The sequence below is a fragment of the Rattus norvegicus genome, chromosome 11 (genome assembly GCF_036323735.1).
Source record: "Rattus norvegicus strain BN/NHsdMcwi chromosome 11, GRCr8, whole genome shotgun sequence".
NCBI lineage: Eukaryota > Metazoa > Chordata > Mammalia > Rodentia > Muridae > Rattus > Rattus norvegicus.
This window is the reverse complement of record NC_086029.1, coordinates 66,373,996-66,662,353: the sequence shown is the minus strand read 5'-3', so window position 1 is coordinate 66,662,353 and position 288,358 is coordinate 66,373,996. Positions and strand designations below refer to the sequence as shown.

Here is a 288,358-nt window from a genome sequence, read left to right as displayed (position 1 = left end):
CCTTTATAGAAGCAGAGGAAGGGGAAATGGGATAGGGGCTTTCTGGAGAGGAAACTGGGAAAGGGGATAACATTTAAAATCTAAATAAAGAAATAATCAATAAAAATACTCTTAGCTAGGGTTTCATTGCTGCGAAGACACAAAATGAACAAGGCAACTTTTTAAAAGGACAACATTTAACTGGGGCTGGCTTACAGGTTCAGAGGTTCAGTCCATTATCATCAAGGCAGGAGCATGGCGGTATTTAGGCAAGCGTTGTGCTAGAGAATGAGCTAAGAGTTCTACATCTTGATCCACAACCAACAAGGAAAAGACTGTGTTCCACAGTGAGCAGTGCTTGAGTTTGTATGAGACTTCAAAACCCCATTTCCACAGTGACATACTTCCTCTACCAAGGCCACTCCTCTTCTAGTAGGGCCACACCTCCTAGTAGTGTGACTAAGCATTCAAACATATGAATCTGTTGGGCCATACCCATTGAAAGCACAACAGCAATCATATCTAATGTCAAACATTTTTAGAAAGTCCCATTTGTTATATCATTTAATCCTTACACCAAATTATGAGTGGTATGTCCATTTTACAGTTAGGAAATTGAGCTCGAGAGTGATTGAGAATATTTTTACAGGTTATATAAGGGACAAGATAAATTAAGAATATGAAAGCAAGGCTTAATTCAGAATTTCATTCTTTTTATAGTAAACTTCACATTATTTTATGAAATTATATATATACATATATAATTTATATGTATGTGAATGATCTTTAGAAAGCATAAGTAATCCAACAACAACGGGGCAGTATTGGTAAAACAGCTGGTACTGTGGCAGGTAAATGAATGTCAGTATGAATGGAGAAGAATTCTGTTTACAAGATTGAAGTTAGTAAATGTTTATCCAGACTTGAAGGCTTTCTTCTATATATCTATGTATCTATGTATCTATGTATCTATCTATTTATCTATCCATCTATCTCCATCCCCATCCCCATCTCCATCTCTATCTCTCTCTCAGTGGCATTTATTTTCTTTTACTGTAGCCTTTCATTATTTCCTTTAGGGTGAAACTCACAATTTCCCTTTGGGAAGTCGAGAACTGTTGTGTTTGTTTCCAGTACAGATGGTTGAAGCTTGAACTCTGTGACATAATAGTGATCCCTGTGTTGGGAAGCTCCTGTGTCTGTCAAAATAGGTTAGACACTGAATCTTCAGCAAGCTGCTAAATTGTCACACTGATACTTTTTTCTTAGTTATTTTCCTACTCTTTGAAGGATGAAGGAGAGAAGCCTCGACATTCCGTAAAATTTACAAAACTGTTTCAGTATTTTGGAAATAGAGCTGCTTTTTTATTTCTGCTCAGAGGCTTTCATTTTTTAAAGCCAATAAATATGTTAAATGCAGGAAATCCGAACTCTAAACCACTAGAGGATTGAAGCAGGGTGAGGCAGTCAGAGATAAGCATTTCCTTGGATTGGGGATAAAAGCCAAGATAATGGCCATCAGTCTGTCATTCAGAAACTCTGTTCCTTTACAATTTATCTATTATTCAGCTCACAAGAAAATCGTTATGCACCAGCTTCTATTCAGAGAGATTTCGTCTAAGACACTCCCCATTCAAGTAGCTCTGCCAAAGGGGACAGCGCTTGCTCTCTCCCTGGTCGGGCAGAGCTGTGTTGCTCTTGTGATGTCTTTAGTGTGTTAGAGTCTCAGAAGAAAGCAATGAAACTCATTAAGAACAAGGAACACTAACAAATCTGTCTTGGGGGGGAACAATCTAATTTTGTTTCCAATGTAGCTCCTGACTTTTTGGAGTTAATACAGGGTTCAAATGCTTCCAAATCTCTATCTCTTAAAGTAGTACTGTGCATGCATTCTTTAATTTATATATGAGTGGAAAATAAAAATTCGTGCATAATACATTCCAAAAATCCCTTTAGGGAAAAAATAATATTTGCAAATGATTGCCAGAGAGGAGAACAAAACAGTCTCCTTTTGTTTCCATTTAATCTTCGATGGTTAAATATAAATTGACAAGAAAAGATGGTACTAAAACTGTTAATTATCAAATGTCAGGTGCCAATCAAATGATGATGTGTCTTAACTCTGAGTGGTGTGAAGAACAATAAGTTCTTTGCAAGGATTCACATGATGGTGTCGTCTGTGTTACTTTTATTCTTCTGTGTTGTTCCTGGGACACTCAACCATCTCCCATATGCTACAACCTGTCCTTGTAATACAGGCTTGTTCTTTTTGGTGTCTTTATTGAGTTACACCTCCCTCTGTGTTCTGTGCGCCTGTGTTTTAATCTAGATTACTGAGTGAATAAAGCATTCTTTGGGATTCAAACACACCTTCAAGTCAGGGAAAGGAGGGTCATAGGGCAGGTGTTATATTCTTGTATCCCCTTTCAACACCTTGCCCAGGGAATGGCACCCAATCAGTGTTTGCTGAAAGGAAATAAAACACTAAACAGGGATGACACTGTGTAGGGAAAGCTGGCGATCACCATTGTGTTTAATGCCCAAATCCCCAGCAAGAAAAAAAATTGCTTTGGGGTGCATCCAATTTCTGTTTGGGAAACTACAGATGGACTCACAGACAACTTAGTCACAGAATGTAACTGAAAAGAGATTTTTTTTTGCTTGTTTTCCATTAGGGTGAAAGGAAAAACCACTGAGAATCTTCTGACAGAGCTTGATCAGGAAGATTTCAGAACAATAAAATTCTGATAGTGACTTCCTGTGATTCTTGAGTCCTCTTAGACCTGCAGTACCTTCAAAAATACATAAAAAATAATAAATAAATAAATAAATAAATAAATAAATAAATAAATAAATAAAAGAAGAAAGACTCTGTGGTTGCTAATCTATATAAAAGTCTGCAACATAGCAAAAGCAGTTATTATCTTGTTATATTAAGTTGAACCCTCCCTCACCAGGTGATAAAAGGTGATAAGATCTCTACACTGAGTTCATTTTACTCCGATGTATTCAAACTAATCTCCCCCATGGTTCCAGGAACAAAGAACTCTACTATGGGGAAAACAGGGGTCCTGCTTTTTATTCCCTAACTGGAGGGATCTTGCTGGTCAAAGTGTATTAATGTAATATTCTGCCCTTGTACTCAAAGCCACAGAATCTTAAATCCCTTGGGGTGCTGGCCAATGATCTATTAAAAAGCAAATGGTCTTTCTAGCTTTAGACTCTCCCACTTGGACAGAGTAACCACAGAGAAAGCATCAGCAAAAGGTGGGATGTAAGGACTGTCTATTTTAGAACCAGGCTTACACTTGATTTTCAATAAAGGTCTTTGAGGAGTTTTAATACTTTTAACTGTGAATATACACTTATGAAGCTATGTCAGTTGGCATTATGTTAAATTAGCGATATTTAAAGTACTTTCAAAAGACCAGAAACAAGTTAATTTGCTAAACCATCCTCAAAACTTTTCCCCTAATAGTGAGTATTCACTAGTAGATGAAAAGAATATAATTACAATCATTGTGAATGGCTATGAGAGACAATATTAACTCTTTTGCTTGCAAATTTTGTAATGATACAATTTCATTATGTATTCCTTTGTAGTATTTTTGCAATCCTCTCATATTTCACTATTAGCCAACCTGGCTCCTTACATTAGATGCACTGAAACACATATTAACATTTTCATTTTAGCAAGTCTTATGACATAGCAAAACCTATCACCACAGAGACAAAGCCCACAGAACAATGATTTCTGTGGTGAGGATGAGCTTGCAGGGACTGTTGACCTCAGAGCAAAACCTGTAATGTGACGGCATTCTGCATTTCAAAGTTAATGCTGTGCCTTTAAATTACTCTTAGTTGTGTGCTAAATTCAAGATGAAGAACAAATAAAGAGGATGGAAAGACAGAAAACGAAGGATTCAGGGAGAGGGAGAGAAAGCAGTGGGGGAGGGGATTTTGTTATATTCCTTATCTAGTGAATGACACTTTCAGAAAGGTAGCTTTGCAGAGATTTGTACAAGATTATCCTGTCTGAAGGAGAGTATTTATTTATGGGAGAATAGAAAAGGAGGCCAAACTACTGCAAGTAGCTACAAATAAAATTTGACTAAAATGTGCTTTCATAAGGAAAGGAAGCAAGCAGAATGGATAGACTGTATTAAAAAGAGCAGGGCTGTAAAAGAGAATCTAGTGACAAAATTTAAAATAATACTTTAGACAACTGAGTAAAAATGATTTCTCAGTTTTCATCAGATCAGTTTGATCAGATTGCTGGATAGACTAAAATACTAACATTAGTATGAATCTTCAGTATAGAAAAATGATAATGCCCTTATTTGCAATATGTGTACCAGCAACATGGTGCCTAGCAACCAGAAAGATGAAATCTAAAAAAGTAAAAATATTAAAAAAATAGAAAAGAAAGAAAGAGGATGGAAAGAAAAGAAAGAGGATAGAAAGAAAAGAAAGAGGAGGAAGAGGAAGGAAGGAAGAAAGGAAGAAAGAAAGGGAGGGAGGGAAGGAGGGATGGAGAGAGAGAATGAGAGAGAAAAGAAAAGAAAGGAAAGAAAGGATGGAAAGGAGGGAGGGAGGGAGAGAGAAAAGAAAGGAAAGAAAGGATGGAAGAAAGATAGAAAGAAGGAAAGGAAGGAAAGAAGGAAGGAAGGAAGGAAGGAAGGAAGGAAGGAAGGAAGGAAGGAAGCCTCAAGTTTTAGCCACAAAAGCCCAGGTATCTCCCTCCTGACAGTAATGAGCAATGGGTGTTATATTGGCTTGTGGAACAAATACAGCAGAGAGTTAAGAGAGTTAAATATTTGGCTTCCATACATGAGTTTCTACATTACAGCATTTCTTCTTCTGTTCTTTAATATCCATGATACAACAGGGGTGGGGGCCACTGAATGAAGACCTTTTCATTCTGGTGAAGAGAGTGAATTCTTTTTCTTGTGTGAAAAATCAACATTCCAATTGGGTTGGTTAATGAACAGGTCAAGGGACCACCCCTAAGTAGGCAAGTCCACCTTAAGCTGTGCTAAGTAGGTAGAAAGAAAATATTTTCCTTTGCAGAAATCACACTTCCTAGCCCCAGGTCTCTTCCTACAAACTGCCATGAAGTTCTGTTAGGTATACCAACCTGTAGGAGTTCTGAGTCAGCAAAGCATCACTTGTGCTTTTACTTTCTTCTGTGTCTTCTGGATGCTGGCCAGAGCCTAACTGTCTCTGGTGTTTGTGACTTCATTTCTCCAAAGCTCCTCTCCCTGTGTAACTACTTGTCCACCAACTAGCTTAATTCAAATTCTATGGCTCTTCCCCCTGCTTCTCTTTTCCATTCTCCTTCTCTGGGCAGCTGCTAAGATTTACAGCTTGCCTACCCTGAGGTTTTTCTTTAAACTTTAATGAAATCGTCCTCCAGCTTCCATTTGAATCCATTCTTAACCATTTTATTAAGATTAAGAACTCCAAAACAGAGGACCCTAGGTTCCATACTATATCACTCATAGTAGAATGATTTGTCACTATTCAAGATTATGTGCTGAGCCCTGCAAAAACACTGGTGACATAAGAATTCATGATCCTTGAGAAATTTTCAGTGACAAGATAGATATTAACAGGGTGTTGCTATGAGATTTCAAACACCTGCTCGAACCAAAAGGATCAGAAATGGCTTCCTGAAAGAAATGAGTGCACATTGAGCCCGAAGGTGGAATAAGGAAGGAAAAGTGAGTATGAGATTGATGCTGGCATGGCCGACCAGATATAGTCAACAGCAAAGCACCGAAGTCCAAAGTACTGGTTATCTAAGAGCAAGTGGTTTCACAGGTAATTATGGTGTCTTAGTTAAGGTTTCATTGCTGTGAGCAGACACTACTACCAAGGCAAGTCTCATAAGGACAACATTTAGTTGAAGCTAGTTTACAGATTAGAGGTTCAGAGGTCCATTATCATTGACGCAGGAGCATGACAGCATCCAGGCAGGCATGGTACAGGCAGAGCTGAGAATTCTATATCTTCATCTGAAGATTACTGGCAGAATATTGGCTTCCAGGTAGCTAGGGTGAGGGTCATAAGCCCATGCCCACAGTAACACTCATGTTCCAACAAGGCCATACCTTCTAATAGTGCCACTCCCCAGGTGAAGCACATACAAAGCATCACAGATGGGTAGGTGCATAGGTCAGAAAGTTTAATTATTGAAGGACTATGTCAGAAAATCAAACACTATATAAGGCACTGGAATATATCACACAATGTAATATTGTCTGTGAAACTCAACTATTCCTGCAAAAGTGAATCCATCACTTAAGCCAGTGGTCAGTATGAATTCCAAGAACAGGTAGTACTGTTTACTTGTCACAGGTTCTGTGTGTTCACTGAAGAATATATATTATGGAAGTCAGACAACAGCTCCTTTTTGTGTTTCTAGCTCATTCAAGAGGTATCAGGTCTTCCAAGGTCTGTTTTCCACAAAGTCTCATGGACAGCATCAGCAAGTGCTTCACGGATTTGAGGCAATTCACTCAATTCCTTGCTCTCAGCATGGGTGGAGTTGGCATTGATATTTCTATCCTGTCTCTCTAGACTTGAATCTCTCTCTGCTTGGATTACAAAGATATCGGGGTGCTCACTATCATCGACCACCACCTCAACAAGGTCCTATGTCATATTGGTCAGATTTGGGTGCATCACACATGCAAGGCTTTGAAAAGTTTAGGGAAGGAGCCATTAGCTATCGTGGGTAAAATTTTAAAAATTAGATTGTACTGGGCAGAAAAATCAGGTGAAAAATATGAGCTCTACCTGCTCTGTCTCAGCAGAAGAAAAAAAAATGAGGTAAAAGATGAGATGTTGTTGGGGATTTAGCTCAGCGGTAGAGCACTTGCCTAGCAAGCGCAAGGCCCTGGGTTCGGTCCCTAGCTCCGAAAAAAAGAAAAAAAAAAAAAAAAGATGAGATGTTGACCTAAAATAATAACAAAGACAATGCAGGAAGATATTAAAAAATATTGAAGAGTCACAATCCAGGAAAATGAAAGACAGAATTAGGAGTGGCTACAAATCCCAGGCGAATGACTACTTAAATGTTCATTTTATTAACTGTGAAGGAGCATAAAAGGAGTTTCCATTCATGTTTTTTACAGTATGTTGAGGGTGAAACAAAGGCTCACTCAGATTTCTGGGTAATGTATTAAAGATTTATTTAACCTTATTTTTTAACTGTGTGTGTGTGTGTGTGTGTGTGTGTCTTTGTGTACCTGAGAGTATGCATATGTATCATATGCATGCCTATGCCTATAAAGACCAAAAAGAGGACATCAGGTTCCCCAGAACTGGAGTTACAGGCAGTTGGCAGCTGCCTTACCGTGTTGGAAGAGCAACAAGTGCTCTTAATCATGGCGACATCTCTCCAGAAATGCAATTATGTATTTTAATGAATACATAAACCTCAAAATGCAATAGAAAAGGTCTGTAAACCATCAATCAAAAAAAAAATTACAGGTGAGAGTAAAGAGATAGCTCAGGGGCTAAGAGCACTTGCTGCTCTTACCGGGGACCTGGATTAGGTTTCCAGTACCCATAGTCAGGTGACTCACAGCTGCCTGTAACTCCAGGTACAGGAGATCTGATGCTTTATCTGCCCTTAAGGGGAAACTGAAAGCATGTGGTGCTTATATATTCTCTCGGATACACACAGGTAGCCAATGTAGTCACACATGCAACATGGGGAAAAGGAGGGAGAATAAAAGCAAATAAATGTTTTATTGAATGAACATCAAATTCAAAGCATTCAATTTCAAGAAGAATTGAGTCTTATACTCTGTATACCAGATTTAATTTTTTTTATGCATAAATGTGAGTTGCCTTTTTCCTCAGAAGGGACAGATACAGATTTATGCTCATCTTACTAAGATGACAGAATAAAATAATTGATTTTCTTCATAAGAAAGGGAATGTATGAAGACATAACAGAACAGATTTACAGAACAGATTAGAGGAAAGTAAGGGGAGCAGCTATCACAGGACTAGATATGGCTTAATTTCCTTTTTAAAAAAATCTAACATGGTTGTCCTTCTTCTTGTTATTGGATATTTTATTTACATTTCAGATGTTATTTCTTTTCCAGGTTTCCCCTCCAGAAATGTGCTATCTCCCCATGATTCTATGAGGGTTCTCCTCCTTACATTCAAGACGCCCTATGTCTGTCCCACCCTGACATTCCCCTACACTGGGGCATTGAACCTTTAAAGGACCAAGGGCCTCTCCTCCCCCTGATGCCCCAGAAGGCCACCATCTGCTACATATGTAACTGGAGCCATAGGTTCTTCCCTATGTACTCTTGGGATGAGGGTGTACTCCCTAGAAGTTCTGAGAGCTCTGGTTGGTTCATATTGTTGTTCTTATGGGGTTGCAAAACCCTTCAACTCGTTCAGTCCTTTCTCTAACTCCTCCACGGGAGACCCCATTCTCAGTTCAATGACTGACTGCTAGCATCGGCTCTGTATTTGTCAGGCTCTGACAGAGCCTCTTAGGAGATAGTTATATCAGGCTCCTGTCAGCCTGCAATTGTTGTCATCCACAATAATGTCTGGGTTTGGTGACTGTATATGGGATATATCCCGAGGTAGGGCAGTCTCTAGATGGCCTGTCCTTCAGTCTCTGATCCAAAATTTGTCACTGTATTTCCTCCTGTGAGTATTTTTGTCCCCGCTTCTAAAAAGGACTGAAGCATCCGTACATACTTTGGTCTTCCTTCTTCTTGAGCTTCATGTGGTTTATGAATTGTACCTTGGGTATTCCAATTATCAGTGAGTGTATGCCATGTGTGTTCTTTGTGATTGCGTTACCTGACTCAGGATATGTTCGAGTTCCATCCATTTGCCTAAGAATTGCATGACGTCATGGTTTTTAATAACTGAGTAGTATTCCATTGTGTAAATGTACCACATTATCTGTATTCATTCCTCTGTGGAAAGACGGCTGAGTTCTTTCCAGTTTCTGGCTATTATAAAAAAGGCTGCTATGAACACAGTGGAGCATGTGTCCTTGATATATATTCGAGCAGCTTTTGTACATATGTCCAGGAGTGGTATAGCTGGGTCCTCGGGTAGTACTAGGTCGAATTTTCTGTGGAACCACCAGACTGATTTCCAGAGTGGTTGTAGCAGCTTGCAATCCCACCAACAATGGAGGAGTGTTCCTCTTTCTCACATCCTTACCAACATCTGCTGTCACCTGAGTTTTTGATCTTAGCCATTTTTACTGGTGTGAGGTGGAATCTCAGGGTTGTTTTGATTTGAATTTTCTGATGACTGAGGATGTTGAACATTTTTAGGTGCTTCTCAGCCATTTGATATTCCACAGTTGAAACTTCTTTGTTTCGCTGTGTACAGTATTTTTAATAGGGTTATTTGATTCTCTGGACTCTAATTTCTTGAGTTCTTTGTATATATTGGATATTGCCCTCTATCAGATGTAGGATTGGTTAAGATATTTTTCCAATCTTTTGGTTGTAATTTTGTCCTAATGACAGTGACCTTTGCCTTACAGAAGCTTTGCAGTTTTATGAGGTCCCATTTGTTGATTCTTGACCTTAGAGCATGAACCATTGGTGTTCTCTTCAGGAAAGTTTCCCCAGTATTCATATGTTCAAGACTCTTCCCCAGTTTTTCTTCTATTAGTTTCAGTGTATCTGGTTTTATGTGCAGGTCCTTGATCCACTTGCACTTGTGCTTTGTACAATGAGATAAGAATAAATCAATTTGCATTCTTCTACATGCTGACTTCCAGTTGAACCAGCACCATTTGTTGAAAATACTGTCCCTTTTCCAGTGGATGGTTGCAGCTCATTTGTCAAAGATCAAATGATCATAAGTATGTGGGTTCATTTCTGGGTCATCAATTCTATTCCACTGATCTACCTGCCTGTGTTTGTGCCAATACCATAACGTTTTTATCACTATTTCTCTGTAATACAGCTAGAGGTTAGGGATGGTGACTCTTCCAGAGTTCTTTTATTGTTGAGAATAGTTTTCACTATCCTGTTTTTTTTCATTCCAAATGAATTTGCAAACATTCAACTTTATTAATTCCCTATGTTTTTCTTTCTTACAGGATGTTACAAATGTTCTTTTTCAGTTTAATGGTCCCTTGTCCATAGCGAATAAAGGAAATATGTGAAAAACAGAGAGAGAAAAATAGGAGTAGATGAAATGGTAGATGAACCCCAATGCTTCCTTTTATTTACTGTTGATTAATACAACATGGTTAGGTATCTAGATTGTCGGACTATAAACATAATGGAAATTGTCATCATTGGATAAAACCTCAGAGGTAGAAAAATAAAAATACACAAGAGTAGAGAAAATGTACTGTGACATTTTCATGAGAATGGAAAATGGGCCCCATGAGTGCTAGCAAAAACAAAATCTTTAATGGCAGGGTCTGCTACCCATTACTTTTTAAGCAAACATTTGTACTCAGAAGCATGGGAATGTAGCACTGATGTGTATTTGTCTTTGTCCTCACAGCACGATAAGAATCACAACTCTTGGCTTTGTCCAGCACAGCAAGGATCTTACAGCAAAGGTGCAGTGGAAAAAAGAATAGTTCTGTCCTGCAAGGATAAGCTCAAAAGCTACACGATAATGTTAAAATAAATAAAATAAGTAAGGACATGATGGAAAATCGATAACAGTGTTTCTATACATTTACAACAAAGTATCTGAAGAAAATCAAGAAAACAATGCTACTTGAAATATTATCTAGGAGATGAGTGCTCAGGAAAAAACTCAAGCAAGTTGAAATAGCTTTATGCTGGAAATCATAAAACATAGAAATAGAAAATTAAGAATATATAAATAAGATACTACCCATTGACAGATTAGAAGAATCGATATCAAATGTCGATAACATCCAAAATAATTACAGATTTAATGCAATCCCCACCAAGACAATACTCATTGAAGTAGAGAAAAAGTCTTAAAATATATGTGGAACCACAAGGTTTAAAACAGCAAGCACAAACATTACAGAAAAACACATACTGTCAATGTAGTTTTGAACAAAAAGAACAAGGTTGAGGCCTTGGACTAACATTAAAATGTATTCTAGAGCTAAGGTTTTAACACAATGGTCTTTGCACAAAGGAGGACATTGAGATCAATAGAAGAAAACAAAAAGAGTGAAGACAACTGCATGCTTACTACCAATCATGCTTCACCAGAGAGACACTAAGTGTTCACACTGAGATGAGAAAATTCCTTTCAAAATGGTGTTAGGAAAATTGCAGGATTAAAATGTGCTTTTTTTACTCCATGTATAGAAATAAACTTAAAATGACAAACTTAAAACCTCAAATTGAAAAGCTACTGGATAAATGGGAGGAAAGAATTTTTGATGTTGGCACAGACAACGATTTCTTATATAAAAGGCCTCAAAGTATTAAGCAACAAAAGGAAAATTAGATAGAAATGGTTAATTACACCAAAGTAAAGCTATCTATAACAGCAAATAAAATAATCAAGAGCTACAAACTGAAGGGAAAGAATGGAAGAAAGTGCAAGTTGATAGGATTTAAGATTCAAAAGGACATCAAAGAACTCAAAAACAGCAATAATAGCAAAATGTGTCTTTAAGTATTGATTTGGAAAGGTAAATATTTTCCAAGAGGACATAAACAAACTTCCAACAGGAATATGTAAAATTTCATCAGCATCATGCATTTCCTGAGAAATTCAAATAAAATCAATGACACTGATTTACACTTAATAGGATACCTATTACAAAAAATAAATAAAACGTAAGTTGTTCCTTCTTTTAAATTGAGTACAATTTACTTCAAAATTTATTTTCCAAAAGGCCTGAGGTAACCAGGAAGAAACTGAATGTTTGACAAATATGTGGTAGTTTGACTATTAAAATCTCTGTTGATGGATAATAATGAAATGCTTCTTGGCAAGCAAAATGAAAAGCTATAAGAATAACATTTGCTGAAAGATAAGTTTTGGAAAGGATGTGAAGAGGAGAGTACTGCCTAGATTTTGGTGGAAATGTAAAAATGATATATCTACTACTTCACAAGGTGGAAATTGGGATGGGAAAGGACCAGAAGTTAAGAGAACATACTGCTCTTTTGGAGGTACCTCCTGTGTTGTGGTTTGCCCTGGAGTTATCTGTATTTTGATGCTAATTCTACTGCCCCAAGGACAGCTGCCTAGTCACATACTCAGGAATCAGGTGACTTCAGCAGAACCTTCTCCCCATAGAATTTGTAAAATACCTGTGAGGGCAGGAACAGGATAGAGGAAGGCCTGTCATTGGAGGAGAAGGAAGGATGGGCGAGAGAAGTTTGAAGGAAGAGGTGGAGATTGGAATGGAAAGGAGGAGAGAGGAGGCAGGAGAGAAGCGGTAGCAGGAAAATGGAAGCTGATGTTAAGATTCTGCTCGTCCCCAGCTCCGAAAAAATGAAAAGAAAAAAAAAAAAGATTCTGCTCTGTGTATTGGGAGATTACAACTTACGAATTGGGCCAAAGATTGTTGTGTTATGTGTTCTTTTATATAATGGTTTGAGGTAGGAAAGTGTGCAGGAGACACTGGGCCGCCCAGGAGTTGGGATGTGTTTCTGCCAAGATATCTAGCAGATATCTTGAGGCACTGTGGTGTGGACCTAGCGGGATAAAAGACACCAATACTTTTTTATTTTTTATATTTTTACAACAACACTCCTGTTACTAGCATCCATGTTGGATGGCTCACAATCACCTGTAACTTCTGCTCCAGGAGATCTGATACCCCTAATTTCTTCAGGATCTAGTCTTCACATGCACATACATACATATACATATATACGTACATGCATATAATTTAAAATAATAAAACTAAATCTCAAATAAGTGAAATTGTTCAAAAAAGTAAAAGTAGAAGTATTATGTGATATAGGAATCTCATTCTTCTGTACATAGTGAAAGAAGATATACTACAAAGAAAGAGATATCTTCAGTCCCATAGTTAATGCAACATTATTTATATATGCCAAGACATGGAGTTCTTTGCAAGTATTAGAACAAATTAGTGGATACTGTGAATTTGAGATATGTGTGTACATGCTATATTTTATCCTTAAACCAAAGGAGCTCAATCACTAGCACAAATGACTGTGCGTAGCATATGGCAGCATAAGGCACAAAAAAAAAAAAAAAAAAAGAAGAAAGAAAGAAAAGAAAAAAAACAGATGCTACAAGATCTTATTTACATATAGGATCTGAATTCTTGTATAGAGCAGACCTATAGCTTCCAGGGACAAGGATGAAAAGACAAAGACAAAATGATTAAATTCTACAGGTTTCTTTTCATCTAAGAGAATAAATTCTGACACCTGTTCTTTAGCATGGTCACTAAAGTGAAAAGCAATGTTATGTGTGCTTGAAAACTGTAAAGTAAATTAATATGAAATGTTTCACCAGAAAGAGAAATTACAGTGTTTTGAGTGAATTAGTATGTTAATCAGTATTATTTTCTCATATTTACATACCTCAAATTATCACATTACTTACTATAAATTTCATTATCAAATTTATTCCAAAAGTAGCTTAAGACAGATAAAATAATAAACTTGCTCAATCCTACTAAAAGTAGTGAAATAAAAATATTGTTTTTGTACTGCAACCTAATGAGGAAAGTCTAATTTAAACTGCCAAGTTATATACAGTATATTTAAGCCCTATAAATGCTACACACACACACATGCGCGCATGCGCGCGCACACACACACACACACACACACACACAGAGAGAGAGAGAGAGAGAGAGAGAGAGAGAGAGAGAGAGAGACAGGCAGACAGACACAGAGAGAGAGAGAGACAGAGACAGAGAGAGAGAGACAGACAGACAGACAGGCAGGCAGACAGACACACGGAGAGATAGACAAAGAGAGGCAGAGAGAGAGACAGAGAGAGAGACACACACAGAGAGAAGAAAAGCTTAGAGAATGGCTGAAGTATGATTTAAGTTGAATGACTAAAGACCATCTGAGAGGCTAGAGACATGAACTTAGGATCTGTAGAAAGATTTGAGAGAAAGAAGGGTAAAGAATTTATGTTGGAAAAAAAGAAAGAAGCGTGGAGCATCAATGAGGGGCAAGAACACTAAAACAACATAGAACCACCTGGTAAAAGTTACAAAGAGCACACTCAGTTACCAGGGACTCAAGTGGACAGGGAACTGCGAAAGTGATGACTAAATGGTGCAAAGCTGCAGTTCAACACAACCAGTAATATCTAGAAACCTGCTTTCTGGCTTTACAATCATAGCACACAGCAATGTCTTGTATACTTGATATTATTATGCAGTATGAAATGCTTCACACAAAAGAAACTAGGGTTTTAAGTGACAGAAAAGCATGAGCAACATGGACATTTTTCATCCATTCAAAGTACGATGCAAATCCAATTAGATGACATGATATAAGAAGTAGGGAGCATAATTAGATGATGCTGACACAAGTGTGACCTTTTGACTAGAAAATACATGTTTCCAATGGCAACAGTGACATTCTTAAGTATAACTCAGTGGAAGAACACTTGTCTAACAGGCATGAGGTCCTGGCCTCCAGCCTCAACACTGTATAAAGAAAATATTAACAGACAAATACTATGAAGAGCAGATGAGAATATCTAAGAGTCATTGTGGAAAACAGGGTAAAGAAATAATGACAGAAATCAGACAGGTGATGGTAGAGGTGGGGTGAAGCCAAACAGAATGGGAACATCCTGGGATGTAGCATTGTACAATGTGTTAAGGATATATCAACACTGATGACAATAACATGTGCAATGATGGTATGTTATTCCCCTATTTCACTTCTGTTCTCCTGTTCACGCCTTTAGACATTTCCCAATTTCTTCCTCCCATTTGGTGTTGTCATGTAGCAATACCAGACAACAGATCAGTCTGAACTGATATATGGTTCTTTGAGCTTTACATCCTCAAATGGGTGTCACGCAATTTTCTGTAAGTGGTCTTGAAGTCTTAATCTAGGAGAGATTATAAAGTAACTAACTCAAATCCATTGAGAACTTTTGTATCAGTCTTATACAATACCATCTTGTAAGTTGTCCAGTGAAAGGGTATTCATCTTGCCCTTTGTTGGTTGAGAGCCCTTACTCTGAAGTTAGCCTTTCTTCCCAAATCCTCCACCTCAGTAGTGACAAGTTGCCGCATGGATGGGCTGAGCAATCTGTCAGGTTATGAAAATGCCCAGAGATAAAATATGGAGGAAAGCAGACAGAAATAGAAGAAACAGAATGTAGTGCTTTGTGCAAAGAGCTGTCAAGCAGAATTCTGGCTATTGTACCAGGTAGACTAAGGCATGATTTAAAAGGATGGGATGGGGGATTTATAGATGGGAAACTGGGAAAGGGGATAATATTTGAAATGTAAATAAATAAATAAATCCAATAAAAAGAGGTATTAAATAAAATGGTTGTGAAATATCAGCTTCTCTTTAGCTTCTGTTGTGAGCATCTATCCTGTCACTCCCTCTGCATAACAAGTGCATAATAATGAGCCTCCATGGGTTTCCTTCAAGAGGAACTTAGCAGTTCCCTTGAATACTGTTCCCTAAACATTTCCCCACAAAATGGAAGTTGTACATCAGAAAGAGTCCTTACTCAAATATATTTTGGATATCTTGTCTTAGATATGTTACATTAAATATTCTAATTTTTCTCATTCTTTCACATGGGAATATCTATAATAAATATATATGTGAGAATATACATTATATTGTATTATATTATATTATATTATGAGAATATAGTATCTTGTACTTTTTAAATGTACCAAAATCATGGTTACTAAGACATAATTGACTCCTGTTAAAAAAGTGTAGAGCACACCCTTGAGGACATACTCACGGGAGCAGGAATCTGATTAAGAGATCATCCTCCGGAGATTTTCAGGCAAATAGATAGAACTAGAAAATATCATCCTGAGTGAGGTAACTCAGACTCAAAAGGGCATCCTTGGTATATATTCACTAACTCACTAAGTGGATGTTAGCCAAAGGAAACCCAAGATACAGTCCATAGAAATCATAAAAGTCAACAAGCTTAAGGGCCCAAGTGAGAACACCTCAGTTCCATTTGGGAGAGAGAAGAAAGCAATAACAAGGTGAGAGGGAGGGAAGGAACTGGGAAGGAAAGGGGACTGTACAGGGGGAAAGGGGGACATGATCTGGTATTGGGTGGGGGGAAAGAACTTAAGTCCTCAGGACCAGCAGAGAGAATGGAAACAGGTGACCTCAGGAGGAAGGAGATTGGGAGGGTGCTCTAGAATATATTAGAGACCTGGGAAGTGAGAGATCCTCAGGACTCAAAGAAAGGTACCTTAAATGAAATGCCCTACAGTGGGATCTGGTAGAGCCAACCTCCAGCAGAAAGACAGAGCAACAAGTGAGGGATGTAGTTATTATCCCACGGTCAAAAAACTCTGACCCATAATTCTTCCTGTCTGAAAGAAGTGCAGGGGTGGAAATGGAGAAGAGCCTGAAGAAAAGAAGATCCAGAGATAGGCCCAAAGTGGGATCCAGCTCAAGGGGAGGCCCCAAGACTAGACACTATTAATAAGGCTGTGGAGCACTCACAAAAAGGGACCTATTATGACTGCCCCCCAAAAGACCCAACAAGCAGCAAAAAAAATGAATGCAGATATTTTCACCCAATCAATAAAGAGAAGTGCTGAATCCTGTGGTTGAATTAGGGAAAAGCTGGAAGAAGTTGAGAAGGAGGGTGACCCTGTACAAGAACCAGCAGTCTCAATTAACCTGGATGCCTAAGATCTCTCAGACACTGGATCCCCAACCAGGCAGCATACAACAGCTGATATGAGGACCCCAACACATATACAGCAGAGGAATGCTGAGTCTTGGTTCAGTGAGAGCGTATACATACACCTAACTCACAAAAGACTGAAGGACAGAGGGAGTTTAGAGGTCTGGTGGGGTGGGTGGGGTGGGGACATCCTCGTGGAGACAGGTGGGTGGGGAGGAGGTATGGGATGTCGATCTAACAGTCAGAGGGTGGACCAGGAAGGGAATAAATTCTAAAGAAAGAAAGAAAGAAAGAAAGAAAGAAAGAAAGAAAGAAAGAAAGGAAGAAAGAAAGGAAGGAAGGAAGAGAGAGAAAGGGAGAGAGAGAGAAAGAAAGAAAGAAAGAAAGAAAGAAAGAAAGAAAGAAGGAAGGAAGGAAAGAAGGAAGGAAGGAAGGAAGGAAAGGAAGGAAGGAAGAAAGAAAGAAAGAAAGAAAGAAAGAAAGAAAGAAAGAAAGAAAGAAAGAAAGGAAGGAAGAAAGAAGGAATAAGAGATCATCCTTCCAGTAACTTAAGGAAATTCTCAGACATTTTCTAAAAATCATTGGGTTTAATAGAATTATCCTCTGAAAAATAGTGCTTGAGCTATGTGACACATTTTAGAAGACATTTTTCCTGTTTTTTTACGGTAGATTTAACATGGGGTGCAAGAGAAGTACAGAAGCTTTATATTGGTGGTCTGCCATTTCTTCCCCCCATCTTGTCTTGAACACTTAGGTTTTAACTTAAAGTCTTGGGTAAAGGCTCTCAAATTTTGACCTTGCCAGAATATCTTGAAATGTGTGGGAATCAAACGGGCTTTACCTGTAGGAATCCAATTTTCTTTAGAGCAATTCTTACATAAATTTAATAAGCTTGAAAATGATATAAAATAGAAAGGGAGAGAAAACTGTAAGAGACAGCAAGGCTCTGGCAGAGCCTTAACGAGGACTTTAAAATGTGATTCAGCTTGGTAAATTGAAAATTAATATAATGAAGAGAAAATAGAGCAAGATGCTAAGTTTCAAATGTCAGGAGAACCTTAGAGTTCAACCAAATTAAAGAGAAATGTGGGCGTACATCAGAACATATGAAGAGTTTATAACATGGCAGCATATTCTCTTCTTAGGTTACTTTGACCAATGTACAAGGCACAATGAAATAAGAAACTTTTCTTTAGCTGGGACTCCAGTTTAATAGCCATATCAGCTTTTATTTGTGCAAGAATATAGAACCACAGAGAATGGTCTTGTGTCTCAAGACTGTTTCCATCAGAATACATGGTTGGCCCAGAGGATGGATCATTTCTTATGAGATATAGTCAAAATAAGCAATGAGTCCTTAGCAAATTAGATTCTAGCAATAAGGAGAGAGAAGGATACAGTAAATGGTGTTCTGTGTGACTTGCTTATTTGTGGGCAAGAAGGGACTGGAGAGCCCTAAAAGAGACTATTACTGCTGGAAGTCATTGGGGAGGAGGGACTAAGCTATGTGTTCAACATTATCATTGTATACCTTCATCTATTTATCCTAGGCTTGTGAAGAACTGCAATCTTTCAGCATAGATGCTGCCTTCTTTGGCGAAGCTTCCCTAACCATTTCAGCAGAGATAACCATGGTTAATATTGACTAGAAGGTTCTTCTGCTCAGTTGGTGCACTTTACAATTTGTAAACTCAATATACTTTAAAAGTGAAGGCACATTTAAAGAATGGGTAAGCTTGAAGGCATCTCCATAGGCTTATATGTGGGAGGTTTGTACCAGAGTGCTACAGTGGGGAGGTGGCAGCATCACTAATGAGTGGTATTACAAGATAGTTAAACCATGAAAACTCTACCCCTGCTAGTGGATTGGCCTTGCTTGAGAGATTGTGCCAAGTCTTAGAAGAACTCCCAAACGAATGGGTTCTTTTGAGAGAATGTGAACTCTCACCCTAGCTGAACCATCTTCCGCCTACTTTAACAACCCTACATGTAGTTGTGCCAATCTGTTCCTATTTGCCCTGAAGCCCCCGCCAAAGCCAAGCAAATATCGGTGCCCCTACGAGGTAAAGAAACTGTTCTTTATGAGTTCTACAATTCCTGATGTTTTGTTATAGGAACACAAAGTAGACTAAGACCCTGACCTTGTTGTGGTTTATATCACTAAGAATCAATATAGAGTAAATTTTCTAGAATTTTACAAATAGCAAGTAGTTGAGGAAAAGAATTAATGAATGAGTAGTTCAATGATCAGCATTATTAATGAGTACTACTTGAACATTAGTTTTTAAACAGAATCCGAAGAGACAAATAAAAGTACAAACTTTGGTTTTCATTTAGTCACTGGAAATAATTCTTCATTTCACTTGAAAGATCATAAAACAATTGGACGCAGTGTGTAGTTTAAAATAAAATATCTGTTTTCTCCATAGTTTCTTAATGATTTTGCTTTAGTTTACTACCTTAATTAAAATAATATAATTTGTCTAAAGTAAAAATAATTTATCAGTACTTTATAAATTTATTACTTTGAGTTTCTGTTGTGAAATGTGATGTTTCTTCTACTAGCCTATGGTCCGAATGATAAAACAAGCTCTGAACAGTGATCCTAGTAGGAGGAAGCATTTGCAGTTAAATATGTAAACTCTATAGATACTGTCTTGGTTTTTGAGTGTGTATAAAAATCTATTAGTATATTTTATTATATAGTATCTTCCTATGAATTTTATTTTGTTATTTTTGGATAGGGTTTCACTCTACCACCCATGAGAGTACTGAATTCCTGGTTTCAAGCAACCTTTTAATTCAGCCTCCCAGATAGAGGGAGCTTATAGATCTACATTCAAGTCTCATTGTTACCTGTGAGAAACAATATCTGACATTCAGAGATATGTGAGAATTAAGTATGAAAATTCATGAGAAAACCTGTTTCTGACATTTTCTTTTGTTTCGTTTGTTTGGATTTCTGTTTCTTCCTAATTGGAGGATTTTCTTTTATTATTTATTTATTTTTACATTCCAGATTTTATTCCCCTCCCAGTCCATCCCCTGACATATATGTATGTCCTATACCTCCTCCCAACCCCACACTCCCCCTCACCCCATTTCCACAAGGATGTTCCCACACCACCAGACTTCTAAACTTCCTGGGGCCTCAAGTCTCTTGAAAATTAGGTGCATATTCTCTGAGATTAAATCCAGACCCTGGAGTCCTCTATTGTATATGTGTTGGAGTCATTATCTCAGCTGGTGTATGCGGCCTGATTGGTGATCCGGTGTCTAAGAAGTCTCAGGGGTCCAGGTTAATTAAGACTACTGGTCCTCCCACAGGGTCACTCTCCTCTTTAGCTTCCACCAGCTTTTCCCTAATTCAACCAGAGGGCTCAGCAGCTTCTGTTCATTGGTTGGATGCACATATCTGCATCTGACTCTTTCAAGCTGCTTGTTTGGGTCATTGGAGAGCAGTCATGGTAGGTCCCTTTTTGTGAACCATAGCTCCATGGTGACAGGTCTTGGAGTATCCCCTTGAGCTGGAACCCATTTTGGGCCTGTCACTAGACCTTTTTTTCCTCAGGCTCTTCTCAATTTCCATCCCTACATTCCTTTCAGACAGTAACAATTATGTGTCAGAGCTCTGGTTGTGGAATAGCAACCCCATCCCTCACTTGATGCCCTGACTCCTGCTGGAGTTGGATTCAATTAGTTTTCTCTCCCCACTGTAGGGCCTCTCATCTAGGGTCCCCTGCCTTTGATTGCTGAAAGTCTCTCACTTCAAAGGTCCCTGGTACATTCTAGAGGGTCTTCCCAACCTACTTCCTCCCCAGGTCTCCTGTTTCCATTCTTTCTGCTGGCCCTCATGGCTTCAGTACTTTTTCCCCACCCAATACCAGATCATGTTTCCTTCTTTCCTCACCCTCATCCCCTTTCCCTCTTCTGTCCCTCCCACACCACTTGTGATTGCTTTTTTCTCCCTTCCAAGTGGAACTGAGGGTCTTCACTTAGGCCTTTCAGTTTGTTGATCTGTTTGAGTTCTGTGACCTGATCTTGGGTATCCTGTACTTTTTTTTTTGGCTAATATCCACTTAGTGATGAGAACATGCCACGCATGTCCTTTTGGGTGTCAGTCACCTCACTCAGGATGACATTTCTAGCTCCATCCTTTGCCTGCCAAACTCAGGGTGTCCTCGTTCTTCATAGATGGGTAGTATTCTATTGTGTAAATGAACCACATCTTCTGTATCCGTTCATCTGTCCTGGGACATCTGGGTTGTTTCTAGCTTCTGGCTATCACAAATAAGGCTACTATGACATCATGGAACATGTGCCCCTGTGGCATGGTGGGGCATCTTGGAGGTATATTCCCAAGAGTGGTATTTCTGGATCTTTAGGTAGGTCTATTTCCATTTTTCTGAGGAATGTCCAAATTGATTTCCAGAGTGGTTGAACCAGTTTGCCATCCTACCAGCAATGAAGGAGTATCCCTCATTCTCCACATCCTCGCCAACATGTGCTGTCACCTGAGGTTTTGATCTTAGTTATTCTGACTGGCATACAATGGAATCTCAGGGTCGTTTTGATTTCCATTTCTCTGATCACTAAGGACTTTGAACATTTCTTTAGGTGCTTCTCAGCCTTTCGAGATTCCTCTATTGTGAATTCTCAGTTTAATTCGATATGCCATTTTTTGATTGGATTATTTGGTTTTTTGCTTGTAAGCTTCTTGAGTTCTTAATATATTTTGGATATTAGCGCTCTATCAGATTTGGGGTTAGTGATGATTCTTTCCCAATCTTTAGGAGGCTGATTTGTCTTATTGACTATGTCCTTTGCCTTAAAGAAATTTTTGTTTCATGAGGTTCCATTTATCAATTCTTGATATTAGAGCATGAGCCATTGGAGTTCTGTTTAGGAAATTTCTGCCTATGCCAAAGAGTTCAAGGCTCTTTTCCACTTTCTCTTCCATTAGATTCAGTGTGTCTGCTTTTACGTTGAGGTGCTTGATCCACTTGAGCTTGGTGCATGGTGGCAAATATGGGTCTATTTTCATGCTTCTTTTTTTCAATGTATATTTTTGGTTTCTTTGTCAATAATCAAGTGTGCATAAGTGTGTGCTTTTATTTCTGGGTCTTCAATTCTATTCCATTGATCAATTTATCTGTCTCCATAACAATACAATGCAATTTTTATCACTATTGCTCTGTAGTAGAGCTTGAGGTCAGGAATGGTGATTGCCCCAGACGTTCTTTTATTGTTAAGAATTATTTTTGCTACCTAGGAAGCGCAAGGCCCTGGGTTCGGTCCCCAGCTCCGAAAAAAAAGAACCAAAAAAAAAAAAAGAATTATTTTTGCTATTCTGGGATTATTTTTCCTCTCCAGATGAATTTGAGAATTGCTCTTCCATGTCTTTGAATATTATGTTGGAACATTGATGGGGATTGCATTGAATCTGTACATTGCAATTGGTAGGGTGGCCATTTTTGCTATGTTCATTCTGCCAGTTCATGAGCATTGAGGATCTCTCTATTTTCTGAGATCTTCTTCGATTTCTTTCTTGAGACACTTGAAGTTCTTATCATAAAGGTCTTTCACTTGTTTGTTTAGAGTTATTCAAGACATTTTTTATTATCTGTGACTATTGTGAAGGGAATTGTTTCCCTAATCCCTTTGTCAACCTGTTTATCATTTATATAAAGGAAGGCTACTGATTGGTTTGAGTTAATTTTATATCCAGCCATTTTGCTGAAGTTGTTTATCAGCTGGAGAAGTTTTCTGGTAGAATTTTTGGGGTCGCTTATGTATACTATCATATCATCTGCAAATAGCAATGCCTTTAATTCTTCTTCGCCAATCTGTATCCCCTTGATCTCTCTTTGCTATTTTATTGTTCGAGCTAGCACTTCTAGTACTATATTGAATAGATATGGGCAGAGTGGGCATCCTTGTCTTGTCCCAGATTTTAGTGTGATTGCTTCAAGTATCCATTTAATTTGATATTGGCTGTTGATTTGCAGTAAATTGCTTTTATTACGTTTAGGTTGGGCCTTGAATTCTTGATCTCTCAAAAATTTTAACATGAATGGGTGTTGTATTTTGTCAAATACTTTTTCTGCATCTAAGAGGATTATCATGTGATTCTTTCTTTGAGTTTGTTTATATGGTGTATTATGTTAAGGGATTTTGATATATTGAACCAACCTTGCATCCCTAGCATGAAGCCTACTTAATCATGGTGAATGACGGTTTTTATATGTTCTTGGATTTGGTTTGCAAGAATCTTATTGAGTATTTTTGCATCAATATTCATAAGCAAGATTGGTCTGAAGTTCTCTTTTTTGGTAGGGTCCAAGGGTCCTTGGTAGGGTCAATTATCAGAGTAATTGTGGCTTCATAGATTGAATTAGGTAGTGTTCCTTCTGTTTCTATTTTATGGAATACTTTGAGGAATATTGTTTATATGGTGTATTATGTTTATATGGTGCATCAGGTCTTTCCTGAAGGTCTGGGAGAATTCTGAACTAAATCCATCTATCTGGCCCTGGACTTTTTTTTCCCTTTTTTGGTTGGGAGGTTTTTAATGACTTCTATTTTTTTATGGGATATGTGTCTGTTTAGAAAGTTTACCTGCTCTTGATTTATCTTTGGTATGTGGTATCTGTCTAGAAAAGGTCTATTTCCTTTAGACTTTTCAGTTTTGTTCAGTATGGGCTTTTGTAGTAGAATCTGATGATTTTTTTTAAATTTTCTCTGTTTCTCTTATGTCTCCCATTTCATTTCTAAGTGTGTAAATTTGAATACTGTCTCTGCTCCCTTTAGTTAGTTTGACTAGGGGTTTATCTATCTTGTTGATTCTCTCAAAGAATCAGCTTTTGGTTTTGCTGATTCTTTTTATTGTTCTCTTTGTTTCTATTTGGTTGACTATTTTCTTCCTTCGACTCCTCTTGTGTGAGTTTGCTTCTTGTTGTTAGAGCTCTCAGGTGTGCTGTTAAGTTGCTAGTGTAGGATCTCTCCATGTCCTTTCCAGTGTACTTAGAGTTATGAATTTCCCTCTTAGCACTGCTTGCATTGTCTCCCATAGGTTTGGATATGATGTGTCAATATTTTCATTAAATTCTAGGAAGTCTTTAATTTCTTTCTTTATTTCTTCTGTGACCAAATTATCATTGAGTAGAGAGTTGTTCAGTTTCCACCTGTATGTGGTTTTCTGTTTCTTTTGCTGTTATTGAAGTCAGCTTTAGACCATAGTGGTCTGATAGGGTGCATGGGATTATCTCAATCTTCTTGTATCAGTTAAGAGTTGTTTTGTGACCTATGATATGGTCATTTTTGGAGAAGGTACCTTGAGGTGCTGAAAAGAAGGTGTATTCTTTTGTTTTAGGATGAAATGTTCTGTAGAGATCTGTTAAATCCATTTGGTTCATAACCTGTATTAGTTTCACTGTGTCTCTGTTTAGTTTCAGTTTCAATGACCTGTCCATTGGTAAGAGTGGGGTGATGAAGTCTCCCATTATTATTGTGTGGAGTTCAGTGTGTGTTTTGAGCTTTACTATGAAAGTAGGTGCCCCTGCATTTGGGGCATTGATGTTCAGAATTGAGACTTTCTCTTGGTGGATTTTCCCTTGGATAAATAAGAAGTGTCCATTCTCATTACACTTGATAACTTTTGGTTGAAAGTCTATTTTATGAGATATGAGGATGGCAACTCCAGCTTGTTTCTTGGGACCATTTTATTGGTAGATCTTTTTCTATTCTTTTACTCTGAGATAGTATCTGTTTTTTAATAAGGTGTGTTTCTTGTATTCAACAAAGTGCTGGATCTTGTTTGTGAATCTAATCTGTTGGTTTATGTCTTTTTATAGGTGAGTTGAGTCCATTAATATTGAGAGATATTAAAGACAGATGACTGTTGATTTCTGTTATATTTGCTTCTGTAGGTAGCTTTACGTACTTGTGGTTTTCTCCTTTTGGCTTTGTTGTGAAATGTTTAATATCTTGTCTTTTCTTTGGCAGAGGTATCTTACTGGTATTGGAGTTTTCCTTCTAGGATTCTCTGTAGGGCTAGATTGGTAGATAGATACAGTTTGAATTTGGTTTTGTTCTGCAATATTTTGGGCAAGCATATGTGTTTTTTAGAATCTACATGACCTCTGACCAGGTTCTTCTGCGTCCATAGTCTCTGTTAAGAAGTCTGGTCTAATTCTGATAGGCCGCCTTTGTATGTCACTTGGCCCTTTTCCTTTGCAGCTTTTAATATTCTTTCTATTTCTGTGGGTTTAGTGTTTTGACTATTATATGATGAGAATATTTTCTTTTCTGGTCCTATTTATTTGGTGGTCTGTAGGATTCTTGTGCCATTATGGCCATCTTTTTCTTTAGGTTGGGGAATTTTTTCTATGATTTTGTTCCCAGGTCCTTTGAGCTGGGAATCCTCATTCTCTTCTATTCCAATTATTCTTTGATTTGTTCTTTTCATTATGTCCTGAATTTCCTGGATGTTTTGAGTTAGGAATTTTTATGTTTTGAATTTTCTTTGACTATTGTATTAATCTCTTCTACCTTATCTTCTACACCTGAGACTCTTCCTTCTATCTCTTTTATTCTGTTGGTGATACTTACATCTGTAACTCCTGACCTCTTTCCTAAGTTTTTCATTCCCTGGTGCCTCCATTTTTGTTTTCTTTATTCTTCCACTTTATGCAATTCCACCTCTTTGATTGTGTTTTCTTCTATTTCTTCAAGGGATTTATTTTTTTCTCTTTAAAGGTTTTACCTGTTTACCTGTGTTTTCCTGTATTTCTTTTATTGGATTGTTTATAACCACATTAAAGAACTCTATTATCTTCATGAGATAGGATTTTAGGTCAGCTTCCTGACTTTCCTGTTGGTATAGTCAGGGCTTGCTGTGGTGGGAGAACTGGGTTCTGATGATACCCACATATATTGGCTTCTGTTGCTTATGGTCTTGCATTTGCCTATTGCCATATGGTTACCTCTAGTGTTGGCTGGTCTGGGTGACTCTCTGCCTCTTTTTTCCCTGGGTTACAACAGGTCTCCTGGTAGGCCTGTGGCCCTGGCTCTAGCAGACCTCCTGTGGGGCCTTCCAACTGGAGGGTTTCAGAGGGGCAAAGAAGCTGCTGATTTGTTGCCTTAGCTGTACTAAATCTCCTCAGAGGCCTTCAGACTGTTGGGACTTCAGGGGAGCAGTCACACTGTTGTCATGTGAGAAGCTGTTCCCTGGAGAGAAGACTGGGGCAGGGGAGAAAAGGACTGTGGTTTCTGTTTCCTTGTGTGCAGCCACACTCCAGGGAGGTTTTCAGTCTTTTGGGTCGGTTGCCCTGCATGGCTCAGAGCCCCTGGGAGGTCTTCAGACTGCAGTGTCAATTGCCCAGTTGCCCTATATACAGAGGAACTCCTGGGATGCCTTCAAGCTGTGGTGTCCTGGGTGCAGTGGATCTCCTGGCATGTCTCCAGTTGTGGTGTCAGATGCCCTGGGTGCAATAGTACTCCTGGGATGCCTCAGGATGTGTTATGAAATGTTTTGAGAATAGTGGTTCTTCTGGTATACTTCAGGATATGATGTCAAATGTTCTGAATGCAGGGGTTCCTCTGGTATGTCTGCAGATATAGCCTCTTCCAGGGAGCAGACTACCTAGCAGTCTGTCCCAGCAGAAAGGACCAGGCAGAAAAGTATTTGGAGGATTTTTTAAACATGCATCCTCAGATAGACTTGAACACTTGGTCCTCCTGCCTCTTGCAGACTACAATTACTCTTTCTAATTTTTAAGTGCTGTTTTATGATATTAAATTTAAATCAAATTTAATTCTCCTGCCAATTCTTAATCTTTGTAGTATTTAAGAAAACTTGTCATAATGCTACAAATGAGCCAGTTGGGGTTTTTTGTTTTGCCGGGGATAGAAAGTAGGCTTTAAGTACTGGTATTTGACATTTGCATCCTTCCATATCTGGCAGCAGTGCGTGTGTTGGTGGAAGCAGCAAGTGTTGTCCTGTAGACTTAGACACTTTATGAAGACTTCACAAAGCTCTGCCAGTGTTACAGTTCTTACGTATGTACAAGCAACTGGGACCGTTGGTTCTGCCAGTATTGCAGTTCTTGTGTAGATGTACAAAGTTGGGTTTCCTCAGCTGCCCCTGGAAGCAGGTGGTATTGTAGCTTGCTGCTAGGCCTTAGTATCCAGATTCTCTAGCTGTTGACCCTAAACAGTGTTATAGCTCCTGGGCCTGGACCCACAGAAATTTTGCCTCTATAAATTGACAAATCTCCGGCATGCTTCCAACCACAGGAGCCTCCAGCTTTCCTTCTCTGGTTCTTTATATCCTTCTATGCTTCTTCAGACTCAACTGTCTTCTCAAAACTATCACTTCCCCACTTCCCCCTGTTTCTCCTAAGCCTCAAGCAGTACAGCTACCTGTTGTTGCTATGGCTACCGTCACAGCTGCTACAGGTTTGGAGTCAGAAACCACTACATTTTCATTGCTGCTGCTGCTGCTGCTGCTTCCGCTTCCTCTTCTGCGTCTGCTAATGCTTCTAATGCCATGTATCACCAGTCCTTCGCTCTGTTCTTTCTTCATCTGTCTATACAGCCAGTCACTCTGCTACTTCTGTGCCTCCAGCTATATGCTGCTCAATTCTGCCTCCTCACTTGCTGTCCCACCATTTCTGCTGCTCAGTGTGGCGGGTGCTATTCCACCCTCTCAGCTGCTATGTCTGTCCTTTTACCACGTCAACACTCTACTAAAAGAAGGCAAGACAACACTTCAACCTTTATTGAATCTAATTCGAAAACTAGAAGAAGTAGCACTTAGCCAAAATGTCTTCTCTTTATTGACCAAGCTGGCCAGTCTACTTATGCAGCCAGAGAGAAGCATTTGTGACAGTCAAAATAAAGGTTTCATATAAATGAAGGCTTGTGCTTCCTTCTTTCACAGAACTACTAACAGGCAAAGAACTCCTCCCACTACACCACCAGGAGAAGGTCGCCCCTTCTGGCCTAATAGGAAGTGTATGGTGATTTGAATAAAGAAGCATATCACTTCATGTAGATTTTAGGAGTTTCCTCTCTGCTTCCATATATGGATGGAAATAGGATCTCATAGATTCCTGCTTCGCCCCCCTGCTTCTATGCCCCCTTCATCATTATGGAGTTTCCTTCCCTCTTGAGTTAGAATTCAAAGTAACTGCCATAGTATTTTTATCAAAGCAGTACAAATGTAATTAGCATAACTGTCCTCTGAGAAACTCCACCCAGTAGTTGACTAAAAAATGATGCAGAGACCCACAGCCAAACATTCGATGGAGCTCTGGGACTCTATTTGAAGAGTTGGGGGAAGGATTAAAGGCCTTGTAGGGGATAGGAATTCCACAGAAAGAGCAACAGAGTCAACTAACCTGGACCTTTGTGGGCTCTCAGAGATTGAGCCACCAACCAAAGAGCATACGCGAGCTGGACAGAGGACACCAGCACATATATATGTAGCAGATGTGCAGCAGTCTTCATTCCCCTAACAACTAGAGGAGGGGCTGTCCCTAAAGCTATTGCCTGTCTGGAATTCCTTCACCTAACTGGGATTCATTGTCTTAGTGAGAGAAGAAGCACCTAACCCTGCAAAGATTTGATGTCCCAGGGTAGACATACCCAGGAGAGCCCCCTACTCTCTCAGAAGAGAAAAGGAGGGAAAATGGGGGAGTTATCATGGGAGGTGGAGACTGGAAGCGGGTAACAATCGGGATGTAAAACGAATAAATGAATGAATGAATGAATGAATGAGTTTAAAACAAATTCCATATTGTGAAAAAATTAATATAAAAATATTGGCAAGTTTCACCATAGTTTGCTAAAGCAAAATGTCCATTATAAATTGAAATAAATCCAGCTGGACATTAGCCTTTTGAAGCTGATACAATTAACTGCAATTGTTGTAAAATTTTTCCTAAGGTATCCACAGGGTTGGGGCTCAAACATGTCTGATGTTGCCATAAGCATAGTGTGACTATTTATGTGATGGGAATTTTGCTTGAGGCAGTCTGAGCATCAAAGAAGAGGCCAACAGATGCCAATTAATGAATTGTTAAATTCATCAGTATCTGCTTATTTCCTAGAAAATGATAATCAGGTTACAATAGCTAACTCATAATGAACATTAATGGTAATTTTTAACATATTTACAAAATATTCAACTGTGTTTAACATCTGTACAGTTCCTAAAGGAGAGATGGGTTCCCTTACAATAGTTTTCTGGTATTGAACCACCTTCAAACAGTATCCTTTTCTTTGCATTCCCAGTCTCTATTTCTATAACTAGCTCGTTTCCCTGGACTCTTCTTGAAGCATCTTGGGGGGGTGGGCGAGTGGGCGGAATCAGCTTTTCAAAGCACTAAAGCACTGGACGATCTTGACACCTGGCTCAGTAAACAGTCAGAAACCATCTAATTAAGGTCTGTTCTTCTATGAGGCAGAAGGTTTAATGTAGGTAAATGACACCAGAGTCACCAATTGCCCAAACAACTGTCAATATGCACTTTGTTCTGAGTGAATGTATACAGCTGAGACCTTGACAAAGTTCTTGGTACAGAAGCCTCTGGCTTCTTCCTTCCTTGTTCTACTAGCAGGTAATATACGTGAGAAATGTATCCCTTTGACATTTGAAATGTAAGCTTCAACTCAAAGCAATCACCTCTTTCACGAATATAAAAATAGAATTTCAGATTGTCTATTTGTTGTGCTTGTTTTTCATTACATTGACGATAATCCTTTTTTACTCTTTTGAGGGGCCCATGTATCCCAGGCTACCCTTGAACTCACTGTGTAACTTTGAATTTTTAAATCTCCAGCCTCTATCTCCCAAGGGCCTAAGATTATAGGCTTACACTGCCATACTTGGCTTTCCATGATGATGAAAATTCATCCCCTACAAAGCTTCATGCATTGTAGACAAGAACTCCCCCAACTGAGCTAGCAGTCCCAACTTCATTTTATCCATAATATTACAATGTTCTTGTAAGATGAAAATACAATGCTATAAAAATTTGTCTTGGAAACTCAGGTTTTCTGCATGTAAATTAAGAATATCAGAATTCAAATCTGAGGCAGGCTTATAATATTATTCTTGTTCTGGCTGGGGTGCTGAAAACTATAACTAGGCAAGTTTCCAAGTTATTTAAACTTCAACTGTAACAGAGAAACTAAAAGTATTTTTCCTAAGAGGGACATAATGGATGACCAAGTACTAGAAGCATCAGGGCAAGTTCCTGGAGCACTGATTCCACTGAATGATTCCTACTGGTGTTGTCTCTTCCTCCAGAACAATCAAGAACTTATATAAACTTACATAAACTTAGATGTAGTTTGTCACCATATAGGTATGCCAAGAACACAAATGCATGGCCTCCAGCATCTAATAATGTGTTTTTTTCTGATATATCATTTGAAGTAATTATCTCCGGTGGTTATTGCTTCCCTATAAGGCCATGATGAACCTAATCATAGTCTCTGGGAAAAGAAAGAAATCTAATTTATTCTTGAGTGTTTGTTTTCTACAAACACATCTTAAATCATTGTTCCTATTACAGCTGTTCACTTTGTGCATTGTCTTCTATTTCAGTATTTTCCTTTGACCCATAAAACAAAGCCTTTTACATAATGCTGTGGAGATCATGCCTATAAATTCCCAAGGATGTCTTGACTAATGTATTGATAAAATATTCCTCTTGAAGTTGCAAAGTGCTGTTTTTTCTTTTCTGTTGCCCTCTTCCTATGATTTTATTTTATGTGTTATTTAAAGAGCCTTGATTACACTAACAATTAAAAGAGAAGTAAAATTTAACATGTTGGTGAATAAAGCTCTTCGAACTACATATGAAATTATTTTTGACAAATCTATTGTTTTCTCCCTAAGAAGATACTCCAGATAGGGGTCATATTCTGTCATTCATGTAATAAGCAACTGGGATTTTTTTTTCAAGATTTAAAATAATAGCATTAACACATGCTAAAGTCTGTTAAAAAGAATTCTGGAATCACTTTAATTTTTTCTGTGAGCTTTAAAAATAGATTTAAAGACATTTATTACAATGTATCTGATTATACATTCAATCCATACAACATACTTTTCAAAACAACTCCATTGTTTTGTAGCTAACCTTGTTGATGTCATGCATATCACAGGGGGAATATTGTTTTGTCTCCCCATATGAACACTTTTCTTACAACCTTCAACAGCTATTCATACCGAGGAGGTAAAATACCTTGCAAATAAGCAGTTCAGTAGAAGGTTGTATGTCATTCACTCCACAAGCCACTCTCTTTGAAAAGTTTCATTTAAACGACTCCACTGTTTATGTGTGGGCGTCCTTTTCTACTTTACAGTACCCGTAGGAACCTTCTGAAAGGTACTAACATTCAAGTGAAACTGAGTTAAGGACACTGGTAAGTACAATATAAATAGAATGTATTAGAAAGGTTTTCACTTGAGCATAACCATAGTTTCCATGCAGAACATTTTCTTATGAATATATCTCCCTATGATATGTGGAACAGCAAGTCTTCATCTTCTCCCATCAAAGTGAACTTGTGCCATATTTTTATAGAATTTTGCAGTAAACATGTGTTTAAAGGACCCTTGTTTCCTGTGCTTTTATCAAGTTCACTCTTTATTTGAAGTCTACCTAAATGGTATGTTTTGAATATTTGACGCAATAGTAAAATGGTGGGAGGTAAAGACAGGGAATTGGTTGCATTATACACTTTTTCATGTATGTTAGCTTCAGAGAATTTATGCGTAGCAGAGAGCATCTCCAGATCCATATGGACTTCATTTAGGTAAAGTGCAAGGACTAGCAGATTCGTTTCTTGGATCTCTATGTTTTACACGTTAAAAACCTGGACTAACACTTATGATGCCATCCCAAGCTAAGGGAACAATGAAAGGGATAGGTACAATTAACTAACAAAAATAAATAAAAAATACTGCGATTTTCTTAAACCTCTAAAGTTACTAACAAAATAATTCTTTAACATAGTAAAATAATAAAAAAAATTTATTCTGTCAAATTCCCTTGTTGTTCAGGGATTTAGAGTTACTTTGATTGTTGATATTGTATTTTGAGAGCTTGCCTAAGCAAAAATCACATTGTCCAATTGTAATTGACTATTGCCAAGAGAATAATGCGGATTTTTTTCAGTTTTACTTTTAATGAGGCTTTCTATTTTTACAGCATAATCATTCAAAGAGCAAGACTAAACAACTAGACTCTTAAGCTATAGTTAATACAGTTAGTCTGCCTTCTCTGAAATACAACATAAAAACGAATTATGGCTGTGTTTTTGGTGGGAGGGGCATTTATTCATTTGATCAACATAGAATTAATAAGACCTGCCAAAGATCAAAATCTACCAATAAATAATAAATTTGTCATTTTGCCTCTCAGTATGGATCTTGTAAGATGAGGTGTCAGATTAGATTGGCTAACTGAAAGTAGATAGATCACTTCTGAAACATTTCTCATATGTACCCAGAAGAGACTGCACATACACAGAGAAGCACATACATACATACATACATACATACATACATACATACATACTCACACAGAGTAGGCTAGCAGTTTTCTTTATTTTTCTCTATAGAAAATCTGTATTTTCTCTACAGAAAATCCATGTTTTTAAAAAAATTGTTGACCTTTAATTATTAAAAGCCTATGTTAGAACATCATCAACTGCAGAACATCAAAGCAATTTATTAAACCATTGAAGATCAAAGTTAATTATGTTGGCACACTCATTTTATTTTGCTGTACCTTCTTTCATTGTTAAAGTCATGACCTCCCATGATGGATCAGTTGATTTTCCTAATACTGAAACAATTTTTGATCTAATAAAAAAAAACTATTGCTTTAAGTTGGAAATAATTATAAAACTAAAACAGCATAATTGTAATAAAATATTCTGTGAGTTATTTAGGAAGCTGAAATTTGCTTTCTTAACATGAAAATTGCCTTTCAATTCAGAAACTAACATAAATTAAAAAATATTTAATTTTTACATGCTACAGTAAAATAGTATTGGATGGATGAACTCCAACACTCAAAGAGAACAATAAGTAAACAACCATCTCTGGCCTTTAAGTGAGTATTTAACTAGAGGTATAGGGTGAAATCCCCAGCTTTCACACTGCCTGAAGCCTAGGCTCAAGGAACTAACCCAAAATTCCAATTAAAAGAAAATTATTGGTGTAAACTCCATGGTTGAGAAACAGAACAGATAAACATGTCCAGTGATGCCAACCTTACCCAGTTCATCTACAGGATGCTGATGTGCTCATGTCCTATGTAACATAGTCAGGTTCAGCCTACATCCTTCAAGATAGTCCATAATTGTTCATTTGCTAACCAAATTAGTGTGTGTTTCCTGCAAGATAACTTGCTTCAAGATATAGCTTTTCTGTCATACATGATGGCTTTCATTATGAGGGTGAGCTATCTTTGAAGCAAGGATTTGCTGTTTCTGAAACTCCAGAACTGTGGGTTTAGGACAAGGATCCTGTGTACCTTCTTCAGTCAAGAGGAATAGGGTAGCAGAGATTATAATGCCTGTAAAGAATCAAACAGTATTCCGGCACAAAGTGAAGGCAGAGTCATCAGGCTTCCATCCCATGTTTAGCTACATTGTGGGACCGAGAAAAGTGCGGTGAACTTCGTTGTTTGTGTTGCTTCTGTTGTGCTTGTTTTGAAAAATAAAACAGCTTTGAAGTGCCTGTTGCAGTTCCTACACAGCATGAAGTGCTTACCAGACTCTGTTCAGTCTTCCTCTGTAAGCTACAAACATCACCTTGGCTCATTTACTGTTCCTCTGCTCACTGATCTCAGGACGTCCTAGAGAAAGCAAAAGTGACTATTGAAGGCTTTCAAGTAGGCTTTTCCATTTGCCATCAAGAACATTTCTGACTCTATCCTTCCAGGAAGCATTGTTCTGGATCATCTATATTTCATAGAGTTTTAAACTTCCTTTAGTTTTCTCAAATGCTTTCCGAAGGGCTCTGAAACATCCTGCTGCAAATGCCAGACTTCTCTTCTGTGAAGTAGAATCTCTTCCTATGTGCTTGCAATTAAGGCCAGTTGACATTCTTGTTCTTCATGATTTCCTTTTCTTTTTTTTTATTGGATAGTTTATGTATTTACAATTCAAATGTTATCTCCTTTCCCAGTTCCCCCTCTCCTCTACCCCCTCCCCTGCTTCTATGAGGATGGTCCCCCTCCCACCTCACCACCCTGGCATTCCCCTATATGGGGAAAAGAGCCTTCACAGGACCGAGGCCTTCTCCTATTGATGCCAGACAATCTGAGATATCAGTAGGCACTAGGCATGTCAAACAATACATAAAACCATTTATTTGTGGAAAAGTATCTACCAAAAGAGTAAATTGAATATGAAAAACACCTTTTTTAACCAAAATTATCACATTCTACATGATATGTATAAGTGAAATATATAAGGGAAAGGCAGAGATTGACACAGAACCTAGTATAGATCACTAGAAAAATAATTGTGTAGAACATCATCAAGCCACAGTTCAGAAAGCTTTGTACTCTGCATTGAACCACCAATAAATAACTTCCTTGGATAGTTTTTCTTTATAACCATGATTGTCACTTATAACACTATCAAATACATTCTCTCTGTACATCCTATGGGGAATATGAGCTGCAAAAAGCTCCCATAACAGGCATCTATCCCCAGCTTTTGCTCAAGAAAAAAAGTTCTGTTAGGACATTTCCAAAGTCACCGAAAACAGCATGGAGGCTAGTGCAAATGCCCATGAAGAGCTGCCTTGCAGTAGGAAGTCATGTGACGTCTCAAATAGTGAAAATTTACTTAAAGCAGCTGTGACCAACCAAGTCAATGGAGGGCACCTCTAATTGTCCTTTCCTTCATCATAATGGCAGCCTTTCGTCATTTGTCTTGTAGAATTAGACACTCTTTTAGTATAACGTATTGACATATCAGGGGGCAGGGGAAATGGAAGAATAGAATTTCTTTACCTTTCTCTCACTGAAGATCATAAATATACCTTCTGACATTAAACTTGCACGTTAAACAAGATGCCCAACGACAGTGGACTCTAGTCACCAAGAAACTCGCATCACACACGCCTGTGGTGTGAAAACTGACTTTCACTTTGTTAGGAACTCTTTCTTCCAGTCCTCTGCAACATGACTTCTTCGCCTTTTAACATTGCTTAATCCTGATGATGGCAATGCTAAGCAATGCAGTTTTTTTTCTTTTTCACTTTTTTGTTCTTTAACTTTTTTTTATTTAAGACAAGTTTTCACTGAGCCATCCAGAAAGGCCTCAAGCCCATGATCTTCATCTCGAGTCCTTACATATGTGCACCAATACATCTAGAATTTCGGGATGTGTTGTTGGTACCTTTGCTTTCTTTTCTTTTGTTTTCCTGATAAATGTAAATAAATAATAAAAATGTCTTCCAGTATTGAGGGCATTGCACATTTCTTTTCCACTAGTGAATTTCCTCTAGGACAATGAGCACACTCGATGGGGGAAGGGACTCACCATTCCTCTCATAAAAGAAAAAACACACAGCAACTTTATAAACTCTACTTGGTTTTCCGTGTTATATTAAATGAAATAATGTGTATGTTGAGGTCTAGCCTCATAGACTTGTCTTCCAATTTCTTACTTGAGGGATTTGTGGTGGTCATGTCGAAAGGTATGCTCATTTAAACACGGTCTATTTTTCACTCCGCATTATTGTAGTCATTATGCTTGATGAAGTTCGGCTCCAGTTGAGGCCCAGGTGGAGAACTGTTCTTGTCAACTGTGTACTTCCTTGTAAACCAGGATCTACTTGCACATCCATTGCTTGATTTACAGAGACTGTTGAAGAAGGTAGCTTCATTCATTTTTCTGAAAGTCTAAGTTTAAAAAAAAAAAAACAAAAAACTAAGATCAGAATGATTTCTCTAATGGCACGTCTTCATACTACCTCACAGAGATCATTATTTCACGGTTTCTCTTCCTGGAATCTTCTTCAGCATAGTCTGCCTTCCCAAATCAGTGTTTTTAATTATTCATGATAAGTGTTTCAAAGGAGGATTAATGTACCAGCACTAAAAGTCAATTCCCTGGCTCCCCACGGAAACTGTTCTTCGTATATTGGGCTTAGGCTTTACAGACTATGAAGTGTCTGTAGTTTACTATAGTTGGCTTCTCAACTTTTTGTGGTATTTTCATTATTATGTTACATAATGAGGATGTGATCTTAATGCTGTCTCTAAGTGCACTCCTCTTTGCTATTCGATTGGCTTCTTGGAAGTCACTCTGAGGAACACTCAACTCAAGAAATTACTGCTTTGTGACTCAAACATTCCTTTTGTACAAGGAATTCATCCTTTTTAGGCCCAAATTAAAGTTTTGTATTCATCATATTAGAAACAAAATGCACAGTATATTTGCTGTGACACAGGAAAGAGTGGTCTTAATTTCATTCAATACTTTCTTCACAGAATTTCTCCAAAAATGCTAAAATATAATTAATTCGCTAAGCATCAAAATTATATCACCTCCCTTCCTGTCTCAATATTTTAATTCTTTTATAGTTCTGAAACAAAACCTAAGATCTCCTTGAACCAAAGACAAAGATAAAAGTGGACATCTGATAATTTTAGGTATTAATTTAAATTAGCTCCCCACTCCGGGTACCAAATTTCATTCCCTCTAAATACTAAGGTAGGAACATTCATCCTCCAAACTTGATTGTGTAGAATAATTATCACATTCTTTCTGCAGTCATATAAATATTGACTTGTTTGCACTAGTCCACTATGTTGCACAGGGTTTAGGTGTAATTGAAAAATCTGGAGGATTGATTAAACTGGAATATTCCTAGTAGATATTCACATAGCTATTAGATGGTATAGGTTTTCTGTCTTTAACTCCGTCTGACACTGTCAACTAGAATGGCTCATATAATGTGTAGCCAGGTAGCATGACTATTTCACACCATAATACCTATTTCCCAAGAGATTTATCCAAATGTATTTACAACTGTGAGGAAACAAATTTCTCTGGGATCTAAAAGACTATACAATCCATTCACTGATAAGTGGCTATTAGCCCAAAAACTTGGAATACCCAAGATATTCACAAACCATATGAAGCTCAAGAAGAAGGAAGATCAAAATGTGTATTCTTCCATCCTTCCTAGAAGGGGGAACAAAATACTCACTCACAAAAGGTAGAGGGTAGTAAGGACTTGGGAGAAGGAGAGGAAGGAGAGGGCAAAAAGGTGGGCAAGGATCGGGTATGGGAGGAGACTGGGATGATATACAGAGGGTCAGGAATTTGAACAAGGTATTTATCAATGGCAAATCAGGAACTGGAGATAGCTACCAGCAAGTCCCAGATGCCAGAAAAGCAAGAGACTCCCAGAATCCAAAGGGATAAGATTAGCTGAAATGCCCAACAAAGGAGATACCATATTCAGAAGTTAGGCAAGGCCCCTGGTTGAGGGATAGAACCGCCCACTCATCTCCAAATTCTTAACCCAGAAGGGCTCCCCTCTAAAGGAAATACAGAGACAAAGTGTGGAGCAGAGACTGAAGGAAAGGCCATCCAGAGACTGCCCCACCTGGGGATTCATCCCATATACAAACATCAAACCCAGACACTATTGCTGATACAAAAAGTGCTTGCTGACAGGAGCATGTTATAGGTGTCTTCTCAGAGACTCTGCCAGAGCCTGACAAATACAGAATTGGAGGCTCACAACCAACCATTGGAGTGAGCACAGGGACCCTCGGGGAGGACTTAGAGAAAGGACTGAAGAAGCTGAAGGGGTTTGCAACCCCATAGGAAGAACAATATTAACCAACCAGGTCCCCCAGAGCTCCCGGGACTAAACCATCAACCAAAGAGTAAACATGGACAGACCCTTGGCTCTAGCCACATATGTAGCAGAGGATGACATTGTCTGGCATCAATAGGAGGAGAAGCCCTGGATCCTGTGAAGGCTCAATTTTCCCAGTATAGGGGAATGCCAAGGTGTTGAGGTGAGAGTGGGTGGGTGAAAGGGGGGGCATCCTTATAGAAGCAGGGGGAAGGGGGATGGGAGAGGTGGTTTCCAGAGGGGAAACTGAGAAAGGAAATAACATTTGAAATGCAAATACATAAAATATTCAATAAAAATAAATTTAGAAAGACTATACAAAGAATTTTGGTTCTGATACCCAATAAACGCCTAAGACAAATACTTTTTAACCTAAGCTTGCTGTAACCCTAAATTTAATTTTTCTCTTTCCCACATGTCATATCATTCTATTAGATACTAGAGAAAGGAACAAACACATGGATTGCCATCCAAGCTTACAGATTAATTCAGTACATGAAGGGGTTTCAAAATAGGACTTAAGGACAGAGAAGAAAAGCTAATGAGCTACCTATTTCTGCTAATGGCTTGGTAAGTCATGGTGTTTCTAATTACAGATAGACAGCTTAGATAAAAAGAGAACGTAGTAGGTTTTTTTTTACTTTAAATGAAAATATGTCTTCAGAATTTTGATACAGTTAGAGGAAAAATGGACAAATGAAATAAAATTCAATCACCTAGTCTTGAAAACCTAGAGTAATGTAGTTGTCATTTACTGACATTAAGAGCTGAGAGTATGATGTTCAAATTTGATATATAATAAAAAATACAAAGAATGATAAATTTGCTGTACAATATTGTTGGTCTACCTTTAAGTATGAAGGAGGGATGTTGCTGAAGCATTTAGATATAAACCTGTTCTTGACTTATTAGGGCATTATAACCTGATAAAACCTTTACAAGTTGAAAAAGTTAAACTAAAATGCCGACAATATATCCAACTTACCCATCCAACTAAACCATCTAACTGCGATTTCTACTGCATACATCAAAGCAATGTAAAGTGTGCCTGCATGCGCATGTGTACACACACACACACAATTGTAAAACTGTAAAATTGAAACTTCGCAAACTACATAAATAACTCTGGATATAGAAAAAATATTGACATTCAAGATCCACTTAGAGAGGCATTTTATATTAAGGTGGTATAAGTACTGTGACAACATACATGAGCATGCATTTCTAACAAAGATGTTCTTATATATCTGCTCCTTCAATGCATTAGACATAACTCTGCATTACCAATGTGGCTGAAAATGAATGTAGATGAATTTTTCAGCAAAAACACAAATGTAGGGATTATACCTTTTGTCTTAGAATCTCCAAATGGTTATGTGGGGAGAAGTCATTCCCCAGGCCACGAAAACACATAACACTGTAGAAAGACTAAGGCAGAGGGAAATGGAGGCCTCTAGAAAATAGCCTTCGTCAACGTCCTAGCTATCTGATATGCTGATTTGATTGATACGATGGCACTTAGCTCGATCTCAGCTTCCCCATTACTACTGTCATTGTCTTTATCTGATAACCTTGCCAAACAAAGTAGAGACCACTGGGTTACATTTCTGTACTATTAGACATCAAAGCATAAAATGTTGATTACTTCTTTGTTTGAAGCAATTAAAATTTGAAATGATTTATTCAGTATAAGGAAAGTTAAATCATACCTCCATTTTGTAAGACATGGGTTACTGCTTTAAGAAGTCCAAACATTTAAATCTAAGAAACAGAACAGGAAGTTTAATGGATCTCAAAGGAAGTGTTAGTGAAATTCAATGGATCTGGAAAAAGATGTTAGCTAAAACAAATGGCTAACCAAAACATTTTTTAAAAAAAGAGAAAGAACTCAAAATGAAAATTTAAAAAAATGGTATTTGGAGGCAAAAAAAGGGAGATTGTCATTATGCAGTAGTGTGAGGTTTAGCAACATTGTCATCTGCAATGAAGTGAAAAAGGCAGAGTGTACTTAAGAAGCAGGATCAGTTAGCTAGAGATATTTGCAGGTAGAGTCTTTTAGGGATGGGCTTCTGGCTTTGCACAACCTATGAACAAAATGAGATGAATGACAATAATTTAGCCATCCCATATCCTTGAAATCCACCAGTAAGGTGATAACTAGGAGCTGAAGCTTTGAGGAGGCCATGTGATAATGCTCATAGAAGTTCCACCAATGGGATTAGCACCCTTCAAAAGAGATGCATGAGAAACTCTTCCCCACATCTACTACATAAAGAAGGAGAAAGAAGCAAGCCATCTTGCTAAGGAGATAAAATAATGATAATAAAATAAATCAACTATTCTGGGCTTCCTCTATTCAAAATAAAACCATGTCCCTAATTTCCAGAAAGCAAATAATGCTAACAATAAAAAAAATGTTTCTAGAAAACAGTGAATTCCAAGACATTATCAGGTCAACATTGTCCAAAGTGAAAGCAGTTAACATAAAATGCCTTAGAAGCATATAAAGTACAAATCATGAAAACAGTTCACTAATATTGGAGGTAGACATTGAAGATTATTGCTCTCCATTAAATAAACGGACTGTTAAAAATACCTGGTCACTCCTAGCAGTCATACAGGGAGTACATGACAAAGCCGAGCTTATTCTAACAAGATTCATCAATCAATGAGACCTTTCCCAATTGTACAATCCCCTAATAAAAACTAGAAGAAACCCAAAAGGCTTTTAAATGAGTTGTATTTGGAGAAATACTGCTAGCTTGGAGTAGAAGTAGAAAAGATAATAGAAAAGTAAAGGATGGTCATGGACTTTGAAATTGTTATGGGCTAGGAAAGGCTGAAAAACTATTCAATTATAAGTAAGAGACCTTTATAACGGAGCAGAAAGGATGACTGTGATGGAGAAATCGGGAAATCACATGGTAGAAGCGTGAGAATGAACAGATCCTAGCAGTAAAGTTCGGTCTTAAGCAAGAGCTGGCAGCTTGTTTCCATATGCATTTCCTAAGTGCCTAAGGAAACCTATCCTGGTGTCCTATTACTCATTATCTTTTGGAATGGGTGGATCAAGGCAGTTATCCCATATCCAACCCCTGTCTACTCAATGCATTGAGAGGAATGTGTCACCGACTGCACAGTGTGTCACATTAGTTGAAGTTTTACTTGAAGAGATGAACTCTAGGTACTTAGTCTAAGGATCCTGAGTTGAAAACTGGCAACTGGCAAACAATAGGAATTTGTTCATCACTGTTTTACAGGCTCCAGAAGAAAACGTTTTTTTGCCCAGTGAGATCCACTTTCTGGCTCATAGATGCCGGCTTGCTTCTTTTTCTTCTTTATGTGGTAGATGAGGTGAAGAGTTTGTCACGCAGTCATTCAAACCCCCAAAGCTTATATATGTATCTCCCTCATTCTCACATTAAATGAAAAATGGCTTTACAGGATCAATTGTTGCAGTTAAGGGGAGTGACCTATTTTTGAAGCCAACCTGTGTTAATTAATGCTGGATGTGTACACTTAATTCACCACTTATTCATCATTCATTATCCATTCTTTTTACCACTCTTCTCTAAGTAAAGTATCCTGTAGTGTTCAAGTTGATAAACCACGGAGAGGTTTTTTTCCCCATTTTTTTTATTATTGATTCAGGTCTCAGATAGGCCAGGCAGGTCTTGAACATGGCATGTAACAGGCACTGACCTTCTGGAATCTCCTATCCACCACCTTGAGTGTTTGAATTATAAATGTTGCTGCAATACTCAGTTTTATGGGGTGCTAAGGGTTGAACCTAAGGCCTTGTGAATCTTAGGCATACTTAGAAATGACTTGTTGTCAGATAGGTCCTCAAAGACATCAACTAAAACCTTTAGACATTATCAGTACCAATTTTGCAACAATGTAAGTGAGTCATGTTGGAAATGATGCCTCTGGCTACTACATGCCTCAAATGATTGCTCCTCTTGCTGCTATATGACTGCAACATTAGGAAAACTTAATTTAAAGCCAACCACCTGAAAAACCATGAAAGGAAATAAATTACTTAGTCCATCTTGTTGTTCAAAGGTGGCTAGATAGATCCAAGCTTGCCTATACTTATAAGTTAATGCTGAATTACCAAATTAATAATGTTTTAGTGAAAAAAAAAAGAAATCTAATATCCCATGCTAGTGATATTTACTCATTTGGGGAAGTAGAGAGGAATGTCATTCATAAAAAAAAGAGGCAGTTGCTAGAGAGATATAAAAACTAGTGGATATAAGACCTGGAAGCCCAGAAAAAAAAGTGTTTTAAGGTGGCTACTCACTAGTGTCACTGCTAGTGGGAAAAGAGACTTGAGTATGAAATTCACAATTAAAATTCCACTACTTTGCTATGATGGTTTAGGAAAACATAAGGTGCTTTGAAATTCTGAACATGGTAAGGCTAGTTGGACAATGCAACCTGAATACAAAGGGAAGAAAGAGAGGAAGGCTTAAAATTAGAGGGAAAGAGAGAGAAGGCTGCAGAAAATGGTTATGAGAGAAGTGAAAGTGGCTATGTCAAAATACATTGTATGGACTTCTTAAAAGGAATGAAAATGTTTGAAAATACCATTTGGTTTTTATTACGGTTGCTCTGTAGTACAGCTTGAGGTCAGGGATGGTGATTTCCCCAGAAGTTCTTTTATTGTTAAGAAGGGTTTTCGCTATCCCAGGCTTTTTTGTTATTCCAGACATATATGACAATTGCTCTTTGTATCTCTGTGAAGAATTGAGTTGAAATTTTGATGGGGATTGTATTGAATCTATACATAGCTTTCAGCAAGATGGCCACTTTTACTATATTAATCCTGCCAAACTATAAGCAGGGAAGATCTTTCCATCTTTTGAGATCTTCAAATTCTTTCTTCAGAGACTTGAAGTTCTTGTCATATAGATCTTTCACTTGCTTGGTTAGAGTCACCCCAAGGTATTTTATATTATTTGTGATTATTGTGAAGGGTGCCATTTGAGCATGTAGAGAAAGAGGAACATTCCTCCATTTCTCATGGCATTGCAAGCTGGGACAACCACTCTGGAAATCAGTATGGCAGTTCCTCAGGAAATTGGATATAGTATTACCTATGGACCCAGCTTATCATTCCAGGGTATATACCCAAAAGATGCTCCAACATATAACAAGGCACATGTCCCACTATTTCATAGCAGCCTTATTTATAATAGTCAAAAGCTGGAAAGAACCCAGATGTCCTTCAACAGAGGAATGGATACAGAAAATGTGGTATATTTGCACAATGAAGTACTACTCAGCTATTAAAAACAATGAAAGTCACAGGCAAATGGATGAAACTAGAAAATATCATGCTGAGTGAGATAACCCAGGACCAAAGGAACACGCTTGATATATATTCACTGATAAGTAGATATTAGTCCAAAAGCTCAGAATACCCATGATACAACCCACAAACCATATAGAGCTTAAAAAGAAGGAAGATCAGAGTGTGGATTCTTCATTTCTACATAGAACAGGGAACAAAATAATCACAGAAGGTAGTGAAATGGAGGACCCTGGGAGTGAGAGAGGAGGTTGAGGGAAAGAGGAGAGGCAGGATCGAGTATTGGAAAGGATAGGAGAGATGTACAGAGAATCAGGAAATTGAATAGAAACATGTAGCAGTAGGGGATGGGGAGCTGTAGGTAGCCATGAGAAAGTCCCAGATGTCAAGGAAGCAAGAGGCTCCCAGGACCCAAATGGGATGATTTTAGCTGATGCACCCAACAAAGGGGAGATACAACCTCTAGAGACCACCCCTAGTATATACACACATTCTCAGTTGAGGAAAGGAGACACCTATACAACTCATGAACACTTACACATGAACATTTTTAATAAGAGACAGGATGGTCTAGGAGTGATGCATACACTTCTAACCATTACATCTCAAAATTTTTAACTCCGAAATGTCCCTGTTCAAAGAAAAGACAGGGACAAACAATGGAACAGAGACTGAAGGAATGGCCATCCAGAGACCTACCACAACCACCTAAGAATCCATCCCATCTATAGACATGAAGAAGCACTTCTTGACAGGATCCTGGCATGGCAATTCCCTGAGAGGTCCTACCAGCACCTAACCAGTACAGATGTAGATACTCAAGCCAACCATTGGACTGAGCCCAGAGACTCCAATGGAAGAGCTAGGGGAAGGACTGAAGGAGCTGAAGGGGATTGCAGTCCCATAATGAAAACAAAATCAGTTAACTGTACCAGTCATAGCTCACAGGGAACAAACCACCAACCAAAGAGTATACATGGTAGGAGCCAGATATGTAGCAGGGGATGTCCTTATCTCACATCAATGGAAAGGGAGGTACTTGGTTCTGTGGAGGCTTTATGTCCAAGTGTAGGGGGATGATAGAGCAGTGAATCTGGAGAGAGTTAATGGGCAGAGAAGCAACCTCATAGAGGCAAAGGGAAGGGGAAAGAGGAGAGATGGGATGGAGGGGGGAGTTTGTGGAGAGATAACAGGAAGGGGGTATCATTTGAAATGTAAATAAATAAAATGATTAATAAAAAGAAAGAAAGAAAAAGAATAAAAGAACATGTTTTAAAATGCTGGGTATAAGATTTCTATTATTGGGATAGGGGGCCTATGTCCAGGAAACTGGGAAAAAATATCCAATAAAAGAAAAAAAAGATTTCTGTCACTAAGAAAGAGTCTAAAGGATTTTTATTGCATATAATCAAGAAGAAAACAAGAAGACAGTCATGGAAATAGCTCTAGGTATCCCTCAAAAATATACTGACCCAAGAAAGATAAAATTTTCAATCAGATGAGTGTAACTGAAAAAAAAAACTGAAATAAGTTCATGCATAACTCAAAGGACAAGCACCATATCTTCTTTCTTATATGATTTTATTAGCATCAAAAATTTTGTGTTCAATAGCTAGTACATGTAGAAGTCAAGAAAGTAGAAGTGGACTGTTAGATAGTATGATGCATTGTGGAGAAGATGGTAGAATATAGGTGAACTGAAAGTGGAGAAGGGAACAAGGTGAAAAGAGGAGCTCAATCAAATAGTAGAGTGGCAGGGAAGTGGCCAGAAAAAATCTTAAACAAATTAAGTATTCATGAAGATGTTACTTACTTGGGAGCTATGATCCTGGAATACAAGTAAAAACTATAGTAAGAATGTATAATTAAATATATGTGATAATATCGATATCAGATAATATTGAGAGCTAAAAGTTTAAAGGGGAGGTGGAGGTATAGAAATGAATGAAAAAATAGATAGGGAGTGGGTTGACCAAACCTAAGACTATATTAAGAAGCCTTAGGAAGTCTCACTAGTTTGTAAGCTAATAAAAAATAATTTTACAAAAGGAATTTGAACAGAATTACCACGTATTAATGAACAAAACTGCTCTTAGAAGAAATGGATTATTAATGGAAAATCTCTCATTGTCAGGCTCAGGTTATATCTAAGAGTTATTGGTAAAAAGCAACCCCAGAGGCACCTAAATAAAAAATGGGCTATTATTGCTCTTACTTTCCCACTGTAACTAGATGGTAAGAGACCCTTGCTGAAGATACCACAAACTCTTTGCCAGGCTCAGAGAGATCAATCTTAAATGGATCATAAAATCATCTCTGCTACACGTAGGTGCTATGCAGGCTTCTGGGTGAGGAACTGTATTAATGACCTTTGCAGTATTCTGCTCATTATGCAAAAATATCCTCTGTCAGGAACAATATGCTCACTGGTACAACAGTGGTAAGACTGTTTATAAGATGATCCAAGATACAATTCACAGACTATATGAAGCTCAAGAAGAAGGAAGACCAAAATGTGTATGTATCAGTTCTTCTTAGAAGGGGGAATAAAATACTCATGAGAGGAAATACAGGGTCAATGAGTAGAGCAGAAACTGAAGGAAAGGCCACCCAGAGACTGACCCACCTAGGGATCCATCCCATGTGCAGCCACCAAACCCAGCCCCTAATGCTGATGCCAAGAAGTGCTTGCTGACAGGAGCCTGTTATAGTGGTCTCCTGAGAGTCTCTGCCAGATACAGATTAAGATGCTTACAGCTAACCATCAGACTGAGCACGGGTACCCCAATGGAAGAGTTAGAGAAAAGACTGAACATAGGAAGAACAACAGTGTCAACCAACCAAACACCCCAGAGCTCCCAGGGACTAAACTACCAACCAAAGAGTGCACATGAGGGGACCTGTGGCTCCAGCTGCATATATCAGAGGATGGCAGTGTCTAGCATCAGTAGAAGGAGAATCCCTGGGTTCTCTGAAGGTTTTTTCCCCATTGCAGGGAAATGTCAGAGTATTGAGGTGGGAGTGGGTGGGTGGGAGGAGGAACATCCTCATAGGAGCAGGGAGAGGGGGAATAGGAGAAAGGGACCAGGAAAGAGGATAACATTTGAAATGTAAATACATAACTATCCAATAAGAAAAAAAAAAGACCAGCTGCTCTTTCCCTGGATTTGAAGTGTGTTCTACAGGAACTGGCTTTGTCCTATAAACATAGTCAAAAATCATGAATACATAGTCCCTGGAGGTAAACTATTAATATTGACCAGTTAAATGGTCACATTACTAAACCACATTCAAAATATTTATGTTTATATTCATTGATATTTGCTGCCCTCAGCCTTGGTAAGTGAAGCTTCTTACCGAAATGGATACTGGTTAATGCAGATATGAACTTCTCTTCAAAGTACTAAGAATAATCAACTGTGAGTGTTCAGCCATAGACAGGACATCTGTGTCAACATTTCTGCAGGGCTAAGGGAACATCCTGGAAAAAGAGGTAGAAAAAAATGTAAAAACCAGTATGAGAAGGGGTGTTAAGAAATGTTGTTCTCTGAACATGTTATGTCTGTTGCACACATAAAATCATAGTACCTGTTGTTACCTACAAAAAAATCTGAATAACGTCATGGCAACTAAAAGTTCCAACATGTGGTGAGGATGCTGAATAAGGGGAACGCTTATCCATTTCTGGTGAAGATGCAAACTTGTATCGCCACTATGAAAATCATGGTGAGAGTTCCTCAGGAAGATGATAATTGATCTACCTCAAGATCCAGCTATATCCCTCTTGGGCATATACCCAAAGGATACTTTTTCCTACCACAAAAATACCTGTTCATCTATGCCTATTGCTGCTCTATTTATAATAGCCAACATTTGGAAAGAGTCTACATGTCTGTTGGGGAATAAATGGATAGAGAATGTGGTACATTTATGCAATGGAATATTACTCATCCATTAGAAAAATGAAATCATGAAATACTTAGGTAAATGGATAGAGCTATGAAAAAAGTCACTGGCTGAAGTAACCCAGAATGAGAAACGCAAACATGGAATATATTCACTTATGTATGTGTTCACTGTTAACTCAAAAAAAGCTACAATTTGTATAACCACAGAAGTTATGTATAGAGTAAGGGAACTGAGGGAGGGGATGGAAATAGAATAATTATGAATGGACACAGCAGGGTAGGAATGGGAAGATTAAATGGGGATAGGGGGAGGAAGAAGAGACAAGGAGTAGATTACTAGGAAGGAAAACTAAAACTAAGGGCCATTTGTGGGGTTATATGGAAACCCAATAGAGTGGAGGCTTCCTGAAATACATGCATATATGAAGGGGATCTAAATGAAGTTGCACAATTATGGAGAGATGAAGCCCCAGTGAGACATCTCCTTCTTGTCACAAAATGAAGCTTCAGGTGCTGGTATGGACTGCATAAAATGTAGGTATTAGCCAAAGAGGTCCAATGGGAACCCTCATACAACCTAGGCTATTGTCAAGGTTATTTCCTGGTGGATCTCCCCGAACTGATGGTAATACCCTATTATTGAAGTCAACACTGACACAACTCACTGAAATAGAGAAGTTGAACTAATGCCTACCTGGAACCTTCACCCTATCGCCTAGTGTTCCTGATCCTGGAAGTTTCTTTATATAATACCAAAGGACAAAGGCAAACATCAACCCAGCTATAAACCCACCTTTACCCTACAATGATAATCTGCATACAAGATACACTAATTCAATTATGACACAAAATTTGTGGGAGTAACCAAGCAATATTTGATTAGATTTAAAGCCCATTCCATCACATGGAGCACATCTCTAACAATACTCGGATATCCAAGAACCTGAGACAAGAAAGGCCAGGGAGTAAGCTGAAAAATGAATCCTAATGTTCTGTTAAAGGAATGTGGCAATAAAATGACTATTAATGACATCCTTCCATACCCATAGATCAATGCTTTTCTTGGCCGTCATCAGGGAAGCTTCCTCCTGCAGCTTATGGTAACAAATATAGAGAGCCACAACCAAACATTGTACAGCAAATGAGAGGCCTTAGAACACTCAGTTCCTAAATGGTATGTCCCCATCAACTCTCTCCCAGGCTTTGGGAACATTGAAGAAGAGGAAATGGAAAGACGGTAAAATCTAGAGGGAATGGAGGATGCCGTGAAAAAACCATCTAAAAACACACAGCAAAACTGATGTCCACATAAAGCCAGAGACTCGGGCAGTATGGGTCTATGCTAAATGAGATCCCAGCACTGAGAACAAATAGACACAAACTTCCATCCCTAACCTAGATGCTATGTCCAATGTATAACCATTCAAAATTACAAAATTAGTTTTCACCAAGGAAGTCTCACTGGGGACACAAATTACTCTTAGAGCAGTGGCGTCTTTGGAGGTTCTTTTGTCTCAAAATGTTATATCAGAGCATCTTTTGTTGATTTTGCAAGTCTTTTGTGCATATATTAAAGCTTCCAGTTTTGTGTTTTTATGGGATTCCCGTGTGTATGAACATATGGGTCTCTGATTTATGTATTTCTTAACTTTTTTTTAGCTCCTTATCTTCTGCTGCTTGTTTGTTTTTGTCCTACTGAAATTTGTTTGTTTTATTTTAGTTTAGTTTATTAATATTATTATTAGTTGCCTGCATGTTTATAAAGAGAGACAAAGAAGGTGTGGAATCAGATTGGAAGATCTCAGAGGAGTTGTGGGAGAAGAAACCATAATCAGGATATTTTGTATGGAAAAAATTTTTTTCAATTAACAAAAAATAGAAGACAGAGGTCTAGTGTGAATTTGGGAGAGGATTACTTGATTCCCATCTTAACGAGGGAGCTATTTGTAGTTGATTTCTGCTGTGAGAGAGAGGAGCACTGTTGAGTGTGATTCCTAGTAGCTTCCTCCTGTTCTGATAAATGAACAGTGTAAACTTAGACTGAGTAGATTAAAAATAAATAAATGGGTAGATACTTATCTAGGAATACATGAGCATCCACTCAGGAAATTCACAAGTTCAAAATATCCCAAGAAAATAGCATACTATGAAATATACATACCCTTCCAGTATGAAACAGTGCCCTGAGCAAACCTTGGGCTCTGGCACGCACCCCCTCCAACAACACCCAGATGAAGCCCAACTCCCCGGTGCTTTAACAAATTCAGGATCAGAGGTGAGGAGAGGCCCCAGCATCTGCCCCAACACCTGGAGTAATGAGGTGCACAGGTGCCAGGGATGCAGAAACCCCTGCCCAGCCAATGGCAAGGGTCCCTTCTGGCCTGAACCAGTCCCCTGAGCAGACCTTGGGTGCTGTCTCGCAACCATTTCTAAAACACCCAGAGGAAGACTGACTCTCAAGTGCTCTGATATACCCAGGATCATAGGAGAAGCCACAATATCTGCCCCAATTCCTACCCCAACACACGGAGTAACTGGGTCCACCAGGATCCAGGGACAAAGGGACCCATGCCCCGCCAGGGACACGGGTCCTTTCCAGTCTGCACCAGTGCCCCGAGCAGACCTTGGGTGCTGACTCTGTACCCACTCCTACAACACCCATAGGGAGATGGACTCCCAGGTCCTCTGAAACACAGAGGATTACAGAGGAGGCTCAACTCTCAGGAGATCAGACACAAACAGGATCTCAGGAGCACAGGATCACAGAACCATAGAACCACAGAGAGAGCTGGACTCTGAAGAATCTGACGCAACCAGAATCAGAGGCGAGACAAGATGCAATCAGAGACAGAAAGGGAAGATAGCATTAGAGATAGCTAGATGTTGAGAGGAAAGCACAAGAACATAAACAACAGAAAGTAAGGCTACTTGAAATCATCAGAACCCAGTTCTCCCAAAGCAGCAAGTCCTGGATACTCTATCACATTGGAAAAGCAAGATTTAAACTTAAAATCACATCTTATGATGATGATAGAGAACTTTAGGAAGGATATAAATAAACCCCTTAAAGAAATATGGGAAAACAGAGGTAAACATGTAGAAGGGCACGGAGAGGAAACACAAAAATCCATAAAAGAATTACAGGAAAACCCAAGCAAATATGTGAAGGAATTGCAAAAAAAAAAAAAAAAAAAAAATCCAGGATCTAAAAATGGAAATAGAAACAATAAAGAAATCACGCTCTGCTCCCAGACCCCGTGGGAAAGAGACCTCACCGCCTGGTCAGGTGGGCACTCCTGAGGCTGCAGAGCAGAAGAGACCACCAACACTGCCCACCCCTGCCCACATCCCTGGCCCAAGAGGAAACTGTATAAGGCCTCTGGGCTCCCGTGGGGGAGGGCCCAGGAGCGGCAGGACCCCTGCCTGAGACACCGCCAGAACCTGAAGGAAACAGACCGGATAAACAGTTCTCTGCACCCAAATCCTGTGGGAGGGAGAGCTAAACCTTCAGAGAGGCAGACAAGCCTGGGAAACCAGAAGAGACTGCTCTCTGCACACACATCTCGGACACCAGAGGAAAACACCAAAGGCCATCTGGAACCCTGGTGCACTGAAGCTCCCAGAAGGGGCGGCACAGATCTTCCTGGTTGCTGCCGCCACAGAGAGCCCAAGGGAAGCACCCCGCGAGCGAACTTGAGCCTCGGGACCACAGGTAAGACCAACTTGTATGCTGCAAGTGACCTGCCTGGTGAACTCAAGACACAGGCCCACAGGAACAGCTAAAGACATGTACAGAGGAAAAACTACACGCACGAAAGCAGAACACTCTGTCCCCATAACTGGCTGAAAGAAAACAGTAAAACAGGTCTACAGCACTCCTGACACACAGGCTTAGAGGACAGTCTAGCCACTGTCAGAAATAGCAAAACAAAGTAACACTAGAGATAATCTGATGGCAAGAGGCAAGCACAGGAACCCAAGCAACAGAAACCAAGACTACATGGCATCATCGGAGCCCAATTCTCCCACCAAAACAAACATGGAATGTCCAAACACACCAGAAGAGCAAGATCTAGTTTCAAAATCATATTTGATCATGATGCTGGAGGACTTCAAGAAAGACGTGAAGAACTCCCTTAGAGAAACACAGGAAAACATTAATAAACAAGTAGAAGCCTACAGAGAGGAATCGCAAAAATGCCTGAAAGAATTCCAAGAAAACATAAGTAAATAAGTAGAAGCCCATAGGGAGGCGACACAAAAATCCCTGAAAGAATATCAGGAAATCATAAATAAACAAGTAGAAGCCCATAGAGAGGAGTCATAAAAATCCCTGAAAGAATTCCAGGAAAACACAATCAAACAGTTGAAGGAATTAAAAATGGAAATAGAAGCAATCAAGAAAGAACACATGGAAACAACCCTGGATATAGAAAACCAAAAGAAGAGACAAGGAGCTGTAGATACAAGCTTCACCAACAGAATACAAGAGATGGAAGAGAGAATCTCAGGAGCAGAAGATTCAATAGAAATCATTGACTCAACTGTCAAAGATAATGTAAAGCGGAAAAAGCTACTGGTCCAAAACATACAGGAAATCCAGGACTCAATGAGAAGATCAAACGTAAGGATAATAGGTATAGAAGAGAGTGAAGATTCCCAGCTCAAAGGACCAGTAAATATCTTCAACAAAATCATAGAAGAAAACTTCCCTAACCTAAAAAAAGAGATACCCATAGGCATACAAGAAGCCTACAGAACTCCAAATAGATTGGACCAGAAAAGAAACACCTCCCGTCACATAATTGTCAAAACACCAAACGCACAAAATAAAGAAAGAATATTAAAAGCAGTAAGGGAAAAAGGTCAAGTAACATATAAAGGCAGACCTATCAGAATCACACCAGACTTCTCACCAGAAACTATGAAGGCCAGAAGATCCTGGACTGATGTCATACAGACCCTAAGAGAACACAACTGCCATCCCAGGTTACTGTATCGTGCAAAACTCTCAATTAACATAGATGGAGAAACCAAGATATTCCATGACAAAACCAAATTTACACAATATCTTTCTACAAATCCAGCCCTACAAAGGATAATAAATGGTAAAGCCCAACATAAGGAGGCAAGCTATACCCTAGAAGAAGCAAGAAACTAATCGTCTTGGCAACAAAACAAAGAGAATGAAAGCACACAAACATAACCTCACATCCAAATATGAATATAACGGGAAGCAATAATCACTATTCCTTAATATCTCTCAACATCAATGGCCTCAACTCCCCAATAAAAAGACATAGATTAACAAACTGGATACGCAACGAGGACCCTGCATTCTGCTGCCTACAGGAAACACACCTCAGAGACAAAGACAGACATTACCTCAGAGTGAAAGGCTGGAAAACAATTTTCCAAGCAAATGGTCAGAAGAAGCAAGCTGGAGTAGCCATTCTAATATCAAATAAAATCAATTTTCAACTAAAAGTCATCAAAAAAGATAAGGAAGGACACTTCATATTCATCAAAGGAAAAATCCACCAAGATGAACTCTCAATCCTAAATACCTATGCCCCAAATACAAGGGCACCTACATATGTAAAAGAAACCTTACTAAAGCTCAAAACACACATTGCACCTCACACAATAATAGTGGGAGATTTCAACACCCCACTCTCATCAATGGACAGATAATGGGAACAGAAATTAAACAGAGATGTAGACAGACTAAGAGAAGTCATGAGCCAAATGGATTTAACGGATATGTATAGAACATTCTATACTAAAGCAAAAGGATATACCTTCTTCTCAGCTCCTCATGGTACTTTCTCCAAAATTGACCATATAATTGGTCAAAAAACGGGCCTCAACAGGTACAGACAGATAGAAATAATCCCATGCGTGCTATGGGACCAACACGGCCTAAAACTGGTCTTCAATAAAAATCAAGGAAGAATGCCCACATATACTTGGAAATTGAACAATGCTCTACTCAATGATAACCTGGTCAGGGAAGAAATAAAGAAAGAAATGAAAAACTTTTTAGAATTTAATGAAAATGAAGGTACAACATACCCAAACTTATGGGACACAATGAAAGCTGTGCTAAGAGGCAAACTCATAGCGATGAGTGCCTGCAGAAAGAAACAGGAAAGAGCATATGTCAGCAGCTTGACAGCACACCTAAAAGCTCTAGAACAAAAAGAAGCAAATACACCCAGGAGGAGTAGAAGACAGGAAATAATCAAACTCAGTGCTGAAATCAACCAAGTAGAAACAAAAAGGACCATAGAAAGAATCAACAGAACCAAAAGTTGGTTCTTTGAGAAAATCAACAAGATAGATAAACCCTTAGCCAAACTAACTAGAGGACACAGAGAGTGCGTCCAAATTAACAAAATCAGAAATGAAAAGGGAGACATAACAACAGATTCAGAGGAAATTCAAAAAATCATCAGATCTTACTATAAAAACCTATATTCAACAAAACTTGAAAATCTTCAGGAAATGGACAATTTCCTAGACAGATACCAGGTACCGAAGTTAAATCAGGCACAGATAAACCAGTTAAACAACCCCATAACTCCTAAGGAAATAGAAGCAGTCATTAAAGGTCTCCCAACCAAAAAGAGCCCAGGTCCAGACGGGTTTAGTGCAGAATTCTATCAAACCTTCATAGAAGACCTCATACCAATATTATCCAAACTATTCCACAAAATTGAAACAGATGGATCACTACCGAATACCTTCTACGAAGCCACAATTACTCTTATACCTAAACCACACAAAGACACAACAAAGAAAGAGAACTTCAGACCAATTTCCCTTATGAATATCGACGCAAAAATACTCAACAAAATTCTGGCAAACCGAATCCAAGAGCACATCAAAACAATCATCCACCATGACCAAGTAGGCTTCATCCCAGGCATGCAGGGATGGTTTAATATACGGAAAACCATCAACGTGATCCATTATATAAACAAAGTGAAAGAACAAAACCACATGATTATTTCATTAGATGCTGAGAAAGCATTTGACAAAATTCAACACCCCTTCATGATAAAAGTCCTGGAAAGAATAGGAATTCAAGGCCCATACCTGAACATAGTAAAAGCCATATACAGGAAAACAGTTGCTAACATTAAACTAAATGGAGAGAAACTTGAAGCAATCCCACTAAAATCAGGGACTAGGCAAGGCTGCCCACTCTCTCCCTACTTATTCAATATAGTTCTTGAAGTTCTAGCCAGAGCAATCAGACAACAAAAGGAGGTCAAGGGGATACAGATCGGAAAAGAAGAAGTCAAAATATCACTATTTGCAGATAATATAATAGTATATTTAAGTGATCCCAAAAGTTCCACCAGAGAACTACTAAAGCTGATAAACAACTTCAGCAAAGTGGCTGGGTATAAAATTACTCAAATAAATCAGTTGCCTTCCTCTATACAAAAGAGAAACAAGCCGAGAAAGAAATTAGGGAAACGACACCCTTCATAATAGACCCAAATAATATAAAGTACCTCGGTGTGACTTTAACAAAGCAAGTAAAAGATCTGTACAATAAGAACTTCAAGACACTGAAGAAGGAAATTGAAGAAGACCTCAGAAGATGGAAAGATCTCCCATGCTCATGGATTGGCAGGATTAATATAGTAAAAATGGCCACTTTACCAAAAGCAATCTACAGATTCAATGCAATCCCCATCAAAATACAAATCCAATTCTTCAAAGAGTTAGACAGAACAATTTGCAAATTCATCTGGAAGAACAAAAGACCCAGGATAGCTAAAGCTATTCTCAACAATAAAAGGACTTCAGGGGGAATCACTATCCCTGAACTCAAGCAGTATTACAGAGCAATAGTGATAAAAACTGCATGGTATTGGTACAGAGACAGACAGATAGACAAATGGAATAGAATTGAAGACCCAGAAATGAACCCACACACCTATGGTCACTTGATTTTTGACAAAGGACCCAAAACCATCAAATGGAAAAAAGATAGCATTTTCAGCAAACGGTGCTGGTTCAACTGGAGGGCAACATGTAGAAGAATGCAGATCGATCCATCCTTATCACCCTGTACAAAGCTTAAGTCCAAGTGGATCAAGGACCTCCACATCAAACCAGACACACTCAAACTAATAGAAGAAAAACTAGGGAAGCATCTGGAACACATGGGCACTGGAAAAAATTTCCTGAACAAAACACCAATGGTTTATGCTCTAAGATCAAGAATCGACAAATGGGATCTCATAAAACTGCAAAGCTTCTGTAAGGCAAAGGACACGGTGGTTAGGACAAAACGGCAACCAACAGATTGGGAAAAGATCTTTACCAATCCTACAACAGATAGAGGCCTTATATCCAAAATATACAAAGAACTCAAGAAGTTAGACCGCACGGAAACAAATAACCCTATTAAAAAATGGGGTTCAGAGATAAACAAAGAATTCACAGCTGAGGAATGCCGAATGGCTGAGAAACACCTAAAGAATTGTTCAACATCTTTAGTCATAAGGGAAATGCAAATCAAAACAACCCTGAGATTTCACCTCACACCAGTGAGAATGGCTAAGTTCAAAAACTCAGGTGACAGCAGATGCTGGCGAGGATGTGGAGAAAGAGGAACACTCCTCCATTGTTGGTGGGATTGAGGACTGGTAAAACCATTCTGGAAATCAGTCTGGAGGTTCCTCAGAAAATTGGACATTGAACTGCCTGAGGATCCAGCTATACCTCTCTTGGGCATATACCCACAAGATGCCTCAACATATAAAAGAGACACGTGCTCCACTATGTTCATCGCAGCCTTATTTATAATAGCCAGAAACTGGAAAGAACCCAGATGCCCTTCAACAGAGGAATGGATACAGAAAATGTGGTACATCTACACAATGGAATATTACTCAGCTATCAAAAACAATGACTTTATGAAATTCGTAGGCAAATGGTTGGAACTGGAAAATATCATCCTGAGTGAGCTAACCCAATCACAGAAAGACATATATGGTATGCACTCATTGATAAGTGGCTATTAGCCCAAATGCTTGAATTACCCTAGATCCCTAGAACAAACGAAACTCAAGACGGATGATCAAAATGTGAATGCTTCACTCCTTCTTAAATGAGGAAAAAGAATACCCTTGGCAGAGAAGGGAGAGGCAAAGATTAAAACAGAGACTGAAGGAACACCCATTCAGAGCCTGCCCCACATGTGGCCCATACATATACAGCCAACCAATTAGACAAGATGGATGAAGCAAAGAAGTGCAGACGGACAGGAGCCGGATGTAGATCGCTCCTGAGAGACACAGCCAGAATACAGCAAATACAGAGGCGAATGCCAGCAGCAAACCACTGAACTGAGAATAGTTCCCCCGTTGAAGGAATCAGAGAAAGAACTGGAAGAGCTTGAAGGGGCTCGAGACCCCAAAAGTACAACAATGCCAAGCAACCAGAGCTTCCAGGGACTAAGCCACTACCTAAATACTATACATGGACTGACCCTGGACTCTGACCCCATAGGTAGCAATAAATATCCTAGTAAGAGCACCAGTGGAAGGGGAAGCCCTGGGTCCTGCTAAGACTGAACCCCCAGTGAACTAGACTATGGGGGAAGGGCGGCAATGGGGGGAGGGTTGGGAGGGGAACACCCATAAGGAAGGGGAGGGGGGGGAGGGGGATGTTTGCCCGGATACCGGGAAAGGGAATAATATTCGAAATGTATATAAGAAATACTCAAGTTAATAAAAAAAAAGTGGGGTAGAGAGCTAAACAAAGAATTGTCAGCTGAGGAATATCGAATGGCTGTGAAGCACCTAGAGAAATGTTCAACATCTTTAGTCATCAGGGAAATGCAAATCAAAACAACCCTGAGATTCCACCTCATACCAGTCAGAATGGCTAAGATCAAAAGCTCAGGTGACAGCAGATGCTGGCGAGGATGTGGAGAAAGAGGAACACTCTTCCATTGTTGGTGAGATTGCAGACTGGTACAACCAATCTGGAAATCAGTCTGGAGGTTCCTCAGAAAATTGGACGTTGTACTACCTGAGGAACCCTGCTATACCACTCCTGGGCATATACCCAAAAGATGCTCCAACATACAACACAGACACATGCTCCACTATGTTCACAGCAGCCTTATTTATAATAGCCTGAAGCTGGAAAGAACCCAGATGTCCTTCAACAGAGGAATGGATACAGAAAATGTGGTGCATTTTTACACTCTGCTATTAAAAACAAAGACTTCATGAAATTCTTAGGCAAATGGATGGAACTAGAAAATATCATCCTGAGTGAGGTAACCCAATCACAAAAGAACACACATGGTATGCACTCACTGATAAGTGGATATTAGCCTAAAATCTGGCACTAGTTCAACAGACTGGAACAGAATTTTAATTCAATACTTGAAAGAAAAAAATTGACCAAATTTCCATGAGTTCAAGACCAGCCTGGTCCACATACTGACCTAACCCTGTCTCTAATTAATTGATTAATTGACCAGTAAGTTAGTTAAATAAAAAGCAGCTACCAAATTAAAAAAAAAAAGAAAAGAAATACTCAAGTTAATAAAAAAAAAACAGTAAGTAAAAAAATTTAAAACATTTTACCTTTGGGCTATGAATACATTTAGAAATATTTTCTTTAGTTCACTACAAAATAAAAAGCGTATTTGTACATGAAAAAAATGGGGTTCAGAGCTAAACAAAGAATTCACAGCTGAGGAATGCCGAATGGCTGAGAAACACCTAAAGAAATGTTCAACATCTTTAGTCATAAGGGAAATGCAAATCAAAACAACCCTGAGATTTCACCTCACACCAGTGATAATGGCTAAGATCAAAAACTCAGGGGACAGCAGATGCTGGCGAGGATGTGGAGAAAGAGGAACACTCCTCCATTGTTGGTGGGATTGCATACTGTTACAACCATTCTGGAAATCAGTCTGGAGGTTCCTCAGAAAATTGGACATTGAACTGCCTGAGGATCCAGCTATACCTCTCTTGGGCATATACCCAAAAGATGCCTCAACATATAAAAAAGACACGTAGTCCACTATGTTCATTGCCTCCTTATTTATAATAACCAGAAGCTGGAAAGAACCCAGATGCCCTTCAACAGAGGAATGGATACAGAAAATGTGGTACATCTACACAATGGACTATTACTCAGCTATCAAAAACAACGACTTTATGAAATTCGTAGGCAAATGGTTGGAACTGGAAAATATCATCCTGAGTGAGCTAACCCAATCACAGAAAGACATACATGGTATGCACTCATTGATAAGTGGCTATTAGCCCAAATGCTTGAATTACCCTAGATCCCTAGAACAAACGAAACTCAAGACGGATGATCAAAATGTGAATGCTTCACTCCTTCTTTAAATGAGGAAAAAGAATACCCTTGGCAGGGAAGGGAGAGGCAAAGATTAAAACAGAGACTGAAGGAACACCCATTCAGAGCCTGCTCCACATGTGGCCCATACATATACAGCCACCCAATTAGACAAGATGGATGAAGCAAAGAAGTGCAGACGGACAGGAGCCGGATGTAGATCGCTCCTGAGAGACACAGCCAGAATACAGCAAATACAGAGGCGAATGCCAGCAGCAAACCATTGAACTGAGAATAGTTCCCCCGTGGAAGGAATCAGAGAAAGAACTGGAAGAGCTTGAAGGGGCTCGAGACCCCATATGTACAACAATGCCAAGCAACCAGAGCTTCCAGGGACTAAGCCACTACCTAAATACTATACATGGACTGACCCTGGACTCTGACGTCATAGGTAGCAATGAATATCCTAGTAAGAGCACCAGTGGAAGGGGAAGCCCTGGGTCCTGCTAAGACTGAACCCCCAGTGAACTAGACTGGTGGGGGGAGGGCGGCAATGGGGGGAGGGTTGGGAGGGGAACACCCATCAGGAAGGGGAGGGGGGAGGGGGATGTTTGCCCGGATACCGGGAAAGGGAATAACACTCGAAATGTATATAAGAAATACTCAAGTTAATAAAAAAAATTCACAAAGGGAGATAACCTTGGAGATAGAAAACCTAGGAAAGAGATCAGGAGTCAAAGATGAAAGCATCACCAACATAATTCAAGAGATAGAAGAGAGAATCTCAGGGGCAGAAGATACCATAGAAAACATATGACAAAACATAGTCAAAAATGCAAAATGCAAAAATCTCCTGACCACAAAACATCCATGAAATTCAGAACACACACACACACACACACACACACACACACACACACTCACAGACACACACACCTAAGAATAATAGGTATAGAAGAGAATGAAGATTCCCATCTTGAAGGGCCAATAAATACCTTCAACAAAATTATAGAAGAAAACTTCCCTGACCTAAAGAAAGAGATGCCCATGAAGATCCCATAAACCTATAGAAGTCCAAATAGACTGGATCAGAAAAGAAATTCCTCCCATCACATAATAGTCAAAACATCAAACGAACAAAACAAAGAAAGAATATTAAAACCAGTAAGGGGAAATTGTCAAGTAACATATAAATATAGACCTATAGGAATTGCATCAGACTTCTCAATAGAGACTATGAAAGCTAGAAGATCCTGGACAGATGTCAAACAGATCCTAAGAGAACACAAATGCCAGCCCAGGCTACTATATCCAGAAAAACTCTCAATTACCATAGATGGAGACACCAAGATATTCCATGACAAAACCAAATTCACACAATATGTTTCTACAAATCCAGCCCTACACAACACAAGGAGGGAAACTACACCCTAGAAAAAGGAAGAAAGTAATCTTTCAACAAGCCCACAAGAAGATAGCCACACAAACATAGTTCGACCACTAACAACAAAAACAAGAGAAAGCAACAATCAGTTTTCCTTAAAACTTCTTGTCATCACTGGACTCAATTACCCAAAGAAAGACATAGACTACAGACTGGATACTTAAACAGGAATCAGCATTTTGTTCCGTACAGGAAACACACCTCAGTAACAAAGGTACTACCTCAGAGAAAAAGGCTTCAAAATAATTTTCCAACCAAATGGTCCTAAAAAACAAGCTGGAGTAGCAATATCAAATAAAATTGACTTACGAACAAAAGTTATCAAAAAAAATAAAAGGAAGGACAATGTATGTTCATCAAACAAAAAAATCTACCAAGATGAATTTCCAATTCTGAACATCTGTGCTTCAAATGCAAGGGCACCAATATTCATAAAAGTAACTTTAGTAAAGCTCAAGGCACACATAGCACCTCTCACAGTAATAGTGGGAGACTTCAACACCCAACTCTCATCAATGGATCATGGAAACAGAAACTAAAAAGAGACACAGTGAAACTACCAGAAATTATGAACCATGGATTTTACAGATATCTATAGAACATTTCATCCTAAAATAAAAGAATATACCTTCTCAGCACTTCAAGGTACCTTCTCCAAAACTAACCATGTAATCGGTCACAAAACAGGCTTCAACAGATACAAGAAGACGGAAATAATCCCTTGCACCTTATCAGAAAATGACAGATTAAGGATGGGCTTTAATAACAACAAAAACAACAGGAAACCCAAATACACATTGAAGCTAAACAGTGCTCTATATATTGATAACTTGGCCAAGGAAGAAATAAAAAAAGAAATTAAAGACTTTTTAGAATTTAATGAAAGTGAAGGCATGACATAGCAAAATTTATGGGACACAATGAAAGCAGTGCTAAGAGGAAAACTCATAGCCCTAAGTGCCTCCAAAAAGAAACCAGAGAGAGCATACACTGGCAGCTTAACAGGGCACCTAAAAGCACTAGAAGAAAGAGATGCAAATATACCCAAGAGGAGTAGACAGCAAAAAATAATCAAGCTCAGGGTTGAAATCAACCAAGTAGAAACAAAAAGAACTATACAAAGAATCAACAAAACCAGGAGCTGGTTTGTTGAGAAAAATCAACATGATAGATAAAGCCTTATCCAGACTAACCAAAGGACACAAAGTATCCAAATTAGCAGAATCAGAAATGAAAAGAAAGACATAAAATCAGAAACTGAGGAAATTCAAAAAAATCATCAGATGCTACTACAAAAGCCTATATTCAACAAAACTGGAAAATCTGGAGGAAATGGCCAATTTTCTAGACAGATACCAAGTGCCAAAGTTAAATCAGGATCAGAAAAATCATCTAAACAGTTTCATAACCACTAAAGAAATAGAAGCAGTCATTAAATATCAATCAAGAAAATAACACTAAGACCAGATGGGTTTAGTGCAGAATTCTATCAGACCTTTAAAGAAGGCCTAATACCAATATTCTTCAAAATATTCCACATAATAGAAAGAGAGAGAACATTACCCAATTCGTTCTATGAAGCCCCAACTATGCTTCTACCTAAGCCACAAAAAAGACCCAACAAAAAGAGAACTTCATTCCTAATTTCTTTATAAATATCAATGCCAGAATACTCAATAAAATTCTTGCAAACTAAGTCCAGGAATAAATCAAAATGATCATCCATAATGATCAAGTAGGCTTTATCCAAGGGATGCAGGGATGGTTCAAAATATGTAAATCCATCAATGTAATGCACTATATAAACAAACTCAAAAAAATGTGATCATCTCATTAGATACTGAGAAAGCATTTTACAAAATTCAAAAACTCATCATGATAAAAGTCTTAGAAAGATAAGAAATTCAAGGCCCATAACTAAACATAGTAAAGGAAATGAACAGCAAACCAGTAGCCAACATCAAACTAAATGGAGAGAAACTTGAAGCAATCAACTAAAATCAGAGTCTAGACAAAGCTTCATACTCTCTCCCTACCTTTACAATTCAGTACTTGAAGTCTTAGCCAGAGAAATAGATAAGAAAAGGAGATCAGAAGAATACAAATTGGAAAGAAAGAAGTCAAAAACCCACTGTTTGCAGATGACATAGTAGTATATTTAAGTGACCACAAAAATTCCACCAGAAAACTTCTACACCTGACGAACAACTTCAGCAAAATGTCAGGGTATAAAATTAACTCAAACAAATCAGTAGCCTTCCTCTACTCAAAAGATAACCAGGCTGAGAAAGAAAGTAGAAAAATGATACCCGTCCTAATAGTCACAAATAGTATAAAATGCCTTGGTATGACTCTAACCAAGCAAGAGAAAGATCTATATGGCAAAAACTCCAAGTCTCAGAATAATGAAATAGAAGAAGATCTCAGATGAAATGACTTCCAAAGCTCAAGGATTGGCAGGATAACTATAGTAAAAGTGGCCATCTTGCAGAAAATGATCTACACATTCAATGCAATCCCCATCAAAATTGCAACTCAATTCTTCATAGACTTAGAAAGAGCAATTTACAAATTGATTTGGAATAACAAAAAACCCAGAATAGTGAAAACTATCCTCAACAATAAAAGAACTTCTGGGGAAATCATAATCCCTGATCTCCATCTGTATTACAGAGCAATAGTGATAAAAAAAAAGTGTATGGTACTGGTACAGAGACAGGCAGGTAGATAAATGGAATAGAATTAAAGACCCAAAAATTAATCCACACACCTATGGTCACTTGATCTTTGACAAAGGAGCTGAAACCATCCAGTGGAAAAAAGACAGCAGTTTCAACAAATGGTACTGGTTCAACTTGCAATCAGCATGTAGAAGAATGCAAATTCATCCATTCTTATCTCCTGTACAAAGCTCAAGTCCAAGTGGATCAAGAAACTCCACATAAAACTAGATACACTCAAACTAATAAAAGAAAAAGTGGGGAAGAGCCTTGAACACATGGACACTGGGGAAAATTTCCTGAACAGAACACCAATAGCTTTTGATCAAGAATCGACAAATTGTACCCATAAAATTGCAAAGCTTCTGTAACGCAAAGGATACTGTCAATAGGACAAAATCTCAACCAACAGATTGGGAAAAGGTCTTTCCCAATCCTAGATCTGATAGAGGGCTAAAATCAAATACATATAAAGAACTCAAGAAGTTAGACTCCAGAGAATCAAATAACTCTTTTTAAGAATGGGCTACAGAGCTAAACAAAGAATTCTCAACTGATGAATATCAAATGGCTGTGAAGCATCTAAAGAAATCTTCAACATCCTTAGTCATCAGAAAATGCAAATCAAAACAACCCTGAGATCCTACCTCACACCTGTCAAAATGGCTAAGATCAAAAACTCAGGTGACAACAGGTACTAGTGAGGATGTGGAGAAATAGGAACACTCCTCCATTATTGGTTGGATTGAAAGCTGGTACAACCACTCTGGAAAGCAGTCTGGAGGTTCCTCAGAAAATTGGACATAATACTACCTGAGGACCCAGCTATACCTCTCCTGGGCATAAAACCAAAAGATGCTCCAGCATACAACAAGGATATATGCACTACTATGCTCATAGCAGCCTTATTTGCAACAGCCAGAAGCTGGAAAGATCCCAGATATCCTTCAACATAGGAAAGGATACAGAAATTCTGATGCATTTACACAATGGAGTACTACTTAGCTACCAAAAACAATGACTTCATGAAATTCTTGGGTAAATGGATAGAACTAGAAAATATCATCCTGAATGAGATATCCCAATTACAAAAAAACACACATGATGTATACTTAATGACAAGTAGATATTAGCCCGAAGGCTCGGAATACCCAGGATAAAATTTATAGGCCACATGAAGCTCAAGAAGAAGAAAGGAGAAAATGTGCATGCTTCAGTCCTTTTTAGAAGGGGAAGCAAAATACTCACAGAAGGAAATATGTAGATAAAGTATGGAACAGTGAATGAAGGAAAGGTCACCCAGAGATTTCCACACATGGGGATCCAATCCATATGCAGTCACCAAATACAGCCACTATTGGGGATGCCAAGAGATACATAGCTGTCTCCTAAGAGGCTCTGCCAGAGTCTGACAAATACAGGTAGATGCTCGTAGCCAACCATTGGACTGAGAACAGTGTCCAATGGAGGCGTTATAGAAAAGATTTAGGTAACTGAGGGGGGTTGCACCCCATAGAAAGAACAACAATATCAACCAACCAGACACCCCAGAGTTCCAACATACTAAATCACCAAAGAGTAAACATGGAGCAATCCATGGCTCCAGCCACATATGCAGCAGAGGATGGGCCTTGTTGTGCATCAATGGGAGAAGAGGCCCTTGGTGCTGTGACCTCGTGTCCCCCATTGAAGGGGAATGCCAGGGCAGGGAGGCAAGGGGGAGTGGTTGGGTGGTTCAGGGAGCACCCTCATAGAGGCAGGGGCTGGGTGGAATGGGGGTGGTTTCCAGAAGGGAAACCAGGAAAGGGGATAACATTTGAAATGTAAATAAAGAAAATATCCACTAAAAGAACAGAAAAAAAAATATACACATTCTCGTATGTGAAAAGCTGGGTATCTAGAAATCAGAAAACAGAATAATAAGAAAATGCAGCAAAAGAGTCATTGGCATAGCTTCCTTAATGACAGAGCAGATAAATATGACTGCTCTGCATGTGTTCCCACCAAAGCCTGTACACAGCTGAATCAGCTAGTCATAAAATGATGAGTATGCTAGCCGACCTTGTCAGACAACTGCTAGATTGTAACTTCCTATCACTATAAACCCATAAGTGAGGAAGATCAGACCCTCAGAATTGCTGGAATCATTATGTGCATGATACATTACTGCCAAGCACCAAAATGCTTTAAAAGAAAACAGAAGAAATTATTTTGTGTGATTGTTACTAAATTATAAGATTGAAAAAAGAGACATACAACAAGTTAGAATATTAACATCCGAGTAGAATATTTTCTCATTATGGGAACACAGATTAATAAATCCATGCCATGAAAGTGTATTCATTAGTAGAGAACACATGGAAATGGGCTCCAATTCTTGGCTGCCACTTATGATGTATAGGATTTGAAGAAAATCACATCAGTGCCTTAACCTCAATTTATGAACCAGTAAAATAAAGACAGTCACCACCTCTCAGTATCTTCGTGGGCATTAAACAAGTTTTAAAATGTCCCCAAGTTTTAACATGGTGCCTATTATCAGATGAAAATATGTCAACTTATGATTCCATTACATAGATTATGTGGCTTACATAGCAGAAAGTTATTTTCACAGCCTGCATATCTGAGGCCAGTGTGTTCTCTTGATGTTTCCCTTCCTACTTTGCAGATGCCTACCTTTTTGTTGTGTGCTCACCTGACCTTACTTTGATATGCAATGCATTTAGAATACCTTGCCTTCATGACATCCTCTGAACTCAGAATCCTTCTTAATTTCCATCTCCAAATGTGTCTCATCACATTGGCAGTTATGATATGAGCAAATAAATATTGGATGGGACACACTATTTTATAATAATGATAAGATCTTAAAAGAGAAAAACAATGGAATTTTGGCAATGGTGATTGAAGATATAATTAGTATTTAAACCAACTGTTAGAGATAAAATGAATCCTAGAAAGTTTTGTGGCCATTTTTGTTTGTTGCTGTATATAATATTATAAGAAAGTTTCTTCCCTTTAAAGTACTTTTAAACTTATTTTCCAAATGTGTTCAAGGATGGGCAGGCTTAGATTGTCAAGTTTTTTAGGACAATGTTTGTGCCACATTCATTGTAGAAGTTGTAATAATACCAACATGTCGGGAGCATAATAGGCATTTTACAGATGTTTGAAGCATGCATAACTACGATTATACTCTGAGCATTCGTTCAGTTTATTTTGCTATCTGCAGTGAACAAAAATAATCAGAAAAATAGCAGACAACAGTGTAACTCGCAATAAAGGCTAGGTTTGAAAAATTCTATTTTGTGTATTACAGTCTTAAATTTCTTATGGTATCTCTTCATTCTCCATAAAGAAAGGCAGTTCTTCACGCAGGACTGGGCACATTAAAAACCTAACTGTTATTGGCAGGGAAGTTAGCAGACTGATTTGGCTCTGGTCTTTAATGGAAATGTAATCAGCGGTCTGCCTTTTTATGAGGGTGTTCTGCTACCACCAAAGACCCACTTAGGTGGTGAGGCCAAGGCAGCAGGCAGTAGTCCAAAAGCATTAACATCCCCCAGGTGACAGTAAAAGGATGAAAAATGCTCACAGGAGAAGGATCCATTTCGGATTTCCTATTATTTTTAAAGTAAAAGAGAAAGTTGGTCATTTTATATCAATTTAGTCGGCTGAGGTTCTCTAATTTGCCAATAAAGGACTTTACCATCATAAATCCAGTGAGAGCTCGTGGTGCATTTGTTGGTTGAGGGATGGATTTCCTTGCAGCCATGCAAAATGAACTAACTGGCTCTCAATAAGAAGCTTTTGTACTATTTCTAATGACACAAAATACTGGTCCCAATTAATCTCTTGTTTTCTGGTTTAATTCCCTCTCTTGCTATCATTCTTCTCAAATATATCTTGCAAGACAGTGAGTCTAATTTTACTCTGTAATTATGCATACAAGCGTGTACCTCTGTAACTACACATTCTACTCCTTGTCTTGCAATGCCTTTCTCACTGGCTCATCTGGTCCTTCAGATCACCCTGATTAAGACCAAGTGTCAGTTACACTACAGAAAGAAATCACTCCAGAGGACCCAAGAGGAAAACCCTGTCAGTTAATCACTTCTGTGAACTTTTGCTTTTCTCCTTGTACTTTCTGAATTTTTAAAATTATTATTCATTCATATTACATCCTGACCACAGTTTGCCCTCCATGACCCCCCAGCCCATCCTCCCTCCCACACCCACTCTCCCTGTTTCTCTTCAGAAAAGAGGAGAGCTCCCAGGATATCAACCAAAAACAGCGTAACAAGGTGTAAGACTAGGCACATACCTGCAGATATCCTCATCAGTGCTGGATGAGGCAAACCCAGTAGGAGGAAAAGGTTTCCAAAAGAAGGCAAAGGTGTCAGAAACACCTCCTACTCCAACTAGTAGGAGCCCTACAAGAACTCCAAGCTACACAATCACAATATATATTCAGAGGTCCTAGCTCAGACCCATACCAACTCCCTGATTTCCCTTCGGTTTCTGTGAGCCACTATGAGCCTGCTTAACTGAATTTGTGGACTTTTGTGAGGTGTCCTCTTTGACCTCTTTGGCTATAATCCTTCGGCCCTCTCTTTCACTAAGTTCCTAGAACTATACCTAATGTTTGGCTTCATATAATGTTTTCTCCAGCCAGGGTAGTGGCACATGCATTGAATCCCAGCATTCAGGAGGCTGAGGCAGGAGAATCTTTGTGAATTTGAGGCCAGACTGCTTTCCATAGTGACTTCCAGGTCAGACAGAGCTACATAGTGAGACCCTGTATAGAAAGGGTTTTTCTCTGTGCTGGCTTGTTTTGTGTCAACTTGACACAAGCTGGAGTAATCAGAGAGGAAGAAGCCTCAGTTGATGAGACGCCACAATGACAAAATGATTAAAGGTGGAGAGCCTTGCTCACAGTGGATGGTTGCATCCCTGGGCAGGAGGTCCTGAGTTATATAAGAAAGCAGGCTGATCGAGCCAGAGGAAGCAAGCAAGTTAGCAGCACCGCCATTGCTTCTACAACAGCTCTGAATCCAGGATCCTGCCCTGTTTGGGTTCTTGTCTTGATTTTCTTAAATAATGAACAGCAATATGGAAGTATAAACTAAATAAACCCTTTCCTCCCCAACTTGCATTTTGGTCATGGTATTATTTCATCAGAATAATAGAAACCCTAACTAAGATAATCTCTTTTGGTTTTCTGAGCTCCTAAAAGACAGGGTTTTACATGGATCCCAGTACAATTCAAGGTAAACACAGTTTGAATTCATTTGCCTGAATTTAATTTCGAAATGTATACTGCAGTAGAGTTCAATAAATGGTTTCATAGAAATAGATTTTATGAGAAAAGAAGCATCTAATTCTATAGAGTACTAAACGAAGCTTGTCACGAAGCGTGACTTTGGAAGAGATTTTAGTAGTAGGTTGTAACTCACCTGCAAGAGAAGGAACAGATCAAGAATGCAGAAAGGACGGAGGACAAATCGTCTCCACAGGAGAGACAAATTCACACTCTCCACCTGGTAATCAACTTCAAATTGATCTAATTTTGTTCAACATTCTTCGATCAGTTGTTCCAAGGATCCAGGGTTTCTCTCTAACCACAGAATGAGATATGACTGCTTTCTCTCCCTCAAGCCAAGGGATCAGCAATGATCTGAAATGGAACCCAAGGCAGTGTAATCCAGAAGGACATGTCTTAAGACTTCCAATAGAAAACTTCTTTGGACTGTCTGCTGACCCTTTGTTTGCAAATTCAATGCACAGAGGCAGCTCAGTCAGCCTGAGACTATGAAAAGAAAAACAAAAACATAAACATAATGATAAAGATGGAAGAATGTCAATAGGAAGGAAGTCATAATTTATGATGAATCATAAATGAATCACTGAACCAACCAGAACCAGAATTATTCTCTCTGGGTGTTTTTATATACAGCAATAACTCTGTTTCCCCCAAAATCATGTTTCTTGAAAGCATCCTCATTGATATAGTATATTTGGGAGGTGGTCAAATGCCATTTGAAGCTTGAGACATATATTAGAGGAACGAAGGTTATGAGAATCAATGATAAGAGAAAAGAAACAGACGTCTAGAAGCACAGCTTAAAGTTAAAACCTGGGGTAATTTCTCCCTCTTATACGGGATTTTCTGTCATGTCTATGAAATTATGAAGGAGGAAAATGATCCTCAGCGACACTGATATGAGGCAGGAAGACTGATATAATTAAAGAAAGAAAATAAAGCAAAAGAAAATACTAAAGTGAGCAGAAAGGAAAAAGCTAGCCTCAAGGAAAACATACTGAAATTATTTTTTAATTTGTATTCAATAAAAAGAGATTTTCAGTACAAGAAGTCACAAGTGTTCCAGATTAGATACTTCAAGATGAGTTGATAAAGAGGAATAAGTAAAAAGAATAAAAAATTGGAAAATAATTAACTTTCTTGTGCTTGTAAGTGCCATGGTTATAAACACACAAGTGAATATATGAATACATACAAACACATGTAAATCTTATGGGTATATCTCTATATATACATATATATTTATGCATGTATGTATACACACATATACCCTCAAAAACATCACCGAGATCAAGCTGAGTAAATAGTAACAAACATAATATTTATTTACTGAAATCTCCCAGCACTGGTTCTGTACAGTAATAGTGAAAGATCCAAAAGAGACACAAGAGAAAATTCTTGCTTATAATAGTTACAGAATCAATTAAATGTTCATGAATAAACTCGTGGATGTTAACAGTCTATAGACTGAAAATTATAAAAGAGTGATCAAACAGATGAAACAGAATTAAAATGATAAAAACATTCATATACTGAAAGAAACAGTTTGTTAAAACATCTTCTTTCACCACAAGTATATTTGGCCAAACTACTGATGATACCTTTTTTACAAAAGTGGTAAAATCTTAAAATTCATATAGAACCACAAAGTTAAAATGTAGAGAAAAAGAAGAAGAAAATTGAGGCTCTGAGGACGACCTGTCTGGGACATCTGTCACCCCATTGATTGCCAAGATGATCTGACTGGTATGTGTGGCAGCTGTTCCCTTTCTCTATCACTGATCCGCGTTCATTCTTCTGGAAGCTGCACCCTAGGTTGAAAACCTTCTGCAACAGAAGAACAGTTATATTCTCTTGCTAGGTCCTCCAAACAGGTCTCAAGAAAAAAATGTAAATATCATAATACACAACTATAAAACTACAATAATCAAAATAGCAAGTTATGGCTTAAAAAGACACACCAGTGGAACAGACATCCCCAAAATAAACATGAAACATATGGCATTTATACATGTATACACACAGTGTAATATTATCCTACCTTAAGAGTAAAAAGAAAAGCCAGGCTTGGTGGTGCACACCTTTGCTCTCAGCGCTCAGGAGGCTGTGGCAGGTGTAGCTCTGTATTTGATACCAACCTGGTCTACAGAGCAGGTACTAGGATAGCCAGCACTACACCATGAGACCCTGTCTCTAAAAGAAAGGAAGGAAGGAAGGGAGGGAGGGAGGGAGGAAGGGAGGGAGAGAGAGAGAGAGAGAGAGAGAGAGAGAGAGAGAGAGAGAGAGAGAAAGAAAGAAAGAAAGAAAGAAAGAAAGAAAGAAAGAAAGAAAGAAAAGAAAGGTCAACCATTTATGACAATATAGATGAACCTGGAGGATATATTGTTAAGTTAAATAAATCAGACACAGAGAAATATATCCTGCATGATCTCACTAATGTGCAGACTATAAAAAATGAAGTAACCAAGATCCAGGGTCTAGTAAAGAATAAAGGATTTGAACAATATTAGTTAATAGATAGAAAATTTTAATTAGTTAGAATATATAACTTCATAAATCAATTGGAAGACATGTAACTATAGTTAATGGCTATATATTATACGCTTGAAAATTACTACAAGAATAAAATTCAAAGGTTTCCATTAAAAACATGGTGAGTATATGGTCTAATATTAATTGCACAACATAGCCATTCCACGTTGTGAACACGTTTCCAAACATATTGCACCTGATAAATACATGCAAATTTTGGTTACCAATATTAATTAATCTTTAAAGAATACAGTTTGACAAGATGAATGAAGTTATGGCTTGTCAGAGGAGTATTCAGTAAACTATGGTACTAGTCATTATATTTAATAACCTTTATGAACTCCCTCAAGACAAAACTAACTGTACTGTAAAAACTCTGGCATCTAGATGAATAGTGGATCATAAGTGAGTGCTAGCACTGGAACATCCCAACTTTCAAACAGAGGAAGATCTCTTTAGCTCCTTAATTGTGTGCACCACTACAAAATATACTGGCAAGTCACTCTATTGGGGTCTATCTACTGATGAAGACCTGTTGACAAATAGCCAATTTACTTTAATACTTTAATTACAATTCACATTTGTAAACTTTCAGTGATGTATCTCTATATTCCACTAAACATTCTAAAAATGTCTTTACATACATTTATTCAGCAAACATTTATTGGGCAACAAACATATGCTAATGATTCTATTGGAGTCTAGAGAAAGAATACTCAACAAGAATCCCTATTTCTCTTCCACCAAGGACTTCTCTTGTCCAGTTCCTCTACAATATCCCCTAAGGAGATTGAAATTTAGTGACACACATAATGCCATTTTAACTCATTGCATAGTTAAACTGTCATGATCTGATAATATATCCTTATTACAACCAGCATGCACAACTTTCCTAGCAAATTCAAACTTGTACTCTTGGTATCATAAGCAATGCCAGTTGTAAACCAAATAATTAATTTTTTTATTTTTCTTTTCTCAGTGAATGGTTCACCTTGTCAGCCTCCTTTAAAAAAAACTAAAAGCCTAAGAGGTCCAGGTTTAATATTGAATCCATATATAAAACAATTCATTATTTATTGGTTTGCTTTTTTGACTTTCTTCTACAGTGATGGACTAGAAGGTGTATAGTGATCTCCACAGCAACTTCTGTGACAGCAATTTCTTCTACACTTCTTTTTCCAGTCTGCAACCTCTTTTACTAATTTGATTTTCTTTTTTATATAGACTCACTCTTTTCTCAAACAATACATCCTGACTGCAGTTCCTGTCTCTCCCCTTCTCTTAGTCTTCCCAACTCCCTTGTCTTCCAGAGCCACTGTTCCTCCATTTCCCTTCAGAAGAGAGCAAGCATTCCAGTGATGTCAACCAAACAAACCATAAAAGGTACAATAAGACTAGGCATAAACTCTCAAATCAAGGTTATGCGAGGCAACCCAATGGAAGGAAAGGGGTTGTAAGAGTAGACAAAAGGACACCTCCACTCCCATAGTTAGGAATTCAACAAAAAGCACCACACTAAAAAACCACAGTATACATGCAGAGGGCCTAGCACAGACCCATGCAGGCTCTATGGTTGCCATTTCAGTCTCTGTGAGCCTCTGTGAGCCTAAATGAGTTGATGGGTTCTTGTGGTGGTGATTACCCTACCCACTATAATCCTAATCCTTCCTCCCTATCTTCTACTGGGTGTTTGGTTACAGATTCTTGAATCTCTTCTAATCAGCTGCTGGAGGAACTCTCTCTCTCTCTCTCTCTCTCTCTCTCTCTCTCTCTCTCTCTCTCTCTCTCTCTCTCTCTCTCCTCCCTCCCTCCTTCTCTCCCTCCTCCTTCCCTCTCTATCTCTTGTCAATGGTCTCCTAACCATCCAGCTTCTGGGGCCTGGCTATCTAGGCAATATGGGGCATTGGCTCCCTCTTGTGGTGTGGCCCTCAAGTTTGACCAGTCCTTAGTTGGCCACTCCTACAAGCTCTGAACCACCATTTCCCCAGTGCATCTTACAAGCAGAACAGGTTGTTAGTTATAGTTTCTGTGGCTGGATTGCTGTCCAGATCACATCACTGAGAGCCTAGGCTGGTTGTAGAAGATGGCCTGTTTAGGCTTCGTATGCTCCATTATCAGGAACCCTCGATAGGTTCACCATCATAGGTGCCATACCACTCTGGTCTTGTGTGATTTCTTTTCCTACATGTTCTACTTTTTCTTTCTTACTTGGAGCTAATACATTACTTTTTAGAATCCTCTTTCTGGAGTCATACTCCAGACTCAAGAAGGATGTTAAATGAGAAGCGTAGGTCAGAATTATAGATCAGAAGAACATAATTGCAGAATTCTTATTCATAGAGTTAAGATTTACTTTTGTTGAGTCATTCCATTTACAGATGTCATTAAACCTACGGAAAATGCTTCTCATTGTGTTCAAAGGTCATGCAGAATATCAATTTGTCTCTTCAAAGAATGATAGAACAGTCGTGGGAGACAGAAGAGAAGCTGCATGCCAATTCATTCCTAGCATTAATATGAACAATTGCAAAATTAATCTCAATGACCCTAAAATATTTTAACTTTAAAATTGAAGGATTTATTTTGTCTCAGAAAGAAAAATAAGATGTTTTTATAATTCCAATACTATTTTTTTGCTAACAATGGATATTCATATCATTAATTAACCTTTTGGTTGTATAGAAAATAATCATTTCTGATTCTATTAGATGATTCTTCTTATTAGAATGCTGTAATATTTTGGACAAGTTTTATTAATAAATTCACATTGACAAAAACATTATCCACTAGGAAATAGTTCTACCAAGATTGCACATCCAAATGTAACCATGTAAAAGGTTTCCTTTTTTGAGGAAGAAAATGTTTATTAACCTATTTCATTATGGTATTATAATTCTCTTTCTTAAAAATTTCAATCTGTTTCTAGAAAGGGCCATATATCTGCCCCATTTCTATTTCATTACTTGGCAAGATTTGACTTTGCTCTGTTTTTGAACCCCACATTGTAAGACCAAACCATACACAGAGGATGTGGTACCCACATGGCAGAGGGAATGGAGACTATAAGACCCATGTGCAGACTGAAATATTCTCCTTTAAAATGGCATACAATATTTCATTTACATTTTATTAACCAAAAAATAAAACTTACAAAGTTGAGACTCATACCATGAGAATGAGAGAGGTGGGAGTTAAGAAAATACTATAATGAAATATACTCAGAGTAATTTTTCATAATTATTTTAAGGTAGAAGTTAAACTGATGGAAGACGCCTTCCATCAGTTTGACAACACCCTAATCTTACTGAACATTTTTGGCGATATGATAATCTCATTTTCACTCACATGTTTCCCAATGTTAATAGTAAGATTCTGCCAAAATTTTCCCATATTCTTGAGGGGTATGAACAAGAAAGATGGAGGCCTGAAGTAATGTTATTCTCCTTAACACATTGATCAGAACCAGTACACTACTGCCCCTGTCAGGTCAAGGCAAGCTTCTAGAGGCACAATCACAACTCTGAAAGACTAGACTATCTGAGAAGAGAAAAAGCCTTTTCAACTCTTTATCTGACAGCTACGATTTGATGAATATCTTTATTTGGGCATTTAGAAAACTTCACATCAAACTGAAGTGTAGGATATTATACAGGTGAAGGCAGGTCCAAGATAGAACAAAGCCTGTCACTGGACGAGAAGGAAGGATGGGCAGGAGAAAAGTTTGAGGAAAGAAGGGGAGACTGGGATGAAAGAGATGGGAGAGGAAGCCGCGGAAAGAACATGGAGGCTGAGGTGATGCCTTTTTGTGTAAACTCATAAATCTAATTTCATATTACTACCAATATAGTCTCTTTAAATTTCACTCAAGATAACTCATTTTCTAGAGGAATATAAGTACACTCTTTAAAGCACCTAGACAACCAATGGGTAATGAACAATAAGTATATAATGTTTTCTTAAAGGTGTCATTAGAAAATTAACTTTGAAACATAAAATATTTTTTAAAAGAGTTGATTGGTAGAAATTAATATGAATTTGTGGGCAATTTTGGATCTCTAAAAGTTGGACTCTACGTAGCAGGGAATGGCACAAAGCCTTCCGAAAATGTTTGAGACAGGAAGTCAGCTACGCATGTTCCATATAAGGGCAGATTGCTCAACTGAAAATCCTGAGTTAGAAATCAGTATTCTGTTTCTGCTTAGTAAATACCGCACTAAGTTAGTTGGTGGCATGGGATTGGTTAAGTTTATCATATTTTATTATTTACACTACATTGAGTTTGCTGAGATAATAACACACAGTGCTGAGATTTCTTGCCTAATTACCTCTCAATTAACCTTTATTTTTAACAATGGAGAAAAAAACTTCCTTTCCTTTGATCTTCTGTCTAAAATATGATTGTCAGGTATGACTTTTCCTAAAGTATATTCAATTTTCTAAGCAAGCCAATAGATCTTGGTCACTACTGAAGACAAGTTGAGTATATTGTAAAAACTTACTTTTCAAAATTATTATATTTATTTACTCAATTTGTGTGGTGGAAGGACAGTGCTTACCATAGCATACACGTGGAGGTCAAAGGCAAACTTTTAGGTGTAGGTTCTCTACTTCCACAATTTGAATCGATCTACAGGGATAGAACGCAAGTCCTGAAGCTTGACAGCTTTATCCTGCTGAACCATCTCAGTAGCCTTGTCACACACATTTTCTATGCAGTCTTGGAATAATGCTCTGGGGCTTGACAACATTTCTCATCTTAACATTTCTGCACACCCCTTTATCCAAGGTAATGCTGTCTATTAGGAACAACAGGAGAAAATATATTCAGATGTATGGAGGCTAGAAAATGAAGTTAGTCTTTATACATTCAAAACCCTGTTTAAAGTTGTGTTTTATCTAAGCATAAAGCATAGTAAATTTGAGATGCTGCTGTTTTAGGGGATAGGTCAAGGAAACTAATAATAGTACTCTAATTAATATTCACATCAATTATATTTTTCTGCTTAATCTATACTGCATGATCTTAGGAGATTTCAAAGGAGATACTTCCAAAACATTTAGCAGTGCAGTTTGCTTAAATTCTGTTGTTTTTGGAGACCAGAAACACATAGGGAAGGAATGGGTTCTCATAGGCATATATACCCAGTACCTAATATATATGCTCCATAAGGTCTGTGAAATTAGTGAATAATAAATAACAAAAGGGAAGCAAGTTTTAGACATAGTAAAATTTTAGATGGTTCAATACTTTTTTTTTAAAAAAAGGTTTTTCTTACTTCCATTCACTACATTTATATATTGCAAGAAACATACTATAGTAGCGATTCATCTTCTGTTGCAAACAGACTTAAGTGTAAAAATATTCGAATCTCTTAGCTCAGCAGTGTCAGAGATCACCCAAAGCACAGCTCACTGACTAGCAAAACCGATTCGGTGTGTGAAATTACTCTAATTGATGCAGATACTGGAAACTTATAAATTCCAATTTTTCTGTTAAGAAAAACAAGATGAAGATGGTCCTATATTACTCTCTGTATCATGTGAGTCGCTGGACTGTTTTCAACTCCACCTTTTCTGGTTGTCTATGGTGTATTGGACTAGACAGTCAGACTGTTCTTGTGGTAGTTCAGAGCGACTGAAATCCTGAGTTGATCACTGAACAATCAAGGGTGTTGCTGTGTGGATTTAAGACAGTTTTGTTCTGGTGGGTCCTGATCCCGGAGGTTATGCTCTATAGCTCCCCCTGCAGGGTCAACGCTGACTCCATCTGGATGATTCCTGAGTCCTTGAGGAATTTCCACTTTAAGGTTCCACTACAATTACTTTCTCCTGAAAACATTTTTATTTCTGCTGTATTTCGTGATATATACACCTTATAGGGAGGGGGCTAAAAACAGTACAGGGTTAAAAAAAACTCTTAGAGTTTGTGGTGATGAAATGAGTTTAATACTTTACTGACGGAATTATTTTGTTGTGAAATATTTTTACAGTTGACCTGAAACTTTATTTTTTTAACCGTTGATTCTGTGATGCTACAGAGAAATAAGTCTTTGATTTAACCAGTCTGCTCGTTAGTTTTCATTGACATTGTTTAGTAGTATTTTCTAAAAATCAAAGGTTACTGGCTTCACAGTAAAAACATAGTTGTGTAATAGAAGCCATATCGTCTCCCCAGTGTGGACGCAGCTAAGTATCTGCCACATAATTTTATTTTGTTTCCATGACATGTATCATGTTTCATGACAGTTATAGGACATAATATAAGTATCTTATGAATATTGATAACTTGTTTTCCTTGTGCTACCTATTGCTATACCAATAAAACTCCAAATATAGTGAAGATATGCTTTGTCTGCAGAAGGCTTCTCATGAAGTCTCCATCAGTTACTGATCTCTACCTCATAACATTATTCTCTTTCAGGGTCATCTCTGAATTCAAAAGGAGTTCACAGGTCCAACTCATACAGTGGCAGGATTGAATAAAACAAATGGGATATATAATACAATCGGTACTGGTTCTACAGAAAACTTAAAAATTATTCTCTTATGTAAGTACACCCAGGCTGAAGAGACTGCACATTGTTGTCAAAGTTTTAGATGAGATAATAATGTATTGTTAAAATATTAAAACTTACGAGCTTTAATAGAAAGTAACTAAGTAAGGAAAATAAGTGAAATAGCATCATACATCAGTGCATAAAATATCTGATAAAACAGTTGTGGCTCTATAAAATAAATGTGGCTCAAACTGAGCTACAAACTTCAAGGTCTGGTGCACCTCCCTCCTGATATCTCCCCCAACAATAAGCAAGCTGCAGGGTAGTTTTGACCTTCATAAGATCAATGTTCTTCAAAGCTTTTTTTGGTGCAGAAAATTATAGAGAAAAAAAACCCACTTCTAGTACCTTTTGCTGTATGTGCATGTTGCACATATATTCTATGATGTTTATATGTCCACCTACAAGAAAGCATGGAATATGTCTCAAGAAATTCGTGTATCTCAAGGCACAGGAATATCTAGCATGAGGTTTAATGATGTGGAAATAAGTCCACCCTTCAAATTAACTTCAGAATATCATATTAAAGGAGCTTCATGGTGACTTTTCTACATAGCAATGTACCTAATGAAAAGAAAATGGGAATTATTATAAACACTATTTTCTCTATTTTTACCTCTGTCTATTTATTTTCAATGCAAATTTGCTCACGGGATTCAATCTTATCACTTCCTTCATATTGTTATCTTATTGTATGTCATTGAATAATTTTCTTCCATGCTTAGACTGAATATAAAATAATAGAAAATTTTAAATTGATTGCTTTGTTTTCTCTTTATTATGCATACCTTGCATTTCACCATAAATAATAATCTTTCTCTGTCTAGGCAACATCTAAAGTATACTTCACAATTATGCATAATTCTGTTTAGGGTTTTATAGTACCTATTAAATATTCTCTCACTTTGAAAGAGCATATTTTAGTTTGTATTTTGGGTCTCTGGTAAGCACTTGTGTAAAAGGTAAAGATAACACAATTTGGGAGACTGGAGGGAAATTTACTGGCTAATCATGTTACCAAAGTATGTTCTTGGTAATTGCAGCAGCAAAATACTAGTTTGTGTAAAATGAGATTTAGTGTTTTTAGTTGACCTAAATCAAACTGAAAGAATGGAAAAAATATTGTAGCTAGGGTTTTCAAGTAATTGTAGTATAAAATGTATAAAAAGGACAAAGAACGATTCAATTTCATGTTCCAAATTGTGATTAACTCTTCATACATAAAAATGAACGCATGCCATGAAGAGTGTTGCTCACTAAATATGACATGCATTTAAAGTTCACAGGTGGTAGGCATTCAATCCAATCAGACGGAAACAGAGAATTCTTTTCTATAAAGAAAGAAAGGCATTATATAGAATTATCCTTATGAGAAGGTAGAGGGGGAAAATCCAATTATCAAGTTTCCAAGACATTCTTCATATTGCTCTTTGACAAGTTATTTCTTTCCTACTAGAAATATATATATATATATATATACATATATATATATTATAAAACACCTGACACATACTAAATGAATACTGATTACAGCGAGAACCTTGGCTTATTGCATCCTGAGCCTTATTTCACAAGTGCCTTGGAAGGGAAGTTCCAAGGGAAAGTCACACTTTTAATTGTGAGAAGTATATTTTACAAATATGATAGTATTTATTTTGTACTATATGCAGTATAGTATGAATTAACTTTAGATTTGTTTTTCAAGTCACATATTTTGTATGCTTTAAATATTACAATATATTTAAAAGACAATGCACATAAATGTCAACAGTAAACCAATATAATTATATATTGCTGTGTATCATCTATCATCTATCTATTACCTATATATCAATCATCTCTGAATATTATCTGCCACTTACTTTTTAAGAATGTTCCTAAGTCATTCTTGTTCTTTTAATCCAGTGTCAAAAGTTGTGGAAGTATTGATCATATCAATTATATAAAGTAATTTTCAGAATTTCTCATATCTATAGATACTGTGAATATGATACTTTATGTATAAATAGCATATATGTATGTAGAGCTTTAGAACAGTGCTTAACACTTTATACGCACTGGATAAAATTGTTAATTTTTTTCCAGTGAGCTCCATGATAACTGAGTTTTGACCTGTTTTTGTTTGTTTGTTTATTTATGCTCTGTGCCTAGTATTCTTCAGTTTACTTGTCAGATTATCGAACAAAGAAATAAACCTAACACAGCTCAACTAAGCATACTTAGTGATTGGATAGCAACTGTTAACCCAGACAGTCTTATTATAGAAGGGCACAGACTTTGTTCTCTTATGTTTTCATGTTAAACTAGCCACCATCCTAAAAGGGATCCAGGGGATAACTCTTCCTGGAAAAGTGAAGGTTGGTCAAGAACCCCCAACCACCCGTCCTTGAAGATCTTGTAGAGCTGACAGGAAAACGGCCTCCAGCAAGTTTTCTGCAGCTGAATGGAGGAATTTTCTTAGAGGGGCTCTTCTACCTGCAAAGGTAAACAAATGTGCAGCACAATTTTATGATGATTAGATCAAGAAGATTTTATCCTTAAAGCAGAAATAAAAGAGTTCACCTCTTCATAAAATTTCAAAGCTTCTGTAAGGCAAAGGACACTGTCAGGAACACTAAACGGCAAACAACAGATTGGGAAAAGATCTTTACCAATCCTACTTCTGATAGAGGGCTAATAAGCAAAATATACAAAGAACTCAAGAAGTTAGGCTCCAGAGAGCCAAATAACCCTATTTAAAAATGGGGTACAGAGCTAAACGAAGAATTCTCAGCTGAGGTATATCAAATGGCTTCAAAGTACCTAAAGAAATATGCAACATTCTTAGTCATCAGGGAAATGAAAATCAAAACAACCCAGATATTCCACCTCACACCAGTCAGAAAAGCTAAAATCAAAAACTCAGATGACAACAAAGGCTGGCAAGGATGTGGAAAAAGAAGAACACACCTCTATTGTTGGTGGGATTGCAAGCTGGTACAATCACTCTGGAAAGCAGTCTCGAGGTTCCACAGAAAATTGGGCATAGTACTATCTGAGGGCCCAACTATACCATTCCTGGGCATATACCCAAAAGACATTCCAACATATAGTAAGGACACGTGCTCCACTATGTTCATAGCAGCCTTATTTATAATAGCCAGAACCTGGAAAGAACCCAGCTGTCCCTCAACAGAGGAATTAATACAGAAAATGTGATACATGTACACAATGGAGTACTACTCAGCTGATAAAAACAATGACTTCATGAAATTCATACACAAATTGATGGAACTAGAAAATATCATCTGGAATGATGTAACTCAATCACAGAAAAACACACATGGTATGCACTCACTGATAAGTGGATATTAGCCCCAAAACTCAGATTACTCAAGATAAATCCACAGACCACATGAAGCTCAAGAAGGACGACCAAAGTGTGGATGCTTCAGTTCTCCTAAAAGGGGGAACAATACTCATAAGGAGAAAATATGGAGACAAAATTTGGAAGAGAAACTGGAGGAATGGCCATTCAGAGCCTGCCCTGCCTGGGGATTCAGCCCATATATATATATACATATATATATATATACAGCCACTAAACCCAGACAATATTGCTGATGCTAAGAAGTGAATGCTGACAGGAGCCTTATATAGCTGTCTCCTGAGAGGCTTTGCCAGAGCATGACAAATACAGAGGCAAATGTTCACAACCTACCTTTGAACTGAGAACAAAATCCCCATTGGAGGAGGTAAAGAAAGGATTGAAGGAACTGATGACCCCTTGTAACCCCGAAGGAACAATACCAACCAAGCAGCTCCCAGGGACTAAACCACCATCCAAACAGTTCACATGGACAGACCCATGGCTCCAGCTGCATATGTAGCAGAGGATGGCCTTGTTGGGCACCAACGGGAGAAGCCCGTGGTCCTGCCAAGGCTCAATACCCCAGAATAGTGGAGTGTCAGGATGGGGAGGTGGAAAGGGGTGGGTGGTTGGGTGGAAGAACACCGTCATAGAAGAAAGGGGAGGGAGAGGGGATAGTGGGTTTATGGACAGGAAATCAGGAAAGGGGATAACATTTGAAATGTAAATTTTAAAATATACAATTTAAAAAAAAAGTTCACCTCATCCTCCACTTTTGACCAAGAGGACAAGAGTTTTACACTTACCTAAAGATTTCACTCTGGAAGGAAACTTACTTTATTTTCTTCCAGGGAAGAGTAATAGCTCCTTCTTATGCCAGTTGTACACAGTTCTCAAATAACATGCTGTATTGAAATCACGTGGAAAAGCCTGAAAACCAGGAACCAAAAGTCCTCTGTCAAAAAGGGCATGAAAGGAGTTGTCTCATGGGATTTTGTTGAACATTTCCTTTGGTTCCTCGTTTCAATTAACTAACCTCAAAGCCAAATCCATCCTCAATACCTCTTTTGGGTTAGAACAGTGTGAACAGGCCATATGCAATGACAAGACTTTGGTCTAAAAGATCTGGATTTTTATTTAGTAAAAAAAAAATCATTTGTGTAAGAAATATTTGTGCTACCAAGAGAGTAATAATACTGTCAAATTGATTTTAGAAAAACAATGATTAAAGAAAAATAGAAGAAAATAAAGTTAAATATTAAATATCAAAATCAGTTTTAGAAAAATCATTCAGAGTATTGGAAGCTTAAAAATAAATAAATGATACAATTTTTCTTTTTTTTTAATAACTTGAGTGTTTCTTATTTAAATTTCGAGTGTTATTCCTTTTCCCGGTTTCCGGGCAAACATCCCCCTAATCCCTCCCCCTCCACTTCTTTTCGGGTGTTCCCCTCCCCATCCTCCCCCCATTGCCGCCCTCCCCCCAACAATCACGTTCACTGGGGGTTCAGTCTTAGCAGGACCAAGGGCTTCCCCTTCCACTGGTGATCTTACTAGAATATTCATTGCTACCTATGAGGTCAGAGTCCAGGGTCAGTCCATGTATAGTCTTTAGGTAGTGGCTTAGTCCCTGGAAGCTCTGGTTGCTTGGCATTGTTGTTCCTAAAGGGTCTCGAGCTCCTTCAAGCTCTTCGAGTTCTGTCTCTGATTCCTTCAACGGGGGTCCTATTCTCAGTTGAGTGGTTTGCTGCTGGCATTCGCCTCTGTATTTGCTGTATTCTGGCTGTGTCTCTCAGGAGCGATCTACATCCGTCTCCTGTCGGCCTGCACTTCTTTGCTTCATCCATCTTGTCTAATTGGATGGCTGTATATGTATGGGCCACATGTGGGGCAGGCTCTGAATGGGTGTTCCTTATGTGTCTCTTTTAATCTTTGCCTCACTATTCCCTGCCAAGGGTATTCTTGTCCCCCCTTTTAAAGAAGGAGTGAAGCATTCACATTTTGATCATCCGTCTGGACTTTCATTTGTTCTAGTCATCTAGGGTAATTCAAGCATTTGGGCTAATAGCCACTTATCAATGAGTGCATACCATGTGTGTTTTTCTGTGATTGGGTTACCTCACTCAGGATGATATTTTCCAGTTCCAACCATTTGCCTACGAATTTCATAAAGTCATTGTTTTTGATAGCTGAGTAATATTCCATTGTGTAGATGTACCACATTTTCTGTATCCATTCCTCTGTTGAAGGGCATCTGGGTTCTGTCCAGCTTCTGGCTATTATAAATAAGGCTGCTATGAACATAGTGGAGCACGTGTCTTTTTTATATGTTGGGGCATCTTTTGGGTATATGCCCAAGAGAGGTATAGCTGGATCCTCAGGCAGTTCAATGTCCAATTTTCTGAGGAACCTCCAGACTGATTTCCAGAATGGTTGTACCAGTCTGCAATCCCACCAACAATGGAGGAGTGTTCCTCTTTCTCTGCATCCTCGCCAGCATTTGCTGTCTCCTGAGTTTTTGATCTTAGCCATTCTCACTGGTGTGAGGTGAAATCTCAGGGTTGTTTTGATTTGCATTTCCCTTATGACTAAAGATGTTGAACATTTCTTTAGGTGTTTCTCAGCCATTCTGCATTCCTCAGCTGTGAATTCTTTGTTTAGCTCTGAACCCCATTTTAATGGGGTTATTTGTCTCCCTGCGGTCTAACTTCTTGAGTTCTTTGTATATTTTGGATATGAGGCCTCTATCTGTTGTAGGATTGGTAAAGATCTTTTCCCAATCTGTTGGTTGCCGTTTTGTCCTAACCACAGTGTCCTTTGGCTTACAGAAGCTTTGCAGTTTTATGAGATCCCATTTGTCTATTCTTGATCTTAGAGCATAAACCATTGGTGTTTTGTTCAGGAAATTTTTTCCAGTGCCCATGTGTTCCAGATGCTTCCCTAGTTTTTCTTCTATTAGTTTGAGTGTATGTGGTTTGATGTGGAGGTCCTTTATCCACTTGGACTTAAGCTTGATACAATTTTTTCTATTAAGAAAACTGCCTTCTTGATGGATTTTTTATCTTGGAGAGATAGATTACAATGGCTAATGTCTGTAATCTCTAAATTCAGCTCTTTTCTTAATGTGATTAATTATCAATTGTAGGAGGTTAGATAATAATTTACATGTCAGTTTTGCTTTAGAACAGTATCTTTCCTTCAAAATTTTTGTCTATTATTTTACTGTTTTTAATTTTATTGACACAGAGATGAGGCACATCTTCCATCTCAATGGTAGTCGGAGCTCTTGCTTACAGGCAGTAGAACTGACCCTGACTGGACTAAGCATAAAGGGAATATATTGAAAGTCTGTGAGCAGGAGAGAATAAAAAATAATCCTGGAAGCTCACTTTGGATGATGATCAGGAATGAAGGACCCGTTACAGGACTAAGGAACAGAAGCACATTATTAGGAACAGGCTTGCCTGGTGTTCACTGAGAGCAATGAGTCCCCAAGTACCATCACCATCACTCACCAAAGATTTAAAGTCTGTAGGAAAATATCCAACTCCAATTCCAAGTAGATTCTTAAAATGAATTCTTCCTTTATCTAAGAAAAACAAAGGAATTCTATCTCCCAAGATATATATATATATATATATATATATCATATATCAAGTATATATATATATATATATATATATATATATATATATATATATGAGTCCTTCAGAACTACATCAGGATACTGCTGGAGATATAAAAGTGAATATTCTCCAGGTTTTTAGAGGAGTTGAAGAGATGATCCAGTGGTTAAGAGCATTAGATGCCTTTTCAAGACAACCTAGGTTTGTTTCCCAGCACCCACATAGTGGCTCACAATGGTTTGGAACTTCAGTTTCAGGGAATCTAATGTCCTCTTCTGGCTTCCATGGACATTATAAAGTCATGTGGTGCATCCAAACATAGAGGCAAAACACTGATATACTACAAAGCTGTAAATCTTAAAATTCTTTAAAAGCTTCAGGCTTCTGGTATATAACAAGCACGAACTGACAGAGACTCAGGCAAGTCTGATCAAAAAAGCCCATGTCTTGCAGTGCAGTGAGTGGCCACAGATGTTGAACAAGTTGAACATGGCCAATTTTTTATCTTCCTCATATGCAGGATGTGAGGCTCTCTGTGAGGAAATTAACTTCTCCAATCACGATTCTTCATCAATAAAAGCTCTCCAATTAGAATTTTTTGAAGACTTAGCAATAGCGCATTTGGCCCATAATATATAATAAATGATAATAATCTGCAAAGATCATCTACCCCTCCACATCATAATTACCTCCCTGCTGTTAATCCCTCTAAACTAATATCTTGCTGACACTGTATTTTCTAAACATGAAAATACTATGCCTTTCACCAGTTTATTTGAAAAGACCACAAACCAGCTTTTATTCTTCCGTTTTTTCCTCCAAACAAATTTAAAATCTTTATCCTCATTCCTTTTTAATGGTCAGTATATGATACTATGACTATGCATAGCTTTTACTTTACAATCAAGACTACCTGTATGCATTGTTCAAAAAATTGTCTTCAGGGAAGTGACAACTCAAAACATGATTAATTCACAACCTTTGTCATAAACCTTCATTCGCTTTGTGTAGCCCGATGTGTGGAAAGATAGATGGGCTCTTAAAAATCTAAGACTCTAGTTTCAGGAGAAATAATTACAGGTAGAATATGAAGATAGAACACCTTGCTGATAATGGTTGTGAGTATCAAAGAGAAGGCAAATGCATTTTATAACCAGGGCATTTCAAAGGAAAGGTAGACACTGATGGGATAAACTGTCACTAACATAGTCAGCTAGAGCTTGTGAATATATCCATGCGTATGTTCCTCAAGAGTCACTGGCCATCTGACTCCTTTAACCGAACCAATAGACCTTTATAGTGCTAAGATTCTCAACTCTGCTTCCAGCTTGCCTCACCCCAGAAGCTGTGACTAATATTTAACAGAAAATGTGTTCTCTCTGTAGTCAGCAAGATAAACCAGCCACAAAAGAGTTTGTACTATAAAACAAACACATGTATTAAGGAACCTAGGGAATTAAACAAAAGAAAAATCCAATTTATCCCATGGATTATTACCTTAATTATAGGTAATTAGCAGAGAAATAAATATATGTACATTAACTCAAGTTATCATTAATGGGAGTTATAATTATAGTTTACATGGTGTTAGTGTAATCTTTTGTAATCCTTATGATCCCTTGAATGGATGTCAATTATCTCCTCTTTGCATAAATATAAGGTAGGTTACTGGAGGTGATTGTACTTTTTACTTATAACATTAACGGTAACATTTATTTTGTAACCACTTAGCAGATTAAACAGGGCAGCTAATCTTTTGCTGTCATTTGCAAATGTGTTTTATGTGTTAATATGTTAATTTGTGCTACATGCAACTATCACTCAATTTAGAAAGCAGTAGTGGACGCTGCCACACTGATTAGTTTTTCATGTAGATATTTGGTTTGTATAAAGTTTGTTTAAACATAAGGTATGTGATGTTAAATGCCAGTTTTCCTTTCAGGATTAGATTTAGGCAGATGGTAATCTTAGTTCCCTTTCTTGTTTAATGAGAACACATCAATATTAATGTGTAGAAATGAAAAGAACACAATTTACAAGAAAACATATACTTATTATTTAAACTTCTTTGTATTAAAGTCTACTATATTTTTAAAACTTCTTTATAATCTAGATTTAAACATGCACACACACACACAGACACACACACACACTCATATACACATAATGCAAAATGAAATCAGAGTTTGTTGCTATGAGGTGGAAGAACAGCAAAAAAGGAAGATGGGGATTAGGGAAGGGCAGTCAGTGAATGAATAAGAGAAGATTCAGTAATATATAATATATATATATATATCATAGCAAAGAGACAGAGATAATTCAATTAGTTAAATGTTTGCCATGGGAGCATGAAGACCTGAGTTCGATTCCCTAGCACCTACATAAAAAAAGCTTCCATAATAGCATACACTTTTAATCCCAAAGAAGCAAAAACAGGCAGATTCCAGGGACTTGCCCACCAGGCAGACTAGCCTACTGTGAGATCACCAGATCCCAGTGAGAGACCTTACCTCAAAACAAATTTAGATGGCTCCTGGAGAATGACCCCCAAGACTGAAATCTGGCCTCCACATAAATATGAGTACACATGTGCATTCCCACTCCATGCACACATGTGATGAAAATTCTTTTGTACAGCAATTTAAGAAATTAACAAAAACAATAAAACTCCTCTGCATTTCCTATCAGACTATAATATGTCATCATATCCATCAAGACCATTTTTGTTGTGTGTAATAATCTTGGATTTTCATTTAGAATCAACAGCACAATGTGTGGCATTTGATGGATAGGCAATTCTTGGACCCCTGTGACACTCCTGTGTCATTCTCCATGCTTTCAGCAACACACTATGAATCCTTTGCTCCTGGTGTTTAAGGTGTAATGATTGAAAGACACAGTGTCACTAATAAAACAAAGTTCTTATCTGGGCAGTGGTGGAGTGCATGCCTTTAATTCCAGCACTGGGAAGCAAAAGCAAATCAATCTCTGTGGGTTTAAGATCTCCCTGGTATAGAGTGAGTTCCAGGGACACACAGGGAAAATCCTGTCTTGAAAAAGAAACCAAAGTTCTTAAGGTCACATAACATATAAACTAGCTTTTTGCTCTGAAAAGGCCTTTTAATCCATTCAGAAGAACCTTTATGTTGCAAAGGAGAAAAATATAACAGCTCATAAGGAATGTAAGGTATTGTGCAAGTCAAACAGCAGCATGATTTTACCAAGAACATTCATTAAGATGAGTTTGAAAATATTGTAAGCAATAGTCTCAAGGAGTAAACAGACTCTATATGTGTCTAGGTAGAATTTTGGAGGTTCCTAGGGGCTCTTTGCATTTCTAGATACATCCTTAAAAATCAGGTGTGTATAAATATTTTTGTGCAAGAGTGTTCATAATGATTAGGCCTAAGGTGCTCCCTCTCAATGGAGCAAGCATGGTTTTCTTCATTCTCACATAATAGAGTAATCACATCCCCCTTGTCTACAGGGTAGACATCTACAGAGGCATCTACAGAGGCATCTAAACAAGATACATCTTTGCTGGCTTCCCCCAGCAACTGTTAATAACTGTTTTTCAAGCTAATGTATGCACTGTTGAGGCCAATGGGCAGAGGTCAGCATTGCTGCAAAAAACTCATGATAAAGAATTGTCCTCAGATATCAATACACCAATGCTAAGACCGTCCTCTTCACAGAAGAGAAGTGGGAGAAGAGGTATGTTCTCTCGTCTAAAATAGTAATGAATTCATGAAATTGCCATTATATTGAAGCACTGTTATTCCTATTAAAAGGCACAAATTTAGTTTTATTCCTAATCTGTAATTTGGCTAATCTGTTTTTTTAGAGAATCTAGAACAAAATTCACCTTAGTGGCAACAAATGGTTTCCAGTTTCCTCTCCACCTAAAATAAGAATCATCATATGAAAAAAATATAGTAATATGGTCTAATATGGAGAATATGAAAACATTAACATTTTCTTTCATTGTGGAAGGAATAAAAAATATTGCACAACTACTCTGGTAAATAATGTGGAAAATACATATTTTCTAATAGGTCACCTCCTTCTATATATTTGTCTGAAAATTGAATTCACATGTATGCAATATACTTATGCAAGAAATCACAGTAACATTTTCACTAATACCAAAAAGCTATGAACATCCCAGATGCTTATCAATATAAGAATGGATAAACTGTGGGAAAGATAGATGATAGATAGATAGATAGATAGATAGATAGATAGATAGATAGATAGATAGATAGATAGATGAATAATATTCAGAGATAAGAATAAAAATAAGCATATATTCCATAACATCATGCTGTATATAATTTATACAATCCTATAAAACTTATCAATTTAACTTTTAAAACAGAAAAAAAAGAAATCTCAAAAACATCACACTTAATTAAAAGCTTTGTAGAAAAGTATCTGTCATATTATTCTATCTGTATACAGTTCTAGAAATGGTTTGACCAAATTGTGGTGATAATATTGTAAACAATGGTTCCCTCCATATGATGTGCAAAGGAAAAGATACCTTGAGTAGCCCCAATTAAACTCATGAGTAACAATAAATAAATGCATAATTAAGTGAGTAACCCAAAGGAGATACAAAAAATGGAGAACTTTTTGGGTAAAGGAAATTCAATGGGAGTAGGAAGGTAATGGCGATGAAGATGATCAAAATATAGTATCTACATGTCTAAAATTATCAACAAAAAAATTATCAACAAAAAATAACATGTAGATAGTGAGAAGAATAAAAAGGGACAGGAAAAAATGGCTGAGAAATTAAGGGCACTTACTGCTCAGGCAGAGGACCAGGGATTGGTTTCCAGAATGCACATGGTAGCTCATAAAGTTCTGTAACTCCAGTTCTAGAGTGACCTGATACTCACTTCTGCTATCTTGTGCTGGTACTTCATTAACAAGTTGCACTGACATACAGGCTGGCAAAATACTTAGACACGTAAATTAAATGAATAAACATCTTTCAAAGACAATAGCCACAAATTTATTTTTATTTTAAGTGTGTGTGTGTGGTATATTGTGGTTCTTAAGTGTTATAGCTCAGTAGAAATATGGTTGCTTCTTTATTTGGGAGCTTGCGCAGTGCCTGCTGGCACCATAAAAGCTAATCCTCAGAAAGGAGGCATTCAGGTCAGTTCCAGCTCAGATAAATTTTCTTAATAAAACTTTGGTAAGATGAAGAAAGATCCATAAACCGTGTAGGCGCCTTGGTGAATTGATACTATGTCCCTGCAGGAAGCAGAATGACTGAAAGAGTAACAGCTAGAGACACTGGTTCATTTGGAATGCACTTTCTCTAGCATCTGACAGCCTAATGGGATTCCCCTTAGCACCCAGAAACTGTGCAACAGTGGTTTCCCCTGTGTCTTTTGCAATCACATTACACCCAGCAGACATTCTGTGTGCCACAGAATGGTACAACATTGGAACTTGATCTCAATTTTTAAGAAAACAGCAGCATTTCTTTCTTCCAGCCCAGGACAAAACAACAGTAAGTCAGTGGGGAACCATGATACCTGACACAAGCTTGTTTTACCTTTTGCATTTCACTTTGCTTCTCCATTGTTGTTATAAACAGAGCTCCTAGAGGATTCATGTGAATCAACTTATTGCTTTCCTAAGAATATTATTCATTTGGTGCCAAACAACTAGCTGTTTAATCTGATGGAATCATGATCATCCTTCAAGGTCTGTGCTAGCCAATAAGATATCACACAGACACATAGAATCCTAGTGAAATAACATGTTACCAGTTATTGCCTTGGCTTGCTTGGGTGCCCTGAGGAAGCAGTGTTCGGGAGCAGCAAAAATAATGATTTAAAGTAAATCATGGGGTACAAAATGACAGCCTTGTGTTCTGTTCCTGCTGGCTCTCCAGACACCTCATCAAGATATCTCAGCCCTCCCAGACAAGAGCCAGCTCATTTGCATTTTGATTCAATCATTTACCTAGGTTCCTTTTTAATTATTCCATGAATCAGCATTTTTTTACCTTAGCCCCTTGATTTTTTTTTAGAAAAGAATAGCAAGTATATTTTTTTTTATAACATGGCAAATGAATTCAGAGATCTGCCTACCTTTGTAAGCACAGACAATAAAATAGCTAGGTGGGATCCAGCTCTGAGATCACAACTTTGCTCATACTTGTACCAAAGTTAACTCTGTCCCATGCTGGCCTTGAACTCAGGAATCTACCTGCCTTTGTAAGCACTTGGCTGGCTGGGATTTTGATCACCACTCCTCAAATCTGTTTTTCTTCTTCATTAATATCTTTCTAACAAGCTGGCTTATAGTGCAGCTTCCTTTGTTCTTTTAGGTCCATGAAGCCCCTCACATAGTTCATATTACATCCTTATATTTTACATAGTTGAGAAATTATATGTACCTGAACTCTAGTTTTCAGAGTTCTTTCCCATAGCCTTAAGTACTCTCCTGAAGGTTATGGTGTTTATAACTTTTGCTAAGGACATAGACACACCCTGGCCTGCTAGACTAATGCTGCCACTCCTTATCACAATGTTGTTAACCTTGGCAGAGAGGACATTCACCAATAACCTTGGTAGGAATAATATTTCCTGAAGTTGGAACATGAAGGAGGATGAATAGATAGATAGATAGATAGATAGATAGATAGATAGATAGATAGATAGATATAAAGATATTATACAAGCAAACCTTATGCACGGCCACTGTCAACACTTATGGAGGCCCATTCCCTAATGGCTCTGTTCAAGGGGCAGGAACCATGCCACACTGTCCCTTAAATGACCATGTAGGACTTTGCATCATGTAGTCCATGTAGTATGTCATGCAAATTGTCAACCCTCTCCCTGCACTAAGCCATTAGTATATTACCACAAATCTCTGAGTAAGTTGATTGTTATATACCTCTTATGAACTTCAGACCAAATAAAAGTCAAGGTCTAGAGAGCTGCATTACCAGTTAACAATAGTTGTTGTTCTTTGAGAGGATCCAACTTCCATTCCCAGTACCCTAATCAAGCACCTCAGAACCGCCTATAATTGCAACTCCAGGGGTTTGCAATGCCTCTAACATCTATGATCAACTGCAACACAAACTCATACACACACACACACACACACACACACACACACAAGCAGAGAGAGAGAGAGATTTAGATATAAATCTTTTTAAATGTAAACAAAAATAAAACTCCAAGATCCAATCAAAATTCAGTTGAACATGAATCAAAAGTTTACAAAGAAAGCAAACTTATGACAATCCACAAACCACATGAAGCTCAAGAAAAAGGACAACCAAAATGCAGATGTTTCAGTCCTTCTTAGAAGGGGGAACAAAAATACTCATAGGAGGAAATACGAAGGCAAAGTTTGGAGCAGAGAGGCCATCCAGAGACTGCTCCACCTAGGGACCCATCCCATATCAAGTCACCAAACCCAGGCAATATTGCTGATGCCAAGAAGTACATGCTGACAGGAGCCTGATATAGCTGTCTTCTGAGAGGCTCTGCCAAATGCAGAGGCAGACGCTTGCAGCCAACTATTGAACTGAGAATGGGGTCCCCATTAAAGGAGTTAGATAAAGAATTGAAGGAGCTGAAGGGGCTTGCAACCCCATAAAAATGACAATACCAACCCAACCAGAGCTCTCAGGTACTAAACCACTGTCCAAAGACTATGCATGGACTGACACATAGCTCCAGCTGCATATATGTTGGGCACCAGTGGGAGAAGTCCTTGGTCCTGCCAAAGCTCGATGCCCCAGTGTAGAGGAATGTCAGGGAACGGAGGCAGGAAGGGGTGGTTGGATGGGTGGGGGAACACTGTCATAGAAGGAGGAGGGGGAAAGAGATAGAGAGTTTATGAACAAGAAACCAGGAAAGAGGATAACAGTTGAAATGTAAATAAATTTTTAAAATCCAATTAAAAAAAAGAATGCAAAGTTATATAATGCCAGATTCTGTAGCATTTTGCAGAGAATGCAAGGTAAGTTTTCCCAAAAGGGAAAAATAGATTAAATTTAGGTATGTGTTCAGAATCAATGCAATGGCTGATTTCTCAGACAGTAAAGACAGATTGAGGAGTTCTTCCAGACTCTAGTAAATTAACACTTTTTTGAATGGCCAACTGTTTTCACATACCTAGTCAAGTTTATGAGGAACAAATAGAATAAATAAATAAATAAATAAATAAATAAATAAATAAATAAATAAATTTTTAAGCAAAATTAAGGAATGAAAATCCTATGCTTCTGAGGGGTATAAAAACCCTCCTTTCTCTGGATAGAAAAACTGTTCTAGAAATTCATCAAATAAAAGAAAAACAGTAAATATAAAACCATTCCCTTGGCTAGGGTCTTGGGTCATGAAGCACGGAGACAGATAGTCATCAGACATGCATACAGAGAGAGAGAGAGAGAGAGAGAGAGAGAGAGAGAGAGAGAGAGAGCGAGCACTGGGCAGCAACATTCAACATTCTGCTTCCTTAGTGTGGCTATGATGTTTGAGCAGCTGCCTCAAGCTCATGTCTCTGTGACTTCCCCTCCAAGAGGGACTATACCCTTGAACTGTAACACCAAATTTGCCTTTCCCTGCTTAATTTGCTTAGTTTAGTTCTTTTTTGTTTTGGTCTGTTTGCTTGTTGTTTGTTGGTCCTGTATTTGGTTACAGTAACAAAAAAGGTAACAAATACAATAGAGTCCTTCAATACCTGAATTAATAGTTACCCTGGAAAGTAGCATTTAACCATTTGGAGGTCATGAAACTGGAAAGCAGTGCTAGCTGGGAGAAGATCATCTGAGGAAAAGAAACTACCATCCACCAGAACTAAGTAAATCAACCCAACTGGACACTAAATATATTTTAACATCTTTTGATAGTGAAGGCAAAAGAGAAGTCTGGGCTTTCTAAAAACAAAATGTATACATATTCATCTCCAGACTTGTTTTTTTTTTATTCCTAGCATTTAATTCAAACAGACAGCTACAAAAATAAGGGCTTTGAGTAGCGTGTTGGAGAAATGTAAAACTGTGTTTTTTTTTTAAAGAGGTGCTACATATATAAATTCTCAAAGTTTTCTAGATGCAATATGGGTCCTACACTCAATCTCTCAATCTTTATAAAGTTAACTGAGGTAAAAGTTGTGAAGATCTTTGGGTTTAAGAACTTGGGAGTCATATTTACTTCACAAAGGAGTAAAATGTAAGGCATATGACTTTTAACTCAGAAATACCTCCATACCCTTGGGTGCTTAGAAATCCCCAAAATTTAAAACAGTTTAATTTCAATTCCTGGAAATAGAGGGTTTGATTGGGTTAAAGAAATAAATTCTTATTATCTTCAGAAAGGATATGCCAAATCAGGATGTGCCTGAACTTTGCACAATAAATACACCATATTTCAGATGTGAGAAAAATAGAACCCAATTCTTTTGTGTGTGTCCATATGTAATAAACCTAAGTTTGTTCATCAAAGTTAATAACACCATAGTTAAGGCTAGCAGGGAGCCTCAAAGGAACGCAGTTAGTTCAACACTCTTCTGGTGCTCTAGCCAGACTGGGAGGAAGTCCATGCAACAGTAACAATATAATGTTTGCTCTGCTTTGTAGAATTTTAGTTTCTTTTATTATCTAACTCCATTTCCTTTTGTAGATAAGGGACACGATGCTCCACTCTGAAATTAAAAAATGTAGCAGAAATTTCACAGCTGCTAAGTAATAAAATTACAACCCACCATGTTTGTCAAAGCCCAGCCTCTCTTAACACTACCCTGCTACTTCTGGGCTATTATTTAATGCTTTTAAACCATCTAAATCATTTCCAAAATTATATGATTGCATGGCTCTCTAAATTTTAAGCCATCATTTTGCATTATAAAAGGTCTGTGGATTTCACATTATAAAAGGTGGGAATCAAAAGTTGAAACTATATGTTTCTATAACCTCATAAATGTTCTCCCTCTGCTGCACTCTCTAAATTCTCTCAGATTTGGCTTTCATCACTGGAAACTGACATTCTGCACTGCATTATTTTTTCTCTACCAGACCTAAGAGAGCAACCTGTATCCTGACTGACCTAAAAGAGCCACCTGTATCCTGACTGACCTAAGAGAGCAGCTGTATCCTGACTGACCTAAGAGAGCCACCAGTATCCTGACTGACCTAAGAGAGCAGCTGTATCCTGACTGACCTAAGAGAGCAGCTGTATCCTGACTGACCTAAGAGAGCAGCTGTATCCTGACTGACCTAAGAGAGCAGCTGTATCCCGACTGACCTAAGAGAGCAGCTGTATCCTGACTGACCTAAGAGAGCAGCTGTATCCTGACTGACTTGTTGCAGCAGCTTTAACTCCAAACTGCATGTCTTCACCCCAGAAACAAGGAACCTGCAATGCAGCAGCTACCACTACTGATTGTCACTTGTTCCCTGGAAGAATGTATCTGTTGTTATTCGTGATGTCACTGCAACTCTCCTTAAGATGCTCAGCAAACTCAGGTATTCTGGAAACAAAATATATTTAAAATATGATGCCCGGCACTCTCAAACTAAAAGCCATTCAAAACCCTTCAAGATTTTCTGATTTGTCCAATTAATAGTTGAGAATCAGCCTCAGAGTAGCAAAGACACTACTTCCTGTTGCTCAGTTTAAGTATTCATTAAAGCCAAAAATTTTAGTCGGGTTCGAGCTGCTTGTTTTTCATTGGTTCTTCAGAATAACACCTGCAACCAAGTCATGCAACCGAGCAGTGTCACAGAGACAACAGAGAGAGCTAACTTGTTTAATCCTTTCTCCATTGCTCTAATTCCATAATTATCATGGCCGACATTGTTGTTTATTTGTCATTTCTCTGACACTAGTAATTTTCTGTGTTCTCATTCTTTCACTTAAAAGTTACTAATCATTGAATACCTTTGTGTTTGTGTCTCGTAACGGTCTGGATGCTGTTTCTCACACATCCATCTTTTGAGTTGGTATTGTCATCTACTTTTATTGAGTTTCCTTTTTAATCATGCTATTCTTTTTATCAAATATGGGTAGAATGGGGTTAGAACAAATATTGATACATTAAATTTTGTTCGATTAATATAGAAATGAAATCATCATTCCAAATTTAAAAATATCAGCCCACATTTTCCTCTGGAAAAGAAAGAGACAAATCACTAAGCATGGACTTGCATTTACTGAACAAACACTGACCTATGTTGCTTACCCCTGATATGGCAGACACTGTGTCCATCCCTGAGAGGTCTCTAGCAGAAAGGAGGAGAGGTGAGGAGATTAGTGCTTAGTCAGTAAGAGTTTCTTTTCTGAAGATAATAAAGTAAATGAAGGTATTAAAAACTCAGAACTTAACATAATTAAAATGCTCAAAATTTTCCTGTACATTTTACTACAATAAAAGAAATAAGTTAGAAGGTTCTCATGGACTTTACAGCCTGATAGAAGCCACAGAGAAGTAAATCGCTATCAACTGCAATATTAAGAGCTTGATAATAAGAATATCCTTTGACTATGGTATGAGCAAAAGTAAAAGACACCCCCCTCCTTTGTGTGAAGGACAAGCAATGGAGATTTGAAAGAAGGAACAGAATGACGTTGAAACAATGGAGTGGAGATGTTACATTCAGAATTCTTCCAGTGCAAGCATCCCAATCCTAGAAAATGTACCAGAATCCACTTTGTTGGCCAAAGCTAGTTATTGTCATAGGCTTCTAGATGCCTAAGCCCAGTCATGGGAAGGTTTCTAGTGGTCCATTTAGTATCTTTCGGCCATGCCTATTTAGCCTAATAACTCCCATTGGCATTCAAACATTTTCTAATGTTTTCCATCTACAACACACACACACACACACACACACACACACACACACACACACACACAGAGAGAGAGAGAGAGAGAGAGAGAGAGAGAGAGAGAGAGATTTCCACCCTTTTCCACATAGACCTTGATATAATTCTGCCCCTTTGATTTCTAGCCAAGTTATATCCTTCAAGCTTTCAGAATATTTACAGGAGATTTTCAGGGTTTTGATTTTTAGTTTGTCTAGCTATTGTTACATGCCCACACTATTTTCAGGACATCATGTAAGGAGGGTTAAATGATGCATCCCATCCACAGAACAAAACAGAATTATGATTTTTTTTTGTTCTTTTTTTCGGAGCTGGGGACCGAACCCAGGACCTTGCGCTTCCTAGGTAAGCGCTCTACCACTGAGCTAAATCCCCAGCCCCCAGAATTATGATTTTTTAAATGATAACTTATAACAGCAGCCAGAAGGAGGGATCGGGTGTACATTATGGTTGTTACCACATAGAACTGTGCTCTGACCAGATCCTATCTGAAGGACTTATACGTTCATTGTCTAAAATGAAAACTATACCAAAAGTAGGAAACCTATCAAAGCTATGTTACCACATTACCATAACTGACATCCTTAATACCAAGTAGTGTAAGCTTGGATCAGGATTCTTGTTGTCTGCAACTGTAATCACTTTCAGATGACACTGAACAGCACTGGCATTTTTGACTGCTAAGGCTTGATTAAGTACAAGCACCATTGGTGCAAACATCGAATGCATGAGACTGTGTTGGTTAATATCAAACCATGTATATAGGCATCAAGGTTAAGAAAGGATACTTTTGAGATGCATTCAGAGCCTGGCTCCTGCTTTGGATGCCAGGATATATCAACCAGAAACTAAAGATAAGGTAAAAAGAAAGGATGATTCCATGTGAGTGGCCAGATATAAGGAGAAGGGGAACACATAGTGACCAAAATTCTAAAAAAAAATTGTCAGAATAACATGTGAGAAACTTGGAGAATATAGATTTTTATCTCAGATGGATTATGTAGTATTTCTGTGATTAATTTTATCACTCTATCTTAATGCCTGACTGATATGGTTAAGCAAATAGATTAAACATATTTGAGGATACATTATTATCATCTTAATGTTAAAATAAATCTATCTTATGTAATTAAGATGTAGTTCTACAAGGTCACAAAGAATTTCTTAAAGTAATCAACCAAATGTAAAAAGTAACTATGACTAGATATTACAATGCTTTAAATAATAACACTGGCTTATGTTGGAATCAAATATTTTAAATCTTTGATTCCCTGGTAAGATCCGCCATTATTCATTATGTTTATAAGAGTTATTAAGCCCCTAGGTGGAGGAGCCCACATTTTTATCTATATCAAAGCTAGACTCAACTGCTCATTTGCTCTGTGATATAAACCACATGAAAAGCTACCCATGGTTTTCTCTAAATCAATCACTTTGTCTCGTATAACAGTCATAACATCCATGCCCTGAAGCATTTTAAATATTAATGTAGACATGGTAAGATGCCTTCAGGTTTTGAGATAAGTGGGTTATCTGTGTAACCTAAAGGAATCATTCCGACCCCACAAAGGAAAACAAATCACTGAGCAAATCATAAATCTCCCATCTATAACATCTCCCAAATCCTCCACAGGGAAACATTTTTACTATTCTTATGAAAATTACATAATAACATAATGCTTTATGCATATACATCCCTCCTCTAATCATTATCAACTCATTTATCTTTGTGACAGCCCTGAGTACTAAGAAGGAAGCAATGTTATTTCTCTTTCACAGTAAAGAAACTGAAGTAAGGAGCTTGGAAGAAATGTGCCAAAGGTCAGAGTTTATCTAAAATTAATTGGGAAAAAAAGACAGATCAATTTAGACACCAGGAGAAAATTCATCAGAGTCCTCTATCATTAAAAGGAATTATAGTTTGTTTCATTGCTGAAAGAGAAAAACTAAAGAGATTCATTACATGAAAACACATTTGTACGGAAGTTTGTACCACAGTTGCCAAATCCTCGGTATATAAAAGAGCTTATTGCACAGATACAAAGAAACCATGAAATTCTTGCTAGACATTAATCTTGCCTTCTTCTTATGTTGTATACCAACAAATCTAGGTAAGCCTCTTCCATTGCTGTCTTTCAAGTATTCACTCAGGAATCCAGAGCTTGGCACATGGAGCTGTTTTCTGGAGCAATTGGTTTCTAAGGTCTCCAAAGAAGAGACAAAGGTTATTGTAGACAGGATCCTGTGGGAACAGATGCCAGTCTTGACACTATTTGATGTCAATCCTGATCTTATTCCACTAAACAAAAGCTAATCACACATCTGTATTTGTACATTCAGATCACTATAAGAAATATTATAATATGAGGGTAATTATAAAGAGAAATTTACTTTTAATAGCGTAAATGTTTGGAATCTCAAGACTGTAGGTCTGATGTGTATTAAGATCTTAAAATCTGCCTTCTAGTTCATAATTTATCAACCATAATCGAAGACCTCTTGCTATAAAAAGGGTGGAGAGTCATCACACTTTGATATATATATATGTGTGTGTGTGTGTGTGTATATGTATATATGTGTGTATATGTATGTATATATATGTTTATATGTGTGTATATTTATGTATGTATATGTATATACATGTATGTATATATGTAACAATCTCATTCTGAAGGATCCATATTTATGACATAATTTTATAATGAAAGACCCCATCCTCTGACATTATCACTTAGGGTAATGGTATTTCAACACAGAGTTTGAGAGGCACAAATCCCAACCCCAGGTTCTACAATCAAGAAAAAAATTCAGTCCTAGGTGGATAGACGAAGAAAGAGATGCAGGATCCAGTAAATGCCTGATTGTCTCTAGCAAGCACAGCACATAAGCAAGAAGGAGGTGGGCATGTGTTACAAAGCATTAGATTAATTTTTCAGAAGAACCTATATTTGATCCTGTGTTTGAAAATCATTTTACTTTGGGGGAGGGTCAAATTCCTTAATCTGTAGGACAATTTTCTCAGCTTAGATAAAACATGATCATTATGATTTTATGGGTGATGTGACAGTTACTTGTCTCATTGCTGTGGTAACATAGTTAAGTTGAAAAAAATTGCTTTGAGAAAGCAGGGTTTATTTTGCCTTTTGGTTTGGGTGCATGGTCCCTTGTAGTAGGGATAACATGATGGCAAGAGGGTGAAGTGACAGGTTACATTGTATCTGTAGTCAGGAAGTTGAGGAAGGCTAAACCAATGCTCAGAATACTTTCTCCTTTTTACTTGGTCCTGGATGGATTCAGCCATTAAATAGTATTGCTCATACTTGGAACTGGCCTTCCATATTGTCTTCCATTAACCTTTTCTGTAAATTCCCCAATAGATACACCCAAGAATAGGTTTCCATGGACTCTAATCAGACAAGTTGATGACAAAGACTAGCTATCACATGTGGTTGTTGTCTGTTTAATATTTGTCATGTGGCATCCTTTCAACAGTAGCTCATAAGTTTCCAAGCTTGATTTGTAACATTTTTTGCTCCAAAGAAGGGATACAAGTCAAAATCCTTATATCAGACTATAGGAATGGATAAAAGATGTCAAGTATCATTTAGAATTAATGGGAAACAGAACTTCGGATTTGGTATGGGGAAAGATTAAAGAAGATTAGATCATATTAGAAGGAAATGTAAAGGTAACAGGAAAAATTTCCTAGCCAATAACCACACCATTCCTCTTTGTCAAATCTTAGTTTCTTCTTCCCATCCCTTCCCTTCCCTTCCCTTCCCTTCCCTTCCCTTCCCTTCCCTTCCCTTCCCTTCCCTTCAGAGAAACCCTTGTTGGCTGCCTATATGGAAGATTTATATACTGCGAGCCTAGAACATGGAAAATTTGGAATAATACTCAAGGTCCTATGCTCCTTTATGACTTATGAATTGGAGAAGGAGAATATATAGCTTACTAAAAGAAAAATAAATAAAAATGAAGTCTACTCGGTGTCCTTAGGAATTCACTTTAGGGGCAATAACATCAATCCTGTAAAAAATGCCTATAATATACTTTACTGAGACTTATAAAACAAAGAGTTTGCTTCATAAATTAACCATAAACCAGGAACTTCTTGTATTATAGCATCGTATCCTCAAAACCTAAGCTATTAATAGTTCTAAAACACATTTGCTATCACCATGGAATGTAGTTCATCAACATAAAGAGTATGCTTCTAGGTAGAGTGGAATATAGTTTTCTTTTAACGCAGATTGCTCAAAACTATTATAGTAGAGGGAGGCTCCTGACAGATGAAGACCACCCATGGATGCTTTACTTTGAAATTTTGTGTCTTATTGGAGAATAAATATTCTAAAAATTCATATTTTTTCTATTGAGATTTAGCAGAGATGGGTTGAAAAAATATGAAATGTTTTTGATAAGGGACGGGGCATTTCTCAAGTTGCCTTTTAATGAAAACGTGTGAATGGTCTCACCAATGGAGCTTAATTTCACAATGAAGTGAATTTGTCCTTCGTGAGGACAGGTAGCCAACCAATGCTGAATACTTATTTCAAAGCCATTTCCTGATCTGTGCTCCTATAAACTTCACTCTTTGTGCCGGCTGTTTGAAGCTACGACATGATGACCTGATATAAAGCAAGTTTGATTCTCAGAAATGCTGCTGTTCTTAATGAACTGTAATCAAATCAGGCAAATTTTCATCAGCCTTCAGCTGCTATTATCTTCTATCTAGAGACTATCATCATTTTCCCAAAAGGGAGCAAATACTACATTATAATACACAAATACAGCATCTTTGGCTAAGGGCAGACAGGAAGATATTTCTCAGTAAAGCTATTAACCCTTTGAGAGCCAGAGGTTTGTTTTCTTAAAGGTAGAATAAAATATAAGTGTACCCAGTCTAGTCATCTCTAAATCTTAGGCATTATAGTGCTCAATTAAGTTATCTAAGGGTGGCTTAGAAATGTATCCAGTGAAGCATATAGGTTCGTTATTCAAATAAGTTCAAGTCCAAAAGGTTTGAAACAACTATGGTTCCTGTTTAGTTTGAAGACTACTGAATGTATGTAGCTAAGAAGGGCCTTGAAAGCTTGTATAACCCTGATGCATTTTCTTCTAAATTAAGTGGCCCAAAGTGGTTCTGGCCAAAATGCTTTGAATCTGTACTGCATGCAAAAATTCCTAGGGGGATTTGTAAAAAAAAAAAAAAAAAAAAAAACCTTGATATGTTCAGACCACACCCCTGACCAAATAAATCAGAATATCCCTGAGTAGTACCCACATAGTTGTATTGTTTTTACAACCCCTCCCAAGAAATTCCAAAGCACCAATAAAATTGAGAAATATTGATCTAACAGATGATCATGTGGAGCAAGCAGGCCTGTTATTTACAAACAGAATTTCTTTAAAAATTGAGTTAAGGGTTTTTCTATAACACCTTGGCTGTCCTTGGGCTTTCAGTCCTCAGGTCTCCACCTCCAGTAGGTTAGAATTATAGGCATGAGCTGCCACATCTAGCTAAGAGCATGAAATTCTGAAGAAAATAGATGTTGAGATTGCTTTTATCTTCTGTCTAGAAACTATCGTCATTTTCCCAAACCTAATCTCTGTCAATTTCCAATTATTTTCTCTATCATCTCCATGAACTGTTTGCTAATATTTTTATGGCCATACCCCATTTTGATTTGATTACATAATGCAGCTGAGAGAGATTTGTGAAAGTAAATGCAGATTTACTTTTGCAAAGGACACCACACTTTTAATTAACAGTAGAAGACACTGGCCTTTCTGGAAGGTGTATTTGTTCCTCACAGTGCCAAGGGGTTGACTCTGGGGTTTAAGAAAGCCTCTTCCAATGGTTTGTCTCTATGCCCCTTGGAGCTGTATGAAAGCCCTTACAATTTACCTTTGCTTTAACGAGGGTAAAGTGCAGAACTGGCATTCTATTGCTGGCACTGCCAATTGAACAATGGGAATTACAAGGTGTGCACTCACCAGCATGTCTCTAATGCCCAGTTTCACTCATCCTGTATCTTAAATTGGCTCTCTAGGTGCTATTTTGATCTGTGCGGAGCCAATCACGCACAGGTCCCAAATGGTGGGTCCAAAGAAATGTATACAATAATGTTCACAGGGTATGGTTTCTGTCAGTGAAGACCATTGTTAGCCAGGAATGAAAATGCAGGAAACCTGCTATAGAGATGAACATTTGTTATGATTCTGGATTGTGAAGGGAAGCAATAAGCAAAAGGTAAAATGCAAACTCATTTTGGGAGATGCTACAGGAAAAACAGGCCTATCCGTAATAATAGGCGGTAGTGATCCATTCTGTATTTTAACAAGCAAAGGTAATAAGGGTCACAGTCCACTGCACAAAATGTGTTGAATCATCACTTAGGCCTGAGAGAATCCTGACCCAGGACAGTATCTGCTCTTTTCCTCTCGTCTACTCTGATACCAAGTTGCTATTCCCTTACATTAAAAAAAAAAAAAAAAAAAAAAAAAAAAGCATTTGACACACCATTCACCCCCGTCTTTCCCATGATTCCAACCAAGAACTTTGTTTGCACATAACAAAACACAATAGCAAGAATACAGAGAAGCAATCGCCTTCGTTATGTTCCCGTTATGTTTCCACCCTTCTCTAACTCTTTGGAAGGCATTCTAGCAGGTAGAGACTGTTGGAACACAGGCCAAACCACACCCGTTTAGACACCTGCTGCCCCTCAATTAAGTCAAGATCTAATTCTTTGCTTTCTGGATATTGAAGCAATCTTCAGAGCTGTGGGGAACTGAGGAAAGCAACACAGCAGTCTGGATCAGGATGCAGCCAGAGGACTAAGCTCAGGAGATAGAGATGGATAACTTCGTAAGGAGGATCTTCAGTATCTTAACAACTGATTTAGTTGAGTGAATATCAGTTTTGTCAATGGGCTTGTAGAGCTAAGGATACAGTACAGTGGGAGAATGCAACCTAGAAAGCACAGGGATCCGGGTTTGATCCTTAGCACTGTGAGAAGAAAAGGAGTGTGTTGGGGGGGAAAAATACTAGTATTTGCTTACTGCTCAGGGAATGAGACCCACTTGGATTTTACATCTTATCGACTTTGTGGGGCTTTGAATTAGAATGCCACCAACAATAGGATTGTATTTGAAGGGTTAAGGTGTGGCATTAGGAGTGTGGTCTTGTTAGAGTAGGTGTGGTCTTTGTGGAGGAAGCATGTCACTGGGGGTGGACTTTAAGGTTTCAAATGCCCAAGCCATTTGAAGAGCTCAAGTCTCTCTTCTTTCTTCCTGCAGCTTGCTGATCCAGATATAGAACTCTCAGCTCCCTCTCCAGCACTATGTCTGCCCGCATGCCACCATGCTTCCTGTCATGGTGATAATAAACCAAACCTCTGAAACATAAGCCACCCCAATTAAATATTTTTCTTTATAAGAGTTGCTGTGGTCATGGCATTTCTCCACTGCAAATAAAGCCCTAAAACTGTCAAATTTTCATACCTCTTTTTTTTTCATTTTTATATTTCTTACTAAAGTACATATCTTTACAAAAGTTAAAACGGTGACAGGTACTTGAGGGACAAAAAGAAAAAGGATGAATGAGACAAAGTAAGCAAGAAGCAAGCTAGTTTAATAGACAACGACTTAACCTGAGTAAACAATCCTTCCCCCCACTAGCTCAGCTAATATCCCAGGCTCGCAGAAGATTTGCAGCCACAGGATTGTGCCGCTGACAATCAGCTCCTCCATTTATCAATTTTACCTGGCACGGTAGTCGGCAGAATACAAATGCAAAGAAACAGGAATAATAATAATCTGAGCACAGCCTCCTCCAGACAGTAATGACTGTTGGCTGGAGCAGGTGCTGAGACGCAATAAAATTCATGTTAAGCAGCATTGCTATTCTGTAGTCTATCAGATGTGCTAACGAGGATTTCTCTTGGTGGCATGCGGCAAATCATCAGTCAATTCTATTTGGCTATTCAAAGAGCAGAGAAGAAGCTGTGCTTCTGTCACAAGCAAAAACTTGTCCTGGGCCAATTCTACTGGATGCATAAGGTTAAGTCAACTAGGAGGCATGCATAGATTGGATTGTGAGAAGTCTGAGTCCCACAGCTCTCCGATCGTGATTTCTGCCTCTTTTATACCATTAACCTTTATTCAGTCCAATTGCAAACTGCTCCTTTTCACTTGGACTCACATGGAATTTAATGGATATTGCCAGATTGACAGTCTGGAAGAAAAGATACCCCTAGGAACATTCTGAAGGGAGTGGCAAGATAGGATTGCTCAACAGATCATATCTTTAATGATATCGACACCCTAAGTCAAGAACTCACCCAACAAATTGCTATAGCTTTCACCTCCAGATTTTATTTCCTTTAAAATGTTTACTATGTTTAAATCACTGAGTTTTTCTCGTCTCTTAAGTCCAATGAACTTAGATTTATATGATCCTTTTCTGAAAGAAACTTCCAGAAGTCAACTTATGAAAGTACCTGAAGCGTCTCATGACTTGGAAGATAAATGTGCCTCAGAGAGAAGGTACAGAGAAATGGATGGATGAGCTAAAAATATACTTTTATCTAATTAATGCACATTCTTGCCTAAATGGCCCTATGCCTAGCTTTAAAAAAACATTACCTCCTACTCTCAACTCCTCCGCAGGATAAATCAACCTCTGAAGTCCACCCCCAGATAGGCAAGAAATGATTTCATACAATGACAAGGGAGATGACTTGCCATATATATATATATACATATATCTTGATTGTCACATAATTTCTTTTTAGACTAAACAATTACGTTTTCCAGAATTCCTTAAAGGTATTTATACCCATATGACTCAGTGTCATATATCAAACTCCCAGGAAAGTTATTCAAAGGAAAGTGAGCAATTAAGAAAGTTGATTCTTTTGTTGCCCCCTTCCTCCTGTTAACTAGTCCTGGCTTAATAGAATTTTTGTAATTATACTGATTCCATAATTAGTCATTAAATACATTCCATTATACACATAGAATTTCTTGACCCCTTTTATAAGGTCTTAGAACCTTGAAAAGCTCCTATATTCATATCTTACCCACATGGAATAAAGACAAAAACATAATAAATGATCTCACCTTGGATTCATGACATCTACTTCAATTATTTTCAAAACTGTAGTAAAATATTCATAGTACAATATTTACCATTTAATATTGTTGAGTGTACATTCATTTCCATGAAGTGTACATTTTCATGGCATTGTAGGTCAGTCATCAGCCTGATCTATTCTCTTAGCTTTCATCTGCCTATAGAAGTGAATCTCCGTACTCACGAGACACTAATTCCCCAAACCCCTGCTCCTAACTGGAAACCCATTCTGCCTTCTGACTTTACTGTTACCTGCAATGACACATTTAACAGTTTAAAACTGGTAACATTATAATTTGTAATTATACTATCCAAAATCTTTGATCCTAGATAGCTTTCCTTCTACAGGCTGGGACAGCAAGGGACCACATAAACAGAAGAAGAAGGAACCTGGAGAGACCAGGGCTTGATTGGGGAGGCAGAGGGTCGTATGAAGTACCAAACACTTACCATATCAATGATCAGACTCTTCCAGAAAAGTCAAGGATAAATCCCCCTCCTAAGTTACTTCTCCTGAAACACCTTACATTATTCTTACTGTAAATAATAAGTACTTGAAGGAACTTTATTGTTTATCAATGAATATATTTATATTGAAGCTAAATGGCAGCAAACTGCACAGAATGGTTTTTTTGATTTTGTTATTGTTTAGCTAGAAAGACACTTCTTTTTTATTTATTCTTTTCGCATATATTACCTTCTGACCACAGCTTCCCCTCCCACTACTCCTCCCAGTCTCTCCCTCTAACTTACCCTCTTTTAAAATTTGACACTTGCAAGCTGAACTCTAATTTCAATTCAAAGTCTTTCCTCATACATTCTTCAGCTCAGTAAATGACGACTCCATCCTTCCAACTTGTCACAGCAAAACCTTTGAATCCATACTGACATCCTCTAATGATAAAGCCACATTCTTGTGGACAAATGATGTTATCATCATCTTCAAATTCAATCTAGAAAATCAGTACACATATCATCTTTAGAGCTACCCTCCTAAGTTACTAATGTGCCACACTTTAATAATGACAAAATTGCTAAGTGGTCCCACTTCCCTTGTTCCATCAACATTATTTTCTTACAGTGTAAAACCAAAGATCCCTTAAACGAACTAAAATATTAATTAGCTCAACATCTCCTACTTAGCCCACATAGAGTCTATGGATAATGGAAGAAGTCTTTAGGTAAAGTGTAGAGTCTATATTTTTACATAGATCTAGACCATATCCTTCTGCTTAACCACATACTCACTGGACTTCAGCCATATTGCCCTATTTGCTTTCTCTGTACTATGTCAAACCTGTTATTGTCTTCTAACTACTTGTGCTTTTCTCCTTTGCCTGGAAAACTCTTGCCTTAGATATGAGATAGTGAGTACATTAAGTATATAATTATACTAAAGAAGAAATAATATTCTCTGTTACCTTTTCTAGTCTTCTTTTGCTAAAATATTACCATCTCAGGACAGTCTGTTTATACTTCATTTAGAATGCTTCACACACTGTTTTGTTTTCAAACAAATAGGACATGAAATTGAGGGCGGGAAGGTGGGGAATACCAAAATACACAATATGTGTGAATGTATGTATGCATATATGTTTTTAGTGCATTAATAAATTTTATACTAAAATTGCAACTAAAGGCAAGAATGGGTCTCAGAATATAGGTACCGATAAATAGTGGTTACATGAATGAGTCATAAATCAGGGTAACCTAGTGGATGAAAGCCACAGGTTGACAAGGACACAGTGTGACTCTGGAAATCTAAGTGGCATCCCAAGCTGTACCCCCTCTGTATTGCCCACCTCCAGAATTATTTTAAAAGAAATAAATGTCTTCCCTACTTAAAGTTTATTAATCATGAGTTTCACTTGTACAGAGCTAGAAGTGGACCAATCCTATACTTCGACCCACAGAGTGCTGATCTTTAAGCTTGAATTTCTGGAAGTTATGTCAGGATCAGCTCAAAAGATTTCAAAAACTACCAATGTCTGAGCCTTCTCTGGGTTCACGGTTCTATTTCATTTTGGTGGAACCAAACACAACCATTTAGAAGCTTAAAAGTTTAGCAGTAATTCCACTGGGCAGTGCAAATCTAGATGAGGATCAGCGGTTAAAGTCCATTCTCAGCTACACAGAGTGTTCGAGGTTAGCCTGAGATACATGGATCTCTGTGGAAGAAAGAGGGGGAAAAGAGGAGGAAAGGACAAAGGAGGGAGCAAAGGAGAGAAAACAGAGGGTGAGAGAAAGGAAAGGAAGATAACGGCTAACGGCAAGATAAATCAAAGAAGGGAGGGTGGGAGGGAGGAAGAGACGGAAAGAAGGAGGGAGAGAGGAAGGCAGAGAGGGAGAGAGGGAGAGAGGGAGGGAGGAGGCAATGGGCTGGTGTTACAGCTCAGCTAATAAATGAGGGCCTGAAGTCAATCACCCACTGATCATGTAAACAAAGACAGAGGTGGCAACACATGCTTGCAATCCCATTGCTGGGAAGGGAGATACAAGAAATTCCTGTGACTCATTGACATCCGGCTTAGCCCACGTGATAAGCTGCAGGCCAATTAGAGATCCCAATTCAGGCAAAAAGAAAAAAAAAGAAAAGTAAAGTAAAGTAAAGAGAATCGTAGGAAGGACACCTGAAAGTATCTTTTGGGCTTACACATATGCACACACAGTCAAGGTTTCTCCCTGGCTGGTGCGTCCATGAACCACATTGTCTGTGTGAAAACCTTTGGCAAGTTTTGGATTTCTAGCACTCCTCTCTGAAGTCTCCTTTCTTCCATGTACCAACACAGGAGCAAATGTGATTGCCATGGCCCTGAGGGGCCTCACTTCAATTCTCGACAAGAAACCTTTTTAGTATGAAGAAATCAAATATGTTTCTCCTCTGTCTCATGAAGCAGTCTCTTGTCTCCCTCCAAAAAAACAATTAGTATAACCTAATTTAAACATTAGGTTATTTGAATCTGAGCATGTAGGATAGAAACAAAATTTAGTTTTATTTTACCCAAATTTTCTTCTAAAAGAAGCATAAAGCCTGTCTCCCTTAGGTTGAGAATACAAATATAAAATAGAGGGAGAAATTCAAATTGGACTTTTCTGGGGTGGAGAGATACAAAATTCAGTTGGAATGATACAGAACAAATGTAAAGAACAGAAGTCAAAGCCCAGAATACTTATTTTGTTTTGTTTTATTTAAAGCACACAGGGAGCATTGTGGTGCATGTTTGTGACCCCTGTACTAAGGATACAGTGACTGGCAGACCTCTCGGACTCATTGGTTGGCCAGCCTACAGGAATTAGCTCAGATGAGATACTCTATCTAATAAAACAAACAGACTACACTCAAAGAATAGTATCTGATGTTGGATGTTGAATGTAGCCTCTGCTCATACATAACCATGCATGCAATCTCCCAGCACACACATTCCTAACAATCTGTTGAACATGTTCCTTCATATGCAAAAGTGACATCACTAAGAAAAATAAGTTATACATACATATGTATATGTAAGTTTGTGTGTGTGTGTGTGTGCACGCGCACGCGCGCAAGTTGTTCAGAACTGTGTATCTCAGAATAATGCTCCAACTGAGGCTATAATGATGTGTTGATGAGGACAGTGTACTCTGCCAGGACAAGCACACAAAGGGTGTCCAAGAGACTGCTTCAGCTGAAACTCAAGGAACTCTGCTTCCTTTAAGAACAAGTCAATATCAGTTTTCCTATGTCACTTGCTTAGTACTCAGAACTCGTGTCGAGACACTGACTTGCAAGAACATGAATCATTTGTCCAAATTCTGCCTTCAAATGGGGTTAAGAAAGTGAGTAGGAGTCCCTTTTGCTCACTACATTTTATAAAGTTAATAATTCTATGAATTTAAAATTGACTATGTCTCTAGCCAAGATTCATCACACAACAGAAGGGAATTCAAATGCAAGAGGAAAAAATACTAAAGAAAACTTTTCACAGAGAAAGGCAGTTAAGAAGACAGACAGAGAAAAAGAAAGAGAGAGAGAAAAAGAGAGAGAGAGAGAGAGAGAGAGAGAGAGAGAGAGAGCACGCAAGAGAGGAATTTAAGGATTTGTTAGCTGTGTTTTGGGCTGTTGATAATACCTGACTAGAAATAATTTAAAAAACAGGGTTCTAAACATCTTGATCCAAAATAAGAAAACACAAGCTTACTCCCATTAGTTCAGCGGTTCAATGAGGTTAAGATTAAATTAAAAATTCTTTTGTCTTTTCTCCTCTGTGTTGGATTCAGCATCAGAACGGGACAAAGAGAAAGGGCATAGACAGTGCCAACATGTGCATCCCAGTAAAGCAGTCCACAGAGATGTGCATCACAAAACCAGAGGCATGGAAATCAAGGAAAGCCCTTCCCTCCTTATAACTGTCCTCCATATCAAGACATGTATTTTGTAGAACATGATCAATTCAGCTGCTGTTTTGTTGTCTCTCCCGTCAGATATATTTCACAGGCACTGTGATGAGTCCTTTGCTTTAACTATTACTGAGAATATTCATATTCCCAAACCTCTCCATCTACCTGGCTTCTTCCTTTCTTTGCTCATTTCCTTGCTTATGTGAGTTATGTGATGTGTTGGGGACACTGGTATTACTTTTATTGGTTTTATTTGGTACCATCTAAAGTATCCTTTCTATTGTACTGGTGTCTTCCTCAAGTGTCTAAATTGCCTCTATGGATTCCTAGTCTGAGCCTGGCACTTTAGACACCTGATTATCTTACCTCCATTTTATTCTGTATTTATTTGGTAATTAGCAAAAGTCTATCCCATGAACTTCCATTGGAAAGGGGGATCATTACTAAAAGGACAGATACAAAAAGGTCACAGGATACACTGGCTGAGTCCATTCAGGCTGCCCTGGTCATTATCGAAGTATCTTGAGCACTTTGCTTTGTCTCTTAGAGTTCAGTTTCATTATATGATCTTTAATTCACACATTCTTGGTGGAGGGCTTATGAAAATCCAAGTGCATGGCACCAAACAAAAGGGAGAAATAAGGAGAACACGGTTTTGTGTAATATGTCCCTCCCTCTTTCTAGAACCCAGTCAGTAAAACTCTTCTTATTTTTATTTTCTCTGTCTGTTCTACACTACTCCCCATCTCAATCTGGGCTCATCACCCTTCTCACTGTGTCCACAGTGTTCTTACCCAGTGAAAGAGATGGTGAATGTAAAACAAAGAGTTGGCTCATGTGAGATCTGCTCATGGCAAACTAAAGAGATTAGTTTAACTTTTGCCAACTTACTGGTTTTTCTAAGACACTAAATCTTGATTCTTGCCTCTATGTTAGCCAACAAGGACCATTATTTACTGAAATATGTGAGATCCTATATATAGAAACTGAATTTTTCTGAATTTTCCAAATGTCCCTGGGATTTAGCTCCTGATCCATGCCTTTGTCTCATAATCTAAGGCTGCTAAATGGTAAATTGTGTCAAACATTAGAATTCATCCTTTTAAAATCTCTTATTAACAAAATAATTTTACATACTTATGGAATATGGCATAACAATGTAATGCATGAAGATCATATTAGGTAACTAGTACTTTTATGGTTTATTTTTTCTTTTCTTTGTCTCTCGTACATTACATTTCTACCACAGTTTTCCCTCTCTCCATTCCTCCCAGTCCTTCCCACCACCTTCCCTTACCCCTAAATCCATTCTCACTATTTTCACTTTATAATTAATTAATTTAATTAATATATTAAATATATTAATATATATATATTTATATATATATATTTATAATATATCTCACATATATTATATCCCAACCACAGTTTCCCTCCTACCTCTTCTCCTCTCAGTACCTACCCCCAACTTCCACTCTCCCCCAGATCCACTACTCCTGTTTCCTTTCAGAAAAGAGTAGGTCTCCCAGGGATAGCAAGCAAATGTGGGTAAAAAGTTACCATAAGGCTACGCACAAACCCTTATCCATGCTGCATGGCATGGCAGCAGAGAGGTGTCTATTACCATTTGTGCTGTGCTCTGGAGAATATGTCTGTGAGCAGCCTAATGGTCCATAGGTCTATGTCAGTTTTCTTCCTGCACTGCACTTCCTAGATTTGATTTGATTTGACAAACCTATACACCTGAGTCAATGTCCCATCATACGACAGTATATAGGGAGACAGAGCCATTCTACAAAGTTAAGTCTAAGGCTCCCTGTTCAGTCATCACAAGGATAAACTATGATATCAGAAGTATCACAACGAGTAAAGCAGTACATGTAGAGATCAAACCAGTAATTATCTCTCTGCCATAGAGATGGTCAAGAAAAACCATTCAAGTCTATTTATCAGTCACTTAGGGCTTGGTTGAAACAGAAAATGCAGGTAGTGGCACTACTAGGAGGTGTGGCCATGTGCCTGCTGATCCAGGTGTAGAAACTCATCTACCCTTCAAGTACCATGTCTCCCTGCTTGCTGCCATGCTTCCTGGATCAGCAGGCAGCAGGAAGAGTGAGAGCGAGAGAGTGGGCCTGACTTGAGCATTTGAAACTTCACAAACCCACACTCCACAGTGAGACACTTCCCCCAACAGGCTGTGCCTCTTTTAACATGGCCACTAATTAAATATTTTAATTTGTAAGAGTTGCTTTGGTCATGGCTTCACTATATACCAATAAAAACCCTACCCAGGATATACACTAGCCTGTATTTATTCATATATATTAATGATTTTCTCCAGCTACTGATTGTTATCTATGATGGTATTATGCAATTTATATGAAACATTTTTAGACAAAAATGTAATAATTAGCCATTTCGTAATATAGCTACAAACAGAAGTGTTCAAAAATAAAATAGATATTGTTCAATTTTAATATTTTAATTAATGCAAAATGACATCTTGTAAACAAAGAAAGAGATAGAAAATGATGATCAGATTTGTTTTCAACATTATTTCATGTTGCCATTAGTTATAGGATACCTCATGGAAAACATTCTTCTGGTAATGTTAGAAAGGAGAATAATTTGAATCCCTATGTAATTTGCGTGTTTACTACAAAGTCAGATGGTAGAGTGGGCTAAATGACCATGTTTAAAGACAGGGCCTTGGGGCTGGGGATTTAGCTCAGTGGTAGAGCGCTTACCTAGGAAGCACAAGGCCCTGGGTTCGGTCCCCAGCTCCGAAAAAAAAAGAACCAAAAAAAAAAAAAAGTAAAGACAGGGCCTTGCAAAAATAGTAGACTATCTGTTTTATGGTCTTATCAGGATTCAGAAAGCTTTTTCCACTTCTCCAGGTGAGGATATAAAATAATAAGCAAAAAAGACATTGGTTCTGGCATCAGGAGGGATGATAGAAATATGGACTTATCTGAATTTGACAGCAGTGTTCTTAATTGTATTGACAATGTGTAGCTATGCCATTTCTTGGGAAATAATTATTCCACTACTATGGAAAGAAAATGCCCCTAAAGTCAACAATTTTGAAATGCAGCATTTGATCTAAAGACCTTAGAGACAGTGTACAAAATGGATGGTTTCAAACTTTAAAATAAGGACAGCCATTTTAAACATATTTCAAAAAGGCATTCCAAGTAGATTTGATTATGGGCTAGCTTCACAATAGTCTCCTCATAACATGGCAAAGATTAAGTCTAAGTCATCCAAGGAGGGGGCTGGGCTTTAAAATCAAAGTGTTCTATACAAAATGACCATCGAAGTGAATAGCAACAACCCCTTCTGTGAGGGAATAATGGCTGTCTAGATCTCATTAGCTGACACCTAACAATGGAATTAACAGAAAATGTGAGATATTGATGTATATAAATGAGATCATGCACTGGTTAGTTTCCTGTCAACTTGATGCAGACTAAGTTTACCTAAGAAGAGGGAAGTCAAATTTAGAAAATGCCACCATCAGATTGATCTATAGGCAAGTGTGTTGGGTATTTCCTGACTAATGGTTTATGGAAGAGGTTCCATACCACTGTGGGTCCCTGAGTTGTACAAGAATGAAGACTGGGCAAGCATCACTCGCCATGGCCTCTGCTTCAGTTCTTATCTTGAAGTTCTACTTGGGTTCATGCTCTCATGGACTGTGAAGAGTAAGTTGAAATAAATGCTTTCCTCCTTGAGCTCCTTTGGGTCATGATTTGTATTGAAGCATTGAAGCAATAAAAAGCAAACTAAGACAAGCAGTGCAGATGTTTTGTAAAGAGAGGATTGCCCAATGACAGCTGTACCTTTTTGGGCCAATGGATATTTCCATAACTTCTCCTGGCCCTTATTAGTTTTTCTTCCTTTTCCTTCAATCTACTAAACGTGAGTGATTTTTCACTCCTTTCCTTAGTTTAACCCAGGAGAAGACCTTGTCACTCAGCCCATTTGAAGATGTAGTTTGTAAAACAATTAACAGGTAAAATTCATAATTGTATTAACCTCATTTCCTAATGTTACAGCTATAACAACAAAACTAACAAAGGCATTTTAGGGTTCATTTTAGCTTACATTTTGAGGGCAATTTGTAATTATAATCGTAGATAATATCTTAAATCATTAATCAAGGAATGCTTCCACAAACACAGACTTGACTGGAGACCAATACAATGGTGACATTTCCTAAATTGAGGGTCCATCTTCTTATCTGACCCTGGTCAGTGTCAGGTTGACAGAGCATTAACTAGCACATGATCCCATATCATGGCCAGAGATGACTGGTGGCTGGAGCTTGGGGTAATTGTTGATTTTGCATTCTGAGTCAGGAAACAGAAAAATAGATGCCAGTACTCAGCTCCTTTTCTCCTTCCTGGTCAGTCTAAAACTCTAGCCCATGGAATGATACCACCTATAATTAACGTAAATCTTCCAAGCTCACCTATCCCATCTGGAAACTCCATCACAGATGTGCCCAGTTGTTTGTCTTCTAAGTGACTCCAGATCACATCAGTTGAAAAATGGTAACCACAACAAATTTCTCTTAGACAATGTGAGTTACAGACACCTCTGTAAAGCTGTAGATAGCTACTCCTTATCCTCACAGGCTTTCAATCTATCTCCTAAAGCAAAATGCATTTGGTTGGAATTTGATAAAGTCCCCATAATTTTTATCAGTTCGAACCCTGTTCAAAATTTTAAGAGTAGACTTCTTTCTGAGACTAAGATCATCTCTAAATTGTGACCCACTATAAACAAAAACAAACAAACAAACATTCCATGCCTCCAAAATACAAAGGCACAGAATAAATATTCCCATTCTGTAAGGAGCAATAGTGATAGAACAAGGAAAAATTAAAGGTGTGACTGGACTAATACCTTAAAATACCTTTGAGGAGTGAGCCTCCAAGTATAGCAATAGGACCTCCAGAAGGAAGGATCAATTGTCCCAAGACAGAGCTAAATAAAAAATTTGTTTAAGCACTGTAGTGTACTAAGCAGGGACCTCAGCAGAAGTGCCAGATGTTTGAGACTGTGATAGAGGAAGGGCTGAGAGAGAGTCAATCAGGACTAGTCAGCCACAGCCCAAACAAAAGAAGATGAAAGCTGCCAAGGACATAGATATGGAGTATCTCAGAGATAAGAGATAAAGTTCCTATCTCTTCTATCAGAAGATTGTCAATAGCATTTAGAAGGATTTGGAGAACTTCAGAAAAATATCATTCTCCCAGACACTTCTTCTATCATGAACCATTGACCTCCCCTGGAGGGGGAAGGAAGGAGGGAAGGAAGGAAGGAAGAGGACACAGAGAAAAGCTGGAGAGGACCCTCTCTAGCAGTTAACTTCTTTTGCAATAAATCTTCAGTGCTTTTAAAAAGTAATAATAACGTATTTGAAACAAAGTTCTCACTACTCATACCCATTTTCTTTTCTGTAATTTAACCTGAAACAAGGAAATAAGAGTGTAGTTCAAATTGCAAAGTGGGTGTAGGAGAAGGTGGGGACACATTATCCTCTACTTACTCTTCCACTACTCGCCAGCTTCTCTTGAGGGGAAACTTCAATACTAATGGATAATATTGTTTTGTTTTGACTTGTTCCATGTTCCAACTGTATGGAAGTAAAACTAAAACTGATTTATTCTTTTCAGAACATTAGGATTCCAGAGACTCAACACAAATATTCAGTCAACATTGACAAGATACTCTATTACATTTATTAAGCACAACTGACTTTGCAGTCAGTTCCGGAGTTTATTCCCAGCATAAATTGTCCCAGAATTACATTTATATTTGGCTGGAGGATTGAGGCTGCCTGATTTCTGCTACTGATAAAAGAAAAGATTGAACTGGATGTACATCATGAAAGGCATACTTTGTTGACATATCAAAGCTCACTGAAGAAACATGAAACTCTCTCTAGGTGATTTAAGTCTAGGACACCTTAAACACAAAAGCAGCTACACTGTTACATTAAAGAGGGTAACCATCGTGTCAAAACACTAGAAACTTTTAGAAACTTTATGATCATATAATAAGGTTGTGTTATCATAAATCAGAGGCTAGGATATTCACAAAAAGCAAGAACTAACAGGGATAGTCTGGCAAGAGTTGGGTCTATACAGATACAAGCCATCCATGTAATACTAGCTTCCTTGAAGGGCACACAGTTCAGGCCAGTAGTTGTGAACTCAAGAGATAACCTGAGGTATAGGTATAGCCCAGTGGTAGAGTATTAAACCACTGGGTTACACCGCTGCCACTCTCACAGCCAACACACACACACACACACACACACACACACACACACACACACACACACACACACGTACGAGAGAGAAAAAGAGAGAGAGAAAGAGAGACAGACAGAAAGACAGACAGACAGACACAGACGATCAAAATTTATCTATCCATCCCTGAAACTCTCTAGCACCTTTCAACGGAGGAGTGTGACTGGAAACCTAAAAGCATGCTATAGATAAGACAGCAGAAACAGAAAAGTTAGAAAGCAGTGACGGAAGTAATGGATCTAAGTTCAAACAGGAAATGAAAGATGACCAGAAGTATATGGAAGGAAAATTGACAAAACAGAGATCCTTTTCACAGGTTGTACCCTCGGCTGTACACTGAATGTCTTATAGATTAATGTCTGGATTCTACAAAGAAGCAGAATGGTCAAGAGGGACTTGAAATCACAGCGAAAGAAGTTGTTTGTACTTAAAAACTCCATGTGCTGTTATCAACGAAATGGTTGGGAAAATGTGCACTCAAAGTCATCCATTTCCCCATCTTTAAAGTAAATAAATGTGGTAAAGGAGAACTTGGAGATGTAAGTAGGAGGGAGGATTGCCCTCTATTGGGGAAAGTATAGTCACATGGGCTCTTAAGAGCAAGAAATCTTCTCTAGCTGCAGTCAGAAGGACATATGAATGTGAAAGATGCTGGAAGATACAGCATTTCTTACTTTGAGAGCAGAAGGAAATACACCAAACAGTGGAGTTCTCCTCTATGTCTTTGAGTAAAGAATATGGCCCCATATCACCTTGATTGAGCTCAAGTGGGACTTGATATATATTGCTAATTTACAAAATTATAAGAAGGTATACTTGATCTGTTGTTTTGCACTAAGTTTGTTAGAACAACGGGAAGACATTAGTAAAAGGAAAAACAGGTCTGCAGAGTTTCAACAGTAATGTTCAATTCAAAACATAGATGAGACCGCACTGTTAGTACACCCATTTCATTCCAGGATTCAGGAGAATTCTGGAGAAATTTGGTAAGATTAAGACAATTATGAGCTACATAATGAGATTCTCCAGAAAAATAAAAGAACAGATAAAGGAGAAAGGAACAACTTCCCAGCTTTAGTTGCATGCCCCAGGAAATCATGGCAGTTTGGGTGCATTGTGGTCCCCATAGAATTTACCATACGCAGAGTGATCCCATGGAGATGCCTTCCCTATCTGATGGAAGATAGAGGAGCCCAGGAAATGGGGCCTGGGTGCCAGCAGTCCTAAAGCACTTAGCCAAAGCCTGGCAAAAGCAGACAGGATACCTCTGTGGACTCTCCTGGAGCACAACAAAGAATTATGATGGCATTATTGTACTCCCTCATTCTGTTACCCAGCAGAACTGAATGAGGAAGCTACAAATGTCTTGGTTGCAAGTTCTAAAGAATGAACATCAGCCCAACACTGTTTTGAAGCATATTTTAAGCAATTAAATTCTTTAGAGAAATAAATCAGTTACTAAAAACATTAAATTGCTAATGCTTTTTTTCTGAACTCTTAGAGTTTAAGAATAAATTATACTCATGTCTTAGTGTAGTAAGCAGGCTTAAAGTTTACCCAGAGATTTGTTTGTGACTTTTCCCTGAAAAACAAAATTTAGAAATATTTAATTCTTGAAACTAATCCCACAAAGTGTGACCTTTAATAAGATTGGTCGTACTTTCTTTAAGCAATTATATAATTTCCTATCCATACAGTATATCTTACTTGTTTTGAGTTATTTTGCAATTCTATGAAAATATTTCGAATGATATTTTACCATCTCTGCAGCACCCTGACTTACCTTTTTCTCATCTCTTCTCTTGTATTACAGAGTGAGATGCACAGAAGCGGCGGTACACAGAAGACGCAGAGCAACCTGTTCTCTCTTAGAATGCCACATACCACTGGGAATGACCAATAGTTTCCCAAACTCTTTACCCCAAACTAGAATTTTAATAATATTATAAAGTGAGTGCTCCAAATAGGTTTGATTTTTTTGGATTAGTTTTCTTTCTAGAAAAAAGTTTTGAGAATGGTTCTCTTTAGCAAGAGTATGTCAGATCCAAACTATATGCTGGTAATAGTTATCCATTTCCCCTCCTTGCTCATTACTAATAGTCATCTAAAATAATCCATAAGGTCCACATGCTCGATACCTCTGAAACAAGGTGTAATTCATTTTTCCATATGTACATAATCACCTATATTATTAAGTTATTACATTTGCCCTCAATATATTACATATGTTAAATATAACATATAATTCATGTGATGTGAATAATATATTATGTACAGTATATAAATTTTTATATATTATATTAACTACATATAATTAGGATATACAACATATTTATATTTTATATCTTCTATAAACATATTTTATATGTTACATATTAAATATCATATTTGTATATATTATACATACTGTATTTATATAATTATATAAGTAACATACACAATTATATACACCATGGTATATATAATAAGTTATGTTATTATGCATCATTTATAGTTTATATGATATATGGCATATAATATAGTAATATATATATAATATTTTATATTATACAATATTTTATGTTATGTAATATTTTATATATAATTATATATAATACACCATTATACATTATACATACTACTTCATATATTTTACATTACATATTATACATTATATACTATAATTTACTTATTATACTACATAGTTTATACTATATATAAGAAAGTATAATGTATAGTATATGAAATATATCATACAATATTATAAATATACATCATATATAATATATTGTATGTTATATTTAATATATAATTATATAGTCTATATACACATAATCTACTTACATAGTAGAAATTCTATACACTCAACATAAATATTCGATATATAATATATTATAATTTTATGGTATATTACATAGAATTATATAGTTTATATAATATAGTGTATATATAATATATATTATGTATGATATATGATCTATGTAAAATATATTTTGTATAACAATAGAATATATTTATATTTGTTATATTTGATATTATTATATTATGTATAAAATATATATTTCATATGTACATTATATATACAATATATTATAATATAAAATAAATTTATATAACATAATCATATTATATGTTTATTCTTTGTGATTAAGGATGTCTATTCTCAAGAAAAGTTTGAGTTCAATAACTTCTGCTCCCAAGAAAATGACTACTTTTCAGATCATTATAATAATGAAATTGTTAACACCAGAGTTTAGGGGAAATTGTCTATTAATCTACATTTGACATGTTTTTATTTTTCTGAAATTATAAATGAAATACAGGTAAGTGGGTCAATAAGTATTTATTATTAAGGGTGAAATCATTCAGTTGAAGTATTGTGCACTTGGAATTTTGATACCAATAATCTAACTCTGCAATGAAGTTTCTGCTGCGTGCAAGCAAAGTGAAAAAGAGAGAGGGGATCCCCAAACTCATGTAAGGCCATACGCGGCAGTGCATGCCTATAATCTCAAAGTACACACAGCAAGAAAGTGAGTGGTGAGAGCAGCCTCCAGGGGCTTGTAGAGCAAGGTGGAAAGTGAGAGCCAACACACGAGGTTTCCTTCCGTCCTCTACATACATCAAAGCCGGCATACACAATTTTTAAGTAGTTCTGATAACATTAGCAGACAATATGTCGCTTTTGTTGTACACCAGTGCTAATTCTATGTATACCACTTTGCCCATTAGACGGGGTTTTAGAATGTGTTGGGGTAGAAACCTCGGCTGGCATCCAGACAAACCACACCAGGCCAACATGGTTCCACGTGGAAAGGTACTTTAGTCTGCAAACCTTCTCATCCCATCCATGGTACAATTTAAAGGCCAGTGCCAAAACTTCTACCTGTGGAGTTGAGGGGCCCCCTGTCTAGCTTTTTAAGTTTGTCTTTTAGGTAGGGGTAGCTCTGGGAAAAGAAATAGGTCATCAGAAGGTTGTTTACCTTCTGAGTTTTCAGGGTCCATATTAGTGTAATGTATTGAAGTCTTTGTAAGGCGTTCTAAAAATTGGAATGGGTTTTTCTGTTTTTCCTAAGTGACCTCTTGCAACTTTTTAAAATTCTCTGCTCTTAAGGCTGTCTTGTGAAGACCAGCCAGGAGGCAGGTTATGAATCTATCTCTGGCTAAATACCACCTGTGGAATTATAATTCCATTGGGGATCTTGGTCAGGTACTGCCTCAGATTCCAATGGATATGTTCCATCTATTTGATGGATCTCATCTGCATGTATTCCCGCCTACTCCCAAACTTGCTGGCGTGAATCAGGAAGTAAATTATTAGTAAGGACCATATATACATCATGGAAAGTCAAGCTCTGAGGTAAAGAAAGCGCACAGAGGACGAGTGGGCCACCGCTCACCAGCACATGTTTGAAAAGGGTGCTCTCCTTGGTGGGCAGCTGCACATAGGGCATCACGGTGATGGGGGGGGGGGGGCTTGCTGGACTTACCACCCAGCACCCTGGCCTTGAGTTACCTCAGCGGGATGCCACGGCAAAACACAGAGAGGAGTTAGACCAAAGGTACATAAATGCTTAAACATAAAGAAATTTTTTCCATTTACCAGACTGCTGGCAGTAAGTATGAAAATTCTGAAAAATAGAGGAACCTAGCCATTATGTGGCCATTTTGAACCATTGTCTAATGAATACTGAGTCCAGACAAGTGTATCCGTTTTGATGTCCTCAAGTGAGGCATTAGTTTTAGAGATTTGGAAATTTCCAGCAGATATCCAGATGTGGGGTCTGGTGGTACATTCAGAGACATGGAATTACCCATTGGGGGAAGTTATCGAGTTATCAGTACCATCTGTACCAGCTTCCCAGCGGATAATTAATAACAGCACCAGGCCAGGTATCTGAGTCATCACTTAGACTCCTGGAGGCTAACAATGGTTCTCTGACCTATCAGAAAGCATGCCTACCCAGGCCTGGGAATTTCTGATTGGCTGTGAGAGCCTTGAGGGGGAGGGGAGCGAAGAACCGCTTTCCAGGGAATCTCCACACAATGATCAAAGTCTTATCTTGTATGTCAGCTAGGAGGCCCCTTTACCCCACAAAGGCTGGCCAGGCTCCATCTGGGTAATCGGGGGTCCTCCTTGCCAATTGGAGGTATAAACCTACCAAACTGTTGGTGTTTGTGCAGGAATTTTAGCGGTGGTCTGGTAGCAGGAAAAGTGAAACTGTGTGGTTGGTGAGGGCCTGTCTCACTAAGTGACCCACGTGGCAATAGCTGGCACCAGAAGTCTGCATGTGTGCCAGCTGCAGCAGCAACACATGTGGAGGAAGCCCTGGGTCCCATGGTAGCCAGCAGGTGGTGATGGTCCAATGGCGCAGAGGAGGCCTAGAAGACACTGAGACTGAGACACACTGTAGCAATCGAAGTAGAGTGGCATGCGGCAATGGCAGAAACATGCATCTCTGTCCCTCTATGCCATTGCTCTGTGCCCGCAACCAAGCGACTGCGACCCTGCCCTATGCCCAAGGGTCCAGGGATTGGCGGCCGGTGGGAGGCAGAGACTCAGTGGGAAGGGTCTTTGTCCCTTTGCTGTTGGTTGTTGGCTGTCATTGTGACCAGGCACGGACACAGGGAAGTCAAGTTCCCTGTGCGGGCCACCAATGTTGGGGTAGAAATCTTGGCTTGCCTCTGGACAAATCACACCAGGCCAACATGATTCAATATGGAGAGGTTTTAATGTGAGGATGAGACAAGCGAGAGGGAAGAGAGAAGAGTAGAAAAGGAGAGGAGTCTCACCATGAGCACAGGGAGGGGAAGGGGGGAATGGGGAGAGAAAGGACAAAGGGGGAAGAGGGAAAGGGTAAGGGAGAACAAAAGCCAGAGAGTGAGGAGCGGGCAAGCAGCCTCTTTTACAGTATCAGGCATGCCTGGCTGTTGCCAGGTAATTGTGGGGTGGAGCTTACTTGGCTGTTGCCAAGTAACTGTGGAGGTGGAGCTTAAACAGAAAGTTAACACAATGAATTCAGAATGCATTTTTTTTTAAAAATAATTAATTTGGGCCTCTTATATTTTTTGTTGCCCGAATAGCCTGTTTACAGCTTTCTAAGTTTTTTGTTGTTGATTTCTCAACTAGCTTTTGAATTTTACTCTTTTTTCTGTTAATTATCCTTTTTATCTATTTCTTTATGTTTTAAATTGAAGATCCCTTACTGGTCCTGCTTCTGTGAGTGGCCAAGAACAAAGGAAAGGGGAGGGCAACCAGCTGGTGCAGGGAGGGTCATTTCCACAGTTCATTTACTCACAGAACTAAACAGACAAGCACAGAGTCAGTATTTTGGTTAGAAGTTAGCAGCATGAGATGAGGAGGGATGAGGAGTAAGGGTGTCCTTAAAAAACACAGGCTACCCCAAAACTGGGTGCCTAGGACAGGACTTGGTCTAGCTTCAACCCAAGAGGAATCAGAAGATCAAAAGCAGTTTGGGAAGGTTGGAACTGTCAGGGATGTAGGGAAAGGGACTGTCCAGAGGGTGGGAGGGATGTTTGGCAACTGGAGTGAAGAGATAATCCTCTCCCTGCTGGGATCCCCCCAGCCCTTCCAGTCTGGCAGGAAAGGGGCAACCTACACTACCCAAGAGCAGGTCTGGGGCTGCTAGGTGCTCCAGATAGGGGGCTGGAGGTGGCTCACAAAGGCTTGCCCTCCATGGAAACAACGGTGCTGCCACTTAGTTTCTCTGCCAGGGTGCAGTGGTCCTTAACCTCTTTGTAGCAGTTAGCTTGTAATTCATGCTTGATTCCTGTCAGATTCTTCTGGATGGCATCCTTGCAGCTGGCCTAGATCATTTTGCTCTTAAGGGGTGCACTCGCGGGGGTCTCAGAAAATGAACACCAGGTCCTTCTTGCTCTCTTTGCTCTCATAGGTTGCATCATAGAGAGCATAGCAGCAGCCCTTGTCTAGAAGCATCTTTACAAAAGGGGTATAGGGGTTATCCACAGTCTGCCCCACATCTCCTACTAGGATCTCCTTGCCCTCCTCCAGGATGACATTCTTTTTGTCCTCACTCTGACAAAAAGCAATGCTTTCTTTCGTTTCTTCACTTCTGGCATTAAAGACTTGCGAACTTTCATGACATTGAACACCTTGATGATTCCATCAGAGACAGCCACACCAGAGGCCATGTTTCCGGAAATGAAAGGTAGACAGGAAAGAGCTACAGAAGAATCCAGCCGCAGATCCGACTGAACTGAATTTTACTCTCTATAATTTGTGATGAGTGTGCGTTTTACATTATAAACTGTTTTGGGTATTTATGGACACATAATGTAAAGCCTTTTCTGTATGTTATTTTGAGATCCATGTGTCCTATAAGAAAATTTTTCTTACAAAAAAGTGGGAAAATTGTCCTCAATACTTTTCTAACATACTTCTATAATATTTTAGTGTTTGATGTTTAGTATCTATATTTTTTCCTCCATCTTTATTAAATTGGGTATTTCTTACTTACATTTCAATTTTTATTCCCTTTCCCGGTTTCTAAGTCAACATCCCCCTAACCCCCCCTCTTCTGTATGGGTGTTCCCCTCCCCATCCTCCCCCCATGACTGCCCTCCCCCCAACAATCACATTCACTGGGGGTTCAGTCTTGGCAGGACCAAGGGCTTCCCCTTCCACTGGTGCTCTTACTATGATATTCATTGCTACCTATGAGGTTGGAGCCCAGGGTCAGTCCATGTATAGTCTTTGGGTAGTGGCTTAGTCCCTGGAAGCTCTGGTTGGTTGGCATTGTTGTTCATATGGGGTCTCAAGCTCCTTCAAGCTCTTTCAGTCCTTTCTAAGATTACTTCAACGGGGGTCCCGTTCTCAGTTCAGTGGTTTAATGATGGCATTCGTCTATGTATTTGCTGTATTCCGGCTGTGTCTCTGAGGAAAGATCTACATCCACTTCCTGTCAGCCTGAACTTCTTTGCTTCATCCATCTTATCTAGTTTGGTGGTTGTATATGTATGGGCCACATGTGGAGCAGGCTTTGAATGGGTGTTTCTTCTGCCTCTGTTCTAAACTTTGCCTCCCTATTCCCTGCCAAGGGTATTCTTGTTCCCCTTTTAAAGAAGGAGTGAAGCATTCACATTTTGATCATCCATCTTGAGTTTCATATGTTCTGTGCATCTAGGGTAATTCGAGCATTTGGGCTAATAGCCACTTATCAATGAGTGCATACCATGTGTGTTTTTCTGTGATTGGGTTACCTCACTCAGGATGATATTTTCCAGTTCCCTCCATTTGCCTATGAATTTCATAAAGTCATTGTTTTTGATAGGTGAGTAGTATTCCATTGTGTAGATGTACCACATTTTCTGTATCCATTCCTCTGTTGAAGGGCATCTGGGTTCTGTCCAGCTTCTGGCTATTATAAATAAGGCTGCTATGAACATAGTGGAGCATGTGTCTTTTTTATATGTTGGGGCATCTTTTGGGTATATGCCCAAGAGAGGTATAGCTGAATCCTCAGGCAGTTCAATGTCCAATTTTCTGAGGAACCTCCAGACTGATTTCCAGAATGGTTGTACCAGTCTGCAATCCCACCAACAATGGAGGAGTATATTTTTAAAGATAATAAAGAAAAGAAATTCTGGCTCTAATCCTGCCATGCTAATAAATAGACTGTCAGTGGCCATTGGCAGCATACCCGTTGACCCCTGGCTTACAAGACATTCTTTTTATTCAATTCCATCTCTGTTTCTAAGATTCCTTCTATAGTCGTCCCATATCAGCATCGGGTTTTAGTAGCTTTGGCTTCAGTATCCACCATCAGAAGTTGCTTTTCATTCCACTTCTTCTAAAAATTATAGTGTGTTTATTCTTCTAGATGAAGTTTCAGATAATTGAATTGCATGGTCATTTTTCAAAATTCCAAGAAAATTTGAGATTGCACCTATTTTGTAAGAGTTTATTTTATAAGGGTTTGCTAGTCTATAGAATAAACAAACATTAAAATCGTCTTCAGTAGCAGGGAATACATCTCTATTTTTAGAAAGATATTTGATAAAAACTTTTTTTTGTGGTTCAGTATTTATTTGCTATGATAACACTAATATGCACATCAAATGTGGTCATCATTTTTTTTAATTAGGCAACTTCATTTTTTTTTTATTAACTTGAGTATTTCTTACATACATTTCGAATGTTATTCCCTTTCCCGGTTTCCGGGCAAACATCCCCCTCCCCCCTCCCCTTCCGTATGGGTGTTCCCCTCCCAACCCTCCCCCCATTGCCGCCCTCCCCCCATAGACTAGTTCAATGGGGGTTCAGTCTTAGCAGGACCCAGGGCTTCCCCTTCCACTGGTGCTCTTACTAGGATATTCATTGCTACCTATGGGGTCAGAGTCCAGGGTCAGTCCATGTATAGTCTTTAGGTAGTGGCTTAGTCCCTGGAAGCTCTGGTTGCTTGGCATTGTTGTACTTTTGGGGTCTCGAGCCCCTTCAAGCTCTTCCAGTTCTTTCTCTGATTCCTTCAACGGGGGACCTATTCTCAGTTCAGTGGTTTGCTGCTGGCATTCGCCTCTGTATTTGCTGTATTCTGGCTGTGTCTCTCAGGAGCGATCTACATCCGGCTCCTGTCGGTCTGCACTTCTTTGCTTCATCCATCTTGTCTAATTGGGTGGCTGTATATGTATGGGCCACATGTGGGGCAGGCTCTGAATGGGTGTTCCTTCAGTCTCTGTTTTAATCTTTGCCTCTCCCTTCCCTGCCAAGGGTATTCTTTTTCCTCATTTAAAGAAGGAGTGAAGCATTCACATTTTGATCATCCATCTTGAGTTTCGTTTGTTCTAGGGATCTAGGGTAATTCAAGCATTTGGGCTAATAGCCACTTACCAATGAGTGCATACCATGTATGTCTTTCTGTGATTGGGTTAGCTCACTCAGGATGATATTTTCCAGTTCCAACCATTTGCCTACGAATTTCATAAACTCGTTGTTTTTGATAGCTGAGTAGTATTACATTGTGTAGATGTACCACATTTTCTGTATCCATTCCTCTGTTGAAGGGCATCTGGGTTCTTTCCATTTTCTGGCTATTATAAATAAGGCTGCGAAGAACATAGTGGAGCACGTGTCTCTTTTATATGTTGAGGCATCTTTTGGGTATATGCCCAAGAGAGGTATAGCTGAATCCTCAGGCAGTTCAATGTCCAATTTTCTGAGGAACCTCCAGACTGATTTCCAGAATGGTTTTACCAGTCTGCAATCCCACCAACAATGGAGGAGTGTTCCTCTTTCTCCACATCCTCGCCAGCATCTGCTGTCACCTGAGTTTTTGATCTTAGCCAATCGCACTGGTGTGAGGTGAAATCTCAGGGTTGTTTTGATTTGCATTTCCCTTATGACTAAAGATGTTGAACATTTGTTTAGGTGTTTCTCAGCCATTCGGCATTCCTCAGCTGTGAATTCTTTGTTTAGCTCTGAACCCCATTTTTTAATAGGGTTATTTGTTTCCCTGCGGTCTAACTTCTTGAGTTCTTTATATATTTTGGATATATGGCCTCTATCTGTTGTAGGATTGGTAAAGATCTTTTCCCAATCTGTTGGTTGCCGTTTTGTCCTAACCACAGTGTCCTTTGCCTTACAGAAGCTTTGCAGTTTTATGAGATCCCATTTGTCAATTCTTGATCTTAGAGCATAAGCCATTGGTGTTTTGTTCAGGAAATTTTTTCCAGTGCCCATGTGTTCCAGATGCTTCCCTAGTTTTTCTTCTATTAGTTTGAGTGTGTCTGGTTTGATGTGGAGGTCCTTGATCCACTTCGACTTAAGCTTTGTACAGGGTGATAAGCATGGATCGATCTGCATTCTTCTACATGTTGCCCTCCAGTTGAACCAGCACCATTTGCTGAAAATGCTATCTTTTTTCCATTGGATGGTTTTGGCTCCTTTGTCAAAAATCAAGTGACCATAGGTGTGTGGGTTCATTTCTGGGTCTTCAATTCTATTCCATTGGTCTATCTGTCTGTCTCTGTACCAATACCATGCAGTTTTTATCACTATTGCTCTGTAATACTGCTTGAGTTCAGGGATAGTGATTCCCCCTGAAGTCCTTTTATTGTTGAGGATAGCTTTAGCTATCCTGGGTTTTTTGTTATTCCAGATGAATTTGCAAATTGTTCTGTCTAACTCTTTGAAGAATTGGATTGGTATTTTGATGGGGATTGCATTGAATCTGTAGATGGCTTTTGGTAAAATGGCCATTTTTACTATATTAATCCTGCCAATCCATGAGCATGGGAGATCTTTCCATCTTCTGAGGTCTTCTTCAATTTCTTTCATCAGTGTCTTGAAGTTCTTATTGTACAGATCTTTTACTTGCTTGGTTAAAGTCACACCGAGGTACTTTATATTATTTGGGACTATTATGAAGGGTGTCGTTTCCCTAATTTCTTTCTCGGCTTGTTTCTCTTTTGTATAGAGGAAGGCAACTGATTTATTTGAGTTAATTTTATACCCAGCCACGTTGCTGAAGTTGTTTATCAGCTTTAGTAGTTCTCTGGTGGAACTTTTGGGATCACTTAAATATACTATCATGTCATCTGCAAATAGTGATATTTTGACCTCTTCTTTTCCGATCTGTATCCCCTTGATCTCCTTTTGTTGTCTGATTGCTCTGGCTAGAACTTCAAGACCTATATTGAATAAGTAGGGAGAGAGTGGGCACCTTGTCTAGTCCCTGATTTTAGTGGGATTGCTTCAAGATTCTCTCCATTTAGTTTAATGTTAGCAACTGGTTTGCTGTATATGGCTTTTACTATGTTTAGGTATGGGCCTTGAATTCCTATTCTTTCCAGGACTTTTACCATGAAGGGGTGTTGAATTTTGTCAAATGCTTTCTCAGCATCTAATGAAATGATCATGTGGTTCTGTTCTTTCAGTTTGTTTATATAATGGATCACGTTGATGGTTTTCCGTATATTAAACCATCCCTGCATGCCTGGGATGAAGCCTACTTGATCATGGTGGATGATTGTTTTGATGTGCTCTTGAATTCGGTTTGCCAGAATTTTATTGAGTATTTTTGCGTCGATATTCATAAGGGAAATTGGTCTGAAGTTCTCTTTCTTTGTTGTGTCTTTGTGTGGTTTATGTATAAGAGTAATTGTGGCTTCGTAGAAGGAATTCGGTAGGGCTCCATCTGTTTCAATTTTGTGGAATAGTTTGGATAATATTGGTATGAGGTCTTCTATGAAGGTTTGATAGAATTCTGCACTAAACCCGTCTGGACCTGGGCTCTTTTTGGTTGGGAGACCTTTAATGACTGCTTCTATTTCCTTAGGAGTTATGGGGTTGTTTAACTTGTTTATCTGTTCCTGATTTAACTTCGATACCTGGTATCTGTCTAAGAAATTGTCCATTTCCTGAAGATTTTCAAATTTTGTTGAATATAGGTTTTTATAGTAAGATCTGATGATTTTTTGAATTTCCTCTGAATCTGTAGTTATGTCTCCCTTTTCATTTCTGATTTTGTTAATTTGGACGCACTCTCTGTGTCCTCTCGTTAGTCTGGCTAAGGGTTTATCTATCTTGTTGATTTTCTCAAAGAACCAACTTTTGGTTCTGTTGATTCTTTCTATGGTCCTTTTTGTTTCTAATTGGTTGATTTCAGCTCTGAGTTTGATTATTTCCTGCCTTCTACTCCTCCTGGGTGTATTTGCTTCTTTTTGTTCTAGAGCTTCTAGGTGTGCTGTCAAGCTGCTGACATATGCTCTTTCCTGTTTCTTTCTGCAGGCACTCAGCGCTATGAGTTTTCCTCTTAGCACAGCTTTCATTGTGTCCCATAAGTTTGAGTATGTTGTATCTTCATTTTCATTAAATTCTAAAAAGTTTTTAATTTCTTTCTTTATTTCTTCCTTGACCAGGTTATCATTGAGTAGAGCATTGTTCAATTTCCACGTATATGTGGGCATTCTTCCCTTATTGTTATTGAAGACCAGTTTTAGGCCGTGGTGGTCCGATAGCACGCATGGGATTATTTCTATCTTTCTGTACCTGTTGAGGCCCGTTTTTTGACCAATTATATGGTCAATTTTGGAGAAAGTACCATGAGGAGCTGAGAAGAAGGTATATCCTTTTGCTTTAGGATAGAATGTTCTATAAATATCCGTTAAGTCCATTTGGCTCATGACTTCTCTTAGTCTGTCAACATCACTGTTTAATTTCTGTTTACATGATCTGTCCATTGATGAGAGTGGGGTGTTGAAATCTCCCACTATTATTGTGTGAGGTGCAATGTATGTTTTGAGCTTTAGTAAGGTTTCTTTTACGTATGTAGGTGCCCTTGTATTTGGGGCATAGATATTTAGGATTGAGAGTTCATCTTGGTGGATTTTTCCTTTGATGAATATGAAGTGTCCTTCCTTATCTTTTTTGATGACTTTTAGTTGGAAATTGATTTTATTTGATATTAGAATGGCTACTCCAGCTTGCTTCTTCTGACCATTTGCTTGGAAAGTTGTTTTCCAGCCTTTCACTCTGAGGTAGTGTCTGTCTTTGTCTCTGAGGTGTGTTTCCTGTAGGCAGCAGAATGCAGGGTCCTCGTTGCGTATCCAGTTTGTTAATCTATGTCTTTTTATTGGGGAGTTGAGGCCATTGATATTGAGAGATATTAAGGAATAGTGATTATTGCTTCCCGTTATATTCATATTTGGATGTGAGGTTATGTTTGTGTGCTTTCATTCTCTTTGTTTTGTTGCCAAGACGATTAGTTTCTTGCTTCTTCTAGGGTATAGCTTGCCTCCTTATGTTGGGCTTTACCATTTATTATCCTTTGTAGTGCTGGATTTGTAGAAAGATATTGTGTAAATTTGGTTTTGTCATGGAATATCTTGGTTTCTCCATCAATGTTAATTGAGAGTTTTGCTGGATACAGTAACCTGGGCTGGCATTTGTGTTCTCTTAGGGTCTGTATGACATCTGTCCAGGATCTTCTGGCCTTCATAGTTTCTGGCGAGAAGTCTGGTGTGATTCTGATAGGTCTCCCTTTATATGTTACTTGACCTTTTTCCCTTACTGCTTTTAATATTCTTTCTTTATTTTGTGCGTTTGGTGTTTTGACAATTATGTGACGGGAGGTGTTTCTTTTCTGGTCCAATCTATTTGGGGTTCTGTAGGCTTCTTGTATGTCTATGGGTATCTCTTTTTTTAGGTTAGGGAAGTTTTCTTCTATGATTTTGTTGAAGATATTTACTGGTCCTTTGAGCTGGGAGTCTTCACTCTCTTCTATACCTATTATCCTTAGGTTTGATCTTCTCATTGAGTCCTGGATTTCCTGTATGTTTTGGACCAGTAGCTTTTTCCGCTTTACATTATCTTTGACAGTTGAGTCAATGATTTCTATGGAATCTTCTGCTCCTGAGATTCTCTCTTCCATCTCTTGTATTCTGTTGGTGAAGCTTGTATCTACAGCTCCTTGTCTCTTCTTTTGGTTTTCTATATCCAGGGTTATTTCCATGTGTTCTTTCTTGATTGCTTCTATTTCCATTTTTAATTCCTTCAACTGTTTGATTGTGTTTTCCTGGAATTCTTTGAGGGATTTTTGCAATTCCTCTCTGTAGGCTTCTACTTGTTTATTAATGTTTTCCTGTGTTTCCCTAAGTGTGTTCATGTCTTTCTTGAAGTCCTCCAGCATCATGATCAAATATGATTTTGAAACTATATCTTGCTTTTCTGGTGTGTTTGGATATTCCATGTTTGTTTTGGTGGGAGAATTGGGCTCCGATGATGGCATGTAGTCTTGGTTTCTGTTGCTTGGGTTCCTGCGCTTGCCTCTCGCCATCAGATTATCTCTAGTGTTACTTTGTTCTGCTATTTCTGACCGTGGCTAGACTGTCCTCTAAGCCTGTGTGTCAGGAGTGCTGTAGACCTGTTTTCCTCTCTTTCAGTCAGTTATGGGGACAGAGTGTTCTGCTTTCGGGCGTGTAGTTTTTCCTCTCTACAGGTCTTCAGCTGTTCCTGTGGGCCTGTGTCTTGAGTTCACCAGGCAGCTTTCTTGCAGCAGAAAATTTGGTCTTACCTGTGGTCCTGAGGCTCAAGTTCGCTCGTGGGGTGCTGCCCAGGGGCTCTCTGCAGCGGCAGCAACCAGGAAGACCTGTGCCGCCCCTTCCGGGAGCTTCAGTGCACCAGGGTTCCAGATGGTCTTTGGCTTTTTCCTCTGGCGTCCGAGATGTGTGTGCAGGGAGCAGTCTCTTCTGGTTTCCCAGGCTTGTCTGCCTCTCTGAAGGTTTAGCTCTCCCTCCCACGGGATTTGGGTGGAGAGAACTGTTTATCTGGTCTGTTTCTTTCAGGTTCTGGCGGTGTCTCTGGCAGGTGTCCTGCCTCTCCTGGGCCCTCCCCCACGGGAGCCCAGAGGCCTTATACAGTTTCCTCTTGGGCCAGGGATGTGGGCAGGGGTGAGCAGTGTTGGTGGTCTCTTCCGCTCTGCAGCCTCAGGAGTGCCCACCTGACCAGGCGGTTGGGTCTCTCTCTCACCGGGTCTGGGAGCAGAGAGCTGCTGCGGGCCGGGATCCGTGGGTGATAAAAACTTTTATATAAGTAATTGTGCATATGTAACAACTTCCACCATAATGTTAATTGCTAAAGGAATAGGAAAAAGGCTCTATCTTTGAGTTCCTATTCTCTTCATTATCTCTGAGTTACTCTAACATATAATTACTTCATTCATAATATCCAGTAAGTCTTCATGTTCTTTCTTATTCTACAATATACACTGCTCTCCATTACCTAGTAATCATTGTGTTTCTTGGTGTAGATCCACCCCTAAACTCTTTGCAAGGGGATTAAGGAATACCCACTTTGGCCATTTTTTTGTTGCGATTGTAACACTTTTAATCTTTTCCCAAAACATATTTTTTGGCTTTGAATACATCGCTTCCTGTAGTGTTAAAGAAAATAAACTTTATCACTCAAAGGAGGGCATTTCATTCTTTCAAAGTACTCAAAACCTTCATCATTTTACTAACTTAAATAACTAAAATGTATTCTTTCCCTTCAGTCTCTGGTGTTCTCTCTTCCCCTACAGTAGTGTCTTTTGGGGCAGGGGTTGGGGGATGCTCAAAGCATAGAGTAATAGCATCTTTCAGGAGGTCTGCCAAAAGTCTCCCCTGTATCCTCAGCAGGTCTCAGTTGACATGCAAACTTTCCTGTGTTAAGCAAGTGATAGTGTTCAGAAATTCTTTACTGTGGAATCCCAAATAATAGGCATTCTGATCTTTGACTGCTTGAGGATTCAGATACATTTGAGGATTTGATAGAATGAGTGTAAAACACGAGGCCTTGGAGTCTTTCTAAAGATGGGGGGTTTCTCTACTTTATGTTTTTGGTTTTTTGTTTTTCAGTTTTCCGAGATATTCTGCCTTTCCCTGAAGGTCAGATAAAACACCATCTTTTTTTAAAAAAATCTGTTTCTTTAAATTAATGCTTCAGCTGATGTTAGATACCCTTCTTGTTTTAACCTCTGTGTTTGTGTCACTGTTTCTCTACCTGATACTCTTTATTCAAGCCTTAACTTCTCTAGTGTGTTAACCCCTTCATCTTTGCTAACACCTGTTTTCTTCCATGGGTTTATTTACCTCATTTTTCAAATTAAACACATACCTCATGAGATTATTTATCTAAGTAAATTGTGACAATTAGGTCTAACATCACAATGTGTGGCTTTATCTCACTCCATTTAGATAAACATATTATTAAAATAATCCACAATAGAGTTCAGAAATTAATCTAAAAATGAAATTAATGGAATTATTCAATATAGCTTTTTATTTTGTTGCTTGTGCTTAGAAAATTTGTCTTACACATTCCCTTATAGAATTACCAAATATTATTTTGAAGCATAGTAACATGCTCAATATTTATGAACATTTAATGGATGCTTGTAAACATTATGTGCCTTCTATTCATTGCCATGAAGTTATACATGCACATTTATCTTTAATGTAACAATATGTCATTCAAATCCTACTACCTTGCTAATTTCTTCCTTAATCTTCACATTTCTAAGAGCAGGGAATTAAAGTCTCCCTGTAAAGTGGTTAATATATTTGACTTCATCTAGCCTTTGCTCAACATCCATTAGTGTTAATGGTGATGAAAGGATAAAAGCCAATTAAAATTGAAATTTCTTCTTCATTAACTTCTCAATATAAAAATCTCTTTTATATGTATTGCATAAAAATTAAAGTCTATTTTGAACATATTGATAACAGTTCCTTTTATTAACAGATGCTGAGTCTATTTTGGTTTCCAAACTTTTATTTTTAGTATTGTTTTATTATTTTATTTCACAGTAGCACACACAAAAAGTCACCATTTGTTTTTACATAAGGTTTGTAAAATTTTCCATGACAAGTTAATATATTCATATTTAATAGTGAAATGTGTGCACTTATTGCTCTTACAAGGAAATGAAATTTTTAAATTGTGCCATCTTTAAATAAATCCTCATGATCCTTTTTCATTTTACTTCTTTTGTTTCTGAGTGATGCTTCATGTTGACAATAATCTCTTTCTTCTGTAAGGCATCCCTTTCTTATTTTCACTTCTTTTCCATGTTTCAAAATGATGGCGCTAACCTATTTTCTTATTCCATGAAATAAATATGAGTGATGAACATTCTACCTGAAGTCATACTTCTGTATACATGGATATCATGCACATGTGTTTGATTATAGTTTCACAAGATAAAAAATTTCATGTTAAGAAATGCTAACCCTTCCTGATTGTGGGGAATGATGTTCTTGATGTATTCTTAGATTCAGTTTGCAAGAATTTTATTGAGTATTTCTGAGTCAGTGGTCATAAATAAAATTTGTTTAAGTTCTCTGTCTTTGTTGGGTCTTTGTGTGATTTAAGTATCAGGGTAACTGTGGCCTCAGAATTAACTGGGGAGTATTCCTTCTGTTTCTATTTTGTAGACTAGTCTGAGGAGTATTCCGGTTTAAAACAATCTGACCCTGAATTTTTTTTTTTTGTTTGGAAGGTTTTTAATGACTGCTTCTATTTCCTTGGGGGTTATGCACTGTTTAGATAGTTTAATCTATCAGAGTAATCCTACAGCTGATAAACAACTTCAGCAAAATGGTTGGATATACAATTAACTCGAAGAGAGCAGTAACCCTCCTTTATACAAGTGATAAATGGGCTAAGAAAGAAATTAGGAAAACAACACCCTTCACAATATCTACAAATAATATAAAATATCTTTGTATAGTTCTAACCTAGTGAAAGACCTATATGACAAGAACATCAAGTCCCTGGAGAAATAAATTGAAGAAGACTTCATAAGATAGATAGTTCTTCCATATCCAAGTATCAGTAAGATTAACATACTGAAAATGGCCATCTTACCAAACGCAATCTACAGATTGAGTGAAATTCCTATCAAAATTCTAAGACAATTCTTCACAGACCTTGAAAGAGCAATTGTCAATTCATATAGAAAAACAAAAGGTTCAGAATATCCAAAACAATCCTGAACAGTAAAAGAAGTTCTGGAAGAATCTCCATCCTTGACTTCAAGCTCTACCACAAAGCACTAGTAATAAAAACTGAATCAATAGAACAGAATAGAAGACCAGAAATAAGCACACAAAACTGTCGACACTTGATTTTTGACAAAGAAACCAAAACCATACATTGGGGGGAAAAACATCTTCAACAAATGGTACTGGTCTAAATGGTGGGGTGCATGTACAAGAATGCAAATAGATCCATGTTTATCATCCTGCATAAAGTTTAAGTCCAAGTGGATGAAAGATCTCAACATAAAACTGGATATACAGAATCTAAGAGAAAAAGTGGTAAATAGTCCTGAATGCATTGTCACAGGAGAAAATTTCCTGAACAGACCACCAATATCTCTAAGATCAACAATTGATAAAAGGGACCTCATGAAACTGAAAAGCTTCTGTATAGCAAAGGACACTGCCAATAGGACAAAACAGTGGCCTACAGATTGGGAAAAGATCTTCATTAATACTACTTCTGTCAGAGGGCTAATATCCAAAATATATAAAATACACAAGAAGTTAGAAAAAATCACTCAATTTAAAAAAAATGTGGTACAGAGCTAAACAGAATTCTCAATAGAAGAATCTCAAATGGCTGAAAAGCACTTAAGGAAATGTTCAACAACCTTAGTCATCAGAAAAATGCATTTTTAAAGGACCCTGAGATTCTACCTTACAACAATCAGAATAGCTAAGATCAAAAACTCAAGTGGCAGCACATGGAGGTAAGGATGTGGGAAAAGAACAGTCCTCCATTGCCGGTGGAAATGAAAACTTGTACAACCACTTTGGAAATCAGTATGGCAGTTTCTCATATTCCACCTAAAGATCCAACAGTACGGTTCCTGGGCATACACCCAAAAAATGTTCTACCATAGCACAAGGACAAGTGTTCCACTATGTTCATAGCAGCCTTATTTGTAACACCCAGGAACTGGAAGCAATCTACATGTCCCTCAACCAAAGAATGGATACAGAAAATGTGGTTCATTTATACAATAGAATACTATTCTGCTATTAAAAACAAGGACATAATGAATGATGCAGACAAATGGATGGAACTAGAAAATATCCTTAGTGAGGCAACCCAGGTCCAAAAAGACATACATGGTATGTACTCACTGATAAGTATATATTAGACATAAAATACAGGATATCCATGATACACCCAAAGACCCAAAGAAGTTAAACAAGAAGGAAGGTCCAAATGAAGATGCATGAATCCCACTTAGAAGTGGGAAGAATATAGTCATAGAAGACAGATGGACGGAGGGACTTGGGTTGAAGAGGGGAGGTGAATGAGGCGGGGCACGATCAGGTATGGGAAGAGATAGGAAGGCAGGCTCAGATAGCCAAGAGAAAGAATGAAAATATGCAGCTATCTGTGGTGAGGGAAATCTCTCAGAAGTCCCAGACACCTGGGATGGGTGAGGTTCCCAGGAGTTAATACAGGTGATCATAGCCAAAATGCCCAATACTGAGGATATGGTAGCCAGGCAGGACCTCCAGTGAAAAGATGGTGACATCAACCCACCTATGAAACTTTCCGTGCAAAATTAGTCCTTTCTAAAAGAAATTCAGTAACAAAAATGGAGCAGAATCTAAAGGAATTGTTGACCAGTAACTGATCCAACTTGAGACCCATCCCAAGGGCAGGCACCAATCTGTGACACTATTAATGATGCTATGTTGTATGTGCAGACAGGATCCTAGCATAAATATCCTCTGAGAGGCTCTATCCAGCAACTGACTGAGACGGTTGCAAAAGGCCTGCAGCCAAACATAGTGTGGAGGTCAGGAACCCTTATGGGAAAGTTAGGGGAAGGATTGAAGGCCTTGAAGGGGATAGTGACCCCACAGGAAGACTAGGAGTCAACTTACCTGGATTCCTGGGGGCCCCATTGACTGAGCCAATAACCAAAGAGTATACACAGGCTGGTCCAAAGCTCCAGGCACATATGTAGCATAGGGCTGCCTTGTCTGGCCTCAGTGAGAAAGGATGTGCCTAATCCTGTAGAGACTTGATGCACTAGAATTGGGCAATACTGGGGGCAGAGCACCCTCTGCGAGGAGAAATCCTGTGAGTGAGAACGATGAGGGGGCAGCATATGGGATGCAAATTAATTAAAATTAATTAAAAATGAAATGCTTACCCATTTTAAGTGAGTTTTCAATGACTTCTAGCCACGAATTTGGCCTCATTCTTACTTGTGATATTTTATGCATGTGCATTTACTCTATTACTGATTCAAGTCTCTGAATACCTGACAAGGGAATTATGGAAATAAGTTTTTCACATGACAGTGGTAATAGGAGAGGACCAATATAGGTTAAATCAGACAGTCAGATCTGTAACTGTGTTTCACGTCTCCATCGATTTCCTATTTTTTTATTCAGTGCTATTCAAACTCTACTGATAAGATAACATGTAAGAATTCCAGAATCATAAAGACACGGTTTTGAAAACATGTTGTACTAGAGGCTTTGGACTTAAGTTTTGAGCTTTACTTGGTGTTCTCTCTCTCTCTCTCTCTCTCTCTCTCTCTCTCTCTCTCTCTCTCTCTCTCTCTGAAAGAGTAAATACTTTTCCCAGAGGCACATTTTCCCTTTGTTTATTGATCTCTTTCCTTGACCAAAGAATCCTTCTAAAAACCTCATAATTATTCCTCTCAAAGAAGATATTTAGTCTCCCTAAAGAAATGTAGAGTCTGCTAATTATCCAATAAAAGCTGAGGAGCAGTAAGGAGAAGCAAAAAAATAAAACACTGTTTTGTGTGGTAGGGGGAAGGGCTTGTAACCTGGAGCCTAAGTGATGGACTAACAGAGTCTAGGAGTCAGTACAGTTTTGATTTTGCTCTCTGGAGCCTGTTAGAGTTAGGTTGGTTTTTTCTAGTGTCTGTTATGTTTTCTTTTTTGTATATTTTTAATATGTAATAATGTAATACATTGAAATATATAACATATTTTAGTTGTTTTCACCCCCATCCGCCTCACCCCCATCTCCAATTGACAAACTTCCTTTCAACCATCCCCTACTCTTCTTTCTATACTCAGCAACTGAATTTTATCAGAACTATTTTCCTGGCTAGGATATCAGTGAGCAAGGGCAGTTTATATGCAGCCACACCACTAAAAGGGACACACATTCCCAACTAATGCCAATTGTAGTTAGTCACTCTGGAGGGGTGAAGCCTTATCAGAGCTTCTTTCATTCTTGATGAGCATTGATACACCTGGTCCTATGCAGATATCATGTAGCTAAGCATGGCTGTAGTGAATTCATCAGGGCAATGGCCATGTCATGTCCAGAAGACACAGATTTTTGTTGCACACCTCCTATCTTCTGTTCTAGTCTCTCTGTCCCCTTTTCTGTTTTCTGAGCTCTTGAAGAGGTGCCATAACTTTCCCAGATAGGGTTGAGCATTCCACAATCACTTGTGCTTGGCACTTAGGCCAGTTATGGGTTGCTGTATTTACCAATGCCTGCTGTCATAAGAAGGTTCTTTGATGGAAGCTAAATATACCATCAATCTATGGATGTAAAGATGACTATGACTAAAGAATCCATTGGAGTTTTTATGTTTGTCTTTAGTTTCCAAAAATTTAACCAAGAATTCTCTGGATGTTAATTTTATTTTTCTCCCATCCCAGTATAGTCTGCATTTATAAATGTAAGACTTGAGAATTTTCTATTTAATTTATAATATCTTTGAAAGTATCCTATCTTTTTTTTCAGCTCCCAATACCAATGTTAAATTAACTTTCAGGTAGGAATTCTGTTTTGAGTCAAAGCCCTTTCCCATGATTCTTGCATCGTTGTTTTTATTTATTCATTTTTTATTGTGTGTATTATTATTATTATTATTATTATTATTTTGTCTTGTTAATCACTTTTCCCAATTTCTTGCTCATTTATTAATGGAAACTTATCTCTAATCTCTGAAACTGATAAATTTTACTAAGTTTACATGAGGTTTTATTTTATTTTGAAACTAATTCTTTCAATCAAAGTTCCTTCTATTTATTCCTATACCCTCCTATTTATGCTATTAATTTACCACATATGTTTAATAAGTCTAGGACATGCATAAGTGAAGGTACAGTTGCATGGATGCAAGAACTCAACTCATATGTCTCTGATGTTTCACCAATAATAGCAACTGATTGAGAGTTGTAGAGGGACTATTGATGATAGATGACCTGAGTGACAAGTGATAAGCTCTCCTAATTGAAAATGGACAGGGCTCTGAGCAGGCCTTGCGCCAAGGCTCCACATACACTCCCACAACATCCAGAGGAAACCCAACTCCCAGATACTCTAACATGCCCAAGATTAGAGGTGAGGGCCACAACAAATGCCCCAACATCCAGAATAATTGAAAGCCCCGGGATCCAGGAATACAGGAACCCCTGCCTAGCCAGTGGCACAGATTCCTTCTGATATGAAGATACCATAGAAAACATTGACACAGCCATCAAAGAAAATGTAAAATGCAAAAAGTTTCTAATGAAAAAACAACCAGGAAATCCAGGACACAATGAGATCAAACCTAAGAATAATAGGTAGAGAGGAGAGCGAAAACTCCCAACTTAAGGGGCCAGTAAATATCTTCAACATAATTATTAAACACTTCCCTAATGTAAAGAAAGAGATGCCCATGAATGTACAAGCAGTCTACAGAACACCAAAATATTTGGACCAGAAAAAGAAATTCCCTCCATCACGCAATAGTCAAAACACCAAATGCACAAAACAAAGAAAGAATACTAAAAGCAATAAGGGAAAAGGTCAAGTAACAGATGGAGGAAGATCAATCAGAAATAAACCAGACTTCTCAACAGAGGCTATGAAAGACAGGAGATCCTAGGCAGATGTCAAACAGACCCTAAGAGAACAAAAATACCTTCACAGGTTACCATAACCAGCGAAGCTCTCAATTAACGTAGATGGAGAAACCAAGATATTCCGTGACAAAACCAAATTTACACAATATCTTCAAACAAATCCAGCCCTTGAAAGGATAATAGATGGAAAACTCCAACAAACAGAGGGAAACACACTTTAAAAAGCAAGAAAGTAATCTACTTTCAACAAGCCCAAAAGAAGATAGTCACACAATCATTAATTCCACCTCTATCAACAAAATAGCAGGAAAGAACAATCACTTTTTCTTAATATCTCTTAGCATCACAGGAATCAATTCCACAATAAAAAGACATAGACTAACTGGCTAGATATGTAAAGAGGACCAGAATTTTGCTGCATACAGGAAACGCACCTCATTGACAAAGACAGACACTACCTCAGAGTAAAAGGCTGGGAAAAAGTTTTTCAAGCAAATGGTCCCAAGAGTAGCTGGAGTAGTTATCCTAATATTGAATAAAATCAACTTTCAACCAAAAGTTATCAAAAAAGGAAAGGAAGGACACTTCCTATTCATCAAAGGAAAATTCACAAAGATGAACTCTCAATCCTAAATATCTATGCTCCACGGGCAAGGGTACCTATATTCATAAAAGAAACATTACAAAAGCTCAAAGTATACATGGTACCTCACACAATACTAGTAGGAGATTTCAACATCCCACTCTCAGCAATGGACAGATCATGGAAACAGAAACTAAACAGAGACATAGAGAAACTAACAGAAGTTATTAACCAAGTGGATTTAACAAATATAGAACATTTCTTCCAAAAAAAAGAATATATCTTCTTCTCAGCACCTCATGGTACCTTCTCCATAAAAAGTTGACCATATAACCAATCACAAAACAGGCATCAACAAATACAAAAAGATGGAATTAATCCTATGTATCCTAACAGATCACCACAGAATAAGGCTAGTCTTCAATAACAACAAAAACGACAGAAAGGCCACATACACATGGAAGCTGAACAATGTTCTACTCAATGATAATTTAGTCAAGGAAACAATATAGAAAGAAATTAAAGACTTTTTAGAATTTAATGAAAATTAAGGCACAACATATCAAAACTTATGGGGGAAAATCAAAGCAGTGCTAAGAGGAAAACTCATAATGCTGAGTGCCTTCAAAATAAAACTAGAAAGAAAATACAATAGCAGGTTGACATCACACCTAAAAGATCTAGAAGAAAGAGAAATAAATACACACAAGAGAAGTAGATGGTAGGAAATAATCAAACTCAGGGCTAAAATTAACCAAGTAAAAACAAAAAGAACTATACAAAGAATCAACAAACCCATGAGCTAATTCTTTGAGAAAATCAACAACATAGATAAAGCCTTAGCCACAGTAACCATAGAGCACAGAGCCAGTATTCAAATTAACAATATCAGAAAGGAAAAGGGAGACCTAACAACAGAATCTGAGGAAATTCAAATAATCATTGGATCTTACTAAAAGTTAAACTCAACAAAACTGGAAAATCTGGAGGAAATGGACAGTTTTCTAGACAGATACCAGATCACAAAGTTAAATCAGGATTAGATAAATGATCTAGAGTCCCATAACCCCTAAAGAAGTAGAAGCAGTCATTAAAAGTCTCCCTAACAAAAATAGCCGAGGATCAGATGGGTTTACTGCAGAACTTCAAAGAAGACCTAATACTAATATTCTTCAAAGTATTTCATAAAATGGAAACAGAGGGAACACTACACAACTGGTTCTATGAAGTCATAATTATGCTCATACCTAAACCACAGAAAGACCCACAAAGAAAGAGAACTTCAGACCAAATTCCCTTATGAATATCAATGCAAAAACACTCAATAAAATTCTCACAAACTGAATCCAACAATACATTAATGCAATCATTCACCATGATCAAGTTGGCTTCATCCAGGAATTCAGTGATAGTTCAATACAAGTAAATGCATCAATGTGATCCACTACATGAACAAACTCAAAGAAAAAAACCACATGATCATCTCATTAATTGCTGAGAAAGCATTTGACAAAATTCAACACCCCTTAATGATAAAAGTCTTGGAAAAATCAGGAATTCAAGGCCCATACCTAGACACAATAAAAGCAATATACAGCAAACCAGTAGCCAACATCAAACTAAAAAGAGAGAAACTTGAAGCAATCCCACTAAAGTCAGGGACTTTCTAAGGCTGCCAAGTCTCTTCCTACTTATTCAATGTAGTACTCAAAGTCCTAGTCAAAGCACTTAGACAACAAAAGAAGGTCAAAGATATACAAATTGGAAAAGAAGAAGTCAGAATATCACTATTTGCAGATGATATAATACTATATACTTAAGTGACACCAAAAATTCCACCGGAGAATTACTACACCTCATAAACAACTTCAGCAAAGTGTCTGGATATAAAATTAACTCAAACAGATCAGTAACCTTCCTCTACTCAAAGGATAAACATGCTGAGAAAGAAATTAGAGAAACAAAACCCTTCATAATAGTCTCAAATAATATAAAATACATTGGTGTGACTCTAATCAAGCAAGTAAAAGATCTGTGTGACAAGAACTTCAAGTCTCTGAAGAAAGAAATTGAAGATCTCAGATGATGGAACAATCTCCCATGCTCAAGGACTGGCAGGATTAATACAGTAAAAATAGTCATCTTGCTGAAAGCAATTTACAGATTCAATGCAATACCTATCAAAATTCCACGTCAGTTTTTCACAGAGTTAGAAAGAGCAATGTACAAATCCATTTTGGATAACAAAAAACCCAGTATATGTAAAACTATTCTCAACAATAAAAGAACTTCTAGGGGAATCACGATCCCTGACCTCAAGCTGTATTACAGAGCAATAGTAACAATAGCTGTATGGTATTGGTGTAGAGGCAGGCAGTTAGATCAATCAAATAGAATTGAATACCCAGATATGAACCCACACACCCAGGGTCACTTGATCTTTGACAAAGGAGCTAAAACCATTTAGTGGAAAAAAGCATTTTCAACAAATGGTGCTTGTTCAACTGGCGGTCCACATGTAGAAGAATGCAAATCAATCCATTCTTTTTTCCATGTACGAAGTTCAAGTCCAAGTGGATCAAGGATCTCCACACAAAACCAGATACATTCAAACTAATAGAAGAGAAAGTGGGGAAGAACCTCCAACACATTTGCACAGGGGATATTTCCTGAACAAAACATCAACGACTTATGCTCTAAGGTCAACAATAGACAAATGGGACCTGATAAAGATGCAAAGTTTCGCCCGGCCCGCAGCAGCTCTCTGCTCCCAGACCCGGTGAGAGAGAGACCCAACCGCCTGGTCAGGTGGGCACTCCTGAGGCTGCAGAGCAGAAGAGACCACCAACACTGCTCACCCCTGCCCACATCCCTGGCCCAAGAGGAAACTGTATAAGGCCTCTGGGCTCCCGTGGGGGAGGGCCCAGGAGCGGCAGGACCCCTGCGCCTGAGACACCGCCGGAACCTGAAGGAAACAGACCGGATAAACAGTTCTCTGCACCCAAATCCCGTGGGAGGGAGAGCTAAACCTTCAGAGAGGCAGACAAGCCTGGGAAACCAGAAGAGACCGCTCCCTGCACACACATCTCGGACGCCAGAGGAAAAAGCCAAAGACCATCTGGAACCCTGGTGCACTGAAGCTCCCGGAAGGGGCGGCACAGGTCTTCCTGATTGCTGCCGCTGCAGAGAGCCCGTGGGCAGCACCCCATGAGCGAATTTGAGCCTCAGGACCACAGGTAAGACCAAATTTTCTGCTGCAAGAAAGCTGCCTGGTGAACTCAAGACACAGGCCCACAGGAACAGCTGAAGACCTGTAGAGAGGAAAAACTACACGACTGAAAGCAGAACACTCTGTCCCCATAACTGACTGAAAGAGAGGAAAACAGGTCTACAGCACTCCTGACACACAGGCTTATAGGACAGTCTAGCCACTGTCAGAAATAGCAGAACAAAGTAACACTAGAGATAATCTGATGGCGAGAGGCAAGCGCAGGAACCCAAGCAACAGAAACCAAGACTACATGCCATCATCGGAGCCCAATTCTCCCACCAAAACAAACATGGAATATCCAAACACACCAGAAAAGCAAGATCTAGTTTCAAAATCATATTTGATCATGATGCTGGAGGACTTCAAGAAAGACATGAAAACACTTAGGGAAACACAGGAAAACATTAATAAACAAGTAGAAGCCTACAGAGAGGAATTGCAAAAATCCCTGAAAGAATTCCAGGAAAACACAATCAAACAGTTGAAGGAATTAAAAATGGAAATAGAAGCAATCAAGAAAGAACACATGGAAACAACCCTGGATATAGAAAACCAAAAGAAGAGACAAGGAGCTGTAGATACAAGCTTCACCAACAGAATACAAGAGATGGAAGAGAGAATCTCAGGAGCAGAAGATTCCATAGAAATCATTGACTCAACTGTCAAAGATAATGTAAAGCGGAAAAAGCTACTGGTCCAAAACATACAGGAAATCCAGGACTCAATGAGAAGATCAAACCTAAGGATAATAGGTATAGAAGAGAGTGAAGACTCCCAGCTCAAAGGACCAGTAAATATCTTCAACAAAATCATAGAAGAAAACTTCCCTAACCTAAAAAAAGAGATACCCATAGACATACAAGAAGCCTACAGAACTCCAAATAGATTGGACCAGAAAAGAAACACCTCCCGTCACATAATTGTCAAAACACCAAACGCACAAAATAAAGAAAGAATATTAAAAGCAGTAAGGGAAAAAGGTCAAGTAACATATAAAGGGAGACCTATCAGAATCACACCAGACTTCTCGCCAGAAACTATGAAGGCCAGAAGATCCTGGACTGATGTCATACAGACCCTAAGAGAACACAAATGCCAGCCCAGGTTACTGTATCCAGCAAAACTCTCAATTAACATTGATGGAGAAACCAAGATATTCCATGACAAAACCAAATTTACACAATATCTTTCTACAAATCCAGCACTACAAAGAATAATAAATGGTAAAGCCCAACATAAGGAGGCAAGCTATACCCTAGAAGAAGCAAGAAACTAATCGTCTTGGCAACAAAACAAAGAGAATGAAAGCACACAAACATAACCTCACATCCAAATATGAATATAAAGGGAAACAATAATCACTATTCCTTAATATCTCTCAATATCAATGGCCTCAACTCCCCAATAAAAAGACATAGATTAACAAACTGGATACGCAAAGAGGACCCTGCATTCTGCTGCCTACAGGAAACACACCTCAGAGACAAAGACAGACACTACCTCAGAGTGAAAGGCTGGAAAACAACTTTCCAAGCAAATGGTCAGAAGAAGCAAGCTGGAGTAGCCATTCTAATATCAAATAAAATCAATTTCCAACTAAAATTCATCAAAAAGATAAGGAAGGACACTTCATATTCATCAAAGGAAAAATCCACCAAGATGAACTCTCAATCCTAAATATCTATGCCCCAAATACAAGGGCACCTACATACGTAAAAGAAACCTTACTAAAGCTCAAAACACACATTGCACCTCACACAATAATAGTGGGAGATTTCAACACCCCACTCTCATCAATGGACAGATCATGGAAACAGAAATTAAACAGTGATGTCGACAGACTAAGAGAAGTCATGAGCCAAATGGACTTAACGGATATTTATAGAACATTCTATCCTAAAGCAAAAGGATATACCTTCTTCTCAGCTCCTCATGGTACTTTCTCCAAAATTGACCATATAATTGGTCAAAAAACGGGCCTCAACAGGTACAGAAAGATAGAAATAATCCCATGCGTGCTATCGGACCACCACGGCCTAAAACTGGTCTTCAATAACAATAAGGGAAGAATGCCCACATATACGTGGAAATTGAACAATGCTCTACTCAATGATAACCTGGTCAAGGAAGAAATAAAGAAAGAAATTAAAAACTTTTTAGAATTTAATGAAAATGAAGATACAACATACTCAAACTTATGGGACACAATGAAAGCTGTGCTAAGAGGAAAACTCATAGCGCTGAGTGCCTGCAGAAAGAAACAGGAAAGAGCATATGTCAGCAGCTTGACAGCACACCTAAAAGCTTTAGAACAAAAAGAAGCAAATACACCCAGGAGGAGTAGAAGGCAGGAAATAATCAAACTCAGAGCTGAAATCAACCAAGTAGAAACAAAAAGGACCATAGAAAGAATCAACAGAACCAAAAGTTGGTTCTTTGAGAAAATCAACAAGATAGATAAACCCTTAGCCAGACTAACGAGAGGACACAGAGAGTGTGTCCAAATTAACAAAATCAGAAATGAAAAGGGAGACATAACTACAGATTCAGAGGAAATTCAAAAAATCATCAGATCTTACTATAAAAACCTATATTCAACAAAATTTGAAAATCTTCAGGAAATGGACAATTTCCTAGACAGATACCAGGTATCGAAGTTAAATCAGGAACAGATAAACCAGTTAAACAACCCCATAACTCCTAAGGAAATAGAAGCAGTCATTAAAGGTCTCCCAACCAAAAAGAGCCCAGGTCCAGACGGGTTTAGTGCAGAATTCTATCAAACCTTCATAGAAGACCTCATACCAATATTATCCAAACTATTCCACAAAATTGAAACAGATGGAGCCCTACCGAATTCCTTCTACGAAGCCACAATTACTCTTATACCTAAACCACACAAAGACACAACAAAGAAAGAGAACTTCAGACCAATTTCCCTTATGAATATCGACGCAAAAATACTCAATAAAATTCTGGCAAACCGAATCCAAGAGCACATCAAAACAATCATCCACCATGATCAAGTAGGCTTCATCCCAGGCATGCAGGGATGGTTTAATATACGGAAAACCATCAACGTGATCCATTATATAAACAAACTGAAAGAACAGAACCACATGATCATTTCCTTAGATGCTGAGAAAGCATTTGACAAAATTCAACACCCCTTCATGATAAAAGTCCTGGAAAGAATAGGAATTCAAGGCCCATACCTAAACATAGTAAAAGCCATATACAGCAAACCAGTTGCTAATATTAAACTAAATGGAGAGAAACTTGAAGCAATCCCACTAAAATCAGGGACTAGACAAGGCTGCCCACTCTCTCCCTACTTATTCAATATAGTTCTTGAAGTTCTAGCCAGAGCAATCAGACAACAAAAGGAGATCAAAGGGATACAGATCGGAAAAGAAGAGGTCAAAATATCACTATTTGCAGATGACATGATAGTATATTTAAGTGATCCCAAAAGTTCCACCAGAGAACTACTATCAGCTGATAAACAACTTCAGCAAAGTGGCTGGGTATAAAATTAACTCAAATAAATCAGTTGCCTTCCTCTATACAAAAGAGAAACAAGCCGAGAAAGAAATTAGGGAAACGACACCCTTCATAATAGACCCAAATAATATAAAGTACCTCGGTGTGACTTTAACCAAGCAAGTAAAAGATCTGTACAATAAGAACTTCAAGACACTGAGGAAAGAAATTGAAGAAGACCTCAGAAGATGGAAAGATCTCCCATGCGCATGGATTGGCAGGATTAATATAGTAAAAATGGCCATTTTACCAAAAGCAATCTACAGATTCAATGCAATCCCCATCAAAATACCAATCCAATTCTTCAAAGAGCTAGACACAACAATTTGCAAATTCATCTGGAATAACAAAAAACCCAGGATAGCTAAAGCTATCCTCAACAATAAAAGGACTTCAGGGGGAATCACTATATCTGAACTCAAGCAGTATTACAGAGCAATAGTGATAAAAAACTGCATGGTATTGGTACAGAGACAGAAAGATAGACCAATGGAATAGAATTGAAGACCCAGAAATGAACCCACACACCTATGGTCACTTGATTTTTGACAAAGGAGCCAAAACCATCCAATGGAAAAAAGATAGCATTTTCAGCAAATGGTGCTGGTTCAACTGGAGGGCAACATGTAGAAGAATGCAGATCGATCCATGCTTATCACCCTGTACAAAGCTTAAGTCCAAGTGGATCAAGGACCTCCACATCAAACCAGACACACTCAAACTAATAGAAGAAAAACTAGGGAAGCATCTGGAACACATGGGCACTGGAAAAAATTTCCTGAACAAAACACCAATGGCTTATGCTCTAAGATCAAGAATCGACAAATGGGATCTCATAAAACTGCAAAGCTTCTGTAAGGTAAAGGACACTGTGGTTAGGACAAAACGGCAACCAACAGATTGGGAAAAGATCTTTACCAATCCTACAACAGATAGAGGCCTTATATCCAAAATATACAAAGAACTCAAGAAGCTAGACCGCAGGGAAACAAATAACCCTATTAAAAAATGGGGTTCAGAGCTAAACAAAGAATTCACAGCTGAGGAATGCCGAATGGCTGAGAAACACCTAAAGAAATGTTCAACATCTTTAGTCATAAGGGAAATGCAAATCAAAACAACCCTGAGATTTCACCTCACACCAGTGCGATTGGCTAAGATCAAAAACTCAGGTGACAGCAGATGCTGGCCAGGATGTGGAGAAAGAGGAACACTCCTCCATTGTTGGTGGGATTGCAGACTGGTAAAACAATTCTGGAAATCAGTCTGGAGGTTCCTCAGAAAATTGGACATTGAACTGCCTGAGGATCCAGCTATACCTCTCTTGGGCATATACCCAAAAGATGCCTCAACATATAAAAGAGACACGTGCTCCACTATGTTCATCGCAGCCTTATTTATAATAGCCAGAAAATGGAAAGAACCCAGATGCCCTTCAACAGAGGAATGGATACAGAAAATGTGGTACATCTACACAATGGAATATTACTCAGCTATCAAAAACAATGAGTTTATGAAATTCGTAGGCAAATGGTTGGAACTGGAAAATATCATCCTGAGTGAGCTAACCCAATCACAGAAAGACATACATGGTATGCACTCATTGATAAGTGGCTATTAGCCCAAATGCTTGAATTACCCTAGATCCCTAGAACAAACGAAACTCAAGACGGATGATCAAAATGTGAATGCTTCACTCCTTCTTTAAATGAGGAAAAAGAATACCCTTGGCAGGGAAGGGAGAGGCAAAGATTAAAACAGAGACTGAAGGAACACCCATTCAGAGCCTGCCCCACTTGTGTCCCATGCATATACAGCCACCCAATTAGACAAGATGGATGAAGCAAAGAAGTGCAGACCGACAGGAGCCGGATGTAGATCGCTCCTGAGAGACACAGCCAGAATACAGCAAATACAGAGGCGAATGCCTCAGCAAACCACTGAACTGAGAATAGGTCCCCTATTGAAGGAATCAGAGAAAGAACTGGAAGAGCTTGAAGGGGCTCGAGACCCCAAAAGTACAACAATGCCAAGCAACCAGAGCTTCCAGGGACTAAGCCACTACCTAAAGACTATACATGGACTGACCCTGGACTCTGACCCCATAGGTAGCAATGAATATCCTAGTAAGAGCACCAGTGGAAGGGGAAGCCCTGGGTCCTGCTAAGACTGAACCCCCAGTGAACTAGTCTATGGGGGGAGGGCGGCAATGGGGGGAGGGTTGGGAAGGGGACACCCATAAGGAATGGGAGGGGGGAGGGGGATGTTTGCCCGGAAACCGGGAAAGGGAATAACACTTGAAATGTATATAAGAAATACTCAAGTTAAAAAAAAAAAAGGTTAAAAAAAATTGCAAAGTTTCTGTAAGGCAAAGGACACTATCAAAGGAACAGAGAACAGCAACCAACAGATTGGGAAAAGGTCTTTACCAATCCTGTATCCGATAGAGGGCTAATATCCAATAAATATACAAAGAACTCAAGAAGTTAGACTCCAGAGAACCAAATAAGCCTATTAAAAAATGTGGTAGGGACCTAAACAAAGAATTCCCAACTGAGGAATATTGAATGGCCAATAAGCACCTAAAGAAATGCTCAACATCCTTAGTCATCAGAGAAATGCAAATCAAACCACCCTGAGATTCCACCTCACACCAGTCAGAATGGCTAAGATCAAAAATTCAGTTGATGGCAGATGCTGCCCAGAATGTGGAGAAAGAGGAACACTGTTCCACTGTAGGTAGGATTACAAGCTGGTACAACAAATCTGGAATCACTCTGGCACTTCCTCGGAAAATTGGGCATTGTACTACCTGAGGACCAAGTTATACCACTCCTGGGCATATACCCAAATGATGCTCCAACATATAACAAGGACACGTGCTCCACTATGTTCATAGCGGCTTTATTTATAATAGCCAGAAGCTGGGAAGAACCCAGATGCCCTTCAACAGAGGAGTAGATACAGAAAATGTGGCACATCTACACAATGGAGTACTACTCAGCTATTAAAATCAATGACTTCATGAAATTCTTAGCAAATTTTAGAATTAGAAATAGGAATTAGAAAGCATCATCCTGAGTGAGGTAACCCAATGGCAGAAAAACACACATGATATGCACTCACTGATAAGGGGATATTAGCCCAAAAGTTCAGAATATCCAAGACACAATTTACAGATAACATGAAGCTCAAGAAGAGAGACCAAAGTGTGGATGCTTCAGTACTTTTTAGAAGGGGGAACAAAATACTCAAAGGAGGAAGTACAGAGACTGAAGGAAAGGCCACTCAGATACTGCTGCACAGGGGGATTCATCCTACATGCAGTCACCAAGTCCAGTTACTATTTGGGATTCCAAAAGGTGCATACTGACAGGAGCCTGATATAAGTGCTTCCTAAGAGGCTCTACCAGAGCCTGTCAAATACAGAGGTGGATGCTTGCAGCCAACCTTTGGACAGAGAATGGGATCCCCAAGGGAACAGTTAGAGAAAGGACTGAGGTATCTGTGGGTGCATGCAACCTCATAGGAAGAACAACAATATCAACCAACCATACACTCCAGGGCTCCCAGGGTATAAACCACCATCCAAAGAGCAACCCATGGCTCCAGCTGCATATGTAGCAGAGGTTGAAGGCTTATTTGGCATCAATGGGAAGAGAGGCCCTTCCTCCTGTGAAGACTTGATTCCCCAGTGTATAGGAATGCCAGGGCAGGAAGGTGCGAGCTCCAGAGTGGGTGGGTTGGTCAGGAAGTGCCCTCATGGAGGCATGGGGTAGGGGGATATAATGGGGGGTTTCCTGTTGGGAAACTAGGAAAGGGGATATTTGAACTATAGATAAAGAGAATATCCAATAAAAATGAAAAACGAAAAGAAAATGGTCAGGTACAAAAAGACAGGTGGGGATGTTCAAGTTGGTCAAACTAAGGGAAGCGCTGAAGAAGCAAAGACTTACACACTGCTGAGCATAACAGTATTAAAAGGAGGGATTCCCCTCCCTCCTTCCCTTACCTATTGTGAGAGCCACAGTCTTCTCAATGTCTACTTCTATATTCAGTTTCACTGATAAGTATAATAATTATACACACAAAGAGCCCAGTAATTGGTTAAGTTAGTCTCAGCATTTGCTCCTAGTGTGAACTCTTAAGTTAGAGCCCCTGAATCCTTTGGAAGGAGGACTGAAAACAAAGTCTATAGGATGTTCTGTATGTCCATATCCTGCTGATATCAGCTGTGCTTATTTATGACTGTAAACCTTAGTATATATTTGCAGCTTCTCCAAATTTTCCTTTATAAAAATTTATCTGTTTGTGTTGATTTTATTTCTACTGTTGTTTTCTCCCAAATATGTTCCATCTGCTTTTAATTTTCTGGAAATCCTCAAGAATGTATCGATTTCTGCAGATGTTTCTGTAACTTCTGAAATGCTTATGGATTTAAAATTAACATGTAGTTCTCCAAGTTTTCACTAGAGAAGATAAGAAAGCTCATGTGCAGAGTTTTCTCATTTGTTCCTAAAGCTTACATTACCCATAAACCTCCCCTAATTTCAATACTTCCTCATGCTTCAGCCCCTTCCCTGAAGATGAGAGATATCACAAGGAAAATTAGCCAGTCACTGAGGCTTCTGCCAAACATTTTAAGATTACCTGAGGAATATCAAATGCCCCATAAGCAATATCATGGCACTCAATTTTCTCCTGTTTCCACTATTGATAGTCTAGGGGTGATATTGTTATCATCATCTTAATGAAAAAGAAGGCACAATTTGTCACGCAAAAGGGACTAGAATTTTACTGATTGGTCTCCCCTAACAAGTAATTTGAGGCTAATACAGAAGAGAAGATTGCATCCCTAACTGCTTCTGATCATCAATCTCTGCTGCCTAAAGGAGCAAGTCCATCCAGATGACCCTGTTGCCTTGATGTGAGCAAGATTAACTCACGTAATGATTACATAAGTCATTATTTAAATATACCCATAAATGCAATGACTACAAACTCAAATGGCCTAGAGTCAGACTCTACGGTCAACTAATTACTGTAACTCCATAAAATATTTAAGCTCATTGCTCATCAGTTTCTTTTGATTTCAGTAAATGTCTCTCAAGCTACATATTTTTATGACTTCCTGCAGAAAGACTGGGGATGGAAAACAGGGAGAAAAGAGAGAGAGAAAGGGAGAGGGAAAGGCAGAGGGAGAGGGAAGGGAGAGGGGTGGGGAGAACTAGTTGTGTGCTTGAATCCCATAGTCAGGACTCAAAAACCCTGCAAGACAAACATGTCTGCATTTAGTATAATCTATAATAATCTAGGATTAACTAAACATTTGATATATAACAAATAAATGCCTTGGAAAAAAACTGGAGACTTTTTTGGTATATACAGCATTCCAAAAATTACATGTTACTTAAACTGAATCTTACTTCCCACATAGTGAAAATAATATTCGATAGAGTGAGAACTCTGTCAAAGGCTGAGTGCCCCACCATATCCAGAGCTCTGTGCAACAAAGGGAAGAATGAGAGTCCAACATTGCTGGATAAGAACAAGATTTGAAACATGGAGGATTTCAAGAAATGCATGTATTTTGAAAAATGAGATAGATTTGTTTATAAAATTTAAAATTCATTGATTTGTTCTTTAATACTTCTCAGTGAAAATAAGAATAAATAAAAACTGCTGCTAAAAGATTTACACTTTTATGTGTATGTGTGTACATGCATTTATGTAGGTGTGTATGCAGATAAACATCGATGTGTGCATATGTGCATGTGTATATCAAGTGTCTTCCTCAGACATTTCCTACTTATGTTTTTTAGATAGATTCACTGAGCCTAGAGCTTGCTTACTCTCTGCCTATGTTGTCTCTGTCTATGCTGGGATTATAAGAAAATGCCCCAGTCAGCTTTTACATGGGTGGTCGGGGAGCAAGTTCAGGTTCCTCTGCATTCACAGCAAAAATTTTACCAACTGACTCATCTCAGCAATCACCTGTCAAGTAGCATTTTTGAGTAATAAATAAATCACAAATATTTGGCATTTGGATGTTGAAAGAACCCAATAGAGTGTTGTTTTGTTTTTCCACAATAAATAAAGTATGAAGATGCATACAAATGCAGTGAATTCAAGATAATATTAAAGAAATGGCACCTGCAAACAAGAGCATTACAGTCTTCAGTGATGATTTGTCAGATGTAAGGGCTAAATGAAGCCGTCCTCATTAAACCCTCAGAAGGATGAAGTGTGCAGTTTCAGTACATGACTCATGCTCTGATGGAAACACTAACACCATGCACCCAGCTAGTAACTTTCAATTACATTGATGAATGAGAATTTAAACTGTAATTCTTAAGCCCTATCCATTTTGTCTCTAATACCCTGCCTCTTCTGTTTTTATTGTGATTGAAAATAGAAGCCACAAGGAAACAAACAGCCATTTGGATTAGTGTCACACTCCAACCAGGGGATAATGGAGGCTTGGCATTATGGTGGGAAGGAGATGCCAGAGGGTGGAGAGTGTTCATGATATATCTCTATGGTCGCCTAGAATAGTGATTGAAACTGTATAGCAAGTTCATCTAGCACTCATCCTCAGCGATATCATAAATAAGGCAGCCAAATTGGGGGATGATTTGCTAATGACAGACAGCGTCTTGAAAGAACTGCTGGGAAATTTAGTATCACATGTCAGAGATGGGATTTGTTCTCCAGCCAGCAAGTCACCAGATTTTATTTGACACAGTTAATCTTTACTACATATCAGAGCTGAAAAGACTGCAAAAGCACTTACTATGTTACTCATCATTTTTCCTCTCAACTGTTTATATCCATTAATTAAATTTGCATGTCAGCCCCTGAACATGATTCAGCTCCCACCCCACAAGCACACAAATCTAAACTAGATATCTTTTTCTGCAATTTGAAAACCTACTTGTGTATGTTGACAGCATTGAAATCTAACTACATTAAAACTTGGGAAGTAAGATGGTTATAATGAAGTGTCTTGGAGAGACAAACAATATAATAATAATAATAATAATAATAATAATAGTGTAGTGACTCACATAGAAGCCTTATTATCTCTGCCATATCTAGTCACCTGACACCCAAAAGCCTGAGAGCATACTAAACCCTCCAAACAGAAGGAGACGATTATCTCCCTGCTTAATTTTTAATCTTTAAAAATGGGTTTCTTATGCCCACAGATGTGGAAGATCTCTACTCCCACTAAATTTCTAGAAAATTTACTGATAGAAATGGCTGCCATTAAAACATTAAAGGCAAGTGTTTACTAGTATTTTTAATTCTTACTCCATGCTAGCTTGGATTTGAGGTTATCAGGATTGGTGTCCTACAAGAAATAATTTGGAATAGAGAAAAAATACATGAGGGTAAGGATATTTTAATATGCCGACTAAGAAAAGAAAGAAGGAATGAAGAATGTGAGACTTTAGGCAAGAAAGGAATTTAGATAAACAATACCCTAGAGCTTCAATGGGAGATAAACAGAGCAAGACATATAGAGAGACAGAGAAACAGAGAAACAGAGAGAAAGGGAAGAGGAGGAGGAGGAAAGAAGAGGAGGAAGGAGGAAGGAGGAGGAGGAGGAGGAAGAGAAGGATTAAGCCTTAATTACTAAAATGTGGGCCTAATAGTGGGAAAACTAGATCTCTGGGCCTTTATGTCATAAAAATAAGGACAACTAGCAGAGGTCAGAAGGGCCCACATATACTGACTTTGCAAGTCTCTTTCAACTGAACTGCAGTCTTACACCTGTCCAATCACTAACCGCTATCATGCTTTAATCCCCGGAACTCTGTTCTCAGCTTCAAAGCTTCAAAATATCTTGTACTGTCACTTCAGGAAAACTCATAAGTGCATAAAATTGTATCATATGTCTCTGTCTTTTCATATTATCCTTCCCCTCTTCTCCAGGACACTGAAGTAACAGACAAGGATAAATTATGCTTGAATAACTGGCCTGTCAAAAATGATTGATTTAGCACCAAACCTTACAGTAAAGAGAGAACATTATGTATACATATGTATGTATACACACACATATATGTCTGTAGGTATACTTTATATATATTATATATTATTTATATAATATATATTATTTATACACAAATTATATATTATATATATATGTATAACATCATCATTATCTATTGAATTCACCTTGTACAATGAAAAAGTATTTTAATTACCTGATTGATTATCCTACTGGACTAAATTCACAGAATATCTACCTCTTAATGTTAACAATTAAGACAAATGAATGTACAATGGCTTCTACCACAATATACACAAGATGAACAGAAACATGAAATCAAATAGGAAATAGTAATACAAGTTATGTGAGTGTTCAGCTCTAGACTATATGATCTGCTGACATATAAGCAATGGATAATTTCTTTTTGAAATAGCCACTTGGAGAAGAAAAAAATGCTTTTGTAATTGTTCAGCAATCACAAACAAAACAGTACAGTCACTTTCAACTTTCTAGTCTTAAATGGAATCTATTGACTTTCTTATCTAAACTATTTAGTGGGCTTAACATTTCTAATGATTTTGGTTTATTCTTAAAATAGGGGTCAAAGGATATTTGACATTGCAAAGGAATGTCAAAGGCATAATTCTGAAGCATCAGGGTACATGGTTTATCATCTCATTTTCAAAGGTTAACACTTTGTAAAGAACAACAATTACTTGGATGTAAACTTTGTTGATAGGGAATAATGTCAGCTTATCATTATTCATATGATCACTAAGTTAAGTGCTTCTGAGAAGCAAGGAACACCTTGCTTCAATAAGAACATGTTTGATATGCAGCCTGAGAGGCTGTGAAGTAAGACACCATCACCATAAGGAAGGAGCTCTGTTTACAGCTCAGACCATTGTTGGGCACTAAATCATTGTTATGTGTTTGACTGAACAAGATGCAAATCTCCTTTGATTTTGACAGCAAATGGTGTGTCCACTGTTGTTTTTCTTGCAGGAGTTTGAACCAAAGATTTAGTGAAACTTAAAATTACTGGCTCTCTCCTACATTTCTAACACCTGCAACCAGAACACAGCTTGTAATAAGCTGAATTTTGCCTACTCTGATACCTTATTGAAGAAAAATATGATAAATAAAGTGATTTTTGAGGAAAAAAAACCTCTTGCCACTGCCCTTACTTTTCATTTCACCTACTCTGGGATATTGATGTGATAGGATAAATTATTCTGTAATTATTTGCTCATAATCAAAGAATATCAATCTCTCTAGTACCAAACCTTATAGTAACAAAAAAAATTCTGCTTTCAGTTATTTTTACAAAGCTTTTTGGTATTTTCAATAAACAGTCCTAGAACATTTAAAATTTTTAAAACGTCGTTAGCCCTCTGATTCCTCCCACGCCCTCACCCACAAATCTCACACATCCTTCGTTGTACTTACATAATGATGTATAATGGACATAAAGACATACAGCATATATAATTTCCTTTGTATACTTACATACAAGACCCTGACTGATGTCTTCTGACTGAATCTAAGTGACTGTGGCTTTCCAGAAAAATCCCCATGACTTGGGAGAGGAGGTCCCTAATCAGTATGAGCTGCATGGAGAATGTTGAGGTGTATCTGTTCTGCAGAGTTCATAATAATAATTTTGCTTTTCAGCCCTTCTAAAAGTCCAGTTTTTGAAGATACCTAACATCTCCAATTGGACAAAACTGCTTTTCCTGTTGTGGTTCATTCTCTATCAAGTTAATATCTTAGGTTCTTCAATCTTGACTTCAGAATAACTCTTCTTCTTTGATGTCCTTTTCTTTTCTTTTCTTTTCTTTTTTTTTTTGGTGTCCTTTTCTATAGTATTTTCTGTACCACTGGAAATTTTTATGTTTTATATTTTTAAAATTGCTTCATTGTTAGGGTTTGAAGAAAAAGTATGAATTAAAATATGTGTGTGAAAATTTAATGTTAAAGAAAATCTCAATAATTAAAGTATGGGCACTACTTGTATGTTACTTAACCAAAAAGATTAACTATTAATCTTTTCTATGTTCTAAAATATTAAGAATTTATTTGCATGTAGTTTATCTTTCATCTTTTCCTTTTCATGCAATTTAGCATTGAAGCTGTATCTTCACACATGATAGGCAAGCCAATGGTCTACATCCCTAGCTCATTGGCAATTATTTCTATAATTAAAATTAGGTATAAAATTCGACCCTGAGGTCTGTAAGAGCTCTTTTCATACTTGGAGGCTTTGTATTATTTTTCATTATCTTTTTGTTTTGTGTTTTTTGGCTAATGTTATATGATTAAGCTCCCTGAAGGTCAGCCTCTCCAAGGTTTGCCATTCTCCACTAATATTTAGCAAAATGAATAGCCTAGTCACGTGTCTTATGTAATGGTCATGAAAAACAAGCGTCAGTCTTTTCTACCAAATGCTGCAGGGAAGAGTGTGTAGGGTGACTTGTGAAATGCATGACTGTCTGTTCACATACTTCAGTCTGCTGCTCAGCCAAGCACACTCAACATGATGCTTAAGGCGATGCCTGTGCTCAGAGTTTTCTCTCAGTTTTAGTAGTGAATCATACTTATTCTCCAAGGCAGAGCTAAATAGTACTTCCTCTATCTCATCTCCCTTTTTGTCCATTTGTTTCCCTGGAAGAACTGCATGGCTCATTATCCAGGCTCCTTTTGTACTGGGTGAAGGTCCACTCAGGGAACTGAACACAGCTGTTGTTTCTACTTCCTCCAAATCTCTGAGGTCCTTGAAGACATGCTTTGAGTCCCTCTCTTAAAATGTGTGTGTGTGTGTGTGTGTGTGTGTGTGTTATTGTGTTCACTTTTGTGTATGAGTGCATGTGCACAGGTTTGCATGTAGTTCTAACAAGTGATCATAAAAGAGTGATGTTCTGGGTCTTCCTTGATTGCTTTCCCCCTTTTAATTTGAGACAGGTTTTCCACTAGGACCAGAGGTCAACAATGGACTAACTGTGTTGTCTATCAAGCTCCACCTGTCTCTTACCTACCTCCACAGTAAGGCTTAATGCCATGCTTAACTACACCTAACTTTTATATAGGATTTTATCGAGTCATACCTGGATTCTTAGACAGCAAGTACTTCAGAAGCTGAGCCCCAGACCCTGCTTACCCTCTTGTGGCCATTACTAGCCATTAATGTACCAACTAGATAACAAAAACTTTGTTAAAAATCTGGAGCTAACTTACAGAAAAACTATCAATTCTTCTCTAAGACCAAGATTGCATAATAAAGAGTTGACAGAACATTAAACTCAAAGTCCACAATGAAAAAGATTTTAAAGCCTTGTTAACTTTACTTGAGAGAGATACCATCCACATTTAGCATATGAAGATATTAAACCAAATGAGATTGTCAAGTTCAAAGTAGGTGACTGGTAAAAAAGAGTAGCTGAACCCTGATCTGGTTCCAAAGCCAGAACTCTAGTTCTATGGGCTGTTTTTTTCCTGAATGTGATAGATCAAAAAATATAACATAAAAAAAGGAACAGTTTTTCATTTGCATTTTGGCAAATCTCAAAGTATAATTGACTATGGTCTTCAAATAAAAGTTAAGAATAGAGAAATGTTCAAATGTTTGCATTCTGACTTATTTTTACGTTGCTCATTTCTGAGCCATTACATCTGCCATGGTTAGCTCAGCCTGCTGAGAACTTACATAATCTCAGACTGTGATCGCATTAGCTTTAGTACTTTATGCCTGAAGATGATACTTTCTAATTGTTCCATCTTCAGGGAGAGAAGAGCATACAATCAATCCCTTGACCTGAGTCCTCAGCCACTTATTGTGAACTTGTAATTTGCATACTTTCAAAAGTGTACCGGCAAGGACTTTAGGTTTTTGTAAGCGCAGTATAATACAATATAAGACATTCATAATTCACAAAACTTACGGAATATCTTATATTGTCTTCTTTGACTACATACATATTGACTGGAATACTCAGATTTGAGTCCATATATGTATACTCATCTACATTCTTGCAAAGATAACTTCAATATTCTAAGTAATCACAAGTAACTTTTTTATATTGACTCCTCATCTCTTTTTTTCTAGGAAATTAACGATCATTAAACACTGAGACTGATCTATTATTTTTGTTTGCTTATATTTGAGTCATTCTGATTTACATTTGAAACTCATTGTTGCAGTTCCAAACATGTTCTTTTGTGGTGGTTTGAAAGAGAACACGTAGACTCATGAGTTTGTACTCAGTGAATAGTACTACATTGAAGGAATTGGTAGCTGTGGCCTTGTTGAAGAAAGTATGTCACTGGGAATGTGGGCTTTGAAGTTTCAAATGCCCAAACCAGTTCCAGTGCGCCTCTCTCTCTCTCTTCTCTCTCTCTCTCTCTCTCTCTCTGTCTTTCTGCTGCCTCGGTATCCAGATGTAGAACTCTCAATGACTTCTCCAACACCATGTTGGCCCTCATGCCATTACACTTTATGCCATGATGACAGTAAAGTAAACTTCTGTCTGCAGCCCAGTAAGCAGCACTCCTTCGTGGCTTTTGTATCAGTTCTTCTTCCAGATCCCTGCCGTGCTCATGTTACTGCCCTTACATCCTTTGATGAAGAAATGTGATGGAGAAGCATAAACTGAATAAATTCTTTCTTCCCCCAGTTGCTTTGGTCATAGTGTTGCATTTTAGCAATGGTAACCCCACATCATGCCATCTACACCACAGTTAGGAGTATAGCTGATCATGAATCTCTGATATCCACCATCCCATGTCTATGGAGAGATTCTTACTTCCATCAGCTACAGAGTTTCTAGGGGGTTTTTATTGACTTATCAGAGAAAGTTCAACCCAATGGAGATTATAGGTGACCAAATGTTAAGTCTTTAGAACAATATTCAACAATTGACAAAGAAAAGTTAATGGTTAAGTAGGACTTAGTGACTCATACTCTGCACAAAGGTCCCTAAAACACTGACTTCTAAAGCCTGGAGAGATGTATCAGTAGTTAAAAGCATTTGCTGCTCTTGCATAGTACCTGAGCTGAATTGTAAATACCCACATAACAGGACACAGCTATCTGTAACTCCAGCTCCAGGAGATCAGATGTCTTCTTGTAAACTCTGTGGTCACAAGTCACATATATGTTACACAAGCTTACATGTAGGCAAAACACTAATACACATAAAATATAACTATAATTAAAGCACCAAGCTCTGTTCTGTCACTCTAAACATTTTCTCATTCCAGCATCATTTTCCTTTCCTCCCTGTCTCACTTTCCTACTTATCCTACTTAGGACCCCTCTCATTTACCTTGGAGCTCCTATTCATGCAATAGTAAAAGGGTGCACTATGAACCAACGTGTATCAGGTGATATCATGGAAATTCGTTCCATCTGCTATGCAAAGAGCAATATCAATTCCTGAGTCTGATATACCACTAGGAATAGTTTCCTCTCATTCACAGGGTACATTGGGTGTCTTGTGACGGAATCTGCACTCGACATATAGCAGTAAAAGTGCAGGCAACTTTGCTCTGTGTAGGTTGAAGGTGAAATAGATTCTTCCCTACTTCTGAGAGTATCTTTGCAGTTTCAGTTTCTCCTTCCTTTTCAGTGGGGTTACTAATTAACCAATCAGAGCCCTCTTCCATCATCTTCCCACTAAGCATTTAATGCTTTTCTGATAGGCTGCACATACAGGCACACACTCATATATACATACACACATACATACACACACAGTCATATACATACACTCATACACTCACACATACACACACAATATGCACATACAACACACACATACACACACACCATGAACACACAATACTTACACACATACACACACCATAGAACAGTCTTACTTACTTGTCTAATGCTATGACAAAATACCATAACAAAGGCAATTTATAAAAAAAATGTTTAATTTGACTTATGGTTTCAGAGAATTTGAGCCCATGATAGTAGAGTGGAGGAATGGCTGCAAGAAAAGCTCACATTTTGATTCACAAGAAGGAAACAGAAAGCACACTGGGAATGACAAGGGTTTTTTTAACCATCAAGCTCACCCCAGTGTCACATCTCTTCCAACAAGATCACTTCCCCTAATCCTTCCCAAGCAGTTATACCTACTATTAACCAAGTATACAAATATGTGAACCTGGGGAGACTACTCTCTTTCAAACCACCACAAAACCTTTAATTTTATTTCATTAGTGTATTGTTTTCTTATTCGTAATATTATATATTATTACAAGTTATCCTTTAAAACAAAATAGAAATATTACCTTATAGTTCTGAAGTCATAAATCTGAACTGGGTTTCATAGTGCTAAACTCACTGTGGCAAAAAGCATGACCTTTCTGAAAGTAAATTCTCTCTCTCCATTTTTTTTTCTTTTTCCAGTTTTCATAGACCAGAAGCTCTCTCAGCTGCCAGCCCAGTTTCTCATTCTCAAGACCAATATCTAATCAGGCTTAAGATTCTGTCCTGATTCTTTTTCCTGTGTCTCCTCATTTAATTTGCCTTGTTTCTTGTGACCCAGATATATAGAACTCATTATATTATCAACTTTAATTATATATGTAACATATTACCCTGTCATACAATCTCATATTCTAAATTTCTTGGGATTGGGATATTGGCATAGCATATATTACATGCTGTGCCTATACAATAAGTCAAAAGAAAGTTGCTGGGAATGCTACCTACTACAGTTAGGAGTAAATTATGCTTTATGCAATATATGAACTTTATGCAATATATGCATTCTATTACTTTATTCTTTGTAGAAACAAAATCTTTGTAAAAATAAACAATTATACTTATAGATTCACATTTCTAATAGCTATAGCCAATAAGAATTGGGGCTGTGTCAATTATTCATATACTAAGCAATGCCTTAGTAATTACAACCTGGCCTTCAAAATCAAGATTGATTTGGATTTGGCTTTTCTCTGTTATTTGAGCTTATTTGGTTCCAGAAAGTTATTAACCTCCCTGTCTCATTCTCCTTGTATTAAACAGACAATCATACTTCTCCTCAGTGAGGGTAAGTTTATCGATTAATGTTAGTATCTGGTATCAAAATTCCTCACTAAACGGTCAGACACTATTTGGAAATTTTAATTTAAAAAGGTATCTTTGTTAGGCATAAAGATTGCCATATTTTTAAAAATTTTAAATGTTTCCTGATGTACACTAAAATGACAAGTAAGAAGTCGGTATGTTTAGTGGTCATCACAGAATGATGGCGATTCCATCAACAATGACTGGGATCATTTTAACATGTATATGAAAGATGGAAATCCATGTAAGAATTAGAAGTGGTATAGCAAAAGAAGCATGCTGAAGCTTACAATTGAGATTGCTGAGGAAAAAAAGCTAGTCAATTTTCCAACAACAGCCCTTGAACTGTCTTTGAAGCCAACCAACACACTATAGAGAAAGTAAAAGCATTGGAGGTTTTCAGGGACTAGGTAAAATGAAGGCTGAGTAGGAAGAGCACAAAAAAACAAAGGTCTGCGAGAACACTGTGTGACAATTGAATGGTGGGTGCATATCATTGCACATAGTGTGTACAGTAACACCAGTGATCCCTCACATCCCCTATGAACCTTCAGTGATAACTATGTGTCATTGAAAGTTCACTGGGTACACCAAATCCACCATGCTTTGCAAAGTCTTGATAATCTGCCTTTATAGGAGCAAGAGTGTATGAGAAAGCACCATGTATTCTGCTGTAACCCTAAAACTTCTTTTAAAAAATAAAAACATAATACCTCTTGAAAAAGGAACTGTCTTGGGATTAAAATGAGCTCCTAAAATGGTTTTAAAATATCATATAGGAAATGAATCAAAATTAAAAAGAGCATTGATATTTGAATGTGGGAAGCAGAATAAAATGTATCAGCAAACACAAGAAATGAAAATGATTCAGTAACAAAATTAAGGAATTATGCCCAGCTTTCTACAAGCTGAAGTTGCAGAGAGACTGAATATAGAAATTATTGAATTATTGCTTTTATATATCCCTGAACTAAACAAAATAAATTTCCAGAAAATCCTGCAGGAGTGCACGGAATAGTAAGTGAAAGAAAAAAATTCAGAATAAGGAAAGTTATGCATTTCTCCTAGTTTTAAGAGTAGGTCCTGAAGCCTACTACTACTACACACACACACACACACACACACACACACACACACACACACACACACACACACCAGAGCTTGCTAAGGGTTTGTGTGGTTTGGTTTGGTTTGGTTTGGTTAGGTTTGATATGGCTTGGCTTGGCTTGGGTTGGCTTGGCTTGGTTTAGTTTGGTTTGGTTTGCTTAGATTTGGTTTGGTTTTGAAACAAGGTCTCCCTCTATAGCCCTGGCAGAACTGAAAATAGCTATGTAGACCAAGCTGCCCTAGAACTCATAGAAAATCCACCTGCCTCTGCCTCCCGAGTGCCAGGATTAAAATATGTCCCACCACACCCAGTGAATGGTTGTTCTTTAAATCATCATTCGTAATATACATTTGAAAATAAACACAAACAAAAACAGGTCTTATAGGTGAAAATAATTGGTAGAAAATAAAATTCCTGGAAATAAAAATAAATCTTAGAAGGACTTAGGACCTTCATAACTTATTTTTCCTGTGAATTGATAAGAGAGTCACTGCCTATGAGCTATGGTAGAATGTATGTCAGATGGTGTGTATGTTGATCAATGAGTTGTAAGATGTATATAAAAAGTTGTACCTGATCCGCAGTAGGGTGTATGTAAAAATGTGTACTGCTAATCTATGGTGAGGTGTATATTAAAGTGTGTGTCTGCTGATCAGTGGTAGGGTATTATGTAAAAAGATTGTGTCTGCTGATCTATGGTAGCGTATATTTTAAAAAGTGTATTTGCTGCTCTGTGGTAGGGTACCTGGAAAAGGTTGTGTCTGCTGATAGATGGTAGGGTATATGTGAAAGGCTATCTGAGAAGTTCAGCACCAGATCACATATCAGGGTAGAATAGATAGTCCTCTCAGCTACTTCCCAAGGTAAGCTATATTAACTTTATTTTATACTGACCAGTTCTTTGTCAAAAGTCATTGAACCCATATGGATAGGACGAGAGAGTGTGTCCCAAGTCTGAGGCAGAAGGACCAGCTTTAGATCCATTTTTCTCTGTGCAATATTTTTGGATGAGTGTAGCAAATCAAGAATGGTTCAGTGCTGCTCTTTACAATCTAAGATGTCATCACCATCCCTAAACAGATTGAATTCAGGAACCTACGAGATGTGGAAATGGTGCATTTTTTAAATATGTCCATATTTCATGTGGGTGGGTTGCTGTTGTTTTTGTTGTTTCTTTTAATGCTATCTTGTGGGATGACTTCTGTCTCAATTCTGTTTTAAGAAACTCAAAGCCCCAACCATCCAACATGTCATTATCATCCTGAATTTGTTGAAAGTATTATATTTTCAACTACAAAAATAGAACTAACTGAAATTAATAAATTTAAAAATCATCCTGTAAAAAATGATACTGGAAAATTAGATTTCAGCCTGCCCCATCAATAATTGATAATAGCTTCAATGTTTCAAATTGCTATAGTTTTCTGCCAAGTATATTTTTCTGTAAAGAAAGAATTTGGAAAATGTTTGAGTTGTGTTTTAGACATGATTTATCCCCCCTCCATACTCCATCTATCCATTTTCACAGTTCTATTCTCTCAAATATTGTATAGAACTGCTATCAACAAAAATTGAGTCATAAACCAAGTGCATCTAATAAATGCTCATGGAATAAAACTGAGGAACCCAATCAGAGGGAAGTGGAAGTTATAATAAAGCAGAAAATACGTATTCCTAAAAGTATTTAGATTAATTTTTCTATAGCACTTAGATTTTTGAGATTTTTCTATATCTCAGAAGTTACTAATTCATATTTACAAAACCTGGGTTTCCTCCCCGTCATCAGTGATTACTGGTTACTCACTGGTCACCAGCAAGTGTTCAGCAAACTCTTTTCACTCTTGAAAAGTATAAGAGTACCAGTTCCAGATACTGCAAGTGAGAACAAAAGGGGTGTGTGGAATAGACAGAGTCTAACTAGAAACATAATCATTGATACAAGCACACAAATACATACAGACTTGCAAATGAAAACACAGTGGTGTACAGAGTGCAGGGAGAAAGTATAACAGGTATCGATCTGTTTGGGCTTGCCCTAGTCTTCAAGGGCACACTTCACCTAGCTGGAGTCCTGAGTTCATTTAGATCAGTTAGCTGCTGTCTCAAAGCATCTTTATCCATATAGATTCAAATTTCCCTGGAACCAATGTTTGGTTTGCCCTTCTATGGTTTGAAGATCATTTCTACTTGACAATGAAGACAAAAGAAAACAAAGCTGGAATGTTTCTGCCTCTCAATGTCACTTATCAATATTACAGTGGGGTCCCTTATTCACATATTGTTCCATCATCGATCTATTTCTTCAAACACCAATTTTTAAGATTTATGTCTGGTAATTTGTGCAGGCTTTTTATAGTCTCAGATCAATTGAGTCTAAGTTTTTTGAAAATACTCCCTTTGTGTGTGTGTGTGTGTGTGTGTGTGTGTGTGTGTGTGTGTGTGTGTGTGTCTTTGTTTTTTGAGACATGGTATCTCTGTGTAGTCCTGGAACTCATTAGACCAAGCTGCTGTGGATCTCACAAAGATCTGCCTGCTTTTGTCTCCCAAGTACTGGGATTAAAGATGTATGCCACCATGCCCAGTCTTGACAATATTATTAATAAATACTTAAAGATAGCCTTAACTCATATCTGAAACCTCAAATGGACATTGAGTTGTTTTAACACAGCCGTTATTTTGCTAAGCCTCTGTCTCTTGTAAAAATGAGAATGAGAATGAGAATTTTTATCTAGGATATAAAGATTGACTACATAATTATTTTCTGTGCAGGCTTTCTGAGAGACAGATACTAACCTTTCCCTCCCATACACAAGCTCTAAGCACAAGGTACCTAGTAATAGAGAAAACAGGCAGACGGCACACTAATAAAATTTGGGAAAACTTAAAAGGAATTATATAGTTGGCAATATGCATATCTGTTGGGAAAGAACAGTGTTTATCCTTTGAATACTAAATAACACGTTCCTTTCTATAAAACATGGTTTACCAGAAATTGTCACCTTAATGCTTCTGCTGCAATGGATGTAGACAACATAGTCTGCAATTTCACTGTGTCCCTATTCACACGGGGTACATGCCCTGCATGGCAATGGCTTCCCTCCCTGCAGCAAGGAGCCTGCTGCTAGGCATTTATAATGAGTTACCTAAAGCATTCATTTATTTTGATGCCTCAGAGAAAGGGTAAATTTAGCTACATACTATTCATGTGAGACAGAGAGGGAAACATTACAGGAACTTTATTTATGACAATGAGGCCTTGACTCCATGTTGACTTATCAAGGGAGGGAAGCACCCTCACGACTCTGGTTATTGAAAATTTACTACAAACATATCAACTTGTACAGGGAAACCTGCATTTATGAAACAGAAAGACAATTATCTCCTCTTTATGAACCATCTGTGTTCAAACAATGTGATTTGTAACAGAAATTTTTTTTCTAAGGGATCAGAATACAGATACCCTCCATTTATTTTCTAAATGTCTCTGGGTGCCTTTGTTAATAATGGAGATAAATCTGTTGCAATTCTCCCCCTGTCAACCACTTCCTATAATACCAAAATCCCAAGTGGGCGTTAGAGGCCCAGATGCAGAGGATGCTGCATGTCCAGATGCAGTGGACACTGGACGCCCAGGCCCCTCCAATGCCTAACACAGTCTCTCTCTCTCTCTCTCTTTCTCTCTCTCTCTCTCTCTCTCTCTCTCTCTCTCTCTCTGTCTCTGTGTGTGTGTGTGTGTGTGTGTGTGTGTGTGTGTGTGTGTGCGTGTGTTGAACGTCCTTCTCCATGCTTCTAACACAACAACTGGGTCTTCCAAGATAGTCCATGAACTGCCAGTACTGTTCTGTCTGCACACTCAGTCACCCAGGACTGCAGGGAATATCCCTCCCTCCAGGGAATTTCCTCAGCCAGCACTTCAGGGTTCTTTACCTCTGCCTGGAAGAAAATAGAACAGAACAGTGTGATTTCTTCTCTATGTTTCTCATGGGTTAAGGAGAAGAGTCTAGCATTCTCTGCAGGTTGGATACTGGGTTGGGTTCTTTTCTTTCTCCAACATGCTCCTCCCACATGGTTCCGCACATCACATTGGGACATTTCCTTGACAAAAACTAAACTGCCCAGGATCTGCGGCTGGTGCAGAATCAGGAGGTCTTGGAGAGAGGTGGGAAGTTTAAGCAGCTGGGATGAAGAATGCTCAGATGGGCAGGGGAAGATAGGCTGACAGACAGCCTTGGAGCAGATCAGTTCATTGTCATAAACTCTCCTTGTCCATGGATTTTGCTATTTGGAGCCCAATCATTCTACTGTCAGAGTATCTCCTTATGTACTTGATCGAGTTTGAAATATTTTCTCTAATCGTCTTCCTAGAGCACAGGATCAGTGTCTGTAGCCAAAATTCCTCTGTGAACATGCTTCATGCTTATGCCCCCTCACAAGGACATTTTTTTTGTCATTCTATAGATTCTGCCAATTCAAAAGGGAAATTTTTCACTTTTCAAATGAAACATTTTACATTTTCGCAAAATGTCATCAGTACTCTTGCCTCTCCTAAACTGAGGTTCATACCTATCTTGTGCAGTGTGAAGGATTAGGATGGTTTTCTTTCTCTAAGTTTGTGATAACTTTTCATATATTAAGGAATTAACTAGCCACAAACATGTTAAGCATCTGCTATGCGGCAATGACTGCTGCTCTATACACATAAAAATAAATCATCTGTCTCTCAAGGGTCGTACATTCTAGCACTTCCTGTGTGAAGGTATACAAAATGTAAATGTTATCTTTTAGAGCCCTAGTATACTTAAGTGGCTTTTGTGTCACTGAGGTAAGAAGAATATAGATTAGATGCCACTGATGATGCATAATACTGGGGACCTGCATATGTTCAGAATTGGTTTTGGGTTTTAAAATATTTGCATACATTTGAACAGAGTGCTTAGGAGGGAATGCACATTTAATCCTGGCATTCTTTTATATCTCAAACAGACTTGGTGCACATGACGTTAAGATTACATTATACAATATTTTTTAGTGTACCTATATGTTAACTGTGGGTTATCATTGTACTGTGTCAGTGTTCAAAAAGCTTCACGTTTAGGGACCTCCTGTATTTAAGCTTTTCAAATCAAGGATACAAAACCTGTATTATCCTGGCTTAATTTGCTGCATTAGACTTAAAATCCTTACATATGATTTTAAGTTATTTCGAAAGAAAGAATATTTCATATTTTAAGATTTGTTTCTAAGAATCTATTTAACTCTCTAATCTCACACTCAATTGAGCATTTGAAAGGGATGTTTTCTTGCTCATAGGAAGAAGGTGATCACTATTCTGTCAGTAATTTGTAGTACGAGACATTCCAAAATGGGAGTCATTATAATCCATACCACCGAATCCTAAGAAACACTTGAATATTGAGTAATATCCAATTCATACACACAATCATACACATATTTAATACATTCTCCACGCCTACACCAATAACCATCTCCTAGAAAGAACCCAGTACATGTTAAATGAATACAACACTATCTTAGTTAGGGTTTTATTGCTATGAACAGACACAATGACCAAGGCAACTCTTATAAGGACATTTAATTGGGACTGGCTTACAGGCTCAAGAGGTCGAGTCCATTATCATCTAGACAGGAAAATAGCAGCATCCAGACAGACATGGTGCAGGAGGGGTTGATATTTCTACATCTTCATCTGAAGGCCACTGGCATAATACTGACTTCTAGTCAGCTAGGAAGGATATTAAAGCCCACACCCACAGTGTCGTATCTACCATGCAGGCCACAGCTACTTCAACAGGACAATACCTTCCAATAGTGCCACTCCCTGGGCTGAGCATATGCAAACCACCACAAATACCAAATGATTGGGGGAATAAATAAATCAATTTGTTTGACAGAACTCTATTGAACATTTTCATGTCCTAGCTACTGGGCTTGGTATCCTGAATATGCACTCATAGCCCTGTTGGAGCAATTATCTAGCATAGCATGAATGCAGCCCAGTTCCATCCCAAGCACTGCACACACACACACACACACACACACACACACACACACACACACACACAAACTACAAGCCATCTGGGTTTCATAAAAGGATAAAGGTATATATGGATAAATAAAATCCAATATGGACTCTAATAGCAATGACAAGTATGAGCAGGGTTCCTGTCCATGTGGTATTTTCTCCAGTGGCTGCTGGTGCTATGATAATCGCTTTACACATATACATCATTCTTATGTCATGTAAGCAAGGATACCTTTACAAAGCAAACTCTGTTTCCAATAATCTCTTTTAAAGTCATTGTGTAGCAAACCTCCATTATAAGTAAGAAATCATATCTGATCTCTTTCATAACTTATCACTGTGGTTTAGTTAGAGTAAAAATGATCTACAGTGTTATTAAATAATAATGTACCAAGCAGGCAGAGCCAGAAATTCAAGGAAAGATTGCAATGAGTTCCAGTAGAGGTTGAGGGAATTTGGCTGACTTCTCAAGAGACATTTCCTCCTACTTTAAAAGCATGAGCTCTCGGTGGAATGATGCAGTAGGATCAGCCTGAATATAAATATTATTTTATAAAATTATGATACTTTCTTGACAGAATAAAGAACCTAGTTTAATTTTATTAACTCCTCACTTATTTTGGTAAAAACAGTATTTAGCATGATGCTATAAGAAATTATGTCAACTCCCCTGCAACTTCCCTGGCAAGCTAATAAAGGATTTGCTCTTATTTACTTAGAGCATTTCCTGAGTTCAGTCTGGTCATATAATAACTAAAGTCATGGTACTCTGAGTGCCACAGGCAGCAGTGGCTGTGCTGCCTTGAGAAATAATTGTTGCATCCCTGAGTCCAAAAGGTCTGCAAGACAAGAGAGAGTAAACACCACCTGATGAGGCTGAACTTTACATCTAAAAGCAATCCTGTTGGTTTAACAGCTTCTTTGTGTACTCTGTGAGACACCGTTGCTCTTGGCCCTAGAACATGGATACCCTAACACGATGTTCAAGGAGGTTCTGTTCAATGACCTATTTTTAACATGTTAACGAAAGTTGTGGAGGCTAGAGAGAGGACTCTAATTTAAAAGTATTCAGTGCTCTTGTACTGGGCTGGAGTTCATTTCCTGGTCCTTTGACCAGGTGGTTCACAACTTTCTGTAACTCCAGCTCCAGTCTACCTGACTGGATCTTCTGGTCTCTCTAGGCATTTGTACTCACCCACACACACACACATGCTTACACACACACACACACACACACACACACATGCTTACACACACACATACACACATGCTTACACACACTCACATACACATATGCTTACACACGCACATGCTTACGCACACACACACATACACACATGCTTACACTCACACACACATGATGCACACGCACATACAACCTGCACATGCACACCCATATACATTCATTTACACATTATTTTTTAATGTTTGGGAAGAAAAGGGACTCATTACTCATACCTGTGAAAATAAAGCAAAGGGGTAGAAGAAAATCTTTACTCAACTGAGCATCTTGACTCTACACTGCTTTATATGTTCAAGTAGTGCATCATTCTCTACATCCTTAATCCTTAATATGAGTCAGTACATAAGACAGCCTTGTAGTACACAGGACAAAAGATATTATAATCAGAAACTTCTGATTTATATTATAATATGGTAACAAAATATCTTTGCCACAATGGGCATTTAACCCAAAGTCCTTTACTCATCTCTGAAAAAAAAAGAATACATACATTACAATAGAGGGAGGGATAAGGTTATGAATGCAAATTTCCTTACATGATCAAATGGTGAGTGTTTAATATCCAAAGGAATATTTGATCCACTTCATGTTACTACTAAGGGATGACAGTCATCTGGATATAGTCACTCATTAGTTTATCACAATAAAGAATGTTCTGTGATCCTTCCTATCATTAAGTGGGTCTGGTGGAGTATTAATGTACAATTGTTCACCCCCTCCCCTTTACTCTTGACCTCCTTTTCCTTTGGAATACCTTACTTCTAGACTGACCTTCTTAAGATTTCAGTCAGCCAGAATAAGACAGAAATGTCCTCTTACCACTCTCATTTAATAGGATACAGCATGTCTTAGAGGAGCAATCAGTCAGAAGAGAGAAAAAAATATGCTTATTAAAAAGAAAGAAGTGAAAAATATATGTACAGATGATATATCTATGAAAAATTCTAAGTATTTCATCAGAAAGCTACTTGAAGTGAGGAACAAGTTCAATAAAGTTGAAAGATTAAAAAAATACAGCACACACCAAAAAGAAACATATTTATATCCAAAACTAATTGATGAAAAAGAAATTAAGTAAGTAATCCATCTTCAGTAGATAAAAACTGAGGAGACAAACATGGCCAACAGTAGAAATGCCAACAGTAAGCAAGGATCAGCCCATTGGGCCTCAATCCTACACAAACTATAGGCAACTGAGGAATGTGGAGAGCAGAGCAGGACAAATAGTTTTCTCCAGGGAAGAAAACAGCACTGGTGAACCAATACCAAATGATTGGCCCTGAAACATATGTACAAGTTAACATTAAATGGACTGAAGGAGTTGGTATATTCATCCATGCATGTTACAACCATTGATGAAAAAGGAGGCCATGGATTTGAAAGAAAGAGAGTATATATAAGGGAGGATTTGGAGGATGGTAAGCAAAGGCAAGATGATGTAATTATAGGAATTTTAAAGTTAAAGAATCAAAATAAGATATGCCTAAAAGTGTGAAGGTTCTGTATGAATGAAATTATAAAACGTATAAAAAGAATTATAAAAGACACAAAATTCCAAATATGTCTGGTATACACAGATCGAAAGGATTGATATTGATAAATTGACATACTCTCAAAATGACCTATCATTTCGATGTAATTCTCATCATAACAGCACCTTCGTTACAGAAACTGCAGAAAAAGGAACTAGAATTCATTCAGAGACACCAATGACCCAAAACATTGAAATCAATCCTGAGAAGAATACAAAGCTAGAAACATCAAAATATGAAGTTTCAAAATATCCTACAAGATATAGTGACCAAATGGACATGGCTCCAATATCAGAAGAGACACTCAACTAGTTGAACTGAACAAAGAGTGTGAACAACAATTCATGCTCATATAGCTAAGCAATTCTGGACAAAGACATTAAGAACATAGATTGGAAGAAAGAATGTTCTCTTTGATAAATGATCCTGGCAAAATGACATTATGAAAATGAGACTGAATTTCCCTCTATACACTAAACAAAAAAATCAACTCAAGATGACCTAAAAGCTAAACTGTTAAGATTAAAATCTAGGGCATACACCCATACTCCCACTTACTTGGGACACTGAAACAAAAGGTCCTTTTGGGCACCAAAGTTCAAAACCAAGCTGAATAACAGGAATAACAAAGTTGTCATTTTAAAAACAGGACAAGGAGGAAAGGAAAAAGAGGAGGTAGGGACATGGAGCACTGGGGACAGAAGCAGAAAGCACAGCAATAAAATCATGAAATTATGTTCTAGAAAACATGAGGCACACATCACTCACAATGGTATAAATAATACATTTGTATGTTGAACTCTAAAGGCACAATCAAGAATGTAAAAACAATCTCTGCCCCCAGACCCTGTGAGAGAGAGACCCAACCGCCTGGTCAGGTGGGCACACCTGAGGCTGCAGAGCGGAAGAGACCACCAACACTGCTCACCCCTGCCCACATCCCTGGCCCAAAAGGAAACTGTATAAGGCCTCTGGGCTCCCGTGGGGGAGGGCCCAGGAGCGGCAGGACTCCTGTGCCTGAGACACCACCAGAACCAGAAGGAAACAGACCGGATAAACAGTTCTCTGCACCCAAATCCCGTGGGAGGGAGAGCTGAACCTTCAGAGAGGCAGACAAGCCTGGGAAACCAGAAGAGACTGCTCTCTGCACACACATCTCGGACGCCAGAGGAAAAAGCCAAAGACCATCTGGAACCCTGGTGCACTGAAGCTACCGGAAACGGCGGCACAAGTCTTCCTGGTTGCTGCCACTGCAGAGAGCCCGTGGGTAGCACCCCACGAGCGAACTTGAGCCTTGGGACCACAGGTAAGACAAACTTTTCTGCTGCAAGAAAGCTGTCTGGTGAACTCAAGACACAGGCCCACAGGAACAGCTGAAGACCTGTAGAGAGGAAAAACCACACGCCGGAAAGCAGAACACTCTGTCCCCATAACTGACTGAAAGAGAGGAAAACAGGTCTACAGCACACCTGACACACAGGCTTATAGGACAGTCTAGCCACTGTCAGAAATAGCAGAACAAAGTAACACTAGAGATAATCTGATGGCGAGAGGCAAGCACAGGAACCCAAGCAACAGAAACCAAGACTACATGGCACCATCGGAGCCCAATTCTCCCATCAAAACAAACATGGAATATCCAAACACACCAGAAAAGCAAGATCTAGTTCCAAAATCATTTTTGATCATGATGCTGGAGGACTTCAAGAAAGACATGAAGAACTCCCTTAGAGAACAAGTAGAAGCCTACAGAGAGGAATCGCAAAAATGCCTGAAAGAATCGCAAAAATCCCTGAAAGAATTCCAGGAAAACATAAATAAACAAGTAGAAGCCCATAGAGAGGAGACACAAAAATCCCTGAAAGAATTCCAGGAAAACATAAATAAACAAGTAGAAGCCCATAGAGAGGAGACACAAAAATCCCTGAAAGAATTCCAGGAAAACATAAATAAACAAGTAGAAGCCCATAGAGAGGAGACACAAAAATCCCTGAAAGAATTCCAGGAAAACACAATCAAACAGTTGAAGGAATTAAAAATGGAAATAGAAGCAATCAAGAAAGAATACATGGAAACAACCCTGGATATAGAAAACCAAAAGAAGAGACAAGGAGCTGTAGATACAAGCTTCACCAACAGAATACAAGAGATGGAAGAGAGAATCTCAGGAGCAGAAGATTCCATAGAAATCATTGACTCAACTGTCAAAGATAATGTAAAGAGGAAAAAGCTACTGGTCCAAAACATACAGGAAATCCAGGACTCAATGAGCAGATCAAACCTAAGGATAATAGGTATAGAAGAGAGTGAAGACTCCCAGCTCAAAGGACCAGTAAATATCTTCAACAAAATCATAGAAGAAAACTTCCCTACACTAAAAAAAGAGATACCCATAGACATACAAGAAGCCTACAGAACTCCAAATAGATTGGACCAGAAAAGAAACACCTCCCGTCACATAATTGTCAAAACACCAAACGCACAAAATAAAGAAAGAATATTAAAAGCAGTAAGGGAAAAAGGTCAAGTAACATATAAAGGGAGACCTATCAGAATCACACCAGACTTCTCGCCAGAAACTATGAAGGCCAGAAGATCCTGGACTGATGTCATACAGACCCTAAGAGAACACAAATGCCAGCCCAGGTTACTGTATCCAGCAAAACTCTCAATTAACATTGATGGAGAAACCAAGATATTCCATGACAAAACCAAATTTACACAATATCTTTCCACAAATCCAGCACTACAAAGGATAATAAATGGTAAAGCCCAACATAAGGAGGCAAGCTATACCCTAGAAGAAGCAAGAAACTAATCGTCTTGGCAACAAAACAAAGAGAATGAAAGCACACAAACATAACCTCACATCCAAATATGAATATAACGGGAAGCAATAATCACTATTCCTTAATATCTCTCAATATCAATGGCCTCAACTCCCCAATAAAAAGACATAGATTAAAAAACTGGATACACAACGAGGACCCTGCATTCTGCTGCCTACAGGAAACACACCTCAGAGACAAAGACAGACACTACCTCAGAGTGAAAGGCTGGAAAACAACTTTCCAAGCAAATGGTCAGAAGAAGCAAGCTGGAGTAGCCATTCTAATATCAAATAAAATCAATTTCCAACTAAAAGTCATCAAAAAAGATAAGGAAGGACACTTCATATTCATCAAAGGAAAAATCCACCAAGATGAACTCTCAATCCTAAATATCTATGCCCCAAATACAAGGGAACCTACATACGTAAAAGAAACCTTACTAAAGCTCAAAGCACACATTCCACCTCACACAATAATAGTGGGAGATTTCAACACACCACTCTCATCAATAGACAGATCATGGAAACAGAAATTAAACAGTGATGTCGACAGACTAAGAGAAGTCATGAGCCAAATGGACTTAACGGATATTTATAGAACATTCTATCCTAAAGCAAAAGGATATACCTTCTTCTCAGCTCCTCATGGTACTTTCTCCAAAATTGACCATATAATTGGTCAAAAAACGGGCCTCAACAGGTACAGAAAGATAGAAATAATCCCATGCGTGCTATCGGACCACCACGGCCTAAAACTGGTCTTCAATAACAATAAGGGAAGAATGCCCACATATACGTGGAAATTGAACAATGCTCTACTCAATGATAACCTGGTCAAGGAAGAAATAAAGAAACAAATTAAAAACTTTTTAGAATTTAATGAAAATGAAGATACAACATACCCAAACTTATGGGACACAATGAAAGCTGTGCTAAGAGGAAAACTCATAGCGCTGAGTGCCTGCAGAAAGAAACATGAAAGAGCATATGTCAGCAGCTTGACAGCACACCTAAAAGCTCTAGAACAAAAAGAAGCAAATACACCCAGGAGGAGTAGAAGGCAGGAAATAATCAAACTCAGAGCGGAAATCAACCAAGTAGAAACAAAAAGGACCATAGAAAGAATCAACAGAACCAAAAGTTGGTTCTTTGAGAAAATCAACAAGATAGATAAACCCTTAGCCAGACTAACGAGAGGACACAGAGAGTGCGTCCAAATTAACAAAATCAGAAATGAAAAGGGAGACATAACAACAGATTCAGAGGAAATTCAAAAAATCATCAGATCTTACTATAAAAACCTATATTCAACAAAACTTGAAAATCTTCAGGAAATGGACAATTTCCTAGACAGATACCAGGTACCGAAGTTAAATCAGGAACAGATAAACCAGTTAAACAACCCCATAACTCCTAAGGAAATAGAAGCAGTCATTAAAGGTCGCCCAACCAAAAAGAGCCCAGGTCCAGACGGGTTTAGTGCAGAATTCTACCAAACCTTCATAGAAGACCTCATACCAATATTATCCAAACTATTCCACAAAATTGAAACAGATGGATCACTACCGAATACCTTCTACGAAGCCACAATTACTCTTATACCTAAACCACACAAAGACACAGCAAAGAAAGAGTACTTCAGACCAATTTCCCTTATGAATATCGACGCAAAAATACTCAATAAAATTCTGGCAAACCGAATTCAAGAGCACATCAAAACAATCATCCACCATGATCAAGTAGGCTTCATCCCAGGCATGCAGGGATGGTTTAATATACGGAAAACCATCAACGTGATCCATTATATTAACAAACTGAAAGAACAGAACCACATGATCATTTCATTAGATGCTGAGAAAGCATTTGACAAAATTCAACACCTCTTCAAGATAAAAGTCCTGGAAAGAATAGGAATTCAAGGCCCATACCTAAACATAGTAAAAGCCATATACAGCAAACCAGTTGCTAACATTAAACTAAATGGAGAGAAACTTGAAGCAATCCCACTAAAATCAGGGACTAGACAAGGCTGCCCACTCTCTCCCTACTTATTCAATATAGTTCTTGAAGTTCTAGCCAGAGCAATCAGACAACAAAAGGAGATCAAGGGGATACAGATCGGAAAAGAAGAGGTCAAAATATCACTATTTGCAGATGACATGATAGTATATTTAAGTGATCCCAAAAGTTCCACCAGAGAACTACTAAAGCTGATAAACAACTTCAGCAAAGTGGCTGGGTATAAAATTAACTCAAATAAATCAGTTGCCTTCCTCTATACAAAAGAGAAACAAGCCGAGAAAGAAATTAGGGAAACGACACCCTTCATAATAGACCCAAATAATATAAAGTACCTCGGTGTGACTTTAACCAAGCAAGTAAAAGATCTGTAAAATAAGAACTTCAAGACACTGAGGAAAGAAATTGAAGAAGACCTCAGAAGATGGAAAGATCTCCCATGCTCATGGATTGGCAGGATTAATTTAGTAAAAATGGCCATTTTACCAAAAGCAATCTACAGATTCAATGCAATCCCCATCAAAATACCAATCCAATTCTTCAAAGAGTTAGACAGAACAATTTGCAAATTCATCTGGAATAACAAAAAACCCAGGATAGCTAAAGCTATCCTCAACAATAAAAGGACTTCAGGGGGAATCACTATCCCTGAACTCAAGCAGTATTACAGAGCAATAGTGATAAAAACTGCATGGTATTGGTACAGAGACAGACAGATAGACCAATGGAATAGAATTGAAGACCCAGAAATGAACCCACACACGTATGGTCACTTGATTTTTGACAAAGGACCCAAAACCATCCAACGGAAAAAAGATAGCATTTTCAGCAAATGGTGCTGGTTCAACTGGAGGGCAACATGTAGAAGATTGCAGATCGATCCATGCTTATCACCCTGTACAAAGCTTAAGTCCAAGTGGATCAAGGACCTCCACATCAAACCAGACACACTCAAACTAATAGAAGAAAAACTAGGGAAGCATCTGGAACACATGGGCACTGGAAAAAATTTCCTGAACAAAACACCAATGGCTTACGCTCTAAGATCAAGAATCGACAAATGGGATCTCATAAAACTGCAAAGCTTCTGTAAGGCAAAGGACACTGTGGTTAGGACAAAACGGCAACCAACAGATTGGGAAAAGATCTTTACCAATCCTACAACAGATAGAGGCCTTATATCCAAAATATACAAAGAACTCAAGAAGTTAGACCGCAGGGAAACAAATAACCCTATTAAAAAATGGGGTTCAGAGCTAAACAAAGAATTCACAGCTGAGGAATGCCGAATGGCTGAGAAACACCTAAAGAAATGTTCAACATCTTTAGTCATAAGGGAAATGCAAATCAAAACAACCCTGAGATTTCACCTCACACCAGTGCGATTGGCTAAGATCAAAAACTCAGGTGACAGCAGATGCTGGCGAGGATGTGGAGAAAGAGGAACACTCCTCCATTGTTGGTGGGATTGCAGACTGGTAAAACCATTCTGGAAATCAGTCTGGAGGTTCCTCAGAAAATTGGACATTGAACTGCCTGATGATCCAGCTATACCTCTCTTGGGCATATACCCAAAAGATGCCTCAACATATAAAAGAGACACGTGCTCCACTATGTTCATCGCAGCCTTATTTATAATAGCCAGAAGCTGGAAAGAACCCAGATGCCCTTCAACAGAGGAATGGATACAGAAAATGTGGTACATCTACACAATGGAATATTACTCAGCTATCAAAAACAACGACTTTATGAAATTCGTAGGCAAATGTTTGGAACTGGAAAATATCATCCTGAGTGAGCTAACCCAATCACAGAAAGACATACATGGTATGCACTCATTGATAAGTGGCTATTAGCCCAAATGCTTGAATTACCCTAGATCCCTAGAACAAACGAAACTCGAGACGGATGATCAAAATGTGAATGCTTCACTCCTTCTTTAAATGAGGAAAAAGAATACCCTTGGCTGGGAAGGGAGAGGCAAAGATTAAAACAGAGACTGAAGGAACACCCATTCAGAGCCTGCCCCACAGGTGCCCCATACATATACAGCCACTCAATTGGACAAGATGGATGAAGCAAAGAAGTGCAGATCGACAGGAGCCGGATGTAGATCGCTCCTGAGAGACACAGCCAGAATACAGCAAATACAGAGGCTAATGCCAGCAGCAAACCACTGAACTGAGAATAGGTCCCCCGTTGAAGGAATCAGAGAAAGAACTGGAAGAGCTTGAAGGGGCTCGAGACCCCAAAAGTACAACAATGTCAAGCAACCAGAGCTTCCAGGGACTAAGCCACTACCTAAAGACTATACATGGACTGACCCTGGACTCTGACCTCATAGGTAGCAATGAATATCCTAATAAGAGCACCAGTGGAAGGGGAAGCCCTGGGTCCTGCTAAGACTGAACCCCCAGTGAACTAGATTGTTGGGGGGAGGACGGTAATGGGGGGAGGGTTGGGAGGGGAACACCCATAAGGAAGGGGAGGGGGGAGGGGGATGTTTGCCCGGAAACCGGGAAAGGGAATAACACTTGAAATGTATATAAGAAATACTCAAGTTAATAAAAAAAATAATAATAATAAAAAGAATGTAAAAACAAATACATGGGATAATATAAACTATAGAACTTCATCTGTACACCAAATGAAATAAAATAATCAACAGTATGAGGAGAAAACCTACAGAATGAAAGAAGTTATTTGCAAGATATTCACCTGACAAGAGATTAATACTCATAATATTTAGGAAACTTGCAGTAAACTGAATACCAAAATAACAGTCCAACATAGAAAATAACATCAAGAATGAAATCAGAATTTTTTATTCCTCAATTTTATTTTTTAATAAGGATACACTATATAATGTATCTCATATATATATACATATATATACATATGTCTTTATTTCTCTCTCCTAGTCACTGTCTTAACTCCATCTCTCCCACCCATCAACATTCATCCATCCCTACCAGTCCTTTTCCTAGATTTATAACTTTTTGTTTTGATTTTTGAACCATTTAGTTTAACCAGGTTAATTTGTGTGACCATTGGGCTGCAGCTCTCCATTGAAGTCCGGCAAGGTCACCAGTATGTAGAAAACTGAAAGCACTGATTGTTCCTTTGCCTGACTCTCTCAGTAGCAAACGGTTCAGCAGTGATGGATGAGGTCCCTTGAGCCCCTGCTCCATCCATACCTGACAACTGTTGAAGCCTCCTAAATTAAAACTTTTTAAAAGGCATACAGATGCTCAAAAACATGTAAAAAACTCTACTTTACTAGTCACTAGGGAAACATAGACAAAACTGCAATCAGATATCATCTACTACATTAAGAATGACGATCACTAAAACGAAACATCTGAAGGCGAACAAGTGCCTTTATGCAGTTTGATAGGAATATAAATTAGCATAGTTCTTATGTAAAAGCATTATGGAAATTCCTAAATAAACGGCAGGAAAATAGAAGGTTGGCAAGACGTATCAATGGCTAAAGGTGCTAGCCACCAACTTAAGTATCTGAGCTTGATTTCCAGAGCCTTCAAAGTGGAAGGAAAAAACAAAGTCGTCCAAGTCGTCCTCTGACCTTTACATAAATGCCACAGCATTCTTTCCTGTCTGTCTGTCTGTCTGTCTGTCTGCCTGCCTGCCTGCCTGCCTGTCTATTTCTCTCTCAAATAAATATTTAAAAACTAAAGAAAAACTCAACATTGAACTACCGTATGATCCCTGATTCCCCTATGGGAAATATTTCCCAAAGGGATAAATCATTAGACAACAAAACTACAGCACACTTAGGTCTGCTGCATTCTTCCTGATGACTAAGATATGCGTCTAATTAGAGAATAATCACTGGATTAATGGGAGAAAAATCTGACACACACATGCACACACAGCACACACACAGAGAGAGAGAGAGAGAGAGAGACAGAGACAGAGACACAGAGAGACAGGCAGAGACACAGAGACAGACAGACAGAGAGAGTGGTAAAGAAGAGGAATTAATCATTTTTTCCTGTAGCACAGAAAAGAAAAACCATGTATGATTTTATAGTGACCAGAAGAATGAGAAACTCACCACAAAACACCATGCTGATTAAATTTCTACACATTGTACACATGCAAGAGACTTTCATTATGTATCCCATGGACATATGCAAATATTACTTCCATAAGAATGTTTTTAAAATCTTGAATTGCATCACTTAGTGTTCTACAAACTCCAGTGCCTCCAGAGACTTCCAGAGAATTTGTTCAAAGTCCAAATAAGTCCCTTTATTTAAGCCACTTTATTTGTAATGCAGAGAAAGAGATGAAATAAAAATAGAATATAATTAAATTACTACCAACTATGTGAATAAAAATTACAAATCACAATGCAATAAAATATGCCCACATACACTGAGCCCGATACATGAACTCCCAGCTAGTTAGCTGATATCTTTGAATTTCTGCTAGAATGTCCCCAAAATGTTATGAATGTTTGATCTTCCATTACAAGTAGGTTATGCTGAGTTACACAGCAACGTGGCCTGAATAAAAATAGTGACTTAAACAGTCTCAGGTACATGGAAAACTACCATAATAAAAATGGTTTTTCCGTGATGCCTTTTTTAGCCGAGTTTCCTTAAAAAGCTAAGTCAAAAGCCTATGCTAACATTTTTATGAAGCAATGTATAATTTTGCAAATGAAAGAATGAAGAAAGGCACCAAAGAAAGCAGATCACATGTAAGGCAGCAAAATTATTGAGCCAGGCCACCACGATGTATCATCTCCATAGACTGACTGGCTGCTTCTCCCTACTGGGTACATTTATAGAAGTGAATGGAAAAACTGGATTTCCAGACAGACTATGGCAAAAATGCAGCAGTTCCCTTTAAGTTTCTTCTGAGCTTCTGATCCAACTGTCCCCAACTCAGTGTTGTCTCCCACCCCTTCTGCAGAGGAAACCAGATTCTACTCTCCTTACCTTGGCCAGCTGCCTGAGAATACAGGTAGTGAGAGATGCGGGATCCTAGGTCAGGTTGTGGATCTCACAGGCTTCACTGAGATGATTAGTGAGTGAAGACCATGCTGAGCAAGTCCTGATCCTTTCTGGGTCCTCCCAGATTTAAATGGATCATTTGAAGATAATTATTAGGAAGGTAACGTGGGAAGAGTCAGACAGAAGAGCAGGTGTTTAGGATGCTCATCATAACTGATAATTTATGAGTGGAAAGAGGTCAGAAAGCAAGGGTAATCAGGAATGCCTCACCCTATGATAAGGCCTGATAATGTTTCTAACAACTTGATCGGGTTGTGTGAAACAGGAAGTGCCTATTGTAAGAGTTCTGCTGGGAAGAATTCACCAACCCTAACACCACTGCCATGCTTGGTGGTGGGCAAGAGGATAACCAGGGCCTTAGTTCAGTGACGGATGCGTGGCCGCTATAGGTGTTATTGCTGTACACCATGCAATCAAAGAACAAGGTCTTCCTGGAAGAGAAATTCAAATGAGGCATTTCTACAAATCCCATTCCCTTAGAGCCCTTGCATCCCCGGACCTGGGATTTAGCAACACACATAAGGGATATAGACAAAAAGGATGAAATCAGGGCACCAAAGAAATATCTAGTCTCATATTTATTGCAGTGCTATTCTCAGTAGCCAAGCTATCACATCAACCAAAAGGTTCCTTACAAAATGAATGGTTCAAAAATACAGAGTACACAGCGCACACACATGTATATATAACACGCAGAATGTAATACATATTGAAACATAATAAAATAAGTAATTCCTGTCACTGATATGACATGGATAAGCCCGCAGGGCATTATTTTTAGAACAAGGAGGCTGTTCACACAAAAATAAAGAACACAAAATGTACTCATATGGGCAATGAAAAAAATTTGACCTAAAATAATTGAGTAAAATAGAATACTAGAGTGTGGGGCAGCTGAGAGGTGTTGGGAAGATGTCAGTCAAATAAACAATTGCAGTTATGTGGAAGAAATAAGTTTAAGAGTTATACTGCATAGCAAGGTGAGTATCATTAAAAACATTATGAAAACACAGTGAATGGACGTTAAGAGTTAACATTGTAAAATAAAAAGCATAATTGTGTGAGGAGGTGTATTTATTACTAGCCGATTTGATCAATGAATACATACAATTTTATCTGCCAATTTGAAAAATGTAATTTGGACTGGAAGCCACTGTCTTATAAAAACAAACAAAAACAGTGAACAATTAAAGTTTAATAAGATTGATCCTTAATTATGAAATGTAATTCATGCTTTTGGTCCTATGTTTATACTTTCTGAGTTTGTCATTGTTGACTGATCTCTTATACTTATTTTCCCTAATAACTTGCAATTACACATCTTCATGGGAGTAAATATGGCAACAAAAAAAGAGCCAGCAATATTTTAAGACATTTCTAAACTGCAAGTGGTATTTAATACATAACATAATATAATACCAAGAAATTTGAATAATAACTCTATAACCAAGGAACCAAATGGGTTCTATTCCATTCCCTTTTCATTCAGCAACATATACCAGGTAACAAGAAAATTTTCTTAAGTGAGAGGATCTAATTATTACATATATTCATAAGGGAGTAAGAAAAACATATTCAAATAGCTTTCCCTTGTGGTTACTAAGAAGGAAAAATGGATTATTTAAATATGATATGTGAACGCTACAACAATGAAAAGAAAAACACAATTAGTGGAGAAATAAGAGATGCAACCCCACGCTATGGAAGGAAGAGACTAAAATTTTATTTCTGAATAGCAAGAACAATTTTCTTGGCCTAGAATAAACTTATGAAATTATATTTAAAGGAAGACTAGAAAAAAAAGTCAGGTCACAGTAAACAATTTTGTGTCACCCCGTAGGGGGATCAATTTATTGGCTTTCCTCCACTTCTGTATGTCTCCTTCTATGTCTGCACCACAGCTTCCCAGAGATTTTATTAGAGTTCTCGGTAGCTCTGGGCACAAATGGGTATCTAATGATTTCCCTGTGGAAGGATCAAGCATCCTTGGAGAGAAGTTGGAACTTCTCAGCAACCAACACATTCTTTCCTAACGTGGCAGCCAGTCTATAGGAAGTCGCCATTAGAGTAAGTCTACTCTCTAAAATCTCCAGTGGCAAAAGTCCTAATTCATTCTCCATGCAATCCATAATTCCCATTAGTAATAATTTACATTCATTAGAGAGATCCTTTGTGAATCACTAGGACCATGAAATTGTAGTGACACCAGTGCGAGCTTAGTAAATCTAACTCTCCTATTTATCTATCATTCATAGCTACGTTTTTCCGGGGAGAATGTGCTGCAAACAATGTGGATATTGGGAAAAACGGGAAAAGACCAAACAGTCTTGATGTAGCAAAGATAGTGGATGCTCTCCGGATTTCTGTGACAACAGGCAACAAAAAGTATAGAAGGAAAGGCTTCTCATACTGCTATTCTTCCTGACAGGGGTAGTTGCTAGCTCAGACATATGCAGTCTTTTCAATTTTGTGTTTAGTAGTCTCTTGTGTTTAATACTGTTACCACCTTCTTGTACTTCTTCAGAGATTCCATGCCTGATGTAGGAAGACCTGCTAATGCTATGTTGAAATGCACGTGGGTGCTCGCCCATTATAACATAGAACCTTGTGAGGTAAGACCGTTTTTGCTGCCTCTGTTTTACAGAAATGCAAACTAAAGTTCAAAGGAGTTAAACTTTTTTCCCAGAAAGCTAATCTGTGGGGAGGCTGAGACCTTCAGCCAGGGCTTCAGGCTTCCCGGCAAGGGCTCTTTCCAAGTCGCTAGTACTGCCTCATGTATTCTGAGCGGAGTGAAACGAAGGGTTGCACAGGTCAGTGGAGCCTCCTTTCTAAGGGACCCATATTACTAATGATATTTCACCTCAAAGTTTTTATATGAAAAGATATTGCTGCCAGTTCCCTTTTTCTGCTTCTTAAAGGATTTTACAGTTTGGCAATTTAGTCATTATCTAAATCTCACTGATCCTTATGTGTAAGTGTCCTTTCTTAATTGGCAGGGTCATACCTTGGTTCGCTGTGACGGTTTGACCTCTGTCAGTACACAGATAGGATCTTACTTGCTGCACGTCTGCCTTTCTGGACCTTTTTTCTTAGCTTTCAGCTGTAAGAAGAAGGGTTGCTAATTAGGAATCCCATGAGGCATAGCTGAAAGACTTTCACTGGTGGGTGATAAAGTGCACCTATCCCACTAGAATATGTCTTGGAGCACGGAGTGAAGCGGAGACCGAGTCGCGATGATAAGATACTCCCGTTATGAGGATTACAGAAGCCACAGAGAGACAAACGTGGCAGGAAAAAAAATCAGGATTCCTCATTTTGCCCCGAGGACAGATCTGAAGATAGGAGGATTCTAAAGGTATTCACTTCTAAGTATAAAGGCAGGTTTAAAACCTCAGCGGATAAGGTTGCTTTTCTCTTTAAGGTGCATTATACATAAAGTATCATATTGAACTCACCAAGGACTCTGGTTTCAGAGAAAGGTTATAGCCTTCCCAACAGGAAATATAACTAAACTTTGGAGCTGAGAGGTAAAGGATTTACCAAATGCAGTATATCAAAGACTTGTAAGAATCATTATAAAATATTATATCCCAAAGACACCCTTCAGTTTCAGAAATTGCTGGTAAATATAATTTTGCTGCCTTAATAATATAGTCTCCCAACTAACCCGTGTGCTACACGGTAAGATTAAAGAGCTAGCTAGCACTCCTGAAATATGTCACCTGAGGATGGATACTCAGAGCATTTATTTCACAGCTTTCAGGGCTTCAACAATTTATTTAACCTCAATGGAATTATTTGGCTTTATGGGAAACTAGTAATACCCACAGGCATTTTGTTAAGAATAATAGTTTTACTTCACAGTATCCGACAGAGTCTGTACTAAGAAGGAGTTGCTGTTATGATTATTATTCATCCTCCCAATCAAGTCACCTTAGTGTGCATTAAAATTCTTGTCAAGTCCGAGTCTACCTTCTGCCCAGCAGCATAGAATCCATATTGCTAATGGCAGAGGATACAGGTAGCTTCCTCGCTCCCAGAGCTTAGAATCTGAAATTTTAAGTGAAGAACTTTTATTTATATTCACACGAACTCCAACACTCTCAGGAAGACAAATAAACAGAAAGATATTTAAAATTGTTCTTGTGCAACCTCCTCTTCAACTCCATGCTTCCAACTCCATAGTTTCAAGGCCCAATTCCAAACCAGCTCTGTCCTCAGAGGACCCAGAATTTGAGACACCACTGTGCATTGTGTGAGGGGAGGCACTAAGTACTCTGATTACATGCTGCTTTCAATACAGAGTCATTTCGTGTAAGCTTCAATTAAACATTTACAATTCATTTAAGAGCAGTAAAAGAGACATGGTTTTAAGACATAATTGCAGTGTGGGCTTTGCAGGGTTTTTCATTATATCCAAACATTTGCAAGCATGAGATTGATATATAGAAAAAAGCTGCCTTTGGATGAAGAAAATACTCTGTTTACTGGGGGGACACTCTGAAGCTTTTGCTATGGGAAGTTATAGACAATCTTTTAAATGCCATATAGTATATTTTGATATAGTATACTGTTTTGTGTTCATACATTGAATCATCATTTTTGTTTCTATTTGTAAATAGTAATAAGTCTATTTTTCAGACTATAATAATGTCAGTGTGGAACTAGGTTGTATCAATTTGGGTCAGTTCACTACAGTTCCCAATCATTATAGTAACCCAACAACTCATTATGGTATGGGTTCTGTTTCATAATGTCAGAGATTTTACTAAATCCACCCTGCCAAGATACATTATCTGCATTACTGATTTTCATATGCAGTTGTTACCTGATTATGAAAGAGTCCCCAAATATTTTCAACATGATGAAAAAAGGCCAGCATGGTAAGACATAAGGAAAAACAAAACAGTGCTAAAAGACAGGAGGCATGAATTATATCAGGTTTACTTTAAACTAGTTACTACCTATCTGAACCAATCTTCCTAAAGCACAGTTAAAGTAAACTACACATTCTCTAGCAGGTACAGATCCCAGGCTCTTGTTATCCACACCTATCATGTTGATAAAGAACAAGAAAGTCCCCTCCATTGCCACATCCTCTTGCTTGCCCTGTAATGGGTCAAAATATTTCAGCAGAAAAGGTGTCAAATTATTAGGGGTAAATGGGTTGTATCTGTTTCCCCACTGCAGTATTTGTGGGTTAATTCACATATAGGAATAACTCACATACATGCTTGGCCTTTACCAGGGATGTGGTCAACTGCCTTAGTTAATGAATGGAAACAGATACAAAATAACCACCACCCACGTTCTCTATCTGAATTAAAATAAAAACTAAAGCTTGTGTCTCTGACTGAAGCCCATTTTCATTTCTGATCTGTAAACATATCAGTATTGACTATTGACATAGGATAACTGTGGGTGAGATTTTAAGAAATGCTGTACATGTGAACCCTAAAGCTAAGTTATTAGTTTTCTTGGTTTCCCAGCATTAATCATCCCAAATAGCATACAGAAACTTGGAAGACCGAGTGTGGCTGGATGCTGGGGTGGTTTGAATAGAAATGTCCCCATAAGCTCATATATTTGAATGCTTGGTCACTAGGAAGTGGCAATCATGGAGATGGATTAGGAGGTGTGGCTTTGTTGCAGTGGGTGTGGCCTTGCTGGAAGAAGGGTCACAAGGTGGAGCTGTGGAGTTTAAAAGCTCAAGCCAGGCCCAGTCTCTCTCTCTCTCTCTCTCTCTCTCTCTCTCTCTCTCTCTCTCTCTCTCTCTCTCCCTCTCCCTCTCTCTCTCTCTCTCTCTCTCCTGCATTTTCATCCAGATGTAGAACTCTCAGTTCCATGTCTACATGCATGCCTTCATGCTTCCCACCATGATGATTATGGACTAATCCTCTGAAACTGTAAGCAAGAGCAATTGAATGCTTTTTGTTTTTATGCAAGTGCCAGGGTCACGGTGTCTCTTCACGGCACTAGGCCACTGACTAAGAAAGGAAAGCTTGGGCTAAGTCGAATTGCCAGCAGTTATTTATGGAGTCCATGAATCCTCTCTATTACCAATATCCAAGCCAGCTTTTCCTAAATGATGGCACAGTTCATCAATTATTATGTTTCAAGCAAAAATATGATCTTGAAGAAGCCAATTTCAGAGTGGTGGTATACACCCATAATCCTAGCGTTTGAGGACTGGGAGTTTAAGGAAAGTTAGGGCTACATGATGAGTCCTTGTTGAAGATGTGGGGGTAGGAGGAGGTCCAGAAAAACAGGAGGTAGTGGTGGGTATTCCACAAAGACTATCAGTATATTTATCCATATTTTAAAGCCAATCTTAATCTTCAATTTAGGTGTGGCAACATTTACTGATCATACATTAACTGTGCCCATTTTCTCTCTGCACAGTTTTTCCATTTCGTTGATATTGTTAAGAAAATATTTATTGACATCTACACTTGAGTCCTTTCTACTTGGTGGTATATTTCTCAGGACTCGTAAGGAGTGGAATAAAGTAGCCTTGGTCTGGCAGACACAACAGGTCCTGTGACTAGCACATTGTGATAAGGATACTATGTGAGCCTTATCGGAGCAAACTAACAAGCTATCCCTATGTTCCTACTCATATGCTGATTTGTTCTTGTGTTTTTAATTCAGTTTCCTTAAAAGCTCCATGTTTCATCTCTTATAATTTGAATGCACTAATTTTAGCTGATAACTTGAAGCTAAGAAATATCTCTGTGTGGATCTGCCTCAGCTCAAAGTAAAAAGAACACAAACTGTTCTGTGAAAGCTAGCTCTAGGAGACCAGCTCTTTCTGTGTGTACTGGAGATTTTTAACGAGGTTTGCATTCAGAGTATAGCAGCCTGCAGTTCATGCCAACACTCACGGTTAACATATTAGTTTGAGCAATCATTTACATTAGTCTTTGCCTGATTTCTACATAATTCAGGAAGCTTTTCAAGTAATTATTCATCATCTAGAGTCACTCTTTCATAAATTTATCTTTCATATTTTTGTTTATCTCATAAGGGATTTTTGATTAAGAATTCATATACCTTTCCATTATAGGACTGGACGTATATGATCTCACAGAGACTGTGGCAGTATGCACAGGACCTTCACGTTCTGCACTAGATAGGGTTTTAGAGCTGAAACCAGAAGAGGACACAAGGCCCCATCCCTGGAGAAATCTCTAGAAAAAAAAAAAGGTTTTTTTTCATGCAAGTCTTAATGGAGAAACAAACCAGTCTTTGGTTTGATTTGTTTTGTTGGTTTTAGTTTTTGGATTTTGATTTTAGGCTTGAGGGTTTTGGGTTTGAGGTTTGAGGGTTTGAAAAAGGATTTCTCTGTGTAGCCCTGCCTGTTCTGTACTCACTCCGAAGACTAAGCTAGTCTCAGACTCAGAGGTTTGCCTGCTTCTGCCTCCCATGTGCTCCCACCTCGAAGTGAAACAAACTTTTGAGGACAAACCGTGTGCCCACAGTCAATGGCCAACACAAAGCGAACTCATTGGCGTCTTTGAAGGTTCTTCCTCTCATAATGTTGAGTCAGGATATTTTTTTTAAACCTGATAGGCCCTTAGCATATATACTATGGCTTCTGGTCTTGTGTTTCTGGGGGACTCCTGTGTTTGTGAATGTGTCTGTCTCTGAGTCTCCATGCATTTCTTAAGATTTTTCTTCTTTGGCTCTTTTTTTTCCTATTTGTTTTGTTCTATATCAATTAGTCTGTTTTCATTTTATCTTACTGTATTGTACTTCATTTTACTGTTATTCTTTAGATGCCAGTTTGTTTTCTAAGAAGAAACAGAAAGGGTGTGTATAGGATGAGAGAGGAGGTGGGAAGGAACTAGAAGGAGTAGGGGAAGGGAAACCATAATTAAACTATATTGTATTTTTTTTAAAAAAGAAGCTACTTTCAATAAAAGACAAAAAAGAATTCAAATGCCTTCTGTAGGAGTTTTTGTTGGTTGATACACAATGTAATTTGTTCTTCAGTCTGTAGTTTATATATTCGTATACTATGTCTATGATGTTTTTCATCAAATGAAATATTTTTAATTTATTGTAAACTAGAACTCTGATTTACCCCTGTAAAATGGAATTGGGCTGGAAAGATGGCTCAGCAGTATTTTGTATATCACATAAGATATCAATTTAATTTTGTATATTTTTTTACTTTTGGAAAATCAGGTTTCCCAGAATATTTAATTAAATAATTACTAAGAAATTTCTCCAGTTTTTACTGAGTCATGTACCAACTTTTCATTTAATGATGTTTTGTTTGTGGTATCTTTTCCATTTCCTTCAGTTTCATTATTTATTACTAAGTAACACTCACTTAAATAGTCATGGAGAGCTTCATAAACCTTCCATGTGTCATCACAAAATACCCTCCATCACTTTTTAATTTTCAAAACAGCCTTAGCTGTTAACTCTAATTCCTAGGATGAGCTTACCAATTTATCAAATTCCTTTCAATAAAGTCTTTTACTATTAGAGTTGTCTATCTATTCACTTAGTGTGTGTGTGTGTGTGTGTGTGTGTGTGTGTCTGTCTGTCTGTGTGTGTGTGTGTGTGTGTGTGTGTGTGTGTGCGTGTGTGTACTTGGGAACTTGCCCATGGCATACCTGTGGAGGACAGAGGACAAGATGCAAGAGTGAGATTCACCATGTGGGTTTGGGACTCACTCCCATCATCAGGCTTGGCAGAAGGTGCCTTAACCCTTTGAGTCATCTCACAGACACTCCACTTCCATTTCCTATAGGCCTTTATGGATGTTTTATTTTGCTTTTGGGTGGGTGTCATGTTTTCCTGGTTCTTTGCCGTCTTTATGATGTGCAGTGGTTCCTGTGCATTTGAAGAAGCAAGCTTTTATTCTTGTCATTCCAGACTGGGTTCCGCAGAATCCCTTCCTAAGCATGTACATTTACAAATTCTTAGCTCACAGGGTCCATACATAAGCCCTCTTCTAGAGTTCTCCTATAGTCTCGTGTGCTGTCATCAGGTGGATGGGCCAAAGATTGGTATTACTGATATGGGTTTATCAATTAAATTTGGAATGATGGTGGGCTTACAGCTTGTATTTTCAGGGCCACAATCAGTCCTGCCCCCGTGAGGGCTAGTTTGGTATAAGCCCTGGACCTGAATCTGGAGGATCATTTGTACTGGAACTGTTTTGCTTCTAACTCCACACAGATGAACTTGTAACCCAGTTCTATCAGGAGTCAGACTGGAGCCTAGAGTTGCAGAGATATGATGAAGGCTTTAATTTTGGAAGTTTTGAGGCAAAAGAGCATTTCTTAACCTAGGTTTATGCAGGCCAACCTGGCATAGGAGATAGCCTATGGGAATGTGCAGCCTACAACATGAGTCCCTGGGGTGGTTTGGTCACAGTTGCTGATGCACACCCAGTGCCAGGATCCAAGTCATCCTCACATCATTGTTATCTCTACATACTGCACAGCAAGGCTTGGAAAGGTCCAACTAGATGATGTGAAACTACTTTTTTGTTCCACTGTGTCTTTTCTTTTTTCCATGTTATACCCAGATGGTATACACACCCACCTAGATTTCCTAGCTCTTGGGCATATGTTTTCCAACGTAGGATTACTCTAAGGAATAGCTCTGTAAGAGAGCAAGCATACAAAGTCATATGCTTCTTGCTTAGCTTTTAGATGAAATTATTTCTCTTCTACCACATATCAAAAGTAGTTCCAACGACTGAGGTCTGAGACACAGTAAAGTGTTTACCTTAGCATGTGCAACCCTCTACAATGGTGAATCTCTGGATTTTTTAACACCAGCATGTTTGGGTTACTGAATTTTATCCTCAGTATGCATGAGTACTGGGGTTCAATCCCTGGCATGTGTAAGTCTCTGGGTTCAATTCCCAGCAATAAAAAAATATCTCTAAAATATTTTTAGCTTGATATCAATATTATCTCTGTCTTATTTTCACTGGCACTTTGACACAGCTATAATAATTTTAAAACTAATGATGCATTTCTTGTGAGAAATCAGTCAATACTAAAGCCAGGCTATTAGACTTTTATTATGTCCACAGTTATTGGCACTGTTTGTGTAACTCTGGGTGTTGTGTAATTGTATTTGGAAAGAAAACTCAAATGACATATAAATGAAAGAAATGAATAAGTGAAACAGGACTTGTTAAATTTAAACATCTATCTCTTCATTTTCTCAAATATTGTCATCTGTACTTTGTTTTCTCAAACCTTTAAATGACTGCTCTTTCAAAATATTTCTCAGTATTTACCATAATTGATGTCTGATAAACAATAATCGTGTATGTGTGTATGTGTATGTGTGTGTGTTTGTGTGTGTGTATGTGTGTGTGTGTGTGTGTGTGTGTGTACAGAACTTTACTAGGATAAATGCATCCAAGGGTGCAATACTGCTGTTGGATCTGGTATCACAGAAATAAAACATAAGCCAAAAACAATAGAAATGAAAACCAAGTTCCCTTTAGCCTGTCATATTTCTTTCTGTTTCATCACATGCAAAGACTTGGGCAAAACTTTTCTTTGCACAGTTAAATCAATACCAACAAGGAAGAACTGATAAACACATCTACAGAAAGAAAAAAATGTTATTTTGAAAGGACAAGGAGCTGACAAACATTCTATGAGATTAACAAGTAGAAGTAACCCAAAAGCCCACAGTTCCCCATCTCCTCAATCTTTAGATGTCTTATGAGGATCTCCTGTAAACTGCTCCAGAGGAAGCAACTCCTGGCAAACAGCATACCCTCTGCTGAAGGCTTTCCCTCTGGTGTTCTTCCTGTCCAGTGACCATCCTCACTGTCCCTATATTAGAGGTATTAGTGCTTAGGGAGGAAAGGATATGGTCAACAATCATAGCTCAGGCTATGGAGCTTTTCTCTTAGTGTGCAACTTTTCTACTTAGAGAGCAAGCACCTGTGTTTAAACATTCTCACAGAGAGTTAGGGCATTCTGTTTCTTTCTCCAACAGCTTCAGGTGTAGCTTTTGCCTGAGCCATGAAGGCACAAGTCTTTAATCCCAACCACATAGAAAACCCATAACTTCAAGATAGCTTGGGAATCTTAGAGAGGATCTGTCTCAAAATGCAAAATATAAAAATGAAAGATGAAAATTTATCTCAGTGACAGAGCACTGGTGTAATATGCTGAAGGCCCTGGCATTAGGACAAAAAATAAAATAAAATGAAATAAAATAAGGACCTAAAACTCTCCCTAACTTGTCTTAAGGTCCTTTCTTCCTCTAAAAACTAGGTATTTGTTTCACAAATGACTTATTGATCCCTACACACACATAGAGACACTGAGAAGGTGGCACTGAGTTACTCAGATGTAATTCATTTCTTTAAAAGCATGTCTTAACATAAAAAGCACAATGCCTGAAAGGTAAGTGATTAGTAGCCATGTGAGCTTACAAACAATGCCATTAGATGGCACTGATACTTATACCTCTTTCAACTATATTACACCTCCTTAACGCCTTTGAACTCTAGCATTATTCGGCCATCTCCACATAACAGAGAAGATTGCTTTAAAGTGGAAATGAGTGACCTGAGGTCATTCTCACAGAGAGTAAAGGGACCTGAAGGGTCCTCCTTCTTGACCTTATACTGTCCCTCCACCTTGAAGACAGCTGGACTTCTTTTATCCCCTTGCTCGGGGCCAGTTCAGATATTTGTGCTTTAAGTCCTGTCCTGTCACCCAGTCTTACCTTAGAATTTGCTTGGATTCCGGACTCTCGTGGGTTGCTATCTGCCTTTAGTCTACCTGTAGACTTTGCAGAGTCAAACTACCTACAGCTTCCTGGAGGCCACATCATGGTTCAGGGAACAATGATATTGTGTCTTTGACTGTCACGTTATGCCTAATGTGATATCTCAGAATTCATTCAGTTTTGTGCTTTGGGGACATATAGATACAGATATGTAGATACAGATATATAAATAGATTGGCCTAGAAATAGAGAGATAAAGATAGAGGTAGATTAGACAGACAGAGAGAGGGGCTTGCTATTCTCCTTTTAGAGTGCTGGCTCTGGGTGGTTCAGTGGATAAGATCCTCTTCCAGAGGATCTGACTTAAATTCCTGTCACCTTTGTCAGGTGACTCACATCCACCTATAACTCTAGCCCTATGATTTCTGACCCCTCTGGCCCCCACAGGCACCCATTTTCATGGACACACACACATGCATAACACATACTTAAAAATTAAATTGAAAAAAATAAATCTGATTATGACACAGAAGTACAGAAAGAAATAAAAGTGAGTTACAGAGTTTTTAGGGCAATGATATTCCTTGCACAGTACAATCCCTCATGATTTTGAAGAATCTTTTCATAACGTTATTTCTCCCTGAGTAAATTTAGAATTTGCCTGGTAATAATTCGGGAGGCTGCTGTAGGATCCTCTGAAGACCAATGAACAACCTTTAATAAGACATAAAAATTCTTAATATGTGTTGGTACTAGTCTCCCGTAAGATCAGGTATTTAACCAGAGGAGCAGACCCACCAACTAATCTTTAGATCAGAAGCTGGTACTGGGATTGTTCGTGCAACTTCATAGAAAAATCAAAGCCAGTGCTATGTCTTTTGATGTAGGATTGTCCTTTTCCCAGAGAAATTGCTAATTATCAAAGCTTTCCTTCAGAAGGGTAACACCAATGCCCATGTGCTTGGTGTCAGGGGCCAGCAATGTGGAACAGAGCTGTCTGATACTGATGGGGCCACTCTATGTCTCAAAGAGGAAAACTTGGTTATGAGCATACCCTGTCCAGCTCTGCCTAATGTAACTACTTCCCACCACAAAGCCATCATTTGAGATGAACTGATATTTCCTCAACACAATGGCATGGGTGAGAAAGAGTTCAAGACTCTGAAAACTAAAATCTGAAGCTTGTTTCCAGTATTTACATTGTTATTGGCATAAACTGAGAGATTAAACCTGTCCACCAGCTTCAGCTCACTTATCTACAAAGGGAATCTATTCATACTTCTCAAGTCTATACAATGGCATTTTTTCAAAGGGGCTGGAGATACGGCTCAGAGGTTATACACTCTTGGTGCTCTGCAAACACCCACATACAAATAATTTCAGTTTCAGGGGTATTGACATCATCTTCTGATCTCTGCTGGTTCCCCCCCACCATATATATGGGAAACACACAGACACATATATCTAAATTAGAAAGTTAAACAAATACTTTACAACCTATAAAGCTTCATCCACATAGAGATAGCTATTATTTTTAGGTTGATAGTCCATGATTTGCAAAAATACAGAGCAAGGCAAAGAGGAGCTGGTGAGAAATAGTGTAACCAGGCAATTCATCAAGCTACCATGGGAGGGGGAAAGGGTTGGTTCTAATATCTTCCTGCATAGCAGTTATTTCTAGGTAGCAGAAGTGATTCACATGTTTAAAAGAATTATTTGAGACCAAAGAATGTCTCTCATACCTAAGGAGTTCAAAGTCTGTTATAATAGAATTGAAATATAAATGGAATTCGCACTCCTCTATTATCTCTTACCAGACAAATGGACAAATGCATGTGCATAACTAAGGGGAAGATGGTAAGAGGAGAGAGAGAGAGAGAGAGAGAGAGAGAGAGAGAGAGAGAGAATTGCTGGACATAAGAAGAAGGAAATATAATTTTAACATCTTGCTTGCCTTCATTTCAACTGAAAACACAGCACAAAAATGGTTTCCAACTCAATGCCATACTTCATTGGAGATACATACAGATTTCTATAAAAAAATTTAAATTATCATGCAAAGAAAACTCAAGTTGTGGGTCTCAGTAACCACAGACAATGAAATGCAACCACAATGACCCATAAGTGTGCCATTTACCCAAAGCATTTGGATAAATTTGTAGGTGTTATGCTAACTGAAAATGACTATCTGCCAGTAAATGAACTGTGGGAGTCTGGTCATTTCCAAGGAGCTTTCAGAATATATGGCAGCGTGCCAATCACTGGAACGAGAGATGAGTCAGGGGAGCTGTGAAGTTTCGGAAGTTACTGGCCTTGAGTAATCATCTGGATCTCGGTTCATAAGAACACCTTCCCCTGGTGCCAGCATCATATGAAGGTGTGACACTGTCATCTGGGCTGCTGTTCTTCTTTAGTCCCTAAAGGTTCACACTTATAGGATAGGACACTTTCCGTATTGTTGATTCTCTGGCAGTTGTCTTTCTTCTTCCCTCAAGTAAGAATGCCCATGAACAGAAGTGGAAAACGGAGTAGGGGCTTCCTGCCAACCAGGAAAGACATCAAGGACAGGAGGGGTTGCCCATCGCTTTTACACAGTCTGTAAGAGTCACAACGCATGTACACCATGCTGAGGTGGATGCAATTCCTAGAAACACAGAGGTGGTAAGAGACTCTGACTGAAGAGCAGCATCACTCCATTGGGTGAATGAGGAGCAGAGTGGTCAAGAGCTGTTCCACAGCCAGCTGCATGACTTTGAATGCTTGACTTACATAAGTGAGCATTCTGTCTACAACCCAGAAGCTAAAAGTCCCACGGTGAAAATGTCACAGACAAAACCAGACTTTAGGATGTGATGATGCCTTCATGTCCCTTTTTATTTTGCTGATATTTTCAGCTGAAGCAGTTTAAATGCACATGTATTTTGTGTGTGTTTAGTATGTTATTATTTGATGTCTGTCAACTAGAAAACAGTTGTTGTTTTACAATACTGAAATATAGCCACCATCTAGTGGCCAAATCCAGTTACAACAGGCTTGCACAGTCGTGGATACGAACATTTTTTCACACTGTTTTCCTGGTTTCTTAAAGATGTAGTTCAGTGAAATTGGAAACCATGGTACTGACAGAATGACAAGGAAGAATTCTCTTCCCTAAGACTTAAAAGGACTTCTCAATCGACCCAAGCTGTTGCCAAGACAATGGGATGCTCTCTACAAACTGACAGCAAGGCACAATTGTTGAAGACAACACACACAAAATTCATTGAACATGGAAAGGCAGAATTTGTGCCTACAGAGAACATTTACTCCTATGTTCAAGTGTCTTTGGTATAGAAAGATACTCTGTCATGTACCTAAAGAGAAACTTAAAAGACAACCCAACCATAAAACATATGATCCATAATCTGTTCTGCCTGCAAAATGTGCCAGGGCAATGGCGGTGCAAAGCTGGTGAATCAACCATTGTCTGATTTCACCTGGGTCCTCTTCAAGACCGGTGAGTGGCTCTTAGCCACTGAGACATTTCTCCAGACCCCAGGGTGTAGTCTTGATTTACCAGTTCAGAGACAAGACTACAAATCTACAGTGCAAATTTCATATGGGGAGGGACTCTACGTTGTGGGTCACTGTACCCTGGGGGAGTGCTGGTTAAAAGCTGAGTGAATAAACTTAGCAAATACATGCAGTATCTGTCCAGAAACTTAGTTAGGAAAGCCAAACCCCATTCAAACTCACAGCATGATGAAACCACTGTTCCGCAGACGAGAAAGCTCTCTTGGCATTTTATGGACAAGTGCTGCTTGCAGTGCGGTTAGCAAGAAGGGATAATACAGCAGTCATTGGCTTGGGGCTTCTCAGTCTCAGTATTGCACCATTTCCCTGGATTTCATTCTTCTTCCTAACTGCTTTTCTTCAGCCCTTTCTCTTTGCTTTTGTGACAGGTCAAACATTTCTCCATCATCCCTCAGCTGAAGCCATCTTTGGTTTCTACCCACATCCCTGAAAAATCCCTTGAGAAAATGCCCGACTCTGTTCTACAAACTCATTGCTAAAATGTACCAGCTAACTGCATGTTCTTGGCTCTTGTTAAACTGCTTACTTGCTTCCCCTGCGAGACTACCAACCAGGATGTTGTTTTTCTGTGTTGTCTTTAAAAGCTCCCTCTGATATACTGTTCTATGAGAAGTGATTCTATTCAGGCAGTGTTGGCTGGCTTAACACAGACTCCCAATTCAAGCTTTGGTCCTGCTAAGTTGTCTTTGAGTCTTTACCCAACAATTCTCTCTCCTTTGATATTCTATTTTCCTCTTTTTCCTGCACACCAGTCTAATATCTTGACAAGGGCTATAAAGCCGAATGGCCTCCAGACAGATAGCTTTCAGACTCCATACTTTCCTATGAGCCCCAGTGGACTCACAATGAGGCAGAAGGACACCCCCAGTTCTAGCATAAGTGAGACACATGGCTGTCCCAAAGAACCTCAGTGGAGAAAGGAGGGAGAACCAGAGCCCTACCCTGGATTCTAAGACAATGCAGTTTGCTACAAATAATATACTATAGATGACAGAGAGTTAGTTGTGGAGTCTACTGGACTTTGTAGCAAACACGATTTCAACCCCACTGGGAACTACATTTTTACCCACTTAAAAGAACTGAAGAATGTCAACACCAATCGCCTATGCAATTTGTCGTTTTCAAACTTCATAATGTAACAAAGCATCTGAGACAGAAGATGTAAAGAGCCAACTCAGCATTCAGATTCCGTTGAGGTAGGCTAGACTGGATGTGTGGACTTCTGCAGCTGCGTACTGGACTCTTGGTATTTCCCACACATTCTTTTGCCAGTCACCTTTCACCTTCTGCTGAGAAGGATGCTCAGTAGTGTTTCAATTGTCATAATCACAAAACATTTTGTCATAGTATCCCAAGCAAATACACGGGCAGAACATATCATAAGGAGTACCATGACCTATGAGACTCAAAGACTCAACTCAATGCAAGTGCACAGCCAACACACGGTATAGGCTTTCAGGTTGACTGAATTATAGAAGCCAAGCCCATAACTACCAGAAAAGAGTCTCTGTGACTTTCCCAAACCCAGACACCCTGCTGTTGGATGATGACTAGAATTAATGGTTTTATAGCTACACATTTTAGAGCTGAAGGACAGATAAGTTTCCTGCTCTCTTTCCTTTTTAAAAAGACCTTAATATTAACCTTATGCCCTCATATATGGTAGGTAAGTGCTTTATCACAAAGTTATATCACAGCACTCTTTATGTTTAAAAAAATTATGCAGATTCTAAGTTTCCCAGAGAGGCTTTCACCTCAGCCCCAAGCTGGGAATGGAAGCCAGCACCACAGGTCGTTTAAAGGGTATGATATACTTCTTCAAAGGTTAGGGGATGGTTTATTTAGAATTATTTCTGCTCGGATCTGACAAGGGACCTTTGTAAGTCATAGATCCTCTTGCAACTAAGTACTGGCGCAAAGTCTCAATGTGCTTAAAAGCCTTAAATTGTGAGGAAACCACTCTGAAGATGCCTGAGAGAAAAGCAGAGAGCTGAGGGCCAGATAACAGCAGCAGCCAAAGCCTTCGAACACCTGAGCTGTCAGGCAAGCAAATGAAATGGCAACAGCTGCCTTGGGCTGTCGCAAGGGTGATAAATGAAACGCTGGCTAGCGACTCATCTATTTTCTCCTTAAACAGTTAGCCTATGTTGTGTGGGACTGCCTGCTGCAGGTGGCATGGACGTATATTGCCTCTGGCTGACTGAATCCTGCTTCATCTCAGCTATACCGCTTACTACTACCTCTGAGAAAATGTAATTAGCACCCAGCAGGGAACATCTAGGGGAGAGGACAGGGTTCAGGTAGGAACCCACGTGGGCAACACTGCACAAAGCTCAAAGTTCCAAGCTGTACTGACCTCTCGTTCTGTCAGAAGGGTATATCTCATCTAGAGAGCTCTTTTCATCCAGTCATCCTGAATTCCCTGATGTTTAAGTGGATAAAGCATAGTACCATGAACCACCTGTTTAAAAGCTTCCCATAACATAGTCCACAATAGAGAAGAGATCACTATACCGAGAAAACCCCAAATCACTCAGACTTATCAAGTACCTGGCAATCCTTGTGCAGAACCTTTCTGTGGATATATGCTCTACTTAGCCCGCTTCAAACAGTAGTAGGCTGATCCCAGAGAGAGCATGACATTCCCCCAGAACAGTGCTCAGCGCTCCTATGTCCGGGACCCTGCTAGACCAAGAACATATTTGGTGTGAACTTGGGATAAAATCTGGAGACAAGTGATATGAAGAACTGAGTCCTAAATTCCCTTAGTACATATCGCTGTGAAAACATGAAACCTCTTAAATGCATTTAAAGTCAAACATTTTATTCATCTGAACGTCCCAAGTTTTCCTGTGGTATGAGTCAAAGGAAGTAACAGAAAACCTGAAAAGGGAAATTGAGAGTGAGCACAGAATGCCAGGAAATCTCAAAATAAAAAGAGATTGTGGGAAGACATGAAATTAGTCATTTTTCAAAAAAAAAATCAAGAATTTTCTGCTTCTGATAATTAAAGTGGCAAAGATTTTGGAATGTCTGATAGAAAATTCTCAATAAAATATGACAATGAATCTCACCAAATAAGTTTAGTTTCCAGAGGTGTAACAGACAAAGGGAATATGTCAGCATCATTTTGTTACCCAGGCTCAGAAAAACGGGGCTGTCACAATACTATTTTAAGTCAATGCAGCAGTATAAGGAAAATTTCTATATTTGTTTTCCCTTTGAGTTCAGAAAAACCTACGTCTTCTGTCCCACACACTACCCACTGCCTAGGTGATAATGCTAAGTTTATTTCTGCCACATCACCTGCACCCTATTCTCTACATTATATTTAACACTTCATGGAAATTTTATTCAAAATTAATTAATGCAAATAAGACAAAACTCAAAGGGCAATGTTTTTTAAAAAGGTTATCTTGTTTAAACAGTTACTGCTTTTTTAAAAAAGCCTCCACCTGTAATAATTCCAGAGGGTATGTAGAACTGAGAGGTGTTTCCTATGAATACACTAACATCTTCCTCCATTGTTCAAAAGAAAAAAATAACCCATGATAGCAGTTTGTTGTTTTTACAAGCACTTTCAGTTCATTGCTTATTTGGAGGTTGTATAATAACCCTCTATTTCATTGAATACTTTTGCCCTCAAAGTAAATGGCCTCTCTATATGCCTTTAGCTGATCCATATCCTCATTCTCTCCAATGCTTTACTTAAATGGTTTTGGTTAAAGAGCTTTTTCAGTGTCTGTGACTATCGATATCAAGTCCAGACATGATCTTCAGAGGCAACTTCTTGAGTTAACTTTTGAGGGAATAACACAGAGTATCACTTGAAATTTCCTCTCAGCCTTTCAGCTTGTCTTAAAAAAAATCTTTGTGGCAACATCTGAGTGATCTCTCTCTCTCCCTCTACCCAACATCTCCTTTCAAATCTAGAAGAGTCCAGCCAACAGGGCTGGGCATACAAATACTGCCTTTTGCTTGTACTTTCCTTTTTAAGCTAATAACAGAGTAGGTTGAGTCCACAAAACACAAGAAATCCAAAAAATACATAGGAATTCATTTGTAAGATGTATATTCTGCAAACACAGACTGATTATTCTCTTATAATAAAAGCCATACGATGACTTGATGCCTTGCCCATTTTCTTTTTCCTATCAACATCAGCTGAGAAGTTTTTCACAGGGAAGTCACTATGAGAGAATCTATTCCTGCCTCTGTATAATAAATGTTGGTATAAGCATATATACCACACACATGCACAACAAAAGCCTTGCTTAGGACATCTATAAAGAGCCTTCCCTCTCAGTTGTTCAGTTGCTTAATATTTACCTAGAGTCAAATTCTCAAAATATGGGTGAGGAAGGAGTTGAGAATTCACTGTCTGAGCAAAATACTAAATTACTACAAACACCCTCACCTTTCTGCTGACTTAGAACAATGACATTAATAAGATATTGTTTGGAGACTGCACAGGAGGTAAATGAAACTTTTTTAGTGTTATTAATCACTCATTCAGTGCTATAGGGGCGGTAGAACTTGGGAAAATGGAGCTGATAAATGAGGCAGACCAAAGTCTTAAGCAATAACCGACTTTATTCAGAGCATCAAACAATTTTTACTCTAAAGGTTAAGAAGAGTCGCATGAGTAGAGTGTTCGTTCAATCACAAAAATATATATAAACAAATACCAGTTGCAATGAATAATCTGAAGTGAACTCACTCCTATCTACTACATGTGGGAGGGGCACAAAAACTTAATCCAAGAACAATTCTATGGGGCTTTTATATTTCTTTTTAATTTTTTAGTGATTCTGTGTATTTCACATTATGCACCACAATCCCATTAATAGCCCTGTCCCTTTGTGTCTGCCTTCCACTCTTGCATCCCCCCAAAAGAAAACAAAAACAAAATAACAAAACAAAACATGAAAAGAATCTTGTCTTAAAAGCTATAGTGTGATGGTATGCACTCATTGATAAGCCCAAATACTCAAATTGACCTAGATGCACAGAACACGTGAAACTTAAGAAGGATGACCAAAGTGCGAATGCTTCACTCCTTCTTTAAAAGGGGAACAAGAATACCCTTGGGAGGGAAAAGGGAGGCAAAGTTTAGAACAGAGGCTGAAGGAAAGCCCATTCAGATCCTGCCCCACATGTGATCCATACATGTACAGTCACCAAACTAGATAAGATGGATGAAGCAAAGAAGTGCATGCTGACAGGAGCCGGATGTAGATCTCTCCTGAGAGATACAGCCAGAATATGGCAAATACATAGGCGAATGCCAGCAACAAACCACTGAACTGAGAATGGGATCCCCGTTGAAGGATTCAGAGAAAGGATTGAAAGAGCTTGAAGGGGCTCGAGACCCCATATGAACAACAATGCCAAGCAACCAGAGCTTCCAGGGACTAAGCCATTACCCAAAGACTATACATGGACTGATCCTGGGCTCCAACTGCATAGGTAACAATGAATAGCCTAGTAATGGCACCAGTGGAAGAGGAAGCCCTTGGTCCTTCCAAGACTGAATCCCCAGTGAACAGGATTGTTGGGAGGAGGGCAGTAATGAGGGGAGGATGGGGAGGGGAACACTCATATAAAAGGGGAGGGGGAGGGGCCAGGGGGATGTTGACTGGGAAACTGGGAATGGAATAACAATCTAAATGTAAATAAGAAATACCCAAGTTAATAAAGATGGAGAAAAAAAAGCTGTAGTGTGTCTCAGTGTCCCACAGTATACCCCTTTGTCCACAAATCTTTACTTGAAAATGTTCATTACAATAAGTCATTGGTCTGATTTGAGGCCTCTGTCTTCTTGCTATACTATCAACACTGGATCCTCACTGGGACTCTTCTGGGACATCTTGTTGTTACCCTGTGACATGGAGATCCTGCAGCTTTGGATACCAATAAACAGCCCTTTCTTGTGTTCCAGAAGTTCATAGATGAGGTACATATTGGGGTCGGCCAACTCAAAGCCCTGGACCTGGTCCTGGGTAGCAGCTGAGTTGGTCAACCCATCAGCTCTCCTGACCCTAATTTCCAGGGTGAGCTCTCCAACACTGCCCCAGACAGGGTCAAGAAAAAGAAAAAGAAAATTGGCAAGGCATCAAATCATCTAATGTTTCTGCCAGCAAGAGTCCGTGCCAACTCTCCCAGTCTCATAAACCTTTGGCCAAGTTATTCACCAGATGCAAGTGGTAACGTAGGGAAGACATTTCACTCATGTCCACATCACCTCAGAGCAGATGGGTGTCAGAGATAGCACTACTGTGCTGCCCAGGTGAGGTAGAAGGCAGTTCTTTAGAGTGTCACAGCCAGTAAGGGGCAGGTCCAGCTCTGCACAGTCTTTGGACATCAACATGGTCCCAGGAATCAGCCCAAACTAGGGAAGTCTGCATGGTCTTCAGTGGTAATGGTAATGGTCTTTAGTGGTAACAACACAGACCCTTGCTGCAGCAAGGCCTTGTACCCAGACATGGCCCTAAGTGGCAGCACAAGCTAGAATTTCACTATGAGCTCAGTTGGCAGGGAAGGCTACACATCAGGGTATTCCTCTCTACCTTCAGGTTTCCAGTTCCACCTCTCTTTCCATTTCTCAAACTGTTCCATTTCTCCTTCTCTTCCATCTGCCCACCACATACTTACACACATTAGTGGCTCCCACTGCAGATGAATCATGAGGCAGGCGGGGTTCTGGATGTCCTCTCCTCACTTCTGTTTTTGCAGAAGCTGAGGTCACAAGACTCTTGTCTTAGTACCTAGGAGTTTTCTCACAAGTGCTCAGAAATCTCTTCACATGACTCCATTCTTGGACCATGTTATAATAATCATGTTTTCAGAACATAAACAAGAAGTTAAGCAAGTTTTCTGGGACAGAGATCTTAAACCATTTAGTAGTTTATGTGATATTTGCCTAGATCATGACAGCTCATCCTTGAGCCTAAGCTTCATGAATAAATAAAGCAACTTTTAATATTTGACCCAAACACCCCTCATTTCTGGCCTTAGTTCTGCATACGAAGATGGACATTGTTTGAAAGTGCTCAGTTTCTCTCTCCTAAGTCTGGTAATTTGCACAGCGAAGCAGCCATTCATAAGCACATGGAACCATAAGACAAAAAAAAACTGTGTAAAAATTAAAGTGTGTACAATTTTTTAGCATAAACAAGCTCAACCAGTAAAGTATGGGACTCTAATCTCAGAGTCATGAATTCAGGCCATACATTGGGTGTCAAATGTAAATGTATCTTTTATTCACCTGATGTAATTGTCATCTCTGAGGGTCACTGCTGAATAGCTCACCCTTTCTAGCTCTTTCTGAACTCGAGATGACTGGTTCAATTCAGCTCTTCTGGCTCAAACGTCTCTCAATTTGACTGCTTTAGTCGGCCTTCAATCTAAGTTTCCCACTGAATAACTCTGCTTAGTCTTAAATCAAATCTGGCGCCTTGTTCTAATATTTTGTCTTTTTCTTTCTTTTTTTTATTAACTTGAGTATTTCTGATATACATTTCGAGTGTTATTCCCTTTCCCGGTTTCCGGGCAAACATCCCCCTCCCCCCTCCCCTTTATGGGTGTTCCCCTCCCCATCCTCCCCCCCTTGCCACCCTCCCCCCAACAATCTAGTTCACTGGGTGTTCAGTCTTAGCAGGACCCAGGTCTTCCCCTTCCACTGGTGCTCTTACTAGGATATTCATTGCTACCTATGAAGTCAGAGTCCAGGGTCAGTCAATGTATAGTCTTTAGGTAGTGGCTTAGTCCCTTGAAACTCTGGTTGCTTACCATTGTTGTACATATGGGGTCTCGAGCCCCTTCAAGCTCTTCCAGTTCTTTCTCTGATTCCTTGAACGGGGGTCCTATTCTCAGTTCAGTGGTTTGCTGCTGGCATTCGCCTCTGTATTTGCTGTATTCTGGCTGTGTCTCTCAGGAGAGATCTACATCCGGCTCCTGTCGGCCTGCACTTCTTTGCTTCATCCATCTTGTCTAATTGGGTGGCTGAATATGTATGGGCCACATATGGGGCAGGCTCTGAATGGGTTGATCATCTGTCTTGAGTTTCATTTGTTCTAGGCATCTAGGGTAATTCAAGCATTTGGGCTAATAGCCACTTATCAGAGAGTGCATACCATGTATGTCTTTCTGTGATTGGGTTAGCTCACTCAGGATGATATTTTCCAGTTCCAACCATTTGCCTACGAATTTCATAAAGTCATTGTTTTTGATAGCTGAGTAATATTCCATTGTGTAGATGTACCACATTTTCTGTATCAATTCCTCTGTTGAAGGGCATCTGGGTTCTTTCCAGCTTCTGGCTATTATAAATAAGGCTGCGATGAACATAGTGGAGCACGTGTCTTTTTTATATGTTGGGGCATCTTTTGGGTATATGCCCAAGAGAGGTATAGCTGGATCCTCAGGCAGTTAAATGTCCAATTTTCTGAGGAACCTCCAGACTGATTTCCAGAATGGTTGTACCAGTCTGTAATCCCACCAACAATGGAGGAGTGTTCCTCTTTCTCCGCATCCTTGCCAGCATCTGCTGTCACCTGAGTTTTTGATCTTACCTATTCTCACTGGTGTGAGGTGAAATCTCAGGGTTGTTTTGATTTGCATTTCCCTTATGACTAAAGATGTTGAACATTTCTTTAGGTGTTTCTCAGCCATTTGGCATTCCTCAGCTGTGAATTCTTTGTTTAACTCTGAACCCCATTTTTAATAGGGTTATTTGTCTCCCTGCGGTCTAACTTCTTGAGTTCTTTGTATATTTTGGATATAAGACCTCTATCTGTTGTAGGATTGGTAAAGATCTTTTCCAAGTCTGTTGGTTGCCGTTTTGTCCTAACCGCAGTGTCCTTTGCCTTACAGAAGCTTTGCACTTTTATGAGATCCCATTTGTCGATTCTTGATCTTAGAGCGTAAGCCATTGGTGTTTTGTTCAGGAAATTTTTTCCAGTCCCCATGTGTTCCAGATGCTTCCCTAGTTTTTCTTCTATTAGTTTGAGTGAGTCTGGTTTGATGTGGAGGTCCTTGATCCACTTGGACTTAAGCTTTGCACAGGGTGATAAGCATGGATCGATCTGCATTCTTCTACATGTTGACCTCCAGTTGAACCAGCACCATTTGCTGAAAATGACATCTTTTTTCCATTTGATGGTTTTGGCTGCTTTGTAAAAAATCAAGTGCCCATAGGTGTATGGGTTCATTACTGGGTCTTCAATTCTATTCCATTGGTCTATCTGTCTGTCTCTGTACCAATACCATGCAGTTTTTATCACTATTGCTCTGTAACACTGCTTGAGTTCAGGGATAGTGATTCCCCCTGAAGTCCTTTTATTGTTGAGGATAGTTTTAGCTATCCTGGGTTTTTTGTTATTCCAGAAGAATTTGCAAATTGTTCTGTCTAACTCTTTGAAGAATTGGATTGGTATTTTGATGGGGATTGCATATTGAATCTGTAGATCGCTTTTGGTAAAATGGCCATTTTTACTATATTAATCCTGCCAATCCATGTGCATGGGAGATCTTTCCATCTTCTGAGGTCTTCTTCAATTTCTTTCTTCAGAGTCTTGAAGTTCTTATTGTACAGATCTTTTACTTGCTTGGTTAAAGTCACACGGAGGTACTTTATATTATTTGGCTCTATTATGAAGGGTGTTGTTTCCCTAATTTCTTTCTCTGTTTGTTTCTCTTTTGTGTAGAGGAAGGCTACTGATTTATTTGAGTTAATTTTATACCCAGCCACATTGCTGAAGTTGTTTATCAGCTTTTTTTTTTTTTTTTGGTTCTTTTTTTCGGAGCTGGGGACCGAATGTTTATCAGCTTTTGTAGTTCTTTGGTGGAACTTTTGGGATCACTTAAATAAACTATCATATCATCTGCAAATAGTGATATTTTGACTTCTTCTTTTCCGATCTGTATCCCCTTGACCTCCTTTTGTTGTCTGATTGCTCTGGCTAGAACTTCAAGAACTATATTGAATAAGTAGGGAGAGAGTGGGCAGCCTTGTCTAGTCCCTGATTTTAGTGGGATTGCGTCAAGTTTCTCTCCATTTTGTTTAATGTTAGCAACTGGTTTGCTGTATATGGCTTTTACTATGTTTAGGTATGGGCCTTGAATTCCTATTTTTCCAGGACTTTTGTCATGAAGGGGTGTTGAATTTTGTCAAATGCTTTCTCAGCATCTAATGAAATGATCATGTGGTTCTGTTCTTTCAGTTTGTTTATATAATGGATCACGTTGATGGTTTTCCGGATATTAAACCATCCCTGCATGCCTGGGATGAAGCCTACTTGATCATGGTGGATGATTGTTTTGATGTGCTCTTGGATTCAGTTTGCCAGAATTTTATTGAGTATTTTTGCGTCGATATTCATAAGGGAAATTGGTCTGAAGTTCTCTTTCTTAGTTGGGTCTTTGTGTGGTTTAGGTATAAGAGTAATTGTGGCTTCATAGAAGGAATTCGGGAGTGATCCATCTGTTTCAATTTTGTGGAATAGTTTGGATAATATTGGTACGAGGTCTTCTATGAAGGTCTGATAGAATTCTGCACTAAACCCGACTGGACCTGGGCTCTTCTTGGTTGGGGGACCTTTAATGACTGCTTCTATTTCCTTAGGAGTTATGGGGTTGTTTAACTGGTTTATCTGTTCCTGATTTGACTTCGGTACCTGGTACCTGTCTAGGAAATTGTCCATTTCCTGAAGATTTTCAAGTTTTGTTGAATATACGGTTTTATAGTAAGATCTGATGATTTTTTGAATTTCCTCTGAATCTGTAGTTATGTCTCCCTTTTCGTTTCTTATTTTGTTAATTTGGATACACTCTCTGTGTCCTCTCGTTAGTCTGGCTAAGGGTTTATCTATCTTGTTGATTTTCTCAAAGAACCAACTTTTGGTTCTGTTGACTCTTTCTATGCTCCTTTTTGTTTCTACTTGGTTGATTTCAGCTCTGAGTTTGATTATTTCCTGCCTTCTACTCCTCCTGGGTGTATTTGGTTCTTTTTGCTCTAGAGCTTTTAGGTGTGCTGTCAAGCTGCTGACATATGCTCTTTCCTGTTTCTTTCTGCAGGCACTCAGCGCTATGAGTTTTCCTCTTAGCACAGCTTTCATTGTGTCCCATAAGTTTGGGTATGTTGTACCTTCATTTTCATTAAATTCTAAAAAGTTTTTAATTTCTTTGTTTATTTCTTTCTTGACCAGGTTATCATTGAGTAGAGCATTGTTCAATTTCCACGTATATGTGGGCATTCTTCCCTTATTGTTATTGAAGACCAGTTTTAGGCCGTGGTGGTCCCATAGCACGCATGGGATTATTTCTATCTTTCTGTACCTGTTGAGGCCCGTTCTTTGACCAATTATATGGTCAATTTTGGAGAAAGTACCATGAGGAGCTGAGAAGAAGGTATATCCTTTTGCTTTAGGATAGAATGTTCTATAAATATCCGTTAAGTCCATTTGGCTCATGACTTCTCTTAGTCTGTCTACATCTCTGTTTAATTTCTGTTTCCATGATCTGTCCATTGAAGAGAGTGGGGTGTTGAAATCTCCCACTATTATTGTGTGAGGTGCAATGTGTGTTTTGAGCTTTAGTAAGGTTTCTTTTACGTATGTAGGTGCCCTTGTATTTGGGGCATAGATATTTAGGATTGAGACTTCATCTTGGTGGATTTTTCCTTTGATGAATATGAAGTGTCCTTCCTTATCTTTTTTGATGACTTTTAGTTGGAAATTGATTTTATTTGATATTAGAATGGCTACTCCAGCTTGCTTCTTCTGACCATTTGCTTGGAAAGTTGTTTTCCAGTCTTTCACTCTGAGGTAGTGTCTGTCTTTGTCTCTGAGGTGTGTTTCCTGTAGGCAGCAGAATGCAGGGTCCTCGTTGCATATCCAGTTTGTTAACCTCTGTCTTTTTATTGGGGAGTTGAGGCCATTGATGTTGAGAGATATTAAGGAATAGTGATTATTGCTTCCCGTTATATTCATATTTGGAAGTGAGGTTATGTTTGTGTGCTTTCATTCTCTTTGTTTTGTTGCCAAGACGATTAGTTTCTTGCTTCTTCTATGGTATAGCTTGCCTCCTTATGTTGGGCTTTACCATTTATTATCCTTTGTAGTGCTGGATTTGTAGAAAGATATTGTATAAATTTGGTTTTGTCATGGAATATCTTGGTTTCTCCATCAATGTTAATTGAGAGTTTTGCTGGATACAGTAACCTGGGCTGGCATTTGTGTTCTCTTAGGGTCTGTATGACATCAGTCCAGGATCTTCTGGCCTTCATAGTTTCTGGCGAGAAGTCTGGTGTGATTCTGATAGGTCTCCCTTTATATGTTACTTGACCTTTTTCCCTTACTGCTTTTAATATTCTTTCTTTATTTTGTGCGTTTGGTGTTTTGACAATTATGTGACGGGAGGTGTTTCTTTTCTGGTCCAATCTATTTGGAGTTCTGTAGGCTTCTTGTATGTCTATGGGTATCTCTTTTTTTAGGTTAGGGAAGTTTTCTTCTATGATTTTGTTGAAGATATTTACTGGTCCTTTGAGCTGGGAGTCTTCACTCTCTTCTATACCTATTATCCTTAGGTTTGATCTTCTCATTGAGTCCTGGATTTCCTGTATGTTTTGGACCAGTAGCTTTTTCCGCTTTACATTATCTTTGACAGTTGAGTCAATGATTTCTATGGAATCTTCTGCTCCTGAGATTCTCTCTTCCATCTCTTGTATTCTGTTGGTGAAGCTTGTATCTACAGCTCCTTGTCTCTTCTTTTGGTTTTCTATATCCAGGGTTGTTTCCATGTGTTCTTTCTTGATTGCTTCTATTTCCATTTTTAATTCCTTCAACTGTTTGATTGTGTTTTCCTGGAATTCTTTCAGGGATTTTTGTGACTCCTCTCTATGGGCTTCTACTTGTTTATTTATGATTTCCTGGAATTCTTTCAGGGATTTTTGTGACTCCTCTCTATGGGCTTCTACTTGTTCTCTAAGGGAGTTCTCCACGTCTTTTTTGAAGTCCTCCAGCATCCTGATCAAATATGATTTTGAAACTCGATCTTGATTTTCTGGTGTGTTTGGATATTCGGTGTTTGCTTTGGTGGGAGAATTGGGCTCCGATGATGCCATGTAGTCTTGGTTTCTGTTGCTTGGGTTCCTGCGCTTGCCTCTTGCCATCAGATTATCTCTAGTGTTACTTTGTTCTGCTATTTCTGACAGTGGCTAGACTGTCCTATAAGCCTGTGTGTCAGGAGTGCTGTAGACCTGTTTTCCTGTTTTCTTTCAGCCAGTTATGGGACAGACTGTTCTGCTTTCAGGCGTGTAGTTTTTCCTCTCTACAAGTCTTCAGCTGTTCCTGTGGGCCTGTGTCTGGTGTTCACCAGGCAGGTCTCTTGCGGCAGAAAAGTTGGTCTTACCTGTGGTCCCGAGGCTCAAGTTTGCTCATGGGGTGCTGCCTACGAGCTCTCCATGGCAACAGCAACCAGTAAGATCTGAGCCGCCCTTTCTGGGAGCCTCTGGGCACCAGGGCTCCAGATGGCATTTGGTGTTTTCCTCTGGCATCAGAGATGTGTGCAGAGTGCAGTCTCTTCTGGTTTCCCAGGCGTGTCTGCCTCTCTGTAGGTTTAGCTCTCCCTCCCACGGGATTTGGGTGCAGAGAACTGTTTATCAGGTCTGTTCCTTCAGGTTCCGCTGGTGTCTCAGGCGCAGGGGTCCTGTTGCTCCTGGGCCCTCCCCCACGGGAACCCAAAGGCCATATACAGTTTCCTCTTGGGCCAGGGATGTGGGCAGTGGTGGGCGGTGTTGGTGGTCTCTTCAGCTCTGCAGCCTCAGGAGTGCCCACCTGACCAGGTGGTGAGGTCTCTCTCCCACGGGGTCTGGGAGCAGAGAGCTGCTGCGGGCCGGGATCCACGGGTTTGGGACTCCCGGTAAACACCGCTTGTCTTTTTCTTATTTTCTGACTTCACCTGCCTCAGCTGACCTGCCAGGAACTACATGAACTCATGAACGAACTCACTTCTACTGCACTTCATTGCCTGAACTCAAGTCTACTGCTCTCTCTTTCCTGTGTGTTCTCATGAGAGTCAGGTGTACCCTAACTGACTCATTCTGTTAAATCTTTCTCTGATTCATCCCTTTGTCTGCCACTCAATTGGATATCACTTTCAAACATGGCTGCTTCATTTTACAAACTAACCTTACCTCCCTTCTGTGGGATTAAAGGTGTATACTAAGGGTGTATTTGTATTCTGCCAAGATCACATTGATCTAGAAGCTCTTTGGATATTATATCTTGCCAAAGCAACCTTGTTGCTGGGTTAAAATTCCTCTAAACAATGATCTCTGTGTTACCAAAGCCCAGCTTCATCCCTTTCTTTAGCTTCTATGCATCATCCCTGACTTATTCTAACAATACTGTTTTTTGGATTTCTTAAAGTACCCACCCAGGTAAAAAAGGGCTAGTAAATACTGAAGAAAAAAGCCTTGACTCTGAGTCACCAGTGGAGAACTGAACTGCCACATTTATCAATTTGGGATTCTTTCTCTGACTCGCTTACAATTTTATCAGATCCTTAGTTTCCTACTTATCTCATCGAATTGAGAATTATACATGTTAATCTCTGTGGTTTGATGAGCATTGATGATTAGAGTTGACCTGCATTGGAATTCAGAAAGAATCACTTCAAAAAATCTCCATAGCTGTTGTATATTGATTTGCTCCTCTCTTCTTTATTTTCCTCAGCTGGTAGGTGGTCACTATAGCTCACATTTGTACCTATTTAATGCTTCCTGTTTTCCTTTAAGTCTAAACAAGTTAAGGAACTTTCATGAGGAAGTATGAAAAAAATGGTTCTCTTTCCTCTTGAACACTTCTACACATCTGTATCTCTCAAGCACTAAGTGGATATGAAAGGTCTGTTACAAGTGTTATGTTAATGCTCAATATCGAAAAGACAATATTAGACCTTGTATAGTGGCATAAGTTTTCACCCTAAACTTGGGAAGTGGAAGCAACTCTCTGTGAGTTCAAGGTCAGCATGAGCTACATAATTAGTTTCAGTCCTACCGGGGCTGTCCAGTGAAATCTTGTCTTAAAAAATATAAATGAGAAGGCAGTCTGACAACAGCCATAGAGATAAGCAACATGAGTCTGGTCAAGCTATTCAAGGGGTCCTAGTACTTCTATATGTTGTGTCTCCTGACCAATTTGACTCACATTGCCCCTTACAGTGCCTCACCCCATTTCATGAGGTGGCATTATGACGCCTTTCTAACAAGGTTTCTTCATGTTCTTGATGGCACGAAATACTCCTATGTCATACATATTTTTATTGCCATCCCCACCAATTATGTCAGTGGTTTGTCTGTGACTTTAGCAATAGAATAAGATGTATAATTAAATCTAAAGAATATGCCTAACTTTAAGAATGACACCCTTATTTCAATTTCCCCATAAACTGAGAAGAAAGACCACAACTTGTTTCAAATGACTTAATGGGCTCTTAAGTCTTTCTCTATTCACCCTTCAATCACAGAGAAAAGCAAATGTCTTTCTCACTTAAGCTCTGAATTATTTGAGTTAGGTACCTGAGGATGGACTTAGATCTTAAAGCTTCTGTGGCTGAAGAAAGTAGGGCCTAGTTCTGTCCTCTGTTTCTTTGTAGCACATTTCTCTAGGATGTTCATCCAGACTAAAAGAAACTAGTGTAAACTATCAGGACAGTCTAGGGTATGCTATGCCATAATCCTAAAGTGTGTATGTTTTTAAGGTCTGGTCACTTTTCAATGCAAGCTACAATGCTGAAACTCATCTAACATTTAGTAGATGTCAGAACACAAACACAAGAAGTTGGCCACCCAAATTGAACACAATCTAAACCCAAATTAGTAAACACTTGGCTAATTTTATACAATTGCTATCTATAAATATATTTTACATATTTTCTTATTTTTGCAAAACATTTTTAACATTCATTCATTTTGTCTGTCTGTTTGTAAGGGAGCTAGAGGTATAGGGACTTCCTAGAAGAACTTAGAAGCTATTCTGATTTTCTCCTCCAACTATGTGGATTCCAAAGTTCCGCAGGCTTGCCAGCAAGCACCTTTACACACTGAGTCATCTCAGGAGCCCTCTCATTATTATTCATAGTATTCATAAAATTCTAACCAGTTTTCTTAGGAGCATTCATCTCATTGTCCTTTCTGACTGCTGGAACCTTGCTATTACAACTGTAACCTGTAGTATAACACAAAATGAGAGCTCCAGATAAAGACATATCCTTTACTATAGAAACATTCTTCTGATACTGTTCATACTTCTGCTTAAAATCCCACCTAGAATTCACACACACACACAGCATTTTGTGAGTCAAGGAAAACTGGGAAATAGGTAAACATCATCTTTCCCATTGACTTTCTTTTTCTTGCTCAAGGCTCATCCCCTTGAAGTTTTATTTGAATTTGCTAGCTTTCATCTCCTTTCCTCACTCTTAAATTCCCACTACATAGAATATGTGTCAGGAAGTTTAACACTTAATTATATACTGTCTGCAAGTGGTTCATGCATGCTAAGGTCTTACATGACATAGGTGTCCTACAGTTCTTTGCAAATCCACATAGTCTCGATAGCAATAAGAGCTTGACAATACCTGCTGCGTAATTGAGTTTCCTTTTGTTTTGCAGCCCAGAGTAGTTACCCAAGAACTTTGTACTTGAGCCTAGTTAGAAAGGATCTGCTTGATGAACATAATGAAAAAATGGAGGTATGGTGCGCATGAACTTAGAGAAAAGTGTGTGTGTGTGTGTGTGTGTGTGTGTGTGTGTGTGTGTGTGTGTGTATACAGGCTTGCATGTGTATGATCCTTGTAGTGAATACATATAAGCATACATTCATCTACTGATGTTGGTGATCATTACTTGTATATAAACAGGAACATATGTGTTTGTTCATGTAGTTGAAACTAGCACAAAAAAATGAGTCAATAATAAATTCGGAATCACAAATACTGTGTCATCTTAAGGACAGAAATCAAAGCACTTACCCTTATCATTTAATCAAAATGGAGCCCAGATTTGAATATTATACTTTGATTTTCCTGTGTCTTCGATAACCCATAACAAATGGCTTTTGTATTGCATGTATTAAGGAACACATAAAATATAATGTGAGGATGAAATGAGTGATACTTTACAGAAACCTTTTAGAGGGTTTTACAAGGGATTAAGTCACTAAATCCCATTGACTCCAACTGATCTAGATAACAGACAAGCAGTATCAAGCAAAATCTTACTGTCACTTCTAGCATTTATACTGGATTTTCAGTGTATAGGGCTTTGTTGGCCTATTTTCTGTTTCCAAAAATGATTATTACAACAGACTTTCAAATACACATGCATTGCTCAGGTCAGGGGCATGCAAGAGTATATAACTTAAGGTTATAACTATGCTTTAATTTTGGTGGTTAAAGCTGATTGCATGGGAGAAACTTAAGGCAATTAAACTTGGTAGTTATATTGTTCTCTTAGAGGCAAGTTAAACAGACAAGCTGTAGACAATAAGATCTCAGTCTTAAGTCTTAAGTGAACTTGGGGTGTATTATTAACTCTTGACTGCGAGGTGAGGTCTAGAAAAAGTTTCAGTCTCTTAGAGTATAAGAGACATTTTTTATAATAATGCATTTTCACAGAAGCCCAGTCTACCAGGAAGGATTTCAAAACAGAAAGTAGATTCAAAATTGAACCTTTCTTTCTTGAAGACTTACACTGAACTTATGCAATATGGTAAAACCTAGAAGGAGATGAAAAGAAGAAACTGTACACAATACTAAGAATGAACTCCACATGCCTATCCCTTCTTATTTGCTGCAAACTTGCAGAATCTCAATACTAAAAGCAAAGTTTGAATGTTCTGTCTCCTTGTCTACATACTCAGTGCACAGGTAAGTAACTATCAACATCAGAAAGTAAATTGTTAGAACTATCAGGGAGGCAACAAAGATTCTTGTATTATCAGTTTAATGGCATTTTCACTGCACTGTGATTCTTGAGGATACAAATGTATTGAGGTCCTCCATAATGGAACAATAGGAGAAATAGAACTAGAGCTAGAGAGAGATGAGAAAGACGGATAGATCATAAAGATGCTTAGCCTATTTCCTAGCTGAATACTGGGACTTAATCTGCCCAGTTAAAATGAGAACTATCTGCCTCACAGCCAGCCATCAGAAACATAAAATTATTAAGCTCAATGGGCTGCACTTAAAGAAAAGAGAGTGACATACTATATAAGTATTTTTGTTACTTTGACATTTAATCCAGGAGATTCCTGGATTGAGTTTTGGAAAATGTATATATATATATATATATATATATATATATATATATATATGATTATTATTTCTCAAGAAATGAAGTGTTATTTATTAAAACATAGATGAACCTGGGCTAAGATTTTTCTAATATGATTTCCAGGCTGTCCAGCGACTCTTTGACATTTACCACTGATGTCTAAACCATTCTCTATGTTTATCTAAAAACTTATTTGTCTATTTGATAAAACCTATTTTCTACTGTGTATTGTTCTATGATAGCTAAAATTTGTCACATACACTTTTAAGGCATCCTGTAAGAATATTTTAATCATTTCAGTTACTTTTGCAATAGCTGACATAATTTTATAATAGGTCTCAAATATGTTGACCAGTCATCTCCAGACAATCAAAATTAATTTTCTAGCTGCCTTAGTAAGCACATTGCACCAGACCAGCTTCATTAAGGGACTGTCTCTTCTTCCATTTGAATGAATGGATGACACTGAAGTGCTGTGCCACAAACCTCACAGAGCATCCTATAGATAGTAGCATTCATCGTCAACAGGGATTTTATTGAAATCAATAGAAGTGATGATTTTGCAACTGACAATGCCATGTTAGACATATTTTTCCATTGAATTATTTTTCCTTTACTCTCCCATTGCCCGGTGATTATGAGAGAAGTCCACTAAAAAGGACAATCTGCTTTTGTCCTTGAGTTATCGAGTATTGGATTTATTGGCGCCCGATGTGTTTTGTAATGCGATAACTGCTGGTTGCATTGACAACAGTTTGGCAGCAAATGTTGAAACTTATCACACGAATATCAAAGTCAGAGAAAGTTATTGATATGTACATAGAATGTTTGAGTTCCGAGTCATCCAGTGACTTGCTGTTAAAGTATTTTTGATGCCCAGGTCCTCTCTGAGTATAATCATTTATACAGTGAATAAAACACATAAGTAAATAAGTAAGTAAGCAAGTAAATCAATAAATAAATACATAAATCAAATGTTTGAAATTCCACTTAGATTATAAGATCATCAAAACTCAGAACCTGACACCTAGTTTCTATATTCAATATTATAGTCAAAGCTACTTTTTAAAATTCTGAATAACTCATTATAATTGTAATTAATCTAACAATAAATTATTGCCCATACACTTAGGAAAACTTAAACCAAACTGGCTTATAAAGAAAAAGGAGGGAGTTGGGAAAAGTCCATTATGTTCAATGAACAGAGAGTGGTGGTTCCAAGAACATAAATGATGCTCCCTAACTGTCCAGGCTCCAATCTTAACTTCAGTCTGGATTGCATGTTTTCTCCTACCTTAAGTAACTTCTAACATGAAAAGACCTGGGCTGTATGAATAAAACTGATAATAATATTACTATTCAGAAGATGGGAGATTCATTTTCAACCAACTTTTCTATTTAAGACCTCAGGGCTAATTGTCTTTAAAAAACAGTCTGCCTGGTTTGTTTTTCTTGTCGATGTTGTTGTTGCTGCTGCTGTTGTTGTTCCTGCTCTTGTTTGGTTAGTTTTTTGCTGTTTTGTTGTTGATGATGTTGTTACTGTTTATTTGTTTTTGTTTCTGTTTTTCTGTTCTCAAAGAAACAAAGCATTTTACCTTGGGTAAATCTCCAGGTCATATTTCCTTTCTTTGTGTGTGGAGAGCAAAGAGGAAGTATGAGTTTACTGAGGGTCGTCCTTCTGTTACATCTTCTGTGTGGGGAAGCCCAAGTTCATCAGCGGTAAAAATGCCAAAGAGAAAGGAAGGCTACTCTACTCAGTAAAGCATCATCTGGATGTGAAAGTCTGCATGCAAGGGTCACCCTGTATGTCACTTCAGTTGCTGTGATAAAATACGCTGAGAAAAACAACTTAGAGATAAAAGGATTTGCTCCCAACTCAAGGCTGCAGTCCATCATAGAGGGGAAGTCAAGGCAGCAGGAACTTGAAGCAGTTAGTAATACCCACAGTAAAGAACGGAGAAATAAAATTAATTAGTGCAGGAATTATCCTTTCCATACTTACCAGTTCAGGAGCCCCTGTCCATGGAATGATTCCACCTTTGGTGAACAATTTTCCCACTTCAAGTAACTTAATTAAAATAATGTTTTCACAGGCATGCCCACAGGTTAATCCAATCTAGAAAATACCTCCTTGAGACTCCCTTCCCAAGTGATTCCAGATTACCTCAAACTGATAAACTTATCGCATTTTCATAAAAAAAAAAATACAGCACAGTACATTTTGCTTTGCACATGTTTTAATTCTCTTGGGCATTACTTTTCAAGATGCTAGAAGCCTAAGTGGATAGTTGAGTTATGGACGGTATAAGGTGATGATTTTCAGTTGCGTGCCTTATTCAAGACACTACTCAATAAATATTAGTGATAACTTAAAACGTTCTAGCTGATGTAAGCTATACTAAACTTCTCAATATTATCTCCTCCCAGAAACTATTTCTGGCTAAAGTTTTCGGGGAAGATTGTATCACTTTTTATTTATTCTTATCTGTGTTGGCTTTCATGAAGCTTTTTTTTCCAGTTCATTACCCAGTACTTGATCTCTTCTGACAACTTCAATCCTTTAATACTCTCTCCCAAAGGTTGTACTTAAAATACAGCTATCTCTAAACATCACAGAAACTTAAGTTCATGACCTCAGTCCTCATTACAAATGTTGAAATTCCAAGGAACTTAGGTATTTGTTACATCAGAGACTTGTGTGAGAGCTATTATCACAGACTGTGCAGTTCTTGGCTGGAATTTTTACACCCATGAGGTCATAGAATACATTACTATACAAATGATGTGATCTTTCTGGTGACCTTAAAGACCAAGATATAAAATATATCTATCAGCATTCCCCAACAGTGGTTGTGATTTAATCACTTGTGAAAAAAAATTTAAATGTTAAGAAAATTGTGTTACCAAGCAAACCTTACATTAACTAAAACTGGTGGTTTTTCTTTACTTGATAGTTGTCCTTCACTGACAATCAGTTGTATCATTGTGACTTATGTTGGCAATAATAGAGAAAGTAGGGATTCCTATACATTAAGTAGGTGTTGTTCTCAACCACTGTGGCAAACATAGACTGACATGTAACAATAATTTGGGAGGCCTGCTCTCTTCTGAAGGGAATGAGAGGAGGAGTGGATCTAGGGAAGAAGGGAGGCACAGGGGGAACTGGGAGGAGTGGAGAGGGGAATTTGCAGTCAGGATGTAATGAATGAAATAATATTTTTAAAAAAGGATTACTTTTAAAGATCTTTATTCTTTATCGCCTACACTTCCATTTTCTCCTCAATCTGCCTCTGTGAAGTTTTTCTCCCGTACCTATATACAGAACCCTTCTAGAAATGTCCACCAATTATCTTTCTCCTGTTAAACCCAGAGAGCAACTCTCTATAAGCTGACCTTCTCACGCAATGTGACATTGCGTGAGACCTTGCGTGAGGTTTGGTGACCTCTTCTTGGTAGAACCATGGCAGAAAAGTGGTAAACTTTTTTTCTGTAAATGGAAGAAAATAAATATTTTAGGCTTTAGGGACTTTCTGTTGGAACTAAGCAATTCAGTTATAGTAGCATTATGGCAGCCACAGACAATATACAAATTTATGAGCACAACTTGTTTCAATAAAACTCTTTTTCGTGAGTGCTGTGATTTGAATTTTATATAAATTTCATGTGTCAAAAACATTATTCTTTTAGAATAAATGCAATTCATATACATAGTGAATATTTTCAGCCATAAAGAAAAGTCAGTTATGTTGTTTATAGGCAATAAATGCAACTGGAAGTAATGATATTAAGTGAATTACATCAGACTCAGAAAAACAAATATTGAATGTTTTCTCTCACTTCTGGTTCATACAGTTTACATAACACATAAAAACATATAGCTATATATTATATTAATATAATATATTAATTATAATAATTTATTTGTTTTTATATACTTTAAGATTTCTATGTAAAATATATAAATTATATTAAATAATAAAATATACAATTTATATAAGCATATAGAGAGGGTAAAAGCAAAACTGTCTAGAGGACAAAAAGATCCTAGCAGAGGGAAGGAACATAGAGGAATGTGGAAAGGAGTCTGTTCAATGTACATTATATAATAAAAAAATGTCCTCATGGAACTCAGCATCATGTACAATTAACATTTGTCAATAAATTTCAGGGTTGTTCTTGTGTTCACCCACTTAAAACTGTCAAGTGCTTTCTTTGCTCCTCAAAAATATAAAACAGGTAGCAGATCAATATTAAGTGAACTAACTACATCAGATAATCTTTATCAATACATTTGGAATTTCTTTTTGTTCATCCACTTAAAAAATGTAAAGCCCTTTCTTTGCTTCTCAACAATATAAAACAGGTAGCAGATCTAATTTGACCCATAAACATTACTTTTCCAACATCGAAGTGTCTGGATTTTCCTCAGCAATGATCTTCCCTCTTGTGAATTTGTTTCTCTTTCTCTTGTCTGATCTCCAAGCATCACACAGTGTGGCCAGGATCAGATCTTAGGCATTTCCTCCTTCTATACTTTCTCTGCTGATGATCTCATCTGTACTAACTTTGAAAGCTGTGACTTGTAGTCCATTTTGGGTTGCTACTATTCAAATATCACTGATCATGTTTTATAAAGGAAAGAGGTAGTTAGCTCACAGTTCCAACCTCAGATAGAGAGGCCACATGTGATGATGATTTTCTTCCTGGCTGAGTTCCACATGGTATCATGTAGCAAGAGACAAGGAATAGGAACATAACTAACTCAAACTGGCTTTGTAGAAAAATCCACTCTAGAGATGATTTATTAGTCTGTTAATCTATGAAGCTGCTAATTGCGCGGTTGTATTAATCCACTCATGAAGACAGAAGCCAGACACAACTTGAATGTCCCACCTTGTATTACCTCATAATATCTTGGACTAGATGTTTAATTCTTTCCCTAGCATCTGAAAGTACAAACGCATTCAAAGCATAGCAATCTCTCTATGTTCAAGAGTCACAGATTTATGATTTAGCCTGAAACTCTCTATAGACTCGCGTATTTATCTGAAACTTTCCCTCTCCACTTGTAAATCCGATATTTATATGACAAGTAGACTATTAAACCAATAATTTTTATCCTCTCCCTTTAGCGGCTATTCTTTCAATTTTTGGCATCCTGATAAAGGGTTTACAATTTCCTCAGTCGCTCAAGGCAAAACCTAGGCTCCTTACTGATCTCTTCCTTCTCTAACAAACAAATCACAAACAGGTTCAGTCACTCTTTCTTTTTTTTTTTTTTTTTATTAACTTGAGTATTTCCCACATACACCTCAAGTGTCATTCCCCCTCCCGGCTTCCGGACAAACATCCCCCTCCCCCATCCCCTTCCCTATGGGTGCCCCCCTCCCAACCCTCCCCCCATTGCCGCCCTCCCCCCATAGTCTAGTTCACTGGGGGTTCAGTCCCAGCAGGACCCAGGGCTTCCCCCTCCACTGGTGCTCCCACCAGGACATTCACTGCTACCTATGGGGTCAGAGTCCAGGGTCAGTCCATGTATAGACCCTAGGCAGTGGCTTAGTCCCTGGAAGCTCTGGTTGCTTGACATTGTTGTACTTTTGGGGTCTCGAGCCCCTTCAAGCTCCTCCAGTTCCCTCTCCGATTCCTTCAACGGGGGACCTATTCTCAGTTCAGTGGTTTGCCGCTGGCATTCGCCTCTGTATTTGCTGTATTCTGGCTGTGTCTCTCAGGACCGATCTACATCCGGCTCCTGTCGATCTGCACTTCTCTGCTTCATCCATCTTGTCAAATTGGGTGGCTGTATATGTATGGGCCACATGTGGGGCAGGCTCCGAATGGGTGTTCCTTCAGTCTCTGTTTTAATCTTTGCCTCTCCCTTCCCTGCCAAGGGTATTCTTTTTCCTCATTTAAAGAAGGAGTGAAGCATTCACATTTTGATCATCTGTCTTGAGTTTCGTTTGTTCTAGGGATCTAGGGTAATTCAAGCATTTGGGCTAATAGCCACTTATCAATGAGTGCATACCATGTATGTCTTTCTGTGATTGGGTTAGCTCACTCAGGATGATATTTTCCAGTTCCAACCATTTGCCTACGAATTTCATAAACTCGTTGTTTTTGATAGCTGAGTAATATTCCATTGTGTAGATGTACCACATTTTCTGTATCCATTCTTCTGTTGAAGGGCATCTGGGTTCTTTTCAGTTTCTGGCTATTATAAATAAGGCTGCGATGAATATAGTGGAGCACGTGTCTCTTTTATATGTTGAGGCATCTTTTGGGTATATGCCCAAGAGAGGTATAGCTGGATCCTCAGGCAGTTCAATGTCCAATTTTCTGAGGAACCTCCAGACTGATTTCCAGAATGGTTTTACCAGTCTGCAATCCCACCAACAATGGAGGAGTGTTCCTCTTTCTCCACATCCTCGCCAGCATCTGCTGTCACCTGAGTTTTTGATCTTAGCCATTCTCACTGGTGTGAGGTGAAATCTCAGGGTTGTTTTGATTTGCATTTCCCTTATGACTAAAGATGTTGAACATTTCTTTAGGTGTTTCTCAGCCATTCAGCATTCCTCAGCTGTGAATTCTTTGTTTAGCTCTGAACCCCATTTTTTAATAGGGTTATTTGTTTCCCTGCGGTCTAACTTCTTGAGTTCTTTGTATATTTTGGATATAAGGCCTCTATCTGTTGTAGGATTGGTAAAGATCTTTTCCCAATCTGTTGGTTGCCGTTTTGTCCTAACCACAGTGTCCTTTGCCTTACAGAAGCTTTGCAGTTTTATGAGATCCCATTTGTCGATTCTTGATCTTAGAGCATAAGCCATTGGTGTTTTGTTCAGGAAATTTTCTCCAGTGCCCATGTGTTCCAGATGCTTCCCTAGTTTTTCTTCTATTAGTTTCAGTGTATCTGGTTTGAGGTGGACGTCCTTGATCCACTTGGACTTAAGCTTTGTACAGGGTGATAAGCATGGAACGATCTGCATTCTTCTACATGTTGCCCTCCAGTTGAATCAGCACCATTTGCTGAAAATGCTATCTTTTTTCCATTGGATGGTTTTGGCTCCTTTGTCAAAAATCAAGTGACCATAGGTGTGTGGGTTCATTTCTGGGTCTTCAATTCTGTTCCATTGGTCTATCTGTCTGTCTCTGTACCAATACCATGCAGTTTTATCACTATTGCTCTGTAATACTGCTTGAGTTCAGGGATAGTGATTCCCCCTGACGTCCTTTTATTGTTGAGGATAGTTTTAGCTATCCTGGGTTTTTTGTTATTCCAGATGAATTTTCAAATTGTTCTGTCTAACTCTTTGAAGAATTGGATTGGTATTTTGATGGGGATTGCATTGAATCTGTAGATCGCTTTTGGTAAAATGGCCATTTTTACTATATTGATCCTGCCAATCCATGAGCATGGGAGATCTTTCCATCTTCTGAGGTCTTCTTCAATTTCTTTCCTCAGTGTCCTAAAGTTCTTATTGTACAGATCTTTACTTGCTTGGTTAAAGTCACCCCGAGGTACTTTATATTATTTGGGTCTATTATGAAGGGTGTCGTTTCCCTAATTTCTTTCTCGGCTTGTTTCTCTTTTGTGTAGAGGAAGGCTACTAATTATTTTGTTAATTTTATACCCAGCCACTTTGCTGAAGTTGTTTATCAGCTTTAGTAGTTCTCTGGTGGAACTTTTGGAATCACTTAAATATACTATCATATCATCTGCAAATAGTGATATTTTGACTTCTTCTTTTCCTATCTGTATCCCTCTGACCTCCTTTTGTTGTCTGATTGCTCTGGCTAGAACTTCAAGAACTATATTGAATAAGTAGGGAGATAGTGGGCAGCCTTGTCTAGTCCCTGATTTTAGTGGGATTGCTTCAAGTTTCTCTCCATTTAGTTTAATGTTAGCAACTGGTTTGCTGTATATGGCTTTTACTATGTTTAGGTATGGGCCTTGAATTCCTATTCTTTCCAGGACTTTTATCATGAAGGGGTGTTGAATTTTGTCAAATGCTTTCTCAGCATCTAATGAAATGATCATGTGGTTCTGTTCTTTCAATTTGTTTATATGATGGATCACATTGATGGTTTTCCGTATATTAAACCATCGCTGCATGCCTGGGATGAAGCCTACTTGATCATGGTGTATGATTGTTTTGATGTGCTCTTGAATTCGGTTTGCCAGAATTTTATTGAGTATTTTTGCGTCGATATTCATAAGGGAAATTGGTCTGAAGTTCTCTTTCTTTGTTGGGTCTTTGTGTGGTTTAGGTATAAGAGTAATTGTGGCTTCGTAGAAGGAATTCGGTAGGGCTCCAACTGTTTCAATTTTGTGGAATATTTTGGATAATATTGGTATGAGGTCTTCTATGAAGGTTTGATAGAATTCTGCACTAAACCCATCTGGACCTGGGCTCTTTTTGGTTGGGAGACCTTTAATGACTGCTTCTATTTCCTTAGGAGTTATGGGGTTGTTTAACTGGTTTATCTGTTCCTGATTTAACTTCGATACCTGGTATCTGTCTAGGAAATTGTCCATTTCCTGAAGATTTTCAAGTTTTGTTGAATATAGGTTTTTATAGTAAGATCTGATGATTTTTTGAATTTTCTCTGAATCTGTAGTTATGTCTCCCTTTTCATTTCTGATTTTGTTAATTTGGACACACTCTCTGTGTCCTCTCATTAGTCTGCCTAAGGGTTTATCTATCTTGTTGATTTTCTCAAAGAACCAACTTTTGGTTCTGTTGATTCTTTCTATGGTCTTTTTTGTTTCTACTTGGTTGATTTCAGCTCTGAGTTTGATTATTTCCTGCCTTCTACTCCTCCTGGGTGTATTTGCTTCTTTTTGTTCTAGAGCTTTTAGGTGTGCTGTCAAGCTGCTGACATATGCTCTTTCCTGTTTCTTTCTGCAGGCACTCAGCGCTATGAGTTTTCCTCTTAGCACAGCTTTCATTGTGTCCCATAAGTTTGGGTATGTTGTACCTTCATTTTCATTAAATTCTAAAAAGTTTTTAATTTCTTTATTTATTTCTTCCTTGACCAGGTTATCATTGAGTAGAGCATTGTTCAATTTCCACGTATATGTGGGCATTCTTCCCTTATTGTTATTGAAGACCAGTTTTAGGCCGTGGTGGTCCCATAGCACGCATGGGATTATTTCTATCTTTCTGTACCTGTTGAGGCCCGTTCTTTGACCAATTATATGGTCAATTTTGGAGAAAGTACCATGACAGCATCTGCTGTCACCTGAGTTTTTGATCTTAGCCATTCTCACTGGTGTGAGGTGAAATCTCAGGGTTGTTTTGATTTGCATTTCCCTTATGACTAAAGATGTTGAACATTTCTTTAGGTGTTTCTCAGCCACTCGGCATTCCTCAGCTGTGAATTCTTTGTTTAGCTCTGAACCCCATTTTTTAATAGGGTTATTTGTTTCCCTGCGGTCTAACTTCTTGAGTTCTTTGTATATTTTGGATATAAGGCCTCTATCTGTTGTAGGATTGGTAAAGATCTTTTCCCAATCTGTTGGTTGCCGTTTTGTCCTAACCACAGTGTCCTTTGCCTTACAGAAGCTTTGCACTTTTATGAGATCCCATTTGTTGATTCTTGATTTTAGAGCATATGCCATTGGTGTTTTGTTCAGGAAATTTTTTCCAGTGCCCATGTGTTCCAGATGCTTCCCTAGTTTTTCTTCTATTAGTTTGAGTGTGTCTGGTTTGATGTGGAGGTCCTTGATCCACTTGGACTTAAGCTTTGTACAGGGTGATAAGCATGGATCGATCTGCATTCTTCTACATGTTGCGCTCCAGTTGAACCAGCACCATTTGCTGAAAATGCTATCTTTTTTCCATTGGATGGTTTTGGCTCCTTTGTCAAAAATCAAGTGACCATAGGTGTGTGGGTTCATTTCTGGGTCTTCAATTCTATTCCATTGGTCTATCTGTCTGTCTCTGTACCAATACGATGCAGTTTTTATCACTATTGCTTGTAATACTGCTTGAGTTCAGGGATAGTGATTCCCCCTGAAGTCCTTTTATTGTTGAGGATAGCTTTAGCTATCCTGGGTTTTTTGTTATTCCAGATGAATTTTCAAATTGTTCTGTCAAACTCTTTGAAGAATTGGATTGGTATTTTGATGGGGATTGCATTGAATCTGTAGATTGCTTTTGGTAAAATGGCCATTTTTACTATATTAATCCTGCCAATCCAAGAGCATGGGAGATCTTTCCATCTTCTGAGGTCTTCTTCAATTTCTTTCCTCAGTGTCTTGAAGTTCTTATTGTACAGATCTTTTACTTGCTTGGTTAAAGTCACACCGAGGTACTTTATATTATTTGGGTCTATTATGAAGGGTGTCGTTTCCCTAATTTCTTTCTCGGCTTGTTTCTCTTTTGTATAGAGGAAGGCAACTGATTTATTTGAGTTAATTTTATACCCAGCCACTTTGCTGAAGTTGTTTATCAGCTTTAGTAGTTCTCTGGTGGAACTTTTGGGATCACTTAAATATACTATCATGTCGTCTGCAAATACTGATATTTTGACCTCTTCTTTTCCGATCTGTATCCCCTTGATCTCCTTTTGTTGTCTGATTGCTCTGGCTAGAACTTCAAGAACTATATTGAATAAGTAGGGAGAGAGTGGGCAGCCTTGTCTAGTCCCTGATTTTAGTGGGATTGCTTCAAGTTTCTCTCCATTTAGTTTAATGTTAGCAACTGGTTTGCTGTATATGGCTTTTACTATGTTTAGGTATGGGCCTTGAATTCCTATTCTTTCCAGGACTTTTATCATGAAGGGGTGTTGAATTTTGTCAAATGATTTCTCAGCATCTAATGAAATGATCATGTGGTTCTGTTCTTTCAATTTGTTTATATGATGGATCACGTTGATGGTTTTCCGTATATTAAACCATCGCTGCATGCCTGGGATGAAGCCTACTTGATCATGGTGTATGATTGTTTTGATGTGCTCTTGAATTCGGTTTGCCAGAATTTTATTGAGTATTTTTGCATCGATATTCATAAGGGAAATTGGTCTGAAGTTCTCTTTCTTTGTTGGGTCTTTGTGTGGTTTAGGTATAAGAGTAATTGTGGCTTCGTAGAAGGAATTCGGTAGGGCTCCATCTGTTTCAATTTTGTGGAATATTTTGGATAATATTGGTATGAGGTCTTCTATGAAGGTTTGATAGAATTCTGCACTAAACCCATCTGGACCTGGGCTCTTTTTGGTTGCGAGACCTTTAATGACTGCTTCCTTTTCCTTAGGAGTTATGGGGTTGTTTAACTGGTTTATCTGTTCCTGATTTAACTTCGATACCTGGTATCTGTCTAGGAAATTGTCCATTTCCTGAAGATTTTCAAGTTTTGTTGAATATAGGTTTTTATAGTAAGATCTGATGATTTTTTGAATTTCCTCTGAATCTGTAGTTATGTCTCCCTTTTCATTTCTGATTTTGTTAATTTGGACACACTCTCTGTGTCCTCTCATTAGTCTGCCTAAGGGTTTATCTATCTTGTTGATTTTCTCAAAGAACCAACTTTTGGTTCTGTTGATTCTTTCTATGGTCCTTTTTGTTTCTACTTGGTTGATTTCAGCTCTGAGTTTGATTATTTCCTGCCTTCTACTCAACCTGGGTGTATTTGCTTCTTTTTGTTCTAGAGCTTTTAGGTGTGCTGTCAAGTTGCTGACATATGCTCTTTCCTGTTTCTTTCTGCAGGCACTCAGCGCTATGAGTTTTCCTCTTAGCACAGCTTTCATTGTGTCCCATAAGTTTGGGTATGTTGTACCTTCATTTTCATTAAATTCTAAAAAGTTTTTAATTTCTTTATTTATTTCTTCCTTGACCAGGTTATCATTGAGTAGAGCATTGTTCAATTTCCACGTATATGTGGGCATTCTTCCCTTATTGTTATTGAAGACCAGTTTTAGGCCGTGGTGGTCCCATAGCACGCATGGGATTATTTCTATCTTTCTGTACCTGTTGAGGCCCGTTTTTTGACCAATTATATGGTCAATTTTGGAGAAAGTACCATGAGGAGCTGAGAAGAAGGTATATCCTTTTGCTTTAGGATAGAATGTTCTATAAATATCCGTTAAGTCCATTTGACTCATGACTTCTCTTAGTCTGTCTACATCTCTGTTTAATTTCTGTTTCCATGATCTGTCCATTGATGAGAGTGGGGTGTTGAAATCTCCCACTATTATTGTGTGAGGTGCAATGTGTGTTAGTACGGTTTCTTTTACATATGTAGGTGCCCTTGTATTTGGGGCATAGATATTTAGGATTGAGACTTCATCTTGGTGGATTTTTCCTTTGATGAATATGAAGTGTCCTTCCTTATCTTATTTGATGACTTTTAGTTGAAAATTGATTTTATTTGATATTAGAATGGCTACTCCAGCTTGCTTCTTCTGACCATTTGCTTGGAAAGTTGTTTTCCAGCCTTTCACTCTGAGGTAGTGTCTGTCTTTGTCTCTGAGGTGTGTTTCCTGTAGGCAGCAGAATGCAGGGTCCTCGTTGCGTATCCAGTTTGTTAATCTATGTCTTTTTATTGGGGAGTTGAGGCCATTGACGTTGAGAGATATTAAGGAATAGTGATTATTGCTTCCCGTTATATTCATACTTGGATGTGAGGTTATGTTTGTGTGCTTTCATTCTCTTTGTTTTGCTGCCAAGACATTTAGTTTCTTGCTTCTTCTAGGGTATAGCTTGCCTCCTTATGTTGGGCTTTACCATTTATTATCCTTTGTAGTGCTGGATTTGTAGAAATATATTGTATAAATTTGGTTTTGTCATGGAATATCTTGGTTTCTCCATCAATGTTAATTTAGAGTTTTGCTGGATACAGTAACCTGGGCTGGCATTTGTGTTCTCTTAGGGTCTGTATGACATCAGTCCAGGATCTTCTGGCCTTCATAGTTTCTGGCGAGAAGTCTGGTGTGATTCTGATAGGTCTCCCTTTATATGTTACTTGACCTTTTTCCCTTACTGCTTTTAATATTCTTTCTTTATTTTGTGCGTTTGGTGTTTTGACAATTATGTGACGGGAGGTGTTTCTTTTCTGGTCCAATCTATTTGGAGTTCTGTAGGCTTCTTGTATGTCTATGGGTATCTCTTTTTTTAGGTTAGGGAAGTTTTCTTCTATGATTTTGTTGAAGATATTTACTGGTCCTTTGAGCTGGGAGTCTTCACTCTCTTCTATACCTATTATCCTTAGGTTTGATCTTCTCATTGAGTCCTGGATTTCCTGTATGTTTTGGACCAGTAGCTTTTTCCGCTTTACATTATCTTTGACAGTTGAGTCAATGATTTCTATGGAATCTTCTGCTCCTGATATTCTCTCTTCCATCTCTTGTATTCTGTTGGTGAAGCTTGTATCTACAGCTCCTTGTCTCTTCTTTTGGTTTTCTATATCCAGGGTTGTTTCCATGTGTTCTTTCTTGATTGCTTCTATTTCCATTTTTAATTCCTTCAACTGTTTGATTGTGTTTTCCTGGAATTCTTTCAGGGATTTTTGTGTCTCCTCTCTATGGGCTTCTACTTGTTTATTTATGTTTTCCTGGAATTCTTTCAGGGATTTTTGTGTCTCCTCTCTATGGGCTTCTACTTGTTTATTTATGTTTTCCTGGAATTCTTTCAGGCATTTTTGCGATTCCTCTCTGTAGGCTTCTACTCGTTCTCTAAGGGAGTTCTTCACGTCTTTCTTGAAGTCCTCCAGCATCATGATCAAAAATGATTTTGAAACTAGGTCTTGCTTTTCTGGTGTGTTTGGATATTCCATGTTTGTTTTGCTGGGAAAATTGGCTCCGATGGTGCCATGTAGTCTTGGTTTCTGTTGCTTGGGTTCCTGTGCTTGCCTCTGGCCATCAGATTATCCCTAGTGTTACTTTGTTCTGCTATTTCTGACAGTGGCTAGACTGTCCTATAAGCCTGTGTGTCAGGAGTGCTGTAGACCTGTTTTCCTCTCTTTCAGTCAGTTATGGGGACAGAGTGTTCTGCTTTCGGGCGTGTAGTTTTTCCTCTCTACAGGTCTTCAGCTGTTCCTGTGGGCCTGTGTCTTTTGTTCACCAGGCGGCTTTCTTGCAGCAGAAAATTTGGTCTTACCTGTGGTCCCGAGGCTCAAGTTCGCTCGTGGGGTGCTGCCCACGGGCTCTCTGCAGCGGCAGCAACCAGGAAGTCCTGTGCCGCCCCTTCCGGGAGCTTCAGTGCACCAGGGTTCCAGATGGTCTTTGGCTTTTTCCTCTGGCATCCGAGATGTGTGCGCAGAGAGCAGTCTCTTCTGGTTTCCCAGGCTTGTCTGCCTCTCTGAAGGTTTAGCTCTCCCTCCCACGGGATTTGGGTGCAGAGAACTGTTTATCCGGTCTGTTTCCTTCAGGTTCCGGCGGTGTCTCAGGCGCAGGGGTCCTGCTGCTCCTGGGCCCTCCCCCACGGGAGCCCAGAGGCCTTATACAGTTTCCTCTTGGGCCAGGGATGTGGGCAGGGGTGAGCAGTGTTGGTGGTCTCTTCCGCTCTTCAGCCTCAGGAGTGCCCACCTCAGGTTCAGTCACTCTTAACAATGCCCACCACTCACCAATTCCAATTTGAATTAGGCTGTAAAGCTTATTTTGTCTGCATTATTCTGTTAGCTTTGCAACTCATTTTTCCATATTATTTCTACATCCTTCATTCTGTTCTCCACTAGGCTGCTAACTGATACTTTCCAAATACAAAGTAGAATTGTATCATATGCCTGCTCAAAAGTACACCAATTTCTTCTAAATAAAAAAACTTCTAAATGTTATATTATTATCTATAAATCTATTCATGACCGGGTTCTTGCTTCTCTATATAAATTAATTCCCTACTGTTGCTTTTTGCTTGTTTGCTCTATTGGAGGCATAATGGCTTGAGAATTTTTTCCCATTACTTCATTTGGTGTGCTCTGTCACTTAATGCTCAAACAATACTGCATCGGACAGAATTCCTGCTCTATGATACCCCAAATAGCACTTTCTTCTCTCTTCTCTTACATTATCTTTTGTTCATTTTATTTTTTTTCATTGAGCTTATATTTATGGGGTTGGAGAGATATCTCAGCAGTTAAGAGTGTATACTGTTGTCATAGATGATCGAACTTCAGTTCCTAGAACCAACACAGCATGTTCATAACAGCCTGAAACTCCAACTCCAAAGGATCCAATGCAATGTTCTTTTCTGCCCTTAGCAGGCATCTGAAATCATGTGTATCTCCAACACACCACACACAGACACACACACATAATTTAAACATCAAAAAATAGCTTTTTAAGAAAGCTTTTATTTACAAGATAATGTGTGAGTATCTACTGACATCTGACATCTTCCACTAGAATATCAGGTATTTGTAGGGTCTCTTCTTCATCTCTGCGTATTTGTATCTCAGTAGCTGGAATCAATCTTATGTAGGCAAAGGAAAGAAAAGTAACATACTGGGACTTCTGGGGATGATAAAGGATTAGAGACTGTGTTTATGTGAGCCTGGAAAGAAAAGTCAGAATAAGAACAGACATTATCCAGAAGACAGAAATAGAAAAACAGCTTCAGAAGTCCACAAAGGAAGTGAAATGACAGTAGAAATGAACAGAGGCAGAGACATGGGGAAGCAAGGTAAGTACAGCTTTGGACACACAGCTCTGTGGGTTTTGATGAGACAATGGGTTTTACTGAAGCAGAGGGAAACCCCATTTGTCCCGTTATCTTATCAGGGAGCAGAGGCTGTGCACTACCTTGAGAGGGACTCTATTATTAAAAACAAAACTATCCTAGAGACCTGAGATCAGTGATCATCCACAATTCAAGAAGCCTCAGTTTGACATACCACAGTCATTTGGGAACCAAGGACAATAAAAGACAGTTATAGAGAGCAGGAGGTCCTGACACTGAAGAGCCAAAGAGTACACACAGCAGGAAACTGCATCAGGCTGTGAAGATCATTTAAGGATGGATAAAACTGACTTCTGTAGCTGGGACATATGTTCATCAATTGAGAATTTATCTGAGTTTCATAGCACCAAGTCCAAAGCCATTGGGTAAATCAAATTCAGGAGCCATCTACCCATTGTCCTCTGTGATTTAGCACAAGGAAACTCTTAAGAGAAAACACATGATTATGTCAACTGAGGAAGAAGAAAATCTAACCAAGTTCAGTATCCCTTAGTAACAAAAGTCATGAGAAAATAAGAAAGAAAGAAAACATAACTTTGTATAATAAAAGTTACGGATGCCCACTCCTAGTCTATATTATACTAAATGCAGAGACAGAGAATTACTGATAAACTCTAGAATGAGACAAGATCCTTTTCTCTCCAGTCTTACTTAATATAGTGCCTGAAGTCTAAGCTACACCAATAAGGCAAAAGAGAGATATAAAAAGGGGATACAAAAGGAAAAGAAGAATTCAAATTATCCCCATTTTCAGATGACAAAGCTCTAAAAATTCTTCCAGTAAACCCATAGATTTGATAAATGTTTTGTCAAAGCAACATACAAAAATCAACATATTAAAACAAGGAGCTGAAGTCCCACACCCGCGGATCCTGGCCCGCAGCAGCTCTCTGCTCCCAGACCCGGTGAGAGAGAGACCCAACCGCCTGGTCAGGTGGGCACTCCTGAGGCTGCAGAGCGGAAGAGACCACCAACACTGCTCACCCCTGCCCACATCCCTGGCCCAAGAGGAAACTGTATAAGGCCTCTGGGCTCTCGTGGGGGAGGGCCCAGGAGCGGCAGGACCCCTGCCAGAGACACCGCCGGAACCTGAAGGAAACAGACCGGATAGTTCTCTGCACCCAAATCCCGTGGGAGGGAGAGCTAAACATTCAGAGAGGCAGACAAGCCTGGGAAACCAGAAGAGACTGCTCCCTGCACACATATCTCGGACGCCAGAGGAAAAAGCCAAAGACCATCTGGAACCCTGGTGCAATGAAGCTCCCAGAAGGGGCGGCACAGGTCTTCCTGGTTGCTGCCGCTGCAGAGAGCCCCTGGGCAGCACCCCACGAGCGAACCTGAGCCTTGGGACCACAGGTAAGAGCAAATTTTCTGCTGCAAGAAAGCTGCCTGGTGAGCTTGGGACACACGGAAGCAGAATTTCTCTAGGACCGGGCACGTTCTGTGTTTACTGGAAGTCCCACACCCGCGGATCCCGGCCCGCAGCAGCTCTCTGCTCCCAGACCCGGTGAGAGAGAGACCCAACCACCTGGTCAGGTGGGTACTCCTGAGGCTGCAGAGCGGAAGAGAACACCAACACTGCTCACCCCTGCCCACATCCCTGGCCCAAGAGGAAACTGTATAAGGCCTCTGGGCTCCCGTGGGGGAGGGCCCAGGAGCGGCAGGACCCCTGCCAGAGACACCGCCGGACCCTGAAGGAAACAGACTGGATAAACAGTTCTCTGCACCCAAAACCCGTGGGAGGGAGAGCTGAACCTTCAGAGAGGCAGACAAGCCTGGGAAACCAGAAGAGACTGCTCCCTGCACACACATCTCGGAAGCCAGAGGAAAAAGCCAAAGACCATCTGGAACCCTGGTGCACTGAAACTCCCAGAAGGGGCGGCACAGGTCTTCCTGGTTGCTGCCGCTGCAGAGAGCCCCTGGGCAGCACCCCACGAGCGAACCTGAGCCTCGGGACCACAGGTAAGACCAACTTTTCTGCTGCAAGAAAGCTGCCTGGTGAACTCAAGACACAGGCCCACAGGAACAGCTGAAGACCTGTAGAGAGGAAAAACTACACGCCCGAAAGCAGAACACTCTGTCCCCATAACTGACTGAAAGAGAGGAAAACAGGTCTACAGCACTCCTGACACACAGGCTTATAGGACAGTCTAGCCACTGTCAGAAATAGCAGAACAAAGTAACACTAGAGATAATCTGATGGCGAGAGGCAAGCGCAGGAACCCAAGCAACAGAAACCAAGACTACATGCCATCATCGGAGCCCAATTCTCCCACCAAAACAAACATGGAATATCCAAACACACCAGAAAAGCAAGATCTATTTTCAAAATCATATTTGTTCATGATGCTGGAGGACTTCAAGAAAGACATGAACACACTTAGGGAAACACAGGAAAACATTAATAAACAAGTAGAAGCCTACAGAGAGGAATCGCAAAAATCCCTGAAAGAATTCCAGGAAAACACAATCAAACAGTTGAAGGAATTAAAAATGGAAATAGAAGCAATCAAGAAAGAACACATGGAAACAACCCTGGATATAGAAAACCAAAAGAAGAGACAAGGAGCTGTAGATACAAGCTTCACCAACAGAATACAAGAGATGGAAGAGAGAATCTCAGGAGCAGAAGATTCCATAGAAATCATTGACTCAACTGTCAAAGATAATGTAAAGCGGAAAAAGCTACTGGTCCAAAACATACAGGAACTCCAGGACTCAATGAGAAGATCAAACCTAAGGATAATAGGTATAGAAGAGAGTGAAGACTCCCAGCTCAAAGGACCAGTAAATATCTTCAAAAAAATCATAGAAGAAAACTTCCCTAACCTAAAAAAAGAGATACCCATAGACATACAAGAAGCCTACAGAACTCCAAATAGATTGGACCAGAAAAGAAACACCTCCCGTCACATAATTGTCAAAACACCAAACGCAAAAAATAAAGAAAGAATATAAAAAGCAGTAAGGAAAAGAGGTCAAGTAACATATAAAGGGAGACCTATCAGAATCACACCAGATTTCTCGCCAGAAACTATGAAGGCCAGAAGATCATGGACTGATGTTATACAGACCCTAAGAGAACACAAATGCCAGCCCAGGTTACTGTATCCAGCAAAACTCTCAATTAACATTGATGGAGAAACCAAGATATTCCATGACAAAACCAAATTTACACAATATCTTTCTACAAATCCAGCACTACAAAGGATAATAAATGGTAAAGCCCAACATAAGGAGGCAAGCTATACCCTAGAATAAGCAAGAAACTAATCGTCTTGGCAACAAAACAAAGAGAATGAAAGCACACAAACATAACCTCACATCCAAATATGAATATAACGGGAAGCAATAATCACTATTCCTTAATATCTCTCAATATCAATGGCCTCAACTCCCCAATAAAAAGACATAGATTAACAAACTGGATACGCAATGAGGACCCTGCATTCTGCTGCCTACAGGAAACACACCTCAGAGACAAAGACAGACACTACCTCAGAGTGAAAGGCTGGAAAACAACTTTCCAAGCAAATGGTCAGAAGAAGCAAGCTGGAGTAGCCATTCTAATATCAAATAAAATCAATTTTCAATTAAAAGTCATCAAAAAAGATAAGGAAGGACACTTCATATTCATCAAAGGAAAAATCCACCAAGATGAACTCTCAATCCTAAATATCTATGCCCCAAATACAAGGGCACCTACATACGTAAAAGAAACCTTACTAAAGCTCAAAACACACATTGCACCTCACACAATAATAGTGGGAGATTTCAATACCCCACTCTAATCAATGGACAGATCATGGAAACAGAAATTAAACAGTGATGTCGACAGACTAAGAGAAGTCATGAGCCAAATGGACTTAACGGATATTTATAGAACATTCTATCCTAAAGCAAAAGGATATACCTTCTTCTCAGCTCCTCATGGTACTTTCTCCAAAATTGACCATATAATTGGTCAAAAAACGGGCCTCAACAGGTACAGAAAGATAGAAATAATCCCATGCGTGCTATGGGACCACCACGGCCTAAAACTGGTCTTCAATAACAATAAGGGAAGAATGCCCACATATACGTGGAAATTGAACAATGCTCTACTCAATGATAACCTGGTCAAGGAAGAAATAAAGAAAGAAATTAAAAACTTTTTAGAATTTAATGAAAATGAAGATACAACATACTCAAACTTATGGGACACAATGAAAGCTGTGCTAAGAGGAAAACTCATAGCGCTGAGTGCCTGCAGAAAGAAACAGGAAAGAGCATATGTCAGCAGCTTGACAGCACACCTAAAAGCTCTAGAACAAAAAGAAGCAAATACACCCAGGAGGAGTAGAAGGCAGGAAATAATCAAACTCAGAGCTGAAATCAACCAAGTAGAAACAAAAAGGACCATAGAAAGAATCAACAGAACCAAAAGTTGGTTCTTTGAGAAAATCAACAAGATAGATAAACCCTTAGGCAGACTAATGAGAGGACACAGAGAGTGTGTCCAAATTAAAAAAAATCAGAAATGAAAAGGGAGACATAACTACAGATTCAGAGGAAATTCAAAAAATCATCAGATCTTACTATAAAAACCTATATTCAACAAAATTTGAAAATCTTCAGGAAATGGACAATTTCCTAGACAGATACCAGGTATCGAAGTTAAATCAGGAACAGATAAACCAGTTAAACAACCCCATAACTCCTAAGGAAATAGAAGCAGTCATTAAAGGTCTCCCAACCAAAAAGAGCCCAGGTCCAGACGGGTTTAGTGCAGAATTCTATCAAACCTTCATAGAAGACCTCATACCAATATTATCCAAACTATTCCACAAAATTGAAACAGATGGAGCCCTACCGAATTCCTTCTACGAAGCCACAATTACTCTTATACCTAAACCACACAAAGACACAACAAAGAAAGAGAACTTCAGACCAATTTCCCTTATGAATATCGACGCAAAAATACTCAATAAAATTCTGGCAAACCGAATCCAAGAGCACATCAAAACAATCATCCACCATGATCAAGTAGGCTTCAGCCCAGGCATGCAGGGATGGTTTAATATCCGGAAAACCATCAACGTGATCCATTATATAAACAAACTGAAAGAACAGAACCGCATGATCATTTCATTAGATGCTGAGAAAGCACTTGACAAAATTCAACACCCCTTCATGACAAAAGTCCTGGAAAAATAGGAAGTCAAGGCCCATACCTAAACATAGTAAAAGCCATATACAGCAAACCAGTTGCTAACATTAACCAAATGGAGAGAAACTTGATGCAATCCCACTAAAATCAGGGACTAGACAAGGCTGCCCACTCTCTCCCTACTTATTCAATATAGTTCTTGAAGTTCTAGCCAGAGCAATCAGACAACAAAAGGAGATCAAAGGGATACAGATCGGAAAAGAAGAGGTCAAAATATCACTATTTGCAGATGACATGATAGTATATTTAAGTGATCCCAAAAGTTCCACCAGAGAACTACTAAAGCTGATAAACAACTTCAGCAAAGTGGCTGGGTATAAAATTAACTCAAATAAATCAGTTGCCTTCCTCTATACAAAAGAGAAACAAGCCGAGAAAGAAATTAGGGAAACGGCACCCTTCATAATAGACCCAAATAATATAAAGTACCTCGGTGTGACTTTAACCAAGCAAGTAAAAGATCTGTACAATAAGAACTTCAAGACACTGAGGAAAGAAATTGAAGAAGACCTCAGAAGATGGAAAGGTCTCCCATGCTCATGGATTTGCAGGATTAATATAGTAAAAATGGCCATTTTACCAAAAGCAATCTACAGATTCAATGCAATCCCCATCAAAATACCAATCCAATTCTTCAAAGAGTTAGACAGAACAATTTGCAAATTCATCTGGAATAACAAAAAACCCAGGATAGCTAAAGCTATCCTCAACAATAAAAGGACTTCAGGGGGAATCACTATCCCTGAACTCAAGCAGTATTACAGAGCAATAGTGATAAAAACTGCATGGTATTGGTACAGAGACAGACAGATAGACCAATGGAATAGAATTGAAGACCCAGAAATGAACCCACACACCTATGGTCACTTGATTTTTGACAAAGGAGCCAAAACCATCCAATGGAAAAAAGATAGCATTTTCAGCAAATGGTGCTGATTCAACTGGAGGGCAACATGTAGAAGAATGCAGATCGTTCCATGCTTATCACCCTGTACAAAGCTTAAGTCCAAGTGGATCAAGGACCTCCACATCAAACCAGACACACTCAAACTAATAGAAGAAAAACTAGGGAAGCATCTGGAACACATGGGCACTGGAAAAAATTTCCTGAACAAAACACCAATGGCTTATGCTCTAAAATCAAGAATCGACAAATGGGATCTCATAAAAGTGCAAAGCTTCTGTAAGGCAAAGGACACTGTGGTTAGGACAAAACGGCAACCAACAGATTGGGAAAAGATCTTTACCAATCCTACAACAGATAGAGGCCTTATATCCAAAATATACAAAGAACTCAAGAAGTTAGACCGCAGGAAAACAAATAACCCTATTAAAAAATGGGGTTCAGAGCTAAACAAAGAATTCACAGCTGAGGAATGCCGAATGGCTGAGAAACACCTAAAGAAATGTTCAACATCTTTAGTCATAAGGGAAATGCAAATCAAAACAACCCTGAGCTTTCACCTCACACCAGTGCGATTGGCTAAGATCAAAAACTCAGGTGACAGCAGATGCTGGCGAGGATGTGGAGAAAGAGGAACACTCCTCCATTGTTGGTGGGATTGCAGACTGGTAAAACCATTCTGGAAATCAGTCTGGGGGTTCCTCAGAAAATTGGACATTGAACTGCCTGAGGATCCAGCTATACCTCTCTTGGGCATATACCCAAAAGATGCCTCAACATATAAAAGAGACACGTGCTCCACTATGTTCATCGCAGCCTTATTTGTAATAGCCAGAAACTGGAAAGAACCCAGATGCCCTTCAACAGAGGAATGGATACAGAAAATGTGGTACATCTACACAATGGAATATTACTCAGCTATCAAAAACAACGAGTTTATGAAATTCGTAGGCAAATGGTTGGAACTGGGAAATATCATCCTGAGTGAGCTAACCCAATCACAGAAAGACATACATGGTATGCACTCATTGATAAGTGGCTATTAGCCCAAATGCTTGACTTACCCTAGATCCCTAGAACAAACGAAACTCAAGACGGATGATCAAAATGTGAATGCTTCACTCCTTCTTTAAATGAGCAAAAAGAATACCCTTGGCAGGGAAGGGAGAGGCAAAGATTAAAACACAGACTGAAGGAACACCCATTCAGAGCCTGCCCCACATGTGGCCCATACATATATAGCCACCCAATTAGACAAGATGGATGAAGCAAAGAAGTGCAGACCGACAGGAGCCGGATGTAGATCGCTCCTGAGAGACACAGCCAGAATACAGCAAATACAGAGGCGAATGCCAGCAGCAAACCACTGAACTGAGAATAGGTCCCCTATTGACGGAATCAGAGATAGAACTGAAAGAGCTTGAAGGGGCTCGAGACCCCAAAAGTACAACAATGCCAAGCAACCAGAGCTTCCAGGGACTAAGCCACTACCTAAAGACTATACATGGACTGACCCTGGACTCTGACCCCACAGGTAGCAATGAATATCCTAGTAAGAGCACCAGTGGAAGGGGAAGCCCTGGGTCCTGCTAAGACTGAACCCCCAGTGAACTAGTCTATGGGGGGAGGGCGGCAATGGGGGGAGGGTTGGGAGGGGAACACCCATAAGGAAGGGGAGGAGGAAGGGGATGTTTGCCCGGAAACCAGGAAAGGGAATAACACTCGAAATGTATATAAGAAATACTCAAGTTAATAAAAAAAAAAAAAAAACAAAAAAACAAGGAGCTTTTCTGTATATACATGAGCTTGATGAGAAAGAAAAAGATAGGAAGCTCATTTTCACATTAGCTGTAATTTTTTTTATAAGACCTCATCTTTTTTTTTTTCCGGAGCTGAGGACTGAACCCAGGGCCTTGCACTTGCTAGGCAAGCGCTCTACCACTGTGCTAAATTCCCAACCCCCATTAGCTGTAATATTAAATATCTGTAGAATAAACTAAACCACAGATATAAAAGATCTCCACCATGAAACTTGAATACACTAAATTAAGAGAACTCAATGGAAGCAAAGAGGACATAAGAGAAATCACTGGGGGAAGGGAAGTGAAAAATCAAATAAAATGTTACACGTGTATGAAGAGACCACAGTCAAACATTATCTCTCATGCTAATCTAATAATTTAGGCAAGTTTGCATTTGAGAATATGTATTTCTCCAACCCATTAGACAATTCCCATTAGCCTTCCTTTCTTTCTTAATCAGCAATATTTATTTCATTTAAAATAAAAATTATTTAAAAAATTAAAAGAACTTATTGGTTGGTTGACCAACAAATATGTCCAAAACATTAGTACAGGATTTTCAAAATAGTAAATTTCAATAGAATTACATTGTCTACTTTCTGACATGTTAAGAGTATTTTCATGTATAGAATTTTGATGGTTTACATCTATAGTTGACTTGTCTATCAACCAAGCACTTGATTTCTTTACATGTTACTACTGTGCTTTTCCAGGGCCGATAATGCAGCTCCTCATCTAACATGTGTATTTTACACTTCATACTCATTCATGCTTTATATAATGTCTCTCTGTCTCTTTGTCTGCACCCCTAGCATGTAACTCAAGGAAGATCAAGATCAAACGTGGAAGACAGAAATCCAGTGATTGCATAACTCAGCTCAGCTTTGTTGGATCTTTTCAATCAGCTGTGCTGGCTTTATGACTTCGGCTGTTCCCATCAGGTATGGCTGTGCCATCTCTCCCTCTTTTATTTGCTAACATAAGGGTCTGTAGATGTTGTTGGCACTGTATCGCATTTCCAAGTCTACAGATGATCACTGGGAGGATAAGAATCAAAATAAGCTCGACTCTCTAGTTGATGATAATAGAACAAAACAACTGTCTTGAAACTAAAGGAGTGAGAGATGATAAGAATCTATTTGCAACCTCAGCAACAGAGGGGGACGCCAATCGAGTTAAACTAATTGTTGTAAATTGTTGATATAAAGATTCCATGTTCATAGCTAACTTCAAATTGTTCCTCAGGCTGTGGAGGTGGGACCTAATCTGTGTCCAAGTCAACTTAGAAGCATTGGATGTAAGTGGAGTGACACAGATCCATTTAAGTTCTGAACAACATGAAATCGTCTAACTAATGTTTTCAATTCAATTACCCACAAATATGATTGCTTCTTCCAAAGCATGTACACTATCCTATAGGTTTGTACAATTCTTTTCTGAGTGATAAGTGCCAAGGGCACATTTGTTTGAAAGCTGATTAACATATTCTGCAGTATGAGTCTGTTAAACTCACGGTGTGGCAAAGACTATGACCGATGCCAAAATTCAAATCACGGCAGTAATTCCTAATAAAAGGGCAGCAACAAATCGTCTGGACATTGGCGACAGTATCCAATGCATCAATGCCTGGGTCATTAAACCAAGACTGACTTAGATTTACAGGTAATAAAACATAAGAACACTGATTGACCAAAACAAAAGTTCCTTCGTAACAGGAGGAATTAGTACAATTAGTAACCATACAAAAGTACACTTTACAGTGAAAAAAGGAACTGGATTTTAGAGATAATTAAAGCATTTTTTGTTTTTTCCCATCAATATGGCAGAGGGAACTAGAACCACAGCCTGTATCCCTAATGTTTCAGGATGTTTGGTGTTAGGTCTTTTTTTTTTTAATGAAACACACACACACACACACACACACACACACACACACACACAACCTTTATATTTTACTATGCCTTATTCGGCACAGTAGCTGGGTCACTCACTGCCTAACCTCCATGCGGTTAATTCCTAATATTACTTACTAATTCTATGTTCTACCTTGGTTGCTCAGGGCCCTATGGGCCGCGCTCTCCTGCCCCTTAACATGGTGGCCATGCCTCTCTGTCCTGCATTCTTCTCAGACATGGTGTCTCTCCTCTTCTCCACATTCGCCGGCACGACATCTGTCCTCCCCAGCTATTGGCTGTTGGCATCTTTCCCTCTTAACTATGTAAAACCTGAAAGTAGCCAAAAGTGGCATTTCCCAGTACTCACCTTCATAGAGTAGACGTTCAAGTGTGTCACTAACTCTGTGACTATGGCTTCTAAATCGTGATCAGAAGGGTTAATAACTGCCGATGAATGCAGCCAACCATCATTTCTTCATATCGTGGGAGTGGAGATGGGTTCCGTTGTTGGCTCAGCTGTTGAGACAGCCGTAAAGCAAGGCCCTCAATAAAATCCAGAGCTGGAGAGATGGCTCAGCGGTTAAGAGAACTGGCTGCTTCTTCCAGAGGTCCTGAGTTCAATTCCCAGCACCCACGGTCGTCTTAAGGGATTGATGCCCTCTAGGCATGCAGGTGTACATATAGCAGAACACTCATGTACATAAATTAAATAAAGTTAAAAATATTAAAAACCAAAACAATAACAAAGAATAAGATCCAATCAGGAAATTAGGCACCCAAATGGGGGAGTCAGCATCCTGTAGAAAACACAAGCATACCCTCAACCCACAATTCAAAGCACATCAGGAGATCAGATTTTACACTGTTGAAAGTTTTCTGATCTCCAAAGAGTTGCGACTCATAGCTTGAGAAACTGCTCCAAGTTCTTTGTCAGACTGCTTAAGGTCATTGTTTTATTTCATCATAAGATATTCTGATGTTGAGCTGTGACCCTAATTTTTAGTAATAACCTATTTGTCAAGATTATATATTATTAAAGACATTAGAATATGTGATAAACTTCAAAATGTCCAATAGCCTAAGAAATAAAAACATTTTTTTAAAGCTCATTCTAAAATATCCAGTTTTTGCTCTCAGAGAGAGCATTCTAACTACCAACTAACTACCAACCAAAGAGGATACACGGGCTGGACCTATGCCCTCCACATAGTTATGTAGCAGATGTGCAGCTCAGTCTTCAGGTATGGGATTGTCCGAAACTGGAGTGGGAGCTGTCCCTAAAGCTGTTGCCCGACTATGGATCCCATTCGCCTAACTGGGCTGCCTTGTCTGTCCTCAGTGGAAGAGGATGTGCCTATCCCTGCAAAGACTGATGGAGGCCTTCACCATCTCAAAGGAGAAAGCGATGGGGATGGGGAAGGGATTCTCTGAGGTGGAGGGGGGCAGTGATCAGAATGTAAAATGAATAAAAAAATTAATAAATGAATGAATAAAAAAATTCAGTTTTTAATTTTCCATAAAACTCCAAAATTTTCTTTAAAGAAGTTTAAAATCAGGGGCTGGAAAAACAGGTCAGCAGTTAAAAGTTCTTCCAAAGGACCTGGGTTCAGTTCCCAGCACTCACAGGACAGCTCACAGCTCTCTGTAATTCCAGTTTCAGGGGATCTGACACCCTCACAGAGACAAATATTCAGGCACAAAACAAATGTACATAAAATTTAAAAATAAATACATAAAGCATTAATAAAATAAGTTTAAAATCTCTCAATGGTATTTTATATTTGCAATATCAAAATAAAGTAGGATGACAGAGTATATTTTTAAGAGTAAAGACAGAGTATAACCATAATTTTTAGACAACATAACCAAATTTGAACAGTATAAACAATTAGTACCAAAAGTTAGTACTAAAATCAGTACCAAATAGATTATTGGACTTTAGAAAGTTTGGCCACCAGCAAGGTATGCTCTTACACACAAATGCACAGAGGAATAGTTTTAATATCTCATTAAACAAGCATTGCTTTAAATCCTCTCTTTTATAAACCTGTTTTTTAAGACAGGGCAAGAATTATATAAAAATCTTATCCTCATTTAAAGGTATCTTTAGAGACCTGTTTCCTTGGTCAGCTCATGCCATGCGTTATTACCCAGAGCTGCTCCAACACTGAGTTTTAAGCTAACATTTTGTTACAGATGTTAAAGATGGCTAAACATACCCAAAAATTAATAAGCCAGTAATCTTTTAAACAAGGCACACAGAACATAGTAAACTCATACATTTAAGACCAGTCAGGAAGAAACATGTAGTGTTGATGCTGGGCTCCTAGCCAAGGGTATTGGGCTCCCAGCCAGGGATGCATTGCTCCAAAGGCACCACCAGTTTATCAGTTTTTGTTGTCTCAATTTGGCTGGGGTTTTTTCTTAAAACTATATCAAGGGATAAACGGCGAGCAGATGAAGTTTGGCTCATTCCTCTAAACATGAAACACAGAGCAACAATAAAGATACTCTCAGAATCTCCTCTGGACATGTCAAATAAAGGCTTAAGACCAGCAGTTATCATTTTTAAGAATGATTGAATCCAATTAATATCTCGTAAGAGTTTTTGAAATTCGTTTAACATTGTGAGCTTATCTAGCCTTCACTCTAAGGGATCATGTCTCATTGCCTGTGTTCTCTTAGAACATGGCCCAAATAATTAAGTGAACGTTGTACCTGTATTTTTTCCAGAATCACGTAATGTCCATAGGGAGATAGCTGAGAAAACAGTTACACTGCTTCTTGTAGGTAGGCTCTACTTTGTGGGAAATGAGGACCTTATCCATATATTAAACCCAATAAGCCTGTGAGTGTTTATTCTAATTTTGCAAAGCCATATCTACAAAATACTGATAAAGCATAAGACTATTTTAATACCTTAAGGGAGGACTTTTCAATGCTATCTATGATATGGCTGTCTTAAATTTGTAGAGGGAAGACTAAAGGCATATTTTTTACAGTATTGAGGACTCAAATGATTAATAAAGAAATCTTGTAAACCTATGACTATGGTATTACCATCCCTAGGAACAGTAGAACTGGAGGACAACCCAGATTGAAGAGTTCCCATGTCTCCTGTAATCTCATTAATTAGAAAGCAGAAGCTCCCACGAGGCTCCTCATTTGCCAATGTTAGGATTTGGGTACTCTTGGCCAAATTACCAGCCTATATAAGCACATTCTAATAAGAAGAACGTCTCAGCAGGCATAGTTTCAGGTCTGTTCTCCTGATATCAAACTTGAGTATCCTTTCCTACTCTGCTCTAAGTTTCTAAATCCAAAGTACCTTGAGATGGGAACCAAAGACTACGTTGCAGTGCTAACTTTGATTTCCTTTTTGTTTTTTCTTAAGTATGCTGTAGAATGTCTGTAGTCTTCCTACTTTAGACTCCTTATGGCCAGTGACTTATTTATAGCTTTTATCTTTTCACCCTTCTCTACCTCTGCAAGTCCCTATGACAGACTCCAGATAACAGGGAGCAGCCCTAGCACGCTCTCTCTCTCTCTCTCTCTCTCTCTCTCTCTCTCTCTCTCTCTCTCTTTCTCTCTCTCTCACATACACACACACACACACGCACACACAATCATGCATGCACATACATATAATAATATAATATAATAATATTAATTTTAATATTAATATAATAATAATATAATAATATACTTCTGCATGCACATACATTTAGTTTTCAAAAGTTCTCGAAATATTTTACTGAATGCATTATTTAAGAAAATATTCTACCTGGGGAGAAGCCAAGCCTTTTGGTTCCAAAGCCAAGTTCCTTCAAAGGCAGTGCCACCCAAGTGGGCACTCTAAACCATGTCCTCATGGAAGTAAGAGGTATGCTACAGAGCCCGAAGAAGAAGGTGGCTGTGGCTCAGATCGCAGCTTTATGGCTTCCAAGAACCAAGGCCCCTGCCTATGGCAGCATAGCACACAATTGAGGCTTTCTCTGACATACATTCCCATAGAGACTTTCCAGCTTATGCAGTGATTTCATATTAAATAAGATAGTTGTATAAGGTCATTGTTATGTTGAACTCTAGAGTTATTCAGTAATGCTAAAATAAAATAAAATGACTGGGATTTGCATAGTAAAAAAAGGAAGGAAAAGGAAAATATTCAATGAAATGTTTAATAATTAATTTGAACTCAGTTTTAATTGTCATGTTAATGTTTTGCTGAATATTACAAACTCTACTTGTAATTGAACACACATGATTGAAAAATCACTAAACATACTGAATATTACTGCATATCTTAATGCAGAATAATACAATATAAAAGTTATACTAGTGCTAAATATGGCTCAATAAATTTATCTAAAACATACTCAGTTGCATTATCCTACAATGTCTTTTGTGTGCAGTTCCATTATATTTAATTACTTTGTCCTTTCAAGGTTTTATTTTGTATACTTTCTACAATAAGAAGGAAATAAGCTTTCTATAATTTACGAAGAGATTGAGACAACAGTAGAATAATAAACAATCACAGGAGCACGAAAAGCAGATCCTGCTGGTATTACCATTATAATGCAAGCTCATCAACATCCTTTACGTCTTTCATATTATTCCAAGAGAAGATAAAGATAGTACACTAGGTATAAGATAGACTCATTTTAACAAATATTCATGGTACATTTTCTCTCTTAAACAAAATGTATTGTTAATTAAAACACCATCATACTACCAACAGTTCTGATCATCTCTGTTCTCTCTCTTTATTACATTAAGAAAGATGAAATACAGTCTAAAGGCAGATTCTTGGATCCTCAAGACAGAAAATGTTGAAGGCTTCATATGTACCAAGGTGCTAATGATATCCTGGTTTAACTATCTGTCTTCCATGAGTGGGTGTTAATACTTATCACCCTTTCCCAGTACCCTAGGAGTTCACTAAGAAATCTAATGCATTCCTTTCTGTTGGAAGCATTTATCTAGGTCAGGGGTTCTCAACCTGTGGGTCTCAACCCCTGTAGGTAGAGGTGTCACCTAAGACCATTGGAAAACACAGATGTTCACATTACAACTCATAATAGTAGCAAAATTACATCTATGACTAGTAATAAATAAAATTTTATCATCAAGAGATCACCACAACATGAGGAACTGCATTAGAGGATTTCACCATTAAGAAGGTTGAGAATCACTGATCTAAATGTCTTCAATGCTGCACGTATACGACTTGTAAGACAAACAACTGGCAGAAATATGACACTCGTGTTTATTGTAATAACAATAAAGTCAGTTGTCTCTAACCCAGCAGGGACAAAACTAACAGAAGCTAATATTAGGCATTTTAAACAGCTAGAAATGATCTGTAGCATGATGGCTCAATGAGTAATGATGCCTGCAACCAAGCCTAAGGACCCTAGTTCAATCCCCAAGAACCACATAGTGTGAGGAGAGAACAACTGAATCCTACTAGTCCTCTAGCCTCCACGTGAGTGCTGTTGTATGCACGCCCACACATACATGCACAGATAAATAAATGTAACATAAATTAATTGAATAAAACCCTAGACCAATGAGGAACTTATTAGAAGCATGGTGAATAGTTTATATAATGACAGACTCAAGCAGCCTAACCTCAGGAAAAGCAAGAGAATGTCTAGTTAATTAATGCCTAGGTAATTGTGCATATACTTCATTTTATTAAAGCAAACTCATGAAAGAAATCATGTAATTAGCTGACATTATATACACAATATCAATGTCCCTATATAGAAAAATATGTAGAAGTTCAAAACTGATAATCACAGCATTTTCAACCTCAAGAAAATTTTAAAAACAAATGTAGATTTTGTACATAAATAAATAAGTGGCCTATATATAAATCTCTAAATAACATGCCACTATTTCACCTGCCTATAACATTACATACACTGTTTTTTTATCTGAAAGTCTCTTCTCCATTCTGTCCACAAGGCAAGTTTCTAACCCCTAGGTAATGACAAGCATGCATAGCTTGCTATCCTTTGATGGCCACCAAAGAGCAGCTTTGGGACACAAACAATGCTTTGCTGAATAAAGAGCCCTCACAGTCTGCATTGACCATGTATACTTGCATGAAAGTACCCTTCCCTTTCTGGGCTTGCTTTTTGCTCTAATCATGAATTTGTCTTATAGAATCTAGCCAACCTTGCTGCTAGATCATCTCCCAATTGGAAAGTGAATAGGATCCGTTCTTGTAGCACAAGCAGAAGTGCATGCATTCCTCCTGATCTTGCTGTAAGACTCTGTCATGGGATTAGCTTAACATCTGAAGATCTTGCTCTCCTTTCTCTACCCACTGTCTTTGTGAGTCATGTCTGCCTTGGTGAAATCAATACTTGCAAGCTAGAGAATGGATTGACATCTTAGGACTGATAATAGTTATGATAGATTTTAGGTGATTTGCTGTTCTCCAAGAAGAGAGTAAGGCGAACACCCTGGGCATGATAACATTGTCCTTGATTTGAAGTAGGAAAAGTTATTTCTCCATTGTCAAGTATACTACAGCACTCTTATTTGTAGAATCAAACCAATGTTAATATTATCTGAAACTCTTTGTTCCAATATCTACCTTTGTTAGTGAATTTTAGTTATCTACTCTGGTTTCTATTTCATTATGACAATATAAATATTTTAATTCACAAATGAATTAAAGAGAACTTGACCAGGGGACATTTATATCCTTTAGACTGATAGATGAATAGATAATAGATAGATAGATAGATAGATAGATAGATAGATAGATAGATAGACAGACAGACAGATAGAGAGAGAAAGAGAGAGAGAGGCAGGTAGGTGTGAATAAATAGATAAATATGTCCCCCTTTATATATATGACAAATATGTATGGTACATATTCATACACAGAACACATATATATGAGGATATATATATGGATATATATATGAATATATATATGTCTTACATGTTGATGCAATAATAAACATTTTTCTTTTTTTGCAGTTATATCAAAATGGTAGTTTATTTTTCAAATAAGTATCTGCTGTAAATATTAATTATTCCTAACCATTCTTTCTTGGTCCAACCCTTAACAAAATGCCTAAAGAACCTAGTGTACATGTAAGTTATTAAGGAACATTAGCTGAATTTTTAAGAAAGTGTATTTCAAACAATATCAAAAACATAGTTCCCATTAGAGAAAGAGTAGAATACACACCTTTAACACATTATCTCTACTGGATTCTGTTTTGTGATTTTAATTAAGGCCTCTCTCCTTCAAAGAGTCCCAGACATGTGCCCCATGCATCACAGTTTTGTCCTTAGTCAAAGATGACAGAGTCACAATGTTGGAATATCATACCAGGTAGTAGAATTTCTCTACTTTATCTTCTCACCATGCCTCAAAAGGCCAGCCATTGTATGACTGACATACTTAACTTTTTTAACGTAATACTATCGTAAATATTTTTTTATTAACTTGAGTATTTCTTATTTACATTTCGAATGTTATTCCCTTTCCTGGTTTCCGGACAAACATCCCCCTAATCCCTCCCCCTCCCCTTCCTTTTGGGTGTTCCCCTCCCCACCCTCCCCCCCATTGCCGCCCTCCCCCCAACAATCACGTTCACTGGGGGTTCAATCTTAGCAGGACCCAGGGCTTCCCCTTCCACTGGTGCTCTTACTAGGATATTCGTTGCTATCTATGAGGTCAGAGTCCAGGGTCAGTCCATGTATAGTCTTTAGGTAGTCGCTTAGTCCCTGGAAGGTCTGGTTGCTTGGCATTGTTGTACATATGGGGTGTTGAGCCCCTTCAAGCTCTTCCAGTTCATTCTCTGATTCCTTCAACAGGGGTCCTATTCTCAGGTCAGTGGTTTGCTGCTGGCATTCGCCTCTGTGTTTGCTGTATTCTGGCTGTGTCTCTCAGGAGAGATCTACATCCAGCTCCTGTCAGCCTGCACTTCTTTGCTTCATCCATCTTGTCTAATTGGGTGGCTGTATATGTATGGGCTACATGTGGGCAGGCTCTGAATGGGTGTTCCTTCTGTGTCTGTTTTAATCTTTGCCTCTCTATTCCCTGCCAAGGGTGTTCTTACTCCCCTTTTAAATAGGAGTGAAGCATTCACATTTTGATCATCCATCTTGAGTTTCATTTGTTCTAGGCATCAAGGGTAATTCAAGCATTTGGGCTAATAGCCACTTATCAATGAGTGCATACCATGTGTGTTTTTCTGTGATTGGGTTAGCTCACTCAGCATGATATTTTCCAGTTCCAACCATTTGCCTATGAATTTCATAAAGTCATTGTTTTTGATAGCTGAGTAATATTCCATTGTGTAGATGTACCACATTTTCTGTATCCATTCCTCTGTTGAAGGGCATCTGGGTTCTTTCCAGCTTCTGGCTATTATAAATAAGGCTGCGATGAACATACTGGAGCACGTGTCTTTTTTATAAGTTGGGGCATCTTTTGGGTATATTCCCAAGAGAGGTATAGATGGATCCTCAGACAGTTAAATGTCCAATTTTCTGACGAACCTCCAGACTGATTTCCAGAATGGTTGTACCAGTCTGCAATCCCAGCAACAATGGAGGAGTCTTCCTCTTTCTCCGCATCCTCGCCAGCACTTGTTGTCACCTGAGTTTTTGATCTTAGCCATTCTCACTGGTGTGAGGTGAAATCTCAGGGTTGTTTTGATTTGCATTTCCCTTATGACTAAAGATGTTGAACATTTTTTTAGGTGTTTCTCAGCCATTCGGCATTCCTCAGCTGTGAATTCTTTGTTTAGCTCTGAACCCCATTTTTTAATGGGGTTATTTGTCTCCCTGCGGTCTAACTTCTTGAGTTCTTTGTATATTTTGGATATAAGGCCTCTATCTGTTGTAGGATTGGTAAAGATCTTTTCCCAATCTCTTGATTGCCGTTTTGTCCTAACCACAGTGTCCTTTGCCTTACAGAAGCTTTGCAGATTTATGAGATCCCACTTGTCGATTCTTGATCTTAGAGCATAAGCCATTGGTGTTTTGTTCAGGAAATTTTCTCCAGTGCCCATGTGTTCCAGATGCTTCCCTAGTTTTTCTTCTATTAGTTTGAGTTTATCTGGTTTGATGTGGACGTCCTTGATCCACTTGGACTTAAGCTTTGTACAGGGTGATAAGCATGGATCGATCTGCATTCTTCTACATGCTGACCTCCAGTTGAACCAGCACCATTTGCTAAAAATGCTATCTTTTTTCCATTGGATGGTTTTGGCTCCTTTGTCAAAAATTAAGTGACCATAGGTGTGTGGGTTCATTTCTGGGTCTTCAATTCTATTCCATTGGTCTATCTGTCTGTCTCTGTACCAATACCATACAGTTTTTATCACTATTGCTCTGTAATACTGCTTGAGTTCAGGGATAGTGATTCCCCCTGAAGTCCTTTTACTGTTGAGGATAGTTTTAGGTATCCTGGGTTTTTTGTTATTCCAGATGAATTTGCAAATTGTTCTGTCTAACTCTTTGAAGAATTGGATTGGTATTTTGATGGGGATTGCATTGAATCTGCAGATCGCTTTTGGTAAAATGGCCATTTTTACTATATTGATCCTGCCAATCCATGAGCATGGGAGATCTTTCCATCTTCTGAGGTCTTCTTCAATTTCTTTCTCCACAGTCTTGAAGTTCTTATTGTACAGATCTTTACTTGCTTGGTTAAAGTCACCCCGAGGTACTTTATATTATTTGGGTCTATTATGAAGGGTGTCGTTTCCCTAATTTCTTTCTCGTCTTGTTTCTCTTTTGTGTAGAGGAAGGCTACTGATTTTTTTTGTTAATTTTATACCCAGCCACTTTGCTGAAGTTGTTTATCAGCTTTAGTAGTTCTCTGGTGGAACTTTTGGAATCACCTAAATATACTATCATATCATCTGCAAATAGTGATATTTGACTTCTTATTTTCCGATCTGTATCCCCTTGACCTCCTTTTGTTGTCTGATTGCTCTGGCTAGAACTTCAAGAACTATATTGAATAAGTAGGGAGAGAGTGGGCAGCCTTGTCTAGTCCCTGATTTTAGTGGGATTGCTTCAAGTTTCTCTCCATTTAGTTTAATGTTAGCAACTGGTTTGCTGTATATGACTTTTACTATGTTTAGGTATGGGCCTTGACTTCCTATTCTTTCCAGGACTTTTATCATGAAGGGGTGTTGAATTTTGTCAAATGCTTTCTCAGCATCTAATGAAATGATCATGTGGTTCTGTTCTTTCAGTTTGTTTATATAATGGATCACGTTGATGGTTTTCCGTATATTAAACCATCCCTGCATGCCTGGGATGAAGCCTACTTGATCATGGTGGATGATTGTTTTGATGTGCTCTTGGATTCGGTTTGCCAGAATTTTATTGAGTAATTTTGTGTTAATATTCATAAGGGAAATTGGTCTGAAGTTCTCTTTCTTAGTTGGGTCTTTGTGTGGTTTAGGTATAAGAGTGATTGTGGCTTCATAGAAGGAATTCGGGAGTGATCCATCTGTTTCAATTTTGTGGAATAGTTTGGATAATATTGGTATGAGGTCTTCTGTGAAGGTCTGATACAATTCTGCACTAAACCCATGTGGACCTGGGCTCTTTTTGGTTGGGAGACCTTTAATGACTGCTTCTATTTTTTTAGGAGTTATTGGGTTGTTTAACTGGTTTATCTGTTCCTGATTTAACTTCTGTACCTGGTATCTGTCTAGGAAATTGTCCATTTCCTGCAGATTTTCAAGTTTTGTTGAATATAGGCTTTTATAGTAAGATCTGATGATTTTTTGAATTTCCTCTGAATCTGTACTTATGTCTCCCTTTTCATTTCTGGTTTTGTTAATTTGGATACACTCTTTGTGTCCTCTCGTTAGTTTGGCTAAGGGTTTATCTCTCTTGTTGATTTTCTCAAAGAACCAACTTTTGGTTCTGTTGATTCTTTCTATGGTCCTTTTTGTTTCTACTTGGTTGATTTCAGCTCTGAGTTTGATTATTTCCTACCTTCTACTCCTCCTGGGTGTATTTGCTTCTTTTTGTTCTACAGCTTTTAGGTGTGCTGTCAAGCTGCTGACATATGTTCTTTCCTGTTTCTTTCTGCAGGCACTCAGCACTATGAGTTTTCCTCTTAGCACAGCTTTCATTGTGTTCCATAAGTTTGGGTATGTTGTACCTTCATTTTCATTAAATTCTAAAAAGTCTTTAATTTCTTACTTTATTTCTTCCTTGACCAGGTTATCATTGAGTAGAGCATTGTTCAATTTCCACGTGTATGTGGGCATTCGTTCCTTCTTGTTATTGAAGACCAGTTTTAGGCCGTGGTAGTCCGATAGCACACATAGGATTATTTCTATCTTTCTGTACCTGTTGAGGCCCGTTTTTTGACCAATTATATGGTCAATTTTGGAGAAAGTACCATGAGGAGCTGAGAAGAAGGTATATCCTTTTGCGTTAGGGTAGAATGTTCTATAAATATCTGTTAAGTTCCTTTGGCTCATGACTGCTCTTAGTCTGTGTACGTCTCTGTTTAATTTCTGTTTCCATGATCTGTCCATTGATTAGAGTGGGGTGTTGAAGTCTCCTACTATTATTGTGTGAGGTGCAATGTGTGTTTTGAGCTTTAGTAAGGTTTCTTTTACGTATGTAGGTGGCCTTGTATTTGGGTCATAGATATTTAGGATTGAGAGTTCATCTTGTTGGATTTTTTCTTTGATAAATATGAAATGTCCTTCCTTATCTTTTTTGATGAATTTTAGTTGAAAATTGATTTTATTTGATATTAGAATGGCTACTCCAGCTTGCTTTTTCTGACCATTTGCTTGGAAAGTTGTTTTCCAGCCTTTCACTCTGAAGTAGTGTCTGTCTGTCTCTGAGGTGTGTTTCCTGTAGGCAGCAGAATGCAGGGTCCTCGTTGCGTATCCAGTTTGTTAATCTATGTCTTTTTATTGGGGAGTTGAGGCCATTGATGTTGAGAGATATTAAGGAATAGTGATTATTGCTTCCTGTTATATTCATATTTGGATGTGAGTTTATGTTTGTGTGCTTTTCTTCTCTTTGTTTTGTTGCCAAGACGATTAGTTTCTTGCTTCTTCTATGGTATAGCTTGCCTCCTTATGTTGGGCTTTACCCTTTTTTATCCTTTGTAGTGCTGGATTTGTAGAAAGATGTTGTGTAAATTTGGTTTTGTCATGGAATATCTTGGTTTCTCCATCTATGTTAAAAGAGAGTTTTGCAGGATACAGTAACCTGGGCTGGCATTTGTGTTCTCTTAGTGTCTGTATGACATCTGTCCAGGATCTTCTGGCCTTCGTAGTTTCTGGCGAAAACCCTGGTGTGATTCTGATAGGTCTGCCTTTATATGTTACTTGACCTTTTTCCCTTACTGCTTTTAATATTCTTTCTTTATTTTGTGCGTTTGGTGTTTTGACTATTATGTGTCGGGAGGTGTTTCTTTTCTGGTCCAATCTATTTGGAGTTCTTTAGGCTTCTTGTGTGCCTATGGGTATCTCTTTTTCTAGGGTAGGGAAGTTTTCTTCTATGATTTTGTTGAAGATATTTACTGGTCCTTTGAGCTGGGAGTCTTCACTCTCTTCTATACCTATTATCCTTAGGTTTGATCTTCTCATTGAGTTCTGGATTTCCTGTATGTTTTGGACCAGTAGCTTTTTCTGCTTTACATTATCTTTGACAGTTGAGTCAATGATTTCTATGGAATCTTCTGCTCCTGAGATTCTCTCTTCCATCTCTTGTAATCTGTAGCTCCTTGTCTCTTCTTTTGGTTTTCTATATCCAGGGTTGTTTCCATGCGTTCTTTCTTGATTGCTTCTATTTCCATTTTTAATTCCTTCAGCTGTTTGATTGTGTTTTTCTGGAATTCTTTCAGGGATTTTTGTGACTCCTCTCTATGGGCTTCTACTAGTTTATTTATGTTTTCCTGGAATTCTTTCAGGGATTTTTGCAATTCCTCTCTGTAGGCTTCTACTTGTTCTCTAAGGGAGTTCTTCACGTCTTTCTTGAAGTCCTCCAGCATCATGATCAAATATGATTTTGAAACTAGATCTTGCTTTTCTGGTGTGTTTGGATATTCCGTGTTTGCTTCGGTGGGAGAATTGGGCTCCGATGATGCCATGTAGTCTTGGTTTCTGTTGCTTGGATTCCTGCGCTTGCCTCTCGCCATCAGATTATCTGTAGTGTTATTTTTTTCTGCTATTTCTGACAGTGGCTAGACTGTCCTATAAGCCTGTGTGTCAGGAGTGCTGTAGACCTGTTTTCCTGTTTTCTTTCAGCCAGTTATGGGGACAGAGTGTTCTGCTTTCGGGCGTGTAGTTTTTCCTATCTACATGTCTTCAGGTGTTCCTGTGGGCCTTTGTCTTGATTTCACCAGGCAGGTCACTTGCAGCAGAAATGTTGGTCTTACCTGTGGTCCCCAGGCTCAAGTTTGCTCGTGGGGTGCTGCCTATGATCTCTCCGCGGCAGCAGCAACCAGTAAGATCTGCGCCACCCTTTCCCCCTGTAATTCTTTTTTTTTTTTTTTTTTTTTTTTTTTTTTTCATTTTTTTTTTTTTTTTTATTTTTTTTTATTAACTTGAGTATTTCTTATATACATTTCAAGTGTTATTCCCTTTCCCGGTTTCCGGGCAAACATCCCCCTCCCCCCTCCCCTTCCTTATGGGTGTTCCCCTCCCAACCCTCCCACCATTGCCGCCCTCCCCCCATAGACTAGTTCACTGGGGGTTCAGTCTTAGCAGGACCCAGGGCTTCCCCTTCCATTGGTGCTCTTACTAGGATATTCATTGCTACCTATGGGGTCAGAGTCCAGGGTCAGTCCATGTATAGTCTTTAGGTAGTGGCTTAGTCCCTGGAAGCTCTGGTTGCTTGGCATTGTTGTACTTTTGGGGTCTCGAGCCCCTTCAAGCTCTTCCAGTTCTTTCTCTGATTCCTTCAATAGGGGACCTATTCTCAGTTCAGTGGTTTGCTGCTGGCATTCGCCTCTGTATTTGCTGTATTCTGGCTGTGTCTCTCAGGAGCGATCTACATCCGGCTCCTGTCGGTCTGCACTTCTTTGCTTCATCCATCTAGTCCAATTGGGTGGCTGTATATGTATGGGCCAAATGTGGGACAGGCTCTGAATGGGTGTTCCTTCAGTCTCTGTTTTAATCTTTGCCTCTCCCTTCCCTGCCAAGGGTATTCTTTTTCCTCATTTAAAGAAGGAGTGAAGCATTCACATTTTGATCATCCGTCTTGAGTTTCGTTTGTTCTAGGGATCTAGGGTAATTCAAGCATTTGGGCTAATAGCCACTTATCAATGAGTGCATACCATGTATGTCTTTCTGTGATTGGGTTAGTTCACTCAGGATGATATTTTCCAGTTCCAACCATTTGCCTACGAATTTCATAAACTCGTTGTTTTTGATAGCTGAGTAGTATTCCATTGTGTAGATGTACCACATTTTCTGTATCCATTCCTCTGTTGAAGGGCATCTGGGTTCTTTCCAGCTTCTGGCTATTATAAATAAGGCTGCGATGAACATAGTGGAGCACGTGTCTCTTTTATATGTTGAGGCATCTTTTGGGTATATGCCCAAGAGAGGTATAGCTGGATCCTCAGGCAGTTCAATGTCCAATTTTCTGAGGAACCTCCAGACTGATTTCCAGAATGGTTTTACCAGTCTGCAATCCCACCAACAATGGAGGAGTGTTCCTCTTTCTCCACAACCTCGCCAGCATCTGCTGTCACCTGAGTTTTTGATCTTAGCCATTCTCACTGGTGTGAGGTGAAATCTCAGGGTTGTTTTGATTTGCATTTCCCTTATGACTAAAGATGTTGAACATTTCTTTAGGTGTTTCTCAGCCATTCGGCATTCCTCAGCTGTGAATTCTTTGTTTAGCTCTGAACCCCATTTTTTAATAGGGTTATTTGTTTCCCTGCGGTCTAACTTCTTGAGTTCTTTGTATATTTTGGATATAAGGCCTCTATCTGTTGTAGGGTTGGTAAAGATCTTTTCCCAATCTGTTGGTTGCCGTTTTGTCCTAACCACAGTGTCCTTTGCCTTACAGAAGCTTTGCAGTTTTATGAGATCCCATTTGTCAATTCTTGATCTTAGAGCATAAGCCATTGGTGTTTTGTTCAGGAAATTTTTTCCAGTGCCCATGTGTTCCAGATGCTTCCCTAGTTTTTCTTCTATTAGTTTGAGTGTGTCTGGTTTGATGTGGAGGTCCTTGATCCACTTGGACTTAAGCTTTGTACAGGGTGATAAGCATGGATCGATCTGCATTCTTCTACATGTTGCCCTCCAGTTGAACCAGCACCATTTGCTGAAAATGCTATCTTTTTTCCATTGGATGGTTTTGGCTCCTTTGTCAAAAATCAAGTGACCATAGGTGTGTGGGTTCATTTCTGGGTCTTCAATTCTATTCCATTGGTCTATCTGTCTGTCTCTGTACCAATACCATGCAGTTTTTATCACTATTGCTCTGTAATACTGCTTGAGTTCAGGGATAGTGATTCCCCCTGAAGTCCTTTTATTGTTGAGGATAGCTTTAGCTATCCTGGGTTTTTTGTTATTCCAGATGAATTTGCAAATTGTTCTGTCTAACTCTTTGAAGAATTGGATTGGTATTTTGATGGGGATTGCATTGAATCTGTAGATTGCTTTTGGTAAAATGGCCAGTTTTACTATATTAATCCTGCCAATCCATGAGCATGGGAGATCTTTCCATCTTCTGAGGTCTTCTTCAATTTCTTTCTTCAGTGTCTTGAAGTTCTTATTGTACAGATCTTTTACTTGCTTGGTTAAAGTCACACCGAGGTACTTTATATTATTTGGGTCTATTATGAAGGGTGTCGTTTCCCTAATTTCTTTCTCGGCTTGTTTCTCTTTTGTATAGAGGAAGGCAACTGATTTATTTGAGTTAATTTTATACCCAGCCACTTTGCTGAAGTTGTTTATCAGCTTTAGTAGTTCTCTGGTGGAACTTTTGGGATCACTTAAATATACTATCATATCATCTGCAAATAGTGATATTTTGACCTCTTCTTTTCCGATCTGTATCCCTTTGATCTCCTTTTGTTGTCTGATTGCTCTGGCTAGAACTTCAAGAACTATATTGAATAAGTAGGGAGAGAGTGGGCAGCCTTGTCTAGTCCCTGATTTTAGTGGGATTGCTTCAAGTTTCTCTCCATTTAGTTTAATGTTAGCAACTGGTTTGCTGTATATGGCTTTTACTATGTTTAGGTATGGGCCTTGAATTCCTATTCTTTCCAGGACTTTTATCATGAAGGGGTGTTGAATTTTGTCAAATGCTTTCTCAGCATCTAATGAAATGATCATGTGGTTCTGTTCTTTCAGTTTGTTTATATAATGGATCACGTTGATGGTTTTCCGTATATTAAACCATCCTTGCATGCCTGGGATGAAGCCTACTTGATCATGGTGGATGATTGTTTTGATGTGCTCTTGAATTCGGTTTGCCAGAATTTTATTGAGTATTTTTGCGTCGATATTCATAAGGGAAATTGGTCTGAAGTTCTCTTTCTTTGTTGTGTCTTTGTGTGGTTTAGGTATAAGAGTAATTGTAGATTCGTAGAAGGAATTCGGTAGGGCTCCATCTGTTTCAATTTTGTGGAATAGTTTGGATAATATTGGTATGAGGTCTTCTATGAAGGTTTGATAGAATTCTGCACTAAACCCATCTGGACCTGGGCTCTTTTTGGTTGGGAGACCTTTAATGACTGCTTCTATTTCCTTAGGAGTTATGGGGTTGTTTAACTGGTTTATCTGTTCCTGATTTAACTTTGATACCTGGTATCTGTCTAGGAAATTGTCCATTTCCTGAAGATTTTCAAATTTTGTTGAATATAGGTTTTTATAGTAAGATCTGATGATTTTTTGAATTTCCTCTGAATCTGTAGTTATGTCTCCCTTTTCATTTCTGATTTTGTTAATTTGGACGCACTCTCTGTGTCCTCTCGTTAGTCTGGCTAAGGGTTTATCTATCTTGTTGATTTTCTCAAAGAACCAACTTTTGGTCCTGTTGATTCTTTCTATGGTCCTTTTTGTTTCTACTTGGTTGATTTCAGCTCTGAGTTTGATTATTTCCTGCCTTCTATTCCTCCTGGGTGTATTTGCTTCTTTTTGTTCTAGAGCTTTTAGGTGTGCTGTCAAGCTGCTGACATATGCTCTTTCCTGTTTCTTTCTGCAGGCACTCAGCGCTATGAGTTTTCCTCTTAGCACAGCTTTCATTGTGTCCCATAAGTTTGAGTATGTTGTATCTTCATTTTCATTAAATTCTAAAAAGTTTTTAATTTCTTTCTTTATTTCTTCCTTGACCAGGTTATCATTGAGTAGAGCATTGTTCAATTTCCACGTATATGTGGGCGTTCTTCCCTTATTGTTATTGAAGACCAGTTTTAGGCCGTGGTGGTCCGATAGCACGCATGGGATTATTTCTATCTTTCTGTACCTGTTGAGGCCCGTTTTTTGACCAATTATATGGTCAATTTTGGAGAAAGTACCATGAGGAGCTGAGAAGAAGGTATATCCTTTTGCTTTAGGATAGAATGTTCTATAAATATCCGTTAAGTCCATTTGGCTCATGACTTCTCTTAGTCTGTCGACATCACTGTTTAATTTCTGTTTCCATGATCTGTCCATTGATGAGAGTGGGGTGTTGAAATCTCCCACTATTATTGTGTGAGGTGCAATGTGTGTTTTGAGCTTTAGTAAGGTTTCTTTTACGTATGTAGGTGCCCTTGTATTTGGGGCATAGATATTTAGGATTGAGAGTTCATCTTGGTGGATTTTTCCTTTGATGAATATGAAGTGTCCTTCCTTATCTTTTTTGATGACTTTTAGTTGGAAATTGATTTTATTTGATATTAGAATGGCTACTCCAGCTTGCTTCTTCTGACCATTTGCTTGGAAAGTTGTTTTCCAGCCTTTCACTCTGAGGTAGTGTCTGTCTTTGTCTCTGAGGTGTGTTTCCTGTAGGCAGCAGAATGCAGGGTCCTCGTTGCGTATCCAGTTTGTTAATCTATGTCTTTTTATTGGGGAGTTGAGGCCATTGATATTGAGAGATATTAAGGAATAGTGATTATTGTTTCCCTTTATATTCATATTTGGATGTGAGGTTATGTTTGTGTGCTTTCATTCTCTTTGTTTTGTTGCCAAGACGATTAGTTTCTTGCTTCTTCTACGGTATAGCTTGCCTCCTTATGTTGGGCTTTACCATTTATTATCCTTTGTAGTGCTGGATTTGTAGAAAGATATTGTGTAAATTTGGTTTTGTCATGGAATATCTTGGTTTCTCCATCAATGTTAATTGAGAGTTTTGCTGGATACAGTAACCTGGGCTGGCATTTGTGTTCTCTTAGGGTCTGTATGACATCAGTCCAGGATCTTCTGGCCTTCATAGTTTCTGGCGAGAAGTCTGGTGTGATTCTGATAGGTCTCCCTTTATATGTTACTTGACCTTTTTCCCTTACTGCTTTTAATATTCTTTCTTTATTTTGTGCGTTTGGTGTTTTGACAATTATGTGACGGGAGGTGTTTCTTTTCTGGTCCAATCTATTTGGAGTTCTGTAGGCTTCTTGTATGCCTATGGGTATCTCTTTTTTTAGGTTAGGGAAGTTTTCTTCTATGATTTTGTTGAAGATATTTACTGGTCCTTTGAGCTGGGAGTCTTCACTCTCTTCTATACCTATTATCCTTAGGTTTGATCTTCTCATTGAGTCCTGGATTTCCTGTATGTTTTGGACCAGTAGCTTTTTCCGCTTTACATTATCTTTGACAGTTGAGTCAATGATTTCTATGGAATCTTCTGCTCCTGAGATTCTCTCTTCCATCTCTTGTATTCTGTTGGTGAAGCTTGTATCTACAGCTCCTTGTCTCTTCTTTTGGTTTTCTATATCCAGGGTTGTTTCCATGTGTTCTTTCTTGATTGCTTCTATTTCCATTTTTAATTCCTTCATCTGTTTGATTGTGTTTTCCTGGAATTCTTTCAGGGATTTTTGCCATTCCTCTCTGTAGGCCTCTACTTGTTTATTAATGATTTCCTGTGTTTCCCTAAGTGTGTTCATGTCTTTCTTGAAGTCCTCCAGCATCATGATCAAATATGATTTTGAAACTAGATCTTGCTTTTCTGGTGTGTTTGGATATTCCATGTTTGTTTTGGCGGGAGAATTGGGCTCCGATGATGGCATGCAGTCTTGGTTTCTGTTGCTTGGGTTCCTGCGCTTGCCTCTCGCCATCAGATTATCTCTAGTGTTACTTTGTTCTGCTATTTCTGACAGTGGCTAGATTGACCTATAAGCCTGTGTGTCAGGAGTGCTGTAGACCTGTTTTCCTCTCTTTCAGTCAGTTATGGGGACAGTGTGTTCTGCTTTCCGGCGTGTAGTTTTTCCTCTCTACAGGTCTTCAGCTGTTCCTGTGGGCCTGTGTCTTGAGTTCACCAGGCAGCTTTCTTGCAGCAGAAAATTTGGTCTTACCTGTGGTCCCGAGGCTCAGGTTCGCTCGTGGGGTGCTGCCCAGGGGCTCTCTGCAGCGGCAGCAACCAGGAAGACCTGTGCCGCCCCTTCCGGGAGCTTCAGTGCACCAGGGTTCCAGATGGTCTTTGGCTTTTTCCTCTGGCGTCCGAGATGTGTGTGCAGGGAGCAGTCTCTTCTGGTTTCCCAGGCTTGTCTGCCTCTCTGAAGGTTTAGCTCTCCCTCCCACGGGATTTGGGTGCAGAGAACTGTTTATCCGGTCTGTTTCTTTCAGGTTCCGGCGGTGTCTCAGGCGCAGAAGTCCTACCGCTCCTGGGCCCTCCCCCACGGGAGCCCAGAGGCCTTATACAGTTTCCTCTTGGGCCAGGGATGTGGGCAGGGGTGAGCAGTGTTGGTGGTCTCTTCCGCTCTGCAGCCTCAGGAGTGCCCACCTGACCAGGCGGTTGGGTCTCTCTCTCACCGGGTCTGGGAGCAGAGAGCTGCTGCGGGCCGGGATCCGCGGGTGTGGGACTTCCGGTAAACACAGACCGTGCCTCCTAGAGAAATTCTGCTTCCGTGTCCCAAGCTCACCAGGCAGCTTTCTTGCAGCAGAAAATTAGGTCTTACCTGTGGTCCCGAGGCTCAGGTTCGCTCGTGGGGTGCTGCCCAGGGGCTCTCTGCAGCGGCAGCAACCAGGAAGACCTGTGCCGCCCCTTCCGGGAGCTTCAGTGCACCAGGGTTCCAGATGGTCTTTGGCTTTTTCCTCTGGCGTCCGAGATGTGTGTGCAGGGAGCAGTCTCTTCTGGTTTCCCAGGCTTGTCTGCCTCTCTGAAGGTTTAGCTCTCCCTCCCACGGGATTTGGGTGCAGAGAACTGTTTATCCGGTCTGTTTCTTTCAGGTTCCGGCGGTGTCTCAGGCGCAGAAGTCCTACCGCTCCTGGGCCCTCCCCCACGGGAGCCCAGAGGCCTTATACAGTTTCCTCTTGGGCCAGGGATGTGGGCAGGGGTGAGCAGTGTTGGTGGTCTCTTCCGCTCTGCAGCCTCAGGAGTGCCCACCTGACCAGGCGGTTGGGTCTCTCTCTCACCGGGTCTGGGAGCAGAGAGCTGCTGCGGGCCGGGATCCGCGGGTGTGGGACTTCCCTCCCCCTGTAATTCTTTAAGGGATTTTTGTGTTTCCTCGTTAAGGGCTTTTACCTGTTTACCTGTGTTGTCCTGTATTTCTTTAAGGGAATTATTTAGGTCTTTCTTAAAGTCCTCTATCATCATCATGAAATGTGATTTTTAAATCAGAATCTTCCTTTTCCACTGTGTTGTGGTTTCCATGACTTGCTTTGGTGGGAGAACTGGGTTCTAATGATGTCAAATGGCCTTGGTTTCTGTTGCTTAGGTTCTTGCACTTGCCTCTCACCACCTGGTTAATAATATGGAATGTTTCCGGAGGTTGATCATCATTCTTACACAGGGGCCATGCTAAACTTCTCTGTATAGTTCCAATTTTAGTATATGTGCTGTGGAAGTGATCACCTTAGGTGTATTTTAAATGTAAATTTCTGCCACATTTCTAACATCAACACACCTTCATTCTATTTCCATGATTCTATTAAGTATGGTTCACAGCATTATGAGTTTATAATTTTACTTCCTTGGAGATCCTGGTGGTTGGTTGAACCTTCCCTACAATTATCACAGTACTATGAGTTTTCTTCTAGTATTGTACAAAATATTAACCCAAATGCTGAAAGTTATATTTCTTCCCAAGGTGCACAAGTTCTGGCACTAGTGGGATTATCCACTTAATTTTGTTCAGCAAAGAATTTACCTAGCCCCTTTCCTGAAATCTTAATGAACAGATTGGGGAAGGATAGAAGCCTTGGAAGCTAAGAACATATTAAACCCATGGAACCCTGATTCCTCCTTGGTTTCTTTAGAGAATCCTCCTGGCTTCGTTTCAAGTCATTTTGCCATGATGTGCTGCTTTGTTTCAGTCCCCTGATTTGTGAAGCCAGAAATAAAACCTGTCATGTGCATCAAAGTCACCTCTCCTTGAGGGCTTATAATGAGGAAACTATTTTTTTGGTTTGCCTTAAAAACAAAAATAATTGAAACATTCTCTCTCTTGCTGGCTAATTGAGCCCATTCACCTATAACAAATTCAAGTTCTGCTACAGTCAGGACAACCCCAGGCTGTCAGTGGTACTGCTCACAGATTGTTCTATGCCAGTGCAAAAATTGCTGATGTTTTCAGGTGTTCTTTGAGGTTAAATTTTAGCAGGTGAGCATAAACAAATACCTCTTTTTAGTTAGGAAATGGCCAATATTGAGACAGGAGAGGAGGTGTGACAAGGTTATTTCCACTCTATTGCTATGTCAGCCAGCCTCTGCACAGCACCACAAATCCATTATACATGATTCCTCTCTTCTAAGCAGAAGTGTACTTGCTCAGTGCTTCTGGGATATTGCTTAACTCCATTCTCAGTGTTTCTCTTCTACCCTAGATTCTCAATTTTCCTGATGCTGCAACATTTTAATTCAGTTTGTCATATTGTGGTGACCCCCATTGTAAAATTATTCCTTGACCACTTGATCAGTGTAATTTTGCTTCCATTATGCATTGTAATGTAAATATCTGATATGCAGGATATCTGAAAAGCCACCGGTGTGAGGTCAAGACTCACAGGTTGAGAACCACTGATCTAGAGCAGGAAATTGGGGAGAAAAGCAAAGCAAATAAAAATATAATGTCACCATAGCCCTTCATTCTCATGATACTGTTATTCTGAAAAACAGTCAGTTAGTTCTCTTCTCACCCTTCAACCAGTATCCCACTTAAGCTACTAAGCCACCTGTGGTGTGTCCATTTTCTCATCACATACAGCTTTCACATACATCATGGTTCCTGGCATTTCAGAAGAGTGTAAATGGAGAGTTGGATGGATAAAGGAATAAAATCATCGGTTTTTGTCCCTAACTACTGAATCTACTTTTTGTGTTACATTACAGAGATTAACCTTTTACTTAGATGCCATGTATGCTTAGCAATACAAATTGCATAATCTTCAAAATTTACTCCCATATAGGACTGTCATAGTCCTATAACAATGAAAGCATAATATAAATATGGTGGTTCTATTTCTGAAAGGTTACATTACCTCTAAAAATGCTGTTGGAACACCTCATTCACTAAGAGCTGGCACCCTTGGGAAACACAGCGTGCCTTCTTCGTGAGCCTACAGAAATAAGCTATGTGACAGAGATGGCTCAGGCAGATCTTGAATTTGCTATGTATCTTTGAACTCCTGGTCTTCTTGCTCCAGACTCACAAGTGTTGAGATCAGAGGCATGTCCCATCCTGCCCAGATCAACAACTCTAAGTAGCCAATTTCACACCATTTTGTCTTTTTGGATAGTCAACAAAAATTGTGAAATAAAGAGAAACTGTGACCAGAAATTCAAAGAAGCAGCTGCTGCTCAGATTGCACCTGCAGAGGACACACCCTCATGGGGAGAGCCACAGACGGCTGCTGAGCTCTTCATTGTCCTAAGGCAGAGACCTCTACTCCCAGTGCTCCTATCTAAAAATGCCAATACTAGAATTCTTTAGTTTCCCAAGTATAACCTTATTCTCAACAAAAAGGGACTAGACAAGGCTGCCCACCCCCTCCCTATTTACTCAATATAGTTCTCGAAGTCCTAGCCAGAGCAATCAGACAACAAAAAGATATCAAAGACACAGATTGGAAAGGAAGAAGTCAAAATATCACTATTTGCAGATGATATGATAGTATATTTAAGTGATCCCAAAAGTTCCACCAGAGAACTACTAAACCTGATACACACCTTCAGCAAAGTGGCTGGGTATAAAATTAACTCAAATAAATCAGTAGCCTTCCTCTACACAAAAGAGAAACAAGCCGAGAAAGAAATTAGGGAAACGACACCCTTCATAACAGTTCCAAATAATATAAAATACCTCGGTGTGACTTTAACCAAGTACGTGAAAGATCTGTATGATAAGAACTTCAAGAATCTGAAGAAAGAAATTGAAGAAGATCTCAGAAGATGGAAAGATCTCCCATGCTCATAGATTGGCAGGATTAATATAGTAAAAATGGCCATTTTACCAAAAGCGATTTAGAGATTCAATGTAATCCCCATCAAAATTACAATCCAATTCTTCATAGAGTTAGACAGAACAATTTGCAAATTCATCTGGAATAACAAAAAACCCAGGATAGCTAAAACTATCCGCAACAACAAAAGGACTTCCAGGGAAATCACTATCTCTGAACTCAAGCTGTATTACAGAGCAATAGTGATAAAAACTGTATAGTATTGGTACAGAGACAGACAGATAGACAAGTGGAATAGAATTGTAGACCCAGAAATGAACTCACATACCTATGGTCACTTGATTTTTGACAAAGGAGCCAAAACCATCCACTGGTCTAGCCTTTTCAGCAAATGGTGCTGGTTCAACTGGGGGTCAGCATGTAGAAGAATGCAGATTGATCCATGCTTATCACCCTGTACAAAGCTTAAGTACGAGTGGATCAAGGACCTCCACATCAAACCAGATACACTCAAACTAGTAGAAGAAAAAGTGGGGATGAACCTCGAACACATGGGCACTGGAGAAAATTTCCTGAACAAAACACCAATGGCTTATGCTCTAAGATCAAGAATCGACAAGTGGGATCTCACAAAACTACAAAGCTTCTGTAAGGCAAAGGACAATGTTGTTAGGATAAAACAGCAACCAACAGATTGGGAAAAGATCTTTACCAACCCTACAACAGATAGGGTTGTATCCAAAATATACAAAGAACTCAGGAAGTTAGACTGCAGGGAGACAAATAACCCTATTTAAAAATGGGGTTCAGAGCTAAACCAAGAATTCACACCTGAGGAATCCCGAATGACTCAGAAACACCTAAAGAAATGTTCAACATCTTTAGTCATCAGGGAAATGCAAATCAAAACAACCCTGAGATTCCACCTCACACCAGTGAGAATGGATGAAATAAAAAACTCTGGAAACAGCAGATGCTGGCGAGGATGGGGAGAAAGAGGAACATTCCTCCATTGTTGGTGGGATTGCAGACTGGTACAACCATTCTGGAAATCAGTCTGGAGGTTCCTCAGAAAATTGGACATTGCAGTTCCTAAGGACCCAGCTGTACCTCTCTTGGGCATATACCCAAAAGATGCTCCAACATATAACAAAGACACGTGCTCCACTATGTTCATAGCAGCCTTATTTATAATAGCCAGAAGCTGGAAAGAACCCAGATGCCCTTCAACAGAGAAATGGATACAGAAAATGTGGTACATCTACACAATGGAATATTACTCACCTATCAAAAACAATGACTTTATGAAATTCATAGGCAAATGGATGGAACTGGTAAATATCCTGAGTGAGGTAACCCAATCACAGAAAAACACACATGGTATGTACTCATTGATAAGTGGATATTAGCCCAAATGCTGAAATTACCCTAGATGCACAGAACACATGAAACTCAAGAAGGATGACCAAAATTCAGACACTTCACTCCTTCTTTAAAAGGGGAACAAGAATACCCTTAGGAGGGAATAGGGTGACAAAGTTTAGAACAGAGGCAGAAGGAACACCCATTCAGAGCCTGCCCCACATGTGGCCCATACATATACAGCCACCAAACTAGATAAGATGGATGAAGCAAAGAAGTGCAGGCTGACAGGAATCGGATGTAGATCTCTCCCGAGAGACACGGCCAGAATACAGCAAATACATAGACAAATGCCATCATTAAACCACTGAACTGAGAACGGGACCCTCATTGAAGGAATCAAAGAAAGGACTGAAAGAGCTTGAAGGGGCTTGAGACCCCATATGAACAACAATGCCAACCACCAGAGCTTCCAGGGACTAAGCCACTGCCCAAAGACTATACATGGACTGACCCTGGGCTCCAACTGCATAGGTAGCAATGAATAGCCTAGTAAGATCACCAGTGGAAGGGGAAGCCCTTGGTCCTGCCAATACTGAGCCTCCAGTGGACGGGATTGTTGAGGGGAGGGCGGTAATAGGGGGAGGATGGGGAGGGGAATACCCATGTAGAAGGGGAGGCAGAGGGGTTAGGAGGATGTTGGACTGGCAATGGGGAAAGGGAATTACAATTGAAATGTAAATAAGAAATACCCAATTTAGTAAAAATGGAGGAAAAAAACAAAAAAACACGAGGACTTTGTCTGTTAGAGGCTATAAGTAATAACAATAACAGCTCTACTTAGAGCTGAAATGTTTCAAGTGAAATTAGTTACATAGCATGTTTCTTTTAAAGTATCTTGTTCTTGAAGATTACACTCATGAGGAATGTTTATATCCAGGTGCTGTCTGTCTAGCATGTCAGTGTGACAATCAAAGTTACTTAAATAAACAAAAAGAAGAGAGTGGGCCACTTGTCACAAACTCTGTTGGTTTCAAGTAGCTGAACACCAGGTTTCTGTAGCAACTGAGACTGGTAAACATCAGATACTGTCAGATGTTGTGCAGAGATGTTCTGAAAACAAGTTTATCTTCCTTCTCTGAAGGTGTGGAAACCAATTTCCTCTTCTTCCTTTTTCAAACAGCTGCTGTATCAACATGTTTTTGTTTTGTTTAAGTTGTGTTTCTCTTATCCTTCAAAGAGTTTGCTCCCTAATCGTTGCACAGTAAAGTATGAGCTATCCTGGAGACACTGTATTAATATTTGACTACTATCCAATCAAACCCAGAAATGATAATTGTGTGTTTTGCTCAAGGCAAAATGTAGTCTTCAGGCTAGAAAACACAAGTTCAGTGAGATGACTCAACAACTAGAGGTGTTTTCCACCAATCCTGAGGGCCCGCTGTCTATCCCCACAAGTACATGGCCAGAAAAAGAATGCGCTCCCACAATTTGTCCACTGAGATCTAAACATGTGCTATGCTAGAAAAATGTGTGCACACCTACATATATCAATGTAAAAGTAAAATCGTTAGGACACAAGACTAAAATAGATTAGGATATAGAGTAGACCAGCAGCATATGTCCATTTGGATGATGAAGTAGTTCTAAGAAAACTTGCCTTGCAAAATTCAGGATTCATGAAATAACAGCATTTGTGATATTCCAATTGAAAAATGAGAACCAGCTGTTGTAGGTGTGTTTTCCGTATTTCTCATACTAACAGAAACTTCTAGTGCAGCAAATAAAATCAAGAAGCTCCCAGTACAACAAGCAGGACTCCAACCTGGACTCTAAGCAGGAAGAGGTTCTTCCCAAGACAACCATAAATCTCCAGTAGCAAGATTATATTGAATGAATAGCAATCCCTGGGAGTAAAATGAGCATTCAGCCTGCTCACATTAATAAAGGAATCATATTCATCCACACTGATAACCAGTGCTTTGCAGAACAGAGTTCATAGGAACAGAGCAATTGATCTATATGGCAAATTCCATAGAAACAGCTATTAAGTTCCATACAAAAATTAGTAAATACTTCCTACAAGAAACAAACGGTTTTTTCATACCCCAACATTAACTGCTTACTGTATAAGTTAATTGAGTGTATACATTGATAATGGTCACAAATTCCATAAAATGCCTAAGAATAATAAAATATACATCACCCTTAGCTAAATATATCAAATCGAAATGTAAGAAAAGAAAGAGCATTTACATTTAAACCCTTCTTGTCACATCCAAGAGATAGTGCAAGGGCACGAACCTTCCTCCGAATTACTTTGTAATTTCAATTAATGCCAGGAAAATAACAAGTCTACTGTTTATTTTAAGATGCTCCTTTTGTAGTCCACCTAAAGCAGGTGAAATCAACAATATTACATTGATCTTTGCATTGATCTATCCATGGCATGTGATAGGCACTATGCTAGTAACTATGTGTGCTTGAGTAAAAAAGTGCATAGATAAATTCAAGTAAAGATATGACACAGGAAGTACATGAAAAGAGTCATGCATTTTTTAAAAATCAAAAAGGCCCACTGCAGATCAGAACAAGCATATGATCTTCACGGTTCTCAGAGCCCACCATGGCTAACATGTCCCAAAACAGCTATCCCATCATGACTACAAAATGACAATAAATTTACAGTGCATCAGATGGGAAAGAGACAGAGGACTACTGTAAGTCTGGGGGCATTAAGAAGGGTGCCCTGCTTGATTGAACTCTGGCTCTCTAGCCATCCCTCCTTCCTAACCATGGCATCTAAGGAAACAACGGAAGAGAGCACTGTACACCTAGCATGCTGTCTGATCTTGATTGTCTATTTTCTAGGACTTAGAGTCTCTGGAAATAAAATCTCTGAGCATGCCTATGAGGCATTTTCCACATTAGGCTAATCGAGGTGAGAAGATGCATACTAATGTGGATGGCACCATCCTATGACTGGAGTTTCAGACTGAATCAAAAGGCAAAGGGGCGTGAGCAGCAGAATGCACCCCTCTGTGCTCCCTAACTGAGGAATCAATGTGACTAGCTGCCTCACACACCTCCCATGACTCCCTCACCACGATGGGCTGTGCCTTCAAACTGTAAGCCAACGTAAACCTTCCCTGCCCAATGACGCTTTTGTAGGGTGTATGATCTTAGCAACAAGAAAAAGAGCAAGAGCTCCTGGTAAATGCACACTAGTAGCTTGCCTGAAAACAGACAGAAAACATTCAATAAAATACTAGCAAAACACACCCTTAAATACATAAAAAAGTAATATTTTACAAACAAGAAGTGTTTACGTCAGGGATATGAAGTAGTGATTTGCCATTCAAAACTCATTGTAAACTATAGCTATAGAAAACAGTCAATGAAACCAGAGTAATTTTAAAAATACTTTAGTAATAAGGTCCTTGTATGGGAGCTAAGTTGGCTCAGTCAGTAAGGTGCACCAACTTGAAATCCTAAATTTGATCCCTAGCATCCAGGTCAATAACTAAGCATGACAGCATCTGCTTATAAAGCAAGAGTCAGTGACATGGAGTCAGGCTGATCCCTGGGTACACTATCCAGTCAGCCTAACCTAACCAGTGAGCACCAGATCCCAGTGAAGGACCACCTCCAAAAACATGGTGGATGACTCCTGGGGAATAACACCCATGGTTGGCCTTTGGCACAGAGAGAGAGAGAGAGAGAGAGAGAGAGAGAGAGAGAGAGAGAGAGAGAGAGAGAGGCAGAGAGGGAGGGAGGGAGACAGAGACAGAGAGACAGAGACAGAGAGAGAAAAAATCATGTACACCCTTTCATACACATACCTGCACAGACACACATAAAGACATGTATGTGTGGGAGAGAACATCAATTCTCCTCATAGAGCATAACATAAGCCATCTCTGTAAATTCTTTTTAGTCTTTTCATAACCCTGAGCTGCCAAGCCTCCTCAACTGTTATTATGTAAAGATACCATGGCTATTTCTGGCTATCAGTATTCAATTATTACATGGATAAAGGAATGTTATTTGTTCCATTTTCAGAATATAATTTCATATATTAAATTTTTATTTCCAAGAAACAATTATTTTAAGCTTCAGCTTCCTGATCTAGATAAATACCAATAGCTCATCAATAAGGCACATTACTAGAAAAAGAAGGGTAATACCTCCATGCAAATTTCACTTTCATTATTCTTCTTTTGAATGGTTTAGGAGAGTGCTTCGCTTTACCCTCCTGAGATAAGGAGGTCCAGATCACTAGGACATTGCTGGATTTCCAGGTTATAAATCTTACAGAGCATGGAGAGGCCCTTGGAGTGTCACAGATTAAGAAGCTTGGAGAAATGACTGTCAGGGCCAATTTACTGGACTTGAGAATTTTGAGGGATGGGAATCACTTAAGAGAGGAGGAAATATCTATTCAACTGTTGAACACTTTTGTTCTGCATTTGCCTCACCCTTAATTTTAAGGCATTTTGTCTATGACTAATAGATTTTACTCAGACCAGAGCTTGCCCTCTAACACATTCCTTGTCATTTTCAACCATTTCTTTATAGTTAATCTCTTCACAGTTATTGTGAGCTGACAATGTTAGAAATATACACAGACTCATCTGTGTCATTCTATAATGTCAGCATTTATTAAATAATAATAGTTTTTACAAACTGTTAGTTCCCAATTTCCTTTGATAGCATGATCAATGGCAAACAATTTCTTTTTTAATGCATTGTGTATTGGGGAGGATGAGCTATACTATCATCTTCAAAACAGCACACACTTCATTTGAGATAGGTCTTTCATTGGGCCAGAACTCCCCAACAATTCTAGACAGACAATTCAGACTAGAAAAGGATTGCTTCCTCTCTACCTCCCCAACACTGAGATTATAGGTCTTTACTATCATGCCCAATTGTTTTGAAAGTTGGGTGCTAAAAGTTGAACTAACGTTTTTGTATTTGCAAGTAAGCACTTTTCTACATTGTCTCCCCAAGCTCCAGTCTCATTCCAGTCTTAATTACTAGTATTATCCCTCAGATCACACACTATACTTCATACACATAGATAGAAAGAGATAGATGTTAAATGAGTGGATGGCTAAATAGATGATCTGGTGTGTTTGATAAATTCACAGACTGTTTTACTTTGTTATTCCATATACACAACCATAGGCTATATATTCCCAGCATACTTTGATCAGTTATGGAAAACACCTCTTCAGTTGTGAGACTATGTTGTTTGTAAGGCCTTGTGGTTCTTGATAAACCAGGTAAACATGAGTACATGCACAAGCAAAAGGCATAAACATTCTGCCTCTACATTTGTACCCAAAATGGGGTCAACAAAATGGAGTCTGCTGCTCTATAAAATGGAGTCACCCAGGGTGAGGCACATTCTGCTGCCACTGTTTCACACAATGGGTTGGCAGGGATTTTAATGGCTGACTTTAATCTTTTATCCATATCCCTACCCTTTTATTTCTGTTACCTGAAAATGGTGATAGTAGTTTCTAGCTGCTACTAACTCAAGAGTGACATTACTATTTCTGTACCTTATATTATATATACAGTAGAGTCTCTCTCTCTCTCTCTCTCTCTCTCTCTATATATATATATATATATATATATATATATATATATTACTTCTAGTTTACATACTCTGAACAGTTCATATTGTTCCAGGTGAACTCTAATCTACATAAAAAAGAGAGAGGTCAATAAGAATCCTTAGGAGCCTCCCCCTCTGCAAAAAAATATATTGTTATGCTCATTCCTTTGATCATGTAATAGTGTGATAAGGGCCTATTCTTTTAGGACACTGCATGTCCACTAATGCCTCTGTAAACCTAAAGGAGGCTGCTTCTCCTGCTTTTGTTCTTAGCCATGGATCTGAACCAGAAAACCTAGTAAAAGTGGACTCTAAAAATTCTTCAAGCTTTTGACTGTAAGATTTTCTCACTTTGCAGATAATTTACAACTGTCTCTAAAATTCAACCTGATTCTTACAAATCGTAGACATTGCATTTGATTGCCCAGTGTTCCTATCCCTGCTTCATCTAGTAAGGATCTGTTTTTCCATGACTTGTTGATTCCACACAAATTACTCTTTCCCTGTGGCGCGCAGTTGATGTTACTGAGAGGAGAGCAGCCATTTCTCCAAGGCTGGGGGCTTACATCAGAATGCTAGTGTAGCAGACAATTAAGGGAAACCAAGTTTGTCCTAAACTATTAACTTGTAAATTGATTGTTTCAAGGAGAACAAGGAAACACAGACAAGGTTGTTTGTCAAGGAAACATGAGAAGGAACTCCTGGAGGTTGGGAGGAGGGGTATGTGAGAGGAAGACCTTGACATTGTAGCTCCTAGTAAGCGTTTATGGATGTTATGGCATGAATTGGATAGAAATGAAGTAATCTTTATTGTGATTTTCAAGTTCATTTCTGACCAAGTGAAGACTGTACACTCTTTATACAAGCTCTCTCAGCCCAACTGAAGAATTGACCCTGTATTACTCATACAAGAGAAGAGTATGCTTATGTATGCTACCGGAAGTAGCTTATGATCAACAGTGAGTCCTGTGCTCACTGCCTCATGGGAGATAATTCTCATCTCACGGTGATTAAAAGTTAGGCAAGGTAAACAAAAAGGCCACCTTAAGGCCCACGCCTTCCTCCCTTCATCCTCCACTGGACCACAGTTACTAAAAAGAAAACAACTGCTTCTTTCAATTCAATTTTCCTCATAGAAAATCTTTTGTGCAGCACACAATGATGTAATCAGTAAATATCTTCCATTATTTGTCATTTTATGATCTGCATGAATTGCTAAGTTCATCTTTACCTAAGTTTGTACCATTTTAGGGAAAGCCTGCATTCGGTGATAGAGTGAGCCAGAGATAAGAAGACTCCCGAATTTTGTGAGGTTTGTTTGTGGTTCCCCAGGATGTCTAACTGATGTGTCAACCAGCAATCAGTCTGCCTTCTACTTCTCTTCGATGTGATTTCCGAATTCTTCCCCTCAAAGATGTTGACACAGAACAAATACATTGCAGTCACATCCCAGGTGGCTATGTGCACAGAACTCAATTTGTCAACATTGGTGTCAGGTTTGATTTAAGAAAGCAGACAAAGCTTTGACTAGCAAGGAGTAGCCCACTGCTGTTGATGGGTTAATCATAGGCCTGGAAGTGTTCTTATGCTTTTCATGGGTACTGTGTATTTCTCAGAGAAGCATAATGACAAACATAGTGGCTATTGTCTGCACTAGAAATGTGGACTCTGGCAGGCTTTACCTCTATATCTAGGGAAAATCCAAGACTACTGATGGTTGTGTATGCACTCTTTGCAGCTGGATCAAATGCTTTTCTTTCAAAGTGGTCTCCACACGAGCAGTGGTTTGTACGTTAGGCTGCTCACATCTACTTCTTTAATTTGTAATTTAGGGAATAGTTTGATGAGAGGGGTCATAATCCCCACCACTAAAGTTTGTCTTAGTTCATGTGTTTCTGTATTCCAGTGTCTGTTTTGTACTCTTATTACTCTTTGAGACCTCCTATACTTTGATCATGAACCTAAACTTCAATCAGAAAGGTCTGAATCCTGGGTTGTCATGTTGTTCTCTATGCAGTGTGGCAATGTAGTCTATTACAAGTCACAGTGAAGCAAACCACTCAGCCAGAGTGCAAAATTTGATTTACTTTTCTATCTGTGCTATAACAATTTATCGGATAGACTAAAAAAGTATACATTTATACTCTTGCATTGCTAGAATTTTGTATCCAGTATTAGTTTCTCAATGCTAAACCCAAGAGGTTGCCAGGTTTACTCTTTCTAGAAGTGCTAGCTTCTGATGTCTCTATTCTTTGAGTAGCCCTTCATTTTCAAATGCCATAACTACAAGCTCTGGTTTACTATAACCCTCTTGATTTTCAGGTCTTCTACAGTAGAACTCACCTCTTCCTTCTAATTAGGACAGTGTGGACACATTTAAGGCTGGTAACTCAGGATGAACAAACCATCTCAACAGCCTTTATTGCATCTATAAACACACTACTACCATGTACGGTAGTAGTCACAGGTCACATTAAGTAAGACATGATTACTTTTGCTCCATTATTCAGCCTACTGTGTATGTGATGAGTAATTTTCTGTGGTAGCTTGAAGACTGCTTTGGTTTCATTTTAACATTTAAATCCATGAGCTGTGGGAAGGATGGTGTCCCTCCATAAAACGTATGGATCTCACAGAATGTACAGAAGGCCTCAGTGGAAGAAAAGACTAGCCTTCACCCCTTGGTCCTGCCAAGACTAGTCCCGCCCCCTAGTGCAGGGGAATGTCAGGGGGTGGTGGGAAGGGGGAGTGGTTGGGAATGGGAACAGCTTCATAGAAGAAGGTGAAGGGGATGGTATAGGGGACTTATGACTGGGAAACCAGGAAAGGGAATAACATTTGAAATGTAAGTTAAAATTATCCAATAAAAGTAAATATAAATAAATAAATAAATAAATAAATAAATAAATAAATAAATAAATGACTTGCCTTCACAAACAACAGGATATTTTCTAGCTGATGTTTTTTTCTCCATCTCCATCACTGGCTCTCTGGGTCTTTGCCTATCAATTTCTCTACAGGAAAGTCAGCATAACTTCTTTTTGGTCCTCAACCTCACACCTTGTACTTGCCAGCCTCTGTAACTCTGCAAGTGCCTAACCTTTTGCACATGTTGCAAACCAATTCTGAAACACAAAACTTGTTGTGAATTTTCTTATCAAGCTGTGTGGATTGTTAGATATTTTTGACTTCTCCCTCAGTCAACTCCTGCTATCATAACTAAATACAAAGATCACAATGTTTATTGTAGAAAGAAAGATAAACTATGACTGCTTATGAACAAAATAGAAAGTGCCTTCCATATGGCCTACTGCCCAAAATGACCATACCGATGTTGATCTTTATTTCTTCTATCTTTGGTTAATGGTAAGAAAATTAATAAAGATCACTACTTAACATGCTGGGTAGGAATTGCTATGAACCTTCCTAATATGACTGTTTCCCAAAGAGCATCTGCTCTGGTCTCAAAATGTCATTTCAAAATGTAAGGGAACAATCAATACAGGACTTCTGATCTATTGACAAAACCCAAAGATAAGCAAGAACAAGAGCCACAAAGTATACAGAACACTAAGCACAGCTCTATGACTGAGTAGCAGCTGAGTCTGCTTCCTGCACGATTTAGAGTTTATAAGAAGCGTAAGGGTTTTTTCAATCTCAATTATCTAAATACTTAAAAGAAAACACCTGGTAGGAGGCTTCTTGAAACTACTCATAAACATTACTTAAGGTTTCCACTTGAAATGCCAATCCTCTAGAATATAAAATGAAGACAGAAATTCTACTACCTAGCTGAAATGTAATAACCATGTAGCAGTGCATGATATAAAGAGCACACAAGCACATATTAAAGCAGAGTGAATTATTCCTACCATCCCGGATTTGCAGTGTGCACAAAAGGTCATGAAAGTTGTGCAAAGTTACAGTGAAAGACTTCTAGGAGCTATGGGAGTCACTCAAAGTTCCCTTTTACAAGAGTAGAGCTAATCAGGCCACTCTTGTTGCATCATTCCTAGTGTCTGCTAGAGTCTACTCTTCAATGTCATGGTGGTTTGAATATGTTTGGCCCATACAGAGTGATACTATTAGGAGGTGTGGCCTTGTTGGAGGAAGTGTGTCACTGTGTGAGTGGGCTTAGAGACCCTCCTTCTAGCTACCTAAAGACAGTCTTCTCCAGGCTGCCTTTGGATCAAATGTAGACCCCTCAGCTCCTTCACCACTATGTCTGCCTGCATGCTGCCATGTATCCTGCTATGTTGACAGTGGACTAAACCTTTGAAACTGTAAGGTGACCCAAATAAATGTCCTTTATAGGAGTTGCTTTGGTTATGGTGTCTCTTTCTAGAAATAAAACCCAAATTAAGGCAGATGTAAATCAGAAACATGGGAGCCTTCATAGTCTAAGCATAGTGCAGGGGCCGAAAGAAGCCAAACCAGAAAATTACCATCAAATTGTATAGGAAGATGAATCATTATGAATATTATACATAGTTATGAATATTACACATGGCTAAAGGTGGGATCTGTTTTGAGTTTCCCAATAAAAGGTCAATCCTACTCCATCTTGGCACCAGCTCAAGGAAAACTTGACCTATAGCTAAAACCAGGTTGCACCCAAGTACCAAGAAGGATCAAGTGGCTTGTCCTTGGCCCATACCTCAGAGTTATGTTCTAGCTACTTCCTAACGCAGTCAATCAAAGATTAGCCTGATTGTTTCAGATGTACTTTCAGACCTTTTGTGATTGTTCATTGTTTTACTTCAGAACACCCACTTACAAGAGTCATACAACTAGATGCTTGCCAGGCTGGATGCTCCCTCACTTGCTTGCCATTTCCTATGAAGGCCTGTCCCTCTGAGAGCTGGGGGCTAGCTACACCCTCGCATTCTGTTGTGTCGAGACAGGGGTGAGGCCCAAGCTCAAGCATGGAAATGAATACCCTAGTGTGATTGCATCGGAGTCAGCTCCTTGGTGGTCTTTTGGGGTTCACAAATGCTTCCTGGCACAACGCGGAATCATGTAAATCTTAAACTAAGCAACAAATATTTGGATCTGTGTATAAAACTCTCCAGTTGATACTTAAAACTAGCTTCTTATTCACATCATTATATGCATGCAAATATTCAATAATCAAGTTCAGTTCTAATTCTGCTCTGCATCACATGACTCTGAACACTTTGAATTGTCTGACATATCATAAGAAGTATATCGAACCACCCAGGCAACTTACCTAAATATGCTACGGTCTGAACCCTGAAATGAATTCATTTTAAATATGCAATTACTTTCATGGTTTTTAACACAATATAAGCGGGGGGGGGCTTTTGGTTTTGCTGTGTCTTGTTTTTTGGGGAGTGCTAAGGATTAAACCTGTGGTCTCATGTGGACATTCAAGTGGAATCCCACTAACATAGCACTTTCAAAACATAGTTTTTACTACATTTCTCCATTCAAACAAATAACAAAAATAGAGAAGTATCTATCAGAAGCCACATCTATATTATACTTCTGAAGACATCCTTTCAATAAGATTTCCTGTGTCTTTTATATTTGTCCCTTTAATTTGCTCAAAAGTAAATCAAAGACACACACTTTATTTTCCTCTACTAGTGTACTCCTCATTGGATTGTTTGGTAGAGGCAGTGAGTAAAAGGACAAGAAGGCAAGTAATTAGATCATTTCAAGTCGAATTCCCACCTCCCCATCAGAGCCAAGTGAATTTGAGAGGCTCACAGTCTTGTGTTATATTAGAAGCTGTTGGTCAGAGGAGATATAGGAGTCTTTGAGTCTGTCAACACACTCCCCGTGCTGACCACGTGGCGAAATTGGAACCGCTTCTCAGGCTGCTTGTTACATTTCTCTCTGGTTGCTTTTCAGAGCTAAGTGGTTTCCGAGTCTGAAAAACTGAGCAAACAACTGGAATGTTTTGGCCTTGGCAAGGTTGCTTTCTGTTTTCGACTTGGTAGCATTTCAGTAGCCAGATGTCGTCTGTTTTTTGAGACTGTGAAGTTTCCCACACCAACTTGAAAACAGGATCTGATGTATTTTTGTAAAGAGGGGTGAGGTCAATAGTGAGTGGGTTCTGTCCCGGGTTAAATCAAAACTGTTCAAGAATTTATGAAGACCTGATGTACATTAAAATTTTATTCCTTGTAATATAAGTTGACTCACTTTGGCAGAAAGAATTGAATGTTTTGTATATTTTATACTATGTAAGGGCCAAGAATATGATTTGCTTACAATGAAAATGAGATGAAATCATTAAAATTCTAGGCACATATGAAATGCCCAATGTGTTCCCATTGATTGACTGACATGTAAATGAGCTAAATGATTATGCCTGATTTTTCATGGTCTGTGAACCTGAAGAAACAGAACATCTCCTTTAAAGGGAACTAAAAGATCATGGTCTAAATGTCTGGCTCTGTTGTTCTGTTCATCTGCTTTGGATCCGAGAGGTATCAACTTACATTTGACTAGTTTTTGGCTGTGTCTACTTGACCTTCCTAGATACAAATAGAGCAAAAGCCAAGTATGTAAACATCAGTGAAGACAAATCAATGTGCAACCTCAAATCTATGAGTGAAATATTTTAAAACTTAAGCATGTCTTTAGCCAACTCTTTCTAGGTAGGAAATGGAAGGAGTTGGTCCTGACCCTGTAAGAGTTCACACTCTACTGATGTCCAGTCTCTGGAATAAAGCTATATGCAGACAAATAAAGTGATTTGAACACATACAGCTCTGGGTAAAGCTGAGTGAATGCTCACCTAGAGTAAAAGAGGAAACCAGAAATATTTATTGTTCGGACATACAGAGTAGTGGAAAATGTATTGCTTTCTATGCTGCTTTTGCTCTCCTCATTAAATCTCAGGATAATCTATGTTCTGCCAATTTCCAAGAAAAGGTTATTTTCCAATAATTGAACAGCTCCCTAATTTAATGTCATTAATTTGTCTAAATTTGACATACTATCTGTAACATATTTATTAGCCATTTCCTTTGCAGTCTCTACATATGTTGGCCAAGATGTGAGTAATTTATGCAGTGTTGATATTCTTTGGATGAAACTTCTCTCTATGTACTACTGCAATAATTTTTAGTCACAAGACTCAAACCCAATTTGGAAAAGAAGAAAAAAAATCTTCCAAACATTGATTTTTGTGAAATTGAGTCTCAGACAAACTTAAACATTTCTTTCAATATTTGAATAGCTAGCTAGATATTTCTGATTGATTCACAAACGCTAATTCCTCATTAGTATTGCTTCAGGTGGAGTTTATTGTGGAGCTAAAGCATGTAATAAAGAACTAGTACATTTCTGGATAGATATGGCAGCACACACCTTTAATTCTAGTACTCAGGAGGAAGAGATACGCAGGTCTGAGACCAGCCTGACATTCATACAGAGTTCACAAACAGACCAGGCTGAGGATATAGAGATTAAACCCTGCCTCAAAAATGGTAGGGGGAACTACTAGCAGTTTACATTTCTATCAAAAAAGGAGTTTCTGTATGCAAAATTGGGGGAGGTGATTCTGGGGATTAGAGGAACCCTCTCAGCTGAAAATACTGTAGAAGGAAGTTAGAGATCTTACCTGGAAGCCTCAGTGATCTAGTGCTCTGGGAAGATCTGATGACCAAACAAAGATAAAGCCAGAAAAACAGTGGTTCTTGAAAGTCTTGTAAGCCCAGCTCTGTTTTCTAATTTCCTGCAACTGGATTCAGAAAATACTAGTTTCCTTTTTCCCTTCAAGTTCTTTTCATAGGCAAACTTAAACATGGCTGAATTCTGGTACAGAGCTGAATTCTGGTACAGATTTGCTGAAATGAAAAGAAGAGCTTATATTCATATCTAGGAAAATGCTGACTGTCCAGTAAATCATAAATGACATAGCCACAGTGATCTATTAGTTGTTTCACATTGGAAAATAATGGTGGTGGGAGGTTTTATTAACTTCAAAGGACATTTGTGTTCCACTGTGAAAGGGAGAGCTTTCTCAAGGAAATGTGTGTGTCATAGTTAGGGTTTCCATTTCTGTGAATAGACAATCATGGTCAAGGCAACTCTTGTAAAGGGCAACATTTAATTGGGGCTGGCTTACAGATTCAGAGGTTCCGTCCATTATTATCAAGGCAGGAAGCATGGCAGAATACAGGCAGGCATCGCACTAGAGAAGGAGCTGAAGGGAACCATGAGAAGACAGGCTTCCAGGCAGCTAGGAGGAGGGTCTCAAAGACTACTCCCACAGTGACACAATTCCTCCAACAAGGCCATATCTACTCCAACAAAGCCATACTTCCTAATAGTGCCACTGCCTGCACCAAACACATTCAAACCCCACATATGTGACAGACATGATATTTTTAAGGTTGCTTACAAATTAACAATGAACAACAAAAAAGAAAAGGCACTAAAAGGCTCTGGTGGAAGGGGAGGTAGAACATGTTGACTTTGTTTGACCGAGCATTTCCAGACACTTTGAGTCAAAGAATCCTCTTTCTCTTCATATAACATTTCCAAAAAAGGTTTCAATATTTCTCTTTTCTCTTAACACACTACTGAAATGACAGCACTGGGATTTTTAAAACTGTAATACAAGATAAATTGCAAAGGAAATATTGGAGATGACACATATTAGTATTCTTGAAAGATGGGTCTACTTATAAAAATAGTAATTTCAAAATGTCATTTAAAATATTAACAACTTGATGACCCAAGAACTAGTTCATCAGATAAGAAATCAGGAAAGTCTCTGTGTGCATGGTCAAGGTTCATAATGGGATCAGATATAAACTCTCTGATTAGAGGATGGGAGGTACATCAGGTCTGGAAGAAGTAAAGTGAGCACATAAGGTAGATACAATGTACAGAATTTCACATCTTCAGCAAAGTGTCTGGATACAAAATTAACTCAAAGAAATCAGTAACCCTCCTTCATGCAAACAATAAACAGGCTGAGAAAGAAGTTGGGGAGACAACACCCTTCACAATAGCAACAAATAATATAAAATATCTTGGTGTAACTCTAATCAAGCAAGTGAAGGATCTGTGTGACAAGAATTTCAAGTCTCTGAAGAATGAAATTGAAGAAGATATCAGAAGACCTAAAGATCCCCCCCATGCTCATGGATCAGTAGAATTAATATAGTAATAATGCCAATCATACCAAAAGCCATCTACAGATTCAATGCAACTCCCATCAAAAGTCTAAAACAATTATTTATGGATATGGAAAATGTAATTCTTAACTTCATATGGAAAAATAAAGCAATCCAGGAGAGCTAAAACAATTCTGTAAAATAAAAGAACTTCTAAAATATCACCATCTCTGACTTCAAGCTATACTACAGAACAATAGTAATAAAAACTGCATAGTATCAGCATAAAATGTAACAGATTAATCAATGGAATAGAATCAAAGACCCAGAAATAAACCCACACACCTATGAACACTTAGTTTTTGACAAAGAAGCCAAAACCATACAGTGCAAAAGAGAGAACATCTTCAACAAATGGTGCTGGTCTAACTGGATGTCTACAAGTAGAAGAATGCAAATTGATTCATATTAATCAGTCTGCACAAAGCTCAAGTGCAAGGGGATCAAAGACCCCAACATAAATGTAAGGATGTGGAGAAAGAGGAACACTACTCTGTTGTTGGTGGGATTGCAAGCTAGTATAACCACTCTGGAAATCAGTCTGGCAGTTTCTCAGAAAATTGGACATAGTACTACCTAAGGACCCAGTTATACCATTCCTGGGCATATATCCAAAAGATTCTCCAACATATAACAAGGACACATGTTCCAGTAAGTTCATAGCAGCCTTATTTACAATAGCCAGAAGCTGGAAAGAACCCAGATGTCCTTCAACAGAGGAATGGATACAAAAAATGTAGTTCATTTACTCAGTGGAGTATTAGTCAGCTATTTAAAATAATGGCTTCATGAAATTCTTGGCAAATGGATGGAACTAGAAAATATCATCCTGAGTGAGGTAACCCAGTCACAAAAGAACACACATAGTATGCACTCACTGATAAGTGGATATTAGTCCAAAAGCTCAGATTACCCAAGACAAAATTCATAGACTACATGAAGTTCAAGAAGAAAGACCAAAGTGTGAATGCTTCAGTTCTTCTTAGAAGGGGGAACAAAATACTCACAGAAGAAAATATGGAGACAAAATGTGAAGCAGAAACTGAAGGAAAGGCTATCCAAAGACTGCCACACATGGGGATCCATCCCATATACAGCCAGCAAACCAAGACACTATTGCAGAGACCAACAAGTGCATGCTGACAAGAGCCTGATATAGCTATCTCCTGAGAAGTTGTGCCAGAGCCTAACAAATACAGATGCAGATGTTAGCAGTCAACCATTGGACTGAACACAGGATCCCCAATAGAGGAGTTAGAGAAAGGACTGAAGGAGCTGAATGGCTTTGCAACCAACCAGAATCTCTAGAGCTCCCAGGTAATAAACCACCAACTAAAGAGTACACCTAGAAGGACACATGACTCTTGCTGCATATGTAGCAGAGGATGGCCTTGTCAGGCATCAATGGGAGGAGAGGATCTTGGTTCTGCGAAGGCTCGATGCCCCAGTATAGGGGAATGCCAGGGCAGGGAGGTGGGAGGAGTGGTTTGGGAGCATCCTTATAGAAGTAGGGGCAGGGAATGGAATAGGGGGTTTCCCGAGGGGAAACCAGGAACGCCGATGTAATGAAATGTAAATTAAAAAAATACAATAAAAGAAAAGAAAATGAAACTAGATACAGTAAAGCAAATAAAACAGAAAGTATAGACTAGCCTTGAACTCACTGGTACAGGAGACAACTTCCTGAACAGAACACCAATGGCTAAGCCTTTAAGATCAACAGTTGATAAATGGAACTTCATGGAACTGAAAATATTCTGAAAGTCAATAGGAAAAAACTACAGCCTACCCATTGGAAAAAGATCTTTGCTAACCCTACACCCAGAAGAGGGCTAATATTCAACATATATAAAGAATTCAAGAAGTTAGACACCCACAACCCAAATAACCTACTTAAAAAATGGGGTACAGAGCTAATCAGAGAATTCTCAACAGAGAATTTCTAATGGCTGAGAAACACTTAAGGAATTGTTCACTATTCTTATCCATCAGGGAAATGCCAATCAAAACAACTCTGAGATTCCACCTTACTCCTGTCAGAATAGCTAAGATCAAAATCTTAAGGGAAAGCACATGCTGGCGAAGATATGGAGCAAGGGGAACACTGCTCTGTTACTGATTGGAGTGCAAACTTGTACAATCACTCTGGAAATCAATTTGGTGATTTCTCAGAAAATTGGGAATTGTTTTACCTCAAGACCCAGCTGGACCACTCCTTGGCATATATTTAAAAAATATTCGATCATCCCACAAGGAAAGAAACTTGCTGAACTATGTTCATAGCAGCATTATTCATAATAGCCAGAAAGTAGAAACAGCCTAAATATCTCTCAACTAAGGAATGGATTAAAAAAAAAACTTATGGGGCAATTACACAATGGAATACTACTCAGCTATTAAAAACAGGGACATCAAGAATTTTCCAGGCAAATGAATGGGACTAAAAAAATATCATCCTAAAAGAGGTAATCCAGACTGAAAAGGACATGAATTGTATGTGATCTCTTATAAGTGGATATTAGTCTTAAACTACAGGATAACCATGCTGCCACAGACTGAAAGAAGCCAAATACCAAGGAGGTACCAAAGGGAAAAAAAACAATCGAAGATGAGTAGAGGAAAGAAACTGGGCAGTAAAGGGGATGGGGAGGGTAGCAGGGCAGGGGGAAATCAGGTATAGGGTGAATGACGGAAGAGAATAGAAAGCATCCAGAGATTTGGGATGGGGGAAGGCTTGAGGGTATCTATGGTTATGACTCTAGCTGAGGTTCTTAGCAGTAGGGGGGTATGATCCTGAAGTGGTCACTTTCCATTATTAGACAGGACTCTTGGTGGAAGGTTAAGGACACCAACTTACCCACAAAACCTTTGACCCAAAATGTGTCCTGCCTATAAGATGTGCAAGGACAAAGGTATGGCAGAGACTAAAGAAATTGCCCTCTATTGATTGTTCCAAATTAAGACCCATCCCCTAGGTAAGAACTAATCCCTGACACTATTAATGAGACTTTGTTATACTTGTAGATAAAATACTAGCATAACTGTCCTCTGAGAGGCTCCATCCAGTAGCCAATGGAAAGAGATGCAGGGACTCACAGTCAAACATTAGACAGACCACCGGGAATATAGAAGAGTTGGAAGAGGGACAGGAATAACCAAAGAGGACAGGGACTCCATAAGAAGACCAAGAGAGTCAAATAACTTCAACTGTTGGGTACGCCCAGACTGAGCCACCAACCAAAGAGTGATCGTGGGACCTAGGACACCACATACATATATAGCAGATGTACAGCTTGGTCTTTATGCAGGTCCCTGAATTGGAGAATGGGAGCTGTCCCTGAATCTTTTGCTTGCCTGTGTTTCCCATTTTCCTAACTGAGACACTTTGTCTTGCCTAAGTGGGAGAGGATGCACCAAATACTGAAATGACTTTATGTGCGGGAGACAGACAGGATTCTGGGGGTGGGGGATCTACTACCTCAGAGGAGAAGGGGAGGAAGACATTGGGGACAGGATCCATATGAGTAGGTACTGAAAGGAGAGGTAGGACTGATATTGGGACGTAATGTAAATAAATAAACTTTAAAAATACTATACACATACTAAGAAATTTTTTCTCTAACTGACATATAGGACAAGCATTCAATGTTCAAATTTTAAAATTAAGAAATCACTGAAAAAAATGTTCAGGTATTCCCCAAGTCAAGAATTCACACAGCAGAATTGTTTGCTTTCCACGAACAAACAAAAGGGGAAAATGAATCCGCAGCAAGAATGTATGTTGTGGCTCCCCAAATGAATTCTTACTAAACAAAGCTATTCTTTCTTCATCTAGAATAGCAAACCTTAAGATTCTACTGGGTTGGTTTTTTTTTTTTTTTTGAAAAGACTCCTGTGTTCTGTAATCAGCTTTTTGTAAATACAAGTAGCTGCTTCTTCAGGTGTTTTGCCTAATTTAAGCCTTCCTCTCCCTCTCCCTCTTCCTCACTCCCTCCCCTCAACAGACCTGCCCTCTCTGCTGCCTCTCCTGATATTTCACCAAGCTCATGTCAGTTGAGTTTAAAGGCTCTCCACAAGCTAAAACTATACATGGAAGAGGAGATCACTTCCTTTCTTTTCATAGCTTCACATTATCCAGAACTTTTTCTTCTGCCTTGAAGCTATACAGCAAAATTTGGTGTGGCTTTTTAGCAAATGATTAGCTTGAATATTAGCATTCTTTAAGTCACAATAATTTAAAGGCATTAAGTTGTCCGATTGCTTTTAAAAAGATAAGTGAAGTGAGAGATTAAGTAGGTACTGGTGAAAGTGAAACTGTTTTCCTATCATCAGTACTCAACACACTAAATTATATCTCAATACTCATGCTAATGCTGTTCACCAAACAGAATGATGGTTGCTCTCATCCCTTACTGTCATGAGTATATTCAAATTCCAATTTATAGGCTAAAGTATTGTCACTAATTCTTGGTCCTGCTGATCTGCTACTATAGTTCCTGCCCCCACTGTGCTGGTAGATTTCTGCATCATATCTTTTTTCTGTCACCAAAGCTCATCTTAAACTTTTTGTCTACACTTTCTATCTGCACAGAATAGCCCTTCTATGAGAAAGTGAGAGATTCTGTGCATCATTATGAAATGTTTAATGAGTGTCTTAGAATTGAGCCAGAGAAACTGAATAACTAGAAGAGGTATCTGCTGCAAGTAAGTGCTTAGTGTAAGTGAGAGAGCTAAGCAAGCCAAGGTCGCATGTATGCACACAGAAAATGGGAAGACAGCAAGCCACTTAGAGACTCAGATCAAGCCAAAGCTTCCTGTGCTGAGAAACAAGAATTTTTAGGAGTAACTGGTTAGGAAAGCCAGAGAGGAAAGAACAGTATGTGCAGACCCAGCAGCTGTACAGTGTTGACTGTAGAGAACTGACTTAGTCAAATCCACTCAGGATAGCCTTCCTATTCATTAATATAAAAGCAATTGATTAGGGACTTAAATTATATCCACTAAATCTTTTCATAACAACACCTACACTGTGGTCTAATAACTGAAAGGGGTTGCAAGTATTCTACAGAGTGACTGCTGGCTTTCTTCGCAAGAGGCTTGGTAAATTGTAACCTACACCAACCAGACACATGCACAACAGGGAATTTTAGAATTCACCTTAGCCATGTTGACACTCCGAAAGCCAGCCATCCTCTTTTCAAGTGCTCCTCTTGATCCTCAAATGTCCAGCTCTATGCTAGAGTCATGACCAATACAAAGTAAAACTTGGAAGGCATAAACCACTTGGTTGGACTGGCTACTCTTCATCTAACTTCATTGTGATTGAGCAGAGTAAGTTTGATGAGTGTGTTGTTTTGTCAGATTAAAATGCTCTGATGAGAAGGCAGGCGATGGCCCCGTTCTGTTTCTTCATCTCATTTGTTGATGCACGTCCATGTGCTGAGTGACTGTTCCTGGAAGTAAAACATTTGACAGAGCACTGATTCAATGAGCTGTTTCAAACTCACTGCGTATCAATCTGAATTCTTAATATATTGGAAAAAAAGAAGTGATAACACACTCTTCATCCATTACCACCCTCATTATTATCCAGATGTCCACTCTGTCACATTAAATCCTATAGGTGCAACCAAAGATCACACAGATTTTGCACATATAGAACATGTGTTATATAGGCAGTGAGAGAAAACTTTAAAAGGAATAGTTGACTGTAAGAAAATGTTGTACATTAAGCAGATTCAATAATAAATAAATGAAATGTATATAACTAATAATGGTCTTAATTAAAAGAAAAACAAAATCCATAAAATTGATGAATGTTAGTTTATTAACTAAGTACATATTGTATGTGACTACCATGTAACTCACTAAGTAGTTCAGGATGACCTTCAGCTTAGAGTCTACTCTTCTTTGAGACTAAGAAATACATCTTTTACTGTTCTTTATCAAACACTATATTATTAAACTTTTGGAGTCTAGGACTTAATACTAATGGCCCCTATGCTTTACCAGCCTTCTCCCTTGAACCTCTGGGCTGTCAGCTTCTTAAGTTCTGCTACACTGAACTATAAACAATTCCATCCACTCCCCCAGTTCTGCAGTGTGTGATCAGACCTTGGGCATTTTAAAAGTCTACAGGGAGTGCTTCTCAGAGAGTACTCTCACACACTTTAAGTATGTATGTGGTGACCAGGAACCATATTTTACAATATTTTGTTATATTCATCTATGCTGATAAATATGACTACTATTATTGATGCGTTAGAAACATTTGCTATTCATATGTCTTTTATTAATGGTGCCATGTAAATCCTTACAGCATATTCTAAGTTTTGTGCTAAGCATGGGATGTGAGTTACACTGTGCTATAAAACTGCCATCGAATATGAAATATCTGCCAGTAGTATTTTATACCTGTGTCCTCAGTGCCTGGAAGCCTGGGCAAAAGCATAGTGAGTCTGAAGATAACTTGGGCTACATATAAAGACTCTATGTTATAAAATAACATTATTTGACTTTGTGGCTCATTTTATAAGCAATTAAATGGCACACTTATCATGTCACATAACAACAGAAATAAAAATACATTTCTGAGAATGTGTAATTAGATGATCTCTTGGTTGTTGTTGGGCCCTACTTGGTGTTTCCCTTCCCACTCGCTGAGCCTTTTAGCCTGCTAGAGCAAGAAGTTGTTTACACCCTTGGCAGCTGCTCTTAGCCCCTGATTTGGGGCCGGGATTTTCCATGGCACCCTTCCTCCCACCTAGCCTTCCAGCTTGTTGTTGTTAAGAAGTTGTTTATGCCCCTGATTGGGCCCTGAACTTTTCACCACACAGACTTTTCCTGTTTTCCTGGTTGGGGATTTTCACCTGCCTTGTTGTTTTCCATGGCCTTTGCTTTGGGTATATAAGGAGATCTCAGTAAAGCCTTGGGGGCACTCGCTAGAAACTGGTGACCCGTGTACGTGTTTTCTTTTTAATCTGCAGGCCCTCACCGACTCGGAATAACAGGTTAGCTATGTAGATATAGCTGACAGTTGTGATAACACTGTATAATAAGTTGCAAATGCACAGAACAGCCCACTGTATCATAGAATATATGATATATGTGCTTATTGTTTTTAAAGCCATAGTACACAAAACGACTAGATTAAACCAATCATGAGAGAAAATGAACCACAGTGAACATGAGATGAAACCTGTAAAGACATTGCTGGAACATTATGGCAAATTATTATATAATAAAAACAACTTATAAGTTGAAAGGGAACCTATAACATTTCAAAAAAAAAGCTTAACAGAGTAAATCCATAAGCCAGTAATGCAATCACTAATACCCATAAGATAAGGGTACTGGAATTTTAGTCCAGCAGCATGGCTACTCTGGTAAGGGATCACATCCAAAAATGTGATTTTCTGGAATGGAGACACACCTTTAGTACACACCTATAATCCCAAACAATGAGGTCTACTTGAGGGGCACACAAAGTAACAAGTCAAAGAAGGATTTGACAGAATAAGTCAGAGATAAGATACATACAGCTTTCATAAGAGCAGATAGGAAAGAGAGGCTACTTACAGAGGAGTGAAAAAAGAAGAATGAAAGGGAATTCAGTTGAATTTAGTTTATCGTTTGAAGGCAGTCTTTACAGAATAATTCAGTCAGAAGCCAAGAGAAGCCAATTTCAATCAGTCATCTTGAAGAGAAGTTTGAACCAGAACAGCTGAGTTGAACCAGCTAGCCAGAGATCAAAAAGAGCTAGAAAGAGTGGGCATATTCACAAGTAAGGCTCAGAGACTGAAACATTCTAGGCCTAAGTTAGCAAACAGAGGCTGGAAGCCTACACCTCCAAGATCCAAGCTTTCAGAAGACTAGATGATACAGTGGCTAGAAGCTTCCAGGCCTAGGCCTAGGGACAGTTAGGTAGAAATGTTCTGGCTTAGCCTAGGCCCTGCATTCATAAAACTTGGGTATGGCTTTCATTTTCTCAATCCATCTGAGGAAATAAAAATGACATTTATATTTACAGTCATGTGTCATCATAACCTGCTACAGCTCTCTAAGCAGTGTATACTTACCCAAGTCAGCATCACCATGAGCATTTGACTACTGTTCATTGCTGTGCTGAGAGAAAGGGATGACATCACTAAGTGACAGGAGCTTGACAGCTACACTGTACTCTTGAGAGACTACAATCAGAAAGGTGATCCAGCATTAGCTGGGATGCCATCATGTGACATGTGAATGTATCTAGGACAAGTCTGATAAGAAATTTAAGTTTTGATAAGTCATCAGTAGGAACTGAACCCTCTGCTTTTTATTTTATACATCTACTTTTAAAAT

The 288,358-nt window shown here is 38.7% G+C and overlaps 1 non-coding gene and 1 pseudogene across 1 annotated transcript; both read right to left on the bottom strand.

Moving 5' to 3' along the window:
• Positions 1-122,217: 122,217 nt before the first annotated feature.
• Positions 122,218-122,749, bottom strand: Cfl1-ps11 (cofilin 1, pseudogene 11; annotated as a pseudogene).
• A 138,464-nt stretch (positions 122,750-261,213) lies between these two features.
• LOC120095817 (U6 spliceosomal RNA) lies at positions 261,214-261,320 on the bottom strand. Its single transcript, XR_005491581.1, has one exon. It is a non-coding gene; the product is annotated as a U6 spliceosomal RNA (small nuclear RNA).
• Between the last annotated feature and the right edge of the window lie 27,038 nt (positions 261,321-288,358).